At 40.9% G+C, this 217,264-nt stretch overlaps 2 protein-coding genes, 1 non-coding gene and 1 pseudogene across 15 annotated transcripts; 1 reads left to right on the forward strand and 3 right to left on the reverse strand.

The window, feature by feature from the left end:
* Nucleotides 1–1,723: 1,723 nt before the first annotated feature.
* On the reverse strand, nucleotides 1,724–91,343 carry PSPC1 (paraspeckle component 1). The gene is made up of 9 exons (XM_066369137.1): nucleotides 90,800–91,343; nucleotides 79,739–80,040; nucleotides 61,549–61,644; nucleotides 51,818–52,014; nucleotides 41,767–41,851; nucleotides 32,231–32,336; nucleotides 8,540–8,597; nucleotides 4,396–4,565; nucleotides 1,724–2,552 (listed from the first exon to the last, which is right to left on the reverse strand). The coding sequence occupies exons 1-9, from the start codon at nucleotides 91,160–91,162 to the stop codon at nucleotides 2,367–2,369; spliced, it is 1,563 nt and encodes a 520-aa protein (XP_066225234.1). The 5' UTR covers nucleotides 91,163–91,343; the 3' UTR covers nucleotides 1,724–2,366.
* Nucleotides 91,344–93,315: 1,972 nt separating this feature from the next.
* TRNAG-GCC (transfer RNA glycine (anticodon GCC)) lies at nucleotides 93,316–93,391 on the forward strand. The gene has a single exon. It is a non-coding gene; the product is annotated as a tRNA-Gly (tRNA).
* Nucleotides 93,392–98,267: 4,876 nt separating this feature from the next.
* Nucleotides 98,268–156,469, reverse strand: ZMYM5 (zinc finger MYM-type containing 5). Of its 13 annotated transcripts, XM_066369120.1 has the most exons (10): nucleotides 156,343–156,469; nucleotides 155,299–155,367; nucleotides 141,374–141,582; nucleotides 137,217–137,706; nucleotides 136,891–136,984; nucleotides 111,342–111,627; nucleotides 108,970–109,135; nucleotides 106,985–107,197; nucleotides 99,689–101,217; nucleotides 98,268–99,038 (listed from the first exon to the last, which is right to left on the reverse strand). In XM_066369120.1, the coding sequence occupies exons 4-9, from the start codon at nucleotides 137,694–137,696 to the stop codon at nucleotides 100,462–100,464; spliced, it is 1,995 nt and encodes a 664-aa protein (XP_066225217.1). In that variant the 5' UTR covers nucleotides 137,697–137,706; nucleotides 141,374–141,582; nucleotides 155,299–155,367; nucleotides 156,343–156,469; the 3' UTR covers nucleotides 98,268–99,038; nucleotides 99,689–100,461. The 13 variants fall into 13 exon arrangements, with proteins under 13 accessions (XP_066225217.1, XP_066225212.1, XP_066225216.1 ...); XM_066369115.1 differs by lacking the exon at nucleotides 141,374–141,582; XM_066369119.1 differs by lacking the exon at nucleotides 141,374–141,582 and having other exon boundaries at nucleotides 156,090–156,455.
* Nucleotides 156,470–168,527: 12,058 nt separating this feature from the next.
* On the reverse strand, nucleotides 168,528–171,422 carry LOC136395051 (bifunctional heparan sulfate N-deacetylase/N-sulfotransferase 2 pseudogene; annotated as a pseudogene).
* Nucleotides 171,423–217,264: the final 45,842 nt, after the last annotated feature.

The raw sequence follows: 217,264 nt of genomic DNA on the forward strand, positions 1-217,264 counted from the left end.
ATATAAAGCCTAAAACCTGCAGACTTTAAACTCAGTGTTTCAAATTATGACACAAAAAGAAACATAATATTGCGATATACTAAAATTGTTTTATATTACCTTTTTATGGAAAGCATTAGGCAGCATATATGACAAACTTAAACTTATTTAGGAAAGCTAAATTCTTTATTTTATATCTACCACTTTTAAGCAAATGACATTCAAATATATTCCTTAGTATACTAATTCACAAGAAAAAATATTAACTGAACTAGCTACAGAGGTGTTGAACACTACACGAACACTAAACACTGAACAGCTAGCAGTTCCCAGATGCTCCACTTGACTGTCTCCCAGAAGCTGACTGTTCCCAGTGTAAACTTGGTAAGTACTGGAACAAGGCCTTTCTTGACGCAGGGGAAAAGCTGTGTAGAACTCTTTTCCTGGAGCCAGAGCTGAGCAGGACACTAGAATGTTCAGCAGACTAGCACATCTTTGTGCACTGGCTTTCAAATGTTCTTGAATGAATCTTAGAGAATTCCATAGCCTTGGCCAAAGATAGTTTGGTTTTAACATCGAAGGATAAAGTTTCTCCCATTCTCAATTCAGCTTTGGAGTAAAATACAAAGCTAAAAATTACTTTAAAATTATATGAAAATATAGATGATGAAAAAGGTATATTTAAGTACAATGGTTATTACTTAAAAATTATAGCTAATGTTAAAACTCCTCACACTGCAATTAATGACCAAATTAAAACAAATTCCACTACCTACCAACTCATACTCATAGAAAACGCAATGAGAACAATCTTTCACTATTATATTACAGTCTCCATGACTACCAAAAACAAAAGCCTGTCAAATGATGAAAATACTAGAAAATAATGCCATCCATCCTGTATCTAATAAAATAGAACATGAAGTAGTACATAAATTTAGTTGGTATAAGCCATCTCAATTATGTTTTACACCCAACTGCTTTAATGCAAGATTTAAAACTTTTAGCCAAATTTATTTCTTTCCAAAGCATACCTTCCAGCAAAAACAGAAACCATGCAAAAATAAAAGGTAATATTTACATACTTTTCATTTTTAAATAGTGTATTATTCCTAAAAAATTGCTAAAAGCATGATATAGTAACACTGAAACATTATGAGAAATAAATATGCTGTGATCAATGTTAGATTTGCAATTTAAAGATATTCCTTAAATGTAATTTTAAATTAAACATGGCAAACAAAGATTTGAATATAGCAAGAACTTTGCTTTTGAAAAAAGTCATAAAATCAGTTGCTCCTTAGTACTGAAAATCAAACTTCAAAATATATATATATGTTCTCCCATCTAGGTACTAACCAGACCCAACCCTGCGTAGCTTCCTAGATCAAACAAGATTAGGAGTGTTCACGGTGGTATGGCCATAGACTTTATGTTTGATATAGAAGAATGTAGTATGATTCCAATGACCCAGTCCATTCTCGAGTTAATTTTATTTTTTAAAAATACCTCTTGAACAAACCTAGACTGTCAGGTAAGTTTTACTGGAGACTTACCAACTATGGGAAAATGTTTACAACGCTGCAGTCAAGCCTTTTAATACTTCTAGAAAACAACCTTCTCAGGAAATGTCTTATTTCACCTAAATACACAGCCTAACAGTATTGACTGATTTTAAAGAAGTGGCAGATAAGATTAAAATTAGACATTACTTCATATGCAAAAGAGATTTGCCTTCAAACAGTTTTTTTTCAAGATTGAAATGATTTATTTTGAAAAAAATCAGCACAGGACAAAGATATCCTTATATTCCTCTTGGAATATCTGAATACGCAGAAACTATATGAAGTTTGACAGCAACTCTGGTTTCACAGAATATCAATGGTTTACACAGATGTAAACTCCCAGGCCCGACCCCTTATTAACATCAGCTTTCACTAATCTATCTTCAGTGCTTCTTGCATAAACTAAAAAGCAAAAAATCCATTTTCATTTTTAAATGGCTGAAATTAAAGCAACCAAAGTATTATTGTTACAGCAAAGTTTAGTAAAACTATAAGAGAATACCACTAATAACATTTGCAAATTACCCAAAATTATTTCTTTATTGAAGTAACTACATAGATTTCACAGTACTATGGCATATTTATATTTAGCTAAGGTCACAGACATATTTTAACATTCACAATGATGAGCATCAGCATTGCCATTCTAATCTACAAAGTTTATGAATAAAGAAAAATACAAAAACCTCAGGTTTTACAAAAGAAATACTTTAAAGTCTACATACATTAACAATAAAACCATTTCTTCCAAGGTAACAGGTTAAAGTGTAAAGGCATACCACTAAATTTTTTTCCTCTAAATAGCCAGGAATGGAAGAATGTTTAGTATCTACGACGCTTATTAGGGCCTTCAAAGTTGCCCCCTTGGCTTCCTCTACCGAAACCACCAGGACCACCACTAACAGGACCTACACCACTCATGGGAGCTTGAGGGGTTTCAGAACCTGTTCTACTGCCCATAGGCGATCCCATCTGAGATGGTGGTCCTTGCGGAAATCTATCATTGTGCTAGAATACAACACAATAAATATAAAGTCCATTTAGAACACGCCAAATATAAGTGACAAGAAAAATTGGCAAAATCCCAAGGGGTGGTGTCATGAAGTTCAGCAGAAAGTCCAGCAGAATCAGGATCACACATAGAGGGAAGAAAGGAGCAATTTAATTAGTTACTATGTTTTGGAAAAAAACATCTGAAGAGTTACATACTGCTACTATGCCCCAATTTCATGAAGAATGAACTGATTTTATGAAGCAAATGCCATTGTAAACCTAATCGATATTATAGTACTATTCTGATATCATTTTTTAAAAGTTTATATTGCATATAACTGGTGTATAAAAAATACTTTTTTAAAAAATTCAGAGATAAGACTGGGAGCAGCATCACATTCAGAAAGTAAGCAGAGTTATGTAATCTTTTGAGACGTTTTTCTGGAAAGACTATTACTAAAAAAAAACAGTTTTTTAAAATCAACAATTTCTAAACATGTACTATTAATAGCACAATTAAACATCTGACTCATACACTTGGAAAAATTTCAGTTATATCCATATATATTAATCTCAAAAGTTGAATAAACTGCCTTTATGTAGTAAAACACCAGTGTGAATGAGACCAAAGACATTTAAATAAATCTTACAATTTCAGAGGGAGGGGTGGGAAAATGTACCACTTAATAGTACTTCAAAATTACTGATGATATTGCTACAAAAATATTTAACCAAAGTGGTTCAAGTTTTTACTATTCTACTATTTTATATATGTTTTAGACAATTTACTATAAAATAGAGCATCCACTGAAGGAAACAAGTACACTAATTATATTACACGCCATCTGGTCACAGCAGATATGACAGCACTGCCTCTGTATCTCTCTGTAAAAATACTCCATTAAAAAAAAACCTGTTAACATGTTTAATTTTTTCCAAATTCATAAAAGACAGCATTTAAAGTAAATAAATTTTTAAATGGGGAAATACTGCATCCATCAAATTCTAAGACGCACATTCACTTTTAACATCTCTGAGACCAGAAAGGAGTTACAGCTGATGGCACCCGAGTTTAATTTGCAGTGCTTTTTCCTTCTTTGTAGCAATGGCGCCTTACGATTTCCGTAGTAGTTCCAAAACTAAACCACCTATTCAAAATACAGTCAACAAATCTTCCTTTTCTAAGTGATATTTAGAACAACTGTTAACAAAGACCAAATTAAAAAATGTTTTATCAATATAAAGCCTCACTTAAACAGTGACAGACTGAAGGAAATGAAGCAGATATCATGTCTTGCTACTGATACTCAAATATAAGAATTACTACTAAAAACCTTTTCATAATATATAATGCACACAAAGATATCTTCACACTCTCAAATCATGACATACAATTGTCTATTTTTAACTTAGTAACAAATGTACCTGGTAATTCTATAATGTAAGTTTAAATTTTTTAAACTTTAAATTATTTTACAGTTAAAATAAATTCTCTAAAATTAGTAAGTGATCTCGTTCTTAGAAATGTTTGCTGAGAACTTTTCCCACATATTGGAGTTTTGTCCCCCAACAAAGAAAGCACAATCATAAAATATCTAAATGCTGGTAAGAAAGAGGTGAATACACATTTAAAAAACTATAAAAATAACAGTAATTAACGTGTTTCCTACATACTTAAGTACAAAGAATGCCATGCCTCTCATATCAACATATAACTTTACAAGGTTACTTTTCTTTATTGTGTATCGATCTTTATTGACAAAATGAATGATGCTAAATTATCTTAAGTGTGAAGTTACCTTTGGGGCAGAACTATATATTATTCAATAAAATCAAAATAATGTTTATGATACATTACCACTGCTCCATTATCTGGCATCATTGGAGTTCCCATATTTGCAGCTCCTTCTGGTCCCATGGCAGGACCAGGACCCATTGGTGGGCCAGGTATAGTTCCTCTGTTGTTCATATTCATACCCATCATTGGAGGAGGACCTTGGTTACCAGCAGGTGCTGGGCTAAACGCATCTATGCAAAACAATCTATACTTAGAACTGTCCTATCTTAATTCAGTAAGCATTATATATGTAACAATAACAGGCAATGTATATAGACATCATCAAAATCATTTTCTTTGGCCTGGCTGGGTTGCTCAGTTAGTTCGAGCATTGTCCTGATAAGCCAAGCTTGTGGGTTCCATCCTAGTGAGGGCACATACAAGAATCAACCAATGAATGCATAAGTAGAACAATGAATGCATAAATGAGTGGGGGGAAAAAAACCAATGTTTCGTTCTCTCCCTTCCTCTTGCTCTAAAATCAATAAAATATAAAAGTTTTTAAATAAAAAATCATTTTCTTCATTAAGAACGGGACACTCAATTATCTACTCTATAACAGAGCATTACCTATGCTAATAAAGTTTTCATTCTTAAAACAAAGGTTTATAAAACAAATGACAAACTATCAGTTATTTGAAGACATCTAAGACTGTAAAAGTTTGAGAATTAAATTAAAAAATCAGTATCATCTGCTATAGTTGGATTTTTAGCTAAACACTCCCTTTTTAATGGTGACTAAACTACCAGATTACAAGAAAAAAATTAGCACTTAAGACAACCACTTAATTTTCTTAAAGTCATGACTAAAAATATTAGAATGTAAATTGCATTATATTGAGAGGAAAATACATTCCTTCTAATATATAAATTTCACTTTAACTAACTCAACTTTTATAGTTAACAAACATCTCAAAAAATAATTGAAATGATTCATCTTAACACTTCTTTTAAAAAGCAACTGCAACCAAATACAGATAAAATATTAATACATTTGATTTTTGATTTTTTAAAATGCTGAAATTCTGCAAATGGGAACATGTGGGTAATATTTCAAACATTTTCATCAAGAAGATACATTCCTGGCCTCATGTTAATAGCAATAGTGTTTGAGCTGTAATATAATACATTTATAACTGCCTCAAACACAGGATTTTTAGGTACGTTCCTAAAATCTTTTTCAATTTTAAAGTACTCATATACCTCTTTACCATTAAAAATTCCTAACAAAGACCGACTTCAACTTCGATTTTCTTCTAGTATTTTCATTATGTAGGTCAATTTTATGACACTCTGAACTCAACTTTTCACTGTAACAGGAGTTGAAGTTTTCATTCAAACCCCAACTCTACACAGCTGAACTCTGAAGGGAGCAGGTGCCACACTACTGCTCTTTCTGAACCCAAACTCCAGAAACATACTTCCTTACTCCCTAAATCAGTGGTTCTCAACCTGTGGGTCGCGACCCACAGGTTGAGAACTGCTGCCCTAAATGGTCTTGCTAATATATCTATACTTTACCTACTCAAGAATATTTTTATTCCCTTAGCATAGGTATAAATAAAAAAATTAAAAAAAAATTTTTTACCAGCTGTCCAGAACATTTCATAGTGAAAAGGAGAAAGAGTGGGCCCTGGCCAGTGGCTCAGTGGATAGAGCCTTTGCCCGGCATATGGACATTTGGGATTTGATTATTGGTTAGGGCACTCAGGAGAAGCGACCATCTGCTTCGTTCTCCTTCCCTATTCCCTTTTCCCTCCCATAGCCAGTAGCTCAGATTGATTCGAGTGTGGCCCCTGAGGATAGCTCAGATGATCTGATCACATCAGCCTTGGGCACTAAAAATAGCTCAGTACTCGAGCACCAGCCCAAGACGAGGTTGCCGGGTGGATCCAGGTCCCAGTGCATGTGGGAGTCTGCCTATCTTCTCTCCTCTCACCTAATATGTAAAAAAAGTGAAGACACCATATAGGAGGAATCAATCTCACCTCAACTTTTCCAAAAACAGACAAGGATGAGGGTGTTCTTTTTTTTTGTAACAGAACATAATTGTTACATCTAACTTGAGAGATTCAAATATAACTATGCAACTATGAGTACAGTAAAATAACTATATATATATAGTTATTGGTTAAATATATATATATATTTAACCATCCATGGCTGAAGCATAGTCTTATATTGGGAAGTTACATCTTTTACCACATGGGTATAATTAAAATAAATTTAAAGATCTAAGAAATGTTAGAATTCTGGTCCCCTGAAAAAGTTTTATAATCTGTTTCACTTGGTATGTACACTAGAAAAATCTGACACATTCCATCAACTTACTTAGGATGTGACAAGTTACTGACTCACTAGCAATACTCAACTGCATAATGATATATAACTTGAGTAAACAATTAGAATCAAGTCCCTCACACTGAATAAAATGTAAAGAGGAGACAATTACATGGATTAGATTTTAGGGAGTTGATTAAATGCTCAAATGTAAATATGGTTTTCTGGTGAATAAAATGCCACAAAAATTTTAATTCTCTTAAATTCCTAACTACATAAGGAATCTAAGGTATAGGTTCATACTTCTGAGAAAAGTTGATAATCAGAATGGTTTTGGGTCTCTCACAACATCAGAAATATTTCAAGTTTAGTTTTGATGTTAATGACATTCTAATAATTATAATGGCATCTCCAACCACCTACAATCCATAATAACCTCACTCGTATATCCTTAAAACACCTGGACCATTCACAATTTACTTTAAAAAAAAAGAAATAATGTACTTGTACTTATTATTTTTACAAGTGTGTTTCATAATTTATAATTTTTACAGCAATTAATTTACTTTGCTGATTATTTTATGTGTCCATCATATTAACTAAATGAAATTCTTTATGTGTAAGTGTCATGTTTCATGCTTACTATGCATGCCAGAAATGTTCAGTCACTACTTTGGTAGATGAGAAAAGTGACCAAGTGAACAGCAATAAACGATATTAGATTATCTGACTGGCAAGGGCAAAGAAACTGCCACGAGAGGAAGAAAGGAGCTGATCATGAAAAATACTCGTTCCACACATTAGCTGCTTTAGGATTTTTTTATTCCATACACTACATAATCTAAGTAAAATCGGGATTTTCTCAGTGGGTGTGCATGTTATGCATGTTGAAATGTTAAGGTAGTACACTTGAGCTCTATAAAAGAGTTTAACCTCAAAATAAATAAATAAATAAAAATAAAAAAGAGCTTAACCTCATGACAATGTAAAAGAAATACAGCGTGGGGCAAAGGTAGGTTTACAGTCATTTATATAAAAAATTACAATAACTAATAATACAAGAATAAACTGTGTTTTGCACACTCACAGCTATAAACCTACTTTTGCTCCACTCTGTATATAAAGATTATTTAACTTTTTAATATATGACATTTCAAATTAGTAACACAAAACTTAATTTAATTTTCCCTGGCTTATGAACTGGTGCTGTTTCCCTGACAACCTGGTTATAAGCCAATCAATATTAAAGATATTAATAATATAGGCATTCTTTTAAATAAAACTTTGTATCAACTCTACAGATATGCACTAACCAAAATGTGCAAGACACATCTCATATCCTTGACAAGTTATAAATGTCTCCAAACAGTGTGTTTTGTGCACAATATTATATGTTAGGGCAAAATGTTAAGACACTTAATAAAATGACTAAAAATAACTATACAAAGTTACACAAAGGGTAACCTTTAAGTCAAAATTTATATAATACTCCCAAAAAAGTTTAGAGCTTCTACATCTCAAAAACTACCAACTTCTAAGGTTAAAAAAGCCAATTTGAAGACAAGAAATTTGATTCTTAAAAAATCATATCATGCAATTATTGAACAAATTTCATATTGTATCAAAACCTGGTTACAGGTCTCTTTCATTAAATCTACTAAGAGATAATACATCTTTTAGCCTTCAAATAAAAATAAAAGTTCTTACTAGGCATATATTTTTAATATACTTGTATTTTCAATTTAATAAATATAAGAGATTTCACCATTAAAATGTTGGTTCCAAATTTTAATTTGTTACTGACAGGTAGATACCACAAATAGCATGTACAGTTGCCCAAAGAATTACAAGTAAATTATAGAAGCCTTCTGCTTCCAATCCCTACCTCCCATGTTTATTGCTCCACGGGGACCCATATCACCCATTCTCATTTCCTGTTCTCTCTGTAAGTAAACATAGTTGTCACAGTCAACCTATCAATCTTATTACATTTCCCATCTAAAAATCAAAAAGAAAAGAATAAATTGGAACATCATTTTCCATTAAAAATTTTTCAATTTTCCAACATCTTTTACTTAATGTGAATGCTGAAAAGAAACTTCAGTCTCCCAGAATTAATACACTACAATGTTTAAAGCAACCCAGTTTATAAAGTGAGACTATAACTCAATCAGATTACACAGAATTACCACAGCATATTTTTAATGATTTTATTCCAAAAGATCAAAGACACATGCCTAGATTCAAAAAAAAGAAAAACAGAAAAAAGAAATCTAATAATGGTAACCACCAGGCTAATTATTTTTTCTTCCCAGGTCAATAAAGTCTTAAAACAGAAATAACTGTTACCACGTTTATATTCAAATGCATATCAAACAGCTGTGGGGCGCAAGCTAAAAAGTTATAGATTATTTTCACGTTTAAAATACTGTAATTCATCCTTGCCTTTTTATTAAGTTCTCAACCATTATTTTACCCAGGACTTATATGGTCTCTAATAAAAGTCGCCACTATACCAAGCAATTATGGAACACTCAAGGTAACATTCCTTCCTTCATTAGAACTCGGTTTTTATTTGGAAACCTAAATAAAACTGTTATTACACAGTTGACAAGTTCTGAAACAAAATGCTCAAGGTTAACTATGACACAAATGGTCATACAAATGTATAAAATCTTAAATTTCATTACAGAAACTGCTTCCTAAAAACCTCATTTAGTAACAATAACTAAAAAATTAACTTCAATGAACTCTTTTGATGAAATGACTCAACATATTATAGTTGCAATTTGCATTATTATTTGATCATATTTCCCAATATATCAGGCTGTTAAATGTAGCAATCATAAAAAAAAATCGTTCTAAGACAAAAGCAGCATTGTCTGAATGTAAAAAAGGCATAATTTTTCTTTTAAAAGTAATTTTATTAAAATGTGTTTGTTTAAAATTCCACTTAATAATATAAAGTACGGGTGAAAAGCACCTATAAAGCTAGAAATAAAGGTAAAAAAAATTATGATGGATAAATGTCACTAAGCAAAGAGTCAACTGCCTAACCTAATGAACATGCCTCACAAGGTAACCTTTAATGACACTACAGTACAAAAAAAATACCAACTAACATAAACCATCATGAAGAAACATCACGTTATTTAAAAAATTTAAATGCCAAACCTTTCTCAGAACTATTTTTTTAACTTTCCTAAAAGGAAATGTCTAATAAATCTGACTATTAACAGATACTAATATTGACCACCCAAAAAAACAACTATTTTATAAAACTGACTACTGTTGAAGCCATAAAATTGTCTACTTATATGGAAAATGCTATTTTATAATCACACTCAGCACTATTATTAATAAATCAAACAAGCTGTCGTGTCCAAACCTACTTATAAAGTATGAACAGCATACCCAAAATGTTCCAGGTATTTATAGCAGAAACTAAATATATGGATCTTAAAATTATGACATCCTAGGGGGAGGACAAAGGTTTAATTTTTGTTTTTATTTCCGTATTTGCTTTAACTAAAAAAAGATTAGAGATGTAGTACATAACCATTTAACAGAAGGTAATTATAATAGTTTCACTGTTTGAAACTTCAATTTTCAAATCCCCCTTATGTACCCTAATACCCTAATTCGATGTATATCATTCATTGGTGGGAGCAAGAGAGACTACCATTTCTGTTGTCTTTTTATAACTTCAGTTTGCCTATACCTATCACTTTCTGAAATAACAATGTTTACCTTTCTTATTCACAACATTAAATACTTTTTTAAAAGGTATTTTTAAATTGTTATTTAATTTCTTCATTAACAGAACTTGGTAAAAAAACATTAACATACTAAAGAGATCTATGGTTTTAAGTAAACTTTTCAACAGTGGCTATAATATATTCCCTTCCTGAAACTCTATTATAAACTGGTTCCAATTCTAAATTTTATTTATAAAATAATCAGAATGTTTTACAATATAATTCATGTTAATGTAACATATCACATTCTTTAAATACCAATTCATATTGTGCAGTATACCATGTTTCACTAAATACACATAATTCAATTGATTTATTAATGCTGACACTTCCTTAAAGAAAATCATTTAGTATTATTTTTTATACAGCTTCACTTCTAACTTTTTTAAAAGATAGTATGACAGATCATTTCTTAACTATTTCAGAAAAACCAAAAAAAGTTTCAGTTGCTTAGTCTTTCTAAAGATTACTGTTTCTTTCTACAAGTCACCTGCAATATATACTTCCAGTAAAATGAATGAGGCAGAGATTTTATTTAAGGGTAAGGTATCAAAGGAAATTAAGGCAGCACTTCTCATTATAACTTGATGTAACAATAACAAATATAAATAAGGAGAATCATTTGAAGAAGTTTTCAATAATGTCATACCCACTCAAGAAGTAATACCAAGGCCTTCCCTTCTCCTATAAATTATTTTGATATATTTTAAATTAGAAGTGGCACATAGTGTGATATTTTTATAATACAAAATATTCTGATGTTTTATTACTTTAAAAGAAATTAAGAATGGTTTAACATGAAACAAACTATATGGGAAAAAAATTTCGAGACTCCAGTGCAATGAAATAATAAAGGTATGATAAAAAACTTTTTAATTAATCTAATTAATCTCCATAGCAACCCTGTAAGTTTATTGTTATCCTATTTTAGAGATTATAAAACTGAGGCACAGAACTGTTAAATAATTTAGTCATACATATAGTAAGTGGTTAGAGCTGACCTGTAATATTCTACCAAAATGAAGTCAGAGTTCATGAAATCTTCACCTTCATAAGGTACATTCATTTTTTAAGAATTTCAACAAAAACTAAGGACAAGATTTTAAATTTTATTCTTACAATGTTTGTAAGGTAGGTCTTTCCATTAAGAATTTTGAATAAATATTCCTGAAAGCTTGTCACTGAAAAAAGCTTAAATTCACAGCTAATCAACAAATTAAGCCAAGTATATCTGATTTTCAGAACCACTTATCAAAGCAACATTCTATTCAAATAGCAGTTCTTGAAGTGCAGTTCATGGTGTACTCAAGAGACCCCAACACCCTTACATGAAGTGCAGAGATTCAAAACTATTTCGCATCTTATTAACAATAGGTCAGTTATAATGCTGTGATCTAATCAGGCTTTTCACTCGACCGACATTCATGGTTAGTGCAAAAGCAAAGATGGGCAAAACCGTGGTATTCTGGCACAAATCAAAGTACTTATTTCAATTTTTACTAGAAATCATTATATTCTTCACATGCATATAATAGCAGTTTAAAAAAATTTCAATTATAAATACCTAAAGTAAAAAATTTATTAATTTTATTAAATTGCTAGCCATGGGTACGTGTCTTTTTAATATTCTATGCAACACACAGTATGTACATAAAGTGCCCTGGCCAGAGCGCTCAGTTGGGTAAAGCATCAACCCAGAGCACAGAGGTTGCCAGTTCGATCCCCTGTCAGGGCACATAAAGGAACTGATGTACCTGTCTGTCTCCTGCTCTTTCCCTTTTGCTCTCAAAAATTAATAAAATACTGTATAAAAAATGTGTGTGTGTGTGTGTGTGTGTGTGTGTGTGTGTGTGTGAGAGAGAGAGAGAGAGAGAGAGAGAGAGAGAGAGAGAGAGAGAGAGAGAGAGAGAGAGGCAGACAGACCAGAAGGGAGAGAGATGAGAAGCATCAATTTTTCATTGCAACATCTTAGTTTCTCATTGATTGCTTTCTCATATGTGCCTGAGGGGGGAGCCTAGCTCAAACCAGATGAGCCCATGCTCAAGATGGCAACCTCGAGGTTTTAAACCTGGTTCCTGCGCGTCTCAGTCCAACGTTCTATCCATTGCGCCACCGACTGCCTAGGCTGTAAATATATTTTAAATAATGTACATAACACATGTCTGCTGCAATCTAAAATGGGGTGGTTATTTCAAGAAAAACAATTCCTATGATTTGGTTGCAAGCTGAATGGAACACTTTTTTCTTGGAACAAGTATTTTACCTGACATAGCACTAAGACAGGCAAATAGTGACTATTAGCTTGTATATTTTGAAGACATTTTCTGATGAGATCAGTAGTAGGTATTAAGATGTGGTTTTTAGCCTGGCCTATGGTGGCACAGTGAATAAAGCATCAACCTGGGACGCTTAAGTCACGGGTTTGAAACTCTAGGCTTGCCTGGTCAAAGCACATATGGGAGTTGATACTTCCTGTTCTTCCCCTCCCTTCTCTCCCTCCTCTTTCTCCCCTCACTAAAATGAATATGTACAATTTTTTTTTTAATGTGGTTTTTAGGACCTGGCTGTTGGCTCAGCGGTAGAGTATCACCTAGGTGGGGAAATCCCAGGTTTGACTCCCAGTCAGGGCACACAGGAGAAGCAATCATTGGCTTCCATTGGCTTCTTTACCCCTTGCCCTAATATCCCCCCCCCCCCAGCCATGGCTCAAAAGGTTTGAACAAATTCACTCCAGGAGTTGAAGACAGCACCATGGCCTCGCCTCAGGCAGTAAAATATGGCCCCAGATGGGCAGAGCATTGCCAGGTAAGGGGCTTACTAGGTGGATCCCAGTTGGAGCACACGCGGGAGTCTGTCTCTCTGCCTCCCCAGCCACTCACTTAGTTTTTTAAAAATGTGGTTTTTAGCCTGACCAGGCAGTGGCGCAGAGGACAGAGCATCAGATTGTGATGCGGAGGACCCAGGTTTGAGACCCTGAGGTCGCCAGCTTGAGTGCAGGCTCATCTGATTTGAGCAAAGCTCACCACCTTGCACCCAAGGTCGCTGGCTTGAGCAAGGGGTTACTCGGTCTGCTGAAGACCCACAGTCCAGGCACATATGAGAAAGCAATCAATAAACAACTAAGGTGTCGCAACGAAAAACTGATGATTGATGCTTCTCATCTCTCTCCGTTCCTGTCTGTCTGTCCATATCTATTCCTAAGACTCTCTCTCTGTCTCTGTTAAAAAAAAAAAAAGGTGGTTTTTAATTTTGTATAATAAAATATATTGAAATTTGAAATATTTGTGTAACTTGATAAATCAGCATTGTTCTTTTGGGTACATGACATTACAAAATAATGCCTAGGCAAGAAATCCAAGGTTTAAAGTAGACCAACAGACTGTAATGGAAAAGAGTACTTCTAAGAAACTATTTCTTAAGTTTTACTACAGTATCAAACAATTATCTGAAAAGGTTAAAACACGTCTCCAGTGTGAAGTCAGACTTTCTTCATGTACTTTAACCAAGAGCATTTTGCAAAAGGTGAAATGAAGAAACAAATACGGAGAGCCAGTCATTTTCATTAAGTCAAACATTACACAAATTTATGAAATAGTAAAACAATACCATCTTCCTACTACATTACAGCTGTATATTAAAATTTTTTTGGATTTGCAAAAAATGTAAAATAAGGCCGCTCCTCCCACTAGAACACATTTTATTTCAAATTTTTTCTTTTAAATTTCAAATATGGTAAACACTGATATAACCTAAAAAAAAGCTCTTTGAGATCCTAATAATTTTTAATAGCCCGTAAAGGATTTAAAAAACCAAGAAATTTTAGAACATAAAGTAGCAGAAAATTTGTACTAACATAAATAACTAAAGCAGTATACCCCAAAGTGTAGAATTTGATGTAACTTTAGGTAATGTAAGAATTATTTCCCTTTAATACTTAGGATATCCATCTGTGATTTTTAACATACTGTATTTATTTTTCTAGGTAAATTAATTTAAAGGTTTTACACGATACAAAAATAAGGCTAAAATACATATAATATGAATGCCTAAGGCTTTTGGAAACAATGAACTAAATAAATTCTTAACATGTATCAACTGAGACATCATGTAATCTATAACAAAGTTACTCATCTAACATTGTGATCAGTCTAAATTCTTGAACAAACTCAGTTAACAGTCACAACCATTACCCTTCTTTAATTCATAAAGACATCCCATGTATGTCTTTAAAAAAATCTAAGGATTGTCCAGGGATTATCATGAGCTATTTAGGTTCTGCGTTTTCATAAAGAAAATGCTAAAAATCTTGATGTAAAAATACTAGTAGAGAACACATTTAAATCTATTAAAGAAAATATAATTCTAGAGAAATGTACCAGTACTGGCAGGTAACACGATTCAACCTTTATACCATCAAATATTCAAGAAGTTCTTCCTAAAAAGAAATGACATTTACCATTTGGAAATATATCTTTTTTTCTATTAGAGAAGTATAATAATAGTAAGATTACTAGATAGCCAAACTGTCATGGGAGAAATTAAATAGACATTAGTATCCAGAAATACAAGGTAACAAACAGAACATATTTTGAAGTATAGACTGGGACAAAAATCAAGCAGGAAGTATTAAAATAACATAAAGAAAAAAAACCCCACAAAATAAGTTAGCCTCTTTCCCAAGGAATTATTCACTCATTTAGAACCTGTTAAGATATGCCTGACCTGGCAGTGGCGCCGTGGATAGAGCGTCGGACTAGGACGTGGAGGAACCAGTTTCAAAACTCTGAGGGCGCCAGCTTGAGCACGGGCTCCTCTGGTTTGAGCAAGGCTCACCAGCTTGAGCCCAAGGTTGCTGGCTTGAGAAAGGGGTTACTCAGTGTGCTGAAGGCTCATGGTCAAGGCATGTATGAGAAAGCAATCAATGAACAACTAAGGAGCCGCAATGAAGAACTGATGCTTCTCATCTCTCTCCCTTTCTGTCTATCCATATCTGTCCCTCTTTCTGTCACAAAAAACCCAAAAAAACAAAACCGTTGTCAAGATATTAAAAGGTATGCATCAACCGTTATCTTCTTAACTCAAATAATATCATGCAAGCTTTCCAACATAACCAATAGAGAATGCTTGGAAAACTAAGCATTTTTAATTCACGAAATTAAAAACAAAAATTCCCAAAACATTTCACACTTACAGATACATACACAGAGCCAGATAGGGAAAATGCAAAATACCTTTAGTAAAATAAAACAATCTTTACATTAATATAATATATTGTGGTTTTCTACCCTCATTTTGAATAAATGCAAGGCAAAATATCTGCTGCACTCATTAATATTGGGGAGATGTTCCTCAGATTTATTATTGTGAGAACTTTGCATCATATATCATCAGGGAATTGCAAAATAAAACAATGAGATACCACAATACATCTACTAGAATGGCCATAATTTTAAACTCTGGAAACACAAAATGCTGGCAACAATGCAGAGCAACAGAATTTGCTCATTGATGGTAGAAATTAAAAATGGTATATCCACAGCCCTGGCCAGTTGGATCAGCGGTAGAGCATCGGCCCAGCATGTGCAAGTCCCGGGTCCAGCTCCTGGCCAGGGCACACAGGAGAAGTGCCCATCTGCTTCTCAAACCCTTTCTCTCTGTCTCTCTCTTCCCCTCCCCACAGCCAAGGCTCCACTGGAGCAAAGTTGGCCCAGATGCTGAGGATGGCTCCAAGGCCTCCGCCTCAAGTGCTAGAATGGCTCTGGTTGCAGCGGAGCATCACTCCCTGGTAGGCATGCCTAGTGGATCCCCATTGGGTGCATGCAGGAATCTGTCTGCCTCCCCCACTCCCCAGCTTCTCATTTCAGAAAAATACTGAATGAATGAATGAAGGGTATATCCACTTGGGAAGACAGTTTAACAAGTTTCTTACAAAACTAAATATGCTCTTATCACAGGATCCAGCAATCCCATTCCTTGGTATTTATTCAAAGGAGCTAAAAACTTATGTCTAGAAAAAACCCTGCACATGGATGTTTATAGCAGCCTTATTTACAATATAATGGCGAAGATTTGGAAGCAACTAAAGATGTCCTGCAGTAGGTGAATGGACCAACAAACTGTGGCAAATCCACACAATATCATACAGCACTAAAAATAAATAAGCTGTTAAGCCATGAAAACACAGAGGAACCTTAAATGAATAATACTAGAAGTCAATCAAAAGGTTAATATGATTCCAATCATAAGACATTCTGGAAAAGGCAAAACTATGGAGACAGTAAAAAAAAAAAAAAAAAAGTAGTTTCCAGGGGTTGAGAGTTTGGAAGAGGGAGGGATGAACAGGCAAAGCACAGAGGATTTTAGGGCAGTAAAACTACTCTGTGTGATGCTATAATGGTGTATCCAAGACATTATACATTTGTCTAAACCCAGAGAAATGTGCAACACCAACCATGAATAGTAATGTAAATGATAAACTGTGGGTGATGAGGATGTGTCAATTATAACAAATGTACCACTTTGTTGTATGGGAATTTGATAGTGAAGGAATCTGTGTGTATGTGAGGGAAGTAGACACATGAAAATTTTCAGTACCTTCTACTCAATTTTGCTATGAACTTAAAACTACTTTTAAAATGTCTATCTTAAAAATCTTTAAAATGTTTTTGTACAATTATCTTACTTTATATCACAAATGACAAAATAATATATTATCTGTTAAATTTCAAGTCAGAAATAGAAGGAATAACAAAATAGAGACTTATTCTTAAGCTCACTATACTCAATATAAAGCTATATATATACCTTTTAAACTAGACTCAATCAATATATAGATTTTATTATTATTTTTTTACAGGGACAGAGAGAGAGTCAGAGAGAGGGATAGACAGGGTCAGACAGACAGGAACAGAGGGAGATGAGAAGCATCAATTATCAGTTTTTCGTTGCGAGACCTTAGTTGTTCATTGATTGCTTTCTCATATATGCCTTGACCGTGGGGATACAGCAGAATGAGTAACCCCTTGCTTAAGCCAGCGACCTTGGGTCCAAGCTGGTGAGCTTTGATCAAACCAGATGAGCCTGCGCTCAAGCTGGTGACCTCAGGGTCTCGAACCTGGGTCCTCTGCATCCCAGTCCGACGCTCTATCCACTGCGCCACCATCTGGTCAGGTCAGTCAATATATTTTTAAAATCTGGTTCAGGTAATTTAGGAAAGCTTATTCTCATATATTGTTAAATTTAACTGAATATGTGGCAAAATTAAGTGCCACTTTTTATAATATACAAGGTACCTTTCTAACTAAACATGAATTAAATATAATTATATATAATTCAGCATGCATTGAGACAGAGAATAAAAATTTCAAACAAATTAATTTTAAAAACAAATTTATATTCAGCTAAGAATTATTTTTAATCTACTTTATTAAAGGACATTTTCAAGATTATCATTTTCAATTGTCACAGCAAACTCTCTCTGAAAAGTACTTTTATTCATTTTTAGAGAAGGGGGTGGAGGGGAGGAGCAGGAAGCATCAACTCCCATATGTGCCTTGACCAGGCAAGCCCAGGGTTCGAACCGGCAACCTCAGCATTTCCAGGTCAACGCTTTATCCACTGCGCCACCACAGGTCAGGCTGAAAAGTACTTTTAAAAAACCTAAACTGGACCCTGGCCAGTTGGCTCAATGGAAGAGTGTCAGCCCAGCATATAGAAGTCCTGGGTTCGATTCCTGATCGAAGTGACCATCTGCTTCCTCACCCCTCCCCCTCTCCCTTCTCTCTGTCTCTTTCTTCTTATCCCGCAGATATGGCTTAGTTCAAAAAAGTTGGCCCCAGGCACTGAGAATGGCTCCATGGACTTGCCTCAGATGCTAAAATAGCTTGGTTGCCAAGCAAAGGAGTGATGGCCCCAGACAGGCAGAGCATCATCTGGTAGGGGGCTTGCTGGGACGTCACCGCACATGCAAGAGTCTTGTCTTTCTGCCTCCCCACTTCTCACTTAAGAAAACAGAAACCTAAACTGATAAGGAATTATTTAATTATTCTTCAAATTTATTTAATTTGTCTCAAATTCATAAAGAAATCAGCAATGGTAACACAGCTATAATAAAAACTGTACTTTTAATATCACATAATACTAGAGACTAGTTTGCTTTTCTTTTATTTTTAACCCAGGACCACCTTATCCTGTATATTTATTTACCAAAGTCAAAACTACCATGACTGGCCAGATGAAGGCATGAAAGATGAAATCAAAAAACAAATACAGAGTGCACAAGAGGCTACACCAACTTGGTCTAACAAACAGAAGAAAGCAGAAGAAGGAAGCAAAGCTCACGTGTTCCAAGGTATGAAAAATTAAGTTCGTATTTAATAGAAAATATCTTTTTCTGTTTGTAATACTAAACATTAAGAAAATTATCATAGTCTACTGAAGCTTGGAAATTCTAAGTATATATTTTTTCTAAGTAGATAACTCAAAGCTACACATTCAAAATCTAGCAATTTTTTATATTATTTAAATAGTAACTAAATAAACTTTCAAGTTATTTAAGGCCCTGGCCAGGTGGCTCCAAGCATCCACTGAGTGCACCAGAGGTTGTGGGTCTGATCCCCAGTCAGGGCATACACAAGAAGCAATCAATGAGTGCACAACTAAATGAAACAACTAAGTGAAACAATGTGATGTTTCTCTTTCTCCACTTTCCCCTCCTCTCTCTCAAATCATTGAAAAAAATCAGTTATTTAAAATTTACAATTATAAGAGAAACTATTATAACAAGCACCTTAATTGTTTAAAAGACTAAGGAAAAGCAAAAATATGTTAAATGAAGAAGTTATCTTGTGAGAAACATGGTAAATTTACAATCCGTAGAAAGGATTTGAAACATGGTACACAATATAGTGGAAGATATCATAAATCAAAGAGGCAAATTTACCTATGTATATTTAATTATTTGAAATTTAAAGCAGACACAAACATATCACCAGCAGAGATCATGCTTACAAACCCAACTTCCTACCCCTACATTACTAGCGGCTTAGTATAACTACACATGCACAATGACATTCACATCTATCCTGCTCCATCTGGTATAAAATTCTGCCACTTCAGTTGATATTACCTGAGCTTACTGCCCTCAGTATGAAGTACAAAAGATACTGGATACTGATTGGCCTCAAGAAAACTTTTTTCATATATATAATATAATCGCCTTGTAGGACAACTCCTAAAACAAAGTTCTAAATATTATGTCAGGAAGGCAAAAAGTAGAAGTTAATAATTAAACTGAATCTTTTGCTATTAATTGAAACTATTTAGTGATTAAACAAAATTCTTATTATTCATATTACATAAACTAGACATTTCAAAAACATGTTTACCTTAGTTGAACACTTCTATTCGCCAATCATGTTCTCTTCTCCAAACCAAGAGTGTATTACCTAAAAGATCTTCCCATTCTGAACCAACTTAGAAGAACTTACCATTTCAAATGAAAACACATGAAGTATACCTACAACACACTGGAATAAGAAACCAATCACTTCATTTAAGGAAAAAAATAAACCAAACTCATTTCAACAACAGTGCTGAGATTGTTCAGCGACACCTGACACTCCTAGTAGAGAATCTCTACATTCTCCAACTCTTTAGCTGTATCTCTCTCATACTCTACAGAGGTATTCTGTACCTAAAATACTCTGAAATCCTCAGACAGGACCCTGGTCTTGATTCACCTCTGTATCTTCTACAGTACTAAATGGAAACGTCCTGTAAGTCTAACACTCCAAAGGGGTTTTGATGTGGGATCTGCATAATGAAAAATTAGGTGTGCTGAAAACCAAGCACAAAAAATTGTGGTTTATTTCACTGTTTAAAATTCACTGTTCATTATGTGAGTCCATTATAAAGTCTACACAAAAATAGTTATGGCTGAATACACCTATGTTTCAAAACTACTAGTGTTAACACCTGAAAGAAACAGTAGCAGTCAGTTAATACTGATGCACAGTGCCCCATAAAGAACACTGAAATTCATGTGATTGAGCTGCACTGGCACTGAAAAAATTAGACCTTAGACAACTATTTCATTCTCATAGCTTCTATCTCCGTAACTACAGTATGACAGATTCCTGATCTGAAAAAAATCACAGTTTAATTAGTGAACAACAAAAACAGAAAATATTTTAAAAGCAATGTAATAAGTAATAATTAAAAATAATACAGAATCACAGCTGGGGTGAGTATTCAGAAGATGTTATTTATGTACCAAGTATACACAGACTTTCTCCAGGAGGAAAAAAGAGGTATGAAACTTTTTCTTGATTATGAGTCTCTCTGAAAATCTAATGGAAGGCAAGACAAAAAGAGACATCAGAATCATATATGACATAAACATAATTAAGTACAATAAAGTGACCCCTGTTAGTGTACGTGGAGGGTAGAAGGTATTCAGTAATCAGTTACATCTGGATTGACGCAGAATACTTTTAAATTGAAAAAATAAAGCCCTGGCTGGGTAACTCAGATAGTTAAGAGTGTTGCCCCCATATACCAATATTGCAGGTTCAATCCCCAGTTATGGCACATACAATGAATGCATAAGTGGAACAAATCAATGTTTCTCTCTCTTCCTTCCTCTCTGAAATGCTTGCTGTAAAAAAATAATTTTAAACAGTACCCATAGTCACTTCTACCCATTTGAATGAAATTTTGTTTTCCCTACTTATGACTTGATATTATTAAAATTATTAAATAATTCTTTTGAGAGGTGATCAAAGATTTCAACAGCTGATTTAAATTGACATATATCTTCAACCAAAATACCACATATTGCAAAAATCCTAGATCATTTCAAAGAGTATACATAAACATTATAAACATCTTTATTTTCATGACTATAAAAGTTTAAGTTCCAATTATGAAAAATCGCAAATATTCAGAATAGTGCTTAGTTCATTGAATTAAATAAATTTTTGTAAACAAATAAATAATATAAAACTCATCACAACTAGAGCATTATATTTGAGACCACTATAATATATTCATTTTGATTTTCACCACCATGTCCAAACATTAGAACGGGGCTACTGTTATGCTAGTAGTAGGTAATAACCTGCCCAAAGCAAGATTTAAGCCACACCTAAATCTAACATCAAATCCTACAGGGGAAAAAATCTTCCATGATGTCCAGAGAATGATGAAGAGGCTATGAAAATCCTTGTGAAATATTCCTTTGTTCAAATGCTTCAGGTTTTAGACTTTCAAAAAAAAACAATCTTCTGCCTGACTAGGTGATGGCGCAGTAGATAGAGCGTCAGATTGGGAGGAGAATGACCCAGGTTCAAAACCCCAGGCTCCCCAGCTTGAGCATGGGCTTGAGTGCAGGATCACAGACATGACCCCATGGTTGCTGGCTTGAGCAAGGAGTCACTCAGTCTGCTGTAGCTCCCCCCACCAAGGACACATATGAGAAAGAAGTCAATGAACAACTAAGGTGCAACAACGAAGAATTGATGCTTCTCATCTCTTTCCATTCTTGTCTGTACCCCTCTCTGTGTCACAAAATAACCCACAAAAAAAACCCCATCTTCTACTATAACACAATCAAATCTCATTAGAGCTAAATAATTTATATATATATATGTATGTATGTGTGTATATATATATATATATATATATAAATAAAGAGAGGCATGACAGCCATGTGGAAACCACAAAATGGCAACTTCTCTAAAAAATTCACAAACCATTTCAGAAAATGTATTTGCACCTACTCATTAATAACAATCAGTATTAGCTCCCTCTGCCAGCACTTAATAATAAAATTCTATTACTAGCTGAAGCATCTGTTTTGAGTTTTGTACAAGGCACACAAAGAAAGTTAGGTTATATTTAAATCAAGGGGTAATGATAACAGACATGATACTCAAGAAGAAGGAAGAAGACACCAACATTAAGAAGTTGCTGACTAAACAACAGGCTAAATTTGGTGATACTGATCAAGAGGAGGTAACATAAGATCAAGAACAATGCCTTATGCCCGACCAGGCAGTGGCACGGTAGACAGAGCATCAGCCTGGAATACTGAGGGCCAGCCTTGAAACTCTGAGATTGCCAGGTTAAGCATGGGCTTACCATCTTGACTGAAGTGTTGATATGCTTGAAGCCAAGGTTGCTGGCTTAATCAAGAGGTCACTGGCTTGGCTAAAGCCCTCCCTTCCCTTCCCCTGAAACCACATATGAGAAATCAATCAATGAACAACTAAAGTACCACAACTACGAGTTAATGCTTCTCATCTCTTTTCCTATCTGTCTCTCTTAAAAAAAATAAAATAAAAATAAATAAACAAACAAACAATGCTTTATGACTCTATAGACTAAAACAAAAGATTTAGCCTGACGGACTGGGATGCAAAGGACCCAAGTTCAAGGCCCCGAGGTTGCCAGCTTGAGTGCGGGCTCATCTGGTTTGAGCAAAGCTCACCACCTTGCACCCAAGGTCGCTGGCTCGAGCAAGGGGTTACTCGGTCTGCTGAAGACCCAGTCAAGGCACATATGAGAAAGCAATCAATGAACAACTAAGGTGTCGCAACGAAAAACTAATGATTGATACTTCTCATCTCTCTTTGTTCCTGTCTGTCTGTCCCTATCTATCCCTCACTCTGACTCTCTCTGTCACTTAAAAAAAAAGATTTAAAAACTCCATTATCAACTGAGGAGGCAGCAACACTACCAGTTCTTCCTGTAACTGTGCTCTGACTCATAACCACAACTGTCAATAAATCTGGCAAAATATGGATTCTTCAGAAATCTTGGATCTAGGATATAAGGTACACTGCTCAATGAACCCTCTAAAAACACTGGAACACATGAATTAATAAATTTGTATTTGAAATCACAAACTCTTTTAAGTTTGCTTAACATGAGCCACTTTATAGATTACCCCCAAAGTCCCCATTAACCCGAGATAGAGGGTCTGCAAGACTTTCTGGTTAAGAGCCAGAGAGTAAATATTTTAGGCTTTACAGGTGATAGAGACCTGATACATAGTAGTTTCAAAAGGCTGTACTATAACCAGTCAACTCTGACACGTTGAGGCAAAGCAGCCATAAACAAAATATAAACATAACTATTTTCCAATAAAACTGTTCCAAAACCAGACAATGTTCAGATTTGGCCTGGCCTATTCTAGTCTGAGGATGCCCAGTCGAGATAGAATATTTTAAAAAACTAAAAATTAATGCATCATTTGACATAATATCCCGTCTATATATTGGCTGAAAGCCCAATTAAAGGTTGTCACACCGAATTCTCACAGAGCACTATTCACACAAAATGTGATGCTTTTTACACTATTAACTGTATGAATTCTGTTCCCTATGCTGAATGCCTCTGAGTCCTCCTAACACTCAAACTCCCAGGTCCCATATACATTTCTACTACTCATCATTTGCACACATAGCCAGCAGTTTACTATCTTTGCTAATGAAATGAAATTAGCTGAAGAACTTTTAAAAATGCAGGTTCCATGGCTCCAATCCACATCTACTGTATCATATTATTTCCTGAGTTTGATTTTGGACATTTTCTAAAGTTCCATGGTCTGACCAGGTGGTGGCACAGTGGATAGAGCATCAGACTGAGATGTGGAAGACTCAGGTTTGAGACCCCGAGGTCGCCAGCTTGAGTGCAGGCTCAACTGATTTGAGCAAAATTCACCAGCTCGGACCCAAGGTTGCTGCCTCCAGCAAGGGGTTACTCGGTCTGCTATTGCCCCATGGTCAAGGAAATATGAGAAACAATCAATGAACAATTAAAGTGCCAAAAGCCACAACAAAAAACTGATGATTGATGCTTCACATCTCTCTCCGTTCCTGTCTGTCTGTCCCTATCTTTCCCTCTCTCTTACTCTGTCTCTGTAAAAATAAATAAATAGATAAAGTTCCATGTACTATAGGGGTTGTCAACTACTATCTAGCCAAAAAAGCAATCAATAAAGTAATGCAGCAGAATCTACTGAAACAACAATACGTATCAATCTTTAGTTTGGAGACCTAAAAACCCATATTTTTTAAAAAGCTCCATGAAGGTTTATGTACTGTTTAAAAGACACTGCCATGGAAGAGGCACTAGACCCTTAGCATCTTGTTCACAACTCCTTAATTCTTTTTTTTAGATAGATATATATATAGAGAGAGAGAGAGAGTCAGAGAGAGAGATAGACAGGGACAGACAGACAGAAATGGAGAGATGAGAAGCATCAATCATTAGTTTTTCGTTTGTTGCGCGTTGCAACACCTTAGTTGTTCATTGATTGCTATCTCATATGTGCCTTGACTGCGGGTCTTCAGCAGACCGAGTAACCCCTTGCTCGAGCCAGTGACCTTGGGTTCGAGCTGGTGAACTTTTGCTCAAACCAGATGAGCCCGCGCTCAAGCTGGTGACCTCAGGGTCTCAAACCTGGGTCTTCCGCATCCCAGTCCAGCACTCTATCCACTGCACCACCGCCTGGTCAGGCTCCTTTATGCTTTTTCCTCACTATTTATTAATCCCTAGAGCTAAAATGGAATGGCAACTAAAAAGAAACATAACTGGGTCAAATTACTGCCTTAGCATATGATATACGTTTATTTTCAGGTATATTATGTACACATGTTCAAATATCCAGGGCTATTCCTATCTTTTAACTAGAAATAAAAAATCTACAGCCCTGGCCGATTGGCTCAGTGGTCGAGTGTCGGCCCGGCTTATGGATGTCCTGGGTTAGATTTCCAGCCAGGACATACGGGAGAAGTACCTATCTGCTTATCCACCCTTTCCCCTTTCCTCTCTGTCTCTCTCTTCCCCTCCTGCAGCCAAGGCTCAACTGGAGCAAAGTTGGCCTGGGCACTGAGGATGGCTCCATGGCCTCGGCCGCAGGTGATAGAATGGCTCCAGTTTCTTTCTTTTTTTTTTTTTTTTTTTTTTTTTTCCTGAAGTTTGGAAACGGGGAGGCAGTCAAACAGACTCCCGCATGCGCCCGACTGGGATCCACCTGGCATGCCCACCAGGGGGCGATGCTCTGCCCATCTGGGGCGTTGCTCTGTTGCAACCAAAGCCATTCTAGCACCTGAGGCAGAAGCCATGGAGCCATCCTCAGCGCCCAGGCCAACTTTGCTCCAATGGAGCCTTGATTGCGGGAGGGGAAGAGAGAGACAGAGAGGAAGGAGAGGGGGAGGAGTGGAGAAGCAAATGGGTGCTTCTCCTGTGTGCACTGGCCAGGAATCGAACCTGGGACTCCTGCACGCCAGGCCAACGCTCTACCACTGAGCCAACCGGCCAGGGCTCAGGATGGCTCCAGTTTCAACGGAGCAATGCCCCAGATGGGGAGAGCATTGACCCCTAGTGGGCAAGCTGGGTGGATCCTGGTCGGGTGTATGCCGGAGTCTGTCTCTCTGCCTCCCCGCTACTCACTTTAGAAACGCGCGCGCGCGCGCACACACACACACACACACACACACACACAAATCTTCAGTATTACCTCACATATGTATTTTGGAAAAAACCTTAAGGTCTTGTCTCCTTCACTAAAAACCAAACATAAGTATTTATCATACCAGAAAAAGATACTTCAAAGAAATTAACATCCAATCTAGACATTGCCCAATTTTCCTAAACAAAATATTTTATAACCACTATAGACAAAATGACACGTTGATATTTTTACTACCATTTCCCTCAAAATAAAATTAACTATAGAAACTGCATTAATCCCTAGCCTGGTAGTTTAGTTGGTTAAAGCAACACGTAGGTTGCTGATTCAATTCCTGGTCAGGGCATATACAAGAATGAATGCATCAATAGGTGGAACAAGAAGAATCAATGTTCATCTGTTTCTCTTTCTCTAAAAAAAAATAAAGTTCAAGCAATTAATTAAAAAAAAGAATCTGCATTAAAAAATTTATATTTAAAATCTTCCCTTTAGTCCAACCTATACTGAATGCACAACTGAAAGCTCGAACACTGAAGTAGTTCAATGTTTAAACTATTTTTTATCAACAGTGGAGCAAACTAACATGAAGACAATCTCATAAATTCTTTTCTTTTTAAGATTTTATTTATTCATTTTGGAGAGAGAAAAAGACAGAAAGAGAGAGAGAGAGAGAAAAAGAAGGAGCAGGAAGTATCAACTCCCATATGTGCCTTGACCAGGCAAGCCCAGGGTTTTGAAAAATCTCAGCATTCCAGGTCGATGTTTTATCCACTGTGCCACCACAGGTCAGCCACATAAATTCTTTTTATTTTATTTTATTTTTGACAAAGACAGAGAGAGAGAGTCAGAGAAAGGGACAGATAGGGACAGACAGGCAAGAATGGAAAGAGATGAGAAGCACAATCATCATTTTTCGTTGTGACACCTTAGTTGTTCACTGATTGCTTCCTCATATGTGCCTTGACGTGGGCCTTCAGCAGACCGAGTAACCCCTTGCTCGAGCCAGCGACCTTGGGTCCAAGCTGGTGAGCTTTTTACTCAAACCAGATGAGCCCGCGCTCAAACTGGTGATCTCGGGGTCTCAAACCTGGGCCCTCTGCATCCCAGTCCAATGCTCTATCCACCGTGCCACAGCCCGGTCAGGCATAAATTCTTACTGTTAATGAAATAACCTCTTTTGATGTGCCCAAAAGTTAGAAACTGTGATAAGTGGAACATTTCAACCTAGTAAACAGCATCTAGGGAATGGTTCAAATATACTCTATGCTCCAGTAAAGATAAACCTAAATGTAATGAGTCCACAGTATGGGGGGAAGGGGGTATATATATAGCTATGATAGTCAAAAATACATTATGCCCCCTGGCCAGATAGCTCGGTTGGTTAGAGCATCATACCAAGGCGCAGAGTTTGCCAGTATGATCCCTGGTCAGGGCACATACAGGAATAGCTTAATGTTCCTATTTCTCTGTCTCACACACACTCTCTCCCTTCCTCTCTTGCTGATATCAATAAATTTAAAAAAAAATTTAATACATTATTCTATGGAGGTGAAAAATAACGTTTAATTTTTAATTACTAGAGCTATTATCAAAGAGCTTGACTTTCTTTAAGGTGAAAAAGGTATAAAATAAAAATGACAACTTCTAAGTGATAAAGTGCTAACCTGCTAACCTATCTTTGAAACTTTTAAAAATATTCACATGTACATCATAAAATTTTAATAAAAAGTTGAAGGCTAACAAAGAAAGAATGACCAAACATGATGTGTTTCCCCTAATTTTTTGTTACATTTTAAAAATAAGATTATCCAAAGACACAAAATATTTCTAATGAAAATATTAGAAAGAAATGAGAGGTGGCATCTTAAAACAAACCAAGTACATCTACTATACTCTTATTATGTGGGCAAGCTGAACACTTACCATGTTATTCTCCCTTTAAACTCAACAGTGGAAAAGTGAAAGAACATAAGCCTAATTTCAAGGCTTTTAAAAACAAAAATAAGCATTAAAATTGTTAATTTTTTCCAAAGCTAGTTTTCAAAGTAAATATAAAATAACAAACAATTGCTTCAATGTATTATCTATTAATAATTAATATAAAAATAGTAAAGAACTATAAAGAGCATTTGTTAATATTTCATTAGTACTTGATCAGTGTATATTATAAAAAACATCATAAAGCTAGGAAGCAAATAAAACTAAAGGAAACTGATAGAAATCTTATATCTATAATTTCTAATCTCAGAAAGATCTAATAATAGAACAAAGACTTTTTCACACTAAAGGTTTAATTCCATTGTCACATTCTACACTGCTCACAAAAATTAAGGGATATTTTATATCTTCATATTCATTTTGAAATATCCCCTAATTTTTGTGAGCAGTATATTTTAAATATGGTTCCTCTTCAAAGTATTAAGAACTCAGTAACTTTGTGGCCTAACATGAATATTTAAAAAAAAAAATCGCCAACACTTCAGCCCAGGAGTCAGCAAACTTCTTCTGTAAAGGGTTAAAGAGTAAGTATTTGAGGTTTTGTGGGTCACAGATACTCTCTAATATTCCTTTCTTTCTCACCATCCATCAACTCTTTAAAAATGTAAACAATAAACTATTTATAAAAAGCCAATAAAGCTAAGACAAATATCTAAATACCTACTTATTCACAAAGTTCAATAAATATCTGTAAACTTTTACCCACAATTAAATGCATTGTAAACATACAATTGTTTTTAAATTATAAGAATATGCAGTATTTCAATTTTAAATTACAGCAACATTTCCAAATACTTAATAGAAAGTAAAATTAAAACTATCTGTCCTTTATTAGTTATACTTATATTAAATGCAACTGACTATATTAAAACAATGGTATATGTTTTGAAAAACTGATTGAAATGATTTCAAAGAATAAAAAGTCTGTAATCAAATTTGTGACTGTCAACTTAATCAACTTTAACAGTAGGGTAAGTTTTACTTAATCACTTCCTTCTAGATCTCTAAATGATTTATTTATATAACATCACAAACAGCTACCCACTTGCTTTAAGAATGAAAAGTTTATGTCGGAAAAATGTTAATTGCATCAACTTTACTACAAGCAAGCACTTCAGCAAAAGAAATGTTCACCTACATGGAAGGACTAGGAAGAATTTCCCAATCCTCAATGGAATGAAATAAAGTTTCCCTAGAAATAGATTACATGTGGTTTACACCTTGACTTATATTTGAAGAGAAAAACAATAGCAACTACTTATCAAATTATGAGCCTGAAAATATAAATCTCACTTTATTTCAATAACATCAGAAAATATCCTCACATTAATATATCCAACAGATTTATATTCAAATATAACAACCAATAAAACTTAAAGCCACAGTTTAAAATATCACTAAGAAAGTGCTATGCACTGAAGGAGAAAAAGAGAATTGTAAACTATTAGAAATTAGTCAGAAAAAATATACAATTGCTTAAAAAACCTGCTCAATTAATCTGGTGAAATTAAAACTCAATTAAATTAAGCCCTGGCCAGGTAAGCAAAGTTGTTTAGAGCACTGCTCTGATAATGCCAACGTTGCAGGTTTGCTCCCTGTTCAGGGCACATGCAAAAATCAACCAATGAATGCATAAATACGTGGAACAACAAATAAATGTTTAAATCTCTTCCTACACTCTGTCTCCTCTCTAAAATCAATAAATAAATTTAAAACAATTTTAAATCAATTAAACCTTTCATATGACATATATAAATAAAAATATTTCTAACTGAATTTAAATGCCACTCAGTTTTCAATCATAGGTATTTACCTGATGAGAGATTAAGATAAAAAATTTCTTGTTGCTACACGTTAGTTCTTTTACTGTGTGTGCATTATTTCTAATAAACTTTAAAGATGTTCTAGGCACAGAACAACAGGTACAAGAAGATCAGAAAAAAGGGTACCAATGAATTGAATACTTTTAGCTTCACAAATTTACTAAAAAATCATGGCTTTTAAACAGCCAGAGAAAAAATAGTAAATATTTTTCAGAATGAGTTGTTAAGCTGGCATTCATCTAAGGTACAATAAGACTCTGTTAGTCATCATGGCAAACTTGTGAATTTTATATCCTTGTTCGCCTCCCCCCCCAAAATAATCCCCAGTCAAATCAAGTCTATGGAACTAACTCCTGTTTAGTCAAACAAGTTCAAAGATAAAGAAATCTGTTAAACACAACTACAAGAATAAAATGAACAAAATTCAGGATGCAAGATACCGTATACAAGACTCTGTCTAAAAAAAAAAATTCAAGGAGAGAAAAACCTATGGACTAAAATGACTTGATTTCTCAATGTGAAGAAACCAATTGTTTAAAAAAAACACAACAGCCTGATCAGGCGGTGGTGCAGTGAATAGAGTATCAGACTGGGATGTGGAGGACCCAGGTTCGAGACCCCGAGGTCGCCAGCTTGAGCGCGGGCTCATCTGGTTTGAGCAAGGCTCACCAGCTTGAGTCCAAGGTCACTAGCTCGAGCAAGGGGTCACTCGGTCTGCTGTAGCCTCCCTAGTCAAGGCACACATGAGAAATCAATCAATGAACAACTAAGGAGCCGCAATGAAGAATTGATGTTTCTCATTTCTCCCCTTTCTGTCTATCTGTTCCTATCTGTCCCTCTCTCTGATTCTCCCTGTCTCTGCCACAAAAAACAACAACAACAAAAACACAACAAACCTTTAAAGCCCTGGCCAGATGACTCAATGGTAGAGCATGACCCGGTGTGTGGAAGTCCTGGGTTCGATTCCCAGCCAGGGCACATAGAAGAAGCACCCATCTGCTTCTCCACCCTTCTCCCTCTCATTTCTCTCTCTCTCTCTCTCTCTCTTCCCCTCCTGCAGCGAAGGCTCCACTAGAGCAAAGTTGGCCCAGTCGCTGAGGACAGCTCCATGGCCTCCACCTCAGGCGCTAGAATGGCTCCGGTTGCAACGGAGCAATTCCCCAGATGGGCAGAGCATCGCCCCCTGGTGGGTATGCCAGGTGGATCCTGATCAGGCATATGTGGGAGTCTGTCTGACTGCCTCCTCACTTCTCACTTAAAAAAAAAATTTACTGGTATTTTCTTCTCTAGCTACTTAAAAGCCATGATTTTCTGGTAAATTTATGAAGCTAAAAGTATTCAAGTCATCAGTGTCCTATTTTCTGATTTTCTTTGTTCCTTTCTTCTGTGCCTAGAACATCTCTAAACTTTATTTTTTGACAGAGACAGAGAGAGTCAGAGAGAAGGACAGATAGGGACAGACAGGAAGGGAGAGAGATGCAAAGCATCAATTCTTCGTTGCAGCACCTTATTTGTTCATTGATTTCTTTCTCATATGTGCCTGGGGGGGGCCCCACAGACCAAGTGACCCCTTGCTTAAGCCAGAGACCTTGGGCTCAAACCAGATGAGTCCACACTCATGCTGTCGACCTTGGAGTTTCGAACCTGGGTCTTCAGCGTCTCAGTCCAACGCTCTGTCCACTGCGCTACTGCCTAGTCAGGATAAACTTTATTAAAAAGAATTCACAACCCTGGCCAATTAGCTCAGCAGTATTTCATCAGCTCGGCACGTGGAAGTTCAGGTTCGATTTCCAGTCAGGGCACATCACACAGGAGAAGCAACCACCCTCTTCTCCATCCTCCCCCTACTCTTTCTCTTTCTCTCCAGTAGCCATGGTTTGAATGGTTAGAGCAGTTTGGCCCCAGATGGGCAGAGCATCGCCCCCTAGTGGGCTTGTGGGGTGGACCTCGGTCAGGGCACATGCAGGAATCTTTCTGCCTCTTTACCTCTTGTTAAAAAAGAAAAAGGGCACACACAGTGAAATAAGTTCTAACGTATAGCAACAAACTCATATGAAGTTGAAAATTTCATATAAAATAATTCAAGAAAGTAATCATATTTTAAAAAATGAAAAAGATCAGCCATGTGTAGTGTAGGGAACTATTATGGGTGATAAACACATACTAATTTACTTTTATAATATCTAAAATATTCCAAAATTTAAAAATTTTAATATCAGTAACTCGTGAAAATTAGTAAAATAAAAATGGATTTATGAAAATTTCTAACTTATTAGCATATGTTTTAAAAAGATGAAAAATTATCCATTTCATAAAACATGAATGTTACGTTCAGAAACTAATTTTAATTTATTACCTGAAAGAAGTTTTAAAAATGCATTAGTTTAACATAAACAAACATGACAAATTTAGAAAGATTAGAAAATAGACTAAATATAAGGCAGTATTATAAAGAATTCTAAATATACACTGTCTACTAGACAAAGAAAATAATTTTAGTTAACTAATATTTTACTTACATTTTCCATATAATTTGGCTTAAAGCCCTCTTGCTGTCGCCTCAGTTCCTCCTGTTCTCTGTGTCGGATCATTTCTTCCTCACGACGACGGTGCTCTTCTTCATGTCTAAAAGATGTTTAAATGAAAACTTTAGCAAGATAGTTTTGTAAGCCATAATCAGGTTATTTTATTACATGTTAAACAAAAATCACTTATGCAAGTTACATTATGTCAAATCTGTCAATAATAACTGGCTTAGGAGATTTACCTTCCTTCTCCTATTTTGCTCTAAACCTTTAATAAACCAGAAATAAAGTAACAACTAGGACAAGTCCAAAAAAGTAATAATATATAACTAGGGTAGTTAAATGCTTACAGTAAAGAAATTCAGAATCCAAAAGCTCCAACATGTACTCTATTACTATTTAAAGAGAAAAGCCTAAGAAGTATCACTGTCATAGCAGAGTTCTCAAAAACCATCTATCCTTATTTAAGCCAAAGCACTGTACTTCCTAAAAAAAAGTTTTACTATGTATAAAAGGAGTTCTTAATAAACCTCTTGCCACCATTTTAACAGACCATTGAAGAAATTCCTGGAGCAAGGGTCAGCCTACCCCCATTTTTGTAAATTAAGTTTTATAGAACAGGCATTTACTTTCTGTCTATAGCTACCTTCAGGCTACAGCAGAGTTGAATAGTTGAGACAGACTATACACCTGAACAAAGCCTAAAATAGTACTTACTTGTCTAGCCCTTTCCCCAAAAGTTTGACAGCCTCTGTCCTAGAGGAATACTCAAACATCAAGGAGGAAAAACACCACCACCACAAAAACCTGTATTTATTCATTACTATTAAATAAATAATTAGTTATAATATATTTTAGAGGAAAAACTTACAAATTATTAAAGTAATAGATTCACATTATATTGGCATTTAAATCAAATTCAAATATACATGCCCTCCATCCCACAACAAAATAGGAATTTAAATAGTAAAGACCATATACCGTATTTCCCTATGTCTAAGACACACCCTTTTCCGAAAAATTTGGGATCTGAAAACTGGGTGCATCTTATACAGTGGTTGTGGCATTTCAAATGCCATAGTGAAACTGAGGACGAGGCAATATATGAAGACGATTCGTAATCAGACACAGAAGAGGACAAGCTAATGGGTAGGAGTTTTGCCAGTGATGAGGAGTTATATGAATTTTATGATGAATAAAACTTAAGTTCAGTACTTCATGTAATAGAGTGGTCCCTCGTCTATTGCAGGGTTAGGTTCCAGAACACTCTGCAATAGGTGAAAATCCGCGAAGTAGCAACCTTGTATTTATTTCATTATTTATATATATTTTAAGGCTTTATAAACCCTCCTCATACTCTTATAAACCTTTCTCACACTGTTATAACCTTTCCCACACTCTTATAAACACTTCCTATGCTATTAATCACTTTCTACATTCTTGAATCTCAGTAATTTTAACAACACATAAAATTCTGTATGGGTACTCACCAGTGAATATACTACAACTTGAATGATGAAGATAATGATGAATTAGCTGTGCAGTACTGATGCCGATAAAACTGATGACAATGAGATGAATATAGCACACAGCCAAGAAAAGCATGACAGTTCTAAAGGCGCTACTTCATCAGGTGGTGCAGTAATTGCACCCTTATCTGTAACTTGTTTTCACTAAAGGCATAGGCATAACTGGTGTCTTCTTCTGAGTAACATAGTTCTGGGAAGTTGCTGGCGCTACTTTTTCTTCTCAGCTCTGGCTTTATTCACAGAGGCAGCTTTTCCGTGCAGAGAAACGCTCTTCAGTCCAAAGCATTTCTGAAATTTGTCAAACTAGTCCTTGCTGGCATTGAATGGGGTTGGTCTGGTGGGAGAAGCACCCCATGGTCCTGCTTCTGTGTTGTCATCATCCTTGTCCTTGTCACCGTCGCAAACGTCAACATTTTCAGCAAAATTTTAATAAAGTTTCTAGGCCTTCGTGTGGATGGTATTGGTATCCAGCGTGATATTCTTCGTCCTGCAGTCACTGATCCACAGGGCCAATGCAGAGACTCCATCCTCACAGTGGCCTTATTGCGGGAAGTTACCACCCTCTTCGCAGTCTTGGTAAAAGACACCACTGCTGTCGTCCTTATGTTCTTTTCATCCTTCTTTATGTAGCAAACCGAAGATTCATTGATCCCGTAATGGCAGCCTAAAGCTGCGTAGCTTCTCCCTTCCTTTAGCATGTTGAGGAATTCCACCTTTTCTGTGATGGTAAGCATTTTCCTCTGGCACTTGGGTTCAGTACCAGAAGCCTTTGAAGGCACAGAACATTTTGGCGATATCGTAGGTCTTGAAATAAATTCAAATTTTTACGAAAATTTCACAAAAACACACCGCAGAGCAACACTAGGATCAACGACCAGACATCGATGTGAAATGCATAAAGTGAGATGCTAAACGCATGCTATACAGGGGAGATGGAGGAGACTGCTGCTATGGTTGCTGAGCCAATCAGTGCCCAGGATACAGAACACAGTGCTATGGTTGGTTGCTTCCATCCATAGACAATAGTGTTCCGTGTTCAATCTCACATGGGCAAACTAGCTCAAGTGGAAGCGGCTTTAGCTGCGTTTTCCATACGTGCGAGTCTTTGTCTACTCATCTGCTGTAAGCTACGTATTTTATTTTGATTTAATATTATTTTAATTAATATTTATATATATTTTATATTGTTTTCCATTTTTGGGGCTAGAAAATGCTTATTTTATAAACCGCAAAAATAATTAAAGTAATAAATATATAAAAATAACTATATAACACAAAACCCCAAGATATAGCAAAAAATCCACGATACAAAATTAGATATATACAATTTAAAAATCCGCGATACAGTGAGATTGTGAAAAGTAAACCACGATATGGTGAGGGATGACTGTACATTATTTTTCATGTTTCGGGCCCCAAAATTAAGGTGCATCTTACATATGGGAGCGTCTTATACATAGGGAAATACGGTAACAATGATATCCCCTCAGGAGTATCACTAAACTTTGTTGCTGCTTATTGTGCAACACTCCCACAACACAAGCCCACAAACTAATACAATGGTGATATCTCTGACAGCCTAAAGAAAAAAATGGCTGTTAGGACTTCACCTCAGACCACATGCCAAGTAGTAAGAAAATGTTCCTAAGGGATTTTAAGCAAAACTGTAACAATTTTGAGAATTATGTCTAAATTCCCAATATAAAACTCTACTCAAATAAACTGGTTATCTACTTCTTGGACATTAACAATCATAAATTCTACTACTTAGAAAATATTTTCAGATCTGGCTGGGTGACTCAGTGGATCGAATCATCCCCCAGTGCACCAAAATTCAATCCCTAGTAGAGCACATACGAGAAGCAACCGATCAGTGCACTACTAAATGAAACAACTAAGTGGAACAACAAGCGGATGTTTCTCTCTTTCACTCTTATATTAATGGAAAAATTAAAAACTATATCCAAAAAAAATGTATAAATTGTTACTTACAAAATAGAGGGATGTGAAATACAGCATAGGAAATGTAGTCAATAATATTATGGTAACTATGCATGGTGTCAGGTGGGTACTGAAATATGAGGACATCAGTGTATAAAGTATATATCTATCTAACCACTATGCTATACACCTGAAACTAATATATAACTCTTGAATGTGAACTATAATTGAAAAATAAAATCTTAAAGTTTCATATTTATACACTGCTGACAATGTACATAAGTACAGGTAAAAATTCCCTTATTCAAAAACTCTTAAGGCCAAAGATGTTTTGAAATTGCAGGTGACATAAATCTTAACAGTGGGTAATGGTGTTATTTGCTAGATTTCTACACTTTTAGTTAATTGTTTTCCATTTGAACCTAATACAAATTTGAGACTATACAAACCGTGTTTCTCAAGTTTTGCATAACAGCTTTAGTAGCCATCAGTAGACCTTATATTTAACAATTATCTCTGTAGTATTTGCCCACTGCTGATTCTCTCTATCACTTGTTCAGCATTTATTAATTGGAATTCTGTAAAGATGAGTCACTCATTCTCCTCCATTTGTCTATTTATTTATTTATTCACTTACTCATTTACTTCTACCACATGGACTCACGAACATTTACTCTACAGTTTCAAAGCTAATACTATCATTTTTTACTTTGCCGTCGCAACTGTTCCAACTTTGGCCTTTAGGGGCTCTGTCAATTTGGATCCAGTGTTCTTACAGTATGCCTCCCCCCCATCCTTTTCTGCGTACCTTCTTACTGTGTGGCAAAAATAGTCCAGGTACATCTTAAATTTTTCAGTCACAGAATAAAACACTTCTACAAATACTTCTGGTTCATTTTATTAAAGAATGGTGTTTTGAAACAAAAATTTGGTCGCTAGATGAGCTCATTATTTCTGAGGCACCACTGCTTCTAGGTGAACGTGACTATGAAATATATGTATGTACATAAACCCACAAATATACACACATCTGTATTTCTCTATATCTGTCTAAATTAAATACTACTAAGTTCATACTACCACCTCTTATCCCAATTCAACACATAAGATTCATTTTAATTTTAGCCTTGTTCCTTTCTTTCTGAACTAAGAAACCTAGATCTTGTTATCTATATGTACTGATTTGTTCACTTCGAAAAGAAACAGCATATATAGAAAGTAGTTTGTGAATTGGCAGTTCACTATCCCTATGAGAAACACATTTACAAACCGGATTATATTCTTTTTGTTACTGGCTCTATTACCCAGTCAAGATACCGTTTTCCAAAGTTATTTAGATTCCTTATTTTCTTCCCCATCTGCTTTCATGTGATATTATCCACTTGTAATACAGTTAGGTACATTTATTATGTTTGTGCCCTATTTTTGGTTCTCCTACATTCTCTATATTTTTAACTATTTATTTTTTCGGCACATGACAAGTAGGCTACAAATTTTAAAAGCCTAGCTGTGAAGTGTGAATGGACCTGGAAGGTATTACGCTAAGTGAAATAAATGAGTCAGAGAACAACAAATAACTTACGATTTCACTTATATATAAAATCTAAAGAACACACTTGACCAGGTGGTGGCAAAGTGGATATAGCAACAGACTAGGACACAGAGGACCCAGGTTCAAAGCCCTGAGGTCACCTGCTTGAGCATGGGATCACAGACATGACCCCATGGTCGCTGGCTTCAGCAAGGGGTTACTGGCTCTGCTGTAGTCCCTAGTAAAGGCACATATGAGAAAGCAAATAATGAACAACTAAGGTACTGCAACGAAGAACTGTAACTTCTCATTTTTCTTCCTTCCTGTCTGTTTGTCCCTAATTGTACCTCTGTCACCAAAAAAAAATAAAATAAAACCTAAAGAACAAAATAAACGAACAAACAGTACTAGTAGAAAAGGAAAAGGGATTAAGAAATATAAATTGGTTGACCCTGGTCAGTGGCTCAGTGGATAGTGTCAGCCTGGCGAATGGATGTCCCTGGTTTAATCCCCAGTCAGAGAACACAGGAGAAGTGACAATCTGCTTCTCTCTTCCCTCTCCCCCAATTCCCTCTATCCCACCCACAAACAGAGGCTTGTTTATTTTTTTTAATTTTTTACGTAAGAAGCAAGAAAGCAGAGACAGATTTGCAAGGATCTACCTGGCAAGCCCACTAGGGGGTGATGCTCTGCCCATCTGAGGCAGTTGCTCTGTTGCTTGGCAACCAAGCTATTTTAGTGCCTGAGGCAGAGGCCATGGAGCCATCCTCAGTGTCTGGGACCAACTTGCTCCAACCGAGCCATGGCTGCAGGAAGGGAAGAGAGAGACAAAAAGAGAAAAGAAAGAGGGAGAGGGGTGGAGAAGCAAATGGGTGCTTCTTCTGTGTACCCTGGCCAGGAATCAAACCCGGGACATCCACATGCCAGGCCAACAATCTACCATGAGCCAACTGGCCACAGCTCCAGTGGCTTCATTTGCTTGAGGATGGCCCTACACTGAGGACAGCTCGGTGAGTCAAAGTGCATCATCCTCCTTGCCTGACCAGGTGATGGCGCAATATATAGAGCGTCGGACTGAGATGTGGAGGACCCAGGTTCGAGACCCTGAGGTCGCCAGCTTGAGCGTGGGCTCATCTGGTTTGAGCAAAGGCCCGCCAGCTTGGACCCAAGGTCGCTGGCTCGAGCAAGGGGTTAGTCAGTCTGCTGAAGGCCCATGGTCAAGGTACATATGAGAAAGCAATCAATGAACAACTAAGGTGTCACAATGAAAAACTGATGATTGATGCTTCTCATCTCTCTCCATCCTTGTCTGTCCCTATCTATCCCTCTCTCTGTCTCCAAAAAAAAAAAAAAAGCAGGCTCTTATATGTGCTATAAATAGTTCAGTATTCGAGCATAGGCCCCAGATGGGGTTGCTGGGTGGATCCTAGTCAGGGCACATATAAGAGCCTGCTTCCTGCCAACCAGGCGGTGGCACAGTGGATAGAACATTGGAAGGGGATGCGGACAACCCAGGTTCGAGACCCAGAGGTCATCAGCTTGAGCACAGGCTCATCTGGTTTGAGAAAAGCTCACCAGTTTGGACCCAAGGTTGCTGGCTCGAGCAAGGGGTTACTCGGTCTGCTGTAGCCCCACGGTCAAGGCACATATGAGAAAGCAATCAATGAACAACTAAGGTGTTGCTACGAAAAACTAATGATTGATGCTTCTCATCTTTCTCCGTTCCTGTCCGTCTGTCCCTATATCTATCTATCTATCTATCTATCTATCTATCTCTCTCTCTCTCTCTCTCTCTCTCTCTCTCTGAAAAAGAAAAAAGAGCCTGACTCCCTATCTCCCCTCCTCACACTTAAAAAAAAAAAAGTACAAATAGGTAGTTACAAAATAGTAATGGGTTTGTAAAATACAGCAGAGAATATAGTCAATAATACTATATTAATTATGTAAGGTGGCAGGTGGGTATAAAGCATTTAATTGTATAACCACAATGCTGTACACCTGAAACTAATACAAAATAATAGTAAATGTAAAACTGTAACTGAAAACTAATTTTTTTTTTTAAATAACAGAAATGCCAGTAAGGTCATATTAAATGAATCTGAATTGGTTTGGTTTTTAAAAAGCCTACCTGTCATTTATAAATATAAGAGAAAGCTGGTCTCAGATAGGGATCTTTGTTACAAAAGGGAGATTTCCTAACCTTTGTAAAAACAGAAGAGGCTTTAAACATTTACATAAAAAGGAAAGAAGCAACAAGAAAGAATGAAAAAGGTCCCTTATATAAGGAGTTCATGTGGAGAGCTGTATACAATAGTAACTCTGAAGCCTCAGAGTGGGGACCAGAATCACCTGGAGAATTTATTTAAGCTCTGCCCCTAGAACTTTGGGAAGGGACAGGAGACATTCTAACAATTCCCCAGACAGTGAAGACACTTCACACTCATTTACAGTTTTTGGCTTTCTTCTTTTTTATTTTTGGTAAGCACCTAACTTGCTATTTTAAGCACTTAATACTTCATAGCTTTGTTAATAATATTTTCTAATTATTAAGCTTTTTGAAACTTATAAGAGTAATATTTATCTCATTACTTTTCACAATTATATATTGCAGGTACATGGCAATTTTTATTCTATTTATTTATTTTAACTTTAGTGAAAGGAGGGGAGGCAGAGACAGACTCCCGCATGAGCCCTGAACAGGATCCACCCAGCAAGCCCACTACAGGGCAATGCTTTGCCCATCTGGGGCCCTTGCTCTGTTGCAACCAGAGCCATCTTTTAGCACCTCAGCCAGAGGTCATGGAGCTATCTTTAGCATCCAGGGCCAACTCACTCTAACTTAGCCACAATGCAGGAGCAGAGGGAGGGAGGGAGGGAGGGAGGGAGGGAGGGAGGGAGGGAGGGAGGGAGGAAGGAAGGAAGGAAGGAAGGAAGGAAGGAAGGAAGGAAGGAAGGAAGGAAGGAAGGAAGGAAGGAAGGAAGGAAGGAAGGAAGGAAGGAAGAGGAGGGAGAAAGGGAAGGAGGGAGGGAAGGAGAGAAGGAGGGAGGGAGGGAAGGAGGGAGGGAGGGAGGGAGGGAGGGAGGGAGGGAGGGAGGGAAGAGAGAGAAGGGTGGGAAAGCAGATGGGCGCTTCTCCTGTGTGCCCTCACTGGGAATTGAAGCTGAGACTTCCACACTCCAGGCCGACAATCTGCTACTGAGCAAACCAGCCAGGGCTGGTACATGGCATTTTTTATTAATATTAATTTTTATTATCAATTTTTGTTTTTACATCTTAAATCAACAACTCTCTCCCAAACTTCCTTACTGTATCAAAAAAATTTTAAGTTGAACCCCTTAAAATAATCTTTAAACCATCACAGTTGTCTAGTTTGTACTGAAATTTTAAATGCTGATACTCTTTACCAACCATGGTATGTGGAAACAACACTCTAACTAGCTAAATGAACTACATAGCCAGGGCACAGGACATTTTTACAATAAATTATATGCGACCCTGGCAAGTTGGCTCAGCAGTAGAGCATCAGTCTGGCATGTGGAAGTCCCGAGTTCGATTCCGGTTCAGGGCACATAGAAGCACCCATCTGTTTCTCCATCCTTCCCGCCCTCTTTCCTCTCTATCTCTCTCCTCCCCTCCCACAGCCGAGGCTCCACTGGATCAAAGTTGGCCCAAGCGCTAAGGACAGCTCCATGGCCTCTGCTTCAGGCACTAGAATGGCTCCGGCCACAGCTGAGAAACACCCAGATGGGCAGAGCATTGCCTCCTGGTGGGCATGCTGGGTGGATCTCGGTTGGGCGCATGCGGGAGTCTGTCTGTCTGCCTGCCTCCCCACTTTTAACTTCAGAAAAATACTAAATAAATAAATGAAAAGCCTAGGCCCCATATGTAAGGTCACAATGTATGAAATCAAAGTGTCAATAACCAGCTAAAAAATCATAACAAGAACAAAGAATTAGGCCATGGCCGATTGGCTCAGCGGTAGAGCGTCGGCCTGGCATGCGGGGGACCCAGGTTCGATTCCCGGCCAGGGCACATAGGAGAAGCGCCCATTTGCTTCTCCACCCCCCCCCTTCCTCTCTGTCTCTCTCTTCCCCTCCCGCAGCCAAGGCTCCATTGGAGCAAAGATGGCCCGGGCGCTGGGGATGGCTCCTTGGCCTCTGCCCCAGATGCTAGAGTGGCTCTGGTCGCGGCAGAGTGACCCCCCGGAGGGGCAGAGCACTGTCCTCTGGTGGGCAGAGCGTTGCCCCTGGTGGGCGTGCCAGGTGGATCCCGGTTGGGCGCATGCGGGAGTCTGTCTGACTGTCTCTCCCCATTTCCAGCTTCAGAAAAATACAAAAAAAAAAAAAAAAAAAACACAAAGAATTATGCTAGTTTGTAGAGTAATTCCCTTAGTTAAAAAATGAACAACTTTGTATTTTTCCAAGTAAATGACTTTAGTTGTTCACAATGGGAGAGTAAAGCTTGATTAGTAACCCACGAGAACTATGCATATTCACATCTATGTTACAGTGCCTTTTTTTTTTTTTACCTCAGTTGTATTTGCTTCCGTTTTTGCAGTTCCTGGTTTCTGAGTTCTTCCAGGCGTCTGAGTTCTTCTTGACGCCTCATTAAATCTATAAAATATTGATTAACCATTAATATTTTAGTTTCCCTTGTATATTCTTATATCAATGAATAGAGTATTACTGGCAATATATACAGTAACTCATTCATACTCATGCATCTAATGTCTCTATATTATATCATCTTATAATAAAACAGCATAGAATCTGTAATTAATCCAATCAATATTCTTTTTTGGGCCTGTTTCTTCATGTCTATGAAGATAATAAAATTCACCCTTTTGTTCAGACATTCAAATAGGTAACTTTTTAAAACAAAAGGACTAAAATATACTAAAAACAATAAATGGTAACTGTATTCTCACTTAAATCTTTAAAAACAAATCAGAATTTACAGCAGTAAATGCAAAGCTCAAAAAGATGCTTTGGGAGATATCAGCAGAGTGCCGATAAGAACCAGACCAAACAGTAAGAATAGTGGCAGGACACTGTATAACAGGGGTCCCCAAACTTTTTACACATGGGGCCAGTTCACTGTCCTTCAGACCGTTGGAAGGCCGGACTATAAAAAAAACTATGAACAAATCCCTATGCACACTGCACATGTTATTTTAAAGTAAAAACAAACAAACAAACAAACAAACAAACCGGGAACAAATACAATATTTAAAATAAAGAACAAGTAAATTTAAATCAACAAACTGACCAGTATTTCAATGGGAACTATGGGCCTACTTTTGGCTAATGAGATGGTCAATGTGCTCTCACTGACCATCAATGAAAAAGGTGCCCCTTCCGGAAGTGCGGTGGGGGCCAGATAAATGGCCTCCGGGGGCCGCATGCGGCCCGCGGGCCGTAGTTTGGGGACCCCTGCTGTATAATGCTCAAAGAACATTCATTCCAACACAATTTGTGTAAGATTTTCCTACACCAAGTCAATGTCTTATAAAAGCAGGTAATGAAGAAGTAATTCCTGAAAGAGGTAAAAGGATGAATACTGAGATGAACAATACATTTGAAAGAAGACAAGCATTCCGCTGGCACTGCACTTGCTGTATCAACAACAGGACTTCCACAGTACTGTATGTTAAGAAAATTAACACTTGTTCTGCATATCTGAGACACAGTAGACCAACTTTCCGAGTGCGAAAAATCTTTGTAATATTGTACCAAGTTATGTATACACACATGCATATATTAAAATACACCAAAATATTAAAATACTCTGCATGGCACAATTACTGGCTGCCCTCATTTTCCTTGTCTCTCATGTTATCTGAATTTCTAAAATAAACATAAATTATCTCAATTTAACATATCTTAATAAATCGCTACATTCAGAACTTACATAAAACTAACAGTTTCAGTTAACTTTCTATGTGCCAATAACCCTATTATCATAACCATAAAAAAGGTGGCACCACAACCCTAACAAGGTAAATATTACCCTCCTATTTTATAGATTGGAAACAGACTGAATTGTGTATTATAGACAAGAAAAAAGATTTAGATAAGTTATAAACGTTCTCTAGCCATCCAACTGGAATACACAGACAAATCTATCCATATTACAAAGCTTTTTCCAAAATTCCAGTATCCCAAAGCTGGATAATCAGATGCAACTGGAAAACTTGAAAAATTAAAATTAAAAAACAGATTTTGGTACTCTTCAGCAAAGTCAGTTTTGTTTTAGGGGGTAGGGAACAGGTGATTATATTAATATGCCATTTGAGATAACGCTTAGCTATCTTAAAAGATATCGAACATGATTACAATGATTTCAAACATTTACACGATTAGTTGTCAATCATAATTAACTGCTCATTAGAATTATTTAAATACCTTTTAACCACAGACCAAGGAAATCAAAATCGCTAGAGATGCAGACCAGACATTGGTATTTTTTCTGAAGTTTCCTAGGTGACTCATTGTGAACCAGCAATGAGAGCCACAAAGCTAATTACTTTAGTGGGAGAAACCTAGTACAGACTAAAAATATATACTGTATTCTACTTATATTCCTAAGAGGAAATTTTTCAATAAGCCAAAATATAGAAAATGTCCTACTATCATCAATTATCCAGAACTGTAACAATTTTATTAAAGTTTTGTAGATTAGCTGCTCTTTAATTAGAGACTATCTACCATGTGTAATTAAAAACGTAAAAATATGCATTACATTTTCGTCCATGAAAAAAAATAAAAACATAAACATTTTCTGACTACTGGGTTGTCTCCTTAAAGCTGTGCAAACTGAGAAAGCTTCTATAACCTCTCAGATCACATTTCCTTTCCTATAATATTGGTACCATAATTAGCTCACAGTTCAGACAATCAAATTATCATATAAGCATAGTATCTGATATTAAATAGGAGTAATATCAACTTAAAACTACCATTTTACACTTACTAAATTATTTTTTAAGTTTTGTTAATATCCAAAGTTGCTAACATTTCACTAAAGTGTACACTGCCATAATAATATCCATCTTGGGAAAAATAACCAAAAATAGGTATAACTAGATATGTTTTTTATCCTTTGATCCAGTAAAAATCACACACAGAAATATTTCTCAAAAACATAATCCAAGGGTACAAATAAGCACAAAGACATCAGCTGCAGTACTACTGATTGCTAGACCAAATAACATTGTTAAAAGCTTACCTAACAAATTTAATGATAAAATATAAAATATCGATATTATAGTTTTAATATATCATAAATACAGATATACAGCAAAAAGTAAAAGAGGTGAATATAGACAAATTTTAAGTTGATTTGTTTGTAAGAAAGTGTTTACTCAATTTAATGCCCTACAAATCATGAAAACCAAATATATGCTCTGATTTAACAGGTCCACTTTCTAGAAATACAAGAATCGAATCTACAGATTGAAAGAATATCTATTCTCAAGGAAAGATTGAACTATTATGGTGTACAACAAAATATATCCTGAATACAATAATGGATAGATGGAAAGATATAATAAAACAAATATGTAAAATGTCAAAAACAGAATAAGTAGTGAATACCTTGATATTCAAGGTTATTTTGTTTAAAATTTCTACTAACAAATGTTGCTGGCTTAAGCAAGGGGGTGGGGAACATCCTGGATAAGTCACTAGGCTTTATGAAGAAAAAATTCATATGGCAATCTGGCAAAAGGATCGCACCACTTGGGGGAGGGGGGATTCAAGGTTATTTTAGACTTCCCCACAGAAACATCCAATGCTAGAAGATAATAAAACATGTTATTAAGCACTTAAGAAAAGGAAGGGGGGGTGGGAAAATCCATGCATTTTTACCATTCAAGCACCAGTTTATTTATTTAGTTATTTTTTATTTTATTTTTTTTTGTATTTTTCTGAGGCTGGAAACGGGGAGAGACAGACAGACTCCCGCATGCGCCCGACCAGGATACACCCGGCACGCCCACCAGGGGGCGATGCTCTGCCCCTCTGGGGCTTCGCTCTGTCACGACCAGAGCCACTCTAGCGCCTGGGGCAGAGGCCAAGGAGCCATCCCCAGCGCCCGGGCCATCTTTGCTCCAATGGAGCCTCGGCTGCGGGAGGGGAAGCGAGAGACAGAGAGGAAGGAGAGGGGGAGGGGTGGAGAAGCAAATGGGCGCTTCTCTTGTGTGCCCTGGCCAGGAATCGAACCCGGGACTTCTGCACGCCAGGCCAACGCTCTACCACTGAGCCAACCGGCCAGGGCCACAAGCACCAGTTTAAAGTACAAGGATTGCCTGACCTGTGGTGGCACAGTGGATAGACTGTGGACCGGAAATGCTGAGGATGCCGGTTGGAAACCATAAGTTTGCTAGTCCAGTGGTCAGCAAACTCATTAGTCAACAGAGCCAAATATTAACAGTAAAACGATTGAAATTTCTTTTGAGCGCCAAATTTTTAAAACTTAAACTATATAGGTAGGTACATTGTTATTAACTTAATTAGGGTACTCCTAAGCTGGCCTTTACACCAAAAGGCCAAATACCTTTTGGTATTTGTATTTTGTGGAAGAACCACACTCAAGGGGCCAAAGAGCCGCATATGGCTCACGAGCCGCAGTTTGCCGACCACTGGCCTAGTCAAAGCACGTATGAGAAATAATCAATAAACTCAAGTGAAACAACTACAAACTGACCTCTCCCTCTCTCTCTCAAAATCAATAAATAGCCATAACAGATAGCTCTGTTGGTTGGAGCCTTGGCCCAAGGCACAGAGGTTGCTTGTTCTATCCCCAGTCAGGACACATACAGAAATGAAGAGATTTTCCTGTTTCTCTCTCTCCCTCTCTGGCTAATATCAATAAACTAAAAAAAGTATTTTTTAAATAAAAAATGAAAAATAGCCTGACTAGGTGGTGGCGCAGTGGATACAGTGTTGACTTGAGATGCTGAGGACCCAGATTTAAAACCTAAAGGTTGTCGGCTTGAGCACGTGTTCACCAGCTTGAGCATGGGGTCACAGATATAACCCCTGGTCGCTGACTTGAGTCCAAAGGTTGCTGGCTTCAGTACAAGATCACTGGCTTGAGCAAGGAATCAGTGGCTCAACTGGATTCCCCCAGTAAAGGCACATATGAGAAAGCAATCAACGAACAACTTAAGCGCCACAACTACGAGCTGATGCTTCTCATCTCTTTACCTTCCTATCTCTGTCTCTTGCAAGAAAACTATTAAACAAAATTAAAATTAAAAAAAAAAATAAAATGTTTAAAAAAATAAAGTACAAGGATCACAGAGTACTTCAGGAAATGCAAGAAATCCAGAAAATGTTGTTTCTATAAATCTTTCTCAGAAATTATGAGGACAAATATTAGATAATCATGTGATGAATAAAAAAGTCATTACTCAATCTATTTAAAATAAAGTTAAAAGGTAAACACATATAAGGATTTCTGCTAAAGAACATCAAGTCAAAATAAAACCAATATTGAAGAGACAGGTGCACTTCCACATTCATTATAGCATTACTGACACTAGCCAACATATGTAAAAAACCTAAGTGTTCACCCACAGATGACTGGATCAAGAAGATGTGGGATAGGGGATAAATGATGATGGAAAGAGACTTGACTTGAGGTGGTTAACACACAAGACAATATACAGATGATGTATTATAGAATTGTATTCCTCAAGACTATATACTTTTATTAACCAGTCACCCCTATTAAATTCAATTAAAAAACATAAATAAAAAAGTGTGGCCTGCCTGACCAGGCGGTGGCAAAGTGGATAGAGCATTGGACTGGGATGCGGAGGACCCAGGTTTGAGACCCCGAGGTTGCTGTCTTGAGCACGGGCTCAACTGGTTCGAGCAAGGCTCACGAGCTTGAGTCCAAGGTCGCTGGCTTAAGCAAGGGGTTACTTAGTCTGCTGCACCTCCCCCCCCACACACCATCAAGGCACATACAAGGAAGCAATCAATAAACAACTAAGGAGCCGCAATGAAGAATTGATGCTTCTCATCTCTCTCCCTTCCTGTCTGTGTGTCCCTACCTGTCCCTCTCTGTCTCTGTCTCTGTCTCTCTGTCTCTCTCTCTCACACACACACAAAGTGTGGCCTGATCAGGCAGTTATGCAGTGATAGAGCATCGACCTGGGATGCTGAAGACCCAGGTTTGAAACCCCGAGGTTGCCGGCCTGAGTGCGGGCTAACAGACATGACCCCATGGTCGCTGGCTTGAGCCCAAGTTTGCTAGCTTGAGCAAGGAGTAAACTGGCTCTGTTGGATTGCACCCCCCTGCCCCAGTCAGGGCATGCATGAAAAAGCATCACTGAACAAGTGAGATGCCATAACTACGAGTTCCTGTCTGTCCCCCTCTCTTCCTCGCTTAAAAAAAAAGTGTGCTGTACATACACATCTACAAAACATATGTACAAAAAGATACACAAATATATACAGACACACAATGGAGTATTATCCAGCCATGAGAAATATATATCTTAGCACATTTTTGATGCGTATTCCCTGCCATTTGAAACAACATAAAATGATTCTTGAGACTATTATGCTCAGTGAAATAAGCCAGAGAAAAACAAATACTGCATGGTATAACTCAGAGGTCAGGAACTTTTTTGGCTGAAAGAGCCATGAATGCCACATATTTTAAAATGTAATTCTGTGAGAGCCATACAACGACCCGTGTACGTTAGGCATTATCCAATAAAAATTTGGTGCTGTCCCGGAGGACAGCTGTGATTGGCTCCAGCCACCCGCAATCATGAACATGAGCGACAGGAAATGAATGGATTGTAATACATGAGAATGTTTTATATTCTTAATGTTATTATTTTTTTCTATTAAAGATCTGTCTGTGAGCCGGCTGCAGCCATCTAAAGAGCCACATCTGGTTCGCAAGCCATAGGTTCCCAACTCCTGGTATAACTTATATCTAGAAAGAAAAAAAAAGTCAAACTCTCAGAAACAATAGACTAGAAAGGACCAGGAACTAGGAGGGGGAAATAGAAAAAAGTTGGTAAAAGGGTAAAAACTAGCCTGACCAGGCGGTGGCACAGTGGACAGAGCGTCAGACTGGAATGTGGAGGACCCAGGTTCGAGACCCTGAGATTGCTAGCTTGAGCACGGGCTCATCTGGTTTGAGCAAGGCTCACCAGCTTGAGGCCAAGGTTGCTGGCTGGAGCAAAGGGTCACTCAGTCTGCTGAGGCCCCCCCCCACCCCCCGTCAAGGCACATATGAGAAATCAATCAATGAACAACTAAGGAGCCGCAACAAAGAACTGATGTTTCTCATCTCTCTCCCTTCCTGTCTGTCCCTATCTGTCCCTCTCTCTGACTCTCTGTCTCTGTCACACACACACAAAAAAAGGGTAAAAACTTTCAGCTAAGATGAATAAGATCTGCAGATCTAATCAGCTAATACTGTAGTATACAATTAAAAGTTGCTTAAAGAGAGTAATATTCTCTCCCCTTGGGATATCTCGGTCAGTAGGAGTGTTGTCCCAATGCGCCTAGTTTGAGCATTCGATCCCCAGTCAGGGCACATACGAGAAACAATCAATGAATGCATAAATAAGTGGACAGATACTAGTTTCTATAGTTTGTTGAGCTAAATTTTGTTTAACGCATTTGACAATAGCACAATTATTCAGTGATTTGATTCTAACTGTTCAATAAACATTTCCTGAATGGGGTATGGGGGGCAAGATTTTTATTCTAAAGGAAATAAAAATCTACCAAAAGGATTGAGTGATCAAATTTTCACCTTCCTTTTTTTTTTTTTTCCACCTTCCTTTTTTTTTAGCACACAAGAGAGAGACAGACAGAAAAGGGGAGAGATGAGAAGAACCAACTCACAGTTGCAGCACCTTAGTTCATTAACTGCTTTCTCATGTGCACCTTGACCAGGGCAGGGGGGTGGGGGTAGGGAGTAGGGGAGAACTCCAGCTGAACCAGTTGACTCCTTGCTCAAGCCAACAACCTTGGGTTCAATCCAGTGACCTTGGACTTCAAGCCAGCAACCTTTGGGCTCAAGACAGCAACCATGGGGTCATATCTGTGAAACTGCGCTCAAGCCAGATGAGCTTGTGCTCAGGCCAGCGACCTCGGGGTTTCAAACCTCAGTCCTCAGCATCCCGAGCTGATGCTATAACCCCTGTGCCACCACCTGATGAGGCAAATTTCCACCTTCCAAAGAAATGCAGCTTTAGTATTAAAAAATGATTTATAGAAAGATAGCAAAAAGTCCAATAAGAGAGATAGTGCATCCCTGGCTGGATTGCTCAGTAGATAAAGCGTCGTCCTTGGCTGAGGTCACGGGTTTCATCCCTGGTCAGGGCACATACAAGAAGCAACCAATGAGTGCACAACTAAATGGAACTAAGTACAACAATGAGTTCATGCTTCTCTCTCCTCCTCTTTTTTTCTCAAATGAATAAAAAAAATTAAAAATAAATGCTACTGCAGAAATGTCGACAGGCATTGGTGAGGTCTTGATCTCTGAGAGCAGACAAGAGGGTAAACATTTACTGAAATCTTAAATCAAAAACAAAACCAGCCTGACCATACTGTGGAGCAATGGATAGTGCATCGGCCTGGAACACTGAAAGACCCAGGTACAAAACCCCAAAGTCACCAGCTTGAGTACAAAGTTGCTGACTTGAGCTAGAGGTCACTGGCTCGGCTGGAGCCTCCTCCCCCACCTTGTCAAGGAACATATGAGAAAGCAATCACTGAACTAAGGTGCCGCAACTGTGTATTAGCGCTTCTCCTCTCTCCCCCTTCCTGTATGTCCCTCCCTCCTTCACTTAAAAAAAAATTAAGAGCAAAATAATAGAAAGAAATTAGGTGCTTATTTTAAAAAATACTAAACTACCACACAGTGAAAAAGACGACAAGAAAGAACCAGAAAAGATTATTTGGAGAATTCAAGAACAAAAGGGGGAAAAGAGAAAGAATAGGACAGGCATAAAAAGAAACTTAGAAAGAGGAAAAGGGAACAAGAAGTTTGCTCCTGATACATATTTAATCAGACTGTCTTGTTGTTAGGTATCTGATCAGGAAAAATGAGAGTAAACTATCAATTTTAGAAATCTGCTCTTAGAAATTCAGTTAGCTTAGTGTTAAATTTTTAAAGTGTTCTTGCTAATTTCTAAAAATTTAGTCTTCTCGAAACACCAGCATATAAGTATTCTTTATCTCTGTCAAAAAAATATTCATTGCCCTGGCCGGTTGGCTCAGTGGTAGAGCATTGGCCTGGTGTGCAAAAGTCCCGGGTTCGATTCCCAGCCAGGGCACACAGCAGAAGCGCCCATCTGCTTCTCCACCCCTCCCCCTCTCCTTCCTCTCTGTCTCACTCTTCCCCTCCCGCAGCCGAGGCTCCACTGGAGCAAAGATGGCCCAGGCACTGGGGATAGCTCCTCGGCCTCTGCCCCAGGCACTAGAGTGGCTCTGGTAGCAACAGAGCGATGCCCTGGAGGAGCAGAGCATCGTCCCCTGGTGGGCGTGCCGGGTGGATCCCGGTCGGGCGCATGCGGGAGTCTGTCTGACTGTCTCTTCCCGTTTCCGGCTTCAGAAAAATACAGAAGAAGAAAAAAATATTCATTGGTAATTGTTTTAATTTTTTATAATTTTAATAATTTATTTTAGAGAAGGAGAGAGAAACAACTTGCGGTTACACCTATCCATGTATTCATTGGTTGATTCTTGTTATGTGTCCTCACCTAGAGATCAAACCCACAACCTTGGCATATCAGGAAAACACTTGAACCAAATGAACTACACTGCCAGAGTATATACATTTGTAATCAATTAACATGAGGTAATAATTGGAAATAGTCAGCATTTGCCCTAATTCTTACCACCAAAAAAATCTTGATGTATGACTTTTATACCATACTACATACCAAGCGTTACCTACTGTGCTTCTTTTTTAGCCAGCAGAATCATGAATTTGCTACTAGCAAAATTTAACAACTTTAGGCCCTGGCCGGTTGGCTCAGTGGTAGAGCGTCGGCCTGGCGTGCAGGAGTCCCGGGTTCTATTCCCAGCCAGAGCACACAGGAGAAGCGCCCATCTGCTTCTCAACCCCTCCCTCTCTCTTTTCTCTCTCTCTCTCTTCCTCTCCCGCAGCCAAGGCTCCATTGGAGCAAAAGTTGGCCCAGGCACTGAGGATGCTCTATGGCCTCTTCCTCAGGTGCTAGAATGGCTCTGGTTGCAACAGAGCAGTGCCCCCTGGTGGGCGTGCCGAGTGAATCCTGGTCGGGCGCGTGCGGGAGTCTGTCTGACTGCCGCCCCGTTTCCAGCTTCAGAAAAATACAAAAAAAAAAAAAAAATTAACAATTTTACCTACAACATGACTTATGTAGGAAAAATTATCTTTTTTTAAAATGACGTTCTTTCAGAAAAGGGAGATTTTTGTTTCCAGTATGTTGAGTCCCAACTGCCTCTCTACTTCTAAGTGGTAACCTGAATAATAATAGATGTCGTCAATGGGAACTATAAATAAACCTCAAGAAAAAAAAATCATAACCCATGTACATGAACCCACCTTACCTTGCCTCATCAGCATTAACTGGTGCTCATGCCTGGCTGCTTCCATTTCTGCCTCCAGCTTCTCTTTGGCTTCTCTGATGTTTCTGTCAACCTGCTCACGCTGTTGCTTCTCCATTTCGTCCAGAGCCTTCCATCGTGATGCATATTCAAATTCAAATGTCCCAGGCTGAGCAAAACGTGGTGGCTGTTCTCTTTCCCTACATTTACATTTAAAAACATAGAGAAATGTATGTTTAAAAGGATAAAACAACAACTAAAAGTAGTAAGACTACCATTTACAGAGCACTTACAGCATGTTCATGGAACTGTGATAAGTACTTACTCCACATTAGGTGCCACATGGCATTACTGTGATGTGGATTTTAACAAGTCTCAGTTTGAGAAACTACCCAAGCATAAATGAATAAGTAATGTGACCAGGATGCAAGCCTAGACAATCAGAAGCTATTATAATCTTTACTCCTGTAAGTATCACCTCCAATAAGGCCTTTCTAGTGTTCATTCAATAAACAATTTTACGTAAGGCAATCTGCAAAATATAAATCAAATACCGGCTAAGTTAATTGTCTGAAACCAACTTTTTTTTTCTCTTAAGTAGTAACTTTTACAGAGAATAGTAAAACCAGATAGAGTTTATTAAATTTTATGTGCCAGGTTAATTGGCAAGGCCAAAATATAAAGACCTAACTTTATACCACCGTAGTTATTTGTACAAAACTTGTTTCCCGGCCTGACCTGTGGTGGCGCAGTGGATAAAGCGTAGACCTGGAAATGCTGAGGTCGCCGGTTTGAAACCCTGGGCTTGCCTGGTCAAGGCAGATAAGGGAGTTGATGCTTCCAGCTCCTCCCCCCTTCTCTCTCTCTGTCTCTCTCTCCTCTCTCTCCCTCTCCTCTCTAAAAATGAATAAATAAAATTAAAAAAAAAAAAAACTTGTTTCCCTTGCTATACTGTAAGCTCAGTAAGGACATGAAATGCCTGTTAACACCTGTACCTCAAGGACCCACCACAGAATCTGGCACATTGTATTCATTTAATATTTCTTGAATAAATGATCAGCAAACAAATGGCATAAATTTCATAAATAAAATCTTATGAATATACCAGAAATTCTTCAATTATATTTGCCTATCTTAGCTTTTATAAAAAAAGCACTTAAAAAATGTACTGTATTTAAAAATGTACAAGAACACAATCCACAACCCAATAAAAGTACAGGTACCTTGAATTTATAAATGATAACTTCTACTTGGGAATGGAGACGGGAAGATGGTGAGTGAGACAAATTTGGGAGGTAAATAGGGAGGCTGTCACAGAGGAAAAGATGCAGTAACAGGAAACAGCTTCGGATGTAAGGGCAATCTGGCTGTGACATGTCACCACCCCACTGATTACCAGAGTTGATTTGGCTGATCTGACTGTCTAGGCAGATGTCCCCTTCCTCCTTTACCAGTCCATGTGCACCCCTCCCAAAGCTGCACACTAGGTCAAAGAGGACAACCTTCCCCAATACAGGAGAGGACTGTTCTTCAGTCAAGAGTATACGATTAGCTATACTCCCCTGCTAGAACCTCCAAACAAGCTCTCAAGTAAACAGCTTCAAGGATCTTCACAGGTATATTAGAAAAATCAAAATTAACCGTATCTAGGTAGTCTAATCCTAAAAATTGATTTGGATTTTGTTCTTTTTAAAACACTGTCTGGGAAAAGTGGAAGGATGTGGGAGGGCTACCACCTACTAATTTTTCTAAAGAATTATTAGTATTTCCTAAGTCAGACAGACACTGACTAGAATAATATTAAAAACTCATTTTTCTCCCAAGGAAACCACTTTTGAAAGAATAAAAATTTGGGGAGTTAGAAATTATTTGAATGGTGGCTCTTATGCTTTGTAAACATTTCCTTCTGAGGATAAACTCTTTAGTAATAAAGTTGGGAATATAACGAGATCTTATAGGTTTACTGGAATAACTAAATCGCTACATTGACAAGTATTGTCTATAATTCCCATTTCTCATAATACCCTTATAATTCCAGTTCTGTGATTCCTGAATCCATAAGCATAGTCTATTTCAAATTTATAATGCTAAGCTATAACCAGAAAAAAAAGGTCAAGAGAATACGATATCACAGTAAGTCTTTGAAAAATAGAAGTGTAGCCTGACTGAGCAGTAGCCCAGTGAATAGAGCCTCGGCCTGAGATGCTGAGGACTCAGGTTCAAAACCCCAAGGTAGCTGGCCTGAGCACAGGCTCATCAGCTTGAACTAGGGTCAATGGCTTCCCCATTGTCTCTATCTTCAGCAAGGAAGGGGTCACTGGCTTGGCTGGAGCCCTCAGGTCAAGGCACATTTGAGAAAGCAGTCAATGAACAACTAACTAAGCTACCTTGATATGAGTTGATGAGTCCCTTCCTGTCTCATTTTCTATCTCTCTCTCAAAAAACAAACAAAAAACAGCATTGTAAGAGAGATTTAAATTTTAATGGTTATAAATTACAACTAATTACTATTGATCCTTCTTCCTGGGAATAACTGTTTTCCCTTGCTTCCAGGACACACTCTGCTGGTTAACCTCCCAACTCCAATGACAGCTCTCACTTAAGTCTATGCTGATTTTGTCTGATCTACCCAACCTCTATATACTGGAGTATTTCAGGGTTCACTCCTTTGACATATGTAGTTCTCTATTACATGAGATAGCTCTGGCACAGAGAGTTAATCTAAAATCCAGACAAAAATCCAACCCAGTAATAGTCAACCTGGTCTCTACTGCCCACTAGTGGGCGTTCTAGCTTTCATGGTGGGCGGTAGCAGAGCAACCAAAGTATAAATAAAAAGATAGATTTAACTATAGTAAGTTGTTTTACAAAAATTTATTCGGCCGGCCCTGGCCGGTTGGCTCAGCAGTAGAGCGTCAGCCTGGCGTGCGGGGGACCCGGGTTCGATTCCCAGCCAGGGCACATAGGAGAAGCGCCCATTTGCTTCTCCATCCCCCCCCTTCCTCTCTGTCTCTCTCTTCCCCTTCCGCAGCCAAGGCTCCATTGGAGCAAAGATGGCCTGGGCGCTGGGGATGGCTCCTTGGCCTCTGTCCCAGGCGCTAGAGTGGCTCTGGTCGCGACAGAGCAACGCCCAGAGGGGCAGAGCATCGCCCCCTGGTGGGCGTGCCAGGTGGATCGCGGTCGGGCGCATGCGGGAGTCTGTCTGACTGTCTCTCCCCGTTTCCAGCTTCAGAAAAAAGAGGGAAAAAAAAAATTTATTCTGCCAAACTTAGCAAAAATCCAACATAAAGTACTTGGTAAGTAATTATTTTATGCTTTAACTTGCTATAACTCTGCTTTTTAAATTTTATATAGCCTGACCAGGCAGTGGCGCAGTGGGATAGAGCATTGACCTGGGATGCGGAGGACCCAGGTTCGAGACCCAGAAGTCACCAGCTTGAGCGCAGGTTCACCTGGTATGAGCAAAGCGCACCAGCTTGGACCCAAGGTCGCTGTCTCCAGCAAAGGGTTACTCAGTCTGCTGAAGGCCCACAGTCAAGGCACATATCAGAAAGCAATCAATGAACAAATAAAGTGTTGCAACGAAAAACTGATGATTGATGCTTCTCATCTCTCTCTGTTCCTGTCTGTCCCTATTTATCCCTCTCTCTGACTCTCTCTCTCTCTGTAATAAAAAAATAAATAAAAATTTTTATAAAGTACAGTTACTTCCCTATTTTATAAATCACCATTACTGTGGAACAGTGGGCGTTTAGAAAATTTTACTACTAACAGAGATACAAATGTGGGTGGTAGGTATAAAAAGGTTGACTACCCCTGATGCAAACACTGATTTGAAATTCCACATTAATGTTCAAAAGCCATCTCGCACTTAACATGACCAAAACAGAGCTACTGATCTTCCTCCCCCAATCTGATCCTCTACAGCAGGGGTCCCCAAACTTTTTACACAGGGGGCCAGTTCACTGTCCCTCAGACCACTGGAGGGCCGGACTATAAAAAAAACTATGAGCCTGACCAGGCGGTGGCACAGTGGATAGAGCATCGGACTGGGATGCAGAGGACCCGGGTTCGCGACCCTGAGGTCACCAGCTTGAGTGTGGGCTCATCTGGTTTGAGGAAAAGCCCACCAGCTTGAACCCAAGGTCGCTGGCTCCAGCAAGGGGTTACTCGGTCTGCTGAAGGCCTGCGGTCAAGGCACATATGAGAAAGCAATCAATGAACAACTAAGGTGTTGCAACGAAAAACTGATGATTGATGCTTCTCATCTCTCTCCGTTCCTGTCTGTCTGTCCCTGTCTATCCCTCTCTCTGACTCACTCTCTGTCTCTGTAAAAAATAAATAAATAAATAAATAAATAAATAAATAAAACTATGAACAAATCCCTATGCACACTGCACATATCTTATTTTAAAGTAAAAAAACAAAACAGGAACAAATATAACATTTAAAATAAAGAACAAGTAAATTTAAATCAACAAACTGACCAGTATATCAATGGGAACTATGCTCCTCTCACTGACCACCAATGAAAGAGGTGCCCCTTCCGGAAGTGCGGTGGGGGCCGGATAAATGGCATCAGGGGGCCGCATGTGGCCGCGAACCGTAGTTTGGGGAACCCTGCTCTACAGGATTCTCCAAATAAGTCATTAGCAATTTCCATACTTCTAATCACTTAAGCCACATATCTTGTAATCATTCTTTGATCTGTTTCTCCCATATGCCCATATCTATCAGCAGAATCTAAAGTCTATTTTCAAACTACAATATATCCAGAATCTGACCACTTCTCACCATCACCGTTGAAAACTACTCCATGTCTACAGGTTTCTAAACTTCTCTCTCCAATTCCGCCCTTATCTCTTTATAATCTACCCTTAAAACAGCCAGAAAGCCCCTATTAAACTGAAGATTAAGTCACAACTCTGCTCCTTCCTTTCTAATAAAATACAAAAGTCAAAAATCAGCTCGACAGCATACATGGCCAAACAATCTACATTCTATCCACTACATGTGCTCTAACTCATCCCTACTATTTTCCCCATATTCACTATCCTCTGAACCAGTCCCTTTACTGTTCCTGGAACATGCGAGAGCCCTCCCTCAGGGCTGTTACTGTTTCTTCTGCTAAAACCATTATCCTTTACTCCAGTGGTCCCAACCCCCAGGCAGCTGACCGCTACCGGTTTGTGGGCCATTTGGTACTGGTCCGCAAAGAATAAATAACTTACATTATTTCCGCTTTATTTATATTTAAGTCTGAACGATGTTTTATTTTTTTTAAATGACCAGATTCCCTGTTACATCTGTCTAGACTTACTCTTGACGCTTGTCTCGGTCATGTGATACGTTGCCACTAAAATTAAACCCATAAACTAGCAAAATGAGTAAAAAACAAAATTGCATTGAAAGTTTTTTTTGCGAAGTGGAAAAGGGCCAGTGAGGAGTCAGAAGAAGAACCTACGACCTCAAAGAAAAAGAAGGCTTCATTTAACAGACAATACCAGGAGTCCTACTTGAAGTATGGATTTATTGCAACTGGTGCTTCTCGCGCACCAAGGCCGCTCTGCATAATATGTGGCGACTGGCTAAGTAATGAGGCAATGAAGCCTTTAAAAATGCTTCGCCACTTGGAGACCAAGCACCCTACTTTAAAAGACAAGCCTTCTGAGTATTTCAAAAGAATAAAGCATGAACAAGAAGGGCAGAAACAATTACTGGTGGCCACTATATCAATAAATGTGAGTGCACTGAGAGCACCATACTTGGTGGCTAAGCCTATTGCTAAGGCTAAAAAGCCATTCACCATTGGTGAAGAATTGATCCTTCCAGCCACTAAAGACATTTGTCGTGAACTTCTACAGATGCCTCTTTTGGCTACCACCGTCACACGGCGCACTGAGGAAATAGCAGAGGACATTGAATCACAATTGTTGGAAAGGATTAATAAATCACTGTGGTACGCTCTCCAGGTTCACGAATCTACAGATATTGACAAGGCAATGCTACTTGTTTACGTGCGTTATCTTTATCAAGAGGATGTGCATGAGAATATGTTATGTGCACTATCATTGCAACCAAAACCACAGCTGCAGAACTATTTAAATCGCTGGATGACTATATATCAGGAAAACTGAAATGGTCTTTTTGTGTCAGCATATGCAGATAGAGCTGCTGCCATGACCGGAAGGATGTCTGGTTTAACTACTCGGATTAAGGAGGTTGCACCTGAATGCGAGTCTACGCATGGTGTCATTCACAGGGAAATGCTGGCTAGCCGAAATATACCACCAGAACTAAACAGCATATTGAATGATGTTGTTAAAGTTATTAACCACATCAAAGCACACACCCTTCACTCACGCCTGCTGGAGTAGCTTTGTGAGGAAATGAACGCGGAGCACAGACATCTTCTCTTGTACACAGAAATAAGATAGTTATCCCGAGGGAGGTACCTGGCCAGAGTGTTTGAATTACGAGAGCCAATACAGAGATTTCTCTCAGGAAAAAAGTCACTGCTAGCTGCACATTTCAGTGATGAGGAATGGGTCGCAAAACTCGCTTACTTGTGCGATATATTTAACCTCCTCAATGAACTCAATCGGTCACTTCAGGGAAAAATGACAACTGTCTTCAAGTTGGCAGATAAAGTAGCTGCATTTTTTTTTCTTTTTTTTTCTTTTCATTTTTCCGAAGCTGGAAACGGGGAGGCAGTCAGGCAGACTCCTGCATGCGCCCGACCGGGATCCACCCGGCATGCCCACCAGGGGGCGATGTTCTGCCCCTCTGGGGCGTCGCTCTGCTGCAACCAAAGCCATTGTAGCGCCTGAAGCAGAGGCCATAGAGCCATCCCCAGCGCCCGGGCCATCTTTGCTCCAATGGAACCTTGGCTGCGGGAGGGGAAGAGAGAGACAGAAAAGAGGAAGGAGAGGGGGAGTGGTGGAGAAGCAGATGGGCGCCTCTCCTGTGTGCCCTGGCCGGGAATCGAACCCGGGACTCCTGCACGCCAGGCCGACGCTCTACCACTGAGCCAACCGGCCAGGGCCAGTAGCTGCATTTAAAGCCAAACTGGATTTGTGGTAACGACGCGTGAACAGGGGTATATTTGACATGTTTAAAACATTCGCGGGAATTTTGGAAGAGACTGAACCCAAGCCTTCATTGTCCCAGCTGGTGCACAATCACCTGTATTTGCTTTTAAAAGAGTTTGAATGCTACTTCCCAAACACAAAAGACCCACGAATTACCAAGAAATGGATCTGCTATCCATTTGTCAACAAACCAGGTGACTCCAGCCTGTCTATGCAAGAAGAGGATCAACTACTGGAGATCGCAAATGACAGCGGCCTTAAAAATATCTTTGAGGCCTGACCTGTGGTGGCGCAGTGGGATAAAGCGTCGACCTGGAACACTGAGGTAGCCGGTTCGAAACCTTGGGCTTGCCTGGTCAAGGTACATATGGGAGTTGATGCTTCCTGCTCCTCCCCCTTTTCTCTCTCTCTCTCTGTCTCTCTCTCTCACTCCTCTCTCTCTAAAAAAAAATAAAAAATAAATAAAAAATAAAAAATCTTTGAGACTACAACTCTGCCGGTGTTCTGGATTAAAGTCATGGCAGAATACCCCGAGATCGCCACAAAAGCACTAAAAACCATGTTGCCATTTCCGACATCCTGTTTATGTGAAGTGGGATTTTCTGCAGTGACAGGTGGGATTTTCTGCAGTGACAGCAACCAAAACAAAATTACGGAATAGACTGGACATAAGCAACACACATCAGTTGTCATTGTCTATTACCCCTGGATGGGACCGTCTCGTTGCAGAGAAACAAGCTCAGGGCTCCCACTGATTTAAGCGTTATGGTTGTTGAGAGATGGGCTAATATCTCTCATTCTGTATAAACATTATAATAAATAACCCTTAACTTACAATATTCATAACAATGGTGTGTTGTATTTTTCATGCACTTTATATTTGTTTTTGTGTTGTATCTTATTTTTAAGGCATGTTTAAATGTTACCATAGCGACTAGAAAGTGTTTGGAGGCAGAGAGGATGTTACTCATGTTATGTTGTTGGTGCGATGTTAAGAGGACGCTTCTAATAAAGTTGCATACGAGTACACAGTAGATTCATGTTTATTTTTATTGTCATAGGTTCATGATTGGTAGCGAGCTTGAACCTATCATATTACATATTGATGTCACACATGAAACATTGTCAGAATAACAAATTTAAATACAGCCTGAATAATGAGGACATGTTCATTCCTCCTTTAACTTAGCCCAATAAATATCGTAAGTTCGACAATTATATTTAAAAATACCACAGTTTTTACGCTAGTCGCATAATTTTATTTTGTGCATTTATCCGTCCCACCCTAAAGGCCGGTCCGAGAATGTATTTTCTGACATTAAACTGGTCCGTGGCCCAAAAAAGGTTGTGGATCACTGCTTTACTACACCCCAATTCTGCAAGCTGCATGGCCAGCTCTCCCCTCGACCCCTCAAGCTGTTACTCAAATGTCACCATCTCAGGTAAACTATCCTAACACTGTGTAAAAGAGCCATCTCCTATCTCCCCATTACCTAACTTTTCCCTGCCTTTTCACTGTATTTGTTTTACTTATATTATTGTTTACCCACCTTACCACCCCACACAACATGAATTCTGTTCACTGATACATCTTCAGCAAGGCATACATAGCAAACACTATTTGTCACTTGAATCTACTGAAAGGAAAAAACATCAAAGAATGGTAATTAAAATATGCATAAAATAGACTATTAAATCTTAATTAAAATCATAACATCCATTTGTCAGGATGAAAAGCTACTATTATATATAAACCAATGAGTATAAATTCATGTATTTCTGGAGAACCATCTGCCAGTGTCAATCAACTTTAAATATGCATCATGCCCTTTGATCTAAGCCTTTATGCCTCACTTTAGTGTTTCTTTAAATAGCACTTCTCACTACTTAATCACTGTTTTATAATCTTTGATTCATTATTAGCTGCTATATTTTTTTGTTGTTGTTGCTATTTTCTATTGTTTGATTCATTGTTTACTATATATCTTCCCCACCAGAAATGTATGCATCATGAGAGCAGAAACAGTACAAAATGGCACTGGGAGCACCTACAACAGTACATGGCACAAAAGCATTACATTTGTTCAATTCATGTTACAGTTTTATTTATTAAATAAACAAGTGAATGATTAAAATGTATCCATAGAGACAACTTACATAAAAAGTTCTATCATAAGGAGTGAAAAGCAACTGGTAAAATAATAATAATATACAGCATTTTGAAAATAGGAGATTTTTCTTTTCTATTTCTAAGAAGAGATAAAACTTTGTCAAATTATTTATCTAGAGCCTCCCTCACTCTACCTCCCAAAAAAGTCATTTTAATTTATACATGAAGCCTACTAATTAAAGAAATATTATCATGATACCTAGATTTTACTGTTTTTCTAGCATAAATACTGCCAGTCTCCTTCTACCAACCCACCTCTACCCGTTATAAAAGTAAAAACGTTTCTAAGTATTATGTTAACGTTTTACCCATATACAAAAAAAACTAGCATTCCATGTAGACCAGGCCACTCTAAAAAAAATTATATGACTAAACAGAAAATCTAATAATCCAACAATACTTGAAAACAAATGTGATGTAAGATATACCCTTGATGACACATATCTAAAATACCTTTATTAATAAAATCTTACTTGTGATATTGTTGAGTTTTCTGCATTAGCTTCTCTGGCAAGCCATCTTCATCATCAAACTGCTCCATTGGCTCCACAATGACTGGACGTGGGGTCCTAGACAGGTAAAAAGTATTAATAAGAATTAATGCAGGTCTCCTGTTGGCCCAGTATATAAAACGTCAACCTGGAATGCTGAGGTTGCTGGTTCAAAGCCCTGGGCTTACCCAGTCAAGGAAGGCACATACAGGAAACAAACACTACAAGTTGATGCTTCCCACATCTTCCAATCTCTCTCCCTCTCCCTCTCTTTCTTTCTCTCTCCCCTTTCTCTAAAAAAAAGGTCAATCAATCCATTAAAAAAAATTAATGCATCTAAAATTAACATCTTCCTAATAATTTTTTTTTCCTGAAGTGAGAAGCGGGGAGGCAGAGACAGACTCCCACATGCGCCAGACCAGGATCCACCCGGCATGCCCACTAGGAGGTGATGCTCTGTCCATCTGGGGTGTTGCTCTGTTGCAACCAGAGCCATTCTAGCGCCTGAGGCAGAGGCTGTGGAGCTATCCTCAGCCCCCGGCCAACTTTTCTCCGATGAAGCCTTGGCTATGGGAGGAGAAGAGAGAGATAAGAGAAGGAGGAGAAGAGGAGAAAAGCAGACGGGCACTTCTCCTGTATGCCCTAGCCAGGAATCGAGCTCAGGACTTCCACATACCAGGCTGACACTCTACCGCTGAGACAACTGGCTAGGGCTCCTAACATTTTGTGTGTGTGTGTGTGTGTGTGTGTCACAGAGACAGAGAGAGGGACAAATAGGGACAAACAGGAAGGGAGATGAGAAGTATTAATTCTTTGTTGCGGCACCTTAGTTGTTCACTGACTGCTTTCTCATATGTGCCTTTACTTGGGGCGCTACAGCAGACTAAGTGACCCCTTGCTCAAGCTGGTGAGCCCTGGTCCAATCAGATGAGCCCACGCTCAAGCAGACGACCTCAGGGTTTCAAACCTGGGTCCTCCGCATCCCACGAAGTTCTGTCCACTGCACCACTGCCTGGTCAGGCCCTAACAATTTTTTAATTCCAAGATATATACTTGGAAAATGTCTTTCAAGAAACTTCTCTGCCTAACCGGGCAGTGGTGCAGTGGATAGAGCGTCGAACTGGGATTCAGAGGACCCAGGTTCAAGACCTGGAGGTGGCCAGTTTGAGTGTGGGCTCATCTGGTTTGAGAAAAGCTCACCAGCTTGGACCCAAGGTCACTGGCTTGAGCAAGGGGTTACTCGGTCTGCTGAAGGCCCACGGTCAAGGCACATATGAGAAAGCAATCAATGAACAACTAAGGTATTGCAACAAAAAACTGATGATTGCTGCTTCTCATCTCTCTTTGTTCCTGCTTGTCTGTCCCTATCTGTCTTTTTCTCTGACTCTGTCTCTTTAAAAAAAAAAAAAAAAAAAAAAAAAACTTCTCAGAAGTTATATTATACTCATAAAATTAATTACCATTTGCTGTGCCAGTCACAAATGAACAGTAAAGTCAGACAAAGATGAATGCTTGTTTTTAGAGCAGTCTATTCAAGATGACAGAAAAGCAAACCAAGAACTATGAACCTTTATAACCACTGCAGTTAACCTTTATAAAGTACAAAGGATAAGAATGAGTACTAAGTCATGTTCTATGTATGTGGTGTCAAGTTCTCATGTCCCACAACCTCAAAATCCCATCTCTGCCCACCTCCCAGCCTCTTTGTGTCTAACCAGTCTTGCTCTGAAAAATCTTTCAAAACCTAGAGACCTAAAAGATCAGCCAGGTAAAAGGGAAGGAGGTGGAGTCAGAAACACAACATTTTCAAGGAGCATGTAGAGGGAAGGAGAGAGTCAAGAAGAATAGAAAACAATGTAAACTGTAATTTTTAAAAAAATTTAATTAAAAAAATGAACAATGAAAGTTATGACTTGGAACCCTCCTCCTTTACCATTTACCTAAGTAAAACAGGAGAAAGGGGAAACTCATTGAGGAAAAACAAAAAAAGAATAAGTGGAATAAGTGATATACTTACTGATATTAAATTTTTCCTTCCTATCAGCTTCTCAGCATACAAGCAAAAAGTTTTTCAATTGGTATTAAAAAAAAAGTGGTGGAGTGGGGGAGAAAGAAGTAAAATGAGAAAGTGGGGAGTGAAGGGAGACAGTGGAAGAGAGGGGAGATTAGAGGGGGGAGAGGCAGAGACATTGATTTGTTGTTCAACTTATTCATGCATTCATTGGTTAATTTTCCTATATGCTCTGAAAGGGAACTAAACTCGTAAAGTTGGCATATCAGGACAACATTCTAACCAACTGAGCTACCCAGCCAGGGCCATAAAACCTATTTATATTACTTCTGAAGAGAGATGATTCAGAAAAATAACCACTGTTATTTAGAGGTGTTAACAGAAGAGCTACAGAAATGAAGGGACTTTCTGGATTCCAAAAACATCCCTTTACAATAAAGATGCAGAGATTAACCGAGACTTTAAAACCTAAGCTGTAAGAAGAAGAAAAAAAGACGTAATTCCTGGGCTAGGGGAGACATTTTAGACAGAAAAAGAATTAAAAGCGGGTGTCAAATATATTTCGGTGATGAAGACAATGAGAGTATAGAAACCTCGAATAAGGCCCTGGCCAGTTGGCTCAGTGGTAGAGCGTCGGCCTGATGTGCAAGGGGTCCCAGGTTCGATTCCCGGCCAGGGCACACAGGAGAAGCGCCCATCTGCTTCTCCACCCCTCCCCCCCTCCTTCCTCTCTGTCTCTCTCTTCCCCTCCCACAGCGAGGCTCCATTGGAGCAAAGATGGCCCAGGCGCTGAGGATGGCTCCTTGGCCTCTGCCCCAGGTGCTGGAGTGGCTATGGTCGCAACAGAGCAACGCCCTGGAGGGGCAGAGCATCGCCCCCTGGTGGGCAGAGCGTCGCCCCCTGGTGGGCGTGCCGGGTGGATCCCGGTCGGGCGCATGCGGGAGTCTGTCTGACTGTCTCTCCCCATTTCCAGCTTCGGAAAAAATACAAAATAAATAAATAAATAAATAAATAAATAAATAAATAAAAAGAAACCTCGAATAAACTGAGTGGACACCCAAAAGAAAAGGGATTTATAGGCCTCAATTTCAAGAATGAGACCTCATATCCAATATGTAAGATAAGAAACATGATGAAGGAGTAAATACAGCCTCAAAGAGTACATGCAATCCAATGAAGTATGAGAAAGGTGATGCAAGTTCCTAAGCCAAGCCAAGCCAACCCATGGAAGGTTGCGGTCTGTACTTCTAAGAGGGCCCAAAAGGCCCCAGGAACAAAACGAAGATGCTCTATGGATCATTACCCAATGGAAGCTATGGCAGGACCACAAACATAAGAATAGTTGTATGGCCAAATAAGAACCTAAGCAGAAGCTAACGAAGACAGAAACTTCAATACCACAAGGCCATTACCAGCCAAGAGAAAAACCAGAAAAGGAAATTCAAGAAAAAAAATGTACTAAGCAGATCATTTGTCATAGAGAACATGACAATATTTAGAACTGACAAGATTAATTTGACGAAGTGAAGGAAATAGTGAAAAAAAATAGAGAATGACTTTACTATACTCTCAAATAACGCTAAGTGTCATAACTATAAAGTTTCAAGTTTCAAGATATGAATGAATATGGCCCACTAGACACTCATATGCTGCAGGGGAACAATTTACAGCCTTCTGGATAAGAACTGAACCAGTACATACAAATGTTAGACATTTATAACTTGTTCCTGAAATTCCATTTCTAAAACAATAAATAAGTTAGCAAACATCAGTCACAATCATATTAATCAAATTACATAACACAAAAAGACCATGTATGATATACATGAATGTTTGTTTTTTTAAATAATTTTTATTGGCCTGTCCAGGTGGTGTTGCAGTGGATACAGCATCAACATGAGATGCTGAGGACCCAGGTTTGAAACGTCACCAGCTTGAGCACGAGCTCAGCAGCTTGAGTGTGTGATCACAGACATATAACTCCATGTTCGCTGACTTGAGCTCCAAGTGCCTAAAATTTAAAAATGAAGGATTAAGGCAAGACTGGTGGTGGTTCAATGGATAGAACATGGACCTGGGATGCAGAGGTCCTTGATTCAAAAGCCTGATGTTGCTGGCTTGATAGAGTGCGGGTTCATCTGGCTTGAACACGGGATCATAGGTATCATCCCACAGTCGCTGGCTTGAGCAAGGGGTCAGTGGCTCGGCTGGAGCCCCCCGGGCAAGGCACATATGAGAAACAATCAATGAACAACTAAAGTGCCGCAACTATGAGTTGATGATTCTACCTTCCTGTCTGTCTGTCTCTCTCTCTCTGTCTCAAAAAAACGGGGGGGGGGGGGGTATATAATGATAATTTCACTATGAAATCATTCTTGTAGATTTCACTACGAATGCTCTTGCAGATATAAGAGCACTTTGCAAGATTTTCTAATTTTAGTATTTTATTAACTAGAGCTGAGAATTAAAGAGTAATAATAAAGTAATTCCTAAGATGATGATGATTTTATTTTTAAGACAAAAAGAAAAGGAGAGGGAGGAGAGAGATGAGAAGCAACAACTCATAGTTGCGGCCCTTTAATTTTTTATTCATTGCTTCTCAAATATGCTTTGGCTTTGACCGGGAGCTCCAGCCCAGCCACAGACCCCTTGCTCAAGCCTTGGGATCATGTTGATGACCCCGTGTTCAAGCCGGCAATTCTGGGGTTTCAAACCTGGGACCTCAAGAGTTCCAAGTCAACCTTCTATCCATTGTGCCACTACCAGTCAGGTCTTTCATTTACTTTTAAGAGAGGGAAGGAGAGAGAGAGAGAAAGAGAGAGAGGAAGAGAGGAAAGAGAGAAAATAAAATTTTATAATGAAGTAAAAATAAAATCACTTGGACCTGAAGTTATCTATCTTAGACTTATAAAATGACCCAATTTAAAAAAAAAAACCTGCAATGGGCCCATATGGTCCTTTTAAGAAAAAAATTTAATTTTCTTTTGAAGACCTCTAAGAAGTAAAATTAAGTAGTAAAATTATCAATCCTTGCTCATAAGAGAAAGTAAACACTTAAAATCTGACCCAAATGACAGCGATGATATATTTCAAGAGTTAAGTGTGCCTTTTTTGAAAGGTAAGTAGCAATTGACACTTCCATCATCAGCAGATATGTCTAGAAAATTCTTCTGTTTCCAATACATAAAAAAAAAGAAATTTTACAGTTTTTATTAGAAATATTTTTTTGTAAGTATAAAAGTAACCCTGTTTAATGAAAAGGTGTGTGATCAAGCAAATAAAATGTTGAAAAGTAATCTCTTTTAAGTATAAAATAGAAAAAGTATAAAAAATTATTAACAAAAAAAAAAAATTATTAACAGCTCTAGCCAGATGACTCAGTTGGTTAGTCTCACCCTGATACAATAAGGTTGTATCCCTGGTCAGGGCAGATACAGGAACCAATCAGTGAATGCACAAATAAGTGGAACATCAGATCAATGTTTTTTTCTCTTGCCCTTCCTCTCTCTCTGAAATCAATTTTTAAAAATTAAAAAAAATGGCCCTGGCAGGTTAGCTCAGCGGTAGAGCGTCGGCCTAGTGTGCGGGGGACCCGGGTTCGATTCCAGCCAGGGCACATAAGAGAAGCGCCCATTTGCTTCTCCACACCCCCCCCCCTTCCTTCCTCTCTGTCTCTCTCTTCCCCTCCCGCAGCCAAGGCTCCATTGGAGCAAAGATGGCCCAGGCGCTGGGGATGGCTCCTTGGCCTCTGCCCCAGGCGCTAGAGTGGCTCTGGTCACGGCAGAGCGAAGCCCCGGAGGGGCAGAGCATCGGCCCCTGGTGGGCAGAGCATCGCCCCTGGTGGGCATGCAGGGTGGATCCCGGTCGGGCGCATGTGGGAGTCTGTCTGTCTCTCCCCATTTCCAGCTTCAGAAAAATACACACACAAAAAAAATTAATAATTACTTGTGTACAACAGATAACAAGTAGGCTTGAAACTGCTTTCTCGCCAACCTAACTGATCTTGGCTGGTTTTCTGTGCCAAAACTATACAATCTGATTTATGTTGATTATCAACCTTCACACTTTCTTTCTTTCTTTCTGGGAGTCTGAAATTTTAGTGTTCACCAACTATATGAGAACTTATTAAATTGATACTCTACCCTCCACCCCCATCCCCCCAGGGTGGATTTAACTTCCCCAGTAGTTTTTAATTATTTATTGATTTTTTTATTTTGAGAGAAACAACAATTTGGTTATTTCATTTATTTATGCAATCATTGGTTGATTCTCATATGTACCCTGACCAAAGATGGAACCTGCAACCTCGGTGTATCAGAATTATGCTATCTAACCAAGTAATCTATCTAGCCATGGCATTCTCCTGGTAGATTCAACACTTCGTTTGTGTTGTCTCAATTAGCTGCTAGAGGAGGTAAGCCTGTCCTGTGTGGCTTAAAAGAAAAGAACTCTAGAAAGCCTACACCTGGTTTCCTCCAGACTTTACCCCATATGCATGTTCCTTTTCTAATTCTGTTCTGTATTCTTTCATTGTTTACAAATCGTAGTCACAACACTTTATGTTGAGGCGTGAGTCTTTCTAGTGAACCTTGAAGTGGTCTTAGAGAACCCCTTTCCTATCCTCCACCATATACCTGAAAACACATTAATCAAATAGAACTTCTGACATACTCACATTTTTATTTCAGCCTTTTTTTTCTAGTCAGTTCATTAACACAAATTTGGATGACAACACACACATAGAAATGTGTTCTTTTTCTTTTATTTGCTATATTAACATTTAACTTATACAAGAAACAAGTTCTAGAGCAGTTGTTAAACAGGCTACGTGCATAACCAAATGCTCAGCTATGAACAAATGTGGAGTTTGTCATTTGTAACCAAACTAAAATTTTGTTTGTATTTTGAGATACAATTCAAATACCACAAAATTCATCCTTCTAAAATATACATTTCAGTGGTTCTTAGTACGTGCAACCATCACCACAGTATAATCCCAGAACATTTTTATCACCCTGAAAAGAAACCATGAACTCATTAGCCATCAATACAACATTCCCCTTCCCCTCAGCCTCTGGCAACTACAGTCTCTATGGCATATACTGCCTTAAAAAATTTTTTCATGAGTGTTGCATTTTCTCATATCATAAAATAATCTTACCAAAATAACTGCATACTAATCCACTGTAAGTATAATAATCTACTTGACCAATTCTTTATTTAAAATTTAGATTGAGAGGGGGGAGGAGGCCCTGGCCAATTTGCTCAGTGGCTAGAGCACTGGCCCAGTATGTGGATGTCCTAGGTTCGATTCCTGGCCAGGGAACACAGGAGAAGTGACCATCTCCTTCTCCACCTCTCCCCCTTCTCCCTCTCTCTTCCCATCCTGCAGCCATGGTACGATTGGAGCAAGTTGGACTCCACCTCAGGCACTGAACAACAATTTCCCAGGTGGGCAGAGCATCGCCCCCTAGTGGGATTGCCAGGTGGATCGTGGTCAGGGTGTATGCAAGACCCCATCTCTACCACCCCTCCTCTCACAGACTGAAAAAAAAAAAAATTAGATTTGGCCCTGGCCATATAGCTCAGGCAGTTAAAGCATCATCCTGACGTGCAGAGGTTGCTGGTTCAATCTCTGGTCAGTACACACACAGGAACAGATCAATGTTCCTGTCTCTCTCTCCCTTCTTGCCTCGCTAAAATCAATCAATAAAAAATTTTTAGGCCCTGGCCGGTTGGCTCAGCGGTAGAGCGTCGGCCTGGCGTGCGGGGGACGAGGGTTCGATTCCCGGCCAGGGCACATAGGAGAAGCGCGCATTTGCTTCTCCACACCCCCCTCCTTCCTCTCTGTCTCTCTCTTCCCCTCCCGCAGCCAAGGCTCCATTGGAGCAAAGATGGCCCAGGCGCTGGGGATGGCTCCTTGGCCTCTGCCCCAGGCGCTAGAGTGGCTCTGGTCTCGGCAGAGCGACGCCCCGGAGGGGCAGAGCATCGCACCCTGGTGGGCAGAGCATCGCCCCTGGTGGGCGTGCCGGGTGGATCCCGATCGGGCGCATGCGGGAGTCTGTCTGACTGTCTCTCCCCGTTTCCAGCTTCAGAAAAATACAAAAAAAAAAAAAAAAAAAAATTTTTTAAATATAAATTTATGTTTGGCCAATATTTTGTTATTTGAAATAAAATGATAAACCAGATTCAAAATGATACATCAAAACTCTCAGTCATCCTGAATAATAAACACATTTTATGAAGTAAAAACCAAACAAAACAAAACTCTCAGTCAAAAGCACAGCCTGACCTGTGGTGGTGCAGTGGATAAAGCATCAGCCTGAAATGCTGAGGTCACCGGATCAAAACCTCGGGCTTGCCTGCTCAAGGCAAATAGGAGAAGCAACTACTACAAGTTAATTCTTCCTAACTCCTACTTTCACTTTCACTCTCTCTCTCCCCCCCCCTTTAAAAAAAATTGCACCTACTTCAAATAGTGAGTCAGAATCTTAAGGTTTTTATACCCAGTACCTCAATCCCTTCCAAAAACAAAATGACCAAATTCCATCAGCACCAGGAGTTATAAAAATACCCATGTGGATTCATTTTCATTCACTGGGTATTTTTAAATCTTTTTCTTTTTCTGACAGACTCACAGACAGAGATAGGGACAGATAGGGACATACAGGCCAGAAGGGAGAGAGATGAGAAGCATCAATTCTTCATTGTGACACCTTCGTTGTTCACTGATTGCATTCTCCTATGTGCCTTGACTGGGGGGCTACAGCAGAGCAAGGGTAAGCCAGCAACCCTGGGGTCATGTCTATGATCCCACCCTCAAGCCAGTGAACCCTCACTCAAGCTGATGAACTCGGGGTATCAAATCTGGGTCCTCTGCGTCCCAGTCCAATTCTCTATCCACTGCGCCAGCACCCGGTCAGGCTACTTTTAAATCTTTATCAATACTATACATGGGGGGGGGGGGGTTAGTTCATCTTTCTTTAATTACTAATAAAAAGTGATTTAAATATCTAGTCAGTCTTAAAAATCATTATCAAAGCCACAACATCTCTCCCCTGAGTCAAAAGAAAGTACTAATATATAACTTAAAAGTTGGAAGAGGTCCTGGCTGGTTTGCTCAGTGGTAGAGCGTCGGCCTGGCGTGCAGGAGTCCCGGGTTCGATTCCCGGCAGGGCACACAGGAGAAGTGCCCATCTGCTTCTCCACCCCTCCCCCTTTCCTTCCTCTCTGTCTCTCTCTTCCCCTCCCGCAGCCGATACTCCACTGGAGCAAAGTTGGCCTGGGCACTGAGGATGGCTCTGTGGCCTCTGCCTCAGGCGCTAGAATGGCTCTGGTCGCAACAGAGCGACGCCCCAGATGGGCAGAGCATCGTCCTGTGGTGGACGTGCCGGGTGGACCACAGTCGGGTGCATGGAGGAGTCTGTCTGACTGCCTCCCCATTTCTGGCTTCGGAAAAATACAAAAAAAAAAGTTGGAAGAGAATTGGTATGGCCCTGGCCAGATAGTTCAGTTAGAGCATCATTCCAACACAGAGGTTGCTGGTTCAATCCTAGGTCAGGGCACACAGAGGAGCAGATTGATGTTCTCATCTCTCCCTCTCTCTCTCAAGTCAATGCAATAAACATTCTGAGAAAGGAGGAAAGAAAAAGAGAGAGAGAGAAAGAGAGACAGAGAGAGAGGGAGGGAGGGAGGGTGGGAGGGAGGGAGGGAGGGAGAATTGGTATATAGGAAGCAATAAATTTTGTTCTTTCTCAAAAAGAAAAAACAAAAATGAAAGGGACAAATAATTAGTACACAGAGTAATGCTACAGATAACAAAGATCTGAGCCACAGCAATAGGTGTAACAGAAAAAAAATTATTCCTCACAGAATTCAAGTCAATAGTTTTCTTCTAAATTAAAGGCTTTAAAATTCATCTTGCACACTTGAATTCTTGACTACCTACTAAGTTTAGGTTATCTATGCTCAATTAGTTTAAGAATAAACCATTTTAGCTTTTTCCAAGAAATTTATGGAATAAATTTGCCACATAAGGTTTGTCACAAGAGCAGTTATTACAACAAAAAAGGAAAATAACCTAATGTCCAATAATGCAATGTCTAATGCCCAATAAAGAAACAGTTAAGTCTGGCATAATTATAATGAAATACTATGCAGCATTTTAATGTGAAAGAAATCTCACAATATGACAGTAAAAATCACTTTATAAAAAGAAGACGCATCCCTGGCCTGTGGTGGCAGAGTGGATAGAGCATTGACCTGGAATGTCAAGGTTGCCAGTTCAAAACCATGGGCTTGTCCTGTCAAGGCACACAAAACAAGCAATCAACGAATAACTAAAGTGAGGCAACTGTAAGTTGATACTTCTCATTCAACCGTTCCTCTCTCTGTAAAATGAATAAGTAAAATCTTAAAAAAAAATAAAAAAAAAAGAGAGTATGCTTATTCTGGCCTGTAGTGGCAGTGGATAGAGTGTCAATCTGGAACACTAAGATCACCAGTCCAAAACCCTGGCCTTGCCAGTCAAGGCACATATGACAAGAAAGCAATAAACGGCTAATGTGAAACAACTATGAGTTTATACTTTTTGCTCCCCCATCTCTATAAAATAAACAAAATCTTTGATGAAATAAATCTTTGGGGATGGCGCAGTAGATATAGTGTCAAGCTGGAAAGCTGAAGTCCCAGGCTCAAAACCCTGAGGTCACCAGCATGAGCACAGGGTTGTCAGCTTGAATGTGGGGTTTCTGGCTGGATTATGGGATCATCAACATGATTCCATGCTTGCTGGGTAGAGCAAGGGGTGACTGGCTCAGCTGGAGCTCCCCAATCAAGGCACATATGAGATACAATCAATGAACTAAGTGACACAACTATGAGTTGATGTTCTCATCTCTCTCTCCCCTGTCCTCTCTCTCTCCCATCCTGTCTCTATTTCTCTCTCTTACTAAAATAAATAAATTCTTTAAAAAGAAAAGGATGCTTAATAAAAAGAAGTTCTTGAAATTATCATAAACATATAAATCCCGAAGAAGTAATGTAAAAAAGAAAGTCTAAAAACTCTTGAGGCCCTGACCAATTGGATCAGTGGTAGAGCGTTGGTCTGGCATGTGAATGTCCTGGGTTCAATTCTCGGACAGGGCACACAGAAGTGACCATTTTCTTCTGTACCCCCTTGCCCCTCTCTTCCTATCCTGCAACCATAACTAGATTGGTTTGAGCAAGTTGGCCCTGGGCACTGAGGATGGCTCCAAGGCCTTGCTAAAATAGCTCGCTTGCCAAGCAATGGACCCATATAGGTAGAGCATGGACTCCAGACGGCACTGCCCAGTAAATCCCGGTTGGGGCGCATGTGGGAGTCTATCTCTCTGCCTCCCCACCTTTCACTTAATTAAAAAATAAATAAAATATCTAGAAATCTTCTCAACCAAACCAAAAATGAGAGTAACAGTATAAACCCTCAAAGCCTATGAGAAAACAAAAACTGAAAAACATTCTGGAAAAACACTGTCCTGAACGCTTCAAAAATGCCAATGTTCTGGCACTACGTCTTTCATTTGGAGAACTATTATAAAAATGGGGAATTATAACTAAATACAATAAGTGATCTTTGGCTGTCTACTAGATTAGAAAAAGTTATAAAGATTATTATGCAATGAGGAAAATTTAAATATAAACTGTACTAATTTATAATTAAATTATAAATACAAAACTGTATTAATTTATTAAATATAAACTATATTTAATAAATGTTCAATCTCAGTGTGACAATTATACTGTGGCTTTATAAGAATATTCTCAGGAGATACGCCAAGTACTATACTCAGGAGTCTAGTACAATACTGTAGTTGACTCTCAAATGAATTTATAAAACAAAAAAATTTTTTTGAGTACATACAGTGGGGGAAAAAATGTGGCAAATGCTAACAATTAATAAATGCAAATGCCATCTACATCAACATTAAAGAGTTGTTTTAAAGGTAAAATTTCTTTTTCTAACCAAGACTGAAATGAACACATATTTCTGCTTTAAAGAAACAATTTCAGCATTATTTTTAGAGTATCAGCTAGAAAATGGTAAATATAGACTAGACCATTATATAGTGTGGCAAAAGTAGGTTTATAGTTGAATACATGCAACACAATTTTTATGTTATTTAAGAATTATTGTATTTCCCATACAAACACCTATAAACCTTTTACCCTGCCCCTTATTTTCATTTAAATTAACCTACAATAATCTTATTTTAATTGACTTTAGAAAGAGCAGGAGAAAGAGAAAGAAACACTGATTTCTTGCTCTACTTCTGTATTTATCAGTTGATTCTTGTATGTGCCCTGACTAGGGGATCAAACCTGCAACCTTGGCATATTTGGAAGAAGCTCTAACCAACTGTGATACCTGGCAAGGGCAATCTGAAATAATCATTAACAAAAAAAAACGGGGGACCAGCTGGTTGGCTCAACAGTAGAGTGACTGCCAGACCCAGTGTGTGGATGTCCTGGGTTCAATTCCTGATCAGGGCATAACAGGAGATAAGACCATCTGCTTCTCCACCCCCCTTCCCCCGCAGCCATGGTTCCTTTGGTTCCAGCGATGTGGCCCTGGTGCTGAGGATGGTTCAGTGGAGCCTCCTCCATAGGTGCTAAAAATAGCTCCACTGCCAAAAGGCCCCAGAGGGACAGAGCATCGCCCTGGGGGCTTGCTGGGTGGATCCTAACTAGGGCAGGATGTGGTTCATGCAGGAGGCTCTCTTGTCTACCCTCCTCTCACATTAAAAAAATAAAATAATACATATATATTTATAGAGAGAGAGAAAGAAAAACAGACTAGAGAGAAAAGAATTTAACTAGTGAGCACCTATCCCATGCAGCTCTAGGGGATGAGCATCTCTAATGGTCTAGGTGCGATTCTAATGTTTAACACTGTGGACAAACAATGATTATCAGAGATAAAAGATTTAATTTTCCTTTCCCCCCATTTTTCTGCCTCTTATAATTTTAAAACGACATAAATACAGAATTTATACCTACTTTTACATAATGTTAATAAGTATATATATATCATACAAGTATATAAGCGTTTTGTAATATATATAGCATTTGACGACAATTTAAAAAAATTTCAAGAAAAAGTTTATTACATAGGACATCTATTTTAAGAAACTAAATCCCTAGGATACCATTCCTATAAATCTCTTGGATTATCTCAGATATCTGAGATTAAGTCAGTCTATCAATAAATACTTGACTACCTAGTAAGGACTAAGAGATACCTGGGCCTGGAATACAAGGCTAAACAAAATAATCCCAAGTCTTCTAAGAAACAAAAATTAAAAAGTAAACAAATAAAATAATCATTTAAAAAGCTATCAGAAAGAGTAACAGAAAGCCCCGTTTCAAAACAGCAGTTAGGAAATTCTCTGCATGAAGTGATACTTCAGCTGAAATTCACTAATCAAACAGCAGGAAAAAGAGCATCCTGAGTTCCATGAGATGGTTTAACAACAAAATTCCTGAGCAGAGTTTACAGAAAGAATATACCACTCCACCTGTAGCAAAATATAAAAAGCAAGGATTTAGCCTAAGACTAAACTTCACCATTTATTAGCTGTGCAATCTTAAGCAAATTACTGTACCTAACATCTCTGAACGAACATTGGTAAAATGGGACAAATAATAACCAGTGCTGTGGAAATCCAAGAGATCAAGATTATGAAATACCTGACATAATAAAATACCAGGGTCTTCAGGTTACTACACAGTTCCATTCCTAATAAAGTGACATAACCTGAATTTTGGTGTAAATCAAAACAGACCCTAGCCTAAGTCACTTACCTATCCTAACACAGTTGTAAAATCATAATTTAGAACACAAAAAACAACTAAGCCAAAGATAAAGGAAAAGGACATAAATATACTGCACTGTATACTGTACTGTAGTATAAAAAAAATACAGCACTAATGGCATAAGCAGAAACACTGTCTCAACTTTTTAAAGTTTTTATGGGAGTGAGTGTCATAAACACAAAATGTCGTATGTAGAGACTGTCATAACCCAAGGATCCTCTATATTCAACACCTTGCCCATTCCTTTAAGACTGTTTTAAGGTCCTGATTGGGTATCTCAGTTGTTAAGAGTCATCCCAATAAGTCAAGGTTGTGGGTTCAATACCCAGTCAGAGTACATAAAAGAAACAGCCAATGAATGCATAAATAAGTGGAAGAACAAAGAGATGTTTCTCTCTCTCTCTCTCTCTCTCTCTCTCTCTTCCATCCAAGCACAAAAAGGCACAACCCTGGTTAGCTTCTGAGATCAGATGAGACGGGGCGTGTTCAGGGTGGTATGGCCATAGACTCCCTTCCTCTCTCTCTAAAGTTAATTTTTAAAATCATTTTTTTAGGTGAGAGGACGCGAGATCAAGAGACAGACTCCCACATGCTCCCTAACAGGGATCTACCCAGCGACCCAACTGAGGCAGATCCTCAAATCAACCAAGCTATCCTCAAGTGCCAGGGCAGACATTCAGACCAATCAAGGCACTGGCTGCGAGAGGGGCGAGAGGGGACGAGGGGGGAGAAGAAAGCCTGACCTGTGGTGGCACAGTGGGTAAAGAGTTGACCTGGAATGCTGAGGTCGCTTGTTCAAAGCCCTGGGCTTGCCAGGTCAAGTCACAGACCAGAAGCAACTACTTTGAATTGATGCTTCCTGCTCCTCCCCCACCACCTTTCTTTCTCCTCTATCTAAAATCAATAAATAAAATATTTTTTAAAAAAAGAGGGAGAGAAGGGGGAAAGAGAGGGCTAGAGAAGCCGATGGTTGCTTCTCATGTGTGTCCTGACCAGGAATCAAATCCAGGACATACATCTGCATGTCAAGCTAACACTCTAAGCCAAATGGCCAGGGCCTAAAATTTTTTTTTTAAATTAAAAATAGTATTTTATGCCTGATCAGCAGTGGTGCAGTGGATGAAGCGTCGACCTGGAACGCTGAGGTTGCCGGTTCAAAACCCTGCACTTGTCAAGGCACATATGGAAGTTGATGCTTCCTGCTCCTCCCCCCTTTTCTCTCTCTCTCTCTCTCTCTAAAATGAATAAATAAAATTAAAAGTCAATAAATTAAATCTTTAAAAAAATAGTATTTTATGTAAATATAGATATACCACATTCATGGATTGAAAAAAGTCAATTACTATGAAGATGTCAGTTTTCCCCAAGAGAGCTACAGACTCAATGCAATTCTAATCAAAAGCGCAGCATCATATTTTTTAAATTGACAAGCTGATTTTAAAATCAGAAAGGTTATAAAATGAAACAATAATAACCAGGACAATTTGAAAAAAATAATACTGTAATGTTGGATGAAACTACCTGATTTCAAAGTTTAGGCTAAAGAAAAAGAACAGTATGGGTATAACAGACATAATAATCAACAAAACAGAAATGAGTGCAGATTTTTTCCCCAGGCTTTTGATAAAGGTAATAAAAAAGATCATAATCTTTTTAATTAATAGTGCTGGAACAATTGGATGTTCATATAAAAAAAGGGAATTGTTACCTTGTATCATACTCCAAATGGATCACAGGTATAAATAAGAATATAAAATTTCTTGCCCGACGACCTGTGGTGGCACAGTGGATAAAGTGTTGACCTGGAACACTGAGGTTGCTGGTTCAAAACCCTGGGCTTGCCTGGTCAAGGCACATATGGGAGTTGATGCTTCCTGCTCCTCCCCCCTTCTCTCTTTCTCCTCTCCTCCCTAAAAGGAATAAATAACAACCTAAAAAAAAAGTTAAATAAAAAATTTCTCAAGAAAAAACAAACAAGAAATGCTTTATTACCTTAGAAAAGGCAATGATTTCACAAAAGGCTACAAAAAAGCACAAAATTATAAATGAAAAAATTGATGAGGCTTTAGGAATTATACAAATTTATGCTCTTGTAGAACACTGTAAAGAAAACTAAGCCAGCCTGACCAGTGGTGGTGCAGGTGATAGAGCCTCAACCTGGAACACTGAGGCTTGCCTGGTCAAGGCACATATGAGAAACAATCAATGAACTGAAGTGAAGCAACTACAACCTCTGTCTCTCTCTTAAAATCAATAAATGAAATCTTCAAAAAATAATAAAAAATTTTAAAAATTAAATTAAATTAAAAAGCCACAGGCTGGGAGAAACAATCATAATACACACCTACATCCAAACTTGTTAATGCAGTAAGACAAACCACCCAATTAAAAAAGTTACACATGCCCTGACCGGATAGCTCAGAGCATCATTCAGAAGCACAGAGGTTACGGGTTTAATTCCTGGTCAGGGTACATACAGGAACAGATCAATGTTCCTCTGTCTCTCTCACTCCTTCTCACTAAAATTAATTAAAAAATTAAAAAGGTAAAAATGTTCAACACACTTCACAAAAGATATTTTAAAAAGCTAAAAAAAGCACATGAAAAGATGTTCATCATTAGTTGTTAGGAATATAAAATTTAAGCCACAATGAGACACACCTACACTCAGATAATCCAAAAACTCAAAATTATCAAATGTAGGTAAGAGTATGAAGCAACTAGAACTTTCCCAATGCCCTGGCCAAATAGTTTGGTTGGTTAGAACATCGTCCTAATGTGCAAAGATTGCGGTTCAGTACCCAGTTAGGGCATGTATAAGAAGAAATCAACATCTCAGCCTAAAATCAAACAATATATTTAAAAAAAATTTTTTTTGCCCACTCATTGATGGTGGGAGCATTAAATGGCACAAGTATTTTGGAAGAGTTTGGCAGGTTTTGTTTTTTTTTTTAGATTTTATTTATTCATTATAGAGAGGGGAGAGAGAGAGAGAGAAGGGGGGAAGAGCAGGAAGCATCAACTCCCATATGTGCCTCGACCAGGCAAGCCCAGGATTTTGAACCGGCAACCTCAGCGTTTCCAGGTTGACGCTTTATCCACTGCGCCACCACAGGTCAGGCGAGTTTGGCAGTTTTTAATAAAGTTGAATATACAGCCATTTATTCCTATCACCCAGGCTACATGAAAGCATAATATTCACAAGAAGCCTTGTACAGAAATGTTCATCATAGCTTTATTCACAATGGCTGATAGTTGGAGGTATCTCAAATGTCCACCCACATAGGTCACTGAACAAACTCTATAGTTATGACCATATGATGGAATACAACTCAGCCATAAAAATGAACAAAATACAAATGAAATTATATGAATGAAATCTCATAAACATTATGCTACGCAAAATATATCAGACAGAAGAGTATGTACATACTATATATGATTTATGTGAAATATTAGAAAAGATAAAACTAATTTATAGTAACAGATCAACAGCTGCGTAGTACAGGGATAAGGTATCGGGAATAAATGCAAAATGGCACAAGGGAACTTCTGTTGGATGATGGAAATGTTCTTTACCCTGATTATGGTGATACACTGTGTGAATACACGTATATTTGTTAAAACTCGTCAAGTTAAAATTGTGTGTGTTATAATGCATGTAAATTATACCTCAATAAAGTTGATTAAAATGTCACTCATTCATTCATTATTTAAATACAGACACCTTGTTTTATTGCATTGCACAGATACTGTTGTTTACAAATTAAAAGTGTTAGTAATCCTGTGTCGCAGTCGATCACTGCCATATTTTCCAACAGTATTCGCTCTTTTTAGCAATAAAGTATTTTTTAATTAGAATATGTACTTTTATAAAGACATAATGCTATTGTACACTTAACAGACTACAATACAGTGTAAACATAACTTTTACATGCACTAGGAAACCAAAAAAATTCATGTGACTTGCTTTATCACATTTGCTTTATTGCAGAGATCCAGAACTTAACACACTCAATATCCTATATTCCTTTTTTGCTTTGCATATAACAGACATTTGAGTTTAAGGAATAAAAATCATAATACAAAACATTCCTGAGATTCAAATATGAATCAATACACTTAGTAGGAAGAAAGTACGACCCTGATTCATAAAGATAAAAAATTTCTTATTGTCACTGAGTAATTTACTCAGCACCTACTTACCATATGCCAAGATGGTATGAACTACAAGGAAAGACAGAAATACAGAACAGAGAGAAACCCGTATGTAACTGCCTGGAATAATGACAAGATGTTTAAACTTACGTTGTTAGCAAGAACGCCCCATCACCACATCTTTCCAGAGCCTTTCGTGCAGGAGGTTTTGCTGCAAATTCTACAAAACCTTTTCCTGTAGCTCTACCGCGATCATCCACAACCACAACGGCTTTCTCTACTGGACCAAACTGGGAAAATGCTTGCTCCAGAAGCTCATTGGAAACAACTGGAGAAAGGTTCTTGACAGTTAGGGCTGCTCCATGTGTAGCAAAACGAATTCGGAGGGGTCTGCTCTTCAATATGGTGCCATCCAGCTCTGCTTTTGCAATTTCAGCCAATGTTCTGGATTCCTTTTTAGGAGGAAAAATCACTTTTTAAAAATAACAGCAACATAAAAATTTAAAATAGTGGGGGTTTTCTAGGTAGACTAGCTGGGCAGCTTTTGGAAATGACTAATAGAATCATTTTTTTTTCATGTCTTTCAATTTTGGTATCACATGCATTTTATTAATTATTCAAAGGTAAGTAATTTTAAACATTCTAAGTAGAAAGTCCCAACTCTAATACCCTATTAAAAGCCATCACTTAGCCTGACCAGGCGGTGGTGCATAGAGCATCGGACTGGGTCGCAAAGTATTCACATTTGAAACCTTGAGGCTATAGCCGGCTTGAGCACGGGCTCATCCAGTTGAGCAAGGGGTCACTTGCTCTGCTGTTGCCCCCTGGTCAAGGCACATATAAGAAAGGAACCAGTGAACAACTAAGGTGCCACAACAAAGAATTAATGCTTCTCATCTCTCTCCCTTCCTGTCTGTCCCAATCTGTCCCTCTCTCTGTCACCAAAAAAGAAAAAAAGGAAAAAACCATCACTTAGCCTGACTGGTAGTGGAGCAGTGGACAGAGCACCAATTTGGGACACTGAGGTTCCAGGTTCAAAACCCAGAGGTTTCTGGCTTGAGCACAGGCTCATCCTGCTTGAGCACAAGTTCACCAGCTTGAGAGCAGGATCATCAACATGATCCCAAGGTCGCTAGCTTGAGCAAGGGGTCACTGGCTTGGGTGAAGTCCCCACACCCAAGGCACATACGAGAAGCAAACAATGAACAACTAAAGTGGACCAACAAGTTGATGCTATTCTCTCTCCCTTCCTGTCTCTCGCTCAAAAAATTTTTAATTAAATTTTTTTATTTAAAAGCCATCCCTTAGATTATCTGCTCATAAATCACAAACTACTAAATATTCTAAGCAGTATCTTTTTAAAAATCTCCTACATATATTAAAAGAAATACATAATTACTTTTGAGACCAAGTACTAGTTGCTAAAATTACTGAAAACAAAATTCTCTTTGCCCTTCATGTTTTTGATATTTATTCCTATCTTAATAAAACAACCCATCTACCTCTCCAACGTCAGACAAATCCCCTTTCCTTTGTATTTCGATTTCCCTTTTATATTATCTGTGAAAACTGCTATCAGATGTTGGAAATCACTTCTCCAGAAATACTTTCATGGGCTACACATTTCTCACCATTATATTGGAGAAGCGTACACACGCGCGAGCGCGCGCGCACGCACACACACACACACACACACACACACACACTCTCCTGGACTATAAGAGTTCTCTCCATTTTATAGAGAAACAAGTATACATGCACTTATAAACTAAAAGGTATGTTTACTGCTGAAACCATTAAGATGAGATATTCCTTTTTGAAGAAATGAAAGCTGGTATAGAAAAAAGGCATCTAAAACAATGAACAACAAACTGGCAAATTTAATAATACAGATATGTTCCTTTTCTTTCTTTTTATTGATTGATTGATTGATTGATTGATTGATTGGCTTTTTGAGAGAGGGGGGAGAGAGTCAGAAACATTTTGTTTCTGCATGTGCCCTGACTAGGTATTGAACCAGCATTCTTTGTGTATTAGGACAACACTTGAACCAACTGAGCTATCCAACCAGGGCATGTTCTCTTTCTTTGTGTTGAGAACTCTCCAGAGAGACCTAAAGAGGTTTTAATGCATTTGCAAAAAAACAGTATAAATATACTGTTTTATAAAAGAAGTTTTAGGGTCACAAGAGCTTCTTCATTCAATCCCTATAATGTTCACAACAGCTTTAAATTACTACACTTATGCAAAAATCAATCTACAGAATTATTACAAAGACAAATAAATCTAACATTTGTATAAATGTTCAAAATGGCCACTTTGTTTCTTTACTCTTTTTTTCCCTCAGCAAGTAAAAGCATTTTTTTTGGGTGTGTAGGAATAAAGTCAGGGAAAAAGGGACTTTGGAAACAGATTCGGGGACTAGCCAGGGACAAGCTGCCACTGCCCTACTGCTTTCCTGATTGTTAAGTCTTGTGGGGTCCCTTGGAGCTTAGGAGAAAAGGAGAGGCAAGAAAAACACTCCTGGGGGTAAGAGGAAAAGGACAAGGGGGAAGGTGCAGGCATGCTCTTTGGGCAGGAAGAATGCTGTTTTTTCCTCTTAATAGTACTAGCAAATATTTAATGAGTATCTAACTAAGAATAAGTATTATGTACCTAATACGTCACACAATCCAACAACTTTGAAAGGCAGATTTAGGAACGAAGTCTTGAATTAAAATGTTAATAGGTATAATTGGAAATAGGAAGGAACATGAGGAAATTTCACAGGATGATGGTATGTTCTATATCTTGAGAGGAGTTTGAGTTAAAACAGATAAATGTTACTGCCTAAAATCACCAAATCATACACTTAAAAGTTGTGCATTTCACTGTACATAGATTTCAAATACCGCCTGACCAGGTGGTGGCGCAGTGGATAAAGCATCTACCTGGGACACTGAGGACCCAGGTTTGAAACCCCGAGGTCATCAGCTTGAGCATGAGCTCAACAGCTTGAGTGCAGGGTCACCAGCTTGAGCATGGGATCATAAACATGACCCCATAGTCGCTCAATTGAGCAAGGGACACTGGCTCAACTGAAGCACCACCACTGCCAACCCCCATCAAGGCACATATGAGAAAGCATCAATGAACATCTTAAGTGATGCAACTAAGAGTTGATGCTTCTCATCTCTCCCCCTTCTGGTCTATCTCTGGCTCTCTTGCTTGCTTAAAAAAAAACAAGATTTCAAATACCTTAAAAAATAACACTGGACTATAATTAACAATAAGCATGCTGGAGTATTTATGAGTCATAAATTGATAAATGGAGAGAGATGAACAGATAGGTAAAAAAACATATAGCAACACTTAACTATGGAATCTAGGCGGTGGGTATATGCACATTCTTTTTTTGTGTGTGTATGAAAGAGAGAGGGACGGATAGGAACAGACAGGAAGGGAGAGAGACGAGAAGCATCAATTTTTCGTTGCGGCACTTAGTTCAATGATTGCTTTCTCATATGTGCCTTGATGGCGGGGGGGGGGGGGGGGCTACAGCAGACCAAGTGACCCCTTGCTCAAACCAGATGAGCCTGAGCTCAAGCTGGCAACCTCAGGATTTCGAAGCTGGGTCCCGTGTCGCACTTCGACACTCTATCCACTGCACCACCGCCTGGTCAGGCTACACATTCATTTTTATCACAAATCTTTTATAATAAAATGTTTGGCCCTGGCTGGATAGCTCAGTTGGTTAGACTTAGAGCATCCTCCTTAAGCACAGAGGTTGCCGGTTCAATCCCCTGTAAGGGCACATACAGGAATAGATATATGTTCCTGTTTCTGTCTCTCTCTCTCTCTTCTCCCCCTTCCTCTCTATAGGATCAGGATAATAAAAATTTATAAAATGTTCAGGGATGGGAGGACAGATAGCATGGTGAGGACACTATAAAACTAAAGAGTGTTTCTAGTGGAAATCAACTCTTTATATTCAGAGACATTCACCATGACATATTTTTCAAGGAAAACAACAAATCTCAATTTTTGTTAAAGTAATTTTTTACCATTAGCCCAAGTAAAATGTTTATGCTGTCAGGAATTTTCAATGCCATAATCCTTTTTGAAAGTTTAAACTGTTCATGGTTTTAAATGGTTCTATATCAGGATTTATTAACCTCAGCACCGCTGACATTATGGCCAAGATAATTCTTGTTGAGCTGTCCTGTGCATTGTAGTATGTTTATGTCAGTAGAACCACCTCCCAGTAATGATAACCAAAATTGTCTTCAGACACTGTCACGTGTCCCCTGAGAAGCAAATCTACCCCATTTGAGAACCACTGCACTAAATGTATACTGAGGTATCTATAATCAATCAAAAATATGTATTTGAATTGAAACCAAAGATTTCTTTCCTTCCTGCCTCAGAATAACTCTTACCAAGCAGTTCTTATATGCCAGCCATTAATTATACCACACGTGTGTGTATATACACACACACATTTTTTAAATTTTATTTTTATTGATTTTAGAGAAAGGCCTGACCAGGCGGTGGCGCAGTGGATAGAGCGTCGGACTGGGATGCAGAGGACCCGGGTTCGAGACCACGAGGTTGCCAGCTTGAGCGCGGGCTCATCTGGTTTGAGGAAAAGCCCACCAGCTTGAACCCAAGGTCGCTGCCTCCAGCAAGAGGTTACTCAGTCTGCTGAAGGCCCGCGGTCAAGGCACATATGAGAAAGCAATCAATGGACAACTAAGGTGTTGCAACGCGCAATGATTTTAGAGAAAGAGGAAGACAGACACTCAGAGAGACAGACTGGGAGAAAGAGATATCGATTTGTTCCCCTTATTTATACATTCATTGGTGGACTCTTTTTTTTTTTTTAATGTATTTTTCTGAAGCTGGAAACGGGGAGAGACAGACAGACTCCCGCATGCGCCGGACCGGGATCCACCCGGCACGCCCACCAGGGGGCGATGCTCTGCCCATCCGGGGCGTCGCTCTGTTGCGACCAGAGCCGCTCTAGCGCCTGGGGCAGAGGCCAAGGAGCCATCCTCAGCGCCCGGGCCATCTTTGCTCCAATGGAGCCTTGGCTGCGGGAGGGGAAGAGAGAGACAGAGAGGAAGGAGGTGGGGGGGTGGAGAAGCAAATGGGCGCTTCTCCTATGTGCCCTGGCCGAGAATCAAACCCGGGTCCCCGCATGCCAGGCCGACGCTCTACCGCTGAGCCAACCGGCCAGGGCCCATTGGTGGACTCTTGTATGTGCCCTGACATGGGATGAAACTTGCAATCTTGGTGTACTGAGATGACACTCTAACCAACTGAGCTTATCCTCATCAATTGTCTTATGAAGTAGGTTCTGATACTATCCCTACTTCACACATGTAGAAACAGGCTTAGAGATGTTGAAGTAACTTGCTCAAGATCATACACAGCAAATACTGATTTGAATCTATACAAAATTCACAATCTCCAATAAACCATAAATCCCACCATCTAGCTGATGTCCCTGCATCACTCTGCATAAAAAGCAAACTATAGGTTCTTAACTGATATGAATACAAAAATAAAATATAATAAAAATAACAAAAACTGTCTACCCAAGATAGAAACTGCACAAAATAGGCTCAAATAATTACCGCAGGGCTCTTTCCAAAGCACATGACATTTCTTTCACTGTTTATTAGTAGTTTAAATTCCCCACTGCAAGAGTACTAAGTTCATATAAGGAAATCCACTGATGCAAAAAGGAAACAGCCTTCAAGTCAATCAATGGAAAATGGTTTAAATAGCTTGCAGTACCATTCAAACTGTGAAATACTGTCAGTAAAAAGAATATAATGACACAAAAAGATGTCAAAGATATAATAAATGAAAATTCAAATCACAGTACAATGTGTATAGAATGGTTTGATTTTCATGGAAAAAATACACAAAGCTTAATAGCATTCACTTTTAGTAAGTGTATTAGGGGAGAAAAAATCTTTCGTCTGATCAGGTGGTAGCGCAGTGAATAAAGCGTCGGCCTGGAACACTGAGGACCCAAGTTCGAAATCCTGAGGTATAGTTGGCTTGAGCTTGGGATCATAGATATGATGATCTAGTCCAGGCGATCCCAAACTACGGCCCACGGGCCACAATTTGGCCCCCTAAGGCCATTTATCCAGCTCCGGCTGCACTTCCAGAAGGGGCAACTCTCTCATTGGTGGTCAGTGAGAGGAGCACTGTATGTGGGAGCCCTCCAATGGTCTGAGGGACAGTGAGCTGGCCCCCTGTGTAAAAAGTTTGGGGACCTCTGCGAAGCCCATTCCAGCAGTCACTGGCTCAGCTGGAGCCCCCTGGTCAAGGCACATATGAGAAAGCAATCAATGAACAATTAAGTTGCCGCAACAAAGAATTGATGCTTCTCATCTCTCTCCATTCCTGTTTGTTCCTGTCTCTCTCTCTCTTAAAAAAATAAAATAAAATTTTCTTCCACTAGTGTAAAATTATAGTTAAGAGAACTTCTGGGTCTGGCTGGTTGGTGCAGTGGTAGAGCGTCAGCTTCATGTGTGGATGCCCTGGATCCAATTCCCATCCAGGGCACACAGGAGAAGTGCCCATCTGCTTCTTCATCCCGCCCCCTCTCACTTCTGTCTCTCTCTTCCCTCTTGCAGCCATGGCTCGATTAGAGCGAGTTGGCCCCAGGAGCTGAAGATGGTTCCATGGCCTCCACCACAGGTGCTGGGAAGAGCCTGATTGCTGAGCAACAGAGAAATGCCCCAGATTGGCAGAATATCGCCCCCTAATGGGCTTGCCAGGTGAATCCCAGTCAGGGGTATCTGCCTCTCCTCCTCTCACTGAATAAACAAAAAAATAATAAAAATGGAAGGGAGGGAGGGAGGGAGGGAAAGAGAAGGGGGGAGGGAAAGGGGAGGGGAGGGGAGGGGAGGGAAAGGGGAGGGGAGGGGAGGGAAAGGGGAGGGGAGGGGAGGGGAGGGGAGGGGAGGGGAGGGGAGGGGAGGGGAGGGGAAGGGAGGGGAGGGGAGGGGAGGGGAGGGGAGGGGAGGGGAGGAAAGAGAAAAGACAAGACCTGTGCTGGTCCAGTGAATAAAGCATCGACCTGGAATGCTGAGGTTGCCAGTGCAAAACCCTGGGCTTGCCTGACCTGTGGTGGCGCAGTGGATAAAGCGTCGACCTGGAAATGCTGAGGTCGCCGGTTCAAAACCCTGGGCTTGCTTGGTCAAGGCACATATGGGAGTTGATGCTTCCAGCTCCTCCCCCCTTCTCTCTCTCTCTCTGTCTCTCTCTCTCCTCTCTGTCTCTCCTCTCTAAAATGAATAAATAAAATTTAAAAAAAGCTGTAGTAAAAAAAATAAATAAATAAACCAAACCTGGGCTTGTCTGGTCAAGGCACATACAGAAAGCAACGAGTTGATGCTTCCCACTCTAACCCCTGATTCTCTCCCTCCCTCTAAGGAAAAAAAAAAATCAATAAATAAAATCTTTAAATAAATAAATAAATACATACATAAAAAGCATAAGGGGTGGGGGTTTAGTTTCCCATAACTAAATAAAATTATTTCTAATTCTTTAAGAAGAACAATGGTTCTCAGACTTAGCATCAGGATAATGTCCAAAGCCCTGGACAGGTGGCTCCATGGATAAGATACCAACCCTGCTCACCAGAGGTCAGTTTGACCCTCAGTGAGGGAATGTATGAAAAGCAATCAATAAGTACACAACTAAATGCAACTAAGTGAAACAAGTTGATGCTTTTCTATTTCCCTCCCTCTGTCTTCCTCTCCCTTCCTATCTCTCTCTTACCAATGAAAAAAAATTTTTAAATTAGTAATAACAATACCCAAGATTGCTGGGCCCCAATCCCAAAATTTGACTTAGTAGATATGCAAAAGGACCTTAGAATTTGCATTTCCAACAAATTCCCAGTTAACTGATCATTGAGATGAGAAAACTTCTGAAATGATATAAGGTCAGCATTGCTAGCATGAAAAATAGGGAAAAAATACTTAAGTGGCATGGCTCACATAAGGAAGAGATCTGAAGCTGTTGAACAGGGACCACACTTCTATGAATCACTGCTCCAGAAATTTGGTTTACTAAAGTTAAAAAAGTAGGCCCTGGCCAGTTTGCTCAGTAGTAGAGCATCAACCTGGCGTGAGGAAGTCTGGGTTCGATTCCCCGCTAGGGCACACAGGAGAAGCGCCCCTCTGCTTCTCCACCCCTCCCCCTCTCCTTCCTCTCTGTTTCTCTTTTCCCCTCCCACAGCCAAGGCTCCTTTGGAGCAAAGTTGGCCTAGACACTGAGGATGGCTCCATGGCCTCTACCTCTGGCACTGGAATGGCTCCAGATGGGCAGAGCATCGCCCCCTAGTGGGCTTGCTGGATAGACCTCAGTCAGCACATGCGGGAGTCTCTCTGCCTCCCCACTTCTCACTTCAGAAAAAAAAATGGGATAGACTGAATAAGTGCAGAAACCGAATTCAAGTGAAAGTAATAACAGCTTTTCTTAAATTTCCAATGAGCTGAGGATTTTAATAGTCAGATATTGAGCATATTTGGGGGAGGGGTCAGAAAGAGAGAGGAGAGGAGCGGAGCAGGAAGCATCAACTCCCATAGGTGCTTTGACCAGGCAAGATTAGGGTTTCTTTTTCTTTCTTGAGATTTTATTTATTCGCTTTTAGAAGAGAGAAAAAGAGAGAGAAGGCGTAAGGAGTAGGATATATCAACTCCCTCATGTGCCTTGACCAAGCAAGCCTAGGGTTTCATACAAGTGACCTCAGAGTTTCCAGGTCAGTGCTTTATCCACTGCGCCACCACAGGTCAGGCAGTAACATCTTTTTTAAAATTATTATTTATTGATTTTAGTGAGAGGCAGGGAGAGAGAGATAGGAACATTGATCTGTTCCTGTATGTGCCCTGACCGGGGATCAAACTGACAATTTTTGTGCTTCAGGACAATGCTCTAACCAACTGAGCTATCTGGCCACGGCAGGCAGTAACTGCTTTAACTATATTAAAATAGCTTTAAAATGCACTACAACATTTAAAAAAAATTTTTTTTTTAGCGGGAGAAACAGAGACAGCGAAAGACAAAAAGAGATAGAGAGACAGGAAGGGAGAGAGATGAGAAGCATCAATTCTTTGTTGTCGTTCCTTTAATTGTTCATTGATTGCTTTCTCATACATGCCTTGATGGGGGTTGCCTCTCCAGCAGAGTGAGTGACCCCTTGTTTAAGCCAGCAACCTTGGGGTCATGTCTATGATCCCACAGTCAAGCCGGGTAAGCCCGCACTCAAGCTAGCGAACTTGGGGTTTCGAACCTGGGTCTTCTGCATCCCGGTCCTATGCTCTATTCACTGCGCCAATGCCTGGTCAGGCTGAAACATACTCCAAATTTTGAGTTAATTTTTCCACTGTAAATTAGCAGTAACCTGTCAAAACCTAAAAAGTAGCTTTTAGGTCTAAAACGTCCAAAATACACACAATGTACCAGGGGCTCAAACTATGGATTAGGACCTCATATAGAAATTCCACTTAAATTCTTTTCCCTACCATTACATACTAGTAATGCTGTCCCTATACTATCTCAAAATATTGTCTCATTTTGTCAATTAATTACAAAACTACAGCTTTAAATCTAAAAAAAGTATTTGCATTTTAAAAATTACTAAACAGGTAAAAACTATTTCTAAAAACACAAATCAGACAATACTATCACTATTTTAAAGCCTCAATACCATTAATTACATTCAAATCAGGCATACACTCCATGATTTTCCTAAGGAGAAAAGATACAAAATAGCTGAGAAATATTTAAAGCTTTTAAATTTACCTATTAGTCACAGAACTCCGATGTAAAAGTAAAGTTATCCATAAAGTCAAATTTGGTAAACTAAATTCTAACTTCAGATTGAAATCCCCAAGAAGATAACAGCAGCTATTCACACCTCCCCATTTTATAACCTCCAAAATTTTTTTTAAATAAAGAAAAGCAATGAGCTGTGCTATCCAATGTAGTACCCATTAGCCACATGTGGCTATTTAATAAGAATAAATTTTAAAATTCAACTCTTCAGCCACATTTCAGTTACTGAAAAATCACATATCTAGTGGTTACTATAGTATATTACACAGCACAGACACAAAGCATTTTCATTACTGCATAAAGTTCTATTGTACAGAACTAATATACTAAAGAAAGAAGAATTATTAGCTTTAAAGATAGAAAATAAAAACGTTTTTCCATGTCAATAAAATGTTCATCGGCTTATTTTAAAATTTAAGGCTTCCAAAAAAGACAAATGCTATCCCTTCCATTCTTCCAGAATGTGAACTTCAGAATAGAGTCGGACGGCCCTGGCCTCAGAGCTAAGTTGGTGAGCGCCATCCTGAAATACCAAGGTTGCAGTTGTTCCCCCATTAGGGGGAAGCGACCAATGAATGCACAATTAAGTGGGACAACAAATGAATGCTTCTCCCCCCACACACATCCCAGCGCGTCTCTCTCCCTTCCTCGAACACCAATTTTTTTTCAAAAATAGAAAGTAGGCACAAATTCTGCAGGCTACTGAATAACTTTCTAACATTTATGTTAAAAAGGAGTAAAACAGTATACTAATATTAAAATGTGTAAGTAAGTCAAGCCTGCGGTGGCGCAGTGGATAAAGCATTGACCTAGAACGCCGAGGTCGCCCGTTCAAAACCCTGGGCTTGCTTGATCAAGGCACATTATGGGAGTTGATGCTTCCTGCTCCTCACACCTACCTAAAATAAACAAAATCTTTAAAATAATAAAGTGTGTAAGTAAAATAGTATATAATTTCAAAACATGAAAACCTCCCGAATATGGGGGAGGGGCACATTAGACACAATAATTCAGCCCCATCCCAATACTGCGAAATGTAGGCTAAATAGGGCTGCGCTGAGAAGCCAGGCGAGCCGAGAAATAATGGGATTTACCGTCAAATACTTGTAGGTCTGGTGGAAGCCAAAGAGACTATGTGAGTAATTTTGAAAGAAGCAAGTCGGCTGAGTGGGCCTTCAGGCCCAATGAGACTTTCAGTCAGAACTGAGCTCCCATCCCCAATTCCTATCCCATTCATTACCCTTCCACCCCTTCTGCCTGGACTCGGTGTTCCCACACCGCTGGCTCCCGGTACCAATACCCACAGCCAGCTGGGCAGGGTTAGCCATCAGCAAGGAGGCCGGGAGGCGCCCGCCGCATACTCACCAGGCGGATGAAGCCGAAGCCGCGGTCGCGGTTGATGAAGACCTCGCTGGGCTCCCCGTAGCGCACGAAGAGCCGCTTGAAGTCCTCCTCCGTGATGTCGGTGGGCAGGTTGCCCACGAAGAGGCGGCAGCGCTGCGTGTACGTCTTCTCGCCCGGCTTGAGGAAGCTCTTGATGTCGATGGTGAAGCCCACCTCCTCGTCCAGGCGCTCCTCCGCGGGCGCAGGCGCGGGCGCGGGCTCTCCAGCCAGCGCGAGCGCCATGGCAGCCGCCGGCTCGCTCTCGCCAGTCGACGATTCGAGAGCGCGCAGGCGGGCCGGGTTTTTCTCAATACGGACTTGCTTCAAGTTTCCCCTCAACATCATCGGAGGGCTTGGCTTCAGACCCGGGGGCCAACCCTAAAGATGAGTCTGTGGCTCCGGGTCTCCCTATGGAGACAGGACTGGGAAGGAGAAAGCCAAAGAAGACACAGGTCTCCAGGACAGCAACCTGCTCGATCCACGCCCGCGGAGGCTATACGTTCAAAATGGCGCTGCCTCCAGCCGCAGTTGGAAGAGACGCCGACTCCAAGCACGCCTTTACGCAAGCGCCGGCGGAAGAGCCAACGCGCCTGCGCAGTCTAGGCGCCAGCGCACCTGAACAAGCATGCGCCTGCGCACAGCATTATCAGTGTTCCGTACGATGATTCCTCCTAGCTCGGATGCAGTTTCCCAGCCCCCTAAAATAGCAGGGACTTTTAGCTGATTCTATGGGAAGAATTGTGCGACGTGAGCAGCAGGGTGTGAAAATACAATATTCTTATAAATACCCGGCTAAATTTTCAGTGACCGTGGGAAAATGAAAACCTGCATATTTAATACACAGAGCTGAATAACAGGTTATTTCCCAGTAACTGAAACCAGTAAAAATACATTTATGCCTGTTTTAAGAGCAAGGTTTTTTTTTTATATTTCCCAATGAGACACTCCAGTTCTATAAAATAAGTGTGCCTATGAAAATAGTACAACCAGGCCCATAACTACTAGGACCTACCTATTCTATAGCAAGCATCCACAAACATTTTCTATAAAAGGCCTGATTGCAAGTATATACTACTCACAAAAATTAGGGGATATTGCAAAATGAATATGAAGCAATAAAATATCCCCTAATTTCTATGAGCAGTATATATTTTAAGATCTGAGAGCCATGCAGTGTCTACCAGGCTAGCCAGTGCTGCCCAGTATGGCTCCTGGTACATGGTAAATCTTCAATGAGTGTTAAGAAATGAACACTCGGGTCCTGGCGGGTTGGCTCAGTGGTAGAGCATCGGCCTGGCGTGCAGAAGTCCTGGGTTCGATTCCCGGCCAGGGCACACAGGAGAAGCGCCCATTTGCTTCTCCACCCCTACCCCTCTCCTTCCTCTCTGTCTCTCTCTTCCCCTCCTGCAGTCAAGGCTCCACTGGAGCAAAGTTGGCCCAGTGCTGAGGATGGCTCTGTGGCCTCTGCCTCAGGCGCTAGAGTGGCTCTGGTCGCAACAGAGCGACGCCCTGGATGGGCAGAGCATCGCCCCCTGGTGGGCGTGCTGGGTGGATCCCGGTCGGGCACATGTGGGAGTCTGTCTGACTGCCTCCCCGTTTCTGGCTTTGGAAAAATACAAAAAAAAAAGAAAGAAATGAACACTCTGCAAAACAGTTCAACCATTTCTCATGAACTTAAACACAGAATAACTTTAATACAGCAAACCTATCCCTAACTATTTAGCCAAGTTAAATAAAAACTTGTGTCCACACAAACACCTATATGCAAATGTTTATAGGTGCTTTAGTTATAATCAGCAAAACAATGGAAAGAACCTAAATATCCAACTGGTGAATGAATCAATAATGATTCATTCACATAAAAAGATATACTACGGGCCAGGTGGGATAGATCTATAGGTTAGAGTACCCTCTGGAAGCACAGAAGTTGCTGGTTCAATGCCGGTCGGGCACATACAGGAACAGATTGATATTCCTGTCTATAAGGCCAGTCGGTCGCCCCCATGGCCATGCAGGTTCTCACTGGATACGGACAAACGGTAAAAGAACTGTGGAGCCAAAAAATGGTGGGCCATTCCATTTATTAAAGTATCATAACAGCAGACAAGCAAACAGGCAGGGAAGACCACTTCCCTTTCTCTTAGGGCTCCTAAATCCCAACCTCCTCTCCAGTTCCACAACTCGGGCCAACCTTCAGACTCACTCTCCAGACACACCCTCTGGATTCCCAGGCCCTCATCAACCCTAGCACTTTCCAGCAAAACAGGCTGGTTGGAAATACCGCTTCTCAGGCAAACAATAGCAAACACTCGCCCTTCCCCAAGGAGGCAGGTAATGCACAATTTGCAATCTGCCGCTGCTGAGGGCAAGCACCCACAGCCTTCCATAGACTAGTCACACATGGCGCTGCCCCAATAAAAGCAAGCAAACCTAAAACATACTTCTTACAGTGGCACAGCAGATAGAACGTTGCACAGCAGATAAAGCGTTGGATGGAGGCCCTGGCTGGTTGGCTCAGTGGTAGAGCGTCGGCCTGCCGTGCAGAAGTCCCGGGTTTGATTCCCGGCCAGGGCACACAGGAGAAGCGCCCATCTGCTTCTCCACCCCTCCCCCCTCCTTCCTCTCTCTCTCTTCCCCTCCTGCAGCCAAGGCTCCATTGGAGCAAAGATGGCCCGAGCGCTGGGGATGGCTCCTTGGCCTCTGCCTCAGGCGCTAGAGTGGCTCTGGTCGCAACAGAGCGACGCCCGGGAGGGGCAGAGCATCGCCCCCTGGTGGGCAGAGCATCGCCCCCTGGTGGGCGTGCCGGGTGGATCCCGGTCGGGCGCATGTGGGAGTCTGTCTGACTGTCTCTTCCTGTTTCTAGCTTCAGAAAGATACAAAAAAAAAAAAAAAAAAAAATCATTTTTCAGAGATTGCGTATAACTGCTGTTTGTACCTTTCTTCACATAAACTTGCTTCTTAATTGGCCCTCTGGTCACCTCCAGAGACAAATAAGACATCCTAAAGCAGGACATTTTCATTTTGTGTTGTTGATGATTTCAGTTATACATTACAGGTTTAATGCATGGTGTGTTATTTTTTATATTTTTATTTTTTTGAAGAAAAAAAAAAAGCGTTGGATGGGACACAGAGTAACCAGATTCAAAACCCCGAGGTAGACGGCTGACTTGAGCATGGGATCAGACACATGACCACATGGTCATTGGCTTAAGCCCAAAGGTCGCTGGCTTGAAGCCCAAGGTGGTTGGCTCAAGCAAGGGGTCAATCGCTCTGCTGTAGCCCCCTGGTCAAGGCACATATGAGAAAGCAATCAATGAACGAGTAAGGAGCTGCAATGAAGAATCGATGCTTCTCATCTCTCTCCCTTCTTATCCGTCTGTTCCTATCTGTCTCTTTCTGTCTCTGTCACAAAAAAACCCACCACGTGTTACAAACTTGTTTGCCCAACACTGTTTCTCCCTTCCTCTCTTGCTAAAATCAATAAATAAAAAGCAAAAATTAAAAAACATATATATATGTATACACTACACAATACAAAATAAACTACCAAGCCTAACCAGGTGATGGCATAGTGCAGAGCATCAACCTGGGACACTGAGGTCCTAGGTTCAAAATCCCCAGGTTGCAGGCTTGAGCACAGGTTCATGAAGCTTGAGCACAGGTCACTCATCTGAGTGCAGGATCATTGACAAGACCCTATGGTTGCTGGCTTGAAACCAAAGGTCACAGGTTCATCCAGCTTGAGCACAGGTCACTCATCTGAGTGCAGGATCATTGACAAGACCCTATGGTTGCTGGCTTGAAACCAAAGGTCGCGGGCTTGCGCCCAAGGTCACTGATTTGAGCAAGGGGTCACTGGCTCAGCTAAAGCCCACCCCTCCATCCCCTTCAAGGCAGTATGAGAAAGCAATAATGAACAACTAAGGTGCCACAACTGAGTTGATCCTTCTCATCTCTCACCCTTCATGTCTATCTTTCTCTCTCTTTCTCTCTCTCTCTCTCTAGCTAAACAAATAAAAAACTACTGATACAGACAGCAAAAGTGTGGCTCAAAAAACTTTGCCTGATCAGGCGGTGGTGCAGTGGATAGAGCATCGGACTGGGATACAGAGGACCCACGTTCGAGATCCCAAGGTCGCCAGCTTAAGCAAGGGATTACTCGGTCTGCTGTAGCCCCACGGTCAATTCTTCGTTGCGGCATCTTAATTGTTCATTGATTGCTTTCTTGTGTGTCTTGACCAGGGTTGGGGTGGGGGGGGGGAAGAGAGGGGGAGGGGTGGCTGCAGTCGAGCCAGTGACCCCTTGCTCAAGCCAGCGACCGTTGGGCACAAGTCCATGACCATGGGGTCATGTCTATGATCCCACACTCAAACCAGCAACATTGTGCTCAAGCCGTATGAGCCCACACTCAAATTGTTGACCTCGGGGTTTCAAACTTGGGTCCTCTGCATCCCAAAACGATGTTCTATTCACTGCATGCAAGGTAGTTCTCTGGCATGGCAGCTCCTGCTCCATTTTTTTTTTTTAATTGAGAGGCAGAGGCAGACAGACTCCTGCCTCTGCCTCAACTGGGATCCACCCAGCAAGCCCAATAGGGGGTGATGTTCTGCCCATCTGGGGCCATTGCTCTGTTGCTCAGCAAGAAACAAACCCAAACAAACAAAAAACTAAGTTATTCCCCTGCGTAGCAATACTTACTTTATTCATCTCCTGAATTTAGTTGATTTTTCCTTCAGTATTTTATTATGAAAAACTTCATACATACCAACAAGTTGAAAAAAATTTACAGTGAACACAGATAAATTCTTTTGAATTGTTCACATTTAACTCATTAGTACATTTAGTTTTTGGGGTTTTTTTTTTTTGTGACAGAGACAGAGACAGAGAGTGGGATAGATAGGGACAAACAGGAAGGGAGACGGGAGAAGAAAAGCATCAATTCTTCGTTGCGGCACCTTAGTTGCTCACTGGTTGCTTTCTCATGTGTGTCTTGACTGGGGGAGGGGGGGGGGCTACAGCAAACTTAGTGATCCCTTCCTCCAGCCAGCGATCTTGGGCTCAAGCTGGTGAGCCTTGCTCAAACCAGATGAGCCCATGCTGAAGCTGGCAACATTGGGGTCTCGAACCTGGGTCCTCCATATCCCAGTCCGACACTATCCACTGCGCCACTGCCTGGTCAAGCTACACATGAAGTTTTTATGGTGCTAGATGGATGTGCAATATGCCAAAGAATTGAAAAAACTTAAGGTGAAGATCTAATTTCATTTTCTCAATGGATAAATTAAATGACCTTATCAAATTATTATTTTTAGATTCTATTTATTCATTTTTAGAGAGAGGGGAGAGAGAGAGAGAGAGAGGAGGGGAGGAGCAGGAAGCATCGACTCCCATCTGTGCCTTGATCATGCAAGCCCAGCATTTCGAACCAAGGACCTCAGCATTCCAGATTCACGCTCCATCAACTGTGTCACCACAGGTCAGGCAACCTTACCAAATTATTTAAGTAGTCACTGCTTGATTTCATTGCTTTGCTCAGACACTCAATAGTCTAACATAATCATAAGAAATCCATCAATTAACTCTAACCTTTAATGAAATAATGAGCACATTAACCATTTGCTAAGGAACTTCAAAACAATGTTATATTTTAATACCCTTTTCAAAAAATTTGGGGAATAAAAACTAGGTGTCTTACACAATGATTGTAGACTTTTTTCTCGCATTTCCCACTTTTTCAGGCTTGTTGTCTTTGTGATCATTGTTTTGAACTTGTTACTGGTATATTACAATAAGTTATGTAACACCGGCCCTGGCCGGTTGGCTCAGTGTTAGAGCGTCGGCCTGGCGTGCAAGAGTCCCGGGTTCGATTCCCGGCCAGGGCACACAGGAGAAGCACCCATCTGTTTCTCCACCCTTCCCCCTCTCCTTCCTCTCTGTCTCTCTCTTCCTCTTCCGCAGCCAAGGCTCCACTGGAGCAAAGTTGGCCTGGGCGCTGAGGATGGCTCCATGGCCTCTGCCTCAGGCACTAGAATGGCTCTGGTTGCAACAGAGCAATGCCCCAGATAGGCAGAGCATTGCCCCCTGGTGGGCATGCCGGGTGGATCCTGGTCAGGCGCATGCGGGAGTCTGTCTGACTGCCTCCCCGTTTCCAACTTCAGAAAAATACAAAAAAAGAAAAAGAAAAAGTTATGTAATACCTTTATTTCAAATTTCGGCCCCAAAATTGAGGTGCATCTTGTACATGGGGGCATCTTATACATGGGGAAATATGGTATATCCTCTAGCCCAAGGGTAGTCAACCTTTTTTTTTTATAGGTGTATAAACTATTTATTTAACAGACAAGGCCTACAGATTTATTTCTTCTTGGACACACCCACAGTGTGACCCCAGCGGCCCGTAAATAGTCAACCTTTTTATACCTACCACCCACTTTTGTATCTCTGTTAGTAGTAAAATTTTCTAACTGCCCACCGGTTCCACAGTAATGGTGATTTATAAAGTAGGGAAGTAACTTTACTTTATAAAATTTATAAAGAAGAGTTACAGCAAGTTAAAGCATATAATAATTACTTACCAAGTACTTTATGTCAGATTTTCGCTAAGTTTGGCAGAATAAATCTTGATAAAACAACTTACTATAGTTAAATCTATCTTTTTATTTATACTTTGGTTGCTGTATTACTTACTGCCCACCATGAAAGCTGGAATGCCCACTAGTGGGCGATAGGGACCAGATTGACTACCACTGCTCTAGTCTGTAAGAGCACACTAAATTTTTAGAAACATCCCAAAAGCTCATTCAGATATAAGTCTGAAATACTCAAATGACTGTGTATAAAAAAAAACCCAAAAAACAAAATGGTTATAAATTAATGACAATGATTTCCCTAAGTGTCCCAGCACAGGCCTCATTGACAGTCAACAAGTACTATGAGTGCCATCCCCACCAACAAGAATGTGCCTTGGCCGGGTAGTTCAGCTGGAGCATAGTCCAGATACACCAAGGTTGTGATTTCGATCTCAAGTCAGGGCGTACATAAGAATCAACCAATGATGATATAAATAAGTGAAACAAACAAACAAAAAAATCAATGTTTTTCTCTCTCTTCCCTGTCCTCTCTTTCTCTAAAGATGAATAAATAATATTTTTTAAAAAAAGAAATAAAAAGAGCCTGACCTGTGGTGGCACAGTGGATAGAGCATTGACCTGGAACAGTGAGGTCGCTGGTTTGAAACCTGGGGCTTGCCTGGTCAAGACACATGCAAATGCTCCCTCTCTCTTCTACCCCTTTCTAAAATCAATAAATAAAATCTTAAAAAAAAAAAAAAAAAAAAAGAATGCAGCTTGTTCTGTTCATATGCCGATTTTGTTTCCTAGGAAAAACCTTGAGCCAAACTCAAGCATATATAAGAATTTAATATATGATAAAATTTGAATTGGAAACCGGAAACAACAGAATTACTAAGTATACAGTGGTGGGAACACTTATTGACCATCTGAGAAAATGAGATCTTTAATTCTCATGAGTATATCTCAGATATCAAGCAAGAAGTCTCCTTCAGAGGAAAAAAAATGCCAAAACAACTAAAGGTTACCTTAATATATTTTTATTTTCATACTTCTTATATTTATACAAACATAAAAATACTATATGCTTTATTCTTATAGTTCTCACATAACAATGAAAGCATTTACAAATTACAATGAAACCAATAAAATGTAGATTAGCAAATTTAAAAAATTTAAAATAACAAATGGTCCTGGCCAGTTAGCTCATTGGATAGAGCGCCAGCCCGACATGCAGAAGTCCCAGATTCAATTACTGGTCAGGGCACACATGAGAAGCAACCATCTGCTTCTCTTCCACTCTCTCTCGCTTTTCTCTTCTTTCCCCTCTTGCAGCCAGTGGCTCAACTGGTTTGAGCCTCAGCCCTGGGAGCTGAGGATATAGCTCAGTTGGTCTGAGCATCAGCCTCCCTGAAGATAGCTCAGTTCATTTGTGCATCCGCACCAGATTGAGGTTGCCCAGTGGATCCCGGTTGGGGTGTAAGCAGGGAGTCTGTTTCTCTATATCCCTTCCTCTCACTTAAAATAAAAATTTTAAATAAAAAGAAATAAAAAAATTAAATAACAGGCCCTGGCCGGTTGGCTCAGCAGTTGAGAATTGGGCCCGGCATGTGAAGACCCGGGTTCAATTTCCGGTCAAGAATAGGAGAAGCCTGGCCCTGGCCGGTTGGCTCAGCGGTAGAGCATCGGCCTAGCGTGCGGAGGACCCGGGTTTGATTCCCGGCCAGGGCACACAGGAGAAGCGCCCATTTGCTTCTCCACCCCTCCGCCGCGCTTTCCTCTCTGTCTCTCTCTTCCCCTCCCGCAGCCAAGGCTCCATTGGAGCAAAGACGGCCCGGGTGCTGGGGATGGCTCTGTGGCCTCTGCCTCAGGCGCTAGAGTGGCTCTGGTCGCAACATGGCGACGCCCAGGATGGGCGGAGCATCGCCCCCTGGTGGGCAGAGCATCGCCCCTGGTGGGCGGGCCAGGTGGATCCCGGTCGGGCGCATGCGGGAGTCTGACTGTCTCTCCCTGTTTCCAGCTTCAGAAAAATTAAAAACAAAACAACAACAACAACAACAACAACAAAAGAATAGGAGAAGCCTGACCTGTGGTGGCGCAGTGGATAAAGCGTCAACCTGGAAATGCTGAGGTTGCCGGTTCCAAACCCTGGGCTTGCCTGGTCAAGGCACATATGGGAGTTGATGCTTCCAGCTCCTACCCACCTTCTCTCTCTCTCCCTCTCTGTCTCTCTCTCCCTTTCTCTCTCCTCTCTAAAATGAATAAATAAAATTAAAAAAAAAAAAAAAAGAATAGGAGAAGCACCCATCAGCTTCTCTATCCTTCCCCCTCTCCTTTCTCTCTATCTCTCTCTTCCCCTCCTGCAGCCAAGGCTCCACTGGAGCAAAGTTGGCCCAGGCGCTGAGGGTGGCTCCATGGCCTCTGCCTCAGGTGCTAGAATGGCTTGGGTTGCAACAGAGCAATGCCCCAGATGGGCAGAGCAATGCCCCTGGTAGGCATGCTTGGTGGATCTCCGTCAGGTACATGCGGGAGTCTGTCTGCCTGCCTCCCCACTTCTCACTTCAGAAAAAAAGAAAACAAAAACAAACAGAAAAACCCCAAATGATGCTGTTTTGTTCAAATAAAATGATGTTTTTCCCCAAAGAAATAAACCACGAGTATTTGGTTTAATAGCAAAAGCTGCAGTTTCATATCACATTCTGTTCTTAAACTGCTTTTGAATATTTCTGCTTTAATAATAAAACTTGTTCACATAATTATCTTGTTTAAATTGTTATTAATAAATTTTTTCTCCTTCTTTCAAAGTAATCAGAACAGGAAATTAACCAAACCTTTCAAATGCTATTTTAAAAAGGTATGAATTGACTGAAAAAATTAACAATTGCTTTTATTGAAACCTACATTAATCACTATTGAATCCCACTAGCTTTAGAATTTGAAAAAGAAACATTCTTTATTAATTTACTATTATGCATATTGCTAATGAACTGCTGAGTTACTCTGTGTAGGAGCCTCACAACACAATGATATTGAGGTACTGCTCTCTTGAGTGAATAAAGGATCCTCTCAGGTATCTCAAATGTACAACAGCAGAACACCCTCACTGCTCTCATTCTCATGTACTCTGTGTTCTGCAGCTTCAACAGTTTTGTTTTTCCTCACATCAGATTTTAATTTTGAATATTTAACACTATTGTTGATGTGCATTTCACTATCTTCGTGTTTGCTAAGAATATGTGATAAATGTTGCCAATCTTTGCATCCATTCTCATTCTTTAGTTGATTTTTTCCTTCCCCAAAGAGTTTGCAATATAGACAAAACACAGAATCTTTTGAGGTTGAATAAAGTAACCAAGATCTAATGGTTTTTTCACCATTTGGAAGAATCCGTGTATAGTAAGTTTCTGAAAACTTCCTCCCTGTATTGTCCTTTGGAAAGTTAAAATTTCTTACTTGAGGTGGATCATTTTCAGCAAGAATGTCTCGTTGTTTAGTATTCAAAATTCGGGGCCATGTGCCTGGATCTGCAGAAAGCACAACTGGTTGAGTGGAGTCTTCTAATTTTTTCTCTTCCAGTTTCTCTTGAAATGTATCAGCTACAGTGGACACAGAAGCAGGTAAATTCACATCCTGTTTGTTCAGTAATGCACCTGTGCTGCACTCTGCTGACATCTGTGGCTCTGAAGTGTCTTTCTTTTTTTCCGGTATTCCCTCTATTTTCTCCAAAAGTGTGTTTAATGACCTATACAATTTTCTTTCATTTTCTTCTCTAAAAGCATTCTGTTTTCTGTTTTTTGATGTAGATATTTTTTTTGATCTTGTTTCCAGCATCTAGGGAAAAACAGATTATAATTCTATCTTAGAATTGATAACACTAAAAAAGTTCATGTATATACAAATGCCCAGTAAACAATGAAAAGATGTTCATCATTAGTCATCAAAGAAATACAAATTAAAACCATATTCCACTTCATACCTACTAGAATGGCCACAACAAAAAGGTGTGGCAAAGATGTGGAAAAGGGGAATCACACTAAGGTGATGGTAGGAATTTAAAATGGTGTAGCTGCCGCCTGACCTGTGATGGTGCAGTGGACAGAGCATCAACCTGGAATGGTTAGGTCAACGGTTTGATACCATGAGCTTGCCCAGTCAAGGCACAAATGAAAAGCGACTACTACGAGTTAAGGCCTCCCGCTCCTCCCCACATTCTTTCTTTCTCTCCTCTCTCTGAAAATCAAGAAATAAAGTCTTTAAAATGGTGTAGCTGCATGGAAAACAATCTGGAAATTCCTCAAGTTAAACCGAGTTACCATATGTCCCAGCAATGCCAAAATGAAAATGTACATCTACACAAAGACTTACACAGAATGTTCAAAGAAATATCATTCATAGTAGCCAAAAAGTAGAAATAATTCAAATTCATAACTGATGGATAAATTAAAATGAGGTATTACCCATACAATGGAACATTACTTGATAATAAAAAGTGAAGCAAACCTAAGTGGTGGCGCAGTGGATAGAGCTTCAACCTGGGATAGTGAGAACACTTTTCATAGCTCTCCCTTCCTGTCTCTCTCTCAAAATAAAAAAATAAAAAAAAAGAAAGAAAAAGAATTGTATCCTGACCAGGCAGTGGCACAGTGGATAGAGCATAGGCCTGGGATGCTGAGGACCCAGGGTCAAAACCTGGGCTTGCCTGGTCAAGGCACATATGGGAGTTCATGCTTCCTGCTCCCCCCCTTCTCTCTCTCTCTCTCTCTCCTCTCTAAAATGAATTTTAAAAAAATCTTTTTTTAAAAAAAGGACCCAGGTAAGAAACCCCAAGGTTCCCGACTTGAGTTTGTGATCTGGTTTGAGCGTGGGCTCACCAGCTTGAGCACGGGGTCACTGGCTTGAGCGTGAGATCATAAACATGATCCCATGGTTGTTGGCTTGAAACCCAAGGTCACTGGCTTGAGCCAATGTCACTTCCTTGAGCAAGGGGTAATTCGCTTTGCTACAGCCCCCTGGTCAAGGCACATATGAGAAAGCAATCAGTGAACAACTAAGGTGTCTCAACCATGAATTGAGGCTTCTTATCTCTCTCCTTTCCTGTCTGCCTATCCCTGTCTGTCATTCTCTCGCGCGCTAAAAAAGAAAAGAAAAGAAAAAGACTTGTAAAAACTTTAAGACCTAATATAGTTGTTAGAAATCTGAAGTTTATTAGATTATTTTGGCCATGTACTAATTTAAAAAGATAATCTATACTGTGTTTTTGCCATTTTTTAACTGTTTTCAGTGCTTTATTATAAGCCACATCCAATAGCTTTGTTAAATAAAAGATGTAATATATATTCTTTTAGAAAAGAATGGCCTGACCAGGTGATTGGCATAGCGGATAGAGCGTTGGCCTGGGACAATGAGGACCCAGGTTCAAAACCCCAAGGTTGCTGGCCGGAGCGTGGGCTCACCAGCTTGAGTGTGGGATCCTAGACATGACCCCAAAGGTTGCTGGCTTGAAGCCCAACAGTCGCTGGCTTGAGTCCAAGAGGTTACTTGGTCTGCTGGAGCCCCCTTATGCCCCCGGTCAAGGCGCATATGAGAAAGCAATCAATAAACAACGCTTCTCATTGCTCTCCTGTCTTGTCTGTCTTTTCCTGTCTGTCTGCCTGCCTACCTCTCTCTTGCTCCCAACCAGATAGCTTGGTTGATTAAAGCACCATACTAATAATACCCAAAGGTTTCAGTTTGCGACCTGGTTAGGACACATAGAGGAACATATTGATGTTTCTGTCTCTTTCTCTTCTCCCCTCTTCTTATTTTTCCAAAAATAAAAATAAAAAAGATGGAAAAGAACATAAACTTGCCTTCCTTGCAAAAACTTATAGCCAATGATGGTGTCTACTGTTCCCTCTGTTGTTCAATAAGCCTTGCACTTGAGTTACTTTTCCCTAAAAGCTAACCACTTTAATCCTTATCCAGTGAGGATGAAGAATGTTCCTGATTTTATATTTATGATCTGTCTTGAAGTAGTTTTTATGTATAGGATAAAATGGGGTCAAGGATTATTTATTTCCATATAAACATAAAATTATCCCAGGCACAATCAGTTAAAAAGACTTTGTTTTACCCATGAAAATGATTTGGTACCTTCTAAAACCAACTGCATAGGCCCTGGCTGGTTGGCTCAGTGGTAGAGCATCAGCCTGGCGTGTGGATGTCCTGAGTTCAATTCCTGGTCAGAGCACACAAGAGAAGCGCCCATCTGCGTCTCCATGCCTCCCACTCTTGCTTCTCTCTCTCTTTCTCTCCTGCAGCCACAGCTCAATTAGAGAGAGTTGGCCCCCAGTGCTAAGGATGGCTTCATGGCCTCTGCCTCATGTGCAAAGAAGAACCCGGTTGCTGAGCAACGGAGAAACACCCCAGATGGGCAGAGCATCACTCCCTAGTGGGCTTGCGGGGTGGATCCCAGTCAGGGCACATGTGGGAGTCTGTCCCTGCCTTCCTTCCTCTCACTGAATAAAAAAAGATAAAATAAAACCAACTGAATATAGCTATAGGTGTAATTCTACTTCAGTTCTGGACTGTCTATTCCACTTATCTATTTGTTTATTTTATATGCCATACTACTTTGACTACTGTATCTTTTCAATGTCTTTTTCTGCATTATTGAGGTATAATTGATAAATAAAAATTAAATATATCTTTGGTGTCCAATGTAATGTTTTTTTTGTTTTTTTTTGTTTGTTCTTTTTTTTTTTGTATTTTTCTGAAGCCGGAAACGGGGAGAGACAGTCAGACAGACTCCCGCATGCGCCCCACCGGGATCCACCCGGCACGCCCACCAGGGGCGATGCTCTGCCCACCAGGGGGCGATGCTCTGCCCCTCCGGGGCGTCGCTCTGCCAAGACCAGAGCCACTCTAGCGCCTGGGGCAGAGGCCAAGGAGCCATCCTCGGCGCCTGAGCCATCTTTGCTCCAATGGAGCCTTGGCTGCGGGAGGGGAAGAGAGAGACAGAGAGGAAGGGGGGGGGGGATGGAGAAGCAAATGGGCGCCTCTCCTGTGTGCCCTGGCCTGGAATCGAACCCAGGACTTCTGCACGCCAGGCCGACGCTCTACCGCTGAGCCAACCGGCCAGGGCCCAATGTAATGTTTTGAGGGGTTGTTTTCCTGTTTATGTTTATAAAGACAGAGAGAGAGAGTGACAGAGAGACAGGAAGGGAGAGAGATGAGAAGCATCAATTCTTTGTTGCGGCAACTTAATTGTTCATTCATTGCTTTCTCATATGTGCCTTGACTGGAGGTTAGAGCAGAGCGAATAACCCTTGCTCAAGCCAGTGACCCCAGATCAAGCCGGCAACCTTGGGGTTTCAAACCTGCATCCTCCGCGTCCCAGTCTGATGCTCTGTCCACGGTGCCACCACCTGGTCAGGCTGTTATAAGGCTTTTAATGTCTTGAAATCAGATAGATGATTTTTTTTTAACCATTACCTCATTTCCTATACAATATTAACTTGAAATGGATCATCAATATAAACATACTAATAAAAACTAAAACTAAAATCTTCTAGATAAAAGTAAAGGTAAATATCTTCATAACCTTGGCAAAGATTTCTTAAAATAAGAGGCAAAAAGTATTAATCAGAAAAGCATCAATTAAATTGGACTCTCTCAAAATTAAACACTTGAGATTTTCATAAACATCAAGAAAATCAAAAGAGCCTAGGCTGCATGACTCAGTGGATAGAGCATCATCCTGGTGCCCAAAGACATAGGTTAGATCACTGGTCAGGATATGTACGAGAAGCAATCAATGAGTGCACAACTTAAGGGAAAAACTAAATGGAACAATGAGTTGATGCTTCTCTCTCTCTGTCTCAAATCAGTGGAAAACTTCAAAACACTAACTAGAAAAATATCTTCTGAATACATTTATTTTATGAAAGACATGCATCCAGAATATAAAAAGATCTCCTATAACTCAATAATACAAAGAAACCCCAATTTAAAAAACAAGCTGAAGACTTGAATAGACATTTTACCAAAGAAGATATAGAAACGAAAAAAATAAACTTCTAATTATTAGTGAAATGCAAATTAAAACCACAATGTTAGCCCTGACCGGTTGGCTCAATGGTAGAGCATCGGCTGGCGTACAGGAGTCCCAGGTTCGATTCCCGGCCAGGGCACACAGGAGAAGCGCCCATCTGCTTCTCCATCCCTTCCCCTCTCCTTCCTCTCTGTCTTTCTCTTCCCCTCCCGCAGCCAAGGCTCCACTGGAGCAAAGTTGGCCTGGGTGCTGAGGATGGCTCTATGGCCTCTGCCTCAGGCACTAGAACTGCTCTGGTTGCAAAGAGCAACGCCCCAGGTGGGCGGAGCATCGCCCCCTGGTGGGCATGCCGGGTGGATCCCGGTCATGTGCATGCGGAGTCTGTCTGACTGCCTCCCAGTTTCCAACTTCAGAATAAAAGAAAAAAAAAACTATAATACTCATTAACTCTACCATTGAAAAAAATAACAAAAAAACACAATGTGATAATCATTTGGTATCCATTAGAATAATTTAAATCAAAACAGACAACACCAAACTTTGGTGAGAATTTAAAAGAACTAGAACGGCCTGACCAGGCAGTGGCGCACTAGATAGAGCGTTGAACTGGGATGCAGAGGACCCAGGTTCAAAACCCTGAGGTCGCCAGCTTGAGCATGGGCTCATCTGGCTTGAGCAAAAAGCTCACCAGCTTGGACCCAAGGTCGCTGGCATGAGCAAGCGTTTACTCGGTCTGCTGAAGGCCCACGGTTAAGGCACATATGAGAAAGCAATCAATGAACAACTAAGGTGTCGCAACGAAAAACTGATGATTGATGCTTCTCATCTCTCTCTGTTCTTGTCTGTCTGTCCCTATCTATCCCTCTCTCTGACTCTCTCTCTGTCTCTGTAAAAAATAATAATAAAATAAAAATAAACTAGAACGACTAAATTGGTGAGAATGCAAAATGATAGAGGAAAAAATTATGTAATGTCTGCAAAGAGTAAAGATTTAAAACAAGCTTATTTACAGCAATCGATTTAATACTCATTTGAGATGGGACGGTTCAATGACAGATTGAGAAAAGTGGAACTAAATGAGATTCTAAGATCGATCTGGTATGTAAGCTAACAGGGAGGAACTATTATATACCTGACCATCCAAAAACTCATTAAAAGAATTTTAATTTAGCCAGACCAGGCACTGGTGCAGTGGATACAGCGTTGGACTGGGACTCAGAGGACCCAGGTTTGAAACCACAAGGTCATTGGCTTGAGCACGGACTCATCGGCTTGAGTGCAGGGTCGCTGGCTTGAGAGTGGGATCATAGATGTGACCCCATGGTCGCTGGCTTGAAGCCCAAGGTCTCTGGCTTGAGCCCAAAGGTCACTGGCTTGAGCACACTGCTGTAGCCCCCCGGTCAAGGCACATATGAGAAAGCAATCAGTGAACAACTAAGGTGCCACAACAAAAAACTGATGCTTCTCATCTCCCTCCCTCCCTGCCTGTCTGTCCTATCTGTCCATCTCTCTGACTTTCTCTCTGTCTCTGGCAAAAAAAAAAAAGAAAAGAAAAAAAAGAATTACCTGTTTATACTCGTTAACACAACTTTGACAGCAGAATCTCATCTGCTGGCCATCAATCACCAGGACATTGTTTCCAGAACCTTTGCTGGGCAGGTACTCTCCACATTGTTCACAGCAATTCATTACCAGACCATTGGCCAACCTATACTTGTTAAAGCAGTGGTTACTACACAGTTTATGTGTCACATTATTAACGCTGACTTCATGGCGAATCTAAAAGAAAAATAAGAACATATTAAATAAATAAGATAGATTTGCACTATAAGCAATGAGATAACCCGTTTCTTCAACAGAAACAAAGAAACTGGTAAATTTTCAGTAGAAAATAATATGCAGAGAAAAGACTAAAAGCCCATTTTTTTTATTCTTTCATTTTTATCTGATTTCTTTGTTAAAATCATTCTTTGATTTCATGAAAGAGGAAAATAAGATTCATAGAAAAGCAATAATATCAGTAATAACTTCTTCAGGGACACTTAAGCATTCTAGAAAATAAACTGGTTTAGAAGATGTTGATACCACCTGCTTAAAAGAAATAGATAATTCTCAGTATTAGGAGCTTCACAGCCAGGACTGTGGGGGCACACAGTGGGTGGAGCATAGACCTGCAATGCTAAGGTCACTGGTTCGAGACCATGGGCTTGCCCAGTCAAGACATATACAACAAACAACCAATGAACAACTAATGTGAAGCAACTATGAGTTGATACTTCTCACTCCATCCCCCATACTCTCCCTGTAAAATCAATAAATAAAATCTTTAAAAAAGGCCCTGGCTGGTTGGCTCACTGGTACAGCGTCGGCCTGGCGTGCAGGAATCCCGGGTTCAATTACAGCCAGGGCACACAAGAGAAGCACCCATCTGCTTCTCCACCCCTCCCCCTCTCCTTCCTCTCTGTCTCTCTCTTCCCCTCCTGCACCCGAGGCTCCATTGGAGGAAAGGTAGCTCGGGCACTGAGGATGGCTCTGTGGCCTCTGCCTCAGGCACTAGGATGGCTCTGGATGCAACAGAGTGATGCCCCAGAGGGGCAGAGCATTGCCCCCTGGTGGGCATGCTGGGTGGATCCCAGTCGGGCGCATGCGGGAGTCTGTCTGACTGCCTCCCCATTTCCAGCTTCGGAAAAATGCAAAAAAAAAAAAAAAGGAGCCTAACCTGTGGTGGCACAGTGGATAAAGCATCGACCTGGAAATGCTGAGGTCACCGGTTCAAAACCCTGGGCTTGCCTGGTCAAGGCACATATGGGAGTTGATGCTTCCAGCTCCTCCCCAATTCTCTCTCTCTGTCTCTCCTCTCTCTGTCTCTCCCTCTCCTCTCTAAAATGAATAAATTAAAAAAAAAAAATTTAAAAAAAAAAAAAAAGGAGCAGCAGCTTCACTGCCCTAAAAATCTGTGGGAAGAACTAAGAAAATCAGTATTCCATATTTGGATGGTTTTTGTATATAAAAGACTAAGTGTTCTTGCTTCACTCAGCTATGTTAACTGATATAAAATTGTGTCATGGATATGCATAGCTCTGGGGCAACCAACACCAAATTCAGGTACCAAGGACCATGTTAAGTGAGGACTGCCTACATGCATGCTTATTCTTTCAGCAACTGGAAGGATGGGAATGCCACCTAAGAAATGTGAAGTTTTCAACATACTTTCAGTCCACATGTTTTATATGTTCTTGCACCAGGATTGGCTACTTCCTTCATGTCCTGAACCTACATTTTTATTTAGTGTGGTAAATAAAAACACAATCCACCACACAACTATTCATCTATGGATAAGTACATCTAATTCCACAGAAACAGATGTGTATTTGTCACACAATGCAAATAGGACATTTGTTTATAAGATAGTCCTGACATATCCTTATTCCTTCCTTTAACTTCACGGTAGATTCAGGACATGTGCATTATGTAGACGGCAGAGCACAGAATAACATTGAAGACTTACTTATCCTAGATAAATAACTTAAATAAACTAGAAAAATTCAGACCTCTGTTACTTTACTACAGATCATACATCTTGATTTGTTTGGAATTCTTTTTCTGAGACTCTGGTTATCTTCGTAGGGAGACACACAGTATGTACTACAGAATTCCGGAAAGGCCTGGTTTAGCTGCACTTGAGGAACAACAGTAGGCCTTTTTGTAGATGTATCTCTGAAACACAGGGATAAACACAATTTAGGGACACTTCATTTTACTTTCAAATATATGAAAAATAATGAGCAGTCTTCATTTTCTCACTACTTTTTTAAAAAATTTATTTACTGATTTTAGTCAGAGAGAAGGGAGAGAGAGACAAGAACATCAATCTGTTCCTTTATGTGCCCTGACCAGGATGGAACTGGCAACCTCTACGCATAGGACTGCCGCTCTAGCCAACAGAGCTATCCAGTCAGGGCTCACTTTCTTGGCACTTAATACTAGGAATCAACTGTATTTTCTGGATCTAGCAAAATCCACTCTTTTATTTCATCACCAAGATTTCCTAAATAAAATGGGAAGAGAAGATTTGGAGGTAAAAATAATTTTAATCATAAGAACCTTGCCCACAGGTTCTGATGACTTATTTATTTAAATTTTTATTCATTCATTTTAGAGAAAGAGGAAGTGAGAGAGGAAGAGAGGAAAACACTGATTTGTTATTCTACTTATTTATACATTCTTTGGTTGATTCTTGTATATGCCCTGGCCGGGAATCGAACCTGCAACCTTGGTGTATCAGGATGATGCTCTAACCAACTGTGTTAACCCATCCAGGGCTCTGATGACTTTTATTTATTTATTTATTAAATTTTACTTATTATTTTTTTTTTAATTTTATTTATTCATTTTTAGAGAGGAGAGAGAGAGAGGAGAGAGAGACAGAGAGAGAGAAAAGGGGAGAGGAGCTGGAAGCATCAACTCCCATATGTGCCTTGACCAGGCAAGCCCAGGGTTTCGAACCGGCGACCTCAGCATTTCCAGGTCGATGCTTTATCCACTGCTCCACCACAGGTCAGGCTACTTATTCATTTTAGAGAGAGGAAGGGAGAGAGAGAGAGACAGAAACATCTATCCATTCCTACATGTATCTTATCAGGGGATCAAACCCACAACATTTGTGTATTGGGAAGACACTCCAACCAACCACATCATCCAGCCAGGGTGAGCTCTGATGACTTAGAAGACATCAAAATGGGTAGTAGCCCCTGGCCAGGTAGTTCAGTTGTTTAGAGTTCTCCTGATACACTTAGGTTGCGGGTTTATTCCTGGTCAGGGCACATACTAGAATCAACCAATGAATGCATAAATAAGTGGAACAACAAAGGGATGTTTCTTTACCCCTTCCTCTCTCTATCTCTCAAATCAATCAATAGGCCCTGGTTGATTAGCTCAGTGTATAGAGCGTTGGCTTGGTGTATGGATATCCTGGGTTTGATTTCCGTTAGGGCACACAAGAGAAGCAAACATCTGCTTCTCTTCCTTTTTCTCTCCTCCTCCCTCTTAACCTTCTCTCTCTTCCCTTCCTGCAGCCAGTGGCTCGACTGGTTCGAGCATCAATCCCAGACAGGATTTGCCAGGTGGATCCCAGTTGGGGCACATGTGGGAGTCTTTCTCACTATCTCCACTCCTCTCACTTAAAAAAAAAAAAATCAATAAATAAATATTTTTTTTTTGGTATTTTTTGTATTTTTCTGAAGCTGGAAACGGGGAGAGACAGTCAGACAGACTCTCGCATGCGCCCGACCGGGATCCATCCGGCATGCCCACCAGGGGCGAAGCTCTGCCCACCAGGGGGCGATGCTCTGCCCCTCCGGGGCGTCGCTCTGTTGCAACCAGAGCCACTCTAGCGCCTGGGGCAGAGGCCGAGGAGCCATCCCCAGCACCCGGGCCATCTTTGCTCCAGTGGAGCCTTGGCTGCGGGAGGGGAAGAGAGAGACAGAGAGGAAGGAGAGGGGGAGGGGTGGAGAAGCAGATGGGCGCTTCTCCTGTGTGCCCTGGCCAGGAATTGAACCCGGGACTTCCGCACGCCAGGCCGACGCTCTACCACTGAGCCAACCGGCCAGGGCCTTATAAATAATTTTTTTTAAAGGATGGTAGCAACTTGGTAGAAGATAGAGGAGGGGTTGAAGCATAGTTAATGGTAGGAAGAGGGTCAATTTATTTCTGTACCTACACTCCATTTCCTGCCAAGAGTAAGGACAATACATATGAGCCCACAAATCTGTCAAACTCTAAGATAACTGAGGCTCCATAAATGTGAGGACACCTCTGCCAACAATTCTGCCCATGAATTTATGCAGCTCTCCAATTACATTCAAAACAGACATTCACACTGTCCTATCAACCACATAGAACCATTTTGAAAAATACAGCTTACTTTTTACACATTATACTGTGTTTCTTTGGAGTACGCTTACGAGAGAAGGAGGAAAGGCAGGTGGTAGAACAAAAGAGATGAGCTGATCCTTTTCGTTGATAAGCTGTCTGTCCCTTCTGTAAAGGTTTTTTGCAGTTTGCACAAGTGACTTTAACTGGTTTAGTGGGTTGCTGTTGGGCTGAAGGCTGGAAAATCTGTTTAGGAAGCGAGGCCACTGGTGATAAAGAATCCACCCCTGGCTGTTTCTGATTACATGGAAATGATGCTGATTGAGAAATCCAAGAATCTTAAAAATAAAACACAAGAAGAAGTCATGAAATAATTCAAAATTCATATCAGAAAAATATTTATAATTTTCATTTTGCACAAGTCTGAGAGAATAGTGAGGCAGCCTTATAAGCAAGTGGTTAAGGCTAGGCAGCCTTCCTATAGAACACTAGGAGAATTATCCTATAGAACACCAGGAGAATTATCCACTTTGTATTCTAAGTGAATGATACCCTGCTGTGCTAATGATGTAAAAGGTGGCTCTGGCATTGCACTAATGCGGTAACCATCATCTCTTAAGCCTAACTTCCCAGGTTCAAAGCTTACTAGATTGTGCAAGTATATTCAACTATGTCTTCACTTTCTCATCTACAAACTGGCAATAACACCTAACTCATGAGAGTGTTATAGTAAAGTTTTCTGTTTGGTACCAGGACACTTGCAAAAAAATATTAGCCACTTTTTCTTCTCTAATAAAATATCAATACATTATAAAGTAAAGCAAAAATGAAAGTACAAAAATGACTATAGAGTGTGGTATATGATAGCCATTTTCATATACCTTCTCCATAACATTTTTATTTTTATTTTTGTTTGTTTGTTTTAAGTGAGAGGAAAGAAAATAATGATAGACTCCCACCCACGCCTTGACCAGGATTTACCTGGCAACCTCCGTCTGGGGCCGATGCTCGGACTGTCTGAGCCACTGGCTGCGGGGAGGGGAAGAGAGAGAGAAGGGGGAGTGGAAGGGAAGAGAAGCAGATGTTCGCTTCTCATGTGTGCCCTGACTGGGGATCAAACACGGGCGGGAAGTCTGCAGCTGGGCAGTTGTTCTATGCACTGAGCAAATCAGCCAGGGCTTTTACTTTATTTTTTTAAAGATTTTATTTGGAATGCCTGACCAAGCGGCAGCACAGTGGATAGAGTCTCAGCCTGGGATGCTGAGAACCTATGTTTGAAATCCTGAGATTGCTGGCTAGCTTGAGCACAGGATCACCAGCTTGAGCGAGGGATCATAGACATGACCCCAGTCACTGGCTTGAGCCCAAAGGTCGTTGGCTTGAAACCCAAGGTCACTAGATTGAGCAAGGGGTCACTGGATCGGCTGGAGTCCCCTGGTCAAGACACATACGAGAAAGTAATCAATAAACAACTAAAGACCTGACCTGTGGTGGCGCAGTGGATAAAGCATCGACCTGGAACGCTGAGGTAGCTGGTTCAAAACCCTGGGCTTGCCTGGTCAAGGCACATATGGGAGTTGATGTTTCCTGCTCCTCCCCCCTTCTCTCTTTCTGTCATTCTCCTCTCTAAAATGAATAAATAAAATCTTATCAAAAAAACCCAAAACAAACAATGAACTAAGGTGCTGCAACTATAATTTGATGCTTCTTTTATTTAAAAAATTGTTTTAGTTTTCTTTTTAATTGATTGAATTTAGAGAGAGAAGAGAGAGAAAGAAAGGGAGACGAGGAGTAGGAAGGTAGTAGTTGCTTCTTGTAAGTGCCTTGATCAGGCAAGCCCAGGGTTTCGAACCAGCGACCTAAGCATTCAGGTCTACACTTCACCATTGTGCCACCACAGGTCAGGCAAGTTGATGCTTCTCATCTCTCTCCTTTCCTGTCTGTCTATCCTTGTCTCTCTCACTAAAAAATAAAAACAAAAAATAAAAAATAAAAAGATTTTACTAGAACATCATCCTGAAGCGCAGAGGTTGCTGGTTTGATCCTCAATCAGGGCACATACAGGAACAACTTGATGTTCCCATCTCTCTGTATCTCTCTCCCCTGGCCACCCTCACAAAAAAAAAAAAAAAAAAGGATTTTACTTATTGATTTTACCAGGGGAGGGGTGGGGAGACAAGAGGTAGTTGCTTCACTCTAGCTGTTTACTGGTTGCTTGTTTTATGTGCCTTAACTAGGCAAGCACTTGAACAGGTGACCTCAGCATTCCAGATTGGAACTCTATCTACTGTGCCATTACAGGCCAGGCCAAAAATAGCTTTTGTCATGAGCATGAGGCCTATGGCTCCCTTCATCTATCACTATCACAGCTCCAAAGACCTCTTCCGATACTACCAAAACTAATAATTCTATTTTACTTTATTTATTCATTTTAGAGAAGAGAGTGAGAGAGAGAGAGAGTGGGTGTGTGTGTGTGCGCGCGCGCGGAGAAAGAAAGAGAAAGAGAGAGAAGAGGGGGAGGAGCAGGAAGCATCAACTCCCATGTGTGCCTTGACCAGGCAAGCCCAGGGTTTTGAACTGGTGACCTCAGCTTTCCAGGTCAATGCTTTACCCACTGTGCCACCACAAGACAAGCTAATTCTATTTTCATTTCTAACTCCCCACCCACTGCTTTAAATTTTCTTTGTCCTATTTTCCAAATATTTATTTTCTTATAGGCAAAACCAAAACAGAACAAGTAACAAAGGAATTCTTTCATTCCATAAAATGACATGCTAGTTAATATGCCAATAAAGTTATTTATTTATTTATTTATTTATTTATTTATTTATTTATTTATTTATTTTTTCGTGAGAGGAGGACAGACAGAGACACACTCCCACATGTGCCCCGACCAGGATCCAGCCGGCAAGCGCACTAGGTAGGGGCCGATGCTCTGCCCATCTGAGGCCCTTGCTCCACTGCAACCAGAGCCATTTCTTAGCACCTGAAGCAGAACCCATGGAGCCAATCTCAGTACCTGAGGCCAGCTCACTTGAGCCAATCGAGCCATGGCTGCAAGAAGGGAAGATAGAGGGAAAAGGTGGAGGAGTGGAGAAGCAAATGTATGCTTCTCCTGTGTGCCCTGACCAGGAATCATACCCGGGACATCCACATGCCAAGCTGACACTCTATCACTGAGACAACTAGCCAGAGCCTTTTAAAAATTATTTTATTTATTTATTTTAGAGAGGGGAGAGAGAGAGACAGAGAGAGACAGAGAGACAGAGAGAGAGGAAGGAGAATCAATTCCCATATGTGCCTTGACCAGGCAAGCCCAGGGTTTTGAACCAGTGACCTCAGCATTTCACTTTCAAGGTCAATGCTTTACCCACTGCACCACCACAGGTAAGGCAATAAAGTTTTTTTTAATCACCAAGTATTTAAAAAGAAAGTTTCTTTACCCCTAAATTTTTCTTTTTCTAAGCCATTCTTTTAGAAAACAAAATAATTCTGAACCACTCCAAAGAAAACAAATTACATATTCATCTAGAAAATAAACACAGGTTGTATCCTGAAATTAAAATTCTCTAATTATCTAGATAACAAACTAGATTTAATAAATAGAAATAAAAATAGCCAACCATTACAAGAATTATTACCATTAATTGGATGAAGTAAGAACCTTGAACACACAAAAACACTAGATTTTTAACTTTGTCGATTTATCCATACTAAGGGAACATATTTATCTATAATTATAGAAAGTGAGACATCAACTATACTGCTCCTCAACACAGTAATTAGATCCTGATTTTTTTTTCTCTTTAGCTTTGGTGTATATATAAAGCAAGCAAATATTTCGTTTAAAAATTTTTTTATAGTCTGAATGGTGGTGGTGCAATGGATGGAGCTTTGACCTAGGAAGCTGAAAACCCTGAGGTTGCAGCTAGAGCATGGGCTGGTTTTGAGCATAGGCATGCCAGCTTGAGCATGAGGTTGCCGGCTTAAGTGCAGGATTATGGATTATGGACATGAGCCCAAAAGTCGCTGGCTTGAGCCCAAGGATTGCTGACTGAAACCCAAGGTCACTGGCTTGAGCAAGGAGTCATCACCGGCTCAACAAGAGCTGCAACCCCTCCATTCAAGACAAGTATTAAAGCAATCAATACACAACTAAAGTGAAGCAACTACGCGTTGATGCTTCTCATCTCTCTCCTCCCCCGTTCTAATAAAAAATTTATATATTGATTGATTTTAGAGAGACAAAGAGAGAGAGAACATCGATTTGTTGTTCCATTTCTTTATGTATTCATTGGTTGTTTCTTGTATGTGCCCTGAGGATGGAATCCACAACCTTGGTGTATTAGGACAATACTATAACCAACAGGGCTACCTGGCGAGGGGTGTTTCCTTTGTTTTTGTTTGTTTGTCTTTAGTGAAGGGGACAGAGAGAAACAGATAGGGAAAAATAGATAGGAAGGGAGAGAGATGAGAAGCATCAACTCGTAGTTGTGGCACTTTAGTTGTTCATTGATTGGTTTCTCATATGTGCCTTGACCAGGGGGCTCTACCTGAACAAGTGACCCCTTGCTTAAGTCAGTGATTTTGGGTTGGGTTCAAGCCAGTGACCACAGGGTCATGTCTATGACCCCATCCTCAAGCCGGCAACCTTGGGGTTTTGAGCCTGGGTCCTCAGCGTCCCAGGTCGATGTTCTATCCACTACGCCACTGCCTGGTTAGGCCTGGTTCCTTCATTTATACTGCATTATTTACTGTAATTTCTCTTAATTTATTTCTTCGTTGGTTTTTTTTTTTAATTTTTGGAATTAGTGTGTTCACATTAAACTTAACTCTCAAATTCTTCCATGGCCTATCCCCAGAATACCCTTTCTAAAAAGAGGCTAAGGCCCTGGCTGGTTAGCTCAGTCAGTTAAGACTGTCGTCCTGGCCCTGGCCAGTTGGCTCAGTGGTAGAGTGTCAGCCTGGCGTGCAGGAGTCCCAGGTTCGATTCCCGGCCAGGGCACACAGGAGAAGCGCCCATCTGCTTCTCCACCCCTCCCCCTCTCCTTCCTCTCTGTCTCTCTCTTCCCCTACCGCAGCCAAGGCTCCATTGGAGCAAAGTTGGCCCAAGCGCTGAGGATGGCTCCATGGCCTCTGCCTCAGGTGCCAGAATGGCCCTGGTTGCAACAGAGCAACGCCCCAGATGGGCACAGCATCGCCCCCTGGTGGGCATACCAGGTGGATCCCGGTTGGGCACATGCGGTAGTCTGTCTGCCTGCCTCCCCGTTTCCAACTTCAGAAAAATACAAAAAAAAAAAAAAAAGACTGTCATCCTGAAACAACAAGGTTGCAGGTTTAATCCCAGCCAGGGCACATATAAGAAGCAACCAAAAAAAAAAAATGCATCACTAAGTGGAACAATAAATGCTTTCCTTCTCCCACCCTCACCCCCCTCTCTTTTCCTCTCTCTTTCTTTAAAAAGAAAAAAAAAATCTGTAAAAATTAAGCCCTGTCTGGATAGCTCAGTTGCTTGCAACATTGGCCAGAAGTGCAGAGGTTGCCAGTTCGATTCCCTGGTCAGGGTACATACAGGACCAGATTGATGTTCCTGTCTCTCTTTTTCTTCCTGCTTTACAAAAAAGAAAAAGAAAGAGAGAGGGGGGGGGGGTCTAGTACATTATTTAATCCAAATACATCATTATATATATGCAAAGAGAACTAAGATATAGAAGTTAGGTGATTTGTCCAAAAGTTCAAAAGTACTTAGATCCACTATTTGACTTTTATGTATTCTTCATTTCTTCCTACATTTAAGCTCTTCTACCTAAACAAGCTTTTAATATTTTTTCCTTTTTTATTTAATAACTAAATGTCAACTTTTAAAAAAACTGATTTCATACAGAGACAGAGAGATACAGAGCGAGAGAGACAGATTTGTTGTTACACTAATTTATGCATTCACTGGGTGATTCTTTTATGTGCCCTGACCAGGGATCAAGCTTGCAACCTTGGCATACTGGGACAATGCCCTAACCAACTGAGAACCTGGCCAGGGCTATTGTTTACTTAGTGTTGGTTCTGTGGGTAAAAGATTCTTTTAGTGTCTCAGTGGAGGTCTTTTTGTTTCCGTTGCTAAAAAATCACATGTACACGTAAAGTGTATAAACCTTAAGGGCTGACAGAGCCCAATAACTTTTTTTTTATTATTAACTGAGAGGTGGGGTAGCAGAGAGACAGACTCCTGCATGCGCCACAACCAGAATCTACCCAGAAACCCTATCTGGGGCTGATGATGCTCTGCCCATCTGGGGCCACTACTCCATTACTTGGCAACTGAGCTATTTTAGCACCTGAGGCAAGGGCATGGAGCCATCCTCAGCAGCCGGGGGGGGGGGGGGAAGAAAAGGAGGAAAGGGACGGGTGGAGAAGTAGATGGTTGCTTCTTCTGTGTACCCTGACTGGGAATAGAACCTGGGAGTTCCACACACCAGGCCACCACTCTACCACTGAGCAAACAGTCCTGGGCCCCAGTGAAATTTTTTTTTCCCACAATGACTATACTTGTACTCAGATATACAGAAAATTTCCAATATCCCAGAAGCCTCCCTTATGTCTTTTCCCACTTAAAAACTTCCCACAGGCCTGACCTGTGGTGGCACAGTGGATAAAGCCTCGACCTGGAATGCTGAGGTTGCTGGTTCAAAATCCTGGGCTTGCCCGGTCAAGGCGCATATGGGAGTTGAAGCTTCCTGCTCCTCCCCCTTCTCTCTCTCTCTCTCTCTCCTCTAAAATGAATAAATATATATATAAAAAAAAACAAAACAAAAAAACACTTCCCACAGCCATACCTATTCAGACTTAAAAAATTGGTTTTGTCTTATTTTGAACTTTACAATCATAAAATCATATAATATATACTCTTTTGTGCCTAGTTTCTGTTCCTCAACATTTTTTTTAAGATTTTTTTATTGATTGACTTTAAAGCAAGGTGAGGGGTGGGGGGCAGGGAAGGAGCAGAAGCATCAACTGGTAGTTGCTTCTCGTATTGTGCCTTAACCAGGCAACCCCAGGGTTTCAATCTAGTGACGTCAGCATTCCAGGTCAACCCTTTATCCACTGTACCACCACAAGGCAGGCATTTAAAAAAAAAACATTTTCTTAGCCCTGGCCGGTTGGCTCAGTGATAGAGCATCAACCCGGCATGTAGATGTCCTGGGTTCGATTCCTGGCCAGGGCACACAGAAGAAGCACCCATCGACTTCTCCACCCTTTCCTTCTCCTTTCTCTCTTCCCCTCCCACAGTCAAGGCTCCATTGGAGCAAAGTTGGCGCAGGCACTGAGCATGGCTCCAAGGCCTCCACCTCAGGCACTAGAATGGCTCCGGTTGCAACAGAGTGACACCCCAGATGGGCAGAGCATCGCCCCCTGGTGGGCATGCCAGGTGGATCCTGGTCAGGAGCATGCAAGTCTGTCTCTCCGCCTCCCTGCTTCTCTCCAGAAAAACACAAAGAAAGAAAGAAAGAAAATATTTTCTTTATTGATTTGAGAGAGAGAAGAAGGTGTCAGAAGCATCAACTTGTACTTGTTGCTTCTCGTATTGTGCCTTGACCAGGCAAGCCTAGGGTTTTGAACTGGCGACCTCAGCATTCCAGGTTGACTCTTTATCCACTGTGCCACAACAGGTCAGGCTATTCCGCAACATCTTGTTTCAAAGGTTCACTCAACAATTAAGTGTGGTAGTTCATTCTTTTTCATTGTTTGGAGTACTCCAATGTATGGTTAATTAGTACTATTATTTCTTCATTCTACTGTTGATGGACATTTAGAATGTGTCTAATTTTTTACTGATTTCTGTACTTGTCATTTAATAGTTCCTTAGATATTCTACTTGGGATTTTTCCCTTCATTTTAGAAAATTTTTAGTTGTAATTCTGCCTCATTTCTTTCCTCCTCTTTCTGGGACATCAGTTACATGTTTTTGTCATCAAGTGTCATAGGTCTCTCACATTCCTTTCTGTGTTTTCCACCAATTTTGGCACTTCATGATTCAGTCTGGATAATACTGTGATGTATCTTCTAGTTCACTCATGCTCTCCTCAGCTGTACCAATTCATGAAGTTAAAATGCAGTCTCTTAAAATCTGTTTGATAATCCAAGTATCTGGATCCCTTGTGGACTCATTTCTATTGTCTGCCTTTTTAAAAATCTTGATACATTGTCATATGGTCTTGTCCTCTCATATTCTTTATTGCCTTCTCCTCTTTGTGTGCCCTTGTGAGTCTGTTGATATATTGTTTAGATTCTTAGCTGTCCCAGCAGGGTTTCCAGGAAATGAACATATACCCATAGGAGAAAAGCATGCCCAAGTAACAGATTATTTCTCTAACAATCCTCCTCTCAGATTTCACTTTTCATCTGGCTCTGTGATGGTTTCAATAAATATATTTTGTTTTTCTTTCCCCTAATTATTCTCTGCAGGAAGGATAGAAATTACTTAGTCTGTTATTATCAAAACTCCTTAGAATCAGTATCACAGCCAGAAATGTTTAGAATACAATAAAAATACAACATAGATGCAAAAGCAATTTCTAAGGTTAGTTATTTTCAGTGTTGTTTTTTTGCTGTTGATATGGAAATGTGATGAGCAGAAAACTTTCAGTGAAAAATAATCTACCCTAAAGGTAATGAGAGAAGGACCCAAGATGGCAGGAAAGTAGGTGCAAGTAACACTCACCTCCTCTCAGGACCCAAATGGAATTACAACAAAATTTTAGAAGAATCACCCTACATAACCAAGTAAAGATAAGCTGAACAGAAGTCTCATAATGGGTTTATAGAAAAGCCACAATGAGACTGATAAGAAGGGCAGAAACAGAAAAAGGACTGGCTCCACACCCACACGTAGCAGTTGAGAATCTAGAGGGATATCTCAGCTGCAAAGGTCGCCTCTGAAGAGCAAGACATCTTAATCCTACTGCAGCTAAGCAGCCAAGAGACCTAGCGCCAGAAAGAGGAGCCTGCATAGTACTGGCTGAGAAAATCAGTGGGATTCCCCTCTACCAAGAAGAGACAGAATCTGATAGAAACCTAGGCACCTTCTTAAAGGGCAAGTGTAAAAAATCTTGTTTGTGGCAATCACCCTGGGCTTCACCAGGACAGTGGCTTAGAGCGAACCAGAGTCACACAGGGGGAGAATGGGTTGCGTAACCTCAGGGAGAAAGCTAGAGAAACAGCTGCCAATATCCCTATGCTGAGTCAGTCCCTTTCCCACACTGCCTACACACATCATCCTTCCTGGGTCAAGCACTCCCCTCCATGGCAATTCAGCCTGAAAAGATGAACTAGCCCCACCCTCCCTATAGCCTCACCTTGCCAAGTTAAAGCCTTGCAAAAGAGTCTATTGGCAGCAGCCAGCCAGGCCATGGTGAAGACTTTCTGAAGGTTCTGGTGGAGGTCATCTCCCACCCTGTAACTGGTGCCACCATTCCTGAGAAGAGCCCTTCCTCCACACAGCCAAATCTCAATCTGTTTTTGATGAACTCTGCTGGCATCACCCTAACAACTCCCTGAGAGCTTGCCTCAGCACAAAGATCTGCAGAAACCAGATGTGTGGCACTTCACCTTGGTGTATACTAAGCCCTTTGCTGAGCAGCTTCAGACCCTGCACTGGCACCGAGTTGGAATCTCACCAGCCTGGTGAACAACACCCCTAACTGGTGACTCACTGAGAACCAATCTCATGCAACTTGCAAACCAACAGAAAGCTCTTTCAGTGACTGAACCAAAGAGGCAGCACATAGGCAGAAGTGAATTTCAAGGTGCTTTGGGTCTTTCACTAACCTATGCTTGGTATTAGGGGAAGCCAGCCTTGGTAGCAGTTCAGCTCCTCCCATAAGTACCCAGGCCAAGCAAAGGCAGCCACAAACTGTGGATTGCTTTGTAGCTCCTAAAGGGCAGGCCAGAGCCAGTCATGGGCAGTATCTGACAGTGACCTGCACTGAAGTACCTCAACAAAATATTAGCAAACTGAATTCAGCAATACATTAAAAAGATCATACACCATGATCAAGAGGGATTTATTCCTGTACTATAAGGCTAGTACAGTATTTGTAAATTAATTAACAAGATATATCACAATAAAGGATAAAGTTCATATGAATATATGAACAGATGCAGAAAAAGCATTTGACAAAATCCAGCACCCATTTATGATTTAAAAAACTCTAAGCAAAGTAGGAATAGAGGAAACATACTCCAACATAATAAGGGCCATATAAAACAAACTCACACCTAACATCATACTCAAAAATGGAAAAACTAAAATCACTTTCCTTAAGATTAGGAACAAGACAGGGATGTCCAATTTCAACACTCTTATTCAACATAGTAATGGAAGTCCTAGCCACAGCAAATAGGACAAGAAAAATAAAAGGCATTAAAATTGGAAAGAAGTAAAATTACCATTATTTGCAGATTACAAGATACTGAATATAGAAAACCTAAAATTTACACCAAAAAACTATTTGAACTGATAAATTAATTCAATAAAGTAGCAGTATACAAAATAAATATTAAGAAATTGATTGCATTTTTTACACCAATAATCAAAAAGGGAACCTAAGAAAACAATCCTATTTACAATTGCTTAAAAAAAATGCGTAGGAATAAACTTAACCAAGGAGATAAAAAAACCTGTACTAGGAAAACTGTAAGTTACTAAAGAAGAAACTGAAGAAGACACAAATAAATGGAAGCATATAAAATGCTCATGGACAGGAAGAATTAACATCATTAAAATGTACATACTACCCAAAGCAATCTATAAATTCAACACAATTCCTACCAAAATGCCGATGGCGTTTTTTCACAGAAATAAAATAATCCAAAAATTTATATAAAACCCTCAAAACCCCAAATACCATAGCAATTTTGAGAAGGAAGAACAAAGGTGAATGTATCATGTTACCTGGTATCAAACTTTACTATAAGGCTATAGTAATCAAAATATCATGGTATTGGCATTAAAACAGACATATAAATCAATGGAACAAAATAGAGAGCCTGAAATAAATCCATGCCTAGATGGTCAGTTAATATTTGACAAAGGAGGCAAGAACATACAATGGGGTAAAAACAGTCAATTCAATAAATGCTGCTATAAAAACTGGACAAATATTGCAAATATAAAACTAGACCACCTTCTTACATCACATACAAAAATAAACTCAAAATGGATTAAAAACTTAAATATAAGACCTGAAACCATAAAAATCCTAGAAGAAAACACAGGCAGTAAAATCTCTGATATTTTACCCAAAGCAATTTATAAATTCAATACAATACCGATTAAAATACCAATGACTTACTTCAAAGATATAGAACACATATTCCAAAAATTTATATAAAACCAAGAGAACACGAATAGCCTCAGCAATCTTGAAAAGGAAGAATAAAGTGGGAAGTATCACACTTCCGGATATCCAGTTATACTACAAGGCCATTGTACTCAAAATAGCCTGGTACTGGCATAAGAACAGGCATATAGATCAATGGAACAGAACTTAGAACCCAGAAATAAACCCACACTTTCATGGACAACTGATATTTGACAAAGGAGGTCAGAGCATACATTGGAGTAAAGACAGCCTCTTCAACAAATGGTGTTGGGAAAATTGGACAGCTACCTGCAAAAAAATGAAACTAGACCACCAACTTACACCATTCACAAAAATCAACTCAAAATGGATAAAAGACTTAAATGTAATCCGTGAAACCATAAGCAGCTTAGAAGAAAACATAGGCAGTAAGCTCTCTAACATCTCTCGAAGCAATATATCTGCTGATTTATCTCCATGGGGAAGTGAAATAAAAGACAGGATAAACAAATGGGACTATATCAAACTAAAAAGCTTTTGCACAGCTAAAGACAATAAGAACAGAATAAAAGACAAACTACACAATGGGAAAATATATTTGACAATACGTCTGATAAGGGGTTAATAACCAAAATTTATAAAGAACTTGTAAAACTCAATACCAGGAAGACAAATAATCCAATCAAAAAATGGGTCCAAGAAATGAAAGACGCTTCTCCAAAGAGGACATCCAGAAGGCCAATAGGCATATGAAAAAATGCTCAACATCATTAATCATTAGAGAAATGCAAATTAAAACCACAATGAGCTATCACCTCACACCAGTCAGAACAGGCAGGCGTTCATCATCAAAACAACACAGAATAAGTGCTGGTGAGGATGTGGAGACAAGGGAACCCTCCTGCACCGCTGGTGGGAATACAGACTGGTGCAGCCACTGTGGAAAACAGTATGGAGATTCCTCAAAAAATTAAAAATCGGGCCCTGGCCGGTTGGCTCAGTGGTAGAGCGTCAGCCTGGCGTGCAGAAGTCCCGGGTTCGATTCCCGGCCAGGGCACACAGGAGAAGCGCCCATCGGCTTCTCCACCCCTCCCCCTCTCCTTCCTCTCTGTCTCTCTCTTCCCCTCCCACAGCCAAGGCTCCATTGGAGCAAAGATGGCCTGGGGGCTGGGGATGGCTCCTTGGCCTCTGCCCCAGGCGCTAGAGTGGCTCTGGTCACAACAGAGCGACCCCTCGGAAGGGCAGAGCATCGCCCCCTGGTGGGCGTGCCGGGTGGATCCCGGTTGGGTACATGCGGGAGTCTGTCTGTTTCTCCCCGTTTCCAGCTTCAGAAAAATACAAAAAAAAAAAAAAAAAAAAAAAATTAAAAATCGAACTGCCTTTTGACCCAGCTATACCACTTTTAGGAATATACCCCAAGAACACCATAGCACTGTTTGAAAAGAAGAAATGCACCCCCCATGTTTATGGCAGCATTGTTCACAATAGCAAAGATCTGGAAACAGCCCAAGTGTCCGTCAGTGGACGAGTGGATTAAAAAACTTTGGAACAGGCCCTGGCCGATTGGCTCAGCGGTAGAGCGTTGGCCTGGCGTGCGGGGGACCCAGGTTAGATTCCCGGCCAGGGCACATAGGAGAAGCGCCCATTTGCTTCTCCACCCCCCCCCCCCCCCCCCCGTCCTTCCTCTCTGTCTCTCTCTTTCCCTCCCGCAGCCAAGGCTCCATTGGAGCAAAGATGGCCCGGGCGCTGGGGATGGCTCCTTGGCCTCTGCCCCAGGCGCTAGAGTGGCTCTGGTCGCGGCAGAGCATCGCCTCCTGGTGGGCAGAGCGTCGTCCCTGGTGGGCGTGCCGGGTGGATCCCGGTCGGGCGCATGCGGGAGTCTGTCTGACAGTCTCTCCCCGTTTCCAGCTTCAGAAAAATACAAAAAAAAAAAAAAAAAAAGAAAGAAAAAAGACAATCCAATTAAAAAATGGGCAGAGGACCGGAATAGACACTTTACCAAAGAGGACATGTAGCTGGCCAAAAGACATCCGAAAAGATCTTCAACTCACTAATCATCAGAGAAATGCTAATTAAACCAAACACAATAAACTCTTCATATTAGAGGCCTGGGTGACCTCTGAAAATAGTTCTTTATTAGCTTAACACAGAAAATCCCAATCATGCAAACCAAAAGTTTCATGAAACTACCCAGGCCATCAAGGGTATGAGTATATCTGAAAAGCAGGCCCTGGCTGGTTGGCTCAATGGTAGAGCATCAGCCTGGCGTGTAGGAGTTCCGGGTTCGATTCCCAGCCAGGGCACACAGGAAAAGTGCCCATCTGCTTCTCCACCCCTCCCTCTTCCTTCATCTCTGTCTCTCTCTTCCCCTCCCAGAGCCAAGGCTCCGTTGGCCCAGGCGCTGAGGATGGCTCCATGGCCTCTGCCTCAGGCGCTAGAATGGCTCTGGTTGCAAAAGAGCAACGCCCCAGATGGGCAGAGCATCGCCCCCTGGTGGGCGTGCCGGGTGGATCCCGGTTGGGCGTATGCAGGAGTCTGACTGCCTCCCCGTTTCCAACTTTAGAAAAATACAAAAAAAAAAGAAAAGCAGTTTACTAATGCTGACAGCAAGCAAAACATAATCTAGATATACTAAAATGAAACAGCTTTTACTATGCTACATTCAGGTAAAAGGAAAATAACACAAAAATGGCAAAAACACAGCCCTTTCAACAAGTGACCTAACCTTTAAGAAAGTTGCAAACATATCTTCACCATCATGCTTCACCTGAAAACTTGGTGAACCTTCTTTTTAGAATTATAAACTAAAGCCCTGTCCAGGTAGATCAGTTGGTTAGAACGTCATCCCAGTATGCCAAGGTTGCAGGTTTGATTCCCAGTCAAGCACATATAGGAATCAACCAATAAATAAATACATAAATACAAGTGGGAAAACAAATTGATGTTTCTCTCTTTCTTCATCTCTCTCTAAAAGCAATAAATCAATAAAAAATTTTAAAGAATTGTAGACTAAATGTTATTATTCAAAGGATCTACTTCTTTTGTCCCCCAAAATAAAACTTGAGAAGTCAGGAACATTGTATATTCATCCACACTTCATAGAAGTTTGTACCATGTATCATAAACAAAATAGTCTAAATGTGGTTAAAAGTTTTTCACTTACAGAAATGAGTGTCAACTGAGACATTCAGTACATTTTCTTCTTCTGTTACCAGGGTCCTGAGCATCCCAGGCCAATGGTCTATCCACTGCACCACCATATGGTCAGACTCTTCTATTACATTTTAAAATCACTGATATTTTATGTAATGAGAAAGCATCAGAAATATAAAATACAGTTTTAAATTAATGAAATAGAAGGAGGACAAGAATAAAAAAATCCAACAGTAATCAAAACTACTTTCCAACAGCCTGTTCAGGTGGTGGTCCAGCAGATAGAGCATCAACCTGGGACACTGAGAACCCAAGTTTGAAACCCTGAGGTCACCGGCTTAAAGTATGGCCTCACTGACTCGAGTGTGGATCATACACATGACCCCATGGTTGCTGACTTGAGCCCAAACATTGCTGGCTTGAAGCCCAAGATCGCTGGCTTGAGCAATTGGTCACTAGTGGTCACTGGCTCGGCTGGAGGCCCCCGCTCCGGGATAAAGGCTCATATGAGAAAGCAATCAATGAACAACTAAAAGTGCTACGGCTTCTCATCTCTCTCCCTTCCTGTCTGTCCCTGTCTGTCACCCCCTTTTATCGCTAAAAAAACCCTCAAATTTCAATTATACCCACAATTTGAGTGTAATAATAATACAGCATGTAACTACAGCCTTCTTTTTCCTAGTTAATGATCAGCTTATGCTATGCTTTTAAATTGAAAAGCGCCTTATTTATCCAACTTAACATTAAACATACAACTTCAATTTAGTCAGTAAGGTGAAAAATGGGAGTATGAAACATAAAAGACATAATACATGGCAAGGCTTCTGGTTTTGATTCCACACAAGAACTTGTAAGTAAGATAAAATTCATGCTTACACAAATACACATCTAAAATTTAGAGAATAATTACAAAAGAAAATTAAGTGTGTGAGGCCCAGTTGCTAGCTAGAGCCTGGGGTGCCTGCGCAGTAGCTATGCCAAATGACATGACCGGAAAGTGGGAGCGCATGCATTGTTGCTCCCACAGTTAAATAACTGCTGCCTTATCTATAGTTTACCACAACAGGAGGAGGAGTGCATGTGCGAATCCTCCTGCACTGTAAATAAATTGGCCTTAATAAAGCGTGCTATGGCTTTTGATGTGTCCCTTACCCCATGTCGGTTCCACATGCATTCTTTACCCTTCACATCACTCCTACCAAGGCGTCCCTGGACCCAGAAAACTGGCGCAGCAAGCAGGGTAGGCAGGATGAGGTGAGTGGTGCTGGAGAACACCTCACCCCCATGGAGACACAACAGTCCCAGGTAGAGTGGGCAAAGAGATGGCCCCTGTTCTCATTGGCACCCGGTTATAGCATACCTAATAAACTGGATGCTGCCAGTGGACTGGAACATAGTCCATCCACAGCCAGAGGGGATCCGAAGAGCTTTGGAACAATTGAAGCCAAACATCCTGGCAGCCCACAGAGAAGGGGCAGGCCAGGTGGCTTGGCTACAGCCACTACAGCTCAAGGAAAAAGACTTGGAGCAGTGCCTGGGCAACATGAACATATGCTGCCAAGGCCAGTCCTTCCTGGTACAAGCAAGCAAGAAGCTGCAGCTGTGAGACAGGAAGGAGAGGACTAGTGCCACCAGAGGGAGTGCCACTCCGACATACAAGACTGAGGACAGGCCCCTGAAAATTAACCATATGTCAGCTGTGGCATGATTTACCAGCTGCAGCCAAGGCCATTTGGGACAATGCTGGCAATATGCCAGAGCAGCAACTTCTTCTTTGGCCACAAAGTGGCGGGGCAAAGTCTATGAAATTCAGGCAGCGGGACTGGTTCTGACTGGCTATATGCCTAACTAGAAGACCAAAGGCCTCATATGGAACTGACCATTTATTGGTCCCCCAATCCCCCCTGCCCCTGCAATGTCCAGTGTGTCCTAGCCTTGGTAGACACAGGTGGAGATTCTACTTTGAGTTTTAACAACTCAGACCTGTTCTGGGTACCCTTGGCAACCAGAGAGCTATGAGTGATGCCAGATACGGTCCGCAAAATAGTGACTATGGGGATTGGCAGATTACCTCCTAGGGTATATGAGGTTTATATATCTAATACATCCTGGGGGTGGATGTGCTGGCCAGACTGGCTGTGAGCACCACCCAGGAAAAATTCCAGTTACAGGTATGAGTGATGAAAACAGTGGAGAGCGAGCATCCACACCACACCCCTCTGCATCTCCCCCAGGCAATATGAGCTGTGTTGGTGAAGCAGTACTGCCTGCCAGGGCGACAAGGAGAAATCACAGACCATTTTGAAGCTGGGAGAAAGCTGGGATCATCCCCCATGTGGTCTGCCCAGAAGCCTGACAGTCGCTGGCATATGACAGTAAACTATCAAGAGCTGAACAAGTTCACCCTGCCTCTGCACGCCGCTGTCCAGAACATGACTGAGCTGATGAACAGGTTGTCAATGAAACTGGGCCGATATCACTATGTAGTTGACTTGGCTAATGCTTTTTTTCTATTGACATTTATACTGCTAGTCAAGAGCAGTTTGCCTTCATGTGGGAAGGCTGGCAATGGACATTTCAAGCATTGCCACAGGGACATTTGCATCCATAGCCCTACTCTGTCATCATAGCCTGGTGAGATTTGGCCACATGGAACCACTCTAAGATGATGCGATTATTCCATTACATTGATAACATAATGCTAACTAACCTCTGATCTCAAAACAGCAGCCCAAGGGCTTTGAGAAGCCTTGATGAGCAGGGGGTTAGTCATCAATGAGGACAAGGTCCAGCGACCTGGTTACTCTGTCAAGTTCCTGAGTGCTGTTCCGTCAGGTAAGACAAAGGTTATGCCTGAGGCGATGATTGACAAAATTCAAACATACCCCCAACCAGAAACTGTGAAACAGTTGTAGACCTATGTAGGTCTGTTAGGGTTCTGGCAAACCTTCATACCCCACTTGGTCTTGTTGGCCAAACCGTTATATCAATTGATTCAAAAGGGTGAGCCCTGGGACTGGATCCCCAAGACAAAGCATGTCTTTCATGCCACCAAGAGGGGGGTGGCACAAGCTCAGATGTTACAGGAAATAGCCCTGGCCCTGCCGTTCCTGCTGAAGGTCCAAGTTGAGAAGACAGAGTTTGGCTCGGGTCTTTAACAAAGGCAGGGTTGTTGGAAGACACCCACTGGCTTTTCATCCCAGGTATAGGAGGGAGCCGCCATACAGTATTCCCTCATTGAGAAGCAGTTGGCATCAATGTATGCCACATTCCTGGCCTGTGAAAATATCACAGGGCTACAGCCAGTCACAGTGTAGACCAGGTGTCTGGTCGAAGGCTGGCTTTGTTCTTGGGCTACACACCCTCCAAGTGGGGTAGTGCAGACTCCTACCTTGACCAAATGGGGTATGTATCTTAAACAATGGGCCCGGTTCTCATCTATTCCCCTAACACAGGAGCTGCACTTCTTGCTGGAACCAATAGTTTATAACAGAAAAATGGGGATAGAACCGGCCCAAGATAAAGTGCAGGAGAGTCTGTACCAAGAAGAAAAATCGCCTCTCCCCATGGAAGCGTGGTACACGGACAGCTCCTGTAAGGAAGGGGCAGCTGCCAATGTGGATGGCTACTGCCTTGCTGCCTCAAACAGAGATGTTTTGGTTTGAGACAGGCCCTACCTGCCAGCTCACTGGACTAGTCATTGTACTTGGGGTTGCCCATTTATCTATGACAAAGTATTACTGACATTGCCACTGAAGCCCCAAAATTGGGACCTCATGTATCACCACTGACAAAGGAAAAAGAGAGCTCTCTAGTAGTTTCACCCTCTGGCTCTTTTTGTAACTGGGGGGGGGGGGGGTTATGATACTATTAATGTAGAATTATAGGTTGAGGCATTGGCCCAACACGTAGCCCAAGCCTTGAATGTCACTCGCCACTCTGAGTCTCCTCCTTGATGGACTTAGAATTGCTTACTGCAATGCAGGGCGGTATTTATGCCCTGGTACATATAGACTGCGGTGTGCATATCCCCAACAATCAACAGCAAATCTGAAAGGCTTTACAGGAGATGAATGCTGAAGCATCAGCCATCCGGGCCCTACAGAGGACCCTCTCTCCCACTTGTGGGAGAGTCTGGGAATGTCCTGAAAATGGGCCTTATTTTAACAGGTGTAACAGGGGAACTAGTGGTCATCTGTTGTTCCCTCTATTGCTGTTGTGGCCTTTGCACCCAAGTGAGTGAGTGCCCTGTGAGAAAAGACCAGGCACCCGACCTCTAGAAGGGTAGAGTATGAGGCTCCGTTACTAGCTAGAGCCTGGGGCGCCTGCACAGTAGCTATGCCAAATGACATGACCCAAAAGTGGAAGAGCAAGCATTGTTGTTCCCACAGTTATATAACCTGCTGCCTTATCTCTACTCTAGTTCACTTCAACAGGAGGAGGAGGTGCATGTGCGAATCCTCCTGCACTGTATATAAACTGGCCTTAAACAATAAAGTGTGCTGTAGCTTTTGTTGCGTTCCTCCCTCCATGTCAGCTCTGTGTGCATTCTTTACTCTTGGCATCACACCTCCCAAGGGGCCCCTGGACCTCAATAAAGTAAAACATCAAAAGAAATAAACAGACCCAAAAGAATGATTATCAATAAACATTATTTCAAGTCTTCAACATTTTCTTCAATTACTTTTAAGTTATCACATCTTTCAATATAGAGATCCCAAGTTTTTATATTATTTATCAGGCTTAACTCTTTTTTTTTTTTTTACAGAGACAGAGAGAGAGTCAGAGAGAGAGATAGATAGGGACAGACAGACAGGAATGGAGAGAGATGAGAAGCATCAATCATCAGTTTTTCGTTGTGACACCTTAGTTGTTCATTGATTGCTTTCTCACATGTGCCTTGACCGAGGTACTACAGCAGACCAAGTAACCCCTTGCTCAAGCCAGTGACCTTGGGTCCAAGCTGGCAAGCTTTGTTCAAGATGAGCCCGCGCTCAAGCTGGCGACCTCGGGGTCTCGAACCTGGGTCCTTCCGCATCCCAGTCCGACGCTCTATCCACTGCGCCACTGCCTGGTCAGGCTTAACTCTTAATAAATAAAAAGCATACATAGTAGAAAATGGATGAAAAACATGGGTGAACAAATTCATAAAATGTTGACAAATATATTTTTAGAAGTTCATTGATGTCTAAAATAAATTATGGTCATTTTAGTGACCATTTTAGCAAACATTATATAAACACTCCTATCCCAGTGGAAAGCTTACACTATGGACACAAAAACTCTTATTTTGCAAGAGAAGTAACACAACTTTTTGGTGGGGCAATTTTGCATTAACCATGAAAAGCTTTAAAAATATGTTGACTTTTGATTTAGTAATTTCACCTATAGAAACTTTTCTCAAGAAAATAAGACAAGTGTGCCAAACTTAAAAGAGATAATCTTTTTTAAAAAAAAAAATGTTTATTTTACTGATTTTTTAGAGAGGGGAAAGGAGAGAGAGGGAGAGACAGGAATATCAATTTGTTTATCTATGTGCCTGAGCGTGGACTGAACCAGTAACCTCTGCACTTCCAGCTGATGATCTAACCAACTGAGCTAGCCAGCCAGGGCTTAAAGAGATATTATTATTATTATTTTTGCATTTTTCTGAAGCTGAAAACAGGGAGAGACAGTCAGACAGACTCCCGCATGCGCCTGACCCGGATCCACCCGGCACGCCCACCAGGGGGCGATGCTCTGCCCTTCCTGGGCGTCGCCATGTTGCGACCAGAGCCACTCTAGCGCCTGGGGCAGAGGCCACAGAGCCATCCCCAGCGCCCGGGCCATCTTTGCTCCAATGGAGCCTTGGCTGCCGGAGGGGAAGAGAGAGACAGAGAGGAAGGCGCGGTGGGGGGTGGAGAAGCAGATGGGCGCTTCTCCTGTGTGCCCTGGCCGGGAATCGAACCCGGGTCCTCCGCACGCTAGGCCGATGCTCTACTGCTGAGCCAACCGGCCAGGGCCTAAAGAGATATTCTTGAGAACACTGTTTACAATTAGGAAAACTAGAAACAGCTGGAACAACTAGAAACCTGTATAGTTCTGTTAACCAGTGCTACCTTAATAAAATCAATTAAAAATATAAATAAAATTACCAACAAGTTAAAAAAACTAGAAACAACCTGAAATAACAAGCTAGTAAATAAAATATAAACATAAAAAGCTAATAACATCTGACAGGAGTTAATAATATATATAATAGTGAAATGTCATATGCTTCCCTATTCCCACCCCAAGTCAAGAACAAGACAAGAGTTGCTCTGGCAGGATAGCTCAGTTGGTTACTGTCGCAAAACAGAGGTTGTGGGTTTGATCCTGGGTCTGGGCACATACAGAAACAGATTGATGTTCCTGTCTCCTTTCCTCTCTAAAATCAATAAAATAAACATTAAGACCTGACCTGTGGTGGCGCAGTGGATAAAGCGTCAACCTGGAAACGCTGAGGTCGCTGGTTCAAAACCCTGGGCTTGCCTGGTCAAGGCACATATGGGAGTTGATGCTTCCAGCTCCTCCCCCTTTCTCTCTCTCTCCCCTCTCTAAAATGAATAAATAAAATCTTTAAAAAAAAATAAAATAAATAAAAAAAAACATTAAAAAAAAAAAAGAACAAGACAAAGGTTTATACTCATTCACTTCTATTAAATATTGTATTATAAAAAGAAAAAAAGGGGAGACCTGCAAGGTAAAAAATTCCATAATAAAAAACAAGATTAGGCCCTGGCCAGTTGGCTCAGCGGTAGAGCGTCGGCCTGGCGTGCGGGGGACCCGGGTTCGATTCCTGGCCAGGGCACATAGGAGAAGCGCCCATTTGCTTCTCCACCCCCCCACCTCCTTCCTCTCTGTCTCTCTCTTCCCCTCCCGCAGCCAAGGCTCCATTGGAGGAAAGATGGCCCGGGCGCTGGGGATGGCTCCTTGGCCTCTGCCCCAGGCGCTAGAGTGGCTCTGGTCGCGGCAGAGCGACGCCCCGGAGGGGCAGAGCATCGCCCCCTGGTGGGCAGAGCATTGCCCCTGGTGGGCGTGCCGGGTGGATCCCGGTCGGGCGCATGCGGGAGTCTGTCTGACTGTCTCTCTCCGTTTCCAGCTTCAGAAAAATACAAAAAAAAAAAAAAAAGATTATTTGCCTTGTTCATGGTGTTAGTGAACAAAAGCAATGATGGGTAAAACTGCTGAATAGCCTAACCAGACGGTGGTGTAGTAGAGCATTGGCCAGGTTCAAAACCCTGAGGTCACTGGCTTGAGTGTGGGATCACCGACACGACCCCATGTCGCTGGCTTGAACAAAGAGTCACTCGCTCTGCTGTATCCTCCCAGTTAAGGCACATGTGAGAAAGCAATTAATGAACAACTAAGGTTCCACAATTATGAGTTGATGCTTCTCATCTCTCTCCCTGTCTATCCCTGTCTTATCTCTCTCGCTCTCTCATTAAAAGAAATAAAATAAATTTTCTTAAAAACCCTGCCAAATATTTTCCTTCATTATCATGCATTTGTAGAAAAAGAAAATATCATCTTCACTTATTGTTGTTATTCCAATACTAATACACTTCTGATGCTAAGTAGGTGGACTTAGCATTAAAACCCTCAGGTTTAAAGGTGTAGTCCCCAGCAAGACTACCCTTACTTTATAGTAGTGGTAGCCAACCTGGTCCCTACCACCCACTATTGGGCATGCCAGCTTTCATGGTGGGCGGTAGCAGAGCAACCAAAGTATAAATAAAGAGATAGATTTAACTATAGTAAGTTGTTTTATAAAGATTTATTCTGCCAAACTTAGCGAAAATCTGACATAAAGTACTTGGTAAGTAATTATTATTATATGCTTTAACTTGCTGTAACTCTGCTTTATAAATTTTATAAAGTTACTTCACTACTTTATAAATCACTATTACTGTGGAACCGGTGGGTGTTAGAAAATTTTACTACTAACAGAAATACAAAAGTGGGTGGTAGGGGCCCTGGCCGGTTGGCTCAGCAGTAGAGCATCGGCCTGGCGTGCAGGGGACCTGGGTTCGATTCCCGGCCAGGGCACATAGGAGAAGCACCCATTTGCTTCTCCACCCCCCCCTCCTTCCTCTCTGTCTCTCTCTTCCCCTCCCGCAGCCAAGGCTCCATTGGAGCAAAGATGGCCCGGGCGCTGGGGATGGCTCCTTGGCCTCTGCCCCAGGCGCTAGAGTGGCTCTGGTCGCGGCAGAGCAACGCCCCGGAGGGGCAGAGTATCGTGGGCAAGCGTCGCCCCTGGTGGGCGTGCCAGGTGGATCCCGGTCAGGCGCATGAGGGAGTCTGTCTGACTGTCTCTCCCCGTTTCCAGCTTCAGAAAAATACAAAAAAAAAAAAAAAAGTGGGTGGTAGGTATAAAAAGGTTGACTACCCCTGCTTTAGATGCTACCTATAGTTCTGGCCAACTAGCTATAAATCTGCGAAGTACTTAAGACCCTCTTCCAGTTTGCTAATTTGCTATAATGACTCACTCAGGAAAGCTCTATACTTACAATCACAGTTTTATTATAAAGGATATAAATCAGGACCAGCCAAATGAAGAGCCATATAGGATGAGGTCTGGAAGGGTCCCAAATGCAGAGCTTTTGTGCCCACTCTTTGTGGAATCAGGTGCTTTATCCATGTGGCACATTGATGAGTTCACCCTCCAGGAGGGTGTACAGAGCTTCAGTATACAGAGGTTATATTGGTATTTCACTGTATAGGTTTGACTGACAGAATTATTCATTGCATGTGACTGGACTCCATTTCCAACCCCCTTTACCTCCCTGGAGGTTAGGCTGGCTCAAAGCCCCAGCACTCTCATTATATAATTAGTCTTTCCGGTGACCCTCCCACATCCTTAGTTATCTCATCTCTCAAAACAAACTCAAGTGTGATCCAGGGCCTCACTGACAGAAAAGAGATTTCTAAATTCCAAGGGTTTAGTCTTTCTCCCAAAATCCAAGCACAAAGGCACCAGTGAAATTATTTATTATACAAAAGATGCTCTTAATGAAACAGTAAAAATTACTGTTAATTTTACTAAATTTCAGCCTATGACTACACCTTAATATTCTATAATGATGAACAGAGAAATGTGTAACCCACTCGTTTCATATCAAAGTACAATGGCTGTCCTGAAGGAACAGTAGAAAAGCATTCCCAATTACTTGTTGCACAGTAAGCTGAATCAGACTTTTCTCATGAAATATCATTTTTACTTGAAAGAATGGCTGACAACCTGGTTATTGACTTTTTCTTGAAAATAAGCCAAATAAACCTGTCCCTACAAGAAAAACTACAGTATTTGTTGCCAATGAAAAAATCTGAGCTTTCAAGAGAAAATCAGGACCTTTGAAAACTTGTGTTCGCCACTGTGAGCTGGACAGCTTTCTAAAGTATCAACATTTACAAGATCTGTGTAACTCAGTGAATAGGTTTTCCCAAATAACCAAATTAGAGGTAAAAGATCCATTCACAGATCAACATATTTTATCTTACTTTTTTAATGTTTATATTTATTGATTTAAGAGAGAAAGAGGGAGATAGACAGACAGAGACAGGACTATCAATCTGCACTTTGGCATGGTGCTCTAACCAACCGAGCCATTTGGCCAGTCCCAGATCAACATTTTTTTTTTTTTTTACAGAGATAGATTGAGATTCAGAGAGAAGGATAGACAGACAGGAATGGAAAGATGAGAAGCATCAATCATTAGTTTTTTGTTGCACATTGCAACACCTTAGTTCTTCATTGATTGATTTCTCATATGTGCCTTGACCACAGGCCTTCAGCAGACCAAGTAACCCCTTGCTGGAGCCAGTGACCTTGGGTTTAAGCTGGTGGGCTTTTTGCTCAAACCATATGAGCCTGCGCTCAAGCTGGCAACCTCGGGGTCTCGAACCTGGGACCTCTGCATCCCAGTCCGATGCTCTATCCACTGCGCCACCGCCTGGTCAGGTGGTCTCTTTTTTATTATTATTAATTTCAGCAAGAGAGGAAAGGAGAGAGTGAGTGAGAGACAGGAACATCAATTTGCTCCAATATGCACCCTGACGGGAATCAAACCAGCAACCTCTGCACTTCAGGTCGATGCTCTAACCAACCTGATTTGCTAAGCTTTAAATAACTTTCATTATGTCTTAATTTTATAAAATCAAGACTTTAAAAATTATAGGCCTGTAAATTAAAGGCAAGAAACTTTTAAAATTAAGCAACTAATAAAATGTTGATTTAAAAATGAAAACCAGCCTGACCAGGCGGTGGTGCAGTGGATAGAGCGTTGAACTGGGATGCGGAGGACCCAGGTTTGAGACCCTGAGGTCGCCAGCTTGGGCACAGGCTCATCTGGTTTGACCAAAAAAAAAAAACAAAAAAAAAAAAACTCACCAGCTTGAGCCCAGGGTCGCTGGCTCAAGCAATGGGTTACTCGATCAGCTGTAGCCCAACCGTCAAGGCACATATGAGAAAGCAATCAATGAACAACTAAGATGTTGCAACTAAAAACTGATGATTGATGCTTCTCATCTCTCTCCGTTCCTGTCTCTGTCCCTATCTATCCCTCTCTCTGACACTCTGTCTCTGTAAAAGAAGAAAATTAAATTAAAAATAAATTAAATAAATAAAAATTAAAAAAAAAAATGAAAACCAGAGATAAGCAGTCCAAAAATAAACACACCTATAAAGCAAAAACGGAAATTTCAAATTACATAATACAAATCAAATAAAATTCAATTACTACATATTACTTTATATTCCCCTTCAGGTCAACCCTCTCTTTGTCCTATGATTTTCACATTAAAACAGATACTGGTAAACAAGGGTATTGGTAGTGGTTTTGGAGTTTTTCAATTAAAACACTTTAGATGTAAACCATAATGGGTAGAACAGATTAAATTCCTGAAAATTCAGACACCAAAGTAAAGGGCACAGTTTTGTTAAGTAAAATATTCCATCTTATCCTAAAAGAAAGAAAATATTTCATCTATAGAACATAAATACAATAGATATGGGTACTAAAAATAACAGCCAAAAATTTATTTACTTGGCATAGAAGATCACTCACAGCTTACCAGGGCTATGATGAGTTGCAAATCCTCCATTCTGAAGTTGATCTCCTGCCACATTCATTCTACCAGGATTAAAAGGTCCTACTCCAATCTTGGTCTGTGAAGTTAAAGATGGGGTGTATGTTTGTATATTAACACCGAAATTACTTGACTGAAGTCCTTTAGCAACATCTCCCAAGTTGATATTCTATAGTGATGTTACAAGTGTAATCATTAAGTTCACATCTCGCCCAGCATTCACACACCTGTTCCTAAAGTTGTAATATTAGCAATCTGAATCTCAGAGTCGATTCTGTAGTGATAACACTATTGCCAATTCCTGCATTTACCTTTCTTCTTGAAAGACTGGAAGTGGAGAAATCCACATCTCTGGTACTGTTTTTAGTTCCAGGAAGTCCCCATTCGATAAAACTGGAAGAATTTTTCTTTTTCCCTTCATTTGTTTCTACGTCCTCTTCATCATCAATAACAATTGTCTCACTTATAGTCCCCTTCTCAGAAGCCAAATCTCTTGAGGAAGGAAGAATTATGGAATAGTTTCCTTGTAGCTTTTCATTTCTTGATGAAGCAAATATAAAATTTCTTTGATCAGCTATTGCTGAAGAAGTTGAAGGAGGTTGTAAAAATTCAATAAACACAACATCATCATCATCATCATCTTCCACTGATGATGATCTATTAAGTAAAGGACTAGTTGGATCACCCAATGAATTTTCTAGGTCCGTGAAACTAGCTGTCATGGCTTTATTCCCTAATACCACAGGAGTCTGTTCAGTCAAATCTAATCCTCCCACAGAACCTGAATCCATGCCAAAGAACCTGTAACAGGCAGAAAAAAGGAGAAAAAAAAAGTTATAGCCCTGGCCAGTTGGCTCAATTGGTTAGAGCATCACCCCAAAGGACAGAGGTTGCTGGTTTGATTCCCGATCAGGGCATATACAAGAGCAGATTGATGTTTCTGTATCTCTCTCACTCTCTCCCCCTTCCTCTCTCTAAAATCAATAATTTTTTTGCCTGACCAGGTGGTGGTGCAGTGGATAGAGTGTCAGCCTGGGATACTGAGGACCCAGATTTGAAACTCCAAGGTCTCTGGTTTTAGCATGGCCTCATCTGGCTTGAGTGCAGGGTTGTCAGCTTGAGCTCCGGATCATAGACATAACCCCACAGTTGCTAGCTTGAGCAAGGGATCATTGGCTCAGCTGGAGCTCTCCTGGTCAAGGCATATATGAGAAAGCAATCATTCAACAACTAAAAGTGCCTCAACTAGGAGTTGATGCTTCTCATCTCTTTCCCTTCCTTTCTGTCCCTTTCTTTCTTAAAAAAAAAAGAAAATATATATATATATTTAAGTTAAAGTATATTATGATTACTGCATTTTATTGCCAAGAAATGGCACCAATAAAATTTAAAATTCAATACCTTATGTGACTTTTAATTTTTAGGGAAAAAATTGTCACCCATTCTTTCTTCTCCCATTAACTCTATATGCTTACTTATTCAGAGTTTGATGAAAATCGATGATCCAGTTCTTTGTAGTCCTTAAAAATATGTATTTAAATATATATATGTGTGTATATATATATATTTACTCGGCCCTGGCTGGTTGGCTCAGGGCTGGAACGTCGATCTAGCGTTTAGATGTCTTGGTTTCGATTTCCAGTCAAGGCACACAGGAGAGGCAACCATCTGCTTCTCCACCTTTCCCCCTCCCCTTCTCTCTCTCTTTTTTCTTCTACCACAGCCATGGCTAGAATGGTTTGGGCGAGTTGGCCCCAGGCTCAGAGGATGGTTCTGTGGCCTGTGCCTCAAGTGCTGAAAAATGGCTCAGTTGTGAGCAATAGAGCACCGGCCCCAGATGGGCAGAGTATCCCCCAGAGGGGGCTTGCTGTGTGGATCCCAGTCACTTGTATGAGGGAGGCTAGTCTCTCTGCCTCCTCTCCTCTCACTTAAAAAAAAATTTACTGAGCTAATAGTACTCACGTAACAGCACAGGACTTAAACTCAGTGGTCTAACTCAAGGCCCCAAATTTGTAACCACTGTTACATTCAACAAACACTTCTTTGTACCTACTCTGCACTTGAGTATGATAAAGGAAATGATGCAACAGAGGGACACAGTTGAATAATCAATAAAGTGAGGTTCCATGAGGATCCCATAAGCAAAAGATAAGGATACAGGCACAGGTGGTAGTGAATCTGATCTTCAATAAATCAGCCCTTTCTCAAAAGCCAGAGGGAAAAAGGTAGGCATAACTGGAATGTACTGTATATAATTATGTAGAAATGATAGGTGGAAAGCTGAGGTAAATTTATCCATGCTGGCCTCAATTTTCTTAGCTAGAAACTCAAGACTGAAGAAGGTGGGAACTATATGGGTGTTAAATGTTTGAAAAAAAATTTCATTTGGCAATCATCATTCCATTTTAAACACCTCATACTGACATATGATAAGTACCATTTCTATTATAAAATTTTCCCAAGTAATTTAATTGGTAATAGTCATAGTCACGTAACAGGTAACATTTATTCTTAATAAGTGCCACGTCAATAGTATACAGTGGTATCTTGAGATACGAGCAGATTAACGTAGGAATATTTTAAGATATGAGCTGCGACTCGGTCTGTATTTTTGTCGGAGATCCGAGCAAAATTCCGAGATACAAGTCATGATTCAGGAAGCTGCCGCTAGTTGGCGTGTTGATGCCCGGGTCCAGTATCAGCAGCACAGCACCAGCATCTCATTCTTTCTCACGTATTACCCACAGAATCAAGTCGAATCTCATGCGCTGTACTTGGTTCTTACATCATTTTTGCATTTTTTACTAACTTTTTTTGTGTGCTATCATGGGGCCAAAGAAAGAGAGTGTAAAGGACAGTGGTGAGAAGAAGAGAATGATGTCAATAGAAGTAAAGCAAGAAATAATAGAAAAACATGAGCATGGTGTACGAGTAATTGAACTGACAAGGCTGTATGACCGCAATACATCTACAATTTGTACCATCCTTAAACAAAAGGATGCCATCAAAAGCGCAAATCCAGCGAAAGGAACTATAATTCTGTTCCAATTAAGGACAAATATCCATGAAGAAATGGAGAAGCTTCTGCTGGTGTGGGTGAAAGAGCAAGAGCTGGCAGGAGATACAGTGATGGAGACTATAATACGCGAAAAGGCACGTATTATTTACAGCGACTTGAAGAAGAAAGACCCATCAACCTCAAAAGAGGCCGCAGAAGATACGTTTAAGGCAAGTCACGGCTGGTTTGAATATTTCAATAAGAGATCTGGCATCCACTTGGTGGTGAGGAATGGTGAAGCTGCAAGTGCTGACGTTAAGGTAGCTGAGGAGTACATCGCATGTTTTGCTGCGCTTATCGCAAAGGAAGGTTACATCCCCCAACAAGTGTTCAACTGACAAAACAGGATTGTTTTGGAAAAAAATGCCCCAGAGGACTTTAATCACCACAGAGGAGAAGAAGCTGCCAGGCCATAAACCCATGAAGGACTGTCTGACCCTTGCATTGTGTGCAAATGCTAGTGATGACTGTAAAGTAAAGCCACTGCTAGTGTATCATTCCAAAAATCCTAGAACCTTTAAGACTCACAAGATTCTTTTTTTTTTTTTTTTGCATTTTTCTGAAGCTGGAAACAGGGAGAGACAGTCAGACAGACTCCCGCGTGCGCCCGACCAGGATCCACCCGGCACGCCCACCAGGGGCCACGGCTCTGCCCACCAGGGGGCGATGCTCTGCCCATCCTGGGCATCGCCATGTTGCGACCAGAGCCACTCTAGCACCTGAGGCAGAGGCCACAGAGCCATCCCCAGCGCCCGGGCCATCTTTGCTCCAATGGAGCCTTGGCTGTGGGAGGGGAAGAGAGAGACAGAGAGGAAGGTGCAGCGGAGGGGTGGAGAAGCAAATGGGCGCTTCTCCTGTGTGCCCCAGCCGGGAATCGAACCCGGGTCCTCCGCACGCTAGGCCGACACTCTACCGCTGAGCCAACCGGCCAGGGCCAAGACTCACAAGATTCTTAAAGAAAAACTGCAGGTTATGTGGCGTGCCAATGCTAGGGCATGGGTTACGTGGCAGTTTTTTATTGAATGGGTAAATCTTGTCTTTGGTCCTGCAGTGAAGAAATATCTTCAAGAAAACAAACTACCAAAGAAAGCATTGAAAATGCTCCAGTCCACCCACCTGGTCTTGAAAATAACATTCTCGATGAGTTTAATTTCGTGAAAGTCCTCTACCTCCCACACAACACGAGTTCAATCTTGCAACCTATGGATCAGCAGGTCATTTCCAACCTTTAAAAGCTTTACACAAAGCACTTGTTCCGCCGCTGCTTTGAGGTGACTGAGAATACAATTCTAACCCTTCAAGAGTTTTGGAAAGATCACTACAACATCGTGATATGTTTACGCATTATTGACTTGGCATGGCAAGAGGTTACAAGAAGAACCTTGAACTCGGCATGGAAAAAGTTATGACCTGATGTTGCTGCAGACAGGGACTTTGAAGGATTCGAACCAGAGACTGAGACCGAGGTAGAAGCGTTGGAGGAGATTGTGTCCTTCAGAAAGTCGATGAGTCTGGAGGTAGATGAGGGTGACGTAGGTAAACGAGCTCGTCGAGGAACATGAGAGGGACTCTCAACTGAGGACTTGAAGGAGCTACAGATGATGCAACATACGGAGCTTCTGCAAGAGATTAGTAGTGAGGAGGAAGTAGAGTCAGAGGAAGTGATTTCTCAAGTGAAATTAAAACATGCTAGCAATGTAGGAGAAGCTTTCAAGTTTCACTGAAAAGAAACAACCAAAAAAAGCTTCAACTGGTCATGCTTCAGCACTTTTTAATGACACTTGTTTGTCACATTTCCGTAACATTTTAAAAGGCAGGCAAAAGCAAACCTCTTTGGATAGATTTTTATTCAAAAGTCCTGCAAGTGAAAGTACCAAAAGTACAGCCAAAAAGGCAAAAACAGGTGATGATTAAATGAAACATACATAATGTTAAGCTTAGGTTAAGTTTAAAGTTAAGAAAGTGCATTTTTCTACAATTAAGTTTTTGTAGTTTCATTTACAATTAAGTTTTGTGGTTTCTTTACTTTCATAAGTAAAGAAAGTGCAGTTATAGTTTTGTTTAAAGTAAAAAAAAATGCAGTTTTAGTTTACATTTAGTGTTAAGAAAGTGCAGTTTTAGTCTACAGTGCCTGCATCTCTTCCTCCCTCCCTCCTCCTCTGCCATTCACCTCCGTTAGCCACATTTGTCTGTCTCCAAGATAAGAATACAGTACTAAATAACAATTTTTTCTTTTATTTTATATATTTTGTTATGCATTGGTAAAGTATACATGTGTGTTTCTTAATTAAAAATGTCTTTTTTTCACAATTTAGGATGGTTTGGGGATGTTTCACAGGGCTGGAACGGATTAAATCTATTTCCGTTATTTGAAATGGGAGAAGTTTGTTTGATATACGGTTGACTGACTTATGAGCTCGGTTACAGGACAAATTAAACTCGTATCTCAAGGTACCACTGTATTAATTCAGTTAATGCTCACACGAGAAACTATTCTTTTTCCCACTTTATCCGTTAGTAAACTAACAATCAGAAAATAAGGAATCTGCCTGGCCTGCCCAAGTCTCCATTGCTGGAAAGGATAGAGTCAGGATTCAAATTCAAGAAATCTGACTCTAGCCTGACCAGGTGGTGGCGCAGTGGATAGAGCATCAGACTGGGACATGGAGGACTCAGGTTCGAAACCCTGCGGTCACTGGCTTGCGTGTGGGCTCATCTGGTTTAAGCAGGGCTCACCAGCTTAAGCCCAAGGTTGCTGGCTTGAGCAAGGCGTCATTAAGTTTGCTGTAGCCCCCGGTCAAAGCACATATGAGAAAACAATCAATGAACAACTCAGGTGCTGCAACGAAGAATTAATGCTTCCCATCTCTCTCCCTTCCTGTCCATTCCTATCTATCCCTTTCTCTGTCTCTGTGACACACACAAACACACAAAAAGAAATCTGACTTTAGAATGTAGTCCATAGCCACTATATTATATGCAATTAATGTATAAAACGAATTTTAAAAAATGACTTATCTTTTATCACAATGAGCAAATTCATTAAAACAAAATCAACATTCAAATAAGTCTATTTCATTATTTTATTGATTTTATATAGAGAGAGGAAGGGAGAGAGAGATAGGAACGTAGATCTGCTCCTGTATGTGCCCTAACCAGGGATTGAACCGGCAACATCTGCACTTGGGAACAATGCTCCAAAGAGTCTAACCAACTGAGTTATCCAGCCAGGGCATATAAGTCTATTTCAAAGATACAAAAATAATGAATCTTAAGGCACCAGTATATAAGGTTAAAAATAAACACAAAAATTAGGATCATGGTCAACACTCCTGCAGTAAACTCAGTATATGGTTGATTTTCAAAGGCAAGAGGCAATAATTTAGCCTCAACTGATTTATGAAATATAAGAATTGTTATACACAAACTTTCTTAGTTCTTTCTATATCTGAATAAATGTAAAACAGAACAATTTCTGGAAAAGAGCTTTAGCTGACTACACTATATCCTCTATGGCTACTACATCCTAGGTCACCTCTGAATCTTCTCATAGAAAATAATACAAACAGTATTCTTTCTTTATGCTCAGCTCACTGTAGTCACCTATCTCTGAAAAAAGTTTTAAGTATTCACCGATTTTCAAATCCCAGATGATAAAAAAGTTAAACCACTACTAAAAGCCATTGTTCATTTAACCATCACTTTCTTCATTCCAAAAACAAAAGACCATAGAAAAACTTTTACTATATTATTCAAAAAGAAAGAAAAACATTATAGTTAACCTAATTAACTTTATGTCACTAAGCAAATTACTTCGCCTCAATGAGTTTTAGTTTTCTTTATTTTATTTTATTTATTTTTTTTTTCTGAAGCTGGAAACGGGGAAGACAGTCAGACAGACTCCCGCATGCGCCCAACTGGGATCCACCCGGCACGCCCACCAGGGGCAACGCTCTGCCCACCAAGGGGCAATGCTCTGCCCCTCCAGGGCGTCGCTCTGCCGCGACCAGAGCCACTCTAGCGCCTGGGGCAGAGGCCAAGGAGCCATCCCCAGTGCCCGGGCCATCTTTGCTCCAATGGAGCCTTGGCTGTGGGAGGGGAAGAGAGAGACAGAGAGGAAGGGGGGTGGTGGAGAAGCAAATGGGCGCTTCTCCTATGTGCCCTGGCCGGGAATTGAACCCGGGTCCCCCGCACGGTAGAGCCAGGCAGATGCTCTACCGCTGAGCCAACCGGCCAGGGCCAGTTTTCTTTATTTTTTAATTAAAAATAATTTTTTTTTAGAGAGAGAGAAGCAGGGAGAGAGAGACACGAACATCAAACTGTTCCTATATGTGAACTGACTAGGAATTAAACCAGCAACCCCAGTGCTTTGGGATGATGCTCCAACCAACCGAGCTATCCAGTCAGGCCTTAGTTGTTTTTGTTTGTTTTAGATTGGTTGACTTTCTAGAGAGTCAGAGAAAAGAAGGAGAGAGAAGGGAGGGTAAAGGGAAGCATTCATTCGCTGTTCCACTTAGTTGTGCATTCATTGGTTGCTTCCTATGTGTGCCCTGACCAGGGATTGAATCTGCAACCTTGTCATTTTGGGAAGACACTCTAACCGACTGACCTAACCGGCCAGGGCCAAGCTTTACTGCTCTAAACTATAAATTGTAAACGGGCGTAATAAATGACTTTGACATTTTTACTGAGATAACTGAACATGCAAGTACCTAGTCTCTGTCTGGACCATATTAGAGTGCAAACAATGTTAAAATCCCTGTCCCATGAGACAGTATTAAGAAAAATTGTCAGCCTGACCTGTGGTGGCGCAGTGGATAAAGCGTCGACCTGGAAATGCTGAGGTCGCCGGTTTGAAACCCTGGGCTTGCCTGGTCAAGGCACATATGGGAGTTGATGCTTCCAGCTCCTCCCCCCTGTCTCTCTCTCCTCTCTCCCTCTCTCTTCTCTCTAAAAATGAATAAACTAAAAAAAAAAATTAAAAAAAAAAATTGTCAGCCTACATTCTAGGATTTCAACAAGTGTAATTAATCTGAAACATTTAGTCTTATAGTACCTCATTCATCTACCAAGTATAATTAGTTAATGTTTAATTCATTTTAACTTGGTATAATACAATGAAAATTAATGTAAAATCAAAAGAAAATCTGCACTGGGAAGGTTGATAGAAAATTATACTACCATTCTATAAAAAGTTAGGCTAAAACCCAAGCAGGAATCAAATGCAAACTATCTCTAGGTAATGGATAACAACTTCTCAAAGTTGACAGGGTTTTTGATTAAAGGTAAAGATAAAAGCTAACACTAAAACAAGTACATAAATGAGGATACTTTGCCTAATTGTACTGTATTTTTCATAATATCTCATCTCATAGTTGTTTTTATAGGCACAATTTAGACATTTGTTGGGTTTGGTTCTACAACACCACAATAAAGCAAATAAAGAGTGATACAAAGTTTTTTGGTTTCCCAGTGCAAATACAAGTTATGTTTACCTTCTATTATGCATGTAATAGCATTAAGTATTTTTTAAAAAGCACTTAACTATATAATAAAAAATTGCCATTTTAACCATTTTTTAAAAAGATTTTATTAATTTTAGAGAGAAGAGAGGAAGAGAGAGAGGGGAGGGAGGGGAGGGGAAAGAGGTGAAGGTGAAGAAGGAGGTGAGGAGGTGGGGAGGAGCAGGAAGCATCAACTCATCGTAATTGCTTCTTGTATGTGCCTTGACTGCACAAGCCTGGGGATTTGAACTGGTGACCTCAGCATTCCAGGTAGATGCTTTATCCAATGCACTACCACAGGTCAGGGCGTTTTAACTATTTTTAAATGTACACTTTGGTGTCACAGTTTTTAAAATGTGCTTTTTAAAAGTTACAAAAAATTTTCTATTGTTTTTATAACTGAGATCACTAATACTGAGATCTTTAACTTTAAAAATTAATTTAAAGAATTAGTTATAATTTAGTAGTCATTCAATATTCAACTATATTTATGTACAATTAAGAGCTTATATATTCAGGCCCTGGCAGGTTAGTTCAGCAGTAGAGCACCGGCAAAGCATGTGGAAGTCCCAGGTTCAATTCCTGGCCAGGGCACACAGGAGAAGCACCCATCTGCTTCTCCACCCTTCCCCCTCTCCTTTCTCTCTATCTCTCTCTTCCCCTCCCACAGTCGAGGCTCCACTGGAGCAAAGTTGCCCCGGGCAATGAGGATGGTTCCAAGGCCTCAGCCTCAGGCACTGGAATGGCTCCAGTTGCAATGGAGCAACGCCCTAGATGGGCAGAGCATAGCCCCCTAGTGGGCATACTGGGTGGATTCCAGTCGGGTACATCTGTCTCTCTGACTCCCTGCTTCTTAATTCAGAAAAAAGAAAAAAAAAAAAGCTTACATATTTGCCCTGGCTAGGTAGCTCAGTTATTAGAGGGTTGTCCCAATAAACCAAGCTTGTGGATTTGATCCCTGGGCAGCACAAATAGAAGAATCAGCCACTGAATGCATAAATACGTGGAACAACAACTCAATGTCTCTCCCTTTCTCTCTCTAAAAATCAATAAATAAAAAAATTAAAAAACAAACTTACATACTAAAAAGAATCAATAAAAAAACTGAGGCTCAAATAGAAATGTTGAGATATTAATATGATATGACAAGATTAATACGATGAGAAAGGTAAACTAACCTGCATATGAAACTTTAAATATTAAAATCACCAGGAAAAAAATTTTTAATTATTTGTTCATATATTTATTTATTTCTAAGATTTTATTTATTCATTTTAGAGAGGAGAGAGAGAGAGAGAGAGAGAGAGAGAGAGGGAAGGGGGGAGGAGCAGGAAGTATCAACTCCCATATGTGCCTTGACCAGGCAAGCCCAGGGTTTCGAATCAGCGATCTCAGTGTTCCAGATTGACACTTTATCTACTGTGCCACCACAGGTCAGGTCTAAAATTATTTTTTCAAAGGTTCATTTTGGCCACCTATAATGACACCTGTATTTTCTAGGCTCTATTAAGAAAGATTAGGATGGGCCTGACCTGTGGTGTTGCAGCAGACAAAGTGTTGACCTGGAAATGCTGAGGTTGCTGGTTCGAAACCCTAGGTTTTCCTGGTCAAGGCACATATGGGAGTTGAAACTTCCTGCACCTCCCCCTTCTCTCTCTCTCTCCTCTCTAAAATGAATAAATAAAAATAAAAAACATTAAAAAAAATAAAGATTAGGATGTATGCTACATGAACTGTCAATCACAAAGTTATTCTATGGCATTCTATGCACCTACAGTGTAAAAGAACTAACAGCTCATTCTTTATACATTTACATGAAAATAATTTCAAATCCAAAACCATATCCTTGTTTAGTGAGTATATAATATAAGCCTTCCCATTTAAAATCATAAACAAAATAAAGGTATGAATCAAATGAGTAGCTACCATAAACAAGAGAATTAGAGAGGGTCCTCGGGTTTGGAGTCTCGATATACCATATTTTTTTGCTCCATAAGATGCAAGGGCATTTTCCCCTCCACTTTTGGAGGAAAAATGTGCATCTTATGGAGCGAAAAATATGGTATTCTATTAGATATTTTAACATACCATTTAGTTCAGAATTTTTTTTTTCTTATTTCTCTCCTTAAAACCCTAAGTGTGTCTTATGGTCAGGTGCATCTTATGTTGCAAAAAATACGGTACGTTTCGAATTTATGATGCTCACTCCCATAAAAACTTTTAAAAAATTGAAACTTGTTTCAGCTTACGCTGTTAGCATTGTACTTACAGATTACGTGGGCAAACTAATTCCAGATTAGCCAGGAACAATTCTTTAGTAAGGTGGCAAGGCCTGCAACAGATCCTGTACCCTTTATATCAGCTGCTTCTTGAAATGAAACACCTGTAGTATAGTAGAATCATCTCCGGCATCTCCTGCATGTTCTTTAGACAATCCTGATTCACCTGACCCAGTATCTCCAGCACCTTCTGCAGGTTCTTCTGGTTCTCCAGCTCCCTCCTTCCAATAGGTCACTCTCTCCCATCTTGCAATTCCCTTTCCAGTGTGCAAGCCAACCACAGAAATAAAGGTAAGAGAATTTTTTTTGCACTCATTTTTTGTTACTATAGTACAGTGTACAGTATAGTATATTTATGTCCTTTTCCCTTTTCTGTGGCTTAGTTGTGTTTTTATTTCTAGATTATGATATTACAACTGTGTTAGGATAGGTAAGTAACTTAGGCTAGGGTGTTTCAACTTACACCAAAATTCGGGATATGTCACTGTCATAGAAAAAGAACTGTGTCATAACCTGAGGACCCCCTGTACTGAAGTGCCCAAGTACAAAATTACTATCTAGAAAGCAATAGGAATTAAATTGGTGGACTGACCACACACAACTAACATCACACACTAACTCAGCCATCCTGGGTGCCAAACTCTAAAACAGTGATGGCCCTAGCCAAATATCTCACTTGGAGCATCGTTCTAAAGCGCACAGGCTGCTGGTTCAATCCCCAATCAGAGCACATACAGCAACAGATTGATGTCCCCCCCCCCCTCTTCCTTTCACTAAAATCAATAATTAAAAAATTTAAGAAATAAAAATTAAAAAGTGATAGAAAAAGCTGAGGAGCACTCTAATTTATGATGCAGAATCCTCAAAGGGCTCCAGATAGCCCTTGAATAGGGTTGGGTGGCTAAAGTAAAACTGTTGGGAATTCCTCGATCCCCAACCTCTCTCCATGTTTATGCCGACAGGTTTTCTCCGACCCTCGCACAAGTTTTAGACTTTTATTCTCTGGAGAGGATAAAACATAAGACCTCATCTTGAGTTTATCAAGCAAGAGTGAATGCTTCAAAACCATGCAAATGAAATTACTCCAATCCCAATGATTCACAGAGAGCTACATCCAGACCTCTACCTTCCAAACAGCAGACTCTTTCCTGTAAGACTTCTCTTAGAATTAGAAGATTCTTCTCTGTAGAATTAGTAACCAGCAAAAAGGAAAGACCTAGAGAAAAGGACTGAAGAGGTTCCCCATCAGTTGGCCAAAAATATCATCTTAGAGTGAAGCTTCAAGTTGAAAGCCCCACTCACTCTTCTAAAATGCTTTCTACTTCCCAATTCTTGATCATGAGTTGACCAGTCAAGAATTATGAAATATTTGAGGAAAGCTTTCCATAAGAAAAACTGTTAAAAGAGATAAAAACAAAGGAGAGACAATGCAAGAAAAAGAAACCATAAAATAAAAAACCACAGAATTATCAGTACTCTACATGGAGAAGTGATGAGAAAAAGACCATAAAATATTAACTTTTTCTTTTTTTTCTTTACAAGGACAGAGAGAGAGTTAGAGAGAGGGATAAAAAAGGACAGACAGACAGGAATGGAGAGAAATGAGAAGCATCAATCATCAGTTTTTCGTTGCAAGACCTTAGTTGTTCATTGATTGCTTTCTCATATGTGCCTTGACCGCAGGCCTTCAGCAGACCGAGTAACCCCTTGCTCGAGCCAGCGACCTTGGGTCCAAGCTGGTGAGCTTTTTGCTCAAACCAGATGAGCCTGCACTCGAGCTAACGACCTCGGGGTCTCGAACCTGGGTCTTCTGCATCCCAGTCTGATGCTCTATCCACTGCACCACCGCCTGGTCAGGCAACATTTTTAATTATTTATTTTAAAACATTTTTTATGGGAGACAAAGACAGGAAGAGGGACAGGTAGAGAGAGACAGATAGACGGAGAGTGAGAGATGAGAAACATCAATTCTTTATTGTAGCACCTTAGTTGTTCATCGATTGCTTTCTCATATGTGCCTTGATGGGAAGAGTGCCTACAACCCAGCCAATGATCCCATGCTCAAGCTAGCAACCCTTAACTCAAGCTGGTGAGCCCACGCTCAAGCTGGCAACCTGAGGGGTTTTGAACCTGGGCCCTTTGTGGCCCAGGCCAAGGCTCTATCCACTGCACAACCACCTGGTCAGGCAAAGTTAACATTTTTAAAAAATTTCAGAGAGAAAGGAAGGGAAAGAGACAAAATCTTTTGGCTCTACCTAGTCATACACACTCACTGGTTGATTTTGTGTGTGTGTGTGTGACAGAGACAGAAAGAGGGACAGATAGGGACAGACAGACAGGAAAGGAGAGAGATGATGTAAAGACAGTAGCCACGGCCACCATCACAGCCACCTAGCCCAAGCAGGTTCGCATTTGATTAGGACAATCGGTAATGAAACAAGAACTGGTGAACTGGTAATGAAAAAAGAACGAAGCCAAGAACTGGTGAGCCATTAGCTTTAATCCTAGCTTGCACCCTCAGGCAAGTAAAAACACACATTGGGTTCTAAAACCCACTCATTCAGTGCTCACAATGCTACTGACTTATCTGAGTTTCCCAGAATCATATGTTTCTAGCTCATCAGACTTACTCACCTGTTCCCCATCTCCTTCTCTCTGCAAAAACTCTGCACAAACTGGCTTCTCCCTCAGCACTCCACCATCTTGGCTGCTTCTCCTGGCCTCCTCCACTTGGCCTTTCTCTGCTCTCTCCTCTAATACTTATCTCAGGAACCCAGAGAGAGCAAGCTCCCAGTCTGCCCCATTTTATAGTGTAGAAATCAAAACCTTTAATCCAATATACAAACAAGGAAGTCTCTGATACAAAGTCACTTATCTGAGGCATAATGGGATTCCTCATAAGAGTGCACCACCCCACATCATGCAATCAGTCAAGGGTGTGGGGAAAAGCTTAGTCTTAAAACTAAGCCTTAGGCCAGGCGTCCCCAAACTACTGCTCGCGGGCCGCAATGCGGCCCCCTGAGGCCATTTATCCAGCCCCCACTGCACTTCTGGAAGGGGCACCTCTTTCACTGGTGGTCAGTGAGAGAACCACTGTATTTGGCAGCCCTCCAATGGTCTGAGGGACAGTGAACTGGCCCACTGTGTAAAAAGTTTGGAGACCCCTGCCTTAGGCTATAACAACCCGGCCTGCTCACAGCCTATCCCCCACACCCAATACAAACTATAAGCGAGCAAACATATATATCATATTTATAAACTTATTTGACCAACAGGCAGTATCTTCAGAGCTGCCGTGATGGCAGGGATGAGGGGGGTAGGCCTGAGACCTTATGCAAATCTAGTTGCCTTAATGGACCTTTACTTTGGTTATTTGCAGACAGCTAAGCTGTCTATTGTGGACTGATCACTGAGACTCTTGGACTGTAACCAGAGGGGGTAACAGCTCCCTTGTTGAATGGACATGCCACTTTTGGACAGTATGAGAGACCCTGATTGGGCGGGGGGAGCTCTGGTGGAGGCCCTCCTGCACTAGTGTGGGAGACAGGCTATAAACTGACAAAATCCTTATAGCCTAGGGCTTAGTTTAAGACTAAGCTCTTGCCTGACCAGGCAGTAGCACAGTGGATAGAGCGACGGACTGGGATGCGGAAGGACCCGGGTTCGAGACCCCGAGGTCACCAGCTTGAGCGTGGGTTTATCCGGTTGGAGCAAAAGCTCACCAGCTTGGACCCAAGGTCGCTGGCTTGAGCAAGGGGTTACTTGGTCTGCTGAAGGCCCACAGTCAAGGCACATATGAGAAAACAATCAATGAACAACTAAGGTGTCGCAACAAAAAAACTGATAATTGATGCTTCTCATCTCTCTCCATTCCTGTCTGTCTGTCCCTATCTATATCTATCCCTCTCTCTGTCTCTGTAAAAAAAAAAAAAAAAACGCTCCGTAGCCTCTGCCTCGGGCGCTAGAATGGCTCTGGTCGCAACAGAGCGACGCCCCGGGGGGGCAGAGCATCGCCCCTTGGTGGGCATGCCGGGTGGATCCCAGTCAGGCACATGCGGGAGTCTGTCTGCCTCCCCCTTTCCAACTTCAGAAAAATACAAAAAAAAAAAAAAAAAGACTAAGCTCTTCTCCAGCCTTCTAATACTAAGATCTTCCACACACCCTTATAATACTAAGATCTTCTCAACACCCTTCTCAAAACTAAGCTTTCCCCCACACCCTTGATTGTTGCATAATAAGGGGTGGAGCACTCTTATAAGGAATCCCATTTAGAGGAATCCCATTTATACCTCAGATAAATGGCTTTGTATCAAACTTCCTTATTTGTATATAGTGCTGCCTTGAGATAAGAACAGACCAACATACGAATTTTTTAAAATAAAAACGAGCTGCAACTCGGTCTATATTTTTGTTCGAGATCCGAATAAAATTTGGAGATATGAGTTGTGATTCGGGAAGCAGCCGCTAGTTGGCGCGTTGGCTCACAGGTCCAGTATCGGCAGTTTGATATTCAAGTTGACTGACGATCTCGGTTACAGAACGAATAAATTTGTAACTCAAGGTACCACTGTATTGGCTTAAAGGCTTTGATTGTCTATGCCCTTGGTCTTGGTTGGCAAACCGCAGCTCATGAGCCACATGCTGCTCTTTGGCCCCTTGAGTGTTTAGCAAAGGCCAGCTTAGGAGTACCCTAATTAAGTTAATAACAATGTACCTACCTATATAGTTTAAGTTTAAAAAATCTGCCTCTCAAAAGAAATTTCAATCATCGTACTGTTGATATTTGGCTCTGTTGACTAGTGAGTTTGCCGACCACTGGTCTACGCTATATAATAAAGCAAGACCAGTGGCTTTCTCTTCTCTGAATTACTAGCTGCGCTGGTTCGCGGCAAGTTTGTCAGCTTATAGCCTGTCTCCCACATACCGGAAAGCTGCTCTTGTCCAGTTGGAGAGTTGCATCAAGGACACTTAAAAGTTTCCATGAACACAGCTCTGGACTAGACAGGCCCTCCCATCTAATGTGGAATAGGGGGCTAGAGATGGGCCTTCATTTTGCACTTTGGGAAGAGTGTTCAGGGAGACATTGTGAAGGGACCTTTGTAATTGATGCGATTGTATAACTTGTGCTGTAACTATAGTTTGTTTATGTAATGTACCTCATTCCTTGCACAGGGATACCTGTGTGGACATCATGAAGTGAGCAAAAGGTTGGAATGTTGGGAAAACAACAGTGTCTTTGGGTTTGCTCTCTTATATTTAGCGAGAGGCAGCCCATGTGTGCGTCATCTGTGGAAGGCTGAGGATGCTTGCCCTCAGGGCAGCTGATTGCGGAAGCCTTCCTGCTTGGGAGGGGCGATTGTTTGCTAATGTTTGCCAGAGAAAGGATATTGCAGCCCTGCCGGTTTTGCTGGAGAGTGCTGAGTCTGGAGAGGGCCTATGAGTCTGGTAAATCTGGAATACTGAGGAACTTAGAAGCCTTGAAATGGAGGGAAGCAGTCTTCCCTGACTGTATGCTTCCCTGCTATTACGAGACTTTAATAAACGGAATGGCCTGCCATCTTCTGGCTACACAGTTATTTTACCATCTGCCCAAATCCAATGAGAACCTGTATCTGCATGGCCACGAGGGCGGTGGTCACCAGCACTACACTGTGTCACATCTTGGAAGCTCTGTTCACCTGTATGCGCTCAAGGACCAGAGAATCTACATCTAAACCCTTAAGTGCAGCATTACTCTGCATTTTTAAGCTTCTGCAAGAAAAAAATCAGCACTCTTTTTGGGCCACTGACCCTGAGTCCAGCTTCACTGTTTGGGCTGGGCACCCCTGACGATTCCACCATTGTAATGACAGCATGGCACACATTGCTTCTATAAAATAACATCTCTCAAATACTTGGTGGCTTATTGACTATGCATACCCTTGATGGGCTGGGCAGTGTCACAAGTGTTTTTAAAGTGAACACAACGATTTGAACCTCTTGATTTGCATGATTTCTGGGGTTTTCTGGGTCAAGTGAATAGCAAACCATTTTTAGAGGTCACCTCTAGCTGCATTCCAAAGTTAACATTTCTAATATAAAAAAGAACTTACAGAAATTAAAATTTGGCATAAATGTAAACTCAATAAAAGGCTTGAAAGATAAAGCTCAGGAAATCAAGGGGAAAAAAGAGATAGAATAAGAACTATTGCTACTTTTAACAATATATATGTATGTGTGTCCCATAACATATGGGCCAGGTACTTTTCCACTTTTTATACTCATTTCAATGTTCACAGCAATCCCGGAAAGAGAAATATAACCTACTCATTTATAAAATCTGCATACTAAAACTGTACTTAATTGAATAAGATGGGCACTTGTAAATGTGCCTATCAAACGTTCAATTACTGACCCTACTTAGCCTTGCACTTGGCAAAGTAAGAGAGAAGATGTGTACCCCAATCTGGTTGCCAGTGAAACCTAATCCTTTCTTTGGCATCAAAATGAAACACCCTAGAAACACTGATAAGAAAAACGCTTTTCGCGTGACCTGTGGTGGCGCAGTGGATAAAGCGTTAACCTGGAAACACTGAGGTTACAAGTTCAAAACCCTGGCTAGCCTGGTCAAGGCACATATGGGAGTTGATGCTTCCTGCTCCTCCCCCTTCTCTCTCTCTCACTATCTCCCCCCTCCTCTCTAAAATAAATAAATAAAAAATTAAAAAAACAAAAAAAAATGCTTTTCTAAGTGATTTATAACAGGGCCAATGACTTGTTACCCTGTCAATCTTAGTCCCTGCTGATTCCCTTTCACTATGAAGGCCCATTAGAGATCTAGAACCACAATCACATCCTATTATATCCCCAAGCTACTGGGCATTTCACTATGCCAAAATGAGCACCAAATACATTACTTTCTAGTAACAAGGAAAACGTACATTCACTTCATAATGGAAAGAACAGGCAGTCACTACCAATTCAATACTGGATCTCAGAACCATGAACACTGTGACAACTATATTATCCCCTGATGTAATGCTAGCTGAAGGACCAGCAGGGGACTAAACACAAATGTTCCTCAAGTGTAAGAAAGACGTACAAAAAACACTCTGTCAACCTTAAAATAACAGAAGAGTCAGATTTTTCTTAATTCAACACAAAAATGTTTTTATTGATTGGAAAGGAAGAAAAAAATGTTAAATGCAAAGCCTGTAAAATGAAGCTACCTTTAAGTCCTATTTTAGAACTCTAGAGAATATCAGATGTGTAAGCATCAACACCCACTCCCAGCGCTTCCCCAGGGATTTGCCCTAAGCTGCAATTACAACAGGGTCCGCCCAAGCAATTAGCTGCCTTCGAGAGAACAGAAAGGTAGGCCCTGGCCCAGTAGATCAGTGGGTTAGAGCATAGACCCCATAAGCCAAAGAACAACAAATGAATGCCTCTCCCCCCTCTCCCCCGCCTCTCTAAAAGCAATAAAGAAAAAAACCCAGAAAGGTAAATCACACAGAACACGTACTATGTATTGCACTCAGTGTATGAAACAGAAAAGGGGAGTAAAATGACTCACAAAGGGGATGCTTTCCTCCTTAATTTCTGTCAAAGCATCAACAGATTGACTTGAGGGTGATTCCTGGTCCTACAGTGAGAAAAAAAGGTGAAAGATTTCGTTACAGCCAACCTGGGCGCTACACAATTCCTACCAGAGAGGGACAAAGAATAAAGGAGTTCAGCACTCTTCTGCCCTCCTCCACCCACCAGCATTAATAAGCTTTGGGGACCGCACCACAGACAGTGCTAAGTTTGTTCCTTCAATCTACAGAACGGGGATAGGGGGACACGGCGCGTAGGCACCAATCCGGCTCAAACGAAGGGGGCGAGGGGTGCGCGGTACAAACGCTACTTGGGCGCCAGCAAGGAAAAGGAATTTTCTTCTAAATGGGCCTATCCAGCATCATCTGTCACTCTGGACATCAACGAACGCCAAGGTAGGAGCGGCTTAGGTCGTGCTGCACTGAAATCTCCCGTTTTCCCCAAGCGTTTGCCCTGGGTCCTAGACTAGCAATCACCTCCCCTTCGGAAACATCATTAGAAACGCGCGGACTGCGGGAAGGAGCCTCACCCGGTTCTGGCAACGGCTCCGCGAAACGGATCTCCCTGCCCAACTAACCCTCTTACAGGAAACGCACAACTGCCCACTACCCAGTAAGACCTGAAGGTCGCGGCAGAACAGCAGCCCCCACACTTGGCACAATCCGAATAACTAAGACCGGCGCCCCTCCGCTACCGTTCCGGGATAAAAAAAACAAAGTGCCCGTGATCCTCGCCCCATCCGTCGTCCTCACCCGGCCAAGGCCTCACCCGCGCGCCCACAGACTTCGGGCCGCATGCGACGGCCCCGCCAGACAGGAGCTAGTTCAGACCAGCGCCCGGGGCACGACGCGCAGCGGCGACAGCGGAGGCACCGCGGGGATTATTCCGGGCCAATCGGAGGCTCTGGAGGCCTCCTCTGCCCATCTCCGCCTTCCCGGCCGCCTCAGCCTCTCGAGGTATTGGGGGGCCACCCCAACCGTCCGCAGGCCGGGAGTACAAGGACTGCGGGAAGGAGCCTCACCCGGTTCTGGCAACGGCTCCGCGAAACGGATCTCCCTGCCCAACTAACCCTCTTACAGGACACGTACAACTGCCCACTGCCCAGTCGCGGGTTTAGCGCTGAGAAGGCGGAGGCGTCGGCAGCGGCGCGGCCAAGCCCGAGCACGCACCACCTTTCGCCCCCCATTGGCTGGCAGAGAGGGCCGTCCAGAGCGCCTGGGGCGCTTCCATTGGCTGCATCTGCCTTCTTTCATGAACTCCTTGAGGGGATGGCCCGGGAGGCTGTCTGTCAGGCGCAGGACACACCCCGCATTTCCACGCCCTCGCCTCTCCGACTGCACTGGCCTGGGCCGCATCCCTCCCCTATAGCCCCGCCCCCACCCGGTCCGTCAGGGCAGCGGCCCGATTTTCGTTGCCGCCGCTGGGCCCCCGGGGGAACGGAGGGTCCCCCTGTGCTGGCACCGTCCAAGTCGCTGAGGCCAGGCCGCATGCCCCCGCTTAAGCCGGGGCGCCCAGGCCACCGCGGCGGTTCCCAACGCCCTGAGGGACGCGGCCTCGATGTGCCTAACGCTCTCCTACTCAGGTCCCGGAAGCCTCGTGGGGGCGGCCGCGGGCCAGAGGGGTCGGGCGGAGGGCGGAGGGCGAAGGCGTTCCCGTGCGACCTGGGGCGGACGCACGTCCACCAGCGCCTCGTCCCGTGAGAAGCAGCCTCGCCACCCGTCATGGCTACGGGAGGAGATGGCGTCCTCCATCTTGTCGGGACCCACTCGGAACCGGGCCCATGGGGTTGAGCGACGTGTCCCGGGGCAGCCCCCTCTGCGCTGCGCCATCGGGACAAGCGACAGCCCGCTCCCAGCGTCCGCGCGGGGCCAGGGAAAGGCAACTGCGGGGAGACCCAGACGTCCCTCCCCACCTCAGAAGCCAAGATGGAGGCGTTGCGGGCGCCCCTGGAACGGGTCCCGCGGGTGGACGGGCCGTGGCGCCGCCGCCACCGCCCTGCACCGTCTAGTCTTCCAGGGTTAGGAACCAACCAACCGCCCACCCGGTTGCCGCGGGCAGCAGCCCACCGGCCACGGCCCCTCTTTTGTTCCCCGTCCACCCCGACGACTCAGGCGCACGCACGCACGGTGCGGTTCCAGGACTCCTGTCCCGCTCTAGCGGCGGATGACGGAATGACAGCTACAGAGTTGGGGACAGGGATGGATGGATCAGACTTCTCAATACCACGCCATTATTCACAACTGCCTACTAATTGGACGTGTGATGTTACCATTGAACGTTCAACAAGATAAGGATGAACGGGAAATTTGTAGTGAAGCTAATCATCCTCAAAAGCCTCAGGAAAGACGGACGATCAACACTATCCACTTGCAGCAGGAGAAATTAAAATTCACTCATGAATTGTGAATTAAAATATCAAGTACTGTAATTCTTCCACCTAGGGTGAAATGCAATAAATATTCTATCTTGAATATCCAACAAATTTCAAACACCTTTCTCAAAATAGTATCGCTGGAGGTTTTTAATTAGTTTTTTTGTGAGAGAGACAGGAAGGGAGAGAGATGAGAAGCATTGACTCCTAGTTGCCTCACTTTAGTTCATGGTTAGTTCTTGGATTGCTTCTCACACATGCCTTGACCGGGATGGAGTATGGACTCAAGCCAGCGGCCATGGGATCCTTTGAGGAGCAAGCTCAAAACCAGGATGCCTCCAGAGGCGGATTTAACGAGGTGTGTGGGGGGGGGGGGAGGGCGCACAGTGCACGTGCTCTGCAACTTGACACTTTTTCCTAACGACACCGAGTTTGGTTAATTATGTGCAATTTTAACATTAAAAGTACATAATATTTATTTTAAAATATGGTTAACATGTATTTTTATTTTCCCTGTCTCTCTCTCTTTTTTTAAAGGACTTCAGCCAACCCTAATCTGCCTCGGGATGCCTTGCTCAGATGGTGAATGAGGAGCCAGCAGGCCAGAGGAGGAGACCAAGAGGTTCCAACCTGGGGCCTCAGTGTCCCAGGTGGATGCTCCATGCCCTATTCCACCACTGGCCAGGCATCACTGAGTTTTTGTGGACCGTAAATGGCAAAAAGCCATTATAGATTAGAGGCTTAGCAAAAGGCTCAATTCTCCCCCCTCCATCTCCATATTTGGCTTTGATGCTGAGTATTTGCACCCACTCCACTTGCTTCCTTGAGTTGCTGGAAGCAATATACATGCCCTTCCTCTGACTCTGTTTGTTTCAGATGTTTGTAAATTTCACTAATGTATCCTGTTTTTGCCTTGGGAGAGTTCCTGTCTTAGCCTTTGATGTGCAACTTTGTATCAGGGTCCTTGATTTGCATAGGTCTATATAATAAAGCAAACTGGGGCTCTGAGGCACTCAGATACTGCCAGGCAGTTTGAAGAGCCCTCCCGCTCCCATCGTTTTTCTTTTGACAAACTGTGTTTCCTTAATTCCACACTTATTAGGAGCCACAGTGGTCCGCGGCACTGAGCCTTTTTTTTTTTTTTTTTTTTTTTTTTTTACAGAGACAGAGTCAGAGAGAGGGATAGACAGGGACAGACAGACAGGAACGGAACGGAGAGATGAGAAGCATCATTAGTTTTTCCTTGTGCGTTGAGACTTCTAGCTGTTCATTGATTGCTTTCTCATATGTGCCTTGACTGCGGGCCTTCAGCCGACTGAGTAACCCCTTGCTGGAGCCAGCGACCCTGAGTCCAAGCTGGTGAGCTTTTTGCTCAAGCCAGATGAACCCGCGCTCAAGCTGGTGACCTCGAGGTCTCGAACCTGGGTCCTTCCACATCCCAGTCCAACGCTCTATTCACTGAGCCACCGCCTGGTCAGGCAACCCTGAGTCTTTTCTAAGCAAAACTTTTATTTCATAATTGTGTATTTTTCAGTTCTCAATACAATGAAATAGCGTTATAATATTTTATAATACAGTTCTGTATTGCATTGACATTCTTGATGGCACTAATAGAAATGGTCTGTTAGCAAATGCAGAGTAAAATTGTAATAATTCAGTGAAAACTTTTATCACTCCTTTTCTCCTACCATGTACCATTGCAATAGCTTCTGCTCATTGTGTTTATAATTAGAAGGCTTAGAGATACATCGAAATGAGTTATCATAGACTTGAATGGTAGATTGTGTTCCCACATAAGTTCAATTTGAGGAAGTTCTGTACTGCTACTAATTCCCTGGCATTATTGCTGTTTTATAATTAACAGCAAGTATAATAATTATAGTAATTTATATATATATATTTATTTTTTTATTTTTTTGTATTTTTCCGAAGCTGGAAACGGGGAGGCAGACAGACTCCCGCATGTACCTGACCGGGATCCACCCGGCATGCCCACCAGGGGGCAATGCTCTGCCCATCTTGGGGCATTGCTCTGCCCCAATCAGAGCAATTCTAGCGCCTGAGGCAGAGGCCACAGAGCCATCCTCAGCGCCCGGGCAAACTTTGCTCCAGTGGACCCTTGGCTGTGGGAGGGGAAGAGAGAGACAGAGAGGAAGGAGAGGGGGAGGGGTGGAGAAGCAGATGGGCGCTTCTCCTGTCTGCCCTGGCTGGGAATCGAACCCGGGACTCCTGCATGCCAGACTGATCCTCTACCACTGAGCCAACCGGCCTCGGCTGTGTTATAGTTTTTTACACTGTGCTTAATTTATATATTTTTTTAAGCTTTATTTATTTATTTATCGAGAGAGACAGACGAGAAGGGAAAAAGATGAGAAACATCAACTCATAGTTGCAGCACTTCAGTTGTTCATTAATTGCTTTCTTATTACATGCCTTCACTGGGGGGCTCCAGCCAAGCCAATAACCCCTTACTCAAGCCAGTGACTTGGAGCTCAAGGCAGCAACCTGAGCTGATTATGTGGATGACCCCAAACCCAAGCTGGTGAGCCTGCACTGAAGTTGGATGAGCCTGCACCCTAGCCAGCAACCTCTGTGTTTCGAACCTAGCTCCTCAGCATCCGTTGGTCTAATAAGTTTGTAAATATGATATATATGTTTGCTTGCTTATAGTTTGCATTGGATGTGGGAGACAGGCTGTAAGCTGACAAAGTTATTATAGCCTAAGTCTTAGTTTTAAGACTAAGCCTTTCCCGTCCTTTTAATACTAAGATCTTCTCAAAACTAAGCTTTTCCCCACACCCTTGATTGTTGCATGATGTGGAGTGGTGCACTCTTATGAGGAATTTTATTTATGCCTCAGATAAGTGACTTTGTATCAGAGACTTCATTATTTGTATATTGGCTTAAAGGTTTAGATTTCTACACTATAAAATGGATGAGACCAGGATTCTCTCTAGGTTCCTGAAATTATCATTGCATGGGATAAGCAGCCAAGATGGCGTAGTGCTGAAGGAGAAGCCAGTTTGTGCAGGGTTTTTGTAGAGAGAAGGAGATAGGGAACAGAGGTGAATAAGGCTGGTGAGCCCTGGCCGGTTGGTTCAGTGGTAGAGCGTCGGCCTGGCGTGCAGGAGTCCCAGGTTCAATTCCCAGCCAGGGCACACAGGAGAAGCGCCCATCTGCTTCTCCACCCCTCCCCCTCTCCTTCCTCTCTGTCTCTATCTTCCCCTCCCGCAGCCAAGGCTGCATTGGAGCAAAGCTGGCCCATGCACTGAGGATGGCTCTATGGCCTCTGCCTCAGGCGCAAAATGGCTCTGGTTGCAACAGAGCAACGCCCCAGATGGGCAGAGCATCGCCCCCTGGTGGGCATGCCAGGTGGATCCCGGTCCGGCACATGCGGGAGTCTGTCTGACTGCCTTCCCGTTTCCAACTTCAGAAAAAAAATAAATAATAAGGCTGGTGAAGTAGAAAGCTTTGATTCTAGGAAACTCAGATGAGTCAGTGGCTTTGGGAGCCCTGAATGAAAAGGGAAGTGTTTTCCTACTGTGTGTATATCTTGCCCGCCAGGTGCAAGCTAGGATTAAAGGTAATGGCTCACCAGTTCTTGGCTCCATTGTTTCATTACCGTCTGTCTGAATCATATGTGAACCTGCATGGGCCAGGTGGCTGTGATGGTGGCTGTGGCTACTGGTTTTACAGCATCCTAGGTCAATGCTCGATCCACTGAACCACCACCACGCCAGGCAAATATTTTTTCTGTTTGTTAATGGTATTGAAATGCAATTAAGTTTGTTTTTAAATTTTTTTTATTGACTTTCTTGTTGTTTTTAAATTCATTTTAGAGCCTGACCGGGCGGTGGCACAGTGGATAGAGCATCAGATTGGGATGCGGAAGACCCAGGTTCGAGACCCTGAGATCGCCAGCTTGAGCACGGCCTCATCTGGTTTGAGCAAAAGCTCACCAGCTTGAGCCCAAGGTCGCTGGCTCCAGCAAGGCGTTACTCGGTCTGCTGAAGGCCCACGGTCAAGGCACGTATGAGAAAGCAATCAATGAACAATTAAGGTGTTGCAATGCGCAATGAAAAACTAATGATTGATGCTTCTCATCTCTTGGTTCCTGTCTGTCTGTCCCTGTCTATCCCTCTCTTTGACTCTCTGTCTCTGTACATTTATTTTAGAGAGAGGAGAAAGAGAGAGAAGGGGGTAGGAGCATTGAAGCATCAACTCCCATATGTGCCTTAACTGGGCAAGCCCAGGTGTCCCAACTAGTGACCTCAGTGTTCTAGGTCGATGCTGTATCCACTGTGCCACCACAGGTCAGGCATTTTATTGATTTTAGAGAGAAAGGAAAGAGCAAGAAGGAGACAAGAACATGGATCTGGTCCTGTATATGCCCTGACCAGGGATTGAACCAGCAACCTCTCCACTTCAGGATGATGCTCTAACCATCTGAGCTGTCTGTTTTTCTGGCTATGTGGTGACCAAGTCATAAAAGGACTTTTAAAAATAAATATTTTTATGTCCATAATAGCATTATTTATAATTTCCAAAAGGTAGAAGTAACCCAAATGTTTATTAACTGATGAAAGCATAAATAAATGTCATCTATCCATATAATGGGATATTAGTCAGCCAAAACAAGGAATGAAGTTCTGGTACATTCTACAACGTGGATGAACCTTGAAGATATATTGCTACATGATATGAGCCAGACTCAAAAGCGCAGATTGTATAGCCAATCACCAATCGCGTCACCATTTGGTTGTTCCGCTACCGTCCACCATGAAAGCTGGAACACCCACTAGTGGGCAGGAGGGACCAGGTTGACCAGCACTGCAAAAGTGGGCGGTTTTTATAAAAAAGTTCACCATCAAGGGTTTAATGGAACTTGGTAGAACACCATTTGTAAAGCCAGTAGCCAGGGCTACCATCACAGCAGCTAGGACCATGCAGGTTTGCATTGGATTCAGACAGTTGGTAAAGAAACAACGGAGCCAAAAACTGATGGGCCATCATCTTTAATCCTAGCTTGCACCCAGCGGGCAAGTAAAAACACACATTGGGCTCCAAAATCCACTCACATTCAGTGCTCACAAAGCTACTGACTTATCTGAGTTTCCTAGAATCAAAGGTTTCTAGCTCATCAGACATATTCACCTCTGTTTCCCATCTCCTTCCTTCTCCCTGCACAAACTCTGCACAAACTGGCCTCTCACTCAACACTGCACCATCTTGGCTGCTTCTCCTGGCCTCCTCCACATAGCCTTTCTCTGCTCTCCTCTCTGCTGTCTCCTCTAATGCTAATCTCAGGAACTAAGAGAGCAAGCTCCCATTCTGCCCCCATTTTATAGTGCAGAAATCAAAACCTTTAATCCAATATACAAAATAGGGAAGTCTCTAATACAAAGTCACTTATCTAGGGCATGATGGGATTGCACCACCCCACATCAAAAAGGGTGGGAAAGGCTTAGTCCTAAAACCAAGCCCCAGGCTACAAGGATCCTGACTGCCCACAGCCCGCTCCCAACACACATTAATATCATCTGTGTCACGGGCTTCCATGTGGGTAGTGCCATCTTTAACAAAGTGAGCATAATATATTTTATCTGCCCAACACCATTTTGTCATAATATCTGGAAATACAGATATTTTAAAAAAACTGAGCTCCATTTGATTACTTCTTCTGATTACTTATAGTAAAGATACAGGTTTATTGCCTGGCCAGGTGGTGGTGCAATGGATAGAGTGTAAGCCTGGGATGCTGAGTATCCAGGTGGAGTCCCCCAGGTTGGGGTTTTGAGCACGTGCTCATCAGTTTGACGTGCTCATCAGTTTGAGCACTGTTTGCTGGCTCCAGGCCACTGTTGCTGTCTTTTTTTTTATTTTATTCATTTTTAGAGAGGAGAGAGAGAGAGAGAGGAGATAGAGACAGAGAGAGAGAAGGGGGGAGGAGTTGGAAGCATCAACTCCCATATGTGCCTTGACCAGGCAAACCCAGGTGTTGGGCAGATAAAATGTATTATGCTCACTTTGTTAAAGATGGCTCCGCTGCCCACGTGAGGCCGTCGCCCAGGTGATATTAAGGTGTGTTGAGAATCCTTGTAGCCTGGGGCTTGGTTTTGGGATTAAGCCTTTCCCACCCTTTTTGATGTAGGGTGGTACAATCCAATCATGCCTCAGAGGGTGACTTTGTATTAGAGACTTCCCTGTTTTGTATATTGGATTAGAGGTTGTGAAGCTACAATATAAAGTGGGGGCAGAACAGAGTTTAGATTCTTGGTTCCTGGGATTTTCAGCAGAGGAGAGAGTAGAGCCAGCAGTGGGAGGAGGCCACGTGGAGGAGGCCAGGAGAAGCAGCCAAGATGGTGCAGTGCTGAATGAGATGCCAGTTTGTGTAGAGTTTGTATTTGGGATAAGGAAGGAGATGGGGAACTGAGGAGAATAAGTCTGGTGAGCTAGAAACCTTTGATTCTAGGAAACTCGGATAAGTCAGTGGCTTTGTGAGCACTGAGTGTGACTGGGTTTTGGAGCCCAGTGTGTATTTTTACTTGCCCGCCCGGTGCAAGGTAGGATTAAAGGCTATGGCCCATCAGTTTTTGGCTCCATGGTTTTTTTACCGACTGTCCGAATCCAATGCGAACCTGCATGTGAATGGCCATGATGGCGGCTCCTGGCTTTACACCAGGGTTTCGAACTGACGACCTGAGCATTACCAGGTCGACGCTTTATCCACTGCGCCACCACAGGTCAGGCACTGTTGCTGTCTTGAGTCCAAGGTTTCTGGCTGGAGCACATGGTCACTAGCTCTGCTGGAGCACCCCTCCACCCTTCTATACCCCTGTCAAGGTGCATATGAGAAGGCAATAAGGAATTGATGCTTCCCATCTCTCTCCCTGTCTTTATGTCTCTGTCTCTGTGTTGGTCTCTCTCTCTTGCTAAAAAAAGTTAATTGAGTTACAGACACAAACCACCTAAGAAAAAAGTGTTTATAGATTGATGAGAGTCCTTGGTTTCTTATGTACACAGTGCTGTATTTCATGGGCATTCCTAATGTCACCAAAGCAAGGTTATTATTATTTTTTTATTTTCAGCCCTCAGCTATTTGTTGGAAGTAAATGAAGTAACAAGACGTAAAGCAAACATTTTCATAACTTGTAAATTAAAGTCATCCATCTCATGTTGTGTTGTAAGGTACCAAAAAGCTGAAAAATTAATATTGATATTCTAGGAGGAAAAGTTCAGGCTTTCCTGTCCTTTCTTTGGAAAATGGAAAAAAATAATATAGAAATCTCCTGACTTACAAGGATTAGGGTCATTTGGTTTAAAGTTCTCTGAAAGGATTACGGTTATTTGAGGAACTCCCTTTCCCTTTCAATGAGAGGCAAAATTTACATACCACTCTACACTGATCTTAGCTCTCCCTCCCTTCCTGGAACCTGAGATTAACGTGTACCTCTAGGCCAGTGGTAGTCAACCTGGTCCCTACCACCCACTAGTGGGCGTTCCAGCTTTCATGGTGGGCGGTAGCAGAGCAACCAAAGTATAAATAAAAAGATAGATTTAACTATAGTAAGTTGTTTTATAAAGATTTATTCTGACAAACTTAGCGAAAATCCGACATAAAGTACTTGTTAAGTACTTATTATTATATGCTTTAACTTGCTGTAACTCTGCTTTATAAATTTTATAAAGTAAAGTTACTTCCCTACTTTATAAATCATCATTACTGTGGAACTGGTGGGCAGTTAAAAAATTTTACTACTGCCCTGGCTGGTTGGCTCAGTGGTAGAGCAAAGGCCTGGCGTGCGGAAGTCCTGGGTTCAATTCCCGGCCAGGGCACACAGGAGAAGCACCCATCTGCTTCTCCACCCCTCCCCCTCTCCTTCCTCTCTCTCTCTTTCCCTCCCGCAGCCAAGGCTCCATTGGAGCAAAGATGGCCCGGGCGCTGGGGATGGCTCCATGGCCTCTGCCTCAGGCGCTAGAATGGCTCTGGATGCAACAGAGCGACGCCCCGGATGGGCAGAGCATCGCCCCCTGGTAGGCGTGCCGGGTGGATCCCGGTCGGGTGCATGCGGAGTCTGTCTGACTGCCTCCCTGTTTCCAGCTTCAGAAAAATACAAAAAAAAAAAAAAATTTTACTACTAACAGAGATACAAAAGTGGGCAGTAGGTATAAAAAGGTTGACTACCCCTGCTCTAGGGCAAAAGAGGAGAGATAGATACTAAAAGGATTTGTGAATGTCTTTGATTGTATTATCTTGAAAGTTTTTAACATTTTCTGTAAATACCCTAGACAAATGTTAATCTTGTTAATGTAACGCAAATCTTGTTAAATGTTAATTTTATTAATGATTGTGTCATGCTGTCATGCCCCCCAACCTGTATGTAGTCAAAGAGTATATAACCAGCCTCTAAAATGTACTCGGGGCTCATGATTTGGTTCTGTTATGCCCCGTGTCAGCCATATGCGGCCGGCATATTTAACAAATCTCCTCCTTCAATAAAACTCTTCTGGATTTGGTGTCTCTACATAAACCCACTGAAGTGAGGTATGGTGCCTTTCAGAATCTCGGGTACAGTACTTAACAACAAAGCAAGTATAAATGCAAAAAGCCAGAGCTCAGTTAAGTTGATAGAGTAAAGTTCTATAGAGTTCATTTAAAGTTAGTTATGTTAGGCCTTAGCCTGTTGACTCAGCAGATTTGATTCCCAGTCAGGGCACGCAGGAGAGGCAAACATTTGCTTCTCCATCCCTCCCCTCCCCCCTTCTCTCTCTTTCTCTTTCTCTACATCTCCCGCAGCCATGGCTTGATTGATTTGAGCACATCTGCCAAGGGCTCTGAGGATAGCTCTGTGGAGCCTCCCTCAGAAGCTAAAAATAGCTGGGTTGCAAGCATGGCCCTAGATGGGCAGAGCATCGGCTTCAGATGGGTGTTGCCAACTGGATCACAGCTGGGGCACATATGGGAGTCTGTAAAAAAAAAAAAAAAGTGTTGGGCAGATAAAATGTATTATGCTCACTTTGTTAAAGATGGCTCCGTTGCCCACGTGAGGCCATCGCCCAGGTGATATTAATGTGTGTTGAGAATCCTTGTAGCCTGGGGCTTGGTTTTGGGATTAAGCCTTTCCCACCCTTTTTTGATGTGGGGTGGTACAATCCAATCATGCCTCAGAGAAGTGACTTTGTATTAGAGACTTCCTTATTTTGTATATTGGATTAGAGGTTGTGAAGCTACAATATAAAATGGGGGCAGAATGAGAGTTTGTGCTCTTGGTTCCTGGGATGATTAGCATGAGAGAGCAGAGGGAGCAGAGCAGAGAGCAGAAAGAGGCCATGTGGCCAGGAGAAGCAGCCAAGATGGCGGAGTGCTGAGTGAGATGCCAGTGTGTTTAGTGTTTGTATCTGGGATAAGGAAGGAGATGGGGAACTGAGGAGAATAAGGCTGGTGAGCTAGAAACCTTTGATTCTAGGAAACTCGGATAAGTCAGTGGCTTTGTGAGCACTGAATGTGAGTGGGTTTTGGAGCCCAGTGTGTGTTTTTACTTGCCCGCCAGGTGCAAGCTAGAATTAAAGAAAATGGCCCACCAGTTTGTGGCTCCGCTGTTTCTTTACCGACTGTCCGAATCCAATGCGAACCTGCATGGGCCAGGCTGCTGTAGTAGTGGCCGTGGCTTCTGGCTTTACAGTAAGTAAAAATAAAAAATAAAGTAAGTTATGTCACAGACTTTAAATTTTTTTTTTTTTTTTTGAAAAATAAGGATGTTTATTAGGGACATTTCTAGCCCACAGCTAGGGCTCATACTCAGCTCTATGAGCCACTGTCAGACCTCATCCCCATTCAATGTGAATGTCATTAGGGAGGCCAGGCCACAGGTAGATCCCATTAATCCCACAGTAAGGGGTCCCTCCTATAGCCAGGTATAGCTACTCTGGGGATGAAGAGAGAAATTGTTGGGCAGATAAAATGTATTATGCTCACTTTGTTAAAGAGGCCGTTGCCCAGGTGATATTAATATGTGTTGAGAATCGTTGTAGCCTGAGGCTTGGTTTTGGGATTAAGCCTTTCCCACCCTTTTTGATGTAGGGCGGTACAATCCAATCATGCCTCAGAGAAGTGACTTTGTATTAGAGACTTCCCTGTTTTGTATATTGGATTAAGGGAGTTTAGATTGCTACACTATAAAATGGGGACAAAGTGGGAGCTTGGGCTCTTGGTTCCTGAGATTATCATTAGAAGAGAGAGCAGAGGAGAGCAGAGAAAGGCCATGTGGAGGAGGCCAGGAGAAGCAGCCAAGATGGTGAAGTGCTGAGTGAGATGCCAGTTTGTGTAGAGTTTGTATTTGGGATAAGGACGGAGATGGGGAACAGAGGAGAATAAGTCTGGTGAGCTAGAAACCTTTGATTCTAGGAAACTCGGATAAGTCAGTGGCTTTGTGAGCACTGAATGTGACTGGGTTTTGGAGCCCAGTGTGTATTTTTACTTGCCCGCCGGGTGCAAGCTAGATTAAAGACTATGGCCCACCAGTTTTTGGCTCCATGGTTTCTTTACCGACTGTCCGAATCCAATGCGAACCTGCATGGGCCGGGCTGCTGTGATGGTGGCCCTGGCCGTGGCTCCTGGCTTTACAGAAATCATTCTGTTAATATGTTCCTCTAGACCAGGGGTCTCAAACTCAACTCAGCATGTGGGCCGCAGAGCAAGATCACAGCCGTTCGGCTGGCTGCACTAGGTCTACAAAAGGCAACTGTTACGCAACACTTTTCAGTATCACAAAACGACCAGAAACTGTAGTTCGTGGATTAGTCTGCGGGCCGCAAGTTTGAGACCTCTGCTCTAGACCCTGCCTCTAACTCCACCCCACTGTCCAAGACCATGGGTCAAAGGTGAGTAGTACCATAATGTGGGGTATCAAGGGATGCCCTTCCCTTCTTAGCCATTCCAGGCCTGGGGGGCCACTGAGGTAGAAGGGGGAGCAGCCAAAGCACTCAAATCCCCCTTGTGGACCATGTTCTGGGCTTGCCCCTTAGGGAAACAGGGCTTTTTGCTGGTATGGAGGATAGGACATCAGCTCAGACTGGAATGCTGCAGTTCTTCCCAAAGCCATAAGGGCACTGGCTGTCCAAGCTGGCTCAGGAGCTTTGACAGCTCCAAACTGTGGTTCCGGAAAAAATCCGTAAGGAAAAGGCAGGACTCAGTGTCCATATCTGGGTACCTCTGACCTTTGCTTTTGCCTAGACAGTGAGTCTTACTACCTCCAAGTCCCTGGCACCAGAATCCCTTACCTTCATCAAACCTGAGGGTCTGTGTGTAGTTCAGAAAGGGTGTGATACCCAGGAACTTCTGGATGCTGTCCATTGAAGCAGCTGGGTTGGTTCGCAGCTCTTCCCCATCCATAATCAGCAGCTATTCGGAGGGGTAATAAGTCAGCCAGCGTTGCAGATGGGTGGAATAGTAACCAGAGACAAGGCAGTGGTTTTGCATGGACCGAAGTGCCAGAGGGGCCTGGGAGGAGGCTGAAATCACCTGATAGAAGGTATGGTTCAGAGCAGCTGGGTCTCCGTGTGCTTGCTGGTGCTGGTACCAGGAGTAGGCCCTGTCAGCAGGGTTGGTGAGCACAGTGATGATCTTGGCTCGTGGTAGGAGGGCAGTCCCTTGCCACAGTACAACTTCTGAGTCAAAATAGGTAGCACTTTTTCAAACAGAAAGTCAGTGCTCGCATTGGAAGGGATAGGAAAGAAGTCCATGTACCAGTCAATGCCCTTGTGGTAATTAGGGCCATTGAAGAACTGAATCTCCTCAAAAGTGCTGGGGCTAAGGAAGCTGCTGGTCACAGCTGGGTGCAGGCTCAGGAAGAAGTGAATAGCTGTGGTCCCTGTCTTCTGGGGTCCCACAATGAGGAACTTGGGGAGCCAATCACAGGTTTTCTCCTTGGACCAGATATCTTTGTGCCTCTTGTCATCACAGGGATTCTGCCAAAGGGGGCTTCGCTCTTGAGGGAAGAGTTCAAAGTACTTCCGTGCAAGAGGAACAGGAGGAAGGGTCTGTAAGCGCAGCCGTGTCCAGCACTGGAGGAAGCGCACCAGGCTCTCAAAGGTGTATAGGCCCAGTTAATCATTTCCATAATTGGACAGATGGGTCATAAATATGCTGATCGGATTTAAGCAGCACTGTCAGAAAGAGCTCTCCACCTCGAATGCTCCAGTCTAGTTCATGAGAGCCTCCAGGATACTCATTATAGAAGATCGTGTGAGTGAAGAGGCCACATGTCTGCCGTGGCAGCACCATAATGCCATTGTGAATGAAGCCACGGCGATAGCGGGCAGGGCTGAGATGGGAATACTCCTCAGTGCTGGTCACCTGGATGCCCCACACAGATTTCCAGGCCTCATCGAGCTGCGTGTGGATGGGGTACACACCCGAGTGGTGGGGAACCACAGCATACCCCAGATCCGTGAGAATCCCATGCTCCAAAGCAAACTGTTTGTTGAGCCTCATCTGGTCAGCCAGCACGGAGTGGTTGTGAAACAGGTGGCCGCATGTGGCTCCACATGTGCAGGAACCACCAGAATTCTCTGTGGTGCTTCAGCAGCATATCGTCCCCTGCATCCTCCTCCTCTGTGCCAGTATGATAGAACTTGCCCGAGAAGCCCAAGTTGAAGGTGAAGTTGGGGACTAAGGTCCTGAGTTTGTTCTAGGTGCTCAACAGAGCCTCAGTATCAGCCACCTTCATGTGGGTACCTTCCTTGCCCACAAAGATATCATCAATGTCTACCAAGGTGTAGCGGTCAAGGTCCAGGCAAAGGCGCTTGCCAGTGAGGTATGCAACAGCATCAACAAAAACAAGTTTGTGGAGCCAGAAGGAAAGGCCATGGCCAAAGAGGACCTGCTGGATGCCATCATGAAGCCCCAAGTCCTGTACCACAGTGGGAATCCACGCCTGGTGAGGTACTGGTCCTGGAACAGAGGGCTCAGCTGTCTAAAGGCTAGTAAGAAGCACTGGTTCATATGTGCTATGATTGGATTGGAAGATGGTCCAGTCATCACTGGGCAATGGCCCAGACTCCAGGCGGCTAGGGCGTGTGAGATGCAGTAGTGGGGCAGAAGGATTCACTTGGTAGTCCCGGAGCCCCAAGTTGGAGTACAGAAAAAGGGGAAAGCCCTTAAGCTGGGCACTCAGTAGGCTATGCTCATGAGCTCAGAAAAAGCCAGTGATGCCCACACCATATTCTACACAGTACCGGTCTAACAGTTCCCGACTCCAGGCATCCAGGTTGACATACTTGAGCAAGTTCTCATAAATGACCAAGACATAGCGGCCACGGGTATGATCAATCAGTGTGGGCATGTCTCCTTGGCCAGGTGCCAGCTCAGTGCTATAATGAAAACGACTAGACTCCAAGATGGCAACAATCTCCTGCCCCAGCTGTGAGTATGCACGCTCCACAAACACAAGGACCACAGGTTCAGTTTGAGCTGTCTCTGGAGGCCTGGGAGGCCGAGGTGGGATTGGAGGCTGTACAGGGCCAGGGCCAGGGCCAGGGCCAGGGCCAGCTGCCCCACCACTGCTGCAGTCTCCCAAGGGCAAAGGCAAGGATTCCTTGGCCTTGGGACTGGTAGATAGGTAGTAAGCCAGGAAGCCCATGGAGCCCAGACTGAAAGCAATCAGCAGCAGTATGAGGCGATGCAGTTCCAGCTGTCGAGCTGCGCATACCACCTTCCACAACTTGAGCATGGCAGGGGGGAAGGGAGGCAGGGATGGGGACTACTTCAAGGGATGGGAGGAAAGAGTTCTAGAGGCTAGGGCTCTCTTGGGAGGGTGGAAGAATAGGAAAATAGGTGAAAGAAACTCCTTCAGGGTCAGTTCCCTGAGGAGGTGAGACAAGTTCCCTTAGTATAGGGTAGGGGAAGTAGAAGGGGCAAACTGGGACAACCGGACAGAGTCCACTGGTGTCAGGTCACCATGGCCCCCTGGCCCATAGCTTCAGGATGCAAATCTAGCCAGGCTCCACTCTTGGTCCTGCTTGAGCTCCTCACATCAGAGGTCAGCAAAGCCCACAAACTCTGCCCTTCCTATCTTCTGCTCACTGGATGATTTCTTTTCCCAGAAAAAAACTCTCTTTGCCAGACATTCTTCTAAGAGCTTTCCATCTCTGTAATGCTCACACCAGCCCCAGGATCACACAGCTCAGTCAGAGGAGGACTGGGATTCTAAGTCAGGCCTGTCCAGCCCCACAGGCCGTGCTCTGAACCACTGCATTTTGGCTTCATACCCGGCAGAAAGGGCGGCGTCCCCGCTGTCCCCGGGCTCCGCCGAGTCCCGGAGCTGCCCGGCTTCCCTGCTTTCGGGGCCGCAGGCCGCGGCGCAGCTGCTCCGCCATCTCCGAGCGTACGCTCCAGGGCAGCCGGGCCCAACCACCGCTCCGACCAGGGGGGAGGCGGCGCGCCGCCGTCCGCCGGGTCGCTCTGGTCCCGCCGCTTCCGGGCCAGGCGGTTGAGCGGCCGGGATGCCGGGCGCCCGACGGTCCTCCCAGAGACTTTAAATATTAGATTCAGTAGCCACACGTCACTGCCTTGTTCACCATTCTATGGAATTTGATACTCTTGAAAGTTGAAAAACTGGTAACATTTATTTTTCCTGACAATGGCCAGAGTAACAGATCTATTTGCTAATGAAAAGTCTTACCTTGATGTGCTGACACAATTTCAGAGAATGTTGAAAATTTAGGACAACAAAACGTCTTCATTGGTGTCCTGTCTAGGTAGCTGTCATGCGGGTGGCCAAGGCCAGGCAGGTTCACATTGGATTCAGGCAGCCGGTAGAGAAACGTGGAGACCGAAAGTGTTGGACCATAACCATTTATTGGAGGCTTGCAATTACAGGCGAGCAAATAAACAAAAGTGAAAGGGCTAATAAACAAAGGAAAATCACAGTAAGGGCAAGGGAGTAAGCAAAACTGCACCTCAGGGTAGTGGGAGAGCAATCTGGGAGAATTGCTGCCCAGGGAAAGCTATGGGTGCTTCTGCCACGTGCTCATTCACTAATCAAGCAAAGTGTTTGCAGCTGGTAAACCTGCGAGCAAGCCTAAGACAGCTGCCCCACAGTAGCTCAATTGGTTAGAGCGTCCTCAAAATAAGGCAAGGTTGTGGATTCATAAATAAGTGGAACAACAAATTGATCTCTCTCTCCTCCTCTCCACCTAAAATTTAAAGCAATAAAAAATATTTTTAAAAAGTCTTCACTAATGATAATACATACTTTAATAAAATTTTAAAATATTTTATTGATTTGAGAGAGAGAGAGACAGGAACATCGATCTGTTCCTCTATGTGCGCAGACCGAGGATCAAACCTCTGCATCTTGGCACGACACTCTAGCCAAATGAGCCATCCAGCCAGGGCTACTTTAATAAATTTAATGTCATACAAAATTCATTTTCATTATTAAGGTAAACACATTGGTTTCTATACAGATCACAAGAACAAACTAAAATAAAGTGACAGTAGGGTAAAACTGAATGGCATTAAGCTTCCCAGGACAGAAGACTTGCATTCAAATTTTGTTAGTTCCACAGCTCATTACCAATCTTTGACCATCTCTTACTCTCCCTTGGCTTCACATGTTATTTTGTAATATAATAATATAGGATGGTGTTAGATTCGAATTAAAAAATTGTGAAATTAATGAGATAAAACAATATTATTTATTTTGGATTTTTTTTTATACTTAAGGACTCACTACTTGTGGAAAGGCAGAAGCTTTGGGACTGATAGTATACTTTCTGGAGGCAGACTGCTGACCTTTGAATCTTCATCACCGGCAAGCAAGTTATTTATACTCTCACTGGCAGTAGCTTTCATGTTAGACAGAGCAGATACAGAATATTTCCACTATCTCAGAGTCTCCTTCCTCTTAAACGTTGTTAGAACGGGGGGAAAAACAATTGAAAACTCAGCCATTCACCTTGAGCTTTTTAATCTTTGTTTCTTCTAATAACTTTTCCTTAGTTTCTTGCTTAATATATTTTTGTTTTGTTTTGTTGTTGGTTTATCTAATTATTAATTCCTCTAATTTCTTTTCTCTCTAATTCTCCACCCCCACAAATTTCATGATTTATGCTCATGATAACCTATATAATTCTACTGTTTTGTTTTGTTTTCTGAAGTGAAAAGCTGGGAGGCAGAGAGACAGACTCCCACATGTGCCCTACCGGGATCCACTCTGCAAGCTCACTAGGAGGCGATGCTCTAGCCATCTGGGGCATTGCTTTGTTGCAAACAGAGCCATTCTAGTGCCTGAGGCAGAGGCCATGGAGCCGTCTTCAGTGCCCGGGCCAACTTTGTTCCAATGGAGCCTTGGCTGAGGGAAGGGAAGAGAGAGATAGAGAGAAAGGAGAGGGGGAAGGGTGGAGAAGCAGATGGGCGCTTCTCGTGTGTGCCCTGGCTGGGAATTGAACCCGGGACTTCCACATGCTAGGCTGATGCTCTACCACTGAGCCAACAGGCCAAGGCCTAATTCTACTATTTTAAGCAATCAAGTTTTTGGTAATTTCTTTTGGTAGGCTTAAGAAACTAAAATACACCTGACCTGTGGTGGCACAGTGGATAAATCATCAACCTGGAAACGCTGAGGTTGCCAGTTCAAATCCCTGGGCTTGCCTGGTCAAGACACATATGGGAGTTGATGCTTTCTGCTCCTCCCCCCTTCTCTCTCTCTCTCTCTCTGTCTCTCTCCCCTCTCTATAATGAATAAATAAAATCTTTTAAAAAATTTTAAAAAAAGAAACTAAAATACCACTATAGTATAGAAATAAACAAAACAAATGAAGTAAAAATTAAGCAATGAATAATTTTATTTGAAGATTTTAATATACCCACTATCAGATATTAATGTATCAAGGAGATTAAAATATAAGTACTAGAGGATACAAAATAAATATCCAGAAATAGCTTGCATTTTTATACATCAGTAATGAACTACCAGAAAGGGAAACTAAGAAAACAATACCATTCACAATTATTATTATTTATTTATTTATTTATTTAAGAGACAGAGCGAGAGTCGGAGAGAGGGATAGATAGGGACAGACAGAAGGAATGGAGAGAGATGAGAAGCATCAATCATCAGTTTTTCGTTGTGACACCTTAGTCCAGTGTTTCCCAACCTTTTTTGTGCCATGCCCCACCTTAACCTTTCTAAAATTTTTATGTCCCCCCCTATGTAACATACATAATTTTTAACATTAAAAAATTGATTTGTTCACTTAATAAACATAAATGATAGGTTCTAGGAAGAAATCACTATGAAATTGTTAACAAAACACAGTAAGTAAAATTTCAAAACATATAATGAAAAACAGAAATTTAAATTCCAAATAATGTTAATACAGATTTTTCTATATTAATTTATTATTTTAATTTAGTGTGATCCTTGCGCTTGATGCTTGCTGCACAGAGATTTTATATTAGGTTCCAATTTGGTTAGCTTTAGTCTCAAGTCTCCACATTGTGTTATATCCAGCCGATTTCTTTTTTTTACCAGTAAATCATTTACAGCACTAAATCCACATTCAGCTAAAAATGAAGATGGAAACGGTAGCAATAGTTTTCTTGCACATTTGGTTGAATTTGGGTATTTGATTTCTGTTTCCTCACAAAGCCATGCCATCACTCCTTTGATATTAAATAAAGCTTTAACTGACTTATCATTTTGCAATTCTGCGAGTTCTTCTTGATACTGCATATTTGATATATCAGACAAATTCACTAACATTGGCTGCATCATCCATGTTGGGAAATCAATTTGTTTTAAATCAGAAAATCTTTCTTTTAAATCAGCCGATAGAATATTCGAATGATTGACAATAACAAGTAAAGCGGTATCAGTTACTTCACATTTTTGGAGCCAATGAAACTGTTTAAAGTTTTTGTTGTTAATATGTTTCTGACATAACTCAATACTGGTAATGAAACCAAATATCTTTGCTTTTGCATCGACAAGAGTTTTAGTTGTTCCTTGAAGTTGCTTATTTAATATATTTAGTTTTTCAAAGATATCAGCTAAATAACTCACAAATGCTTTACCATCTATTGTTAACAGATACTTCATTTCAGGTTTGTCGCTTAAAAAATCACTAAGAGTATCAAACAGTTCCATAAATCTTTTCAAACAGTTTCCTTTAGATAGCCATCTTACTTCAGTATGAAGTAAAAGTCTCACATGGTCTTCATTTTGTTCTTCACAAAATAGCTTGAAAAGACGCTCACATTTGGCACTAGCTTTAATAGCATTAACACACTTTATTACTGTATGTAATACTTCATTCAGAACAGGCGAGATGTTTTTAGCTACCAAGTTTTCCCTATGAATAACACAATGCACAAGAATCATTTCTGGATTCGCATCTTTCATCAATTTTAAGCAGCCATTTTTCTTGCCCATCATATTGGGAGCACCATCTGCAGCACAAGATGTTATATTTTTCATTGGTATATCATTGACATCTAAGTAGTTTTTTAGCTTATTATATATATCTTTGGAGATAGTGGTGCTTTCTAATCTTTTACAGAACAACATTTCTTCAGCAAAATGTCATTTATCAATATATCTTACATAAGTTATCAATACGGCCTCACTGTCTCTCAAAGTTGATTCATCCATTTGCAAGGAGAATTTTCTTGTTTTCAGCTTTTCAGTAAGTTGTTTTTCAATATCCTCACTCATTTCATCTATTCTTCTGCTAACAGAATTGTTACTGAGTGGCATAGCTTTTACATCTTTGTCATCTTTTTCAAGAACCATTTTAAGAAATGCTGATATTGATGGTTTTATTAAATTCTCTCCTATAGTGTGATTTTCTCCAGTTTTAGCGATGAATAAAGAAATTTGATAACTAGCCTCAAGAACACAATTATTAGTTGAAGTATGAGCAGTAAATAGAGACTTTTTTTTTTTTTTTTTTTTTTTTTTTTTTTTTAACAGAGGAGAGGGAGTGACAGAGAGAGAGAAGGGGGGAGGAGCTGGAAGCATTAACTCCCATATGTACCTTGACCAGGAGTAAATAGAGACTTTAATGTTGTTCTTTTTTCAAAATTTTTCTTTAAAGTTTTAAAGTAACTCAAATCTGAATTAATATGAGCACTATGTTTTGCCTTCAAATGCGCCTCAAGACGACCTCGTTTCATTGATTCGTTGGTCAAGCATTGCTGGCATAAAAGACAAAAAGGAATCCGCTCATCGTGAACAGCGAGTTTGAACCTAAATTTTAAATATTCCTCCAAATATTGACGAGTTTTTTTCTTGCTTGCACCACTCATTTTACTATGGGCTATGATAAAAATAAGATCAATTAAAAACTAATATTAAAATATGTGTTAAAATATATTCAATGTGACATAGAGTAAACATATACTAAAAATTCATATTTATTTAAATGTATATAACACATTTACTACATACACTACCACCGCAAATCAAAAGGTATCTATATTTTTTCCACTTGACAAAATTTTCTGGAAAGTTATGCTTCTAAAATTAAAATTGTCGTGCATGCACTATTATAGCCCCAATAATATTTATAAAATATTAAGGCTTTCTAGCCCCGATGCAAGAAGTACTTAATAAAGAGTTTAATATTGATGAAAATAAAATCAATACTTACCAATTATATCTATACAATATATATATGTATATTTATTAAATCAATGAGCTTTTACAACAGTTTTGACTGACACTTATTTCAAATTAACACCACCTGAATGATGTGAAACACTACAGAAGTTGCGATGGGCCAATTAGGTGAGAATAACTGTGTTGTTTAGCAAGTTTTTAAAATGTCCGGGGTTCCCCGCGGCAGACGGCATGCTCCACGGTGAACCCAGGACGAAGTTTACTTGATGATGCCAATCACCCAGTTGATATTTTGGTCTCGTCAAACGAAATTATACTTAATAATTATTTACCGCAATTATTTAAGAATTGCATTTTTTGTTAAATTTGGCACAGATATCTAGCATTGCATTTAAATGGCCCAGGGTGAAAGAGTTAAAGTCCTGTTGAGTCCATTTTCAAATTGCCCCCCTTAACTATTGAATTGCCCCCCTGTGGGGCATGGGCCCCACGTTGGGAAACATCGCCTTAGTCGTTCATTGATTGCTTTCTCCTCTGTGCCTTGACCGTGGGCCTTCAGCAGATCGAGTAACCCCTTGCTTGAGCCAGCGACCTTGGATCCAAGCTGGTGAGCTTTTGCTCAACCCAGATGAGCCCGCGTTCAAGCTGTCGACCTCAGGGTCTCGAACCTGGGTCTTCTGCATCCCAGTCCGACGCTCTATCTACTGTGCCACCGCCTGGTCAGGCCACAATTATTATTATTTTTTTTTGTATTTTTCTGAAGCTGGAAACGGGGAGAGACAGTCAAACAGACTCCTGCATGCGCCTGACCGGGATCCACCCGGCACGCCCACCAGGGGCGAAGCTCTACCCACCAGGGGGCGATGCTCTGCCCCTCCAGGGCGTCGCTCTGCCGCGACCAGAGCCACTCTAGCGCCTGGGGCAGAGGCCACAGAGCCATCCCCAGCGCCCGGGCCATCTTTGCTCCAATGGAGCCTTGGCTGCGGGAGGGGAAGAGAGAGACAGAGAGGAAGGAGGAGGGGGTGGAGAAGCAAATGGGAGCTTCTCCTATGTGCCCTGGCTGGGAATCGAACCCGGGTCCCCCGCACGCTAGGCCGACACTCTACCGCTGAGCCAACCGGCCAGGGCCAGGCCACAATTATTTTAAGAAGAATAAAATACTGGCCCTTGCCAGTAGGTGAGTGGTAGAGCATTGTCCCGAATGTGGAAGTCCTGGGTTCAATTCCGAGTCAAGGCAAACAGGAGAAGCGACCATCTGCTTCTCTTCACCTCCCCTCCTCTCTTTCTCTCTGTTACACTCACTGCAGCCATGGCTCGAATGATTTGAGCGTGTTGTCCCTGGATACTGAGGATGGCTCCTTGGAGCCTTCACCTCAGGTGCTATGTAGCTCAATTGTGAGTATCGACCCCAAATGGGCAGAGCACTGGCCCCAAAGAGGGGCTGTCGGGTGGATCCAGGGGAGGGAACATGTGAGAGTCTGTCTGTCTATCTCCCCTCCTCTCATTTAAATAGAAGAAGGAGGAGGAGGAGGAAGAGGAGGAGAGGAAAACACGAATAAATTTAACCAAGGATGTAAAAGACCTGTACTTGGGAAATTATAAAACACTGAAGGAAGAAGCTGAAGAAGATACAAATAAGTGAAAGCATATGTTGCATTCATTGATAGGAAAAATGAACATAATTAAAATGTCCATATTACCCAAAGTAATCTATAGATTCAATACAATTCCTGTCAAGATACCAATAGCATATTTCACAAAACTAGAACAAATATTCCAAAAATTTATATAGAACCACAAAAGACCCCAAATAGTAACAGCAATATTGGGAAAGAAGAACAAAATTGGAGGAATCAAATTATCTGATATCAAACTGTACTACTAGGCCATAGTTAGTAAGAACAGCATAGCACTGGCATTAAAACAGACATATAGATCAATGGAACAGAACAGAGTAAACCCAGACCTTTATAGTCAATATTTGACAAAGGAGGCAAGAACATAAAATGGGGTAAAGATAGTCTATTAAATAAATGGTGTTAGGAAAATTGGACAGATGCATGTAGGAAAAAAAAAAGAAACTGGACCACCTTTTTATTCCCTCCACAAGAAAGAATTCAAATTGGATTAAAGACTTAAATAGAGGAGAGGCTCAAACCATAAAATATCCTAGAAGAGAGTATAGGCGGTAAAATCTTAGAGATTTCTCATAGCCATATTTTTTTCTAATATATCTCCTCAGGCAAGAAAAACAAAAGAAAAAAATTAAATGAGACTACATTATACTAAAAAGTTTTTGCATGCAAAAGAAACCAATAAAATGAAAAGACAAACAATTGAATGGGAGAACATATTTGCCAATACATCTAATAATGGGTTAATATCCAAAATTTATAAAGAACTTATAAAATTCCCTGGCCTGGTAGTACAATTGGTTAGGGTGTCATCCCAATATGCCACGATTGTGGGTTCAATCCTCAGTCAGGGCACATACAAGAATCAAATAATGAATGCATAAATAAGTGAAAACAAATAGATGTTTCTCTCTCTTGCCTTTCCTCTTTCTCTCCCTCTAAATATCAATCAATACATTTAAATATTTAGGTCCTGGATGGATTGCTCAGTGGTACACCTTAGCCTGGCTTGTGCATGTCTGGGTTCAATTCCCAGTCAGGGCACACAGGAAAAGTGATCATCTGCTTCTCCACCCTTACTCCCACCGTTCTCTATCTCTTCTTCCTCTCCCACAGCCATGACTCCATTGGAGCAAGTTGGTCCCAAGCGCTGATGATGGCATGGCTCCATGGCCTTGCTTCAGGCTCTAAAATAGCTGGGTTGCCAAGCAATGGAGCAACAGCCCCAGATGGGCAGAGCATCACCCTGTAAGTGGCTTACTGGGTGGATCCTGGTCAGGGCACATGCAGAAGTCTGTCTCTCTGCATCCCCACTTCTCACTTACAAAAAATAAATTATAGCCTGACCAGGTAGTGGTGCAGTGGATAGAGCTTTAGATGCAGGTTAGAATCCCCCAGCTGGGATGCGGAGGATGCAGGTTAGAATCCCCAAGGTTGCTACCTTGAGCACGGGCTCATATGGCTTGAGCGCAGGGTTGCTGGCTTCAGCGTGGAATCATAGATGTGACCCAATGGTCACTAGTTTGAGCCCAGAGTCACTAGCTTAAAGGCCAAGGTCGCTGGCTTGAGCTCAAGGCCGCTGGCTTGAGCAAGGGGTCACTGGCTCTGCTGTAGGACCCCAATCAAGGCACATATGAGAAAGCAATCATTGAACAACTAAGGTGCCACAACAAAGAATTGATGCTTCTTATCTCTCTCCCTTCCTGTCTGTCTGTTCCTATCTGTCCCTCTCTCTGAGTCTCTGTCTCTGTCAAAAAAAAAGTTATTAAAAAAGAACTTAGGGCCTGGCAGGTTTGCTCAGTGGTAGAGCGTTGGCCTGGTGTGTGGATGTCTAGGGTTAAATGCCTGGTCAGGGCACCTGGGAGAAACACCCATCTGCTTCTCTACTCCTTCTCCTCTTGCTTCTCTCTTTCTCTCTTTTTTTCCCCCCTCTCCCCCTCCTTCAGCCACGGCTCCATTGGAGTAAGTTGGCCCCAGGCTCTGAGGATGGCTTCATGACCTCCACCTCAGGTGCTGAGAAGAGCTTGGTTGCTGAGCAACAGGGCAACCTAGGGTCGTCAAACTTTTTATAAAAACCGCCCACTTTTGCAGTGCTGGTCAACCTGGTCCCTATTGTGCAACCAAACAGCACCGCGATTGGCCCATCATGAAAGCTGGAACGCCCACTAGTGGGCGGTAGGGACCAGGTCTACCAGCACTGCAAAAGTGGGCGGTTTTTATAAAAAGTTTGACGACCCCTGCATGGTCAGAGTATTACCCCTTAGTGGGTTTGCCAGGTGGATCCCAGTAGGGGCGCATGCAGGGAGTCTGTCTCTGCCTCCCCTCCTCTCACTGAATAAAAAATAAATAAAAATAAAAAAGAACTTACAAATTTCAACACAAAAATGAAAAAAATATCTAGTTAAAAAATGCTCAAATGTCCTGAATATACACTTCTCCAAAGAGGACATGCAGATGGCCAATAGACATATGAAAAGATTCTCAATGTCATTAATAATCAGGGAAATGTAAATTAAAACCTCGATGAGACATCACCTTACACCTGTCAAAATAGCTACCATAAAGAAATCAACAAACAAGTGCTGGCGAGGGTGTGGAGAAAAGGGATGCCTTGTGCACTTCTGATGGGAATGCAGACTGGTGCAGCCACTGTAGAAAGCAATATGGAGTTACCTCAAAAATTAAAATGAAACTGCCTTATAACCCTGTGATTTCCCTTCTGGCAATTTGCCCAAAGATATCCAGCTCACTAATGCACAAGAATAAATGCAACCCTATGTTCACTACAACATTATTTACAATAGCCAATATCTGAAAGCAGCCTATTTTCATCAATACATGAGTGGATAAGAAAGGTGTAATACATTTACACAATGGAATACTACGCAGCCATAAAAATAAAAATAAATCTTACCCTTTGTACAGCATGAATTGAACTGGAGATTATTATGTTAAGTGAAATAAGCCAGTCAGAGGAAGCCAAGTATCACATCATTTCACTCATATGTGCTATTTAATGAACAAAATAAGCTACCAAGCAAAATATAAACAAAATGTTAGCAATTAGTGAATATGAATAAAAGCATTTACAAGAATTTTTGTACTATTTTAAATATTATTCTCTAAGTTTCAAATTATTTTAAAATAAAAAAATATTATCTGAAAAACATCTAGATCTGTAACTTTTTGGAATTGTGTGTGTGTGTGTGTGTGACAAAGACAGAGAGAGGAACAGATAGGAACAGACAGATAGGAAGGGAGAGAGATGAGAAACATCAATTCTTTGTTGTGACACCTTAGTTGTTCATTGACTGCTTTCTCATATGTGCCTTGACCCAAGTTGGGGTGTGTGTGCTAAAGCAGAGCTAATGACACCTTGCTCAAGCCAGCAACCTTGGGCTCAAGCCAGTGACTTTGATTTTTGGGCTTCAAGCCAGCGACCATGGGATCATCTCTATGATCTCACACTCAAGCCAATGACCTTGTGTTCAACCAGTGAGCCTGCGCTCAAGCTTGTGACCTTGGGTTTTTGAACCTGGGTCTTCTGCATCCCATTTGGATGCTCTATCCACTCGCTGCCATCTGGTCAGTTGGAATTTTTTTTTAATGTATATTTTATTGATTCTAGGGAGAGGAAGGGAGAAAGAGAGAGACAAGAACATCTATCAGTTCCTGCATGTGCCCTAACTGGGGATCGAACTGGCAACTTCTGTGTTTCAGGACAATGCTACAACCAACTAAGCTATGCGGGCAGGGCAGGGAAATTTTTATTATTGTTTAAAAAATACTCTTCTTTCCTATTTCTTCTTGGGTTGATTTTGGTAATTTTTCTTGGCAATAGTCTGTTTTATCTAAGATTTAAAATTTGTTAACAAAAATTGTACAAGGTGTTTAATTTTAACTTATTGATTTATTTTTTAAGTGCGAGAAGGGGAGATAGCGAGAAAGACTGCATGAGCCCAGAGCGAGATCCACCTGGCAACCCTGTTTGGGTCCGATGCTCAAATCAACCGAGCTATCCTGAAGCTGATGCTCAGACCAAACAACCCATTGGCTGCAGGAAAGGAAGAGGGTAAGAAGCGGGAGATAGAGGGGGAGAAGAAGGGGAACAAAAGTGTGACCTGACCGGGATCCCAACCGGGACGTCCATAAACTGGGCTCTATTCAGTTAGCCACCGCCAGAGCCAATTCATTGATTTTAAAGAGACTAGGAGAGAGAGAGGGAAACGTCAATTTGTTGTTCCATTTATTTATGCATTTATGTGTTGATTCTTTTTTTGTCTTGCTTTGTTATTTATTTATTTATTTTATTTTTTAATTTTTTTACAGAAACAGAGAGAGAGTCAGAGAGAGGGACAGATAGGGACAGACAGGCAGGGACAAAGAGAGATGAGAAGCATCAATCATCAATTTTTCGTTGCGACACCTTAGTTGTTTATTGATTGCTTTCTCATATGTGCCTTGACCATGGGCCTTCAGCAGACCAAGTAACCTTGGGTCCAAGCTGGTGAGCTTTGCTCAAACCAGATGAGCCCGCGCTCAAACTGGCAACCTCGCGGTCTTGAACCTGGGTCCTCCACATCCCAGTTCAACGCTCTATCCACTGCGTTACCGCCCGGTCAGGCTTTTTATTTTTTTTTATTTTTATATTTTATTTAATGATTTTTAGAGAGAGAGAGAGAGAGAGCAAGAAACATCAACCCATAGTTGCTTCACTTTAGCTGTTCATTGATTCTTTCTCATAAGTGCCTTGACCGAACAAGCCCAGGGTTTTGAACTGGCAATTCAGCATTCCAGGTTGACACTCTACCCACTGAGCCACCCCAGATCAAGCTCACTGGGAATTAAACCCACAACATTGAAGTGTCAGGAAAATGCTCTAATCAACCAAGCAAGGGCAGAGTTTTCTTAATAAAAACTGTGTTACAGCTTTATCTTACTTGGTATTATTCTTCCTACAGTTTATACATGTACTCTGTAGGGTGTCATGACTAATATTGACTGTGACTTGTCTAGTTTATTACTCTTTTCAAATAAAGTTTTGGTTACTTTTATCCTTTCTATATTTGTCTTTGAATATATTATTATTATTATTGTGATATTTAGATTTTCCTCTTCTAATTTTTAGGTTTGTTATATTCCACTATTTCCAACTCTGACTCCAATATGTAATTCATTAATTTTGTTTTATATTTTACCCAGAAAGGGCAATAATGATGTTCACATTTGTTCACTTGGACCACTGTAGAATCTTCTATTTTGTCATGCTCTAAATTTTTGTAATTTCCATTATAATTTTTCCTTTCACCATGAAATGTTTTGCAGTATATTTTAAAATATGAACATATGAATGTATTTATTAATTAATATAATATGCAGTTTATATTTCTTGAAGTAGTATTCTTTTTTTTATTAACTTTTCATTTTTGAAACCTGCAGTATTATAAGAGCTATTCATTCATATATAATGGGAAGTTCCTTATAACCTACTTGGTGGTCAGGTTTTGCAAATGTTCCATCTGTAATTAATTATTGAGTGAAGTTCAAACTTTTACATTTATTGTGAATTAAAAATCACCTAGTGGAGTGACGTCACGGAAATGGCGCCGTGAGCAGCGCGTCCGAAAGATCTCCCCAAAATCACAACAAATTTATCAACTAGAAACAGAAAAATTTATCCTCGGAGAATTCCGGAGTTCCACACAAACTGAAAGCGAAAGGACTGTTAATCACTCGAATCTGAGAGACGAGGGTGTGGAGGAAGCTAACTACCGCAGGGACGTTCATTCAAGCAGTGGAGGGAGTGCGCCTGTGTGCTATCAACAAGACCACCCTCAGATGCCAATAAGAAAGAGGAAATCAAATATTATGGATACAAAAGAAAGAGAGGTAACACAAATAGATGTGGAAAAATCTATGGAGAAAAGACTTAACATATTGGAAGCCTTGGAGCTAAATGACAGAGAATTTAAAATAGAAATCTTAAAAATACTCAGAGATATACAAGAAAACACAGAAAGGCAATTTAGGGAGATCAGAAAACAACTCAATGAACACAAAGAATATATTACCAAGGAAATTGAAACTATAAAAACAAATCAAACAGAAATGAAAAACTCAATTCACGAGCTGAAAAACGAGGTAACAAGCTTAGCTAACAGAACAGCCCAGATAGAAGATAGGATTAGTGAAATAGAAGACAAACAACTTGAGGCACAACAGAGAGAAGAAGAAAGAGACTCAAAAATAATAAAAAACGAGAAAGCCCTACAGGAATTGTCTGACTCCATCAGAAAGAATAACATAAGAATAATAGGTATATCAGAGGGAGAAGAGAAAGAAAATGGAATGGAGAATATACTCAAACAAATAATAGACGAGAACTTCCCAAGCCTGTGGAAAGAACTAAAACATCAAATTCAAGAAGCAAACAGAACACCAAGTTTTCTTAACCCCAACAAACCCACTCCAAGGCACATCATAATAAAGATGACACAAACCAATGACAAAGAAAAAATTCTCAAGGCAGCCAGGGAAAAGAAGAGTACAACATATAAAGGAAGGCCTATTAGATTATCATCAGATTTCTCAGCAGAAACTCTACAAGCTAGAAGAGAGTGGACCCCAATATTTAAAGCCCTGAAAGAGAGGAACTTTTAGCCAAGAATACTATACCCATCAAAGCTATCCTTCAAGTACGAAGGAGATATAAAAACATTCACAAATACAGAAAAGATGAGAGAATTTATCAGCAGAAAGCCCACACTTCAGGAAATACTAAAGGGGGTTTTCCAACCAGATTCAAAGAACAAAAGAAAACAACACCACAAGTAACAGCTCCACGAAGAACACAATAAAACCAAACTTAAACTGTGACAACAAAGGAAAAAAAGGGGGGAGAGGATGGAGATTAACAGTAGCAAAGGACGATGAAGTGCAGAAATACTCATAAGATAGGGTACTACAATGAATATGGTAGGTACCCTTTTCATTACTTAATGGTAACCACCCTTGAAAAAAACACCACAAAAACACTTGACTTAAAAAAGGTAGCAACAGTGGAAAGAAGTATGGAACACAAACAAACAAAAACAAATGATAGAAAAACAAAAGAGAAGAATCAAACATGATACAAAACTAACAGAAAGCAATTTATAAAATGGCAGTAGGGAACCCACAAGTGTCAATAATTACACTAAATGTAAATGGATTAAACTTACCAATAAAAAGACAAAGAGTAGCACAATGGATTAAAAAAGAAAATCCAACTATATGCTGCCTACAAGAAACACATCTAAGCAACAAGGATAAAAACAAATTCAAAGCGAAAGGCTGGAAAACAATACTCCAAGCAAACAACACCCAAAAAAAAGCAGGTGTAGCAATACTCATATCTAATAATGCTGACTACAAGACAGAAAAAGTACTCAGAGACAAAAATGGTCATTTCATAATGATTAAGGGGAAGTTGAATCAAGAAGACATAACAATCCTTAATATATATGCACCAAACCAAGGAGCACCAAAATATATAAGACAGCTACTTATTGACCTTAAAACAAAAACTAACAAAAATACAATCATACTTGGAGACCTCAATACACCGCTGACGGCTCTAGATCGGTCATCCAAACAGAGAATCAATAAAGATATAGTGGCCTTAAACGAAATACTAGAACACCTGGATATGATAGACATCTACAGGACACTTCATCCCAAAGCGACAGAGTATACATTTTTCTCTAGTGTACATGGAACATTCTCAAGAATTGACCATATGTTGGGCCACAAAGACAATATCAGCAAATTTAGAAAAATTGAAATTGTACCAAGCATATTTTCTGATCATAAAGCCTTGAAACTAGAATTCAACTGCAAAAAAGAGGGTGAAAAACCCACAAAAATGTGGAAACTAAACAACATACTTCTAAAAAATGAATGGGTCAAAGAAGAAATAAGCGCAGAGATCAAAAGATATATACAGACAAATGAAAATGAAAATACGACATATCAGAATCTCTGGGATGCAGCAAAAGCAGTAATAAGAGGAAAGTTCATATCACTTCAGGCCTATATGAACAAACAAGAGAGAGCCGAAGTAAACCACTTAACTTCACACCTTAAGGAACTAGAAAAAGAAGAACAAAAACAACCCAAAACCAGCCGAAGAAAGGAGATAATAAAAATCAGAGCAGAAATAAATGAAATAGAGAACAGAAAAACTATAGAAAAAATCAATAAAATAAGGAGCTGGTTCTTTGAAAAGATCAACAAAATTGACAAACCCTTGGCAAGACTCACCAAGGAAAAAAGGCACAGGACTCAAATAAATAAAATCCAAAATGAAAGAGGAGAGATCACCACAGACATCATAGATATACAAAGAATTATTGTAGAATACTATGAAAAATTATATGCCACCAAATACAACAATCTAGAAGAAATGGATAAATTCCTAGAACAATACAACCTTCCTAGACTGAGTCATGAAGAAGCGGAAAGCCTAAACAGACCAATCAGCAGGGAGGAAATAGAAAAAACTATTAAAAACCTCCCCAAAAATAAAAGTCCAGGCCCAGACGGTTATACTAGTGAATTCTATCAAACATTCAAAGAAGACTTGGTTCCTATTCTACTCAAAGTCTTCCAAAAAATTGAAGAAGAAGCAATACTTCCAAACACATTTTATGAGGCCAACATAACCCTTATACCAAAACCTGGCAAGGATGGCACAAAGAAAAAAAACTACAGACCAATATCTCTAATGAATACAGATGCTAAAATACTAAACAAAATACTGGCAAACCGAATACAACAACATATTAAAAAAATAATACATCATGATCAAGTGGGATTCATCCCAGAATCTCAAGGATGGTTCAACATACGCAAAACGGTTAACGTAATACACCATATCAACAAAACAAAGAACAAAAACCACATGATCTTATCAATAGATGCAGAAAAGGCTTTTGATAAAATACAACACAATTTTATGTTTAAGACTCTCAACAAAATGGGTATAGAAGGAAAATATCTCAACATGATAGAGGCCATATATGATAAACCATCAGCCAACATCATATTAAACGGCATAAAACTGAGGACTTTCTACCTTAAACCAGGAACAAGACAGGGTTGTCCACTCTCTCCACTCTTATTTAACGTGGTGCTAGAAGTTCTGGCCAGAGCAATCAGACAAGACAAAGAAATAAAAGGCATCTATATCGGAAAAGAAGAAGTAAAGGAATTACTTTTTGCTGATGATATGATCCTATACATCAAAAACCCAAAGGACTCCACAAAAAAATTATTAGAAACAATAAACCAATACAGTAAGGTCGCAGGATACAAAATTAACATACAAAAGTCCATAGCCTTTCTATATGCCAACAATGAAATATTAGAAAACGAACTCAAAAAAATAATCCCCTTCACGATTGCAACAAAAAAAATAAAATACCTAGGAATAAACATAACAAAGAATGTAAAGGACCTATATAACGAAAACTACAAGGCATTATTAAGAGAAATAGAAAAAGACACAATGAGATGGAAAAATATTCCTTGTTCTTGGATAGGAAGAATAAATATAATTAAAATGGCCATATTACCCAAAGCAATATATAAATTTAATGCAATTCCCATCAAAATTCCTATGAGATTTTTTAAAGAAATGGAACAAAAAATCATCAGATTTCTATGGAACTATAAAAAACCCCGAATAGCCAAAACAATCCTAAGGAAAAAGAATGAAGCTGGGGGCATTACAATACCTGACTTTAAACTATATTATAGGGCCACGATAATCAAAACAGCATGGTATTGGCAGAAAAATAGACACTCAGACCAATGGAACAGAATAGAAAGCCCAGAAATAAAACCACATATATATGGTCAAATAATCTTTGATAAAGGGGCCAACAACACACAATGGAGAAAAGAAAGCCTCTTCAACAAATGGTGTTGGGAAAACTGGAAAGCCACATGCAAAAGAATGAAACTCGACTACAGCCTGTCCCCGTGTACTAAAATTAATTCAAAATGGATCAAAGACCTAAATATAAGACCTGAAACAATAAAATACAGAGAAGAAGACATAGGTACTAAACTCATGGACCTGGGTTTTAAAGAACATTTTATGAACTTGACTCCAATGGCAAGAGAAGTGAAGGCAAAGATAAATGAATGGGACTACATCAGAATAAAAAGTTTTTGCTCAGCAAGAGAAACTGATATCAAAATAAACAGACAGCCAACTAAATGGGAAATGATATTTTCAAACAACAGCTCAGATAATGGCCTAATATCCAAAATTTACAAAGAACTCATAAAACTCAACAACAAACAAACAAACAATCCAATAAAAAAATGGGAAGAGGACATGAACAGACACTTCTCCCAGGAAGAAATACAAATGGCCAACAGATATATGAAAAGATGCTCAGCTTCATTAGTTATTAGAGAAATGCAAATCAAAACTACAATGAGATACCACCTCACCCCTGTTAGATTAGCTATTATCAACAAGATGGGTAATAGCAAATGTTGGAGAGGCTGCGGAGAAAAGGGAACTCTCATCCACTGTTGGTGGGACTGTAAAGTAGTACAACCATTATGGAGAAAAGTATGGTGGTTCCTCAAAAAACTGCAAATAGAACTACCTTATGACCCAGCAATCCCTCTACTAGGTATATACCCCAAAACCTCAGAAACATTGATACGTAAAGACACATGTAGCCCCATGTTCATTGCAGCACTGTTCACAGTGGCCAAGACATGGAAACAACCAAAAAGCCCTTCAATAGAAGACTGGATAAAGAAAATGTGGCACATATACACTATGGAATACTACTCAGCCATAAGAAATGATGACATCAGATCATTTACAGCAAAATGGTGGGATCTTGATAACATTATACGGAGTGAAATAAGTAAATCAGAAAAAAACAAGAACTACATGATTCCATACATTGGTGGAATATAAAAACGAGACTAAGAGACATGGACAAGAGTGTGGTGGTTACCAGGGGTGGGGGGAGGGAGGACATGGGAGGGAGGGAGGGAGAGAGTTAGGGGGAGGGGGAGGGGCACAGAGAACTAGATAGAGGGAGGCGGAGGACAATCTGACTTTGGGCGAGGGGTATGCAACATAATTTAATGACAAAATAACCTAGACATGTTTTCTTTGAATATATGTACCCTGATTTATTAATGTCATCCCATTATCATTAATAAAAATTTATTTAAAAATATATATATATAAAAAACAAAAACAAAAAAAAATCACCTAGTGGATAGCATCAACCTGGGACACTGAGGTCCCGGGTTCAAATCCCCATGGTTGACAACCTGATTGCAAGTGCCAGCTTGAGTGTGGGGTCACTATCATGAGTGGGGGCTCACTGACATGATCCCAATATCACTGGCTTGAGCCCAAGACCTCTGGCTTGTGCAAGGGGTCACTGACTCAGCCTCAGCCCCCTGGTTAAGTCATGTACGAAAAGGAATCAGTGAACAACTAAAGTGATGCAACTAAGAGTTGGTGCTTCTCATCTCTCTGCTTTTTTCTCTCTCTACCAATAATAATCATAATAAAATAAAAAAACAAACTATATATCCCTGGCTGGATACTTTGGTTTGTTAAAGCATAATCCTTTTTCTTCTGAATGCATTTTATCTCCATCCTTCATTGCAAATTCTGAGCTTTACTCCCTCCCCTTTATGTTTCTGTTTTCACAAATTATTTCTGTATATGCTGTAAGTTTGTCAGTGATCTTACTGGTAGTGTTGTAACATTTTGTTCTCTGTTTCAGGTAAAATAACTCCCTTGGGTATTTCCTTTATGGCAGTCTTCTGGTGATAAATTCCCTCAGCTTCTGTATGTCTGGAAATGTATTTATTTCTTCTTCATGTTTAAAGGATAACTTTGCTGGATATATTATTCTTTTTCTTTTTTAAATTTTTATTTACTGATTTTACATAGAGAAGTTGGGGAGTAAGAAGTATCAATTTTTAGTTGCTTCACTTGAGTTGTTCATTACTTGCTTGCTGTATGTGCCTTGATCGTGCAAGCCCAGTGTTTAGAACCTGCAACCTCAGCATTCCAGGTCAACACTCTATCCACTGCGCCATCACAGGAGAGGCTGGATATATTATTCTTGGCAAATAATTTCTTTTAATAGTTTAAATATTTTGTTACACTCTCTTTTAGCTTGAAAAGTTTCTGTTGAAAAAGCTAATGATAACCTAATGGGCTTTTCTTTTCAGGTTACTTTCTTCTTTTTCTTGGCTCTCTAGAGAATTCTTTTTTTGTCATTAATTTTTGACAGTTTTAATACATTGTGCCTTGAAGAAGGCCTTTTTGGATTGAGGTAATTAGGTCTGGATTTGAGGATCTAGCTCTTTCCATAGGTTTGGGAAGTTCTCATCAACTATTTGTTTGAATAGGCTTTCCATTCCCTTCTTCCTCTCTTCTGATATGCCTATTTTTCTTATTCATATTTTTGATGAGGTCAGATAGTTCTCATTGAGTTTTTTAATTAAAAAAAAAATTTATTTATTTATTTTAGAGAGAAGAGAGATAAAAAGGCAGTGGGGAGGAGAAGGAAGCATCAAGTTGTAGTTACTTCTCGTATGTGCCTTGACTGAGCAAGCCTGGAGTTTTGAATGAGTGACCTCAGCATTCCATGCCAGCACTTTATGCACTGGGCCACCACAGGTCAGGTTCATTTTTTTTTTTTTTCTGAAGTTGGAAACGGGGAGGCAGTCAGACAGACTACCGCATGCGCCCGACCAAGATCCACCCAGCACGCCCAACAGGGGGAATGCTCTGCCCATCTGGGGCATCACTCTGTTGCAACCAGAGCCATTCTAGCACCTGAGGCAGAGGCCACAGAGCCATCCTCAGCGCCCGGGCCAACTTTGCTCCAATGGAGCCTTGGCTGCGGGAGGGGAAGAGAGAGACAGAGAGGAAGGAGAGGGGGAGGGGTGGAGAAGCAGATGGGCACTTCTCCTGTGTGCCCTGGCCGGGAATCGAACCTGGGACTCCTGCACGCCAGGCCGACGCTCTACCACTGAGCCAACCGGCCAAGGCTCATTTTTTTTTTTTTTACACTCAAGTCTCTTCTTCCCTTTGCATCATTTCTAGATATCTATCTTTAATATCACTAATCCTTTCTTTCATCTGGTCTGTTCTTTTTTCTATGTTCTCTAGTTTATTCTTGACCTCTTTTATTAAGTTCATCTTCAGAATTTCTGTTTGGTTCTTTTTTAAAGTTTCAGTCTCTTAGACTGGCCTGATAACTTGGTTGGTCATCCTTATGCACAAAGGTTGTCAGTTTAGCCCCTAGTCACGGCATGTGAAGAAACTGATGAATGTTTCTCTCTCTTTCTCTTTCTCTTTCCCTTCTTCTACCTCTAAAATTGATCAATAAAAAATTTTAAAGCTTCAATCTCTTTTATAAAGTACTCATTTTGTTCGTTAATTTGTTTTTTGACTGAATTAAATTGCCTGTCTGTTTTCTTGCATTGTGTTTAGCATTTTCAGAACTGCAGTCTTGAATTCTCTGTCATTTAAATCACAGTGTCTTCTGTATATTTTTTATTTTCTTTCTGAGATGCCTTACTACCTTGTTATTCATTGTATTTTGTGGGTTCCTTCTTTGTCTAGGCATCTATGTATGAGTGACACTTCTCTAAAAGATTGATTCAAAGAAGTCCTTCTGTTATTTTCCACTAGGGGGCAGTGAGTCACAAATTTTTTAGCTCCAACATTTCTCTAGTTTTTCGGCTCTCCTAGGGGTGGTGTTAAATGTGAAGGAGGATGCCTCGCCTGTGATCTGGTTGCCCCAGTTCCAGGGGACCAACCCTGCAGTGGAATGAGATGGACATTGGGGCTTCTAACCCATAAAATCCCAGTGCTGTTTCCCAGTCATATCTGTCTTTAGGAAACATACCTAAGCTACAAAGATAGAAAAAGACAGAGATAGAGAAGTGAAAAAGTGAGAAATGGTTTTCCAAGAAAGTAGCATCCACAGAAAAGCAGGTGTAGCCATACTTACATAACAAAATAGATTTCAAAATAACAAAGGTAACAAGAGACAAAGATGAGCATTTTATAATGATAAAGCAGACACTACATCAAGAAGACATAACACTTCTTAATATATATGTACCAAGTTAGAGAGTACTAAAATGTATAAAGCAACTACCAGCAGAATTACAGGGAGAGCCTGACAAAAACACAATCATAGTTGGGAATCTAAATGCTCCATTGACATCTCTAGACAGATCATCCAAATAGAAAATCAATAAAGAAATATTAGCCCTAAATGACACATTAGAACAAATGGACATAATTGACATTTACAGAACCTTTCATTTTATTTATTTATTTACAGAGACAGCGAGTCAGATAAAGGGATAGATAGGGACAGACAAACAGGAACGGAGAGAGATGAGAAGCATAAATCATCAGTTTTTCGTTGTGACACCTTAGTTGTTCATTGATTGCTTTCTCATATGTACCTTGACCACGGGTCTTCAGCAGACCAAGTAACCCCTTGCTCGAGCCAGTGACCTTGGATCCAAGCTGGTGAGCTTTTGCTCAAACCAGATGAGCCCGTGCTCAAGTTGGCAACCTCGGGGTCTCAAGCCTGGGTCCTTCTGCATCCCAGTCGACGCTCTATCCATTGCACCACCGCCTGGTCAGGCAGAACCTTTCATTTTAGAATATCAGATTATACATTCTTCTCCAGTGCACCCAGAACATTGTAAATGATAGATTATATGTTGAGTCACAAACCTAGCTTCAACAAATTCAAGAAGATCAAACATATCAAACATATTCTCTAACCACAATGCTTTGAAATTAAAAATCAAATGCAAAGCCTGACCAGGCAGTAGCACAGTGGATAGAGCACCAGCCAGGGATGCTGAACACCCAGGTTGCCGGCTTGAGCTTGTGCTTATCCAGCTTGAGCGCAGGCTCACCAGCTTTAGTGTGGGGGCTTTTTCTTTCTTTTTTTTTTTTTTCAGAGACAGAGAGAGTCAGAGAGAGGGATAGACAGGGACAGACAGACAGGAATAGAGAGAGATGAGAAGCATCAATCATTAGTTTTTCATTGCGTGTTGCAACACCTTATTTGTTCATTGATTGCTTTCTCATATGTGCCTTGACTGCGGGCCTTCAGCAGACCGAGCAACCCCTTGCTGGAGCTAGCGACCTTGGGTCCAAGCTGGTGAGCTTTGCTCAAACCAGATGTGCCTTCGCTCAAGCTGGCAACCTCAGGGTCTCAAACCTGGGTCCTCCACATTCCAGTCTGACGCTCTATCCACTGCACCACCACCTGGTCAGGCAAGATTTAAAAAATTAGATACAAGACAGTAGAAGCAATGGTTGAAGGACAGCACAGGAAAACACATTTTATAAAATGTTTTATTTATTGATTTTTTTTTTAGAGAGAGTGAGAAACAATTTGTTTCTGTATGTGTCCTGACCAAGAATTGAACTGCAACTTTTGTGTATCAGGATGTGCTCTAATCAACTGACCTATCCAGGGCTAGAAAAACCCTTTTTTTAATTTTTTTTTTTTTTTGAGAATGAGACATAGAGAGAGAGAAACAGGAAGGAAGAGAGATGAGAAGCATCAACTCATAGTTGCATCACTTTAATTATTCATTGATTGCTTCTCATTCATGCCTTGGTGGAAGGTGAGGACAAGCAGTCTCAGCGACCTTGTGATTATGTCAATGACCTCACACTCAAGTTGGCAACCCCATGCTTAAGCTGGGTACCTCAGGGTTTCAAACCTGGGACCTCAGTGTCCCAGGTTGACGCTCTATTCATTATGCCACCACCAGTCACTGCAAACTCATTTTTTAAAAAGTATTTTCAGAGTTATGTTGGTATTAGTGTTGTTATTGTTATTCTGTCAGTTTTATGCATAATATGGGATACAGCATATAAGGAATTATATTAGTATATTCTAATTATATCACTCCTGCTATCCTTGAGAGTAAATATTTTTGGTAAGAGAAAAAAGAGACACAGACCTAACAGTGGCACAGTGGATAGAGCGTTGACCCGGGACCCCGAGGACCCAGGTTTAAAACTCAAGGCCTAGCCTGACCTGTGGTGGCGCAGTTGATAAAGCGTCAACCTGGAAACACTGAGGTTGCTGGTTCAAAACCCTGGCTTGCCTGGTCAAGGCACATATGGGAGTTGATGCTTCCTGCTCCTCCCCCTTCTCTCTCTTTCTCTCTCTCTCCTTCCCTCTCTAAAATGAATAAATAATAAAAATAAATAAATAAAAGGCCAGAATTAGGGAGTCTTTTAAAAAACAAAAAAACAAACAAAAAAAACTCAAGGCCTTCAGCTTGAGCATGGGATCATAGACATGACCCCATTGTTTGCTTGCTTGAGCCCAGAGGCTGTTGGCTTGAAGCCCAAGGTCGCTGACTTGAAACCAAGGTTGCTGGCATGGTCATTGGCTAGACTAGAGTCCCCTGGTCAAAGCACGTATGAGAAAGCAATCAATGAACAACTAATGTGCCACAACTATGAGTTGACACTCTCATTTCTCTTCTTTCTTATCTGTCTGTCTATCTGACTGTCTGTCTGTCTCTCTCTTGCTCTTGCTAAAAAATAAAAAAAGACATGAACCTAAGACAAAATAGCCCAAGTAAACATTGCTAGTATTGAATTTGAATTGAACATCATTAGTAGGAATTTGAGTTGATAATATTAGTAAGAACCCATGAAGTTTTTTTTTTGGAGAGTAAGTTCTTTTTTCAATTTTTCAATTTTTTTTCACTTACACTTGACATTCATTATTAAGAAACTCAAGAAATATAGTATTTCATCTTTACAAGAGAGGAAGTACCGACAGAGATATAAATTTCCTAGCTCTGTCCATTGAATAGAGAGTACTAGATGACTGATTCCAGGTCATGGGCAGGAAATTTTACAACATAACCCTAGAACATTTGTCACCCAAGACAGTGAGGACACTATCTAACACCAGTGGGATTATGTTTAAAGTACTAGACAGCCAAATTGAAGAGGCTCCCACTTGGCAAAGATAAGGCAATTTCAGCAATAGATAAAATAATTCTAATAGATTGAAACACATCAAATAAGTTTAATATCATGAACTCAAAAATATTTAAAAAAATATTTTTAATAAAAGGAAAAAAAAAACGAGCTCATTATATTATTCTTTTTGTAATTTTTTAATTTATTGATTTTAGAGAGAGAGGAAGGGGAGAGAGAGAGAGAGATTTGTTGTTCTACTTATTTAGGCATTCATTGGTTGATTCTTGTATGTGCCCTCACTGGGAATTGAACTCTCAACCTTGGCATATCAAGATGACACTCTAATCATCTTAACTAAGCAGCTAGGGCCAATTATGATGATATTTCTTATAAAAAATAATTGCTCACCTTTGGTAAAGTACAAGGGCTTTTACTTGTTGAGTTGTAAGGGTTTTTCATATATTCTGGATACTAGACCTTATTAGGTATAAATATTTAATTTGAAAATACTTTCTCCCATCTGTATGTTTTCTTTTCATTTTTTTTTTTACATAAAGAGAGAGACAGGAAGGGAGAGAGATGAGAATCATCAACTTGTAGTTGTGTCACTTGAGTTTCATTAATTGCTTCTCATACATGCCTTTACGGGGGGGGGGGGGAGGTTTCAAACCGAGCCAGTGACCCCTTGACCAAGCCAGTGACCTTTGGGCTCAAGACAGCTACGATGGGATCATGTCGATGATACCTCACACACTACAGTGACCTCTAGGTTTTGAACCTGGGTCCTTAGCGTCCCAGGCCAATATTCTATTTACTGTGCCACCGCCTGGTCAGGTGACAAGAAAAAAATTTTTAATAGAGAAATTAAAATGTTTTTTCTTTTTTTTTTTTTGCATTTTTCTGAAGCTGGAAACAGGGAGAGACAGTCAGACAGACTCCCGCATGCGCCCGACCGGGATCCACCCGGCACGCCCACCATGGGGCGACGCTCTGCCCACCAGGGGGCGATGCTCTGCCCATCCTGGGCGTCGCCATGTTGCGACCCTCCTGGGCGTCGCCATGTTGCGACCAGAGCCACTCTAGCGCCTGGGGCAGAGGCCACAGAGCCATCCCCAGCGCCCGGGCCATCTTTGCTCCAATGGAACCTTGGCTGCGGGAGGGGAAGAGATAGACAGAGAGGAAGGCGCGGCGGAGGGGTGGAGAAGCAAATGGGCGCTTCTCCTATGTGCCCTGGCCAGGAATCGAACCCGGGTCCTCCGCACGCTAGGCCTATGCTCTACCGCTGAGCCAACCGGCCAGGGCGAGAAATTAAAATGTTTATACAAAAAGTCAAATTAGAATAATTATGAACTTTTCATTAGGTACAATCTATATCTGAATATGATGCAATAGTATATTTAATGTGCTGAAGGGAAAATAATGGTCAACCTATAATTCTATACTTAAAAGGTCCTTCAAGAGTGATAGCAAATAAACACTTTCTATTTCAGAGACTGAGGTAGGTTCCTTCTCACTGAAAAAAATAATAAATGAGATGCCTGACCTGTGATAGTGCAGTGGATAAGGTCAACCTGGAATGCTGAGATCACCGGTTGGAGAGCCTGGGCTTGCCTGGTCAAGGCACATATGGGAGTTGATGCTTCCTGTTCCTTTCTCTTTCTCTTTCTCTCTCTCTCTCTCTCTCTCTCTCTCTTTCTCTCTCCCTCCCTCCCCATCTGTAAATATGAAGGAAAAAAATAACAAAATAATAAATGAAATATTTCAATCAGCAAGAATTTTAAATGAGAACCAGAGTGGCACTCAAGAAGTAATGGTAAACAAAGATTATGTGTATGTATCTTTTGGAAAATATAAGTAATCATGTACAGTACTATATAAATAAAATAATGATAAGAATCATGTTTAATTTTAGAGGAGTTAAAATTAAGGTAACCTCTATTGAAATAAAGGCTTTAGGCAATTTACCATCGATAGATGATAAAGCCACTACCTAAATGTGAATGGAGATGTTTATTATGGATGGCCCCACTGATATTATCTATGTTGGTTTTCAGTTTTTTGCCTTTCAGCTCCAAATTCACCTTTTTTGCCTGCTCTGTGAAATGTGTTTAGGTCCTTCAGAGATGTTTCCTTTTACAGCTAACATAATGTTAAGTATATATAGTCAGTGGAGAGTATTGAAGAGTACACTACAAGAAGGGAAGGTTTTTGCATCCTTGTCCAAGTGTTTGTTCACCAGGCTCCTGCAGTGCCAATAACATATCCAATACTCACTTCCTGCGGCTTGAGTGGCTTCTCCAGAATCAAGCTCTTACAGTGTTCACAACTCTTACACGGCCTGCATTCTATGATGAAAGATGGCCAGCAGTACCCTACAGGCAGAAGTTTCCCTTGGAACATGTTTTCTTGGGAGGTTTTGCAGTAGATTGACTCTGGTGAGATGGTTGCCTGTTAATAGCTTTCTTCAGGACCCTGAAGAATGAATCTCAGCAAGTTCCAGAGATTGGATTTTAGTAAATTACACTAACTCAATGCCATGAATTCCAGTAAATTCCAGTGGGCAGATTTCCAGAAAGTTCTGCTGGTGCAGCACGATGCTCTGCCATTCTGTGAGTTATGGTTCCTCCTTCTACCAAGGTCTGAATCTTACCCATGTCTGGGTAAAGGTAAGGATGTCTTCCTTGGGTAGTCTAGTTTGGCCCAAAAGGAGCCTCTCCTTCAATTTGTTATTCCTATATTTTGTACAGTTCTTTTTACTTCCCACTAGCCAATCTCTGGACATTCCAATCTCCTGTTTTGGGGAGGAAGTCAAATTGCAAGCTCTGAGGTAACAGTTCTACAGGAACTGTCTTTAGCCTTACCAGGCGGTGGCGCAGTGAATAGAGCATTGAACTGGGACGCAGAGGACCCAGGTTCGAGACCCCGAGGTAGCCAGCTTGAGCGTGGGCTCTTCTGGTTTGAGCAAGGCTCACCAACTTGAGCCCAAGATCGCTGGCATGAGCAAAGGGTTACTTGGTCTGCTGTAGCCCCACAGTCAAGTCACATATGAGAAAGCAATCAATAAACAACTAAGGAGCCACATTGAAGAATTGATGTTTCTCATCTCTCTCCCTTCCTGTCTGTCTGTCCCTATCTGTTCCTCTCTCTGACTCTGTCTCTGTCACACACACACACACACACACACACACACACACACACACACACACACAAGAACTCTCTTTATTTCAGACACCAACTGCAAATTCAAAGGGTTCCCAAAACCCTCAATTTTGGTAGTTTGCTGACGGACTCTCAGAACCCACAGGAAGTTAATATACTCACAATTTATTACAGGGAAAGGATAGAGGTTAAAATCAGTCAAAGGAAGAGATACATAGGACAATCTGGGAAGGGTCGGGAAGGGTCCAAATACATATCTTTTAGTTGTTCTCTCCACAAAGAAACACAGAGAGAATTACCTTTCCCTGACCACAATGTGTGCACAGAGTATCGCCCACCAGGGAAGCTCATCGATCTTGGTGTCTACAGTTTTTATTAGCAATCAATCACATACTGCCCCTGTGGCTGACTTTTAGTCTCTGGCCCCTTCCATTGGCCAAGCTCATATCTTTACTCTCTGTGTCTTCCTGAGCTTGAAAATTATGTGGCATAACCAAAACCCAAATTGTAACTCTAACTTAGACTGTCTAGTGGCCAAAGCGCAACAAAGACACTCCCATCTAGTAGACCTAAAGATCACCTCTCAGGCCTGACCTGTGGTGGCGCAGTGGATAAAGCATTGACCTGGAATGCTGAAGTTGCCAGTTCAAAAAAAACCCTGGGCTTGCCTGGTCAAGGCACATATGGGAGTTGAAGCTTCCTGCTCCTCCCCACCTTCTCTCTCTCTCAATCTCTCTCTCTCTCTCTCAATCTCTCTCTCTCTCTCCTCTGAAATGAATAAATAAATAAAAATAATTAAAAAAAAAAAAAAAAAGATCACCTCTCAGCTGAGGGCAAAAGCCAGACCTTTCCTCACTACACACCTGTTAAGGTCAACTACAAGTTGACCTTATTTATAAATTTTTATTATATTATACAATTTATAATTTAAAAAAAAATTTTTTTTACAGAGACAGAGAGAGAGAGTCAGAGAGACAGATAGATAGGGACAGATAGACAGGAACGGAGAAAGATGAGAAGCATCAATCATCAGTTTTTCATTGTTCATTGATTGCTTTCTCATATGTGCCTTGACCGTAGGCCTTCAGCAGACTGAGTAACCCCTTGCTCGAGCCAGCGACCTTGGGTCCAAGCTGGTGAGCTTTGCTCAAACCACATGAACCCGCACTCAAACTAGTGACCTCGGGGTCTCGAACCTGGGTCCTCAGCATCCCAGTCCCACGCTCTATCCACTGCACCACCACCTGGTCAGGCATAATTTATAAATTTTTATAATAGTCCATTAGTTGAAATATTTATATAAAAAGAATTTTTAGCCTGACTTGTGGTGTCACAGTGAATAAAGCATTGAACTAGAATGCTGAGGTTGGCAGGTTCAAAACCCTGGGCTTGCCAGGTTAAGGCACATATTAGAAGGAACTACTATGAGTTGGTGCTTCCTGCTCCTCCTCCCCTTTCTCCCTCTCCTCTCTCTAAAATCAATAAATAAAATCTTTTAAAAAATCTTTGTATTAATAAATTCCTTTTTCTGGGATAGTACTCATAGCAAGATGAATCTTGACTGTTTCTCTTTATTTACTAATTTTTAAAATAATGAGTTTTAGTCTGACCAGGTGGTATTACAGTGGATAGAGTGTTGGATTGGGATGCAGAGGACCCAGGTTGAAAGCCCAAGGTCGCTGGCTTAAGCACGGATTTAACAGCTTAAGTGCAAGGTCACTGGCTTGAGTGTGAGATTATAGACATGACTCTATGGTTGCTGGCTTGAGCCCAAAGGTAACTGGCTTGAAGCCCAAGGTCACTGGCTTGAGTCTAAGGTCACTGCCTTGAGCAAAGGGTCACTGGCTGGGCTGCAGCCCCCTGGTCAAGGCACATATGAGAAAGCAATCAATAAACAACCAAGGTGCCGCAACAAAGAATTGATGCTTCCGTTTCTCTCCCTTCCTGTCTGTCCTTATCTGTCCCTCTCTTTGTCTCTCTCTCTCTCTGTCTTTGTCACTCTCACTAAAAAAAAAAAAAAAAAAAAGGCCTGACCTGTGGTGGTGCAGTGGATAAAGTGTCGACCTAGAAATGCTGAGGTCGCCGGTTCGAAAACCTGGGCTTGCCTGGTCAAGGCACATATGGGAGTTGATGCTTCCTGCTCCTCCCCCCCTTCTCTCTCTCTGTTTTTCCTCTCTCTCTCTGTCTCTCCCTCTCCTCTCTAAAATGAATAAATAAATTAAAAAAAAAGTTTTAGAATTATTCTTTTAAAAAAGGATCAATTATTTTATTAAAATAAATGCAACTAGCCTGACCTGTGGTGGCGCAGTGGATAAAGCGATGACCTGGAGCACTGAGGTCACGGGTTCAAAACCCTCCACTTGTCTGGTCAAGGCACATATGGGAGTTGATGCTTCCTGCTCCTCCCCCTTTCTCTCTCTTGCTCTCATTCTCTGTTCTCTCTAAAATGAATAAATAGAAAAATTTTAAAATAAATGCAATTATAAACTCAGGGGTTAAAACATATATAGTAGTTTTAATCCACTGTAATTATTATTTATTGATGGTCATAATGCATTATCATTGGTCATTTCAACTTTGCCTCTGAGGCCTTTGATATGATCTGAGGTATCTTTCATATTTCTTTGCTTTCTATTCTGACAAGATATTCCAGGCTCATCTCAGACATTTCTTATGCCACACTTGATGTAGTCATTTTTCCAAAGAGCCATGGGATTTTTAGTGGGAAATAGCAGTCAGAGACCATAATCTGAGCACTAGGAATCTTTAATCTTTATTGTTACTAAACTGGTCCTTGTTCTTATGCTTTTCAGTGAACATAGCTAAGAATTAATATATTACATTAGGTTACATTATGTTATGATATGCTGTTAATAATAAAACATGAGTTCATACTGAACTACAAGGGGTTTTATTGTTTATTTTTTAAATTAATTTTAATGGGGTGACACTGATAAATCAGGGTACATATGTTCAGAGAAAACATCTCCAGGTTATTTTGACATTTGATTATGCTGCATTCCCATCACCCAAAGTCCAATTATCTTCTGTCACCTTCTAACTGGTTTTCTTTGTGCCCCTCCCTTCCCCCAACCCCCTCCCTCTCCTTCCCCCCACCCCATAACCACCACATTCTTGTCCATGTCTCTGAACTACAAGGTTTTTGCTTAAACTCATTGACCTTACATTTGTATCCACATTCTCAAAAATGCAAATATAATTCTTATTTGCTTCATCACATATACAGACACAATTATCACAGCATAATACATACAATACAATTGCTAAAAATATTTTAAAACTAGCATAAAGCTACTTTTTCCTTACAGAAAACTCAATTTGACATGCTTGATAAATTAATGTATGTAAAATCACATGGCATTTCTTTGCTAAGTGGTTATTCTGCCAAATGAATACACAAGTTTACTAGCTGCATTTTACTTTCAGTTTTTATGGATTTCTTTTTAAAATTTAATTTTATATATATATATATATTTTGTTGTTGTTGTTGTTGTTGTTGTTGTATTTTTCTGAAGTTGGAAATGGGGAGGCAGTCAGACAGACTCCCGCATGCGCCCGACCGGGATCCACCTGGCACGCCCAACAGGGGGCGATGCTCTGCCCATCTGGGGCATCGCTGTGTTGCAACCAGAGCCACTCTAGCACCTGAGGCAGAGGCTACAGAGCCATCCTCAGCACCCGGGCCAACTTTGCTCCAATGGAGCCTTGGCTGCAGGAGGGGAAGAGAGAAACAGAGAGGAAGAACAGGGGGAGGGGTGGAGAAGCAGATGGGCGCTTCTCCTGTGTGCCCTGGCCGGGAATTGAACCCGGGACTCCTGCATGCCAGGCTGATGCTCTACCACTGAGCCAACCGGCCAGGGCCTTTAATTATAGTTTATAATATATAAAGTAGTTATGTGGAGTATATAAAAATTATAATTAAAATACTGTTAAGTACTTATATTTTTAAGAGGAGAACATACATATAATTTAAGTAGATATTTTTTTTATCAAGTATGTATGTTGAAAGGTATAAAAATATCTACTAAAAGAATACAAAAATTAGTAATAATGAGAATGAGGGCAACTTGAACAACCACACAAAAGGCAGTATATTAGTGCTGTTAGTGTGTAACAAATTACCCCAAAACTTAAAAGTTTAAAACAACATATATGTGTTATCTCATGGTTTCTTTGGGCCAGCAAATCAGAAGAAGTCCAGCTGCTGGATAGGACTCAGGGTCTCTCATGAGGTTGCAATCCACAGGTCTGCCACCACTGTAATCCTCTGAAGGCTTGACATAGTGGGGGGTGGGGTGGGGGTGGCTGGTAGATCAGAACTAAGGTCCAGTCACGTGGCTGCTAGCACAAGGCCTCAGTTCTTCAGTAGTTGCTTCTAAAGTTGGACACTGTTCTTTCCACTTAGATTCAGCAGAAGCAAGTAGCTAAATGTACTTGCTCTAGGAGAGAGCAAGTAGTTCCTGCTCTAGGAGAGAAGTAGGCACCACAAATTAAGGGGAAGAGTAGAGAGAATTTGTGAACATATGTTAAAACAAACAAAGTCAGAAAGGAGGACCTAGTAAGTAGAAAACACAAAATAACATTCAAAAAATAAATAGCAAAATATAAATAAATTCAGTGAATATAGATTTATTATGCTTGCCTATTAAAAAAGAAATACTTCATGCCTGACCTATGGTGGCGCAGTGGATAAGGCGTCAACCTGGAAATGCTGAAGTCGCCGGTTCAAAACCCTGGGCTTGCCTGGTCAAGGCACATATGGGAGTTGATGCTTCCAGCTCCTCCCCTGTCTCTCTCTCCTCTCTCTCTCTCTCTCTCTCTGTCTCTCTCTCTCCTCTCTAAAATGAATAAATAAAATAAAAATTTAAAAAAAAAGAAATACTTCATGACTGAAATTTTTTTAAATGCAGCAATGTACTGCTTATGAGATACTCCAAATCATAATATTAAAGAAGGTAAAAAGATTAAAAAAGGAATGAATACTTACAAAGATAGGGATGGGTAAAAGTAGGTTTACAGTTTTTAGTATGCAAAAGTTTATTCTTGTGTTCTTTATTAGTAATTGTATTATTTATTTGTATTATAACTGTAAATTTACTGTAGTCAATGCCTATATAAAGCAATAGAAAGTTATTGAAGCAAACAGCCCTGGCTGGGTAGGTCAGTTGGTGGGAGCATTGTCTGGAGGTACTGAGTTTCTTGGTTGGATCTCTGGTCAGGGAACATATAAGAATCAACCAATGATGACATGAATGAGTGAAACTACAAGTCAATGTTTCTTCCTCTGTGTGTATATCTCTCTCTCTCCCCCTTCCTCTCTCTCTCTAAAAATAAATAAATAAAATTTTTAAGTTAGTGAAGCAACAATATAAAATAGACATTATTGGATAGTCTATAATAGTCAAAAGAATAACTTATTGATAAAAGAAACAATCAACCAAAAAAGACTAACAGCTCTCATAGTGTATGCACCTTTTTGCAAAATCTATAATTATCAGAAGAGATTTGAAAATCCACAATGATGCTACATTTTCATAAAATCAAGCAGAAGAAAATTGTACTTTAGACTTTACTATTTTTTTTTTCAATTACAGCCTTTAATAGCTGGTCTAGAGCTATAGCAATATGGAAAACTTCATTCACTCACATAGAAGAACATGAAAGGAAAAAGCGGAACCTTTGAACTTGCAGATTAAATGACATGTGACATTTGTTTTCCATCTCCAGAAGAAAAGGAATGAAGGCTCCCCATGACAATCATACCCACCAGTGGGACACCCAATGGGCACGATTCTAGATTTACGTCACCCCGGGTCTCTCACGTCTCCCACTGTGTTGTTCAAAGTTATCGCAAAAGGTTTTATCCTTTTATTTCTTCCATGTGAACTTTGGGTACAGCTTGTCAAGTTCCACAAAAATCTGAGACATGGTTTGGATTGAAATTGCGCTCAGTTGATAGAAGAACCACATTGACTTCTTCTTCTTTTTTTTTGAAATGAGAAGTGGGGAAGCAGAGAGACAGACTCTTGCATGCGCCTGACCGGGATCCACCTGGTAACCCACTGGGGGGCGTTGCTCCACTGCACCTGGGGCATAGGCCATGAAGCCATCCTCAGCACCTGGGCCAACTCTGCTCCAATGAAGCCTTGGCTGTGGGAGGGGAATAGAGAGAGAAAGGAGAGGTGGAAGGGTAGAGAAGCAAATGGGCACTTCTGTGTGCCCTGACTGGGAATCAAACCTGGGACTTCTACACGCCAGGCTGACTCTCTACCACTGAGCCAACCGGTCATGGTCCACATTGACTTCTTTACAATTGCTTTTCCCACTAGTAAGCAGCACATGTCCCCCGATGAAGAGCTTTAGTTTGAACCTTCACTGCGCTCTAGGACACAGCCATGAAGGTCTCACACACCTTTTCTTAGATTTATTATTTATATATTTTAAATGTTATAATTCAATTACAGTTGATATTCAATGTTATTTTATATTAGTTTTTGGTGTACAGCATAGTGGTTTGACATTTATATAATTTATAAAGTGATTAACTCTTCCTGCACTCCATAATTCAAGTACCCACCTGGCACCATAGATAGTTAATTACAATATTTTTACTATATTCTCTATAGTGAAAATTATGTCCTCATCACTATTTTGTAACTACCAATTTGTGCTTCTTAATGTCTTTGCTATTGTCGCCCAGTCCCCCAACTCCCCACACCCCTTGCAACTGTCAGTTTGTTCTCTGTTTCTGTTTGTTTCTATTTTCTTTGTTCATTTATTTTGTGCATTAGATTCCACATATAAGGGAAAACATCTGTTGTCTTTCTCTGTCTGACTTACTTCACTTAGCATAATATCCTCTAGGTCCATCCATGCTGTCACAAATTGAAGATTTCATTTTTTTTATGGCCCAATAAAATTCCATTGTATATATGCATCATCACTTTTAAAAAATGTTATTGATTGATTCTTTAGAGAGAGAGGAATGGGGGGGGGGAGACCTCAATTTGTTGTTCCATTTATTTATGCATTCATTGATTTATTCTTTCTTAATTTTTAAATTTATTTATTGATTTTTAGAGGGGAAGACAGAGAGAGACAAACATCGATTTATTGTTCCACCCATTCATGCTTTCATTGGTTGATTCTTTTCTTGTTAAAAAATTTTTTTGTGTGACAGAGACAGAGAGAGGGATAGATAGGGATGAACAGATAGGGACAGACAGACAAGAAGGGAGAGAGATGAGAAGCATCAATTCTTCGTTGCGGCACCTTAGTTGTTTATTTATTGCTTTCTCATATGTGCCTTGACCAGGGGGCTACAGCAGACCAAGTAATTCCTTGCTCAAACCAGTGACCTTGGGCTTAACCTGGTGAGCCTTGCTCAAACCAGATGAGCCCATGCTCAAGCCAGCGATCTTGAGGTTTTGAACCTGGGTCCTCTGTGTCTGGGTTCAGTGCTCTATCCACTGCGCACTGCCTAGTCAGGCTCATTGGTTGATTCTTGTATGTGCCCTGACCATGGCCTATCAGGATGAAGCACCAACCAACTGTGCTACCCTGCCAGGGCTATACCATCATGTTTTATTTTAAGTAATGGGCACGTGGGTTGCTTCCCTGTATTGGCTATTGAATATATCACTGCAATAAACACAGGTGCATATATTCTTTTGAAACAGTAAATTCAGAAGTAGAACCACTGGGTCATAAGGTAGTATCATTTAAAATTTTTTGAGTACCCTCCACACTGCTTCTCATACTGGCTGCACCAATCTGCATTCCCAGCAACAGTACACAAGGATTCTCTTTTCTACATTCTCACCAACACTTGTTTCTTGATTTTATTGATGACATTCTGATGGGTGTGAGATGGTATCTCATTGTGGTTTTAATTTGCATTTCTCTGATGATTAGTGATATTGAGCATCTTTTCATTTGCCTATTGGCCATCTGTATGTCTTCTTTGGAGAAGGGTCTATCAGGTCCTCTGCCCATTTTTTAATTGAATCATTTTGGGGTTTTTTGGTGTTGATAGTATGAGTTCTTTATAAGTTTTTATTATTAACCCCTTATAGGATTTATCACTGGCAAATATTTTCTCCCATTTAGTAGGTTGTCTTTTTGTTTTGTTGATGGTTTCCTTTACTATGCAAAAACGTTTTTAAAAATATATTATATATTTATTGATTTTACCCAGAAAGGAGAGAGATGAGGGAGGAATGAGAAGTATCAACTCATAGTTGCTTTAGTTGTTCATTGATTGTTTGTCATATGTACCTTGACCAATAATGCTGAGGTTTGATATCCTAGGCTTGCCTGGACAATGTACATACAACAAGAAAGTTGTTGCTTTTCATCCCCCCTCCCCACATCCTTTCTCTTTCTCTCTCTCCTCTTCCTATGCTTTTATTTATTGATTTTAGGAAGAGGAGAGAGAGAGAGAGATAGAGAGAGAAAGGCAGTGGGGAAAAGCAGGAAGCATAAACTCATAGTGGCTTATCTTATGTGCCTTGACCAGGGTGTAGAACCAGTGACCTCAGTGCTTCAGGTCAACGCTTTATCCACTGCACCACTACAGGTCAAACGGTATATTATTTTTTTGATGCAATTGTAAATTAAATTGTTTTCTTAGTTTCCCTTCTGATAACTCATTGTTGGTGTATAAAAATGCAACTGATTTCTGAATATTTATATTGTATACTTTACTGAATTTATTTATCAGTTCTAGTAATTTTTTGGGTGAAATATTTAGGGTTTTTCATATACAGTATCATGCCATCTGCAAATAATGACAATTTTACTTTATTCTTTCCAATTTGAATGCCTTTTATTTCTTCTTGTTGTTTGATTGCTGTGGCTGGGATTTCCATTAGAATATTGAATAAGAAGGGTAAAAATGAGCACCCCTGTTATGTTCCTGATCATAAGGGAAACACTTTTAGTTTTTCCCCATTGAGTATGATGATAGCTGTGGATTTGTCATACATGGCCTTTATTATGTTGAGGTATGTTCCCTCTATTCCCATTTTGCTGAGAGTTTTTAATATAAATAGGTGCTGGATTTTGTCAAATTCTTTTTCTGCATCTATTGCTATGATCATATGATTTTTATCATTCATTGTGTTGTGTGTCATGTTAATTGATTTGCAGATAATGTACCAACCATGCATCCCAGGAATAAATCCCATTTACTCATGGTGTATGACTTTTCAATGTATTGCTAGTACAGTTTGCTAATATTTTTTGAGGATTTTTGTATCCATGTTCATCAGAGATATTAGCCTATAATTTTATTTCTTTGTGTATCTTTATCTGATTTTTTTTTAATTTTTAAAAGATTTTATTTATTCAATTTTCAAAGAGGAGAGGAGAGAGAGAGAGAGAGAGAGAGAGAGAAAGTGGAGGAGCAGGAAGCATCAGCTCCCATATGTGCCTTGACCAGGCAAGCCCAGGGTATCGAACAGGCGACCTCAGAGTTCCAGGTCGACGCTTTATCTTTATCTGATTTTAAAATCAGAATAATGCTGTACTCAGAATGAGCTTGGGAATCTTTCATCCTCTTGAATTTTAAAAAATAGTTTGAGAAAGATAGGTATTAATTCTTCTTTGAACATTTGGTAAAATTCACCTGTGAAGACACATGGTCCAGGATTTTGATTTATTGGGAATTTGTCTTTATTACTATTGCTTTGATTCTGTTGGTTGTAATTAGTCTATTCAGATTTTCTCTTTCTTCTTGTACAGTTTTCAAAATTTTTATTCATTTTTTCCACATTGTCTAATTTTTTTGCATATAGTTGTTAGTAGTGTTACTTTATAATCTTTTGTATGTCATTGGTGTCAGTTGTTACTTCTCATCTTTCATTTCTGATTTTATTTATTTAGATCTCCTCTCTTTTTTCTTGATTGCCTGGCTAAAGGTTTATCAATCTTGTTTTTATTTTCAAAAAACCAACTCTTAGTTCATTGATCTTTTGTATTTTGTTTCAGACCAGTGGTAGTCAACCTGGTCCCTACCGTCCACTAGTGGGCACTTCAGCTTTAATGGTGGGCGATAGCGGAGCAACCAAAGTATAAACAAAAGGATAGATTTAACTATCGTAAGTTGTTTTATAAAGATTTATTCTGCCAAACTTAGCAAAAATCCGACATAGAGTACTTGGTAAGTAACTATTATTATATGCTTTAACTTGTTGTAACTCTGCTTTATAAATTTTATAAAGTAAAGTTACTTCCCTACTTTATAAATTGCCATTACTCTGGAACCGGTGGGTGGTTAGAAAATTTTACTACTAACAGAAATACAAAAGTGGGCAGTAGGTATAAAAATGTTGACTACCCCTGATTTATAGTATTATATGAAAAGAATTAAATTTTGCCCTGACTGGGTAGCTTAGTTGGTTGGAGTGTTGACCTGACATGCCAAGGTTGCATGTTCAAATCCTGGTCAGGGCACATACAATAGACAACCAATGATGGCATGAATGAGTGGGTCAACAAATCGATGATTTTTCTTCTCTATTCCCATGTTTCTTCTTCTCTGTCTCTTCCTTCTACTCTCTTTAAAAATCAATAAGTAAAAATTTAAAAAAGAAAATAGAGCCTCACCAGGTGGTGGTGCAGTGGATAGAGCCTTGACCTGGGACACCGAGGACTCAAGTTCAACACCCTGAGGTTGTAGGCTTTAGCCCAGGCTCATCTGACTTGAGCACGGTTTCACCAGCTTGAGCACGGGGTTGCTGGCTTGAGCATGGGATCATAGACAGAACCCCATGGTCGCTGTCTTGAGCTCAAGGGGTCACTGGCTCAGATGGAGCCCCTCAGTCAAGGCTCATCTGAGAAGCAATCAATGAACAACTAAAGTGACGCAACTATGAGTTTATACTTCTCATTTCTCTCTTTTCCTATCTCTCTTTCTCTCTCTCTCTCTCTCTCACTAAAAAAAGAAAAGAAAAAAAATAGAAAAACAGAACTTAGCTTTGAAATTAGTTACAAATATTCATAATTATTTAATTGAATTCAGAACATTAAAATTATTCTTACCAGTTGCTTTTCCAAGTTTGTGGGGGGAATAATGAAAAGTATTCATAACTAAAACACTCAGTAATGTTTTATTTTTTTATTTTAATTTTTATTACTTTTTACAGAGACAGAGAGAGGGATAGATAGGGACAGGCAGATGGGAATGAGTGATGAGAAGCATCAATCATCAGTTTATTGTTGTGACACCTTAGTTGTTCATTGATTGCTTTCTCATATGTGCCTTGACTGTGGGCCTTCAGTAGACCGAGTAACCCCTTGCTCGAGCCAGTGACCTTGGGTCCAAGCTGGTGAGCTTTTGTTCAAACCAGATGAGCCCGCGCTCAAGCTGGCAACCTCGGAGTCTCGAACCTGGGTCTTCCGCACCCAGTCCGATGCTCTATCCACTGCGCCACCACCTGGTCAGGCAGTAATGTTTTAATTACTAATTTGTAGACTATGTTTCTATCAATAATCTAGTCCATTCACATTAGGATTAATTTATTGTTCTATTTAGGATGCTGCCTATCTGCTTCCCTTTTTGATAGATAGCCTCTATTATCTGTGAATATTCTCTTTTTTCTTAAACAAAGCTGATCATATTTGTTAATAATTTTTTTTTTGACAGAAACAGAGAGAGAGTCAGAGAGAGGGACAGATAGACAGATAGGGACAGACAGACAGGAAGGAGAGAGAGGAGAATCATCAGTTCTTCGTTGCAGCACCTTAGTTGTTCACTGATTGCTTTCTCATATGTGCCTTGACTGGGGAGCTACAGCAGAATAAATGACCTTGGGCTCAAGCCAGTGACCTTGGGCTTCAAGCCAGCGACCTTTGGGCTCAAGCCAGCGACCATGGGGTCATGTCTGTGATCCCACTCTCAAGTCAGTGTCCCCACGTTCAAGCTGGTGAGCCCATGCTCAAGCCGGATGAGCCCACACTCAAGGTGGAGATCTGAGGAATTTCGAACCTGGGTCCTCCATGTCCCAATCCAACACTCCATCCACTGCACCACTGCCTGGTCAGGCAGATTTATTAATAATTTTAATATCAGAAAGTTTTTGTTTAAATTTTAAGTTAGCTCTTAAATGTTAGACAGGACTTTTGTTGTGCATTTTGTAACCCTCACCCTTTCATTGTTGAATTGAATATATTTACTTCTCCCATCCCCACTGTTGAGATTAACAACATCAGTTCTGGCTTAGACTATTCAACAACTTCCCTAATTGTACTCTTGTGTCAAAATTAATCAAGACAAATAGGGAGGGCCTGCATGAGGAGCTTTCAGTCTATGTGGATCATGAAAGCCTTACTTGGAGAACTCAGTATTATAACAGTCTACCCCACCCCCAACTTCCTTTTTCCCTGTGTAAAAAAATTTCTTCTCCTTTGCTTTACCCAGACTTGTACATGGCTCTAGATGGTATACATACCAATTTGCAATTCTTTCTTTTTTCTCAAACAAGTCCTTTTTATTGATTGGATACTTGGCCAATGTTTTGTTTGAGGTCAATACTCACAACCTTCCAGCCATTCTCCATAGGTGGTCATACTTATCTGCTTCAAATTTATACTATATTGTATCACTATTTCAATTAAAACCCTATTTATGGCTTCTCCATGAACTAGAATAAAATTAAAACTCTTTAGCATGGCCTCCAAGGCCCCACTTGAACTTACTCCTGCCTAACTCTTTACCTCCATCTTGTATCACTTTTATTTTTATAGGCTATTCTAAATTTTTTAAAATTTATTGAGTTTAGAGAGAGAGAGAAAGGAAAGGAGAGACAGAAACATCAATTTGTTGTTCCACTTATTTACACATTCATTGTTTGATTCTTGTATGTGCTCTGATCAGGGATTGAACCTGCAACCTTGGTGTATCAGGACGATGCTATCTAACCAACCGTGCTACCCAACCAGGGCTAGTGTCTCACTTCTCTTGGGCTAGTATGCTTTATTTCATTGATCTTCCAGTTCTCAGGATAAGAGCAAGAATTAATTCTTGCCTTTCTCGCTGTCCAGAACAAGATCCCCCTGGTTACTCTAATGAGTGCTACTTAGGCAGATCTCACTTTATTTTTTTAAAAAAGTTTTAACTTTTACTTTTTTTCCTTTTCTTTATTTTTTAATGTTTTTTTTTAATTGGTTTTAGAGAAAGAGAGAGAGAGAGAAAGAGAGAGACAGGAACATCGATCTTTTTCTGTATGTGTCTGACCAGGGATAGAACCTGCAACCTCTGTGCTTCAGGACGATGCTCTAACCAACTGAACTATCCAGCCAAAGCAGGCAGGTCTCACTTTAAATGTTACTTCCTCAGAAGGGTTTTCCATGATCATTAGCAAAGGTCTCCACTGTTATTCTCTATAAGGAAGCTGTGTTTATTTCCTTCTTAGCACTTAATTATAATTGTTTTATAAATTTTGTTGATTCTATTTGTTGGCTCTTTCTAGTCTTGGCTAGACTACACGTTCCATGATGGTAGGAATCACATCTGTCTTTTTCACTGTTATATCCCTAGCACTCACTTATAGTATCAGGAGTAACAAAGACACTAAGTGTTTTTGGAATGAACGAGCAACAAATATTGGGTTGGGAAATAAGTTCGTAGCGTTTTTATATTTTCTTCTATTTTACAACGATTTGTTTGCTGTTTGGCAAAGGGTAAGTATTCATTCGATAAAACTCTTTCTGCTCTACAAAACTATGTTAATTGTATTTTTGAGTTATTTAATATTTTATTAGTTTTGAGGCTTAGAAATAGAATACCCAGGAGGCAAAAATCAACATTTTCGACACCTGCTCTTCTTTGCTTTTCATCGAGGTCAAGAAGCTGCCGAAGCAGCCTGGGACATTTGCGACGTGTATGGAGAAGGTGTCATAGGCGAGTCTACAGCACGGAAATGGTTTGCAAAGTTCAAAAATGGCGACTTTGACGTCAATGACACGTGCCTCAGCGGAAGGCCTTCTGAATTCGATGAAGAACTGGGAAATGCTCGAAAACAATGCCACGGTCAACAAGGAGCTCTATATTGCCCAGCTACACCGCGTGAATGAGGCTATTCGACTGAAAAGACCTGATCGACATGGTCAAGCCATACTCCTTCACGACAACGCCAGGCCCCATGTTGCACAAGTCATCAAAGCCGCACTTCAAGAGCTCGAATGGGAGGTCCTATAGCATCCGCCGTATTCTCCGGACCTTGCACCAACCGATTACCATCTTTTCAGCTCCCTGTCAAACCATATGAAGGGCGTTACCTTCGATAACAAAGAGGTCCTTAAAAACTGGCTCAACAACTTTTTTGACACCAGACCAGGCGATTTTTGGCAGAACAGCATCAACAAATTGGTCGAGAGGTGGGAAGAGGTTGTAAACAGCAACGGCAAATTTATAATTGATTAACTTATTGATATAATTATTGTTTTTTGTTTAAATAAAAGTCTTCGGTAAAAACGCTACGAACTTATTCCCCAACCCAATATATATATATATTTTAAGTGAGAGCGAGGGTGATATTGAAACAGACTTCTGTATGTGCTCTGAGATCCACCCAGCAACCCCATCCTGAGCTATTTTTAGCACCTGAGGCTAAGGTACTCAGACCAACCTAGCCATCCTCAGCACCAGGGGCCAAGCTTGAACCAGTTGAGCTACTGGCTGCAGGAGGGAAAGACAGTGAGAAGGGGAGGGGGAAATAGCAGATGGTTGCTTCTCCTGTGTGTCTTGACTAGGAATCGAACCTGGGAAATCCATATGGTGGGCAGACACACTATCCAACGAGCTACCAGGCAGGGCCAAGAGATATTAGTGTAAGTTTCACACTCTGCTAATAACAGTGACTAATTTTGGTTACCACCACTAAGTATTAGTTGGTAAAACTTTTCCAAATTGTCATGCTCTGCCTTTTCAGAAACATGCCTGAGCCTTTCCCTTCCCTCTTGTTTTCCTCCCAGACGGATTACCTTTGTTTTGCTCTCCCCTAAGGTCCCTTCTTTTCCTTCTGTAACTTGTTTCCTGAGCCTACTCAGCCCAGTTAGTTCACTTCTACTAGCTCTGTAACTTTCTAAATTAACTTTCTCTTTATAAAACAAAACAAAACAAAACTTTTCCATCTTATTCAGCTTGATAACATTTTAGACTTTGATTTCTCTTTTAAAAAAATTTATTGATTTTACAGAGAGAGGAAAAATGAAGGGGGGAGCAAGAAATATTAACTTATAGTTGTTTCACTTTAGTTGTTCATGAATTGCTTGTAATAGATGCCTTGACTGGGCAAGCCCAAGATCTCAAATCTGTGACCTCAGGATTCCAAGTTGACTATTTATCCACTAGGCCACCACTGGCCAGGCTGGACTTTGATTTCTTACCCATATTCTAGTGGTAGAAAGAAGCCAAAATGCAATCCTTTTCATAGTTCCATATTAATCTTCACTGTATGCATCTCTTAAAATCTTTTTGCCTGTTTGACAACAGCAAACTGATGGCACTATTTCCAGTGACAGTTTTTTTTTTTTTTGTATTTTCTGAAGTTGGAAACAGGGAGGCAGTCAGACAGACTCCTGCATGCGCCCGACCAGGATCCACCCGGCATGCCCACCAGGGGGCGATGCTCTGCCCATCTGGAGCGTTGCTCTGTTGCAACCAGAGCCATTCTAGCGCCTGAGGCAAGGGCCATGGAGCCATCCTCAGCACCCGGGCCAACTTTGCCCAATGGAGCCTTGGTTGCTGGAGGGGAAGAGAGAGACAGAGAGGAAGGAGAGGGGGAGGAGTGGAGAAGCAGATGGGCGCTTCTCCTGTGTGCCCTGGCCGGGAATCGAACCTGGACTCCTGCATACCAGGCCGACGCTCTACCACTGAGCCAACCGGCCAGGGCCTCCAGCGACAGTTTTATTCTTCTACATATCACTAGTTCTTTTCAGAAACTCCTCTTCACTTCTGTGCTATGTTGTAAAAAAATTAGGAAGACAGTTCTTGTGGGTGATATAAATGCTTTAAAAATATTCTGTTGGAAAATCAAAGTGGAAAAATATTGATACATCAAAACATTAACAAGCCTGACCTGTGGTGGCACAGTGGATAAAGCGTCGACCTGGAAATGCTGAGGTCGCCGGTTCGAAACCCTGGGCTTGCCTGGTCAAGGCACATATGGGAGTTGATGATTCTAGCTCCTCCCCCTTCTCTCTCTCTGTCTCTCCTCTCTCTCTCTCTCTCCTCTCTAAAAAATGAATAAATAAAAATTAAAAAAAAAAACAAAAAAACAAAAAAAAACATTAACAATGTAGAACAACAATGAACTACCACTACACACCTATTATAATGGTGAAAAATTAAAACACCAACAACACCAAATGATGGTGAGGATGTGGAGCAATGGGTACCCTCATTCATTACTGGTGGAAATGCATTTTCTACTTTGGAAACAGTCTGGTGGTTTCTTACAAAACTAAATATACTCTTTTTATGAGACCCAGCAATTGCCTGACCAGGTGGTGGCGCAGTGGATAGAGCGTCAGACTGGGATGCGGAGGACCCAGGTTTGAGATCCCCGAGGTTGCCAGCTTGAGCACTGGCTCATCTGGTTTGAGCAAGGCTCACCAGCTTGAGCCCAAGGTCGCTGGCTCGAACAAGGGGTCACTTAGTCTGCTGTAGCCCCTTGCAGTCAAGGCACATATGAGAAAGCAATCAATGAACAATTAAGGTGCCACAGAAAAGAATTGATGCTTCTCATCTCTCTCCCTTCCTGTCCCTATCTGTCCCTGTCTCTGTCACAAAACCCCCCACAAAATAACCTCCCCCAGCAAACATGTTGGTATTTATCCAAATGAATTGAAAACTTATGTCCACACAAAAGCCTGCACATGAATGTTTATAGCAGCTTTATTCACAATAGCTAAAACTTGTAAGCAATCAAGATATCCTTCAGTAGGTGAATAAATAACCTGTAGTCCAACACAAGTGAGCTAACAAGTCAGAAAAGACATGTAAAGATCTAAAATGCTTATTGCTAAGTGAAAGGAGCTAATCTGAAAAGGCTACATACTATATTGTATGATCCCAACTCTGTGACATTCTGGAAACTATGGATACAGTAAAAATGTCAGAGATTGCCAAGAGTTAGGGGCCAACGGTAGATATATAGGTGGAGCATGGGGAGTTTTATGGCAGTAAAACTAGAACTGGGATGGCACAGTGGGTAAAGCGTCAACCTGCAATGCTGAGATCTCCTGTTCAAAACCCCAGGCTTGCCTGACTCGTCAGGGCACATATGAGAAGCAACAATTACGAGTTGATGCTTCCTGCTCCTTACCCAACCCCTTTCTCTCTAAAATCAATAAATATTAAAAAAAAAACCCACGTAAAACTATTCTGTGTGATACTGTAATGGTGGATACATGTACATTTGTCCAAACTTATAGCATGTACAAAACAAGAGGGAACTCTAGGTAACCTATGGACTTTGAGTATGATGTGTCAATGTAGGTTATACATTGTAGCAGATATATCACTCTGGTGCTGAATGCTGTTAAGTGAGGGAGGCTGTTCATGTGTTGGGGTAGGGGTACATGGGAACACAGTACTTTCTTCTCAGTTTTTCTATGAATGTAAAGTGCCCTAAAAAACAAGGTCTGCCAGAAAGAATGTTAACAGTAGTCATCCTTAGGTGCAAGGATCATTGGTATTTTTTTTTCTTTCCACTTTTCAAATTTTCTAGGTTTTTGTTGTTTGTTTATTTCTGTGTATGTATTACCTATGAAAATATATTAAAATTATTTTATTTTATTAAATATATTTTAATTTCTTAGAGAATAACTACCTAGTATAAAAATTCAAAAAATAGACCCTGGACAGTTGGCTCAGAGGTATAGTGTTGGCTTGGCATGGGAAGTTCTGGGTTTAATTTCCAGCCAGGGCACACAGGAGAAGCACCCATCTGCTTCTCCAGCCATTCCCCTGTCCTTTCTCTCTATCTCTCTCTTCCCCTCCCGCATCCAAGGCTCCATTGGAGCAAGGTTGGCCCTGGGCGCTGAGGTAGGCTCCATTGCCTTCGCCTCAGGTGCTAGAATGGCTCCAG

The sequence above is a fragment of the Saccopteryx leptura genome, chromosome 2, assembly GCF_036850995.1.
Source record: "Saccopteryx leptura isolate mSacLep1 chromosome 2, mSacLep1_pri_phased_curated, whole genome shotgun sequence".
Lineage (NCBI taxonomy): Eukaryota > Metazoa > Chordata > Mammalia > Chiroptera > Emballonuridae > Saccopteryx > Saccopteryx leptura.

What these genes read in the sequence shown, in the direction of transcription:
- PSPC1 (XM_066369137.1), bottom strand. Translation starts at nt 91,162, where the DNA reads ATGATGTTGAGGGGAAACTTGAAGCAAGTCCGTATTGAGAAAAACCCG. An exon ending in GCTTCGGCTTCATCCGCCTG is followed by an intron (nt 80,041 to 90,799) that starts GTGAGTATGCGG and finishes CCTCCTAAAAAG; the next exon opens with GAATCCAGAACATTGGCTGA. An exon ending in TGCCAGATAATGGAGCAGTG is followed by an intron (nt 2,553 to 4,395) that starts GTAATGTATCAT and finishes GTTGTATTCTAG; the next exon opens with CACAATGATAGATTTCCGCA.
- ZMYM5 (XM_066369115.1), bottom strand. Translation starts at nt 137,696, where the DNA reads ATGGATTCAGGTTCTGTGGGAGGATTAGATTTGACTGAACAGACTCCT. An exon ending in CCAGTCTTTCAAGAAGAAAG is followed by an intron (nt 136,985 to 137,216) that starts GTAAATGCAGGA and finishes TTAACTTCACAG; the next exon opens with ACCAAGATTGGAGTAGGACC. An exon ending in TCTGTAGTAAAGTAACAGAG is followed by an intron (nt 107,198 to 108,969) that starts GTCTGAATTTTT and finishes TTTTTCTTTTAG; the next exon opens with ATTCGCCATGAAGTCAGCGT.